Source organism: Aptenodytes patagonicus, chromosome 1 (assembly GCF_965638725.1).
Source record: "Aptenodytes patagonicus chromosome 1, bAptPat1.pri.cur, whole genome shotgun sequence".
In the NCBI taxonomy this organism is placed as follows: domain Eukaryota; kingdom Metazoa; phylum Chordata; class Aves; order Sphenisciformes; family Spheniscidae; genus Aptenodytes; species Aptenodytes patagonicus.
The window spans coordinates 137,664,188-137,908,082 of NC_134949.1; the positions used below are offsets into that span (position 1 = coordinate 137,664,188).

The window sequence follows — 243,895 nt, forward strand, 5'->3', positions numbered from 1 at the left end:
TTACCTTGAAGGCCAGTCTGGTGTTTTAGCAGAAAGATCAGGGATATCGCAATTGCACAGTCAGAGGAATAAAATGAAATCAAAAAGGTTTCTAATTCATGAAGGTCATATCAAACATACATAGATAACTAATCTAAACCTTCCAGAGTCATTCTAGGCAAAACATCTTATTCTGTTCCTCAATTCTGCTTTTCCAAATTTCAGACAAGTTATCTGTCCCTAAGTCAAATGGTTCTAACAATGTGTGGGCTGATGGTCTGAAATCAAAATCAATTCCACTGGTTAATTATCAGTTAATCAGTTACAGTTCTTTCAAAAGTGCATTAATGAAGTTGCTCTGATTAGAAATATATGGATATTGCATCCCTGGGATTTCCAAAGTGCCAGATCTTTCCATCCCCTTAGTCATACAAGGAGCTCCTTTAAATTCCCTTGCTAAGGTTACTCAAGACAGTTACTGAAATGTGCCCTCTATTTCAAGCTAGAGGCAAATTAGTGCCAAATTTTGTGCTTTCTCTGTGCTTAGCTGATGGATAATATTTTAAAATATCATTTTGAAAAGACTCTAATTGTCACAACAAACCTTTTTTTGGTAAACAGAATGTTCACATTTCTTTTAGTGTTTTATTTTCAGGCAATGCATGCTATTGAAATGCATGAGAGGAAATTAAATGCCTGTGATTTAGTAAAATGTTCACTTAAGGAACCAGTGGTTTTGCTATTAGCATTTTGTAACGATTAGAATCTTTCTGTGTTTCATTCAAGGCAGAGTACGCTTGTTCCATATACCTGGATTTTTGTTAAGTTTAATGTAGCTCCCTTTCAAGATTGACTCAATACTTGGGTAATTTCAATTTTCTTTCTTTTTTTTACATTTTTTTTCTTTTTCCTTTTATTTTGGCATAGCTTCTCTAAGCTCCAGCCAAGAGGAAAGCATTACTATGCCACAACATGCAGGATTAGGGCATTCCTTAGAAAACCTATAAGCTAGCACAAAGTTTTCCAGGTGTAGGACAAGGAGAGAGGAAACAAGTGATATGAGAGAAAATTAGGAGAAAAAGAAAAAACATTCTTTCTGGGAAATCAGATGTTTCCTTGTTGCTTTTTGTTTGGGCTAGAAAATCAAATCGGCATGAAAAATTCCAAAGACACGTAAATTATGTGAGTTCGGAAAGTTTCATCTTTATACCTGCAATGGAAACGATCATATGAATCCCTTCGTCAGCCTCAGTGACACCTCCTGCAGTGCCCTGGAGCCTCCGCCTGTGCTCAGGCCACTGCTGTGAATCACACGACTCCTCAGAGTGACCGCTGTGGCCCGCACACTGTGTCTCCAGAGGTGTCCTCTCCTGGGGAAACAGGACCCACGGGAGTCTCGAGGGACTACTGTTCCCATAAATTGAGCTGAAGCTTGAATAGCAGATTGGTTAATGTCAGCTTGGCCTGAGTCCGTATGTTGGATTTTTTCCCAGTGGAAAATTCTCCCTTATCTCTATCTTCCCCAAAAACAAAATAACAAGCAAAATAATAATTACTGAGCAATCTTCAGATTATGCTATGAATAAGCATAGTTCCAAAACCAATGGGCTTTAGTTATCACTGCCAGAGCACAAGCAAGGCTGAAACACAGAGTTGAGTTACTTGGCCAAGATCACATAAAAGTCAATAGGGCAACCATTGAGCCCACACATCTTGAAGGTCTTGCCTGCACAAACCCTTAGTTTCATCTAAAAGTTGGAATTCTTCTGATGCCACCTCCAGCAACATGCATGGAAAATGATTTTGTAGTTGTACAGTCTCTACTTTGGTCTTGAGAGAGAAAAAAATCCTGAATAGAACAGGAAAACACTTTTTTTCTTTTCTCTTTCTCTTCCTTTCCTTTCCTCTTCTTTTTCCTTTCTTTTCTATTTCCTTTGTTGTTTTCAGATGCAGGCAGGCTATGAAATATTTACAGTCTATTTATTAGCAAGGGTTATCCCCCATCTCCATTAATACATTTAGTGAAGACAAGTTTACATCATTTCTGCCAAGAGATTTCATATTGGACAGAGGATAATGTTAAACTTTATAGATGCCAGTGATCATTTCCAATGGGAATTTACTACATTGGCTTGATTTTGTGCTTCTGAAACTCTCATTACAGCTGTGCCAGGCTGTATATGGCAATCCTGGAAAAGCAAAAGGCTCAGCAGGGATTTCAGTGTTCCCAGCTTAATGGTTTTTGTTAACAAAAAACAAAAGCAAAGACAGCAATCAGGGATGAGGTTGGAGAGTTGCAAGGAGTCTAACAGGGAATACCCACAGTGGGGATGATTTGAGTTGGCTTGTTCCCCATGTCAACGTAAGACCTCTGGAAGTCCTGCTGCCACCCGTGCTGCCCGTGAGGGCAGGCATGGAGGGCTATGGGGCAGAGCTGGAGGCAGGCAGAGGAGGAGGAGGAGAGGAAAGCACCTCTAGCAGGGTCTGCACAGGGGCAGCCGGGACCACCAGTTAAGGCCAAATCTTAAAAGAGATGTAAGTAAAGCTTGCACCTAAATTATAGGTGTATTGTGAAGGAGTCCTCCTAAAGTAAATGTTCAGGTTCTCAAGTTTAAGCAGAGGGACAGCTGGGCAATTTTTGAAGGCCAGCGGAGAAAAATCCTGGTCGCCTGCATTTTAGGCACCTGAGTCAAGTGTCTAGTTCCCCCACAGCTGGATCTATAACACTCTCCTCTTCAAGCTTTAAGCTACAGTGAGTAGAAAATAGACACAGCTGAAGGAGGCAGAAGTAATAAATTCCCCTCTCTGTAAGGAAGTGCCTGGTACAAGTACCAGCCAAGGAGGAGAGAGTCCTAGGCACTCGTGCCTGTTCCCTGGATATTATATCTCCTCTTTTGTTTGCTGGATAGCAACCCACAATGACTCTTTGGTGTAAAACACAGCCAGTTTAAGGGCCAGATGTAGGTTTCCATCTCTCGGGAATGTGCCCTAACCATTAGACTCTTAACAGTTCATGTGAACAAACCCATGAAACTTGACTGAACAGAGAGCTTTCATTAACCAGATCTGTTGCCCACAGGCTTCAAGAGTTTTAAGTATGTTCCAGAATGAACCACTAAAAATCAATTTTGTGCATTCCTTATATTTAAATTGTCCTTGTGATAACCATGGCAACCATTATAGCTAAAAAAACTCAAGTGGAGGAAAATGCATTCTTGTTTTAAATTAATGGATGGAAACTAGAATAGGAAAATGTGGTTAAAAGAGCCTAAAGCAAGTAACAGCTACTGCTCATGATCACTTTGGTGTTTAATAGAATCTTCTTTCTTCATTGACTTTTATTTATAACTATATATTTCTGTACATTCCAGCTAATTTTCTGCTAGTATGTCAGAATACTAGAGTCATTTTTGTAGTCTGCTTTCTTTAACTGAAAAAATCCAGATACAGTCTAATAAAGAGGCTCCAACTTCTGATCTTGTTCATGTGCAAAAGCCCAGACTCTGAAGGCTACAGAATGAGATAGATATAATTCCGCATGGCTTTCAAGGGGTGAGGGAGCAGAGAGATGCCTACATATCCTTCAGGAGGTGGTTAAAGTTCAAGTGGTTGTAAGGAGATTTATGCTTTAATGGAGTAGGTTTTAAAGGTATCCAGAGACCTGCCAATGTAGGTACACATTGAGGAGTGTGTATCAGAACAACTAAGCAGGCCAAGTACCTAACTTGTCTAATTTCTGTGGAAGTTAGGCACCTACCATATTGAGCCAAGTTAATAAATCTCCCTAGCAGCTATCTGTGCCTTGAGATGTCTAACATGCCTGTGTACTCAGAGTTTCAGCCTTAAATGTTAATAACACCTATGAAAACAACATTTGATCATGATTGCAAACTCTAGCCACACTGCGTAATATTTACCATGGAAATGGTCGATAAAATTAGGGGCAAAACTATGGCATTGTTACTGAAGTGAAAATACCTTGTATAGCTGTAGATGTAAGCTACCATTTAGGATTATTTCAGCAACAATGACTCACTAGAAATCCATGCCAGTGACTATGGAGTGGTGAGCGATAAGTCTAGTTGTTCTGGCAAGACCTCACAAATACTGTTCTGCAAGAAGGAGCTTTTCTCCCCAGCAAGTCTTTTGACCACAGGTGGCTGAGAGGAAATCATAGCCAATGCTTGGAGGGGAGACTACAATTTGTGCATCTCCGAGTCCCTTAAGAGAGGCCCTGGCAAAGGCTGGAGGGTAGGCAAAACATGAGAAGCAGAAGAGCTGAATTGAAATACTTTATCAGCAGGCTATTGTCTTTAAAATATTCATGGTTTTGTTTCATTAAAATTTTCCTACTTCTAATTACAATTGGAAGGGCAAGTTCTGTAAGAATGATTTTGATATAAAAAGCTGTTTCTCCATCAGCATGTTACCGCATGGGAGTGGCATAAGTCTCCATTCTCTCAGGTGGTCTGGGCTCACCAGGAGAGACAATAAGATCATTTGGCTTCTGAATAGAGCAGGGTACCATGAAGGAGAAATACAGTTTGGGGCTGAACTGACATTTAACTAGTGTTTGAGGAATATTCAATAAACCAGAATGATTTTTTTTTTTTTTTCTTCAACTTGGGAAATACTCTGTCAACACAAAACCTTTCAACACTCGATTTTTTTTCCTCAGTATTTCTGTTCAGCAGCAACTAAAGAAACTCTTTTCACTACAGTGTTAAAGAAAAAGACAGATTTGAATATCCCCCAGGATGGTGATTCTGATATTACAAAGTCCCGAATCACTGAAGAAAAAAGACCCCTTCCCCAATGAGGCCAAGCACTGAAAGCGTCTCTTGTGCTACGAGCCCTTCTGGTCTTTTGGGAAGCGAGAGCTCTGAGCGAGCAGCTCAGTGGCCCCAGCTGGGAACACATCAGTGCAGGCTCAACAATAGCAGTGTTTTCTTTGCTTTTTCTGCAAATGAGACCTAGGAATTTTGTTCCTGGATAGCTGCATGAGGAAACCGTTGCTAACTCTTGTGATTTTTAGTTGACAAATCTCATAAAACGTAAGGGCGCATGAAGTGTACCATTAATCCAGACACTGGAGTGAGAATATAGGCCAGCTGAAGAAGCAGCCTTTCATTTTTTTGTAAAGCTTTAGCTTTCCCCAAAATATTTGAATAGAACTGTTCTAGATAAACTTGTCATCTGATCATAATTTACCTACAAAGTCTAGTTGCAAATTCAGGATACCTGCATCCAGAGATGCAGGGGTTTTGTATAAAAGATTTAAATATTTGTTTCAGGTAATGAATAGACTCAAAAAAATTACAAATTATTTTTATAAATATAAAAGAGGCTAAATGCATATAATATATTCCCTAGAAATCGTTCAACGCTATCCACCACTATATCTTCCTTTCCATTTGTCAGTGATGGTGAAAATTATTGAATTGAAACACTTGCAAAAGAGTTTCAGCAGGAGTGAGATTAAGGCAAAGTCACCAAAGGGAAACTGAAATAACTCCTCCTTTATATCTGTTTCTCTGCAGCACAATTACATTTAAGTAATTTTGTTTAGCATGTTTTTTATATATTGCTCATTTGGGCCCTGCTGAATAATTACATGGGAAATACTGTGCTGTTACTGGAAGAAGTTTCTTGCAATTGCAAACAGCAGGAAAACATAGTTATTAAAACCTGATAAAATATTGGTATTTTTACTGCAAAATAACTAGTAGCTATTATTGGCACTGCTTAGAATTCATTTAATTTACTTTGCTTTCAATTAGGGTTGTGCATACAGAAAGTTTGCTTTGGGTTTTGCTGCTAGCTGAAAAAAAGCAGAGTGAGAGATACAGCACTTCAATGCAGTATTTATGGAAAAAACACCACATATTACTGCTGGAGCTAGTAAAACTGCCTGTGGCTAAGGTTGCTTAATATTTGCCATTAGCCCTATTTTCATTGGTTTATCGCTACACAGAATTGCTCAAGCTGAAATTTGCCATGCTTGCCTCTGCCTTAGGTAGGGTTTTTTGAAATATTACAACAATAATTCCTCAGCTGTTTCCAAGAATGAATTTAGGAAGAATAAGTGTCGTGGTTTAACCCGGCAAGCGGCTAAACACCACACATCCGAATGTTCGCTCATTCCCCCCCAGTGGGATGCGGGAGAGAATCAGAAAAAAGGTAAAACTTGTGGGTTGAGATAAAGACAATTTAATAGGACAGAAAAGGAAGGGAAAATAATAATAATGATAAAAGAATATACAAAACAAGAGATGCACAATGCAATTGCTCACCACATGCTGACCAATGCCCAGCCAGTTCCTGAGCAGCGGCTGCGCCCCCCTGGCCAGCCTCCCCCATTTTTTGTTCAGCATGACGTCATATGGTGTGGAATATCCCTTTGGTCAGCTGGGGCCAGCTGTCCTGGCTGTGTCCCCTCCCAGCTTTGTGTGCACCTCCAGCCTCCTCTCTGGCAGGGCAGTATGAGAAGCTGAAAAGTCCTTGACTTATTGTAAGCACTGCTCAGCAACAACTAAAACATCAGTGTGTTATCAAAATTATTCCCATCCTAAATCCAAACCACAGCACTATACCAGCTACTAGGAAGAAAACTAACTCTATCCCAGCTGAAACCAGGACAATAAGTAATGTTTAAGTGGTTTCTGCTTCTCTTGGGCAGTGTGCTAAAGACTAACAAAGGGCTAACATTCGAGCTGCGTTGCCTCTAGGGAAATGTTACTCACTACCCTCTGCCAGGAGAATGCATTGTAACACATCTGTCTCTCTGGAGGCCACATCAGGATCTATAGGGTCTGGTGAGGACAGGGGTGCACCTTGGCAGGACCAAATGGATGGAGGGTGTGGACCCAGCTGCCACTGGAAATTCAGATTCAGTTGGGTAGAAGGGGGCTGGCAGGAGAAGAGGAGGGAGGTCAGGGCAACCTTCCCTTCCTCCCATGTATACAGTGGCAGAGCAGCAGGGACCTCCATCTGTCCGGCACAAATCCAGGTGAGTCACCAGCGTGGCTTTCTGGCCAAGGTGCCACACAGTGGCACTGGGTTCCTGCAACTGCTTGGGAGCACAGTTAGTAACAGAAGATTGCTTTAACAAGTCAACCGAAACAAACGGCACGGTTATCCTCAGCACAGTGATTTCAGCTGCTGCATAAATACAAACCAAGCACTCAGTCCCACAGGCAGTCATTGGTTTCTCGGGGTTGGTGCCACAGCTCTTCATGCCAGGACACCCATCGCTTCGAGTGAGTCACTACCCCTGGAAATCATTGGTATTCAGACCTGTTCATTGGCATCCTCCTTGAAAGCTGCTGCTACATCTTCACTTGTCATTCCTGGCAAGACTCTCATCAGCAGCATGAAACTGTTTTCGACCTTTCTCTGCTCCTGGCACACAGCCTGCCCGGATGACACAGAGGTTTGAGGTCAGAGCCTCCTGGCCTCTGTTCCTGCCTGTGGACAATTCCTTGAATGAGGTCCCAGGATTATGATGATGGAGGCATTGTTAGTCCCTCTTCTCTGACCATTTAACGTAGCCAGTGTGTACACTGTGGTGGGCCAAGATCTAGCTAAATGGTCAGTTTCTGAAAAAACTTGCTCAGGTCCAGTTTTTAAGGCTTCTCTAAACCATCTTATAACAAGCATGTTCCTCTGTGTCTTGGCTCTTTCTGCAGGCTGCACAAAGCTGAAACGTTACGTGGGATTGAGCACAATGTTAAGGCAAAGTAAGGCAGTGAAGTGCTCAGGAAGGGTCCAGAAGAAGTCCTTCCACTGCTTGTTGCTACTGCTAGTGAAACTAGCAGCTTTGTATCTGTCTCTCAAGCAACTGAGGACTCCTACTTTTTTGGCAGATGGATAATGGAAGAGGCTGCAGACAGTCAACTCTGACATGGTTAGGGATATGACCTGATGCCACTGTTACCCCATTAAGCCCACTGCCTTTCAGAATAAATTTGTCAGGGCTGTGTTTGCACTGAAATTGTTTATAACCTTTCCAGCATGCAGAAAAAAATCCTCATGCATTCAGAGACTGCTAGCAAATAGTTGTATAAATCACTGGCAAAGCATGAGCTGTTTCTCCTGTCTAGTAGTTTGTCCACCCCACCTGTAATGACCATAACCAGTCTTGTTGGACCAGGAGTCATCCTAACTGCTAATTAAAGTTCCTCTTCACGTGACATCTTGGGACTTGGTGTTATTTCACTTCCAGAAAAATGCTTTGTTCCTTTGCAGCACAGACAAGGAATATTCTTAGAGAGTCTAATGGCTAATTCACATGTGCCTTTAATCACCTCTCTTTTTGAATTAATCTAATTACTTTGAGCAAAAGATTGATCATATTACCCGTCCTCAGAGTTCAGGCTATTTCTACAATTAAAGATTATATTTCTGCAATTAAAACTGACTTTAAAAGGTGGCCTAGTGTGTTTTTCATTTTATTATTCTTATTTCCTTCTCTAAAGAATTTTCTTGTCTGTAAGTGAAAAGAAGATCTGTGTGCAAAACTGAACAGTGATTTTATTTATTACCTTACTTCTGCTTCCTTGGAACAAAAAAACTCATTTTGTATTGTTACCTTTTTTCTACCCCTTTCATTACTGTTAGATAATTTCAAACCTATTTGTAAAAACATCCAGCCTTTATATTGTGGTTGTTGTGAATCTCAACTTAACGCAGGAGGTCTATGTTCAAAATGTATCTTAAGCTGGTGTAAGCTGAAGTCCGGCAGACAATCTCTGACTAATTTCTCTCCAGCTGTTTAGTATGTTACCAACCCATGTCCACTCTGTGACAGAGTCACAGGACCCATCAGAGGTTATTCTCCTTATTTTAGGGGCTTCAGAGGGAACATGCTTTCTGCACCTCACCTGCAGACCGTCATTTGCAACTTTTACCACAGCAGCAAATGCCACGTGAAATCCCCTGGGTCTGGGGGGATCTGACTGAGAGTGAGTGCTCCTTCCTCACCGTCTGGCACCGAGCTGCAGAAAGCAAACTCCAGCTAGCACCTCTTTGCATCACCCTAACACCTGGGCAGACATTTGGACTGATGCGGTTGAAATCCAGCTGGGTTTCCGGCTGATGGGGATAATTAAATGTTGTCCTTATAGCATGGGTGTAGATGAAAAGAGCTATTTTTAATACCTTGGATACTGAAGGCTAATCCCATCTATCCCTACAACTGGTTGCAAAAGAACAGAGAGATTTAGCAACCCCCATAGAGTGTGGGGATCCCCATGTAATGTCCCACATGCAGGATTTCTAACTCTTCCTGGAAAAAAAAAAAATTTAGAAAGATTAGTTCACTTCACAGTTACCTTAATCATGTCTTCAGTATTTAATATGTCCCTCAAATGTTTTTTTTTCACCAGCTTCTTACATTACGCAGATAAAATAGTTTGCTTGTTAATCATATGCCAATTCAAACAATTTCTATATTTTAATATTAGCATGCTCTGATAATTGCTAGAATTTAATTTATTTCAATCTGTATCTGCATGTTCCACAGGTGATAATCAGTGGTCTTTTTCTTTCTCTGTCCCAAGGGAGACAATGACCTTATCACTTCTTTCCTTGCTAAAATGCTGCTCTGTTCCCCAGGTACCAATTGCGTTTCCTTTCAGATTTGTCTAATTGATTGATGGAATTAAACTAAACTCAGAGCAATTGCTCTCAACCTTTATATAGCAACTGGGCTGTTGCTTCTATTTTAGATCTGAAGAGGAGCCGGTGTTCCCAAAAGAAGGGGTGTTGTGCCAAAAGCCTGCCTGCTTTTCCCAAGGACTAGTTTTACTTCTTCCCCAGAAGCTTTGCTTCACATGCACTCTCAGACCATTGGAGCTACAACACTACCACTCTAGAGTCTCTACCATTCTAGACAGAATCTACTTCATATCAATTCGTACTAAGAAAAAGATTTTTTGAAGATTGCGGTCTCCTGGAGGCTAGCCAAAACTGCCTGTGTCCCATCAGTATGCTGCAGCATAATGTACAAGCTTCAAAAAGGACTAATATATAAAGTCAACACACATTATTATATTATGTTAACTTCATAGCATCAGTCTAATTATTAAAAGCATAGCAACAGTTTAATATTAAACCAGCTCTATTTTATGCTTTAAAATCAGTCTGCCTCCAGAAAGTGAAGTAGGATTTCACTGTGTGTTTTTGTAGGAACTTGGTTCAGATTCACCTGCTGGCATAACATGCCCTTTAGAGCTGATGAATTTATTTCTTCTACCACAGTGGCTGTGCTACAGATAATACTGAGGTAATACTTCAATAATCAAAATCATGAGCTTTTTAAAGTCCTGCTATTTCACTTTATTGCATGAAGATGCAGTTCCCTTTACAAGCTCACAGATACTTCCAGTATCTGAATCATACAGGGAGGTAGTGCCTTGGGAATCTCAATGATCCAGATGCAGGAGAAGCTTAAAATATTTACGGAAAGGAGAAGGAGAAAATGACATTCCAATATTGCTTGTTATGCACAGGATTCAAACCTTGATGTCCATCACTTACCCTTTAGTGTTTAGATGGGAGACACAGCCTCTTTTGGGCCCTCCTCTAAATAAATGGGTGTTTCCTTCTGTAAGCTGCCTCCTCCAAGGTCAGGATTAGCCTCTGTTATAGTCCATCAGTTTTATGATATGAGGGTGTTGTATTTCAGTTTGGGGGGGGGGGGGGGGGGAGGAAACCTTTATTGGCACACTGAAGAATGGAGAGGAAATAATTCCAGAAAGATTGTAAAGGTTTGGACACATCAATAAATTAAGGTTGGAAACCTCCTTCAAGCGGCACTAGACTTCAAAATTACAGCTTAAAAGCCAAATACAGCTATTGGCTGCACCATTTGACTTTTCACTGATGTATATCTGCTGTGAGATGGTGAAGTGAAAGGCAGAACTGGCTGTACTTGTCTTTCACTTACTTTCCTTAAAGGGTTAAAAAGAATTCAGACTTTCATGTTGGGGCTGTTTTAAAAGAAGTGTCACCTATCTCAATTGAAAGAATCTGTCTATGCCCTTTGAGAGCCCTTCTAATTATAGATGTTGAGGTGTCCTTGAGCTTTGAAGCAAATGCTGTTATCCAGTTCAATATATTGTACATTACAGATGATTGTTTTATCTTTCCATCCAAAAGTACATTTTCAGCTTTTGGTCACAGGTTAACTTTAATTACATTACCCCTTCTAGAGATGGAGGCTCTATAAGCGCCTAAAAAGACAGGCATAATTCATTTACAAGTACACACGCAATGAATTTTCTCCTTTTAAAAGTGACTTTTTCCAAGCAATGGGTTCTTATTTCCCAGTATTGCATTCACTTGAGCACAGACTTCATGAGAACCCTTTGATCATGGTGACGGAGTTACTGTTTTGTACTTGCTGAACTGACTGTATGAATATCTTGCCTAAAGAGGTCTTAGGTACATACTTCTTTGACATGACAGTTTAAACAAACTCTTCATTGTGTTGGTTATTTTCTCTGTGTTTTGGAATACATAATTCTGTGAGTGCAGAAATCATCAGGAAGAAATATGGGTACTAGGAAAACAAGCCAAATTCACAAACATACCAGAAAGAATTATTTTAATGTAGCTATAAAACAGGTAAAAAAGGTTTGTAAACAGAAGTGATATTGATCAGTCTTTCTAGCACAAATGATCTCCTTTCAGTCTGAAATAGAAGCAGAAATCTTTCAGCTAAGTGGGGTGGAGAACATTTGTTCTAAGTTTAACTTAATTATGTTGTTCAATTAATTAGTAACTGCTGGATTCCTGAAGCATATAGGTGACCTCCCGATCGTCAGGACTGAAAGTCTGGTTTCACTCATTGACTTCACCACTCTTTCCTCTTATATCAGTACCAGCCTTCTAGACACCGCAATGAAAATATGCAACAATAGCCTAGCAATTACCAAGCTCCCATGGGTTGACACAATTACCTCTACAAATCAGCTGTCAACCACAAGTCACCAAAAAGTCAGCAGTGCAGAGCCAGGCCCTCAGGTGCTCCTGCGATTGCTCTTTGCAGAGCACTTGTGGTCCCCACCTCACCAGTGAAAAAGGACCTCTGCCCAGGAAGAACTTTCTTCTGGGGTGAGAAATGATACTGCTTTTTCTAACAGCTATGATAATGCGGGTACTGCTCCCTGCACATTTTCCTCACTTGCGTTCTTGGACCATCACAGCTATAATGACACTGTTACCACTTATTTAACCTGTCAGAGTATTTTACTGAGTTCTTAAACTATCAACCCAGGATACCGTGGTAAATTGTTCTGATGGAGTTTATTGTTCATGAAATATACCTTTTCAATTCTAATATGCGCGTACTTTCTGTGCTTGTCAGTACTATCTCCAAGAAAATATACCAAGATTTTAAATGAAGAAATACAGAATTCCTCAGGATGTTTTACATCTTATCTATCAGTTCAAGGGATATAATTTGTGCATAGTGGTCCCTTTAACAATGTTAGTTACTTTTTTATTTGATTTTAGCAGTTTTCAAAAATACCAGATTCTTAACAATAGAACTACACAGAGCTTTATGTGCAAGTCACCTTCTTAAGTCACAACAACTTGAATATTACAGAAATCTTACATATCAGGAACAAGAGTGCGTTGTACAAGAGTATTTTAGGGATGACATAACAAGATAGGCACTCTGATATCTGCACTGGCTGAGCTCTTAAATCCCCCTTCCCAAGTGAAGGTTGATAGCAGGTATTGTAAGCCATGGCTCAGAACACCAAAGGCAGCTTATTCCACATGCTCTTTTTGACCACAGTTTAAATTGAATGTGAAGAATAAAACCTTCAAATAAAGTTTCTTTGTGTTTTCCCAAGAAAGTGACTTATCTGAATTCTGGTGGAACCACCTCTTTCAGCATAAATTAATACCATAGTTCTCAAAATTTCCTGTATTATTAAAGTGATTATATATTCCACATGCATTAATTCTGCACAGAGGCATAAGTTTTGTCTTCTGTGGCCACAAAACACCCAGGCCTGTTACAAAAATATAACAACATGCAAATGAGAAATTTCAGTTTCATATCAGATAATGTATACTGAATACATGCACTGCTTAACAAATTGCATCATCACTGAATCTATACCTGGAGCAGTTAACTTTGATTTTGTTACTGATTTATAGGACAGAATGCCACCATATCACTGACATATTACAAAATCAAATTCCACTTCTCAAATATTTCAGTGGCTTTCCCTGGCTGCTGTTGTGTACTATCACCCAGGACATGCATGTTGAGTGCCATTACTGTGCTTGGAGTTGATAACAAGGTGACCCGCAAGCGTTCAAGGCTTTCTCCCATCTCTGTTTTATGGTTTTCCAAAGAGGAAGAGGTACTCTGACCATTTATCTGGAAGTAGTTTCTCACATAATTTTTTTAAAGAGAAAGCTTTTACTTTTTCAGCAAGTAAAATATCCCAAAGATTGAAAACTAGGAAAGGAACAAGCTAAAACATAACATATGTGTCCCTTTTATATAGAGAACACATAGTGTCATGTGTTTATTCTAACCTTTCTTTGTGTTTTTGACTATCACACAACCCAAACAAAGCATAGCTAGCCAGGATTTGCTTATTGATATTGCTGATCATAGAATCATAGAATCATTTGGGTTGGAAAAGACCTTTAAGGTCATCGAGTCCAATCTTAAACCTAGCACTGCCAAGTCCACCACTAAACCATGTTCCTAAGCTCCACATCTGCACGTCCTTTAAATACCTCCAGGGATGGGGACTTGACCACTTCCCTGGGCAGTCTGAAGAAATTTTTCCTAACATCCAATCTAAACCTCCCCTGGCACAACTTGAGGCCGTTTCCTCTTGTCCTATCACTTGTTACTCAGGTAACAAGCTTGATAATCAGGTCCCTGATTTACATCTGAATTATGGAAAATATTGATCCTTCACAAAAAGGCAAAGAGATCAATATAATTAGCAGATACTAAGGTATCATTATATGCCTCTTCCCATTAATTTCCATGAGTAAATGACACATTTATAAAATGTTTCTCTCAGAGACCTTATGACTGGCAGCTGTCAAAAGGTAGGCTGGGTTTATGTGCACTTTTTTCATCTAATAGTTTTGATTGTGCAGTTCTACTCAAAAATAATATTAAAAATAAGGTCAGACATGAGAGACAGTTTATTTGAAGAGAAAGAAGAAAATCATAATTACATTATCATGATATTCTCTAGATTATTGTTGTGGCATAAACATGAAACATAGGTGTTTATTTGGAAGATGAGTCTAAGCCAACATCCAAGATCTAAATCTTTTTGTCGAATGATGATAAATTAAATGCTTATAAGTGCAAAAATCCCTCTCTGTCTGAGAGTCAATAGAGCCGGCATTCTGAACACAAAGCCTGTTTAACTTATTTCAAGTTGCTTGTTTGACTCAGGTTATGGTGTTCAGTTTCCAAAAGAAAAGGAGCTATCCAAAATTCAAGGTCACTTTTGAAATCTTGACCTACTGTTATGAAGTATGTGATTTGGAATGTGTATTTTGGTTGAGAAGAGAAATAACTTCTCTGTACTAGCAATTTCCAATTTCATAGAAGTAAGGAGTATTAACTGCAGTACTTAGGCAGAGTTCTTCTTGGCAATTAACCAAGTGTGCTAATCACTGAAAATAATCCTGCAACAGTAGACAGCACAGGCTTGCTTTTAATTCTCAAGCACACTAGATTTGCATCCACTCCATATTGCTTTAAGCTCATCCTCACAGCAGTCAGTTTTCTAGCTGTCTAACAATTTGACAGCTAGTTGAGATTCATAGCACTGATAACGTTAAAACAATTAAAGCTATTGCAATTGAGGAAAAAAGCAACAAGTTCTTGTGCCTATTCTACTGTGTCAAATTCAGCCACCTTAAGTCCTGGAGAACTAATGAAGACTAGACGAAGCTCTAAATACACCTTTTCCTCTTAGTATGTGCTATTACTTATTATTGTAGTTATCCCATTGTTATTATTTTTATATTGTATCCCTTCCAGTCACTGGCCATGCAGGCCCATCAAAGGGCACACTGTACGCCTCTCTAGCAGTCATACTGGGAAGCCAATGAGAAGAGCCAGGCTCCTGATGCCTCCGGACTCTCTCAGTGGGTTTCCATGTCAATGGAGTGAGTGAAAATCTGTTCTCCATTGTTACTGTGAGTCCACCCTAGAGACAAAATCTTGGAAGCTAATAATTTTTGCATTTTTAGACTCCGCTTTTATGTAAACCTTAGGAAAATGGTTGTCAAGTGTCTGAAAAGCAAAGACCAGAAAGAATCAGGGTAGTCTGGAAAACCCCTAAAAGCACTGTTATAAAATGCATTTCAGTAGTGGTTTCAGTGGATGACTTTCATGTTGACATGGCATTTTTAGGACACCCTTAGCACAGTGTGGTTAGGAGTTTGGTCTGCCTTTCACATCAGCGAGGCGTGCCATGGAAAGCAGTCCCAGGGTTTTGAAGCACTGCAGTTTCCCCAGAAGGACAGAAATCAGTGTTGGAAGGTGGATCACAAGCCCTCAACACAAGACATTTAAAGCACTTTTGACGTTTGAGATCAGATTAAATTGTCTGTAAAAGCAACCAAGAAAAGTTGTCAACTAAATTGAAGATATGTTAATGTGTTCTCACAGATTTGACAAGAATAAATGCACCGTCATAGAAGTATAATACATTCCCTGTTGTCTCTAGGTTATTGGGATTTCTTTCCATGTAAACAGCCCTGACTTTTAGCTCTCATGTGCAAAAGAGATCCAATGTTTAGCATAAACCTGGGTTTTTCTGCATTCTGTGACAGACTCCCTGATAAATAAGAAAAATTGAAGCTGACAAATACATTGAAAGAGAGATATGTAATAATCTCAAGGTAATATCACTCTATTTTACATCCTGCAACTCCTTAATAGATACTGTTATTCTAGAAATCATGACCATTATTTTTCAAAACCTGTTAAAGCATCTCAGGCAATGTTATTAAGAAGCAGTAGAAGCCATAGGGTGGTGGAAGTGTGGCAAACTTGTAAAAAAATGAAAGTACTTTCTTCAGGACACTCTAGTTCTCTGTAAGTCTTTTTCCTGTTCCAGTAGTTAACCTTGCTATACATTATCATATCACATTTGGGGCCTTTTTTCAGCACTTCTTTGATTTTGTTAAATTGAGAAATATGTCTGGATGAAGAGCAAACATGGTCTAGTGACACCTTTGGAATGACATTATTAGTAGGGTAGAAGAGTGAGGCAGTTTGTGAATGATAACTAGGGATTATGGAGAAAGAATTTAAGTAACAAAACTAGGAAAGACATTGTGAGGAACACTGAAACAAAGATATTGCATTTATAAGTAGCCTAATAGCCTGGATTTCATTTGCCATTGTATAGTCCCTCAAAGATTTCAATACCATGAAGATACATTCCACTAGATCCTTTTACACAAAAGCTTTACTGATTTCTCTACAGATTCAGACTGGATTTTCATTTTCATTAACTATTTTCACATTGCATTGAGATCCCAGGTTAAATACTTTCTCGGAATTTCTTAAGTAAGAATAAAAGTAATGTACTTTCTGAGCATATTCTGCCAGATTTCCAAAGAGATTGAGGCAGTCTCAGAGGCAAATCGGTACTTTAGACACATTAACTTCGCAAACAGCTAGAACAGTTAAAGACTTTCTTGAGTCCAGTAATTATTCATTCCAGACTGCTACTTACAACCCACCGCCAAAATCTGTCCTCCCCACTGCAGGGGAGAGGCTAGAGCATCCCCCAACCTCTCCAACACAACCCAGCTCCATGTGTCAGCTTGGACAGGGAGGAGGCTGCCTACATGGTGCTGCAGGTACAGGTGCGCTCATGTCTTCTCCTCCAGCACTGAGCACTGGGGCAGATAAATTATCTGACTTGCACAGCCTGGCATTTTGTCTCCAAATGAGTGAAGTAATGTTCTACCAAACATCTGGACTTTTCTGCCTGGCTGCTTGAGATCTCAATTTGATTCCCGCATGGTCAAAGATTACTCTGTGTTGTGCCAGGCCACTGAAGAGCATTTCCTACACACATTTGGGGACCACTTTTGAACTAAAATGACTGAAAAATCTTTATCACAGATTTAAAAGACTGTAATTGATTGGTGAGGTTTCTCTTTCTCTTTCTCTTTCTCTTTCTCTTTCTCTTTCTCTTTCTCTTTTTCTCTTTCTCCCTTTCCCTTTCCTTTTCCCTTTCCCTTTCCCTTTTCTCTTTCTCCCCCCCTTCTTCTTCTTTTTCTTCTTCTTCTTGTTCTTCTTGTTCTTCTTCTGCTCCTCATTTTCTTTTTTCTTTTTCTTTTTCTTTTTTTTTTCCTTCATGTAGTATATCTTAGGAATATAACTTCTCACTTTTCATCCTAGTCCATTAACAAGACTGATCAGCCATTGAAGCTAGCAGCAGGATTTTCCAGCCACCCTTGCTCTCCACCACTGGACTCCAAGGTAAAAGTCTTGATGACCTCTGGAGGCCAAAGTGAGAAACTTTTGAAATTCTTATCGTGTTTCTGCAAGAAAAGAGTAGAGCTGCAACCAGTATAAACCAGTGCTCTCCATTGCCATTAATTATGATATCCCACTAAGGATCAGTTACAAGAAATAGAAAAGGACTGAGGATGGAGGAATTTGGAAAAACTACATTTTGGTTTTATCAAAGACCAAATGTGCCTGATATAGACAGAAAGATAGTACCTGTGGCTCTGCCACAAGGTACATTGAATATATTGTGGGATGTATTGAAATAGCATGATTTTAAGTATGATTTTTCAGCTTTTCTCATGCTGTTTCATGCTACGGATGTTCAAGTAAGTTCATGAAACCTCTTTTCCAAGTCTGACCTCTTACCATTATACTCGTCTGGTTTGACTGCTTTGCCAAACCTCTGTTTTAATAATTTCTTTGCTACAGAAAGGTTTAAATTGCTGTAAACATGGGATTCAAACTGGTTCTCCTTTCCTCAAAGACAGTGAAAATCAGTCATAATCAGTGTCAAATGATAAATTGGGCAGAAGGTGCACTCCAATATTCAAAAGGGAAATTTCGCAGCCTTAGTCAGGTAAAACTTTGAGCTAATCCTGAATTTAGAATTTAACCTTAAAGAGGTGTTTAAATTCTATTGAAACATGGAGGATTTAAACACCCACATAAAGTCAAAACCATGCTTAAGAGCTTTGCAGAATCTAAATTATACTGGTATTTACTCAAGATATGGGGTAATTCCCAGTATCGTCTCTATAATTTACATGCTTTAAACATCCTCTAATACTTACTTTCGGCATTTATCCTTCTGACACTTATCTTTTGTTTTGCCAGGCTTTAGTGTTTAAGATTAGAGGGGAACCTTTGAACAAGCAGTCTGACTATCTGCACACAAAGGCTTGATACTGGCCCCATTATCCCTGCCTTCAAACCAGTTACTCTTGGTTAACTGAAGCACAGCTTCCAGAAAGCCACTTAATACTGACTTGTGGTTATCAAATTTATTCCTTTAATGTCTTGCTCCAGTGGTCGAGGCCTGTCATTGTTAGAAGTTTGTGCCTTATTTCACAACTGGCTGTAGCTGGCCTCAATATTCAACCATTGTCTCTTGGTGTGCTGATCTTTGCTAAAGTTATGAGTCCTTTTGCATCTTTCCCCAGGAAGGCACTCAATTTATGTAATTTCTCAGTCCTCTCTTTGACAAGCTAAACACACTCTCTTAGTTTTTCACTGTGAGAAATTGTAATCATTTTTAATTAAATTTTATTTGTTTTAATTGAACCTAATAATTTTCAATAATTTTAATAATTTTTGTGGTCCCAAATAATTTGACTTTCTTTTTAAAATGTAGGCACCAGAACTGTCACCTTCTGTAGTAATATTCAGTTTCTCATTTAAGAGAATTAAATCTTTTTTCAAAGTTCCTTGTGCTGGGACAGAGGGTCTTAGTCTCTTTGCATGGCCTGCATCCCATGTTCCTACACATATAGCTTTTCTTTTGGCTCTGTTAAAATGATTTGGACTCAACTTATGGTCTATCGAGAGCATTCTCTGTTGGTGCCCTGCCCTCATCGCTGTAGACATCATTAGATGCATTCCTGCATGTAGGCCTAAACCAGCTAAATTGTATTAGGAATGATTTTATATTTGCTTCTAGAACATAAATGGAAATGATGAAGAGTATCCCTTAGCACTAACTTTGGTGAAAACCACTTAAGAGATGCCCTCGTGGATTGCCCTTTGAGATCTTAAAACAGTTTAGTGTAAGGTTATTGATATTGTATAGTGCCAGTTTCTCAGCTGGGGTGTGTGACTCTGTGTGTGTGTGATGATAACAAATCAAAAATACATCCATTACATCTATTGTGTATATATAGTACAGCAATCAGCCAGCAAGTGACATCACTGAAGAATGAAATCAAGTTTGTTTTGACAAGTCTTGTTGCAATCAAATTATGTCAAGTGACTTTCATTGGTCTTATTGTTATTAATTCATTTTTATATTTGCCTAGGGTTGAAGTCAGAATAACTGTGGTCTACAGCTGCCTGCAACAGGCTGCTGGTCAGGTCTGAACACTTACCGTTGGGGTTTTGTTAAGCACTATGAATTAACAGTAATGAAAGTACGTACATCAGTCAGAGGTCTCCTCGCCTAGCTCTTTTATGCTGAGGGTTACTCAGGCCAGCTAGTTTAAAAATAGCTGGCAGATGAAAATAACATCTTTTTTTTAGTCCCTTTTGAATAATAAACACATCTTCTCCTTTCTTCATGAATTAGTGAGCTATACTGCTTCCTTCCAAATGAAAAATAATTATTTATTGAAAACTCTACTATTTTCCTTCATTACTAGCTGTGCTATCACTATTCTGTCTCATGACAGGTATATTTGGTATCACTAACATTTCTTTTGCTCCAAATAGAATTGTTTTAATTCCATATTGCCATTCACACTGCCACCCAAACTTATTTTTTCCAAAGTTCTTCCCTTTTGACTTCCATTCTCATTTTTCTGTGCTCCAAAAGCTTACACTGGGTTTACACTGACTGCTGTCTATTCCTCCCTTTCCTCTTTGCAACATTTGTTGCTTAACTTATCATCTTCATCTTCATTTTGCTGCTGAACTAAAAGGAGCTTTTAGCAAAACATGACAGCTTTTCAACTGTACATCCATGGCTTTTTAATCATCTAATATAAGTTTCTAAAGAGTCCTCTGAGAAGCCAGAAAAATGAGACTGCCAGGCAGAAAATAATCACTTCTTCTCATAATTTCCCTCAGCTTGAGAAAACTAATCCTTATTCTCTGTTTTTCCACACTGAATGTAATCAGATTGTGATTGCTGATCTCCAGGTTTTGCCAGCTTTCCCTCCAGTGACTAAATTTTTTTTTTTAAGCCAACACAACAAAACCTGCAACAGAATCGCTTTGTGTTGGACGCAATATTGTTGCTGTGAGAATGTACCGTCTACTGCTTAAGGACTGTCGTGTTTCACTACAGGCTCCCTGGATGAAACCTACAATCCCTCCAACATTTTTTTTCTTCTTCCTCTGCATTGGGAACAAGTGACAGAAAGACAACCATGCTGCTCTCCCGCTCGATGCATGCCGTGACCTGTAGCAGCCACTCCTGCCCATCTGCCCCATCTTGGTTTCCCCTCCTGGGTTTTGTCTGACTTGCATCAGACGTTGAAATTCTGCGTTTCTCTCAGTTGTGCTGTACTGGAGCAGCTCCAGGTCTATAACTATCTGCATTGCTGGCTGGGTCAGGAGGAAGAAATAAGCAGCAAGAGATGTGCTTTCCAGCTTCGCAGGCCGGGGACCCACGGGGTGTGGGAGAACCCAGCTGAAGTCTGACCTCCCCTCAACATGCAGCAATGCAAAACTATTGCCACTGCTGCAAAGTCCACATTTGTACTTACACCGGCTGGATATCCTGGCATTTTCTGGGGTGGCACAGCACCAAGCTGAAGTCCTCAGCTGAGTCTGATTTGAACAATCTCCCCTGGGCAGCAAGGTGAGGAGAAACGGTACATGGCTTTTGTAATGGCATCCTGGCCTGTATCAGAACTAGTGTGGCCAGCAGGAGTAGGGAAGTGATCGTGCCCCTGTACTCGGCACTGGTGAGGCTGCACCTCGAATACTGGGTTCAGTTTTGGGCCCCTCACTACAGGAAAGACATTGAGGTGCTGGAGCGTGTCCAGAGAAGGGCAACGAGGCTGGTGAGGGGTCTGGAGAACAAGTCTGATGAGGAGCGGCTGAGGGCACTGGGGTTGTTTAGCCTGGAGAAAAGTAGGCTGAGGGGAGACCTCATCAAATACAAATGCTGCAAATATTTGAATAGAAGCACCGTAAGGGCATTTCTTACCAGCACTGCAAGAATCTGCTGTTACGAACCTATCTGAAGTCTCTACCTTTTTTTTTTAAATAATGTAGTGTGGGTTTTTTCCCTCTGATGCTCTCTCATTTTTAATTACCTTTTGCTTCCTAATAAATTTAGAAAACTTCAATAGAAAACAGCTATGACCCACAGCCCCCACTCAATGTCAGAAATCTGCATGCAGTCACACCCAGTATTTCAGTTTGCATAACTTATTTGTGACTTGTTATTAAAGCTGCTTGCATAATAAAATTAAATGCAGTTTACATTTAGTAATGTGTCTGTTCACTTGCCTGTAATCAAACTGACAGTTTTTCCTTTAAACAGTCAATCAAGTCTCCCGTTCTTTCTGGCTCTGTTTGTTTGATTGGAGTTGAGATGTCATAAAACAGAATGGAATATTTTACAAGTTTTGATTACACACTTTGGCTTTTTTAGGACTGCAATTTCTTTCATTCATAAAAAAACCCTCCTGAATTATTAAAAACCCCTGATTTTAATTTCACAGTTGATGCTACAGTTACCAAAAACACAATCTGAATTCTAAATGTTTTTTTCTCTGTCAAAACTAGATAAAAAGCCTACACATTAAGATCTTAATTGATTAAATTATAACAACAGTTTCACGAATAAGGCATAATTTTTCCAGGCTATATCCTCTGAATGGAGCTGTATTTAAAGATAAGACAAAATGATTCTGCTACAGAACAGAATTTAGGAACTGAATGATAAGTCTGCAGCTGGAATAGTAGGTGGTTGTTTGAAGTAAAAAATATTACCTGAAATTTTTTATTACTTAGAAATGAAGAACGTCTTAAGTGTCTTGAAAGGAAAGGAAAATTAGCAATGAACATGAAACACCATAAAACTTTATGTCTAATTCATTAAAAGGTAGACTCTTGCTAATGTGTAGGGAAAATCTCCCAAACATTATATTTCAGATCAATCCTCAGTTTCAATTTGTAATATTTGGCAGACTGCATGAGCATCAAACATGGCCATATTTTTATTCTTTTCATCTTACCATTTGATCTTTTCACATATTATACATGGATACTTAATGGCCTTATTGCTACAGGCTTCATGGGATCCTACATTCAAAATGTCTCTCTGAAACATATATTTGAAATAACCATTTGAAATACTTATGAAAGCACTATGATTAAATTAAATTTTTGTATATAACCTGATATAACCACAAAAAAGTAGGACCGTTTTTTCAGTCCTGACTCCTTCTTTGGGGTGTCACTATTTTGTAGTCCCAAGGGACCCAGTTTCAAGAAGTGATTGGTACTTTTAAGATATTACTGTTTGAGAATCAAAAATTTGGATTGCAGCATTACCAAGATATGACTTCTAACAAAGATAAATAAACTAAGAATCCAACCCAATGATATACCATACACATATTGGAAATGCATGTCATTTATAAACCTCTTCAAATACACTTCTTTAACTGTATGACATGAACCTTGGAAAAAGTTAGAGCACCAGTTTAGGATACTCTTTCTCCATGAACAGTTTAAATGGGACATATTACCAATAGGAATGGTACCCCTACTAGTATGCATATTCCTATCTTTATAGGTATATGATCTGTAAAAGCAATATCTTGAAGCAGTCTTCCACAGGGAAGACAGGCACAGTACAAGAAAATGTAAGAAGCATAAATCAGAATTGTATCCTTTACTTTGAAGTCTCATGAATTAAATTGGTGTCATGTGATTGATGCTCTTTTCCAAAAGTTTAGCTGTGTATAATTCTCATAAGGCTTGACATGACTAGAAATGACCAAAATAAAGAGAATACCCTGTACCCTGCAAAAAACGGCTGCCTTGATCCCAAGAGATGGAGGTGTAAGTCCTTCTTACCTAACTTGAGCTACCTAAAAGTGAGGCACCTGGGTTAAACCACAGAGCTCTGCTCCCTGCCTAGCCAGGGAGATGGACCTCCGTAAGGCAGTACCTAGCTTCAGGGTCTATCTGACACCAGACAGATTAATCACCTTCTCTCCTCCTACTAGCTACTAAGACAGTCCAGGTCGCTACACAGAGTTCATGTATGGGTTTTGCAGGATTATGTTTATATAAGAGAAATATGACCTGGACATAAAGACTGGTTGACTATTGTAGTATTAATTAACTGTAACTACAGTTTTAGCAGCTCCATAAAAGTGAAAATCTTCTGAATATCTCATTGAGTATAATAATTAAACTCTACATTATGGATATAACATTAGTAGAAAGCTAATCTGAAATATTAAGCCTGAAGAGATTCTTATCCCCGGTCCAAGTCTGGTGGATTCTTATAATTCTTCCACATTTTAGGATACTGAAAAAATTAAAAGAAAATCGCCATATACTTTCTCCCTGTACTCTGTAAATGCAATTCATAAATAAAATGACTGCAGACATTAAAGGAGTTCTATCTAAATTATTAGAATTCAAATTAACATGATCTAGAGACATAAAAATTTACAATTTAGAACGTCAAAAAGAATCTTCATCCATATTAGAAAGGAAAAAAACCCAGAAGAATAGAATAGACACTTCTAAATGTATCAGCAGTCTTCCAAACCTTTTTGAGAAGAAATCCTGATAATTATATAGTTTTTGAACGTATGGGAAAATGAAGTCATATACCAGTTCAGTGACTGTAGTACATTTCAATAGTTCTCCAGCCATTATGAGATTGTTTAGCTGCTAGAAGCAAAATTTAACAGTCTAATTTAGTTAGTTCCTGTTTGTGGAAAATAAAAATAATATAAAATTGTTTGGGCTAGTTTTTTACATCCATCTTCTGTTTTCTGCTGGAGCACTTGCAGCTACTGACAACTAAATATATGAGGTTATAATAAACCAGTCATTGAAAGAGGGCCAAATGTCTGTATCTTGATGGTGAAAAAGCTTATTTAACTTCTTTTAGAGGCTTACAAGACTTCCTAGTAAATAGTACAATCTTGCAATGTGCAGGACACCAAGAGTATTGATCTTAGAGACGTTAGTAGAGGTTTCCATGCTTTTTTCAGTTTTACGTGTGAAAATATTTCCACAGGAGGGTCTGCAAAGGAACCCATTCTCTGTGTCTGCCAAGACTTGAAGGGGAGCTTACCCATGGGTTTCCTTCCCTACACCCTCCACCTGGCCGGGCAGGGGCAAAGTGGTGCCACCCAGGGAGGAGACAGGAGAGGACAAGCCAACGGCGGCTGAATGCTGGTACAACCGAGATGCAGAGGCACCAATGCAGTACAGAGCTTAACAGGGCAGCTCGGTGCTGCTCACAGGCATGAAGACCATCACGCCCTGAGCTTTTCTTTCGGGCCTCCCCAGAGGCAGGGGGAGCTGGTCAGCTGGTGAAAACTTGCCGTGACTGGTGGCAGTGGCTGTGCTTTACCTCACTAGATTAACACTGTGGTTTTTTGCCAAACGTAAATAATGCTCTTGAATCATGGTCATCAGGGCACTGTAAAAGCATTTGATATTTCCCCCTGCTGTACTTTTGCTTTAACTGCAAATAACTGACAGCAGCAATTTTGTTTCTCAGCAGAGCCCTAACTTGATATAGAGTCCCTTGGACTAGTATCTCATCGCTACTCCCTGCACATTACAGAAAGAGAAGTCTTTATTGTATGTTTTATGGCAGTTCGGCTTTAGCTGAGCTTTGTATGCTCCTTTTACAGAAACTGCTGAAAAAGGCTGTCTAAAATCCTTAGCAACTTTTCAGTTACTTCGCAGTGGAGCCGCAACTTCAATGTTTTATGTACAGGGGCCTAATATGAGCACAGAAGAAAAATGGGAGATCCCCTCCTCACTAAAATAAGAATAATCTTGGATACAGCCTCTTTGCAAGAGGCTTTCCCCAGCCTTGGGAGAGAATATACTTCAAAGCTGCCAGTCAGCCTTTCCAAGTCACAAAGCTGCCTGCTGATTCTCAGATTTTCAAAGTGCTCACTCCAGATCTAAAGCAGCCCTTCAGCGTGGTCTGACATGTGGCATACTTGCCATGGGCCCCAGTACAAGGGATAAAATTATATCCTCTGACTAGTCGTCTTCTGTTTTATAGCCCAGCATCGCAGCTCTTCCATCCCATGTACTCCCATACAGTTGCATTTCCAGCATGTTACATAATTGGGCTACTGCATTTTAGAAGGGGGCTACCAAATAACAAAGCTCTCACCAGCAAGTGCTGACAATGTTCAGTGTGCAGGGATGGCTTCCTTGCAGCTGTGATTTGGATACAGCTCCTGCTTACCTCTGCTGACCAACAGCTAGGAAAGAGCTTACCAAACTAAAGGAATAATTGGTTTCTGCCTGTCTAAGATTACTTTCTACTCTACTCTCCTAAGGTATCTTCATTGCAATGGTGTTTTCTGAATGTACTTTTGAATTGGTGGTCAGCCACTCCTACACCTGTTTCAAGCAGAGAGGGGGTATTTGAGAACCACAGGAACAAGCGATTCATCTGCTTCTTATGTTGGTGCTGAGCATTGGTATGTTACTGGAGTCACTGTCATTGAGAGTCTCCTGAAATGTGAGAGTACACTTTTGCTTCATGAGCAAAGCCTTCGACGTGCTTCTAGCCTGTAGCACAGCTGGGCTTTGGGCACCCCGCTGCCCCTGTGGCACTCCCTGTACAGCTGTGTCTTAACAGTAAGTTCCCTTGTCCAGGAGCAGATGGGCCTCCGATTGTCTCTTTCCATCAGATTCAACCACCATTTGATTAAAAAAAATTGCCTCTCTCCTCACCGCAGCTTGGCCTGTAGCTTGGTGGTGCAGAGCATCCTCTGGGAGATACCGTCAGCCTGGGGAGGGTTTGGGGTCAAGGTACTTTGTTTTCTCAGGTAGTGCTCTAACTTCTACACCAGTGTGTAAAATGTAGATTGCCTTTTGGAGTGAAAGTGGCCCTGGTTGGTTGCTATATTTGTGCTGGGCTCAATGCTATTGCATGCTTCAAGGGTACCCCTCAAGGAAGGCAGGTAGAACCTACCCGCTGCTCTGCTTCACTTCCTAGTGGCCAAAGTAGCAGCAATTTTATATATACTATCAGAAATCTGGAAGAGATGAGGCTAGAAATATCTCCAGGCTACATTTCCCACAGCACTGTTCAGGATTGCTTTTGTTTTTGTAACGGGAGGAAAAATTTCCCTGCATGTGGCCTGTATGATGCATACCTCCTTTAGAAGCTATGAGATGAAAATGTCAGGCCAGAAATATTTTGAAAGATGTCAATCAAATGCACACCTTCCTCAGAGTTATCAAAGCATCCAAGAAATACTTTTTCTTAAATACTTCATTATGTATCCTGGCATGAAGAGCTGCAGGAGGAAAAAACTGGAAGTATTACTATTCATGGGTGCATTTATCATAAGTAAGATGAATTTACATGTTCTTAGGGTACCCAGCCTGCACAGTGTGCAAGACACCATTTAAATAGTCCTCTACTAGTTTTCAAAAGATTGAAACTGCTGTCCCTGAGATGAAAGGTCTTATTCATAAACACAACTTCCCACATTAAAAATGAAAATGCCAGACTGATATGTCATCTTAAATTAAGCAGCAGTAATGTTCAGACATGACCAATCCATCTAATTTGAAGCCAAAGAAGAATTATTTTAATTTCCAAACTCATTTAGATTGTATCTAAAACAGACATGTTTATTTTTCAAAGGATATGAAGCATATTACACTAATACCGCCAGACTCATTACTTGGACAAAGGACTAAAACTTTCAGTCATTAGGCAAAGTCCCATTTCTTTTTGGCATTTTAGCAGTTTTCCAGGTTTTCATTCAAGGCAGTGATCACATTTACATTTTTCTGGGCAGCAGATAGTAAGTGAAGTTATCCCATATCTTTTATTATTGAGTAGATTTATTACCTTCTATATGCAGGAGACTGATCTGGTTTAAAAATCGCTCCTTTCAAAATCATCTGGTGATCATCAGACTCGGATGGACCTGTTTTATTATTATTTTAGTAGTAGTAGTGGTAGCTGTAATAGTATTATAAGAGTGAAAAACGACGCGGTTTTCCTTATGTTTAATTTAGAGCACAAACCCTTGCATGCTGTCTCTGTGTTCACGAGGCCCATAGAAGTCACGCCGCCACCACAGCCTCTGTCAGAGTTTGAGTTGAAGGAAATTCAGCACAGGAGCAGTTTCTGTTCAACTTTCCTCCCCCCAGACACACCTTTTTTTCTGATCATAGAATCATAGAATCATTGAGGTTGGAAAAGACCTCTAAGATCATCGAGTCCAACCGTCGACCCAACACCACCATGCCCACTAAACCATGTCCCTAAGTGCCTCATCTACACGTCTTTTAAATACCTCCAGGGATGGGGACTCCACCACTTCCCTGGGCAGCCTGGTCCAATGTTTAGCCACTCTTTCAGGAAAGACATTTTTCCTCACATCCAATCTAAACCTCCCCTGGCGCAACTTGAGGCCATTTCCTCTCATCCTATCGCTAGTTACTTGGGAGAAGAGACCGACACCCACCTCGCTACAACCTCCTTGCAGGGAGTTGTAGAGAGCGATGAGGTCTCCCCTCAGCCTCCTTTTCTCCAGGCTAAACAACCCCAGTTCCCTCAGCCGCTCCTCATAAGACTTGTTCTCCAGACCCCTCACCAGCCTCGTTGCCCTTCTCTGGACACACTCCAGCACCTCGATGTCCTTCTTGTAGTGAGGGGCCCAAAACTGAACACAGTATTCGAGGTGCGGCCTCACCAGTGCCGAGTACAGGGGCACAATCACTTCCCTACTCCTGCTGGCCACACTAGTTCTGATACAGGCCAGGATGCCATTGGCCTTCTTGGCCGCCTGGGCACACTGCCGGCTCATGTTCAGCCGGCTGTCGACCAGCACCCCCAGGTCCTTTTCCGACAGGCAGCTTTCCAGCCACTCTTCCCCAAGCCTGTAGCGCTGCATGGGGTTGTTGTGGCCGAAGTGCAGGACCCGGCACTTGGCCTTGTTGAATCTCATACAGTTGGCCTGGGCCCATCGATCCAGCCTGTCCAGGTCCCTCTGCACAGCCTTCCTACCCTCGAGCAGATCAACGCTCCCGCCCAACTTGGTGTCGTCTGCAAACTTACTGAGGGTGCACTCATCCAGATCATCAATAAAGATATTGAACAAGTCCGGCCCCAAAACTGAGCCTTGAACCTGATGTTCAGGTATTTCCAATGCTTTCATTAATGTTTTATTTTCTGTCCCCAGGAAACATCTGTTTTGGGCACATTTGCCTCCTGATCCCTGGCAAACACTGTGACAGAGGAATCGTTTTGGCATCCAGCAAGCACCACCTCATTTGTCACCGTGCTGCCTGTGCTGCCCCCCAATGGCTCCTTCTTCTCACCCTTTCTGACCTCCAGCTCCTTATACATTTGTAAAGAAGGGGATTTGTCTTCATAGCTCTTGCAATTCTCTTTATTTTTTATGTTTATTTTTGAGATGGGGCCATCTGTTCTATGTAGAAGGAAGGGTTTAAGGAGAAAGGCAGATATGTATGCCTTTACAAAATACTTTCTTTAGCTTTTTCAGTTTATTTGACTGATGATTCCTGCTCTTTCTCTCTCTCTCATGATTTGCCTTCATTAAATGCTCTGATCCATGCTTAAAAACATATTTAGATCAGTAGCGCTTCCTTATAGGTCTCCTTCTTCCTCTCTAAACATTGTGTCCCTCGGCACTAAATCAAGGCAGAAAAGAAAAGCTTCCTAAGGTACACTGTGAGGAGAGTGTGCAGTGCAAACCCAGACAGAGGAAAGGATTAATTCAAGCCTGAAAGGTCTTTGTAAGCTGGGAAGGTGTTCAGCACAGATAAGGATAGGAGACCCAGGGAGACAAAGCCTGAAGTTAGTTTTTTTGGAGAATTTGGTAAAAAAGATGCCAGATGAAATAGTAAGTAAGGATTCAGCTGGACAATGCAGTATCTGGTAGAGAGGAATTAAAGGGGAGCCCTGGCCCTGGAAGAGCAGGGAAGCTGGAGAGGAGACAAGGAGGAATGGAGGCAGTCACGACAGTGCCTGCTAATAGTGGGGAGGTGCTGAGACCATGAGAAAAGTTGGGCTGTGGGTCCTGCTGCTCCAGCAGGCAGTGGAACAAGCATTAATTACATCAAAACTTCAAAAATTTTGTGTTTCCCCCCCGCCCCCAAATAGAGTCCACTACTTACACTTGAATCCACTGGTGGACAGGATTTGTTCAAAGACAGGAATGAAAAACTAATTTGAAAATCCAGATTCTGACTCTAAAACACTTCTGAAAAAATGAAGACTTTGAAAAGGTAGAATAATGAGCTGAAAATCTTGCTGTTTCTACCCAGACTGAAGAAAGACTGTCTGGAAGCTTCCTTCTCATGCTATTTTTGCATTTTTCTTGGAAGCTCTTAGGGTCTCAAACTGTCTCTCTATGTAAGAGAAGATGAAAAATGTATCTGAATATATCTGCCATAAACACAACAGGAATGCAGAAAATTTAGCCTCTGGCTAAAAGAATCTGGAAAAATTGAGAAGGAAGGCTACAGAGAGCTCTTTGAAAGGGTTGGTACTGGTGGTCTATGGAGTCCTGGGAGAGTGAGCACTGTATATCTCTGGAAGGAAACAAAGAGAATCACACATATCATGAACAGACTTAAATATACTGTCCAGAGAATTGTACCTCCATTTTAAGGTTTTTAACAGTCCACAAAACACACTTTAAAAACAAAAAAAAAGAGAAAAAAATTTAAAACCACAAGTACTCAAGACTTTGTTTCAACATGAACTTTAAGTCTTTTTCATTATTACTCCTAAACTCCATAGAAAGGTGTATGTCCCTACATATTCTGCCTATGGTTTAACTCTTAACACAAAAAAGAAGGTCATAGTAACTTGCAAAGGGTTTTTGTTCCTTGTTAGAATAAGATTCAGAACTCACCAGCTTTGGGCTCTCTCCAGTACAGGTCTTCTCCCTGCTACAGCAAAACTTTTAGGGTGAGATCCACAATAACTATTGCCACATCAGGTGCGACTTAGAGGTAAAGCACCTAACTCCAACAGAATGATTCAAGAAAACCCTGCTCACTCTTGTTAAGGCATTTAAGAGATGGTAGTCTCCTAATTTTCCATATCAAGCTTATTTAACTGGAGTTTTACTATTGCATACACCTACAAGTGTCACCATCTTAGGTGCACTGAACTCGCACCTCACCTACCTATTTGGCAGGTGCCCCCACCACAGTCTCCTGAAGAGCCTGGCTTATTTGGCATGCTCAGATAACACCAGACAGCACCGATAGCCCTATATTCACTCAGAGGAAGGAGAAGGAGAGAGGAAGCAGGGGCAGCAGATACTGTTTTTGTATTAGGTTTGCTGCAAAGAGACTTTCTCAGAAAGTAGGTGATACAAATTCTTATTTTTCCTGGCTCTGAAAAGAATTGAAACCTACACTTGTGGTATCTAATTTGCTACTGGTGTAGAGACGCTCCTATGGTGGAAAGAAAGGACCACTCCCTCCTTCTCATGTAAAAAAGTTAAAGATGGAAGCTATGCTGCAGAGGACCAAGAAAACAGAGCTGGTCTACTCTTACATGCTTAGGACCTGCATTGTAAGGCAATTTCTGGCCTTCAGTCCCAGGCTGGCAGAGGCACCTGCGCCTGGGAGGCAGGAGTATGTCCACCTGTTGGGGTGGTGGTCCTGAGCCTGTCTGCACATATTAGCATGAGACAGTCCTCAAGACAGTGCCCACATTTAAAAATCAGTCTCACAGTTTCTGGCAGTACCCTCCTCTTAGTTTTCTCTTTGGACTGCTTTAAATATCTCCTTGCTTGGTAAGCTGGGTGTTTTGGATCCTATGAGAAGCTTCTTAACTCTGAGCACTAAGCAGGTAGGAAGCACACACTCAGATGGGCTGACACAACATCACCAACTCCTGATCTGGAGTACAGTAAGTTTAAGGCTTTGCAGCGTTGAGCATCACAATGCTGAGGCCCTTTTTGCAACTGTTTTAATCTGTATTAAGCAGCCATTAAGTCTTCATGGATACATACTGAGCATAAACTTACATGCCTTTATTGCCTCAGTTTCTTCAAAAGTATTATCATGAAACACAGTATGACTGAGAGTTGCATTTGCCTAGTGGTTTAACAACAATAAGCAAAAGATAATCAGGATATCTCAAACTGCTATAATTTACTTAGTGATACATCCCTTTATTGTTTGCTCAGCTTCTATATGAGTTTAATTTCAAATTGACATTTGACCTTTTGTCTCTTTGTGGCAAAGCAACCGGAATAATATTTAATTACAATTTTTCTGTTTAATCTATCATTTTAAAAATAGACCAGAGTTGAGTTCTGCAGTACTTTTTAAATAAAAGAATGCTCTCACAAAAATCTTATTAGCTTGAAAAAAACATTCATATCATCATCTCAGTGTTTCCTCAGTGACATAATTAGGTTCCCTAAAACTTCTATGATTCATTCTTTGTGGCAAGAGAGAAGAAAGATCCCCCTCCATTACGTGCCTAACAGATCAATGTTGTTTGCGTTCCTGTTTCTCTCCAAAGCGAGTATTAGGGGCTTTTTGGCGGGGCAGGGGGAATAAAATAATCACAAATTGGGTGAGGAAATGATCTGATTTTTGCAGTAAGTGTGTCCTTAGATTTATCACTTCCTCAAACCAATTTCCTACAAAGAGACCAAAAGCTCTCTTAGATGCAGACAGCGGTTTTCACATGAACTGTTTCTAGAGTCCCATTTTAATGCTTTTTGGAAGCCTATTGCTACATTGGTAATGGATTTTCTCACTCTGCCAAGTTATCTGACAGCTAGTTGATAGCCAGTGATAAGCTAACATACACATGCTAGACAAGTGCCTGCATGTGATTGAATTAGCATTATCTGCATTTAAACACTGTTTTTCGAGCCCTGAAAGTACACAATGAGGAAGCAATCAGCAATTACAGAACCTGAGATATGAAACGCTACAATGGATTCTCAGTACAAAGATCTTCCTGAGCTGGCAGTGTATTTTGGTTATCTAGGCTGATAAATATGGAAAGCCAGCTGCCTGGTTTCAGGTGACTCAATAGGTGCCTGTGTCTTCAATGCTTTGCAGTCTCAACTGAGTTTCTCACTAGGTGCTAGCTATTCAGATAATTTGGGGGCATGAGAAAACATATTGTCAATGTCACAATGTATTGCTGAAAATCTTAAGGATTTTCAGAACAATGTTCATTTGGCAATTCCCCACAGCAACCCAAGCCCCTTAAAATCACAGGTTTCATGTTTTCTACAGTCCTGGTGATCCTCATCCAGAGCTTTTCCTTATCCATTCCTGTCCTCTTCTGCCACAGTCCGCTTTTGGAAAATATTTCTTCTGACCATGAAAAAAGTCCATTTCCAGAAAATTCCTAGGTGTCTTGCTATCCCAGAAAGCACTATACCGGGTTGCCAAAAGGGCTCAGACCCTCAGGCCAACAAACAAAACACTCTACTAAAAAAATTGGTGTGGGAGAGGACATAATTTGGAACATCAGAGCCTGTGCTGTCACAGCCAGCCTTCTCGTGCTTTACCTTGTCTCCCTTCAGCTTTACCACTGTACATGTCCAAGATCCACTGTTTTAAAAACATTCCTGAGGAAGCTTTAAGGGTCTTGTCATTTCCTTACTGACGATTGTTGGTCAACTACACCAGTTATTCACGGTGTGAACTCATCAGAGAGGCTTTAAGAATACTTGTATGTGTTATGCTTCTTTGTTTATTTTAATTTGTCTTGCCTTTTGTGCCTTTTCCCCACCACTTTCTTTTCTGTCACTTGCCAGTGTGTAAAGCTGTTCCATCACTCAGTAACATATTTATCTGATGCGGTGATAAAAGGATACACTACCATCCTTTCAAACTGTCATCTGCTTAAAAGAAATTTCAACAGTGACAAAATCTGTGATGCTCATCACATTGACACTTGAGGGGTACAACTAAATGGCTAGATTAAGACCCACGTGGGTCAATTTTTTCATGCATTACAGCTAAATGAAGTTGAGTGTTGCAAATGGAAAATGCCTCTTACTAAGCACTTAACATAATCTCTTTCTGTTACTTTAGACACCTACGGAGAGCACATATCTTGCATTAGCTCACTGAAGTACACTCTAAAGGTCCAAGAAAATGTCAGCTAAAAGGGCCACTGTATGGGTTTTCCTACCAGTACGTAGCGGTAATTCTCAGCACAGCTGTGGTAGGGAGACCTGGGGGAGGATGGAGGTGGATTTCAGAAGTCAGGAGAGAAACACCTCAAGGTGCTGTTCAGAACCCAAACTGTGCCTCCTCAGCCCAGGTGCTCTTTCAGTGAGTGATTCACATAAAACCCCAAAGAAGGCTGGGGAGAGAAATTAGATTTTGCTCGCCTGTGAAGGTCTATTGGACTGAGATAAATAGTTACTCAAATATCTCAGCTAAGCTTTGTTTGCAGCTCTGGCATTTATAGCATCCTGGTTCATTCTTTTAATATTGAACACATATAATTTACAAACATGTTACTTTTCTGGGTTAGATAAGATGGCCCGTCCACCTGAGTAAGGCCGTTGTGTTAATGTTGGCAGGTTGAAATCAGGACTATATGATTCCTTTTCACATCTGACATACAATCCTTTCTACAAGCTTCGCATCAGCCTCCTTCCCAGGTCATGAACAACCCCAAAAATACAGTTTATTTACAGTAAAAGCAAGTAATACAGTAGTCCATGGAGCTTGCAAGTATATGGGCAATGTCCACCAACATTAATAGAACTCTCCAAGAAGAGCCCAGCCACATTCTTGTCAGGTCTTTGGATGTTCCACCAGCCCCAAGATTCTTCCTGTCTGGTTACTGCAACATGGAGACATTGAATTCCTTTCCGGGGCCTTCACAACTGGAACATGACTGACTGGAGTTTCCCCTGCCCCTGCCCAGCAGCTGGGATAGGGGTCCATGGCAATATGGGGAAACTGGCTGAGGACGAGGACAGAAGAGACTGCTCCCTGCAACCCGGCCAATCAGTCACTCCAGAGGAAGGATGACATAGCTTCAGTCCAACATACTGCCAGTTTATAAACTCTATTCCTGTAATATCCATTTCTTCTTCCTCCGGTCTGCTGCGGCCTATGGTACCTGTGAACACAACAAGTGTCAACATCATACATAATGTAGGGGGCAGACAAAAGCCAGGCAAGCCACCCCCAAACACCTGCCTGACTCGGCCTAACACCACCCTTGGGCACAGGGCAACGATCCATATGATTTATTGCCAAAATTTTGTTTCACCTAGAAGAGAACTATTGAGTGGTCGGTGAAGCCAGTCGATAGGGCTGGAGGGCTGGAGGAAATAATCATAACTCAACACTGGGACAGAGGCTAAGCTGGTTACCCCAAAGGGCATCCAGGGGAACCACAAGGAGGTGTAGCCTCTGCAGCAAAGCCCAGCTAGTAACTACCGTCCTGTCTTAAGAGAGTCATAGTTACTCCTGCCAATCAACATACAGATTTCAGGTTTCCAGTCTACGTACATTGTCTATATATGACAATGCAAGTGGCAGGAGGGAAAAGGGAGTGGGATCTTGCTGTAGTAAAAGCAGTAAACAGTTATGGTAGTTTCAAGCAATGGTGACTCAAAGCCAGCAAGAGGAAAGACAAGGGAACTGCCAAACTTCAGCTGAAACTATTGTGGAAGTTAACCTGTGTTTTCTGAAGAAGTTTTAAAACAATGTGCCTAAGATTAAAAAATCTGCCTTTTCAGAAAAAAAGGGGGAAAGGGAAAAGGAAACAAGCATACGGGGTTCCTCTAAGAGAAGGTGACTTTGATTTAAATCTTACAGAGAAAACTGAGATCCCTTTGCTGGCGGAAGTGTTTACCTTTTTTTTTCCCCTACTCCATTTTGTATCTCAAAGTGATTTTTTTGTAGTAATTAAAGGTGCTGCACTGACAGCACAGAGAAAAAAAATACAATCCCTCTTCCTTCAATGACAGAACAAATCCAGCACAGATGACAATATTCTTTGCACTGGTCTACCACTGTGGCTCAAGTCTATTCAGAAGTGATCACTCCTAGGGCAAGGAGTTATGCAGTTATGTTACACAGTGCAGTACAGCCATCAGTGTCAACTTTCTACCTGTCAGCTGGGTACAAGCTGTGGCAGTGCTGCACTGCTGCTTCGGCAGCAGCCCAGGGCTCTGGCTGCAAAACTGTGTCTGTTGGTAGCACCCAAACTAGATGAATCTGCACTAGCTTAGGTACAGCTGGGCTGCACCAGCCTGCCATGTGGGCTATGCCTTCTTGTGGATAGCCAAAATCAGCCTGGTGGAGGGGGGTTTCTTTAGCATGGGTTTTCTTCTGCTAAGTTAGTGTTGCTCCCTGGAAGGAAGAAGGAAAGTGGTGGAGAGACAGGCCCATAACCCCTGTCTCTGTGTTTCAGTCCAACAGATTACCTTTTCCCGCTCACTATGGGCACATCGTTCTTACCAGACCATGGAAAAGAAGCACAGGAAAGCCATTCCCTTGTTTTCCGAAGGAATCTAGCATCTGGAGCTCATTGAGTCCATTCCCTGAGTTTGTACCTATCAATTGCTTTGAATCAGAGCCTGAATTTCTCTATGTACCTTTGCTATTACTTGATCTTCACATGATTCTGCAAGGACAAAAGACATGGGGAGGGAGACAGGCATAACAGAGCTGGAAAGTTGTGATGCTAGTAAGAAGAGTATGCCAACAGGAAACATCCTTTAAAGTTACTGCTATGACTCCTTTCCATGGGGGGGACCAATTAGCTAAAAATGCAAATTATTCAATATCACAGAGCTAATGCTGTAAGAAACAACTGTTCTGACAACTTTGACCACTTGGTAATCTGTGGAGAAGTGGATCATCTGCACTTTCCTGTAACGTGACACACTGCATGATTTTGAAATTTTGACCCCAAGTAGAAATGCCAAAGACTTTTGAAATTTCTAGTTATAGTATCCAGATAAATAGGAGTAAAATTAAAATTAAGGTACTCTAAAATACTTCACCTATGATCAATAGAACTCAAACACCTGAGTGTTAATTTCTATTTTAGGAATTAAAGCTAGGTTTTCTTAGAGAAAAGAAGAGTATCCTGGAGAATACTTCCTCTCATTTTTAATTTTCTAAAAGAAAAAATAAATTAGGAAAAGTAAAAATATGAAATCAGATCCAGATATAAGAAAATGGGGAAGAAAGAGTAAATTACCTATTGGAAAAGAAGACACTATCTAGATTATATCTGAATTATAGGGCAGAGGTAAACACTGGCATATAGTAAGTTCTGTTTGTCCAGCCTAAGGCCTGCTCATGCTGGGACATCCCTTTGGCTCAGGTGACCATGTTTCTACCACAGAAACCAGGATACAGAGGGGAGGGGATGGATGTCCTCCTGACATCAACAAGCAGCACTTCCTTCATCAGGATCCTTTATCCGGCAGTTTAGCAATGGCATACTGAGAGTGCACCCAACATTTTTCAGTCCTATTCTTTCTAGATTCTCTTTATTGTTCAGTTTGGGGCACGTATAGAGAGACTTGCTATTTTAATTTTGAGATGGAAAAAAAAAAAGAAAAAAAAACCCCTCATCCAGTAAGTAATGAATGAATTTACCAGAAAGTTGGCGTGCTGGCATGTACCAAGAGTAAGAAGCATTTACAAAAAGAAGGTTGGTCAATGGGAAACAGGGGACTGGATCAGCAAAGTGGTTGTGCTTGTTGGGATGGATGTGCACCCCTGACTGCACCAGTACATTTAGCTGTTTCTGCAGGAACACATTGGCCCCGTAGCTGGATGCTTTCCTCAGAGATGTGGGTGGAAGTCCCACTCCACAGCCGGCTGGGAAGATAACTCGTCCTTAGCTCCACCTCAAAGGACAGGTCAGTCTGTGCAAAGCGCTGATGCATTTTTCCCATCCCCTCCCCCTTGCTAGGCTGAGCTCGCTCAGACATGGCCACCAGGCAGGGCCCTGGGCCCAGGAGACACAGAGAAACACTTGGGGAATGATTTTGGGCTTTAAGCCCAAGTTCAGTGCTGAGCCCCCTTGTGTGGTCAGGGCTCCCACGGTCTGCCTGCCCTGACAGCAGAAATATAGGGGGATAGAGGTCATTACTGGGAGCAAAGATGGCACCAAGCGTTTTAGCTATCTGAAGGGTGAGCAACTGAGGAGCCTTGAGGGCGACGGGCTGTCAGTGGCACCTACATGAAGTCTCATGCCTAAATGCCGTCATGAATTTAGGGTCCACTTACAAACAGTTGTACCACTGGCATACAGGGCAGGGGTAGCGCTCAACAGACCTCAACTCTTGCATGAATCCAGAGCCAAACGGGAGGCAGGGAGGGCCAGAATAACACCTGGCTATTTTGTCCTTGCACCTTTGTGCTCTGTTTTCCACGGGTGAAAAAGAGGACCTCTCATTGCTCTGTACTGACTACTGACAGGCAGGAAACATGACTTCCTTGGGGTCTTATTACATGAGAAACACATCAGCAGAAATTAAGTTGCTCCTTGACAAAATCCATGGTGCTGTGTGTCACTTCTGATGGAACAACAGCCGTCTCCATAAGCTTCGTTTGAAAATGACAGGAAATGATTGTGTGGGGACAGCAGGATGTTCCAGCTGCTGCAGATTAGACAAGTCACCTTCAGCACGCTCTGTATGCCAACCTGAACAGACGGAAAAAAGAAAGTGGATGATGAAGCACTGCTAATTTGCAAAACACTTAACCTGTATGCAATTATCATATATAGTGCCTCTAGCAGATCAGCTCTGCACCTTTCTGTTCTTACAAAACAGCAGACCCACGCTGGGGATCACCACAGGACTACAGCTTCATGCAACTGGATTAAAATGTAGGATGCTGTGTAATTTTCCACAAACCTGCTTATTTAATCAGTGCTGCCAGAAAAGCCAGTGCTCCTCATTTCCTGAAGAAGTTAGAGAAGCACAAAACAAAATAAAAGAGGATTTCCTTTCTAGGCAAAGACGATTTGTGCAAATATTAGGGGTGAATGGGTGGCACTGAATTTTTGCTGTAGTTTGTATCACAGCGGGCACCTAAGGCCATTAAATACAGATGGAATATACTTCCTATTGCACAGCAGAGATTACTTATAAATCAAAAGCTTCAAGGGTTCAGAAAGTTGTAAAGATTAGACTTTTTTATAAAACTGTTTTCTAAAGTGGCTGCTTTAAGGGAGAACAAGTGGGCTACCTGAACCATGAGTCAATGGTTTTTATTTAGTGTTTGAATTAAAACAAATTGGATGGAAATTAGATAGTAATTCTTTTCCTGCTTTTACAGGGAGGTTAAAGAGTACACCCTCTGATATTTCCGTTGCATTTCTGTTTTCTCAAATGCCCTGTTTTTCAGCTGAAGTGCTTTATCTGTAAAGCATTCTTCATCTTGTATACTAAAAATATGTAAGTGCATGACACTTGTCTTAGCTCTAAGTCTCCAACCTGGGGATGCTTTCTGAATTACAGAAGACCTGAAAATGAGTTTCAGGTCTGGGTTATGTGTTTACAAACAGGAGGCGTTTATTAGAAGTATCCTTTCCTTTTTTGCCGCTCATCTCAACTGCCTACAAGCCTTTCTTCTTTCCTGCCCATCAACAGCCATTGTGGGACAGCTAAGTAAATTACAGGTGCAGTTTTGGTTCGGCTGCAATAGAAAACACCACCCTCATAAACTCTGACAAATGCCAGGAGCCGCATTAACTAACTGCTTTGCAGGGGCTCCTTCTGAAGTGAGCACCTCCCATGCTGGGAGCCCCGAGGAGCATGGTGCAGATGATACCCATTTCCATGTTTCCTGGAGGAAGGGGACATATTTCCAGAGGGCGTTATGTTACATGGATCTTGAGGGAACTTGCAGCCCTGAGGACTATTTTCTGAGGTTTCATCCACCTGCAGCAAGTATCACTCTCTCTGTTAGAAGGACGCAGGGGAAATCTGCAGGGGGAATGTCACAAAAAAGAATTTTGGCTCATAATTTGTTATACCCACAAAGGTCTTGGCCAGGACCTGTATGAGACAGCTGCATGCCTGCCCCACAGCTGAGATCTACTCATCCCACATGTTAGTGCAATGGGTTGTGCAGAGCCCGCTGAGCATTAAGTCTGAGGACCTGACCAGACACAGGCAGGTCTGTAGCCATCGTGGATTTAACCAACATCCCCTGGCTCTGCAATTCATCATACAGGCCACTATCTGCTCCTTGCACTTGGGGGTTGTCCTCCATTTTACATTTTTAACATCTCAAATTCTGTTGCTCCAAGCGTTTCTTAAATGTAGTGCAAATGGCCTCAGACCTGACACAATAAAAATTGTTTTCTGTATGGTGATAAAGTGATGCCCCTGAGGGAAACACGGAGATATTGCACCTCCCTCTTTCAAAAATAAAAACCACTGCAAGTGGAATTACCAGAAATGTCATTTATACCAAGGAGGATACCCTGCGGCTGTTCAGGTTTCCTGCATGAATCTTTCATTTGTTTGTGCTTGTTCCTCTTTGTGGTGATGAGACACACATATTTGGGCCTTGCAGGCTGAAGGGCCTGGGTATCATCATTAAGCAGGCATGCGAAGAAATGGTACGTGTGCCAGGTAATCACACTTGGACTGAGCCTGGAAATCCCACTGCAACTATTTAACAGACACAAGAATCTGGCATCAGACTCACAGGGTTTCTTCTGAGGACTTTTGCCGCTTGAGCCATATGAAGCTACGGCTGCCTCTGTGATAATTAATCTTCTATTCTCTTTTGTAAGCTTGAATGTTCATGTATTTATTCTCTTTCATAAGCTCTTTTGGCTGGCACATGAAACCGAGGAAAAGAGAGGGAATTATTCATTCCCGCAGCCCAGATAGGGAACTGAAGTCGATGGGTGTTTTTGCAAGGGGGTGCACCAAGTTCAAGGTCAGCTTTTAAATATTAACACCTTATCAGAGAATAAGACCCCTGCCTGCTTCAAGGTGATAAGTGTAAAGTGTTTTTTTCCCCCTATTTTTTAAGCACTGCTATGTAGTATTTGGTTTTATTCCTGTCAGATAGTTTATGAATTTTGGAGTCTTCAAATAACAGAAAGTTAGCTCTTCTGCCAGTTTTGCCATTCTGCTTTCTCCACCCAAACCAGAAAATATCTATGACTTATACCCAGAAGTGTGGGTGTCACTCTAGCAGCAGCTCCTGCCCCACATGAGAGTTACCACTCCCTGCAGCTTTCAGGAGTAACCAGACCAGCTAAACACCACCCAACAACTCCTCCATTGCCAGACAAGTCCCTCCCTGCTATGCTGCTCAGCACAAAGCCCTGGTTCTCAGTAGGAGTGCTGTGTGCCTGGCTACACCAGGTTGTGCTTGAGACCAGGGATCAGCTCACATGGGCTTCAGCGTAGCCCTCCCTGCAGCTCTGCTGCAGCTCTCTGTGTTTGAGGACCAAGCTGGAAAAGGGTCGGTGTCTACAGATTTTCTCTTGTGCTTTCCAAATCATCTTCTGGAACACTAAGTGCACCATGTAGTGAGAAGCCTTCCTGCTAGGTAAAGGACTGATCTCCTGGTGCCTCGCACTTTTTACAAGAAGAGCTGGAAGCTCTGGAGATTCAGTCTCTAGTCTAGCAGATCAATCTCCAGAAAAAGAAAAAAATCTGGACTCTAGCAGGTCTCTAGCAGAATACCAGATACTGCTATTGCAACATCCAAAAAACGTACCAGACTGGCCATGACTGCTTAGCAGCCTCTCCAAGCCAGGACTAGAGCTGCAGCCAGCCTGTGATATGGTCAGCTCTGGTCCCTGAGAGCTGGGAAGGCCCACAGTGGTATTTCTTCTGATACTGACTTCAGTAGCTATAAAGTGTCCGTTCAACACCACCACTCTGAGGGTGTTATCTAAGTGCCAAAAGCAGAAAGTATATTACATGCATTGTATGGTGTGCTGGTTTTGGCTGGGATAGAGTTCATTTTCTTCACAGTAGCTAGGATGGGGCTGTGTTTTCGATTTGTGCTGAAAACAGTGTTGGTAACACAGGGGTGTTTTCGTTACTGCTGAGCAGTGCTGACACAGAGTCAAGGCCTTTTCTGCTTCTCACACCACCCCACCAGCGAGGAGGCTGGGGGTGCACAAGAAGTTGGGAGGGGACACAGCCAGGACAGCTGACCCCAACTGACCAAAGGGATATTCCATGCCATATGATGTCACGCTCAGCATATAAAGCTGGGGGAAGAAGAAGGAAGGGGGGGACGTTCGGAGTGATGGCGTTTGTCTTCCCAAGTAACCGTTATGCGTGATGGAGCCCTGCTTTCCTGGAGATGGCTGAACACCTGCCTGACCATGGGAAGTAGTGAATGAATCCTTATTTTACTTTGCTTGCATGTGTGGCTTTTGCTTTCCCTATTAAACTGTCTTTATCTCAACCCATGAGTTTTCTCACTTTTACCCTTCCGATTGTCTCCCCCATCCCACTGGGGGGAAATCAGCAAGTGGCTGTGTGGTGTTTACTTGCTGGCTGGGGTTAAACCATGACACATGGCAAAAGAGATCCATCTCTTTTGTCATGAGCTTCCCTCATGACAAAAATCCCTCACAAATTCAACTAACATTACAGGAAGGTGTGAGCACAAGCAGAAGTGAAACAAAAGTATTCGGCATGAGGAGACACACTGGGCAGACCAACAGGTAGCTATAAATGAGGAACAGCAGCCAGCTGGAATAATGAGTCAGAAAAAATTTTGCAAAGTCAAAATCAATAGGCAGCAATGAGTCAACCAACTGATACCAGTAAAGGCCACGTAGGACTGAGAGAGTGACAGACAGTGCGTATGTCTCTTCAATAGTTTTATCTAAAGACTCCACTCTCGGCCTACTTTCTGTCACTTTTTTCAGTCAAATATGAAGAAGACAGCAGGTAACCCTTTGTGTTTTTATTCATTTATCTCTTGTCCATGAATCCACTCAGCCTCCCAGCAGCTTTCAGTTTTGATGGCCCCAGGGCAGAGGAAACACTTCCTAGGTGTTCTGATATGCTCTGAACTCCAGCTTGAGCCTGCAATTACCTGCCTGGTGCAGTATCTCCCTGCCTATGTTAACATTCAGATTTTATCACAGTACCACCATATAACAATGCCATAAACATTTATTCTAATTTTGTATCCAAGAAAGAGCAACGGTAATTTGCCACTGCAAATGTTTGTGAAGCATTCCTGAAAAATGACAGGCAGGGAAACAAGAATAATTGGAGCTAATGGAGACAAAAATCCACATTTATAAAAATATATGGCACTTTAGAAAATTGATTTAGTACCTCTAGCCAAAAGAAAAAGGGAGAGCACATGGCATCCAGTCATTCACAATCTACTTATCGTGAGTCTTCCTGATTGAATTGGTATCAGCATAAATCAGGGAAGTAATATAATTGATACCAATGGTGCTCCACTGATACAAAGTCAGTGTGACAAAGTCAGTGTGACATCAGAATCAGTTTGAAGATGTGGATTTGAGTTACCTTGCTGCATGCTACTTGGCAACACATAAAATATTAACAAGTAATTTTTAAATGTACACGTGACTTAAATCAAGGTAAGATGTGCAGCATTTTGCAACTCTTGTATCAGAACTGGATAAACCAGAAAAGTTGCTTTAGTGTTTTCTGTGAGAAGAAGAATCACGCTTGCCAGGATATCAGTTTGTTTTCTTTTGGAAAGGATCTTGTACCTAGCATTCACCAAGCATCACTTGTCCATATATGTGGGTTTTTTTTAAAAGAGGAAAATATCACTGTGCTTGATTTCACAAGGAAAAGCTGAGTTTCTTCACACGCAATAGAAATTTTGAAAATATTCGATGTGGACATTGGTGTTTAGGCATCTAATTAAGGCATAAAACAGAATTTAGTCTAAGAGCTTACCTAATACATGGCTAGTTGATACAGTGTGTTGGATTCACTCTGCACTCTTCTCGCCAGCCAGATTTTGCCCGTGGGAGCAGAACACATTATACCATTTCTGCAAAAGTTCTATCCTTAGATGCCTAAATACAAATGTAGTTGTTTTATTTCAACATACTTGGACATTATGACTATTCTGCCTTTTTACCGTTCTTTCTTAGTCTGGGTGTTGCTAAATATTATATATATATATATATATGTGCACAATTTGATATTTAACCTGTGATCATTGACTTAATTTATGTAACATATGGCTAAATTAGACAGCTATTTTCCAAGCACGGCATCCCATATGCTGCAATGGCCAGGAGGTTGGTAATTCAAGCATTTTTTCATTACATTGAGGCATTCCCTCTGTCAGAATAGTTCTCCATCCTTTTACTGAAATTCCCTGAGGAGTAACAAGTGGATTTATTGGCTGATAATAATGGATATCATGACTGGTACCCCTTGAGCATTCAAAAGCTGACACATACAACAAATTTCCTCCACTCAGAAAAAGAAAACTGCTTTGCCTAAGCACATTCACTTTGTAAGTATGTATGAATTTGGGGCATGCCCTTGTCATCTTTTTGAGCAGGAGCAGAGAATTCTGTTGAGCTTGGAGTTCAACAAGAAATTTTTGCATGTGTATATTGCTTCTCCAATGGAGTTTTTAAAAAATGTAGTTGCCTTTGGTGATTTACAACAGGATTGTTTGTTTCCTTCTTCAAATGTCTCTCAGAAGATATTTTTCTGTGTCATCCTCCTTGCAAGATAAATACATCTTAAACTAAACATGCCTCACAGGGAGATTTGCCATCTCTAATGGCTTGTCTTCCACTGCCAGTGATAGTAAAAAACAATGAAAAGAAGCTGGGAAGGAAGACAGCTTTTTGGTCTTTTAGCACTGAAAAGGCACTGAATTGGCTGTACAGGTTTAGGAGAACAAAGATTATTCAAGCAAAATTTGTATGAATCCGCTAATTGTGCATAATTCATACATTTTAAGGCAAGACTTAGAAATAACTGCTGTAAGAAGTCAAGTTTTCAAATAAAACAAACTTCAGTGAGTGTATCATTCTTAAGTTGCAACTTTTTAAGGATTCCATAATCTCCAACTCAATATTATGCCACTCTCTTGAAATTACAGTGTTAACTTGCATGAACAAGCACCATTAGAAAAATACGCAGGAAAATGAAATAAAATTGCCTGGAGACAATGACTGCAATGACATCAAAATTTCTTTGTTCTATTTTGGGGAGTTTTGTTTTGCTTCTGAGAGATTTTCTTCTTTTCCCGAAAGTACAAGCTGGCTAGTAATAGCATTGGAATATTCCATGGTCCTGATTCATCACATTTTAATATACTTAAGTGTCATGCCAGACTTTAAATTGAATCACTTGCTCTCCATCCATCCATCCATCCATCCATCCATCCATCCATCCATCCATCTGTCCATCCGTCCATCCATCCATCCGTCCCTCCCTCTTTTTGGACTGTTTATGATCAATGGATAGGGGCCTACAGTTTGGTAAACAGAAACTGCTCTTTAGTGTTTAAAACAAGACACTTTCACCAGAAAACTATTCATCAGAGTGCTGCAACTGTGCAGCTGTGTGTGAGGTGATTAGACCCTCTGTTGCAGTACATGTCCATTGGGCTTGTTGGTCTTGTAGTTGTGTCTGAGATCTGCAGGGCATTTGTCCACTGGACTACCTCAGTCTTAGATCTGCGAACCATTATTTTATCTTCTGGACTATGGCAGAGTTCTGGGAATGGCGTAGCATGATAGCTAGCAATGCAAAATAGTAATCTCTTACTGTCAGTTACATCTTTGCCATCAGTCTCTTGACATGAACTCAGGGCTCATTAAATGGTTGATTGAATGACCTGTCAATCCTACACTTATTCATGGCAGGCCTACTAACATATGCTAAGTTGTGCCCCTAGCTAATGTGTAAGCACACCCTAAGCCTGTCTACGTGGTCAAAATAGATATCATAGAATCATAGTATCATAGAATCATTGAGGTTGGAAAAGACCTCTAAGATCATCGAGTCCAACCATCGACCCAACACCACCATGCCCACTAAACCATGTCCCTAAGTGCCTCATCTACTCGTCTTTTAAATACCTCCAGGGATGGGGACTCAACCACTTCCCTGGGCAGCCTGTTCCAATGTTTAACCACTCTTTCAGTAAAGAAATTTTTCCTCACGTCCAATCTAAACCTCCCCTGGTGCAACTTGAGGCCATTTCCTCTCGTCCTATCGCTAGTTACTTAGGAGAAGAGACCAACACCCACCTCGCTACAACCCCCTTTCAGGTAGTTGGAGAGAGCGATGAGGTCTCCCCTCAGCCTCCTTTTCTCCAGGCTAAACAACCCCAGTGCCCTCAGCCGCTCCTCGTAAGACTTGTTCTCCAGACCCCTCACCAGCCTCGGTGCCCTTCTCTGGACACACTCCAGCACCTCAACGTCCTTCTTGTAGTGAGGGGCCCAAAACTGAACACAGTATTCGAGGTGCGGCCTCACCAGTGCCGAGTACAGGGGCACGATCACTTCCCTACTCCTGCTGGCCACACTAGTTCTGATACAACCCAGGATGCCATTGGCCTTCTTGGCCGCCTGGGCACACTGCCGGCTCACGTTCAGCCGGCTGTCGACCAACACCCCCAGGTCCTTTTCCGCCAGGCAGCTTTCCAGCCACTCTTCCCCAAGCCTGTAGCGCTGCATGGGGTTGTTGTGGCCGAAGTGCAGGACCCGGCACTTGGCCTTGTTGAACCTCATACAATTGGCCCGGGCCCATCAATCCAGCCTGTCCAGGTCCCTCTGCAGAGCCTTCCTACCCTCGAGCAGATCAACACTCCTGCCCAACTTGGTGTCATCTGCAAACTTACTGAGGGTGCACTCGATCCCCTCATCCAGATCATGGATAAAGATACTAAACAGAACTGGCCCCAGTACTGAGCCCTGGGGAACACCGCTTGTGACCGGCCGCCAACTGGATTGAACTCCATTCACCACAACTCTCTGGGCCCGGCCGTCCAGCCAGTTTTTGACCCAGCGCAGAGTCCACCTGTCTAAGCCGTGAGCCGCCAGCTTCTCTAGGAGAATGCTGTGGGAGATGGTGTCAAAGGCCTTGCTGAAGTCCAGGTAGACCACATCCACAGCCTTTCCCTCATCCACTAGGCGGGTCACCTGGTCATAGAAGGAGATCAGCTTGGTCAAGCAGGACCTGCCTCTCATGAATCCGTGCTGGCTAGGCCTGATCCCCTGGTTGTCCTGCTCATGCCTTGTGAGCGCCCTCAAGATGAACCGCTCCATAATCTTCCCCGGCACCGAGGTCAGGCTGACAGGCCTGTAGTTCCCCGGATCCTCCTTCCGGCCCTTCTTGTAGATAGGCGTCACATTGGCAAGCCTCCAGTCGTCCGGGACCTCCCCCGTTAACCAGGACTGGTGATAAATGATGGAGAGCGGCTTGGCGAGCACCTCTGCCAGCTCCCTCAGCACTCTCGGGTGGATCCCATCCGGCCCCATAGACTTGTGAGCATCCAGGTGGCATAGCAGGTCATTGACTGCTTCCTCTTGGATTATGAGGGGTTCATCCTGCTCGCTGTCCCTGTCTACCAGCTTGGGGGGCCGAGTACCCTGAGGATAACTGGTCTGCCTGTTAAAGACTGAGGCAAAGAAGGCATTGAGTACCTCAGCCTTTTCCTCATCCTCAGTGACAATGTTCCCCCCCTGCATCCAATAAAGGATGGAGATTCTTCTTGGCTCCCTTCTTGTCATTAATATATTTGTAAAAACATTTTTTGTTGTCTTTAATGGCAGCGGCCATATTGTGTTCTAGCTGGGCTTTTGCCTTTCTCATTTCCTCTCTGCACGACCTAACGAGATCCTTGTACTCTTCTTGACTCGCCTGCCCCTTCTTCCACAAGCAGTAAACTCTCCTTTTTTTCCTGAGTCCCAGCAAGAGCTCCCCGTTCAGCCAGGCCGGTCGTCTTCCCCACCCGTTCTTCTTATGGCGTACAGGGACAGCCTGCTCCTGCGCCTTTAAGACTTCCTTCTTGAAGATCGTCCAGCCTTCCTGGACCCCTTTGCCCTTCAGGACCGTCTCCCAAGGGACTCCCTCAACCAGCGTCCTGAACAGGCCAAAGTCCGCCCTCCGGAAGTCCATGGTTGCGGTTTTGCTGGCCCCCCTCCTTACTTCACCAAGAATTGAGAATTCTACCATTTCATGGTCGCTAAGCCCAAGACGGCCTCCGACCACCACATCTCCCACCAGTCCTTCTCTGTTTGTAAGCAGCAGGTCAAGCGAGGCACCTCCCCTGGTAGGCTCACTTACCAGCTGTGTCAGGAAGTTGTCTTCCACACACTCCAGGAACCTCCTAGACTGCTTCCTCTCTGCCGTGTTGTATTTCCAGCAGACATCCGGGAAGTTGAAGTCCCCCACGAGAACAAGGGCTAGCGATTGAGAGACTTCTGCCAGCCGCTTGTAGAACGCTTCATCCGCCCCTTCATCCTGGTTGGGTGGTCTATAACAGACTCCCAGCAGGATATCTGCCTCGTTGGCCTTCCCCCTCATCCTTACCCATAGACACTCAACCGTACCATCATCACAATCGTTGAGCTCTATACAATCGAAACACTCCCTAACATACAGGGCCACCCCACCACCTCTCCTTCCTTGCCTGTCCCTTCTGAAGAGTCTATAGCCATCCATTGCAGCACTCCAGTCATGAGAGTCACCCCACCATGTTTCTGTGATGGCGACTCAGATATATCTCTCCCGCTGCACAATGGCTTCCAGCTCCTCCTGTTTGCTGCCCATGCTGCGTGCATTGGTGTAGATGCACTTGAGCTGGGCTATCAATTTCACCCCCAGCATTGACACGCCACCCCTAGGCTCATCTCTAGTGAGCCTGGTTTTATCCCCTTCCCCCTTCAAACCTAGTTTAAAGCCCTCTCAATGAGCCCCGCCAATTCATGAGCCATGATCATGTCTCAGATGAAGGGCAGTAAGCCAAGAAATGAGAACTAGTGCTTTTTGTACCTCGCCTGTGCTGTAGCTTGCTGCGTGAACATCCCTAGTAGTCTGAAGTTATAAGCCTATCTTTGCCATTGTTTTTGCTTTAGAGATACTCACAGACCTAGCTGGCGTCTAGCACTGGGTGTGGGACCATACATCCATGCAGCACACGGATGTACCTGTAGAATACATACATGTACTCTATCTATTATATCTATTCTTTATATTTTTATTGTATTACTTTTATATATATATTCTGTGTAGATAAGGATGCCCTGTGTAACTTGAAGATGGCTAACTCTCTTGAACCCTGCCCTCTTTGTCCATCTCCATAGAGCCATTCAAATGCAAAAAACAACACTATTCAAGGAAAACAGTACATGTATGTACAGAGTAGACAGGGATCTGGACAGGCTGGATTGATGGGCTGAGGTCAATTGTATGAGATTCAACAAGGCTAAGTGCCGGGTCCTGCAGGTGGGTCACAACAACCCCATGCAGCGCTACGGGCTTGGGGAAGAGTGGCTGGAAAGCTGCCCGGTGGAAAAGGACCTGGGGGTGTTGGTTGACAGCCAGCTGAATATGAGCTGGCAGTGTGCCCAGGCGGCCAAGAAGGCCAAGAGCATCCTGGGTTGTATCAGAACTAGTGTGGCCAGCAGGAGTAGGGAAGTGATCGTGCCCTTGTACTCGGCACTAGTGAGGCCGCACCTCGAATACTGTGTTCAGTTTTGGGCCCCTCACTACAGGAAAGACATTGGGGTGCTGGAGTGTGTCCAGAGAAGGGCAACGAGGCTGGTGAAGGGTCTAGAGAACAGGGCCTATGAGGAGCAGCTGAGGGAACTGGAGTTGTTTAGCCTGGAGAAAAGGAGGCTGAGGGGAGACCTCATCGCTCTCTACAACTACCTGAAAGGGGGTTGTAGCGAGGTGGGTGTTGGTCTCTTCTCCCAAGTAACTAGCGATAGGACGAAAGGAAATGGCCTCAAGTTGCGCCAGAGGAGGTTTAGATTGGACGTGAGGAAAAATTTCTTTACTGACAGAGTGGTTAAACATTGGAACATGCTGCCCAGGGAAGTGGTTGAGTCCCCATCCCTGGAAGTATTTAAAAGACGTGTAGATGTGGTGCTTAGGGACACGGTTTAGCGGTGGACTTGGCAGTGCTAGGTTAACGGTTGGACTCGATGATCTTAGAGGTCTTTTCCAACCTAAATGATTTTATGATTCTATGATTCTATAATTATGACATGGACCTGTGTGTCCATGTCCATGTGACACAATGACCATAGTGTCAAGCAACCTTTGAATATCTCCCCCCACCTCAATATTCATCCTCTTTTTTCCTCTCAGTTTTGATAAGAAACTGTAGAACATAAAATTACAATAGTCTGGACGTACCTACTCAGATTTTTTTTAATTTCCATGATAAGGTAACCATTTCTCCAGTGTAATCATTAGCTGATTTTCCTCCATAGGCCATCAGTGCTGATGGAGGACATTGTTCTTTGCATTAGCACTTTTAAGCAATACTCAAACGATGTCTTTCCATTAAGACGCAACTGCCCCAAATCGAATTCTTTCCTAAAATTTTGGAGACTTTAGAAGAGAAGAATAGGTCAGTAAGTGATTTAAAACCCATTTGTGCAACATTAAACTGTATGGAAACTTAAAAATCAATAAATTAATGGCATTCAAAGGTCGATTTTTAAACAGAAATTGCTATTAACCTATTCCTATGGTGATTGGCTGTGCATACAAGGAACCATAACAGGTACAATAGCACTTGAAGAATGAAAGTATATTTATCTCTTTATGTAATACAAATATAATAACTTGCACAATATGATTGATTAGAACGATGGAGCTCAGAGTGGGTGTCTAATAGATGATGGATATACAAAATATGAAACTGAGAACAATTTTCATGTTCATTTAACTTCTTTAAAGTGTTTTAAATGAGTATTAGAAACTAAATCAGGGAGAATTGTCATGACTTGGTTGAATGATGCTCACTCAACAGAGATTATCTATCACTGGGCTATAGGTTATTTGTTGAACTAATGATCTAAAACATGAGCTAATCGAAAAAAATATAAAACCAAAAGTGATCATAAAAGAAGCTGATAGCAGTATGACAGACAAATCACTCTGTGGGAACAAAATAAGCATGACCTGTGTGTACTAGGCATCGGGGTGGGAGTTGCCAGCACAATTTGTCATTGAATTTCTGTTTCTCACAGATATTCATAATAAATGGTAAGCCATTTTCTGCTCCTTGAGTCTCCAGATAGCAAGTAAAACCTCAGATAAAATCTTCAAATTAAATAGAAATGGATTTAGCCACTACAAATCAGATTGAAGAGGATATCATCATTGTTGCTGTGTTCCCGTTACAGTTGGTGATGCCACTGAAGCAGCAAAAGTGCCTGTACGATATCGCAGGCACATAAACCAATGCAGAGAAAGCCATCACTTCTCCAAGCCTCCTGTTGCATGTCCCATAAACCAGCAGTCTACTGCTACTGCTCCGCTTTCTCTATGTGCCTTTCCAAGGAGGCCACTCTGAAATGTAGGAATGCTAGGGTTTTCCTTGGCATGGGAGAGAGGAAGATAAAGGTAAGAGCTGAGGCCTCAGGAGCAGGCAGACAGACACCGTTTCTGTAATAGGGTAAAGACTTCCCACTCCTTCTCAAGGCTGAGGTGAGGCACCACAGTCTTGGGGATCTTAAGCAACCCAGAGCTGAGATTCAAGCAACGCTGACCTTGATATGCAGTTCCAGACAGAAAGCACTCAAGGAGTACTGCATATATTCATGTCAGAAAAACTAAGCAAATGGCATCTCAGAAGAGCTTAGAAGACTGCAAATCTCTTCCTTTATCTCAGCCAGTTCTTGATAAACTAGGTGAGCCCCAGCAACCAGTAATACTCATAGGACACTTGCAAAAGACTTTGTTGAACAGGTCACTTGATGCATAATTGAGTAGATCAATAATCTTTTCCTGTTTGATCTTTTGTGGCACAATTCCCTAGTTTGTCATGGATACTTTGCTTTTCATAAAATTTCTCAAAATTGATCAAAAATCCTCCTTTTTAACTGGTTGCAGAAAGAACATAAAATGTCTGCTTTTCTGGGAAAACAGCTCTAGAAAATAACTTTTTTGGGGGATGGAGAGAAATAAAAATAAATACTTCAATAGCTTTTGAACTTCATTTTCATGCCTTTTACACTTTATATTTTCTTTTGTGTAATTTTCAATCATGCTTATGTCATCACTTCGACAAGAATCTCAATAAAAATTGTAGTTTATAATTTGGTTTTCAAAGGCAATACTTTTCCAAATACTCTCTGTCAGATGGAGGCCTTAATTGGTAGAAAGGATAGATATCAGCAGATTTCTAAAAGCATTTGACCTAATATTATTTGCTTAAAATAATAGCATTATATGAAATAAAATGTAACCCTTTGTAAATGGATTGTAAACTGACTGAATGATACATCGCAAATTACAGGATTAACTGAAAAAAACCCACCATCTGAAAGGATTGTTATCAGTCAAATCACCCAGAGATCTGTTTTTAGCTCATTGCTGTTTAATATTCTCATTTATGACACGGAAGAAAATATGAATCATTGCTGGTACTGCTTTCAGATGGCACAAACATTAATGGATGGGGAAATAATTATAAGCAGAAGTCAATTCTACAGAATGATTTGTATCTCTTGGTATTCTGGGTCCACATAGATGGAAATCTTCCATAAGGAAGAGTTGAGGGACTATGGAAACATCTATGGGGCCACAAAACTAGGTATCAAAGCCATAGAAAAGCTGTAAGGACATGAGTAAATCTGTCTTGAAAGTAAGACTGTATTGTGTGCAATAAATAAGGTGTGGAACATACACTGAACAATAAAGGGAAAACAAAATGCTGAATAACTGCCCGTAAGTGAGCACAGTCTATTTTAATCCGCTGAATGAGACAGAGGTCCTGTGAAAAACTAGTTTGTTCCTTTACCATAACTTTACAGCTTAAACCTATTAGATATGGTAAATTATGAAAGAATTAATGTGCGTGTATCCTCATGAGTAAGACCCCAGTGCTCTCTGACTAAAAAGTCTTAAAAAATTGATTAATCACAAGTATTTGTACCACTGTCACGGGCTAGTAAGTATGTCTCAGTTGTCTAATTTACCCAATTGCAGATATTGATCCAAATCTGTTACCTGAAGTTCATTATTCTTTACTGTTCTGTTTAAAACATTTCAATCTTTTACTCATAAAAAGGAAACCACTGCATTTAACATAGTTAACTAGCCTCAGCATGCAAAGCAAATCAGTCATGAACAATGTATCCACTGAAAATTACTGGCTGAATTAGTAGGTGGATATTTACAACAATGGTATTGATTCAAGCAAAGTATGTCTGGTTTCCAAACGATTCATTAACCAAAAACTGTGGTGAAAATGTAAAGTTTATAAATGAAAATATTATCTAATAGAAGCATCTGCCTGCATATCTGCAGATTTCTTTCTGCACCCAGCCTCCTGCTTCTTCAGTAGGCAGAAATTATTTTAACTGAAGCAGTACAACAGATCATAACCAATTTCTGAATTATATGAATCATAAGGAAGTACTAGTGAAAGCTATTCTGAGGTTTCAAGGAGAGAGAAAGAATGAAAATTACCTAAGCCTTTTTAACAGGAGCAAAATAAAGGTGCTAATGCTGAAAGGTTTGATTCATTTTTCTTTTTAGAAGAAACTTGTATTTAGAGCTCTCTTCACAGAACGTTATTGGCAGAAAGAAGAAGAATAACATGATCAAGCAGAAAGAAGTGGCCCTTATTGAATTGTAATGAGTTTCAGGGACAGAAGGTTACAAGCAAATAAATAGAAATATGCCAACAAGTTAAGTTGGGAGACTTAGACGATGTCTCTGTGTTCTCTTGTGTGTCCAAAGTATACAAGACAGGTGATTGACCTGGTGAAGATATTTGAAATGTAAGGGTCATTCATAGCACGATCTGGGCTGCTAATATTTTATCTGTCTCTGCCCTGTTCCTTTGCAAAACAACCAAGAGTAAAATGTGCTTGCATTTGTACAACACCAAAGATGGTCTCATGCTGGACACCACAGAGGAAAGTAAAAGGATAAAAACCCAGGGAGGATGAGGCATGGTTTTATAGAAAGCAACATAGAATTCATCAGTTTGCTTTGAAACCTCGCATTGTTAAAAAAAAAAAATGAGGCAACGTGTACCTCTAATAGTAATTCATGCTTAAAAACTACCAGGCAATTCCAAAATGGTTCCTTGTGGCACTTTGTTTGCTACCTCTGATGGGTGTTGAGCAAAGAGGAATGTTTGACTTCCTCCAGCTCCTAAAAGGAAGGGGATAAAGAGATTGAAGCTATTATTTTACTTATGGATGTCAAATGCAAAAAAAAAAAAAAACCCAAAAAACACAGAAAATTAATGTAGATGAGTCTGGTTTGTGGAACTGTGGCGCAAATGGCTCTGCCTCTGCCCAACGGGAGCAGGGTGGGACATCTCCAAGAGATGCGCAGGCAGTGTCCCTGAAGAGCTCTTAGGCTATTGGTAAAAAGCTCAGTTAGAAAGCTTGTGCTTATAATGGATTTGAAATCTGATGTTACATAGATGTTTACTGCTCATTGTCAGCTTTGTTAAATTTGGTTAGAAAATGAGGGCCAAGAAAACTGACCCCGGCAAGTGCTGGCTAGGGAAGGCAAAGGTATGTGTTGGAAGCAGAAGCAATAGGAGCTGAAATGGCGAATGCAGCAGATCGCTGTCAAATAGCTTGACTAAGAGCCGTCACAGAGCTCCATAAATGCTATTAAAAATTTAGCTCAAAGTGTCTAAGCCATTTTAAAATGTTCCACAGTCACTCAAGATCTCTAGAAAATATTACTCTGTATTTGAGGGATTTTTGTGTTTGTGGAGTGTTGCTACAATCACATCCTGGAAGCAAGCTTAAGTCAACCGTTCTAGTAAGCAAGGGTTTAGAAAATCTTTGTATGGAATTGAAATCACTCCCTGAGGAAAAGCACGCTACACATTACAGCAAGGAAGTGCTTCAGTGTCATTACCATGCAGGTCTGTTCAACTCTTTAGACAAGCATTGCTGTATGTGTGTTTTCTTCCTCTCCATTGACTGCATCAAAATTGGGTTAAAGCGTCATGTTTTGCCAAACGAGCTCAGCAGAACAGAAAATGATTGCCCTCTGTACAACATAAATATATAGACATTAGATGCTGTAAATATTGTAACGCCACAGTAAAGCTACCAACACCAGGTAGTGAGGATACTTTTAATCCCTATAAAACTAGAGAGAGAGAGGAGAGCTCAGCTCTTTAACAGTAAAGAGAAATGTCAGAGGTGTGTCATAAGATAGATATATTTATAAAATATCAGGAGGATAATGAAAATTCATCTCAAATTTTGTATTCCTTGCCCTTTTTTTTGGTGTGTTCATCCATGGCATTGGGCAGTAAAGCAAAACAACATTCATTATGCCTGTCAAAGTTACGACACTATAATAAATTGACCTATAAAACTCTCTTTATCCTTTCATATTGATTACTATATTTTTTTCTCTGATTGATGAACAACATGTTAGTAATCTAGTCATTTTCATCATCAAAGTAAAGGATAAGCAAATATCATTTGCTTTTGTACATACATATATACAGTGCTATTTTGAACTATGTTGTCTGAATAAATATTGCCTAGGGTTTAAGATTATTCTTACCCTAAAAAAAAATTTTTTTCCTTTGAAAATGTCCTGATCCAATTTGAACAAGGGTTTGTTTGTGTTTCCCCACAAAAAAAACCCATAGAGAAATTCTGGAAAAAGACAACATCTGATATGAAATACCATAGCTTTTCTTGCAATGAACCAATACTTAATAAACTCTAAATTCTCCACAGAGTGATGGCAAGTCTTAAAATATGCATGAATACTCCATTGCTCGTATTGGATTTAGCTGTGATGTGAAACATGGAATGTGAAATACCCTTCCACTTCCTCCTGCTGGCCTTTAGGTAGTAGGGTTAAAACGCTGTTGCTGACACTGTTGTTTGTATTTGAAACAGTCAGACCTTTGAGAGTGCAGAGAGCTGTTTCCCTGAGCTCTGGAAATGCTTATATGTATCAGATGATATATTGATATCACTATAGACTGCAAATTTACTTGTAAATCGTAATTTAGTATTTCACTTTAATGGCAAAAAGGAAATCCCAGTCCAGGATCAGGTAAACCTGCTGGGGCACATTCAACCAAGAATGATTTTTCTTAAAACGAAACAGGCATTTGACTACAAATTCAAAAAAGGCACTAAAGTATTCATGACCAGTTCTACCACAGTATTTCCCATAGAAAGTCATTTAGACATGAAGAATATGCACAATGCAAAGATATTTTTCCTTTTTATCTGGGCTTTCCCATTTAGTAAGGTTAGAGGACAAGATTTATGCCCTTTTGTGCAATAGAAACAACTACTGCAACTTTTCAGTTTGAGCACTCTGGTATTTTCTGACCATAGTGTCATCTGAATCCCTTGTATTTCTCTACTTGATGCTTAGTTTAATCAAGTGGATCGCTTGGATTGTAGAAGAGCTGACAGTAGAGACAGATCCAGGCTGCAAAATATCCATAGTCTGGGTTCAAATGTGAAAGCTAAGGGATGGTTAAGCCTAAAATTTGGAATCAGCCAAATTTTCTAGAACTATATTTCTAGTACTATTTCAATTTTTTTAGTACTATGATATTTCCCTTGCTGCACAGCAACTTTGAGGAGGAAACACAGAATGACTATTTCATCTTCTAAGGAGCATCCACACTCAGAATTGTAAATGGCCATCATCCACCAAGATAAACCAAAGCAAGCTGCCACATTAATTGTAAGATAAGAAGCAAAATATGCAATTTAGGCACTATACAGTTCTATTAACCTGAACTCATGTTTCTTTCATGTAATGCCACAGGGACTAAGCTTAGCATTAGCATTTCCATGCCTGTATAAGAAAAAGTCTGTATTTTTTTCAAGTCTTGAAGCTGATAGTTGAATAAAGGGCAGGGGTTTAATGACAGACTAAATTCTGCTCAGAGGTTGTGAAGCTCAGTGCAAGTCCTTTCACTTTCAAATAACTTTCTAGGCCTGGCTAAAACTTTGAAGACCTGAGGATCACTGCATATACATAGGTCCCAGCAGCTGTTTGATGGTGTATGAGACATACAACACGGTATCAATCCATTTTCTAACAGATCATAGCTCAGAAACCATGACTGTGGTTTTAAACATAGAACATACTTGTCTTAAAATCAACGGATCAAACTGTGTCCTCCCCTTTTGCCAGCATGGACACCCAGAGCCTGGACAGCCTCAGGACCATGTAACGCAAGTGTGGGTGCATTGCCTGTTTGCAGCATGCTAGATTCATTCTTCCTTAGCCTTCAGAAAGGATCTGATGTCTGTCATGATGAAATGCAATGGAAAAGATACATTTTGTCAAATGTATGCGTGGCAGAGGCTCATGCTACAAATACTTGGTTTCTGTTTCTCCCGGTCTACACGAAAACCAGATATACACACCCAGTCCCATCCAGGGGGTGGTATGGACAGTGGTTCAGGGGTTCCTGCCCTGCAGACCCGTAAGCCTCTCTGTTTTAATAAGAGGTCACACTTTTCCCTCCAATTCCTCCGTTTCCTCAGAACTATTTTCATCAGGGTCTCCCCAGATGTCCCCATCCCAGTCCTCAGGATCTGCACCCACAATTAGCTTTTGGATTTGGGCAACACTGGGGGGTCTTTTCACTTGTGCTAGCATGATCTCAATTTTTTGTTCTAACACACGTGTCCGCTCTCTTTCTCTTTCTAGTTCTCCTTTTAAACAATCAATTTCTAACTGCTTCTTTAAATTGCTCTTTTCTAATATTCCGGAATAATTATAATGATCTTGTGCTTGAATTAGGCAGGCACCCAGGATGTCACACATGGTCCCTTTACCTTTACCGTTTCAATTATTCCCACGGCATTGTTCTACTCTCTCTGCGACCACTGCTGGGTTGAACCACTTCTCCTTCGCCCATTTTATACCTGGGGGAGAAGGGCTACATCTGTGCCTGCATAATAATTCCTCTATTGACACCATCATGCCGACTACACCAATTTAATGTTGCTGAGGCTCATGAAATCAAATTAGGCAGGTGATAGATTCAAAAATAAACTTTATTTAAACAAAAATTGTTTAGCAGAAAACTGACTAGGAATGAGGCATCAACACTCCGACATCTGTAAACCACAGGTTCAGGATGGTGTAAGAGGGATTAATACTGCACAGCCAGCTCTAGAAATGAGGATCCAAAATGTGCACAATCACTCACCTATAAGATGAGGGCTCTCAACCTCGAGGAGTTTCCTTGGGCAGCATCCCAACCCAAGGGGAGAGTCCCCAACTGCAGACCCGCTGCTCCGAGGAGGACCGACTCAACTTGCCCTCCGGTGGGGCTCCATTTATACCCTAGTCAAATCTGATCCGTGGTCAATTCTAATTGGCTGAGTGCCTTAACTTTCTTACTCCTTGCCCGAGGTGTATACATGACCATAATTACTGGCCCAAGGTATGTATGTGATGGTCAGCACTTGCCACCTTAAAGGCGTGAAAGTAAGGGCGCTAAAAGTAAGGACGCAGCAATCTTAATGCCCCCAGTCTTTGTCAGGGCGGGTGCACCTGCCACAGTATGAAATGGAAAATAAGTGAGGAAAAAACTTGCACAACATGTCCTCTTTGTCAGTGCATTTTCAGAGTAAAAAGTTACAGTAATGGGGAAAAAAAAAGTATTTTGCATACATTGTTCATACCAAAGGATTAGATTCTGATATTCATCCTGGTTACCACATGGGTGTTTCCGCTGAAGCCAAGCTAAGGAGGCAACAATCACTAAAGGCTCTGTCACAGCTGTATAAGCACCAAGTTTGTGCTTCCCCAGCAATTTAAGCTAATGTAACCTGAGAATACCACAGTGGTACTCAGTTCCTTCCTTGTCTGAGCTGACGCTGAAGTTCACCCAGTTGGGTGGTGAGAAGTTCAGGGATCTCTTCTGGCCTCAGACTGAGTGCTGCTTCATTTTGGGGGTTAGGTCTCAGCTGGATGCTTTCCTGGTACCAGCCTGTGCAGGGCAAGAGAAGAGGAAGGCAGCCCCACTTGGCAATTAGTCTGATTTACACTGTTGTGGCCATCACTCACAGCCTCACTTAGAATGGAGGAGACCTTTTCCCAGTTCACCTTTCCAGGTGGTTCAAGTGAGCTTACCCTAAACAACAACAAAAAATAAATCCAGGGAACAGGAGCTGAAACCCAGTGCTCCGCACCATCTCCTTAGCCCTTCTTGTCTCTCAAAAATACTATAATTTTACACCAGCAGCTCAGACAAGACACCTGAAAACAATCCACATTGACACGCATAGCTTTCCAGGACTTTAAATTACTAACTTTGATGTTGAAAAGAGCATGGTTTTCTCATCACTGGACTGAAATCAACATAGTTTCATCCCATTTATAAATATATATATATATATAAAAATAAAGCAAAATCCCAGCCCTCCTGTAGTCCTTGGGATTATAGCTGTTGATGAAGTTGGGACTGTACCAGGAAGCTTTGCTCCATCAGGCTGCTGAAGGAAACGGCATAACAGGCCCAGATCCTAAATCCTCCCAGGGTTCCTTTTTCATGCTCTACACAGGATTTCAGGATTTCTTCCAGCAACAACGAGAAGAAGGTAACTGGGATTAAGCACCATTACCTCTATGTTTTAGGGCTGTTCTGTTTATTACTCAGCCTTCTCACACCAAAAATAATAAACATTGAAGTGGTAGTTTTTCCAAGAATTAAACTAATGAAAAGAAAGTAAGTGTATGATCTTTTGAAGGACCATAAATACTGTTGGCTTCCAAAGCATTTTAAAGAAATATGTGTATTTACTGTGTTTAAATCAACAGAAATAAATCAGCAATCCAGAAAAATGGATTACTTATGACATTAATTTTTCCATTGTGTATTTAAGCCCTCAGGAAGATCCATTTTTTGTGTTCAGACCTCACTGGTTCTTTGTGACTTTTTTTTCTAATTTCCTTAAGACTGTGTTTCCACAGACATGGAACTATTCTGTAAAAATGATAAATCAGCATGTTAGAAATATTCCAAAACTCTATTCCTCATGTCTATCTATAGCACTGCAGTGCATGCTTCTTGGAAACATTAATAGCTGCATTTCATTTGACTATATAAATATTTAAGGTTTGTAATTTCTCTGTTGCTGACACTGCCAGTGCCAATGCAATGCAATGTTTCATTATCAGTTCCTAGTATACACATAATCTTGTCACACTTTGTTTCCAATAAATATAGCATGATATATTTTGAATATTTGAATAGCTGAGTGCATTCGTATTGCTTTCAGTCATGACCTGCTTACAAATTCTCAGCTAAGAAGTACAGCCACATGGAACAATAACCTGCAAGTATTGTGCTAATATATTTTCATTAGTCAGTGACACTTAGCTGCAAAAAAAAAAAAAAATTAAACTACATCCTTCAGAAACAAGTCGGCTTGGCTCCTGGATCCCCATATAAGGATAAGCCACATCCAGGACCCATATTGTTTTTGTCTCAAAGTTGTAAGTGGGTATTTCAAATTTAATCTGCCCATATCCATTCCTTCTTCAGCGATTTGCCAATCTCTTTCTCCATCTTTTGAGAGTTTCCTTGTGCGTGAATACCCAGGAGGAACGGTTGCTCTCTTAGCTGTTCTGGGAAATCAATCTCAGAACAGGTATTTATTAACGGTCTCTGATTTTGAACTGGCTGTGAATTTTGTATTATTCTGCACCTTTCTGAAAGCTGCAAGGTGTTTTATCAAAAGTGAAGATAATTTGGGGGAAGTCTCTCCTTTCATGTTAGATTATAGAAAAAGTAATTTTAGGTAGTATGGGAGCACTTTGTAAGACTGCTGCTGCTGCATAAGAACATTCAGATCTACTGAATTGCTGTGGAGTAACACAATATTATGTGGGATGTACCCAGGCTCTAACGCAGAGGAAAGGAGGCAAGGGCACAGGTAAAAATTGAAACTGTTGTCCTCTAGGTAAAGCATCCTACACTGTAATAAATGAGAATCCTGCCTGACCTCACAAAACAGAGGTCCAAAAGCCAACTGCCTCCTGACTCCCTCCCAGCCAGCCTAGAGACATTCCCCCATTTTCCCTTTCATACTTGGTGCCAGCATTGTGGATCCTCAGTTGTCTGCTGATGCATTTCCAGAACTCTTGATCTGGAGCTGATCAATGCATTTCTTAATTTCGGGTTCTTGAAACTGAGTGACGGATGCTAAGGGGACACTGTCTATCAATGAAAAAGGTTTCTGGCTCACACCAGGTTGAGGTTGTGAGGGACAACAATTAAGAAACATGTCTTGCATGCATCTTATGAGCTCAGAGTCCCAGCAGGAAAAAAATAAATCTGAATGCAATTGTTAATTTTCAGGATTTTAAACCTGAATTCAGAATTGTTGAAGTCTGATTTGCACTTTTTGAATGCTTCAGATTTTGGCAGTGCTGCTCTTACGACCAGGTCCTCTTTTTGAGAGCTCGTGGTCAATGCCTTCATTATCGCCTGATCATTTTTTCATTCATTCATTCATTCATTCATTCATTCATTCATTTTTTTCATTTAATTTAATTTCATTTTGTTTCATTTCTTTTTATTTTCTTTTTATTTCATCTGGCAATTTTGTCTACATGTATAATTTCTTATATTTTTCTGGAGTTTGTGGACATACAGCAGCCCAGGAAGTTACCCTACAATGGCTCTGGCTGGCCATCCTGGACTCCTTCACTGCACATCTGTAAGTTCAGTCTGACAGTTCAGAATCCAGAATCCAGAAAACTGGATTTACTGCTTGGGCAGGATCCAGTGGTGACTGCCTATTGCCCTGTAGCAGATCTGGTAAGCACATACACTTCACTCACATAACTCATTCACAAGGGGTCCCACAATTCAAGGAGGAGTCCATCCCCTTCTGTGTCTGAGCTACACTGTACAGTCATGCATGCACAGAAAATATGACTCACTGGCAATATTACAGGCCTGTGAAAATGGATATTTGTACATCTGGCCCCTAGACACTAAGTAAAACATCTCAGTACCTCAACTGTCCCTCCAGTGTGGTCCTCCCAGACCTCTGTTTACCTGCTAACTGTGTGCTTTGGCCTCCAACATTACTGATTAACTTCTGTTTATTCTTTTCTGCCATCTTAAATAGTGGCGGACTATGGAGAATGCAAGGGTTAGTTATGCAAGAAAACAACTAAAAAGATATTTGGTTGCCAAACTGAAAAATTTAGGGAAGTCCAAATTTAGACTAGAATTAGATCCTACTCAGCCATCCCATGGACTTAGGTAGGGACATTTCCTACCGGCATAAATGTCTTCCACTTTCCATGCTTGCAACAAGCCACGTCCCAGGAGATGGGTTATAAATGAGGCTTTCTTTAGTGATAGTTGTATTGGAGCAACTGCAGCAGCAGGCCCTACTGGAAATATAGGCTAGTCAGTTTTTTTCTCTGCCCAGTGGCTCATGGTTCATGGTCAGAGACCAATTAACACTGGGATGTGGGATACCCAGGCCCAAATCCCTCTAACTTCTCTGGAGTTAAGACTGAATTCTGTATGTTTCACAGATGAGATGAAACTCCGTTTTCTTAGGTGAAATCTCTAACCATCAGTATCTCCTCTTTGTTGCTGGGTTTTGTGCAAGAAAGGAACTATCTAGAGTTGGCACCAGGTCATCGGAGAGAATCCATGGCTGTATATACCTCGAAGGAAATAAACAGCTTCCCCCAGCACTGTAGAATTCCTTTTAAGGGCAGAGATTTCTAAGCCTAATATTTATATATAAATTTCTTAAGTACCTCACTCTCCTTTAGCACTGAAGTAGGAATCAGTCCAAAATGTTAGGTTTGTAGTCAAATTTACCGTGCTGAGCAATATTATGTAAAACTACCTCCAAAGTTCTGTAATACACAATATTTTTTTAAAATTTTTATTAAACTTTATGTTGCAGAAGCATATGAAGACCTGCAAGACTACAGACTATCTTATGGAGAACAAACTAAAAAGAGGAAGACACCTCTTTTGTACCACATAGCTCACCAGGCAACATGCACAGCCATGTGAAGAATGTCATTTGCCCCTCAGAGCTCTCCTCCACTGCTTGGACCATAATTTGGTCCTTGCAGCTTGCTATTCAGCTCAGTTCCTCTCTCCTCTGAAACCAACTGATCTCTTACAATGATGTTTAAATGGGTGTTCTGGGCTTTACTGGGCAGGCTGGTGAATAGCCACATAGTAGGTGACAACCTCTTCTCTCAAGGGTCATACGTGAATTCCATTTAGATCCACTACAATGAAAGAAGACAACCCTCATAATCATATTAACATGTTTTGAAAACATATTTCAGCTTTATCATACTTTTTTTTGAGTTAAAGCCCAAAATAGTCAGGAGTTGTCCTCTAAATGCAGTACTCTCCTAAAGGTTCTGTTATCTATTTATTCTCTCTTTGGAGAAAAAAATGTGTGGATGTATGTCCTATCCAAAGAAAGATAAACTTTCTGTCCCAAGGAGCAGACTAAGGGCTTGACCTCTTGCTGGATGAATGTGAATGCAGCCAATGATGAATTAGGCTTGATGCGCAGATGACGGGAGATAGAGTAGAGATGTTGGTGAAGAATAAAAGATGTGGAAATATCAAAAAGGCAATTTAACAAGGACTAGTGCGCAATACGGTGGGGAAAGGAGCAGCGGGCTTATTTTCAGCCTAGGCTAGCTTTTTTGTTTTCACATGCTGGACATTTCAATTGGTTTAAATGTTTATTGGCTATAGCATTTAATCCAAGATTTTTTTTTTTTGCTATCCAATGAAATGACACAAAGAAGAGCTGAGTAAACCTAACTTTTATGCTTTTAAAAAGCCAACCTTGAAATCCTTTGTAGCTAATGGAGGAAGTCACTTACCCTTCGGAAATCCTGATTGTGTTTGCATAAACCATGTGTGAGGCCGTGGTGAAACTCTGCCTCACATGGCAGGTGCCCACAGCTCAGAGGCGTCATCTTAATTCATCCTGAATCAAGTGAATAATTCATGCAAAAAAGACCATAATAAGAAAATGTGACATGGGGGTGGACTCAGCCATTGGGCTGGCTTTAAATGCCTCGTAGCATTCAGGTTTAGTACCAGAGGTACCATCATGATACTGAAATGTTTTTTGTTAAATCTACCCAACACAGTGCATAAGTTGTGCCAAGAGATGCTGTTGTGGCTGACAGCTGAGCTCAGGGAATGGTGTTGCCACTTACTTTACTGTGCTCCACATGGAAACGCTTATCATTGCTCTCTGCAGCCTCAGGGCAGGGGGATCTCCCACAGTCAGCTGAGCTCATCCTATGTCTTCATTCAGGACTGTAATGGTGCATTTCAAATCACCATGTGCTCCCTGGCCTGAATGTATTTAATCCAAATCTGCATTTTTTGTGGACTCAAGGATGTTCTGGTCCACCAGAAAGCAAATGTAACCTTGAGTTTGAGCCTGATTGAGGTTTAAACCCATCCCCGATTCCTTCAAAGCTTACCTCAGGGGATGGCCTTACGTGCAGACGTAGCACACACAGAGCACCCTGTAGAATAGGGGAAGTTATTGGTGGAAAGGGAACAGAGCTCTGGTCTGACAAGTAACATTTCAATGGTATGAAATACCTTCTTGTGAGCACAGATGCCTGTAAAGTGCTGGTGAGACAGCCTAGGACAGATCTAATCATTAGTGGGAAATGCTGTAGCAAGCACTAATCAATGCAATTAACATGGTTATTTAAACTTTTTGCTTACAAAGTAATTGTCAGGGTAATAAAAAATAAGATTGTGAGAAAATTAGCCAGCTACCCTATAACACTCCTACTTTTGCTTCATTATTTTAAGTCTCCTCATTGCCTCAACCAAACATTACTAAGGCATGGGCCCTGGTACGTGGGTTAGTAATGTTCCAGATCACATCTTTCACAATAACATTTTTCCTTTTTTCTATTAAATCTCTGGCATAGTCATAGTGCCTGGAAAAAACATAAACATAAAAAGGCAAATAAAAGTAAACTACATTCTTCTTATGATTTAACATATTTCAGTACTAATGGTTTCTTTAAAATAAAAATGGTTTCTTCAATTAGCTTATTTTTACAGAGGTTATGAAAAGCAGAATCTAGATCAATAATAGTAATCGTTACAGGATTTGTTGAGGCTTTCTTCTCAACAAACAGCCTGAAAAACAAACCAAGTTGATTTCAAATGTTTGGCTGACAAATAAGATATACAAAAGGATTTTCAGTGCAGTATTTAAATGTTGATTTCCTCATAATGTAAATGGAAATAGAATGTTTTCTTCAGCAGGGTAAAGAGAAATGGTTTGTTGTTAAACTGTTCTGTACAAGATGGTGAGTGGAGGATTTCTTATTTTTCCCAGATACTGCTTTTTGTTGCTTCCAAGAATCATTCTGCATCACTGAAGTGGAAAACGTATGTGTGCTCTTCTGGACTGGTAGGGTTTTCCTGCTCCACTCCCTGCTGCCCATTGCTCCCTCACCAATCTCTGTGCAAGGCTGTGTGGAAATGACAGCCTGATCCGGCCCTAGGCATCCTATCTCAGCCTTCTGGAAATGGTGCTACTTCATTTAGGGAATTTGGAAGACATAACTTACAGTAGGTAAGTTATGAAATGAAGAAAAGGTGTTTTCAAGACAAAACCCACTCATTAACTGCTAGAAAGCTGGGGATAAAAAAGGCAGGCTGCAAGTTTTTTTGGCATTAAACTACACATTATAGCTGCTGTGTAGATGCTCTTCAAATTAATGGCAAGTTAAAAAGAATCCATTTTAAAAAGGTGGCTTTTTAAAGGACCCATGGATTCAAAATGTGATTTCTACTTGTCTGTGCAGTTCACTTGACAGTGCAGGTTTTTGACACAGCTTTGTGTTAATAATTTATGTAGACACAAACTCTTACGTGCCTTGTAAAAATGGAGCACAGCTGGATTTGTGCATTTACAATCCATCCTCTATATACAACTCAGAATGAAAAAGCTTTGTGTGCTGAAGTAGAAATCATAGGGAAGCCTCTCTGTAAATTTAGTTCTTATTGTGAAGAATCTGAATGCACACTGAAGCAAGACATGGGTAGCATTCACATTTCTTTTTTGGTTGTTTGCCTTAAATTCCTGTGGAGGACCTTAAGGAGCTCTACATCATCTTGTATCCTGTAATCATCCGCAGTGGTACCATTTTAATGGTGTCTGTGACTGTATGTGGTTTATTTAATGGGAAAAAAAAATAATTTCTATAGCTGTGCCAGCCTTCCAGGTGCAGCCTGAAAGGACTAAAGGAGGATTGACTCCTTTTGCCACTTAGCAGACCATTGGATGTGGTTATTATGATACCCCAGAGTCAACCCTGGGGATCACAGCTGCTCATCTTAACATATCTAATGAAGTGCAGATGGGAAAATTTACATGATAGTCTTAATCAAAGCAGAGAAAAGAAACTAAAATTTCCTGTATTAATTTGCTGGTCACGCTGATACAGAACTGCTGTACAGTCTCAGGATAAGCCTTTCCAGCATGGACTTTATAGCTGCTGGGGCTGATCCAAAGCCCTTTGCAGTGAATGGTAGTCTCTGAATTACGTGGGATTGCCTTTGTTGACTTAAATGGTCTTTGGATCAGGTCCATAATGAATTATTGCTTAATATTGAGTTTGCACAGCAGTTCGTGCAGAAGGGCGTGCAGGAAGGGTGCTGAAGCTCTGCCAGCTGACCAGGGAGCAATGGTCTCCACCTGGCAGAAAGTCATGGCCTCTCTAAGCTCTGCACCCACCACGACTGATGCAGTTTCCCAGACAGAGCTCCGGTGGCAACACACTGCCAGCCAGGTGCCGGGCTGCAGGCTGTGCTCTGCTCTTATGCCAGTAGCGGGTGGCAGCAGTGAGCACACCTGTGGGAGGTGTGCCCAGGTAGAGGAACTCCTCCGCTTAGTGACAGAGCTCCAGGAGGAGGGGAGTAGGTTGAGGAATATCAGGGAGTGCGCGCGAGAGAGGGACTGCTGGAATCGCACCCTGCCTTCCCTGAGACAGGCCCAACTGGCAGAGAGGGCACATGACACGGAGGATTCCCTATCCTCTCCGCCTGGCTGAACACAGTGACTTAAGGGATAGGGGGCAATGGCGACAAGTTCCTGCCCGGCGCAGCAGGCGCATCTCGTCTGTGACTACCCCACCTTCCCAGGTGCCCTTGCATAACAGGTACGAGGCTCTGCAAGTGGAACCAAACAATAACGACGATGATGGTTCATCTAGCTTGGAGGGGTTGCCCTGTATCAAAACTGCTTCCATAAAGAAAAAAAGACGGGTCGTTGTCATAGGAGACTCCCTTCTGAAGGGAACAGAAGGCCCAATATGCAGACCAGACCAACTTCTTAGGGAATTCTGCTGCCTCCCTGGGGCCTGGGTTAAAGATGTGAAGAGAAAACTTCTTTCCCTGGTACAGCCCTTAGATTATTATCCATTATTGATTTTCAGGTAGGCAGCAATGAAGTTGCAAAAAGAAGTCCAAGGGCAATCAAGAGACACTTCAGGGCCTTGGGACGACTGGTTAAGGGATCAGGAGCACAAGCAGTGTTGTCCTCTATCTTTCCAGTTGCAGGGAATGGTGAGGAAAGAAACAGGAAGAGCCAGCAGGTCAATACCTGGCTCCAAGCCTGGTGTCACTGGCAGAATTTTGGCTTTTTTGATCATGGGTCAGTCTACATGACACCAGGCCTGCTGGTGACAGATGGGGTACACCTGTCTCAAAGGGGGAAAAGGATCTTTGCACAGGAGTTAACAGGGCTCGTTGAAAGAACTTTAAACTAGATTTGAAGGGGGAAAGGGATAAAACCAGGCTCGCTACAGATAAGCCTGGGAGCAGCACGCCAATGTTTGAGGGACGGTGTGCTAGCGAGGTCCTTCGGTCTGCCATCTCAGTGGAGGTAGGGGATGGAGATCCATGCGGCAGCAAAGACACAAAGGATATGGTTGTGTTAGAAACCATGGAAGCTCCTGAGAATGATCATGTAGGAATTAGGATTTCTTCCCCCCAAAAGGTGGCGGGATCAATAGCCCAACTGAAGTGCGTCTACACCAATGCACGCAGCATGGGCAACAAACAGGAGGAGCCGGAAGCCATTGTGCAGCAGGAAAACTAGGGTATAGTTGCCATCGTGGAAACATGGTGGGATGACTTACACAACTGGAGTGCTGCAATGGATGGCTATAAACTCTTCAGAAGGGATAGGCAAGGAAGGAGAGGCGGTGGGGTAGCCCTGTATGTTAGGGAGTGTTTTGATTGTCTAGAGCTTGATGATGGTGGTGATAGGGTTAAGTGTTTATGAGTAAGAATCAGGGAGAAGGCCAACAAGGCAGATATCATGATGGGAGTCTGTTATAGGCCACCCAACCAGGATGAAGAGGCAAATGAAATATTCTATAAGCAGCTGGGAGAATTCTCACAATCGCTAGCCCTTGTTCTCGTGGGGGACTTCAACTTATCAGATGTCTGCTGGAAATACAATACAGCAGAGAGGAAACAGTCTAGGAGGTTCGTGGAGTGTGTGGAAGATGGATAACTTCCTGACACAGCTGGTGAGTGAGCCAACTAGGGAAGGCTGGACCTGTTGTTTGTGAACAGAGGAGGACTGGTGGGTGATGTGACGGTTGGAGGCCGTCTTGGGCATAGAGATCACAAAATGGTAGAGTTTTTGATTCTTGGAGAAGTAAGGAGGGGGGTCAGCAGAACTGCTACCTTGGACTTCCAGAGGGCAGACTTTGGCCTGTTCAGGATGCTGGTTGACAGAGTCCCTTGGGAGGCAGTGCCGAAGGGCAAAGGAGTCCAGGAAGGCTGGATGTTCTTGAAGAAGGAAATCTTAAAGGCGCAGGAGCAGGCCATCCCCATGTGCCAAAAGACGAGCTGGCAGGGAAGAAGACCGGCCTGGCTGATCAGAGAGCTTTGGCTGGAACTCAGGAACAAAAGGAGAGTTTATGACCTTTGGAAGAAGGGGCAGGCAACTCAGGAGGACTACAAGGATGTCGTGAGGTTATGCAGGGAGAAAATTAGAAGGGCCAAAGCCCAAAAGACAATAAAAAATGTGTCTATAAATACATTAGGAACAAAAGGAGGGCTAAGGAGAATCTCCATCCTTTATTGGATGTGGGGGGAAACATAGTGACAAAGGCTGAGGAAAAGGCTGAGGTACTTAATGCCTTCTTTGCCTCAGTCTTTAATAGTAAGACCAGTTGTTCTCAGGGTACCCAGCCCCTGAGCTGGAAGACAGGGATGGGGAGCAGAATGAAGCCCCCATAATCCAAGGAGAAATGGTTAGCGACCTGCTACACCACTTAGGCACACACAAGTCTATGGGGCCGGATGGGATCCCCCCAAGGGTACTGAGGGAGCTGGCAGAAGTGCTCACCAAGCCACTTTCCATCATTTATCAGCAGTCCTGGCTAACCAGGGAGGTCCCACTTGACTGGAAGTTAGCAAATGTGACGCCCACCTACAAGAAGGGTGGGAGGGAGGATCCAGGGAACTACAGGCCTGTCAGCCTGACCTCGGTGCCGGGGAAGGTTATGGAGCAGATCATCTTGAGTGCCACCACATGGCACGTACAGGACAAGCAGGTGATCAGGCCTAGTCAGCATGGATTTATGGAAGGCAGGTCCTGCTTGACTAAGCTGATCTCCTTCTATGACAAGGTGACCCGCTTAGTGGATGAGGGAAAGGCTGTAGGTGTTGTCTACCTAGACTTTAGTAAAGCCTTTGCCACTGTTTCCCACAGCATTCTCCTGGAGAAACTGGCTGCTCATGGCTTGGAAGGGTGTACTCTTCCCTGGGTTAAAAACTGGCTGGATGGTCGGGCCCGAAGGGTGGTGGTGAATGGAGTTAACTCCAGTTGGTGGCCAGTCACAAGGGGTGTTCTCCAGGGCTTAGTATTGGGGCCAGTTCTGTTTAATATCTTTATCCACGATCTGGACAAGGGGATCGAGTGCACCCTCAGTCAGTTTGCAGACGACACCAAGTTGGGTGGAAGTGTTGATCTGCTCGAGGGTAGGAAGGCTCTGCAGAGGAATCTGGACAGGCTGGATCATTGGGTCGAGGCCAATTGTATGACATTCAACAAGGTTAAGTGTTGGGTCTTGCAGGTGGGTCACAACAACCCCATGCAGTGCTACAGGCTTGGGGAAGAGTGGCTGGAAAGCTGCCCGGCGGAAAAGGACCTGGGGGTGCTGGTTGACAGCCGGCTGAACATGAGCCGGCAGTGTGCCCAGGTGGCCAAGAAGGCCAATGGCATCCTGGGTTGTATCAGAACTAGTGTGGCCAGCAGGACTAGGGAAGTGATCGTGCCCCTGTACTCGGCACTGGTGAGGCCGCACCTCGAATACTGTGTTCAGTTTTGGGCCCCTCACTACAAGAAAGACATTGAGGTGCTGGAGCATGTCCAACAAAGAACATTGAAGTTGGTGAAGGGTCTAGAGAACAAGTCTTATGAGGAGCGGCTGAGGGCACTGGGGTTGTTTAGCCTGCAGAAAAGGAGGCTGAGGGGAGACCTCATCGCTCTCTACAACTCCCTGAAAGGGGGTTGTAGCAAGGTGGGTGTCAATCTCCTTTCCCAAGTAACAAGTGACAAGAGGAAATGGCCTCAAGTTGTGCCAGGGGAGGTTTAGATTGGATATTAGGAAAAATTTCTTTACTGAAAGAGTGGCTAAACATTGGAACAGGCTGCCCAGGGAAGTGGTTGAGTCCCCATCCCTGGAGGTATTTGAAAGATGTGTAGATGTGGTGCTTAGGGACACGGTTTAGCAGTGGACTTGGCAGTGCTAGGTTAACGGTTGGACTTGATGATCTTAAAGTTCTTTTCTGACCTAAACAGTTCTGTGATTTTTTGATTCTGTGTGTCTATGATTCTATAGTCCACAAGCATGATTAAAAATGTTAGGTAAAACCCCAAAGCAGAAAAAGGGGTACATTGCAAACTTCTGTCACTTGATTTCCCATTACCAAATTCCCTATTTAATAAATAGCGTTGATTCAGATTGCAACCGATCACGGTCTGATCAAACCTCTCATTCATAAAACCAGGTCTTTTCATGACAATCTGCAATGCCTGGGTTCCATTTTTATGGGGCAGTGATAATAGTGTGGTGCACTCCAGACTGTCTGCTGGAATTGATCGTGTTACAGGGACACTCCTAGGCCTATATCATTACAGTAATCACCTGTGTTTAATACACTGAAGTGAGTGGCTAAAGCTCTGAATAAAACAGAAGCTATGTCCAAACTCCAAAGGATCTCATTAGGCAATAGATTGTACCTGACCTAATTAATAGCATCTCATGTGTGAGGATAAAGGTTTCTCGCTTTTATATTTCTTTCAAGTTAATAGAAATAATGTAACCATTCGTATGACATCTAAACTTATCTGAAAGTATTTAATAATAACAGAGTGCGTCAGGCTACTGAAATAAGCTTTTCAGGAACTTTTAATTTCCTCTAACATTTTGGCACTCTAGAAATTCCCACCTAATACTAAATTTCTACAGCGTGAATGCAAACACACAGCTAGTTAAGTCCTAAAAACACTGGTCTGGTCCCAGACATAGCCTGACATCCCATCCACAGACACAAAATAGGCATGCCTGCCAAAATCTCTCTGTGAGAGGAAAAGCCCCTGCTGCTCTGAGTAGGCATTAATGGCAAGTAGGCATTAAATTAACGACAGTAGAGTCCTTTTCCCTCACCTTCCTACCTCCCCTTCTCCCACCTAAGAGGGATGCTTAGCCAGCAGCAGGGCTGAACACCGAGCAGCCCAGTGCTGCTCAGGGTGGTCTCCAGCCAGTGCCAGAAAGGACTGCCACCACCCTGGTCTTTAAAAAAGAAAACTATAAGCAAGAGGATACAAATATTCAGTCTCCCAGTTGATAACAGGCACTTTCTGGTTGACCTGACTCTAAACCTAACCCTGAGGGACAAAATGTAGAAAACTCTGTTCCTCAGTCTTTTCTGTTAACCAGGAAAGGCAGTTTTCCCCACGGCGTGCCAGCTGCTGCAAAACGTGCAGTGTGGTACCTAGCCCTCTTGCCTGGTGTGTATAAGAGCAGAAACCTAGCGCAGCAGCTGTGAATTCAACGAGGTTTAAATGTTAAGTGTTCCTGCTCTGAATATCGCATTACTTCATTCTTCCTTTGGGAATGCATATCTAAAAGCGATGAAATTTCACTTCTGTGGTCTAGAAGGCAAGACACAGGTCATTTTCACCTCCTCTTCACAGTGACTGAATAGCTGGAGAAAGCTCAAGTAATGGATCTTTACACTGACCCAGTGATGCCCTCTTAGCTTGTGAAAGGATTTTGCAGTGAGCTGTACAAAGATTTTTTGCTTAAATTCTGCTAGTGCCTAAGAAGTAGCTTTAAAATGGCATTGTTTTTTTAGAAGTACTCTGCATCAGTTGAGTCAAGCTACAAATGTAAGTATCTTGTTTTGTCCCCACTGCCACTTCTGTTAGTTTAGCTGCAGATCTGAATATCAAGCAGAGATATTTTGTTCCTTGTGGACCATCGGCAGTAATACTGGTTCTCCATTCATGAGTTTGTTAACAGAACTATCGATGGGTATGAGTCAGCCAGCACAGTAGTCAGTTCTTTCCCAGTTAGCTGATTTGTTCCATAGGTTTTATAGAAAAAGGGGCGGCGGGGAAGCAAAAGGTTGTAGTAAACTGAAATAACAGGACACAGACACTGAGCAGCAGGTGCACAAAGGGAGAGGGAGCTTTGCAACCCTGAATCCCAAACAAGACTCCAAAAAGTACCCCAGGCTCAGAAAGGTGTTATCAAAGGTTACAAAGCTGGCATGCACTCCACTGTCCCCAAGGCAGGGCTGCCCCTGCCTGGCAGTGATGGGTTTATCATCTAGTGTTAAAGCCTTCAGCAGGGAACAGACACAGCCCTAACCCTCAGCTGGAACAAAACGGCATGTGAACATACTGTTGCTACCTGAAGAGCTGGTCTGTAATTTACCCTGTTTTCTGAGAAAACAAAGTTTCTTCCGTGTATTTAAGTACATTAAATATCTATTTACTTGATTCTAACAGATTTTAGACTTGGGACAATATCCAAATTTAACATAAGGACAACCATATAAAAATTATGTGTTTCTACCAATTTCCTGAAAATCAGTGGCTGGTTCAGAGAGAGACATGCTCTAAATGACCCCACGGATGAAAAGGCTGCAGTATGCACCACCCGCTGACCACGTAGCAGAGGTGCCAAACTAGAGAGACATGCTTGGAGGGCTCCAATTGCCTCCAAACATGCAAAGCCTCATTCTGCTCTCAGACCCTATTAAATATTAGAGCATTTGACTGCAGATGCAAAGCTGAGGAACCCAGGCCATATTACTGCTGCTGCTCATGGAAGTAGGTGCTAACTTTTGTGGTTATGAAAGAAATCTTGAAAAGCCTCGAGCACCTGAGAGGTGTGACTTTTCCCATTCATCTCCATCAAATACTAATCCTGAAATCTGAAAGCGACAATTTAATTACCAATGTTAATGATTTCACTGCACACAGTTTTCTTCAAAACATACAGTGATTTGCTTGTCTGAAAATCTTCAACTGCTTTATCCTTCTGCGAATCTTATTTTTGACAAAACCCCTTTAACTTCCCAAAACTTCTAGTTCCCCCATCTTCCATAACCCACAGCCTACTTGAATCTGAAGGGACAGATTAAAATATTTCAAATTTTAAATCAATATGAATAGCCTAGGGTGACTGTGATGACTGCTGCATTCATTGGCTTTTTGGTCTGCCACACCAGAGCACAGCAGAATGTGGTCCCCACCATGGGACACAGAAAACTCTGGCTTCAGGGTGCTTCTTGAGGCAGTCTGTTGAGTACTTTTTGCCATCTTGCAGGCAAAGGGCCTACAATTTCATTTTAACCAGTACAGGATTTATAGTCTGTTAGTAATTTGCCTTTTTTTTTTAATCCAAAATGGCTCTTTCATACACACGTATAAACACACATGTACTCCCACACATGCTTGACTAATTTTGATATATCATTCTCACAATGAAGAATTGTTTACTGGGAAAGATTTTTGGAAAAAAATTTGCAATAGTATTCCCAGGATTCTGTATTGCCAGCTATGGCTAGAATGGGAATCCATCAAATAGACAGAGGCATCATTTTCCCCAAACACTTTCAAGTATGATCATCACATCAGCCTTTCATTTATCATCACTCAGAAACAAAGATTTGCTCCAAACCCAAACTTTTTCCATAAAAAATGAGTTATTTGCCCCTGTCAAATTGAGTATGGGAATATTAAAGCTGTTAGCATTTTCCTCCCTTTAACTCAATGCATGTGACTTTACTTGAGGATATGACCCAGTATCTCAGACAGAAATATGTTTCGTCTTCATTGAGAAGAAATTAGTTAAGTTCAAAGTTAAAATAGTGGTTTCTTCAGCATAATTCTGTGATGATGTTAATTTTGGCCTGAACAAAATGTCATTTATCACCATTAAAGCAGAAAATGGAAAACACACAAGCTAATTAGATAGTTTTCTATAAAAATATTGCTATTGAACAAGCAAAGTTAAAATGTTTTACTGTCATAGTGTGCCCATTTACAATTAAGGTGAAATCAATGTTTATGATAACTTGAAGAATATTATGATTGTATTTGGAGCTTTTGGGAAACCATCCAAAAAGTCTTGTTTTGGAATACTTCTTCAACATGTTCCTGTTAATGCAGAAATGGTTGAGTGTCCTGGAGTTATGAGATGTCAAGGAGTAACAGGGTGATATGATCCTTTCTGATCAATAAATGGCAGCTTTGTCTATTAAAAACAGAATAAAACAAGTGAATTTAACACACGTTCCTGTGAATGAATGAATTTCACCTTGGATTGAGACTTTTCCTCATGTTCAGACAAATTCAGATGATACACTGCCCCATCGCTTTCAGTTGCTATATGTCTCAGGTCACAAAGTAGTGGGAATTTCAGAAGCAAGTCAGTCAGGATTTCTACTGCAAAAAAGCAGCTTGGATCATTCACTCTAATCTGAACAAAATCTCCAATCTCAATTTATGACTGCTTCTGTTTGCCATTTAATACTCTTGGCAGAGCTCCATTGAAGCCAGCATCCTACCACATCCTAAGGTCAGACCTCATATATAGTTGATAGTAATCCCCCTGAACCAATTGATGGATGCATGGGTCTCCTTCCTTGTCAGAAAGTAGCAGTTATAACTATCAGTCTGTACAATTACCCATATAAAGTTATTTTATCTCTTTATAGAACCTCAGTCACTAACCCTGCTTCTTACATACGTGGGTGACACAGGCAGGATAACGCAGGAGAGCTCCACCAGAGCTCTGTCAAAGCCAGTGGAGTCATAGAATCACAGAATCATTTAGGTTGGAAAAGACCTCTAAGATCATCGAGTCCAACCGTCAACCCAGCACCACCATGCCCACTAAACCATGTCCCTAAGTGTCTCATCTACTCGTCTTTTAAATACCTCCAGGGATGGGGACTCAACCACTTCCCTGGGCAGCCTGTTCCAATGTTTCACCACTCTTTCAGTAAAGAAATTTTTCCTCATGTCCAATCTAAACCTCCCATGCTGATTCATGCTAACTGCTAACCTCACTTTTCTCCCTTTCTCTTTCTGCCCCTTCCCTTGACCTGTGCATCCACAGGATGACTGAAACTCATTGCTCATTACGTCTGTTCTTATGCACTAAATCCGACAAAGCTCAACCCCTCCTCAAGAAACTTTGCTACCTGTAATCCACAGTTCCTGTCCCTCTATCAGATCTGTAGTAGCCAGACAGAGGAGACAGTAACAGTCAAAGGGATTCGCCCTTCAGCTGCTAACATTTCCCTAGTAAGTTGTTTTATTCAAATATGATTTTACTGTCTATTACAAGTGTGAAAACCTATCTTCCCAAAGGCTGGATGCAGCCTGTGTCTTCATTACAGATGACCTGCACCATGTTACTTTTGTTTTGTGTCGTCCCTCCTTCCTGGTCCACCCCTTATTACTGTCTTCTGAACATCTGCTATTTATTACTATTTTCCCTAAACCAGGGGTTGTTGGAAGCTGAGAAAATACATCGTGTAAAATTCTCACAGTATATTTCTTATTTCTTACAACCTTTTCTTGGGCGTATTCGGAAAGAGCTGGTCTTTTGGTCTTATCTAGCACGTCCATGCTCACATCACTGAAGTATGTGTTAGTCTGTAGCCCACAAAAGGTCTTTTTGGTCTGCAACAAGGGAAGAGTTCCTCATTCCCTGCTCTAGAGGTGTTACTAGACGTGTGTCTATGTGTCATGTAATATGTAACTCTTCTTTGGGCAAAAATGGCAAGCTGGTGTCAGAAGAGCATTTTGCAGCCAATCTGTACGCCCTGAATGTGTTAGGAAAATGAATATATGAATGATATTTTGAATGATCAATTTGTTTCATGTAGAAAGTGAACAAATGGAGTAACTATGAAGATGGCACTTTGGCAGCAATGACAGATTAAACAGGGTGTGTCAATTTGTATGACAAGAAACATCACTAGATGCAAAACAAGACATCGAGTAACAGGAGAAACTTTTGGAATTGGGAGAGCCAGGTGACAAACATCCTTCCAAAGAAAGCATGGCAAAATGCTGCAGACAGCCTTAGTCTGTCAGAGATATTATAGGAAAGGAGAGATGACCTGATAAAAGCTTATACTTTTGCTGGCAAACACAGCTCCCATACTGTTCTGCTGTGCTGTGACACCTTGTGTAAAGTTACAGAATGAAACAAAAGAGAAACCTCATTACCACTCCCAATAACGCAGTTGCTAGAGTGGCTCTGTGCCAGCTTATACCAGCAGAGTCTCTGCATGGGGCTCTCTGAGGGCTCCTTTTTTAAGTTCTTCCCTAGAAAGGGAATTCCCACCATCACTGCGTTTGGATAATAACTGCTGAAAGTTAAATGACCTTCACAAGCACAAAGGGCTCTCCACTGATGCCTGTGCTACTTACAGCTAAACTCATTGCCCATATATGTAGAGGCCATTTGTTCCTGTGATGGTTTCAGGACCTTCCAGGCGATCCAGAAATTTACACATTCAACTGGGTCTTCATTGCAAAGACTGAGTCCGAAGGTGAAAGGGAGTTCCCTGGAAGGGGCTATATCTGCCAATATGGATAACATGGACTATTCATATTGCAGTTTCCACCTTTATTTTAGCCTTAATAGGTACTGGTGGATCCCTGCTTCCCACGGTGGGTTCAGATGCAAGTTGTGCAAGTAGGAAGGTAGAATCACTTGAAGAAATTTCCTCTAGAGAATTGACCTCCTCAGAGCATCTATGGCACTCATTGCTAAGTCAGTCCATGGCCTGAAGATCATCTCTGACTGCCTGACATACCCAGGACCACAGTGTGAAATTATAATGATGGCAAAAATAGTTTAAAAAAAATCCAAGCATCCCTGTGAAGTCCAGGAGGTCAAGACTCTTGGACTAATAGGAGCAATTATAGGACAAGTTCACAACATCATACTTCCACTTGCATTTGTATTCAAGGCGAATGATACAGTTTGACAGGAGCAACCGCTGGCCTTGGAAGAGGACCCTAGTTCTAGTGTGGAGAAAACTCTGGGTGGATTTTGGCTCTGATACCAGCACAGAGATCCCAAGGAGCATAACCCCAACGCAGTGCACCTTGGACTAGAACACTTCTAGTGATTACCCACTGCAATCAAAGAGCTTTGCCGTCCTGCAGGGGAAAGACAGCATCAGACTCAGGAGACGATAGTTAAATAAAACAACATAGTTGGGTGAATAATCTCCCTATTATATTTAGCACTGGGAAGATCTTGGCTGGAGTTAGTGTGACTGATATCCAGCATACATCAGTAAACCTGTGGGCCCTCTTGGGAGAATTTATTGAGCACTGGATGTGAATGCTGTACATTAGATGCTTGGGTTTATTTTTTTCAAAAAAAAGAAGACTAAAAAGAGAGCTGATAATTATTTTTGGCTATCTGATCAAGATATAGAATCAAAGCAAAAAGGAATTTTTTTTCCCCATCCCTAACAGGGCTAGGACAAGCAGCAGTGAGCTTAAACAGCAGCAAGGGAAATTTAGGATAGACATAGGGTAATGTTTCCTGATGAAAAGGCCAGCTAACCATTCCACCACTGGTGGACTCTAAAGAGTAGGTTAGATAAATTGATCATGAAAGACCCAAGATCCTGCCAGGAAAAAAGACAGAGAGTAGGTAGTCTCTTCCGGCTCTATTTTTTAAATTTCTAACAGGTTTTGTGAACCTTTCTGTTGGACTGGTTTTAGCTGCTTGAAAATGTCTTCCTTGGCAAGCCACAAAGCAAAATTCCAGTGAAAGTGTCAACCAGCAGAGACTATGTGCATGGCTGCAGAATACAGACACAGTGCTAGAAGATGCCCAAGTCTTTGGAATTTACAGCAAAGGAAAGAACAAAAAAATGGGTCCTGGGATTTAAAAACGTCGATTCTGAGCCTCAGTTTTTCTAAATCTTTCATTTTCTACTACGTGTATGTACAACCATTACACCTAAAAAAAATGAACAAGCAAACAAAAAGAGTGCTTCTGAGCAGCAGAGAGAAATGTGCTTTGTAAAATTATTGTGTTTGCACTCATGAGAAATGCAGAGATGCTACAGTGATTGCAGTGCCGGATGGAAAAGGGCATTTATTCTGAAATTATGAGTCACCTGTCCTTGACCGTCTCTTTCCAGGAAATCAGTATCATACCTGGCATTACACATACCACTAGATTTTTAGCTAGCTTTGACATCTATTTTCAGCTCGTATTGAAGTCCTTCATTCACTAGTTCCAGTTTTCCCTGGGTTTTTGTACAAAACCTTTTTTTTTTCAGGTTTTCTCATAATGAAAATTGTTTGCTGATTCACCAGGTAGCTTTCTGACAGCTCTTGTGAAAGAACAAAAGGTGGCTTATCTCCTCCTTACTGATAATATCACCTTGACTTCAACATGTTTCCAAACTGCTGTGCTTTGTTTTCTGTACACTTTTAATTACAGCTCTTGTTCCTTTGGAAGAGCGGGGTTTGCTTCCCTCCTTCCCAGGGGCTGTCCTGTTTCCCCTAAAGCTTTTATTCTCTTCTCCCCTTGCTATCTCGGTGTTGACAGGATCTTCATTACTATCTGATTCTGTCACCTCTCATTCTTTAATGATGTTGTCTCTCTGTCTCAGAAAAGTCTTTCAAGGATTAGGGCTATATCTATGCAGGCCTTTTGGAGCAGGGTCAGCGCCATCCCCAGATCCCCAGTCACTGTGCCCCCACCGTGGCGCAGGTAGGTCCATCATAGCCTTACTCCACGCGTCAGGTGCCTCTAGAGCTGCACCAAAGACAAAGAGAAGTTTGGATAACCTTGATTTAACAATTAGTGTAGTAGTGAGGGCCAGGAACATCCCAAGATCCTTTAGCAGCTCTAGCTGTTAGTAAGTGATATGTCTTAACTTTCAGGAGAACAAGGATGGGCTGGAGGGTGCAGGCTTTGTCTCCCCTCATCCCCTTCATTTTAGAAGCATTTTCTTGCATGCTTCCTCAGAGACAAACTTAATATATCATAGAATCATAGAATCATTAAGGTTGGAAAAGACCTCTAAGATCATTGAGTCCAGCTGTCAACCCAACACCACCGTGCCCACTAAACCATGTCCCTAAGTGCCGCATCTACAGGTCTTTTAAATACTTCCAGGGATGGGGACTCAACCACTTCCCTGGGCAGCCTGTTCCGATGTTCAAACACCCTTTCAGTAAAGAAATTTTTCCTCATGTCCTTACTTAAACATACAGCTACCACAGGCTGATGTTTCCTAGGCAACATTCCTATGGAAAAGCAGACTACTGACCATTCCCACCTTGCTCTTGTAAAGTCAAGAAATAATTTCATTTATTATTCTTCAAAAATGTGGTGGCCACTTTGCAGGTGAAAAAGAAGACAAAGTAGCCACTGGTATTTAAGAAGAGCCACAAGCTGGACTTTACGCACCTCTCTTCAGACAGCACAGCTGACGAAGTGCTCTGTAGGCTCATAATCATTCCTATGAAAATTAGCATCGGCTATTAGATCTAGGTGTTCCACAATTGAATAAGCCATAACTAGTCGTCTTATTTAAACTAGCCGTAAAATCCACGTCAGCAGCCCTAGATGAAGGTGACGATAGTCTCCAAGCTCTGTTGCAGGAGGCTTGTGCTGATCACTAAGGTCAAAGTAACACACTTTGAATGCACACAGCACTGCACAAATGCTAAGCGCTGTTATTGAAGTGCTCCCCTTTTCACCATGTCTGTCTCTAGGGCACTGTGAAATTTATATTTTTGTAAGCTAATTCAACCCTGCCTCCCTGATAAGCATCGCTTTAAACTTAATTTTTCTTTCCTTTTTCAAGGAGGAAGAAGGAAGGAAGTAGCGAAGGAAGCATTGCACGCTGGTGTAATCAAGCACGGGAGAGAAAAACAAAACCTCTCCAGCAACAGGTAGCACCTAAACGAGTGGTGAACAAGGCAGTTAGTCGATATGCTGGTCCTGTGCTTCCTGGGCTGTCTTTCTTTCCTCAGATTCTTAACTTGACGGACCGTTGATTGCCTGTTTTTTCTCAAGAGACAGCACTAAAGCCTGTCAGAGGAACTTGCCATGTCTATTCTTAGCCTCCAGTTCTATTGCGGGAGAAGAGAGGTGGGGTTCTTCTGCTAGCCAAGACAAAAAAGATCCAGCTGCCTGCAGGCTGATAAAACCAAAGCTGCAATTTCCATTTATTTTTCAGTTTCATATATGTAGTGTCGGGCTGCTTCAGCTCCCTGTCACTGCAAGATTTGACTTATATTAGCAAAGCTCACTATGGGGGGAGCAGCAGTAGGTAACAGGAGAGCTACCGCCACTTTCTTTTTAGAAAAATCACTCCTAAGCAAGAAATAACCCTCTCCTCGCAATCACAGCAATTGTATGCCAGAAGCATACAAAAGAATAAAATAGGTGGTGTGTTTTAGATGGTTCAGACATGGACGTGACACTAAACTGAGGTTGTTATTTTATACTGGGAAGATGGGGATTCCTTCTTTTCTACTTTACCCTGAACAAGCCGTGGGAGAGCATGAACTGCAGAGGGCAAGGTGCTGGCCATCGGCGATCCCCAGGGGATTTTCTTCTCCAGCTCCCCCAGCCTAGCAGCATTTACCATCACTGTAAAATCATGCAACTGGCTCTAGAGCAGAGTAGATCTGTGCAACCCAGAAGCACGGACGGCACAATTCTGAGTACTTGCATGGGGAACTTGTGGGCCTCACACACAGAATATGAGATGATACACTTGTCTTTATGGGTCTTGCCTATGACCCTATGCATTCAATAATCAGGAGGAAAAACTCCCTCCCCTCCACGCTCCCGGAGGGCTGACGCAGGTCACACATGAATGAAGGCAGCTATTTCACACTTCGTTTGCAGAGGGCACAGCATGTGTCTCTAGGGAGCGGGGAAAGGAGGGAACAGGGGAAGGAGGAGAAGGAGGAAGGAAAACAGTGCAATGGGACCTGAATCTGTCCTTGAATCATTTACAACACTGGCTGGGTCTCAATGCAATTCACTGAAGAGGCTTTGTTTGGGTTTTTTGTTTGTTTGTTTGTTTTTATCTTTATAACTTGTCAAAGAAAGATTGGAGCTTTTATTACTTTTTGAGGTTTTTGCAGTTCTTAAGTCATCTTTTGTCCTCCCTCTTTGGCTCAGTGTAGTTTGAGACTGCCTAGCTTATCTCCCAGTCCTAGGAAATCCCACAGGCTGCCCTCCCAATGCCTTTTAAAGTTTTGAGGTCATTCGTTAGATACACTGGAAAGGAACAAACTTGATTCATTTAGCAATGACCACCCAAGGCATACCTGGCAGATCAAACCCAGTGTAGATTTTGAAGAGATACACCTACTTCAGCTCATGCATGCTATCTCTGATTCTGCTGTACAATTCTTCAGGCCAGTAAAAGCCTAAAATTTATCCCAAGATCATCTCAGATAGCAGGGAAATGATGATGATAATTGTTCATGCCTCTTGGTAAGCATGATTACAAGCCATGACACTTGCTTGCATGAAACCAGAGATGCAAAGCAGGCTGAGTGAGTGAAAACTGCCTGTTAAAGGTATTATATTTAGATACATTTGCAGCTCAGGTTCTCAAAACTTTCTAGAAAGAAACAGAAACAATGTTTGAGTCTTGCTGAGAGAACAAGTTTTGAATCAAATAATCTAAAAAGTTTTCCCACAGTCACATTTTTTTAAGAAAAAATTATATTTGGAGAGGTGGAAGAACATTCTTAAGTGAACAAAGGCAGCAAATGGATGCAGATGCAGAGTTTTATTCCTTTTCTGCTTTGGGCTCAAATGCAGGGTTTAGTATGAATGTACTCAATCTTTGAGAAAGGTCCCTTGGGATACAGAGCTCCTGAATGCAGCTTTTTAAACAGGTTATGGTCGCTGTCTTGAGAATTGGTCACAGAATGGTTTCTCTCGCACTCTGGGACAGGAAAAATAGCTTGGGGGTGGTAAAATTATTGGCACATATTTGGCATGGGTGGCAGTAGGAAGGCTGATGGGTTTCTTCTTCTCAGGACCCATCTTACACCCCTTGCAGAGGCTGGTATTCCTGCTTATATCAGACACACCCTGACTGGGATGTGTATCTGTCCCTGCAATGCTGTACTTACAGCTTAATGTATCAAAGCCAGTGCACATTAATTTTAATTCCTGTGACACTGTCAAGCTGTAAATTGAGGTGGTTCATGAATCAGTCATCTGGGGAGGCACCTTCCAGGAGAGAGGCAAGGCAGATGGTTGTGACAGCTAAACTTCCCCAGCTATCCCAGGTTTAACTTAGCCCTCTGGGGGAGTATTCCTATTTACTCTGCCTACTGCAGTCCTGCAAAGACAAAATATTACCTCTCCCTTGCAGCTTGTTCAGCTTTCCTCCTCCCAGCAGCTACTCAGACCTGTCAGTGCACCCGTATTTGTCCCTAACCAGCTCCAGATGAAACGAGAAAGGAAAGCCAAACAGCTTCAGCTATAGCTTGCTGGTAAGAAAGCCTTGTTTGGACTGCAAGGGAGGAAAGCTTGTCTCACCATCTCAGGCAATAATTCAGAGGGACAGGGACAAGCAAGGGCAGGGCACAAGCAGCTGAGTTTTCCCTGGGAAACCTGGCCAGAGTGGTATCAGGAAGAGATTATCCTCAGTCAAGGAGCCGTGTACAGAAGAACTAGAATGCTTCTGGAGGCAGGAGAAAACGTGGGCAAAAGATGGCATGTTGCCTCATCATTATATTGTGTGGCTCACAAGATAGCTCCTTGCCTCTGCAAAAGAGCAGTCCTGATCTTAAAGATAAAGATTTTATCTTTAAGAAATCTCCCTTAAGAAGTCACACCCCCTCATTTCTCTGTCTCCCAAATACAAGGCTCTCCATCTTCCTCTGTATCTGAGAGAAGGAGAGCAGTTTCTCCCCAGGCTGTGATGCACAGTGCATGACAATTCAGGCAGGGCTCCTGGGGAGCCCTCTTACTCCCTGGGTAACTCAGCCCTTGCCTATCTCCTAATCCCTGAGAGGTAAAGCACAGACACCCACACAGCTACAGCTCTGGGAAATGCTTTTACCGTGGGGATCCAAGAGCTCATCAGTGGTACCAGGGTCCAGCTCTCTGGTAGTCATCTGAAGCTCAGTAGCCCAGGGTTGTCCTTGGACTCTCCTTGGTCTCCTAAGGTTCAAGCAAAATGTGAGGCATAGGTATGTACCCAAGGAGTGCCCCAAACTGAGTGCCTGACAAGGTCGTACTACTTCTGAATCAGCTTTGCAGTATAACAGGAGTCTTTAAAACTGAAAAGCTGAGGGAAGCCTCAGAATTTACTTAATTTGCATTGTATCAGTTTTGTAAATACCTCAGAAGGGATATAGCCAGAAATGTTGTTTCTACCATTAGATAGCACTGGCTTTGCATAGTAATGAGCAAAAAGTGAAGGAAAGGAGAAAACAATGTTCTACAGTTGCGTTATGTCTCCTGCAGTTCAACCAAACAACTCCCTGTTTTGAGCTCATGAACATTTACTGTGCGTATATTTTATGGGCTTTGGGTAAGTCTTCTCAGTCAAAGGATTTTTTTCAGCACATATGGGCTTCCAAATATAGTGAAACCAATTTGCTTTGAAAAGCAATATATCTCCTAAAGGGCAGTTTTATTTTCCTTTAGGTAATGCACATCTTTTATGCACAGCAGGATCCTGAAACACAAAGCCCACCAATTGGGGGCAGGGAGAGACAGCATACTAAAACTAGTTAAAAACTCAGTGACATATTTTAAAATCTCAGAGGATCCTGACCTCAAACCTTTTATAGCAGCTATTCCCAACTATTCAAGCTCCTGCAGGCACTTAAGCAAGAATAAGCAATCACTATTTTACTAGCTGTGTGTCTACTAAACAACAACAAAAAAATGTTTATACATTTGAAGGATCATTTGTACACATTTCACTGAGAACAGATTTGACAGTGATTAAAGAAAAGCAGGTCTGACAAGAGGTCTGCTTAGTAAAACAATGAGACCTCTTCTGCCACACCTTGTGCACTGCCCCATTCATTCCTGCCTGCCCCACACTTCAAGCTCTGCTCTCATGAAGAGCTGAACCTTGTTTTTTTCTCTTGCTGCCATAACTCTGGAAGCTAAAGCCAAAACCTGGAGTTCAGAGATATCTGGGGTCTAGGTGCCATGTCCGCCAGCTGAGGACACCAGGAGCCGAAAACCTACAGTCTGAGAGGGAAGTTGCAAGAGTTTGCGAGTGGGAAATACTAGCAGTGAGATCTTGCTGGCAGGGTGTGATACCTAAAGCTAAGTGTGGTATGTTAAGCATCAAGATGTGAACAACATGCCTAGACCCTGACTGTAAGCAGTGGGAAGTCAGGTTCCAGTTCAGCTCCCCAGCATCACCTCCTGGTGCCATGTGAGACACCAAAGGGTAGCCAAGACACCCACATGGGGCTGGCTGATGTGATGTGGGGCTTAGGGAAGACCTCAGCCTCCTGGAGGGAGGCAGGACATAACAGAATAATGCTGCATTTAAGCAACTGAACCTTGCCCCTACTCAGTCCAGTCAGCAGGGTGAAGGGGGTTCGCCTACAACAGACGCCAACATTTGGCCTGGTCAATAATTCTCCTGGCTCAATTAACCGTATTGACAGTATGATCCACTGACCAAAATGGGAGCACGGCTGTCAGGTTCTTATGTAGACAGCTACATTTTGGTGTGTTAAATTGGAGCTGAATCTCACTCTAAACATAGTAACGCATCCAAATTCCTACTCACCTCTGGAGTGTACGTGCTCCATCCACATGAGAACAGAGTGGATGTCCTCTGCAGATGGTAGGTATACAGCTGAATGAGGTCCAGTCTCCTTAAACAGCTGGTGAGGCTGGTAAAAGTGCTCCTCTTCTCCAAAGCGGTTGCCATGGACAGCCAAGCATGGAAAGGTCATGGGCCAGAAAGGTCCTTACGGTAGATGAATGTGGTGAGCACTCCCGTGGGAAAAAGGATCTCATTCCTGATCCTAGATTGTGGGGCTTGGGGTATTTTTGAGTTTGTTTGTTTGTTTGCTTTGCAGAGGAGGGGGCAGTTAGTTGTGAATTGCAAAAATGCATCATCAGTCCCTGTAACTGGAAGCAATGTCTGACTCTTTTTCTCCCCAGGTGACTGTCTTAAGTAAATCACAGAGCTAGAGAGCTCAGTTCCCACTTGCCTGCCCTTACCCTATGTCATTAGTATCCCTAGCTTCATTATGCTGCAGCAGAAAAATAAGTTTTGGAGACTACTCCTTTCCTGGCCTCACTGTAACCTGGTCTCATGAGTCTCACATTCACAGTTACACAGTGAGGAGGGAAAACTGATAGAGCTCTTTGCTGCATAAGCATCCCTGTTTGAAGAGACTACCAGGATAGAGAAGGCGTATATTTGCTGGTGAAGGGATTCACCAACCAAGAAGCATGAGCAGTGTCCTAGTCCAAAGAAGGACACAATACCCACTGTTATAAATACAGCACAACAGGCAAACAGGGTCCACAGAGTAATGTTACACCAAAATAATATCCTGCAGGCATATTTGAATATTTAAATTATTATATTCTGAGAACCTCTCTATAGAACCTGGAAAAACTTCTTCTCCAAACAGTGTATCATTCCAGGCCCCAAAGACAGCTTTTATAGCTGTGTCAAGTGCTGACAAAATGACACCCACCTCCTCCGCAGTGGCTCCACAGCTAGGGCTCGTGCCACCTCCAGCCGGGACAGGTCCGCCTGAATTGCTTCCAGGACATTAAAAAGCTGTTAAATTTCAGCAACAGCTCTAGTCTTCCACAGCATTCTGACCTGTCCTCATTGTGGGGTATATTACTATTCAATAGCTGGCACAATAAATCAAACTCCATATATTAACAAGAGGCTCAGATTAAGTTAAATATCAATGGATTAATAAAATACAACAGATAATGATTTCTAGCTAACATAGGCTTTTGTAATTTTATCGCGTGTTTTAATAAACAGTCCTCAAATTAATTTGTGAGGACCGTCTGTATTCTGAATGCATGCTTTCTGCCTTCCCTCTCCTGCCCCGCTTCAAAAAGGATTATCTGCTGCTGTTGTGTGGTGGCGAGCTCCTCTGCATATGGAAGCAAGTGCTCCCCAGTTATCACAGACTGACATTCAGCAGCTTCGCTGATGTGTAGATGTCAGCCTGGAAAGGTGGCAGGCAGCATCTTGTCCAGCCTTCCCTGTGGTAAGGAAAGATAAGCATCTCCAGCTGTCAAAAACCTTCTCCTTCCTTCTGTATGCAAAACTTACATCCCATTTGTGGCAGCTGAGAATGAGAGATACGCCTTTGGTTTAACATGCTTTGCAGTTAATCCTCTCCAAAATGTATTCTAAAGCCAACTGCAGTAACTCAGTATATTAAGGGATTTGGTCAGTGACCATATTTTAATGGCCATCAGATTGATGGTGCCCCTCTTTATATTGTAATTCTCTTGTGATACTTATGTATGCATTGCATGTACAAGCAAAAAGGGAGGAGGGAATTTAATAAATCCCAGGGCCTGAGAGAAATGAAACCCTGGCCAGGAATGAAATGTGCACCATTTCATTAATTTTTGTATCATTACCTATCTCAAGTTGCAGAAACAAGCTGCTTATAATTGTAAAGAAGAGACTGATGTATGATGGTTAATATTTTAAGCACTTTAAATAGCATATGATGATATAAGCTGGAATTACTGTACTTGCTCTAGACAGTGGCCTGACACACTGCTGACAGTACCTCCAGGCATAGGTACTATAAGATAAACCATTTTGATACTACAAGGAAACATTTTTAATTCTGGTTTCTTGAGGTTTATGTGATTGCACTGAGTGTGCCTGTGTCAGTATTTGTCTGAAACCTGTTGAGTCAGTAGCCAATTTCAATCAATTTTGACAGAGCTTCCAAGAGTATCCTACTCTTGCCAGCTCTGTGAACATTGGGTGTCTGAGTAGAGTTGAGAGAAACGCATTAAATACCCTGATGAGGGAAGAGGGGGAGTTAAAAAAGGAAGGGAAAACCAAAAAGGGAAAAGCAGAAAGAAAAAAGTTCTCGTCTTACTAGACATCAGCACACTTGCTGCTGGACACAGACCTGGGCGTATTCGCCGCTTGCCTTGCCCCAACACTTGGTACCACGTAACCCAGCCTGCACAGAGCAGCTAAAAAGCAGCAGCTGGACTTTAAACCTTGCCAAGCACAGTTATACTCAACAGCACAAACACACCCGGACTTACCGCTCTGGGTTCCCTGTGCTCCGCTCTGGGTTCCCTGTGCTCCACTCTGGTGCATGGGCCTCCATGGGCTGGGGGAGAAACAAATCCATGGAAAATCAGGGAACTGGAAGAAAACACATCCGACTTCCCCATATAAGAGCTGATTACTTTTAGCCGCTACAATAGCTTGACACTGGTCTCTCCTGAGTATTTGAGCGCAATTGGGCTGCAACCAACAGGACTCTGAGCAGCCCTCACTGCCACCCCAAGGTTATAAATCCTTTGGAGCAGAGGAAGGGACAGATCCAAATCTCCCACAGCCTGGTGGAGAGCTTTAACTGCTGGGTTATTACACAGCAGGACAAGCACCTGCCCGCTTTTCTGTAAGAAAAGCTGTGCAACTCTAGAGTATGTTTTGCATCCCTCTTGGAGGTAAGCATTTGACAGCAACCGAAAACCACGAAGGGACAAGTTTTAATATCCACAGTCATCCGTGTTCTGTATAGACTACCTTTGGTAGCTCCGCTCTTGACACTTTAGGTCCCATGGATCCTTTCTGTCATACCTTACCCCTCCTGTGCACTGCACAAAGGACCCAGGCACCACACTGGGGTGACATGGATTCCTCCAGCAAGTAGTGTCTGGCACTCACTGCCCCATGCTAACACAGTCCTGTTTGCAAGGTAACGATCTTGCAGTTGAAGAACAGCCTTCCCAGGCCTGCAGGCAGGCTAAGGAGGGAAGGCATTTCTGGAGGTGGTCAAGTTCAACCCCCAGCACTCCAGATGTGTCTCACCAGGGCTGAGTCACCTCCCTTGGCCTGCTGGTGGCATTCTGCCTAATGCAGCCCAGGGTGATGCTGTCCTTCTTTGCAGGTAGGGCACATTGCTGGCTCATGTCCAACCTGCTGTCCACCAGGACCCCCTCATCCTTCTCTGCAAAGATCCTTCCGAGCCAGCCCCCCCCCCCCCGGCATGTACTGGTGTATGGGGTTGTTCCTCCCCAGATGCAGGACTTGGCACTTCCCCTGGTTGAACATCACGAGGCTCCTGTCAGACCATTTCTCCAGCCTGTGGAGTTCCCTCTGGATGACAGCACGACCCTCTGGTACATCAGCCACTCCTCCCAGTTTTGTACCAGCTGCAAAGTCTTACGCTTTGCCACAGTCAACGCACTACTGTGGGATGCTACTGTGCTTCAGTGTGAGCTAACTGCATTTCCTCAGCACTTCCAAACAAGGCTGAGCCTGCTGTTTGGGGTGGTGTTTGCACCGAGAGGCCAGGGCAAGAATCTAGTCTATTTACTACTCTAAAAGTAAATTTACAGTTCTGGACAATTTACAAATGAACACCCAAGGTCTGAAATGCCTCAAGTGTGCAAGCATGGAGACCATGCCCTGAGCCTTTTTTATGTAGCTCACCTTAAACTGTTAATATCTGCTTTGCAACTACTTGTCTACAACTGCAACTACAGCTGAACTAACTGCTGTGCAGGACCTAACCAGTATTTTGTTGTGAGACATGCTAGATACAGCAGAAACCACATTTCTACCTCCAACACAAATGCTTGCTTCCCCCATCCTTATGTTTGCTCAGGCCCAACAATAAGTCATCTGTCTTTCATCGCTTTCTCTACTGGTAGCCACCAAAAACCAGTATGAAAAAAGAAAAAAGTGGAAAAACCTCAGAATCTGAGAATTTTAGGGCAGTGCTTCTAGAAATATGGGTGTATTTTTAAGGCAGCTACATTTTGGCTAGGTTCATGCAACCAAAAAGGAAGGTAAATTAAAATATAGTCATTTTGTTGGCATTGTGACTGTCTGTTTTACCTTTCCACAAGCAATAACAGGTTCTAAAATGTTTCTTGCCTGGACACATAGGATTTCAAATGTACTTTTAGTGCAAGAGGAATAAACAGAAATAACGGCAGGTAAACAAAATTGCAAATGTGTCTGGGGGGAAGGTAGGGAGGATGCCGACTCTATAATCACACCTCTGTCAGCCTGGCTGCTCACAGCTCGGATGGCAGGATGGTGCTCTCTAGGTATAATGGAGATCTATAAATAGCTGCATCATTATATAACCCAGCGGCAGTCTCATTCCCTTTCTAAATATAGGCTGTGCAGCAAAGGACAGTCTGGTGATGTGTTGCTACTGATACCGATTAATAGCATGACTCACACTGCCCGGCTAATAAAAATGAAGTGTGCTTTGGAGGTACCGCACTGGATAGGGTATATTTATAGGAGAAAAAAAAAACATACTAGATTTGGTTTTGTAACCAGCGGAGCAGAAACTGAAATCAAAGCGATTTCATAATGCAGGGCAATATTACATTATGTTTCTCTAGTCATAATGACTTCAAAGAAATGTGAAGCTATCATTAATGAAATGTTTAATGTCTTGTGTTCTGTTCATAAAAATTTGTTTATTGCCTTTGAGTAATGACAGAAAACTCATATGGGGGTTATAATAATCTCACGTTTCCTAGGTTAACCTGGCTGGCATGCATGGAATGGGAGTTCAAAGGTGGGTCATGTTCACTCAGGATACACTGCAGAGCTCCCACTATCAACCAGGGTTACATGTGCAGAAGTGAGGGACAGTTTTCTGTAATGTATAAATACTCTTTATGTAAAGAGCTTTGAAATCAATGCGGTAAATTGCATCTAACACACACTTTGCCCTTCAACCTATTTATCATAAATAGTGAGGCATTTATACACTTGTTCAGTCATACTGCCTGTGTGCTCCCTCACATCCAGTCTGTGCAATTTCACACACAAGGATTTCACATCCACCTTTTTGTATTTCCAGTTAGGGTGCTATCTCTGGTGAAGCCCTTATTAATGCTTTTAGTTCATTACTTGGGGAAGGTGAATGTCTCACTCTAAGCTGTGAATTTAACTTTGATGGAAAGTGCTGCAGTGGGGTTCCCTTATAGCTCAGGACTTTGGCCTTTTCTCAGGAGTGAAAGACAGCCTTCTGCAGTGAAGTGAAACATAATTTTGTACTGTCTCCACCAATTTGTCCAGACTTTCATGTGTCTGTTGTTTTTTTTTCCTTTAGAAACAGTTTGGTTGTCTTCCAGGGGCCTCCTTGTGCAGTAAAGCAGCTCTCCACAGGAGCAAAGGTCCTGAATTGATGTAACACCTTCTACTAGAAAGAAATTGCTTGAGGAATTGAAGTAACCCTCTCCACTCTTTGCATTAGCTAGGGACGTAGTGAGGGGAGCTGAGCTCAGGTCTCCCATTTCTGTGGGGCAGCTCCTGCTGCTGCAGCAAGGGCTCTCGCGCTTCCCTTGCGCAGCTGCTGCTCCTGGCAGTGGCAGAAACAGCGACTGCGGGTGTGTGCCCCACGGCGTGCAGGCGGGAGCAGTGTCCCGAAGCCACCTTGCCCTCCCACTTGACACAGGTGCGGCTTGGGGGCATCCCTTTGTCCTCCCCCTTTCGCAGTGTCTGGGGCTGGAGAATAATTTCTGAAAATGTCTGGCTAATGTTATCTACCAGTATCACTGTCTTCCTTTTCTCTGGCTCAGTATAATCCAGAAGCAAAACTATACGGACCTCAGCCACAGCAGGTACCAGTGCACTTCGGCCATTGCATGAAGCAACCCCAAGGATGCTGCATGGGTCCCCCAGGAGATGTCCGTTGGAGAAGCTGGGAAATTAGAGATACCCGTGTACTTGAATGCAGCTGGCAAAGATCCTGGTGTGAAATAAGGGTACCCCTCTCAGCAGCTCGGACATCCCAGCACCCCCTCACCAGCAGCCCCCCCGGCTTCCCCACCGGGTGGCCACAGAGCAGGGCTCTTTCCTGCACCTGTGGGGAGAGACACCGCAGTCCTGGCGTTGCTCAGCCTCTAGCACAAACATTGCTGTGAGCTTAGTGCTTTCATGCTCGTCTCCTCTGAATTAATCTGTGTGGTACTTCACACCATCATTTGATTTCATCTTGTGAGTTAAGAGGTGGATGGACAGACCCCTTGGTACCTAACGTCAGGAAAGATATCAGGTCTGGCTAATGCACCGGTTCAGGATACCTCTGCACCCTGACATGGACGTACTCCAGCCCGGAGCCTTCTCGGTGTCCTTGGGCAAGCAAGGTAGTGCTTAGTCACCGCTGGAACAGGTGCTGCTGTTGTGTGAGGCTGAGGTTTTGCAGCTGTGAGGCCACAGAAGCATCAAACGATGTGATCCGAAACTTGAGCCTCAACTTCCTTCTCTGATATATTTTATCCACTGCCTCTTCAGACTCCAGCCCTACAGTTCAAGAGTAAATTGACCATTTCCTCACAGCACCACATGGTATTTTGATGAGCAAAATCTTATTAGGTTAGCAAGCACCAGAGAAGAGGGAGTGCTATGATCTTTTTTGCATGACTTCTCTGACTTTTCCCAGTCTCTTGTTTTGAGCAGGTAGGTGTTCAATTTGCACCTCCAGCACCCACAGTGTCAGTAATTCCTAATTTAAATGATTTAGCTGAGTTTCCCAACAAAACAACATTTTTTCTTCTTTTCCTTCAGGGTGTAGAGCTCTGCTCCAGCTGCTTCTCTTTGACAGATTTACGGTAATAAAAAAAATAAAATAAAAAAAACCCTTACTTTTGTTTTCAAACACAAATCTTTTGTGACAGATTAGACATGGAGGGACAACCTACCCAGCCGGAGGAGTCAGGTATTTATCTGCAGGAGTGCACAACAATATTCAGCAGAGACATGGTACCAGCAGCTTGATCTTGGTCATGTGAATAACCTTAAAACCTTTAAAACCCAGGGAAATGCTAAAGAGATGCTCAAGGGAACTTGCACAGAAGTGACAAGCCTTATCCATCAGGAAAGTTTCTGCACCGAAAGCTTCACCTCTGCTACACAGCCCTTGCGGTCCCCACCCCTTACAAGCGCCCGCACTCAGCTGAGGCTGTTCAACATGATAACAGCAGCCTGCCCACGGCTGCCCCATGCCCTGCGGGCTGACTCAGATCACCACAATACAACTCTTGGGGGCTTCCAAGCCCAAGAACTATCATGAACACAAAAGCTACTGTATGGGGAGGAAGAGCCAGAGCCAAAGAGGAAAGCTACCACTCTGATGAAAAGTCATGTACATAAAGATTTGTAGGGTTCCTAGGTATTTCTGTCAGGCTTGAATGGACCTGAAGAGATGCTAACCCTGCTGGACATCCAGCCAGAAGACGGCTTCCCACCAGATCCCACTGTAAGTATTGATCTGTAAAGCATTTTTAGAGCAAACATGAAATGTATGGACACTTTTGGGTTTATGGTAAAAAGTACAGTGGCACGCTGCTGCTTGCATTTAAAGTAGGAGGAGGCAGAGGAGCACATTTTAGATACTCCGTTGGATCATGAACTTTCCAGGGAAAACCAGACTGCTTCTTCAGGAGAGTGCAGATCCCGTGGTAAGGCTCTGGGACAGGCATTCCCCAATGTACCAGGCACATCGAACCCCACACAGCAAGGAAATCCAGAGTAATTAGGTCTGAAGGCACACGCAAAAGGTAGCCTGATGGCAACACGGTAATTAAGTCACCATGCAAGTGCCAGGAGAGCAGGGATGCTATTCTCTGCTCTGCTCTCTACCAGAAAGCGCTTGCAGGTTCTCTGTCACTGGATGTGTGGCGAGGCCATCCCACTGCCCCGTGCAGTCTGCCTCACAGGCAGGATTTAAAACTCACCCAGCTCTGGCATTTTCCCAGTGGCTAGCTCCTGGAGGCTGGGTGCCCAAGCCTGCTGTGGCTGCGGGCAGCACCCTGCCAAGGCTGTTCACTTGATCCTCCTGAAGGCTCTCGGACTCCCCTCGCCCTGTCTATAAAACTCCCAGCCATCTGCATCCACACCTTCTTGATGAAGCCACTGTGACTAATTTACAGTCTCTTCCCTGATTAATTATTTTGGAATGAGTAACAAATCATTAAAACCCAGGCCTTTTATTGATAATTTGCAAATGGGAGCAATGGTTTGATTCTTGGAATTGACCATTCGTTGCAGCCACTTCCCTATGACTATACAACATGGCATTTGTTGCTTGGATCATGTAGGTTAAAACTGCATCTAGGAAGAAAATATGCCTCCCTGTGGCATGCTGCAAAGACATCTTGTCTTTTACAAAACAGCTGCAGGAGGAAAGGAAAAGAAGCAATATGCTGCCTAAAAATAATATGCTTGTGCTCCTGTGGAGAACTGAAAGGTCTTCCTTTATTAGCTGCAAGAAAAAAGATTAAGGTGCAGGACAGCATAGCGATTCAAACCTTACAAGCATGGACTGGAATTTGTTGAATCTTCCAAGTTAATACACAAACAGCCAGGCCAAAGTAAAAAGATCTACAAAGCTAAAAAACATTTCTGGCTTAATAAAAGCTAATTTACTAAAGATGGGAACTGAATATCCATCCTGCCCATCCCTCTGGCCTGTTGAAAGAACCGCAGAGGCTCTTCCTGTGTCCACATACGTCTCCAGGACCCCTGCAGGTGTGAAAGCCTCTCCCATCCCCTCCACTGCTATGGGTAAGATGCGCCATGAGCCTGCCTGACCCAGAGAAGCCCAGAGCATGGAGGCATTTAACACAATGAGCCGACAAACAATACAATCAGGCTACCCTTTCCTGTGGCACAAATCCCTGACAGAATATCTGATTGAGCAATGGAGTAGGAAAGTGTGGAAGAAGAGCAGTCAGGGAAAACAAACAGCGGAGCTGGTTGTGAAGATATCTGAAAGGCTCTGGAAGATTGCACGCAAGGTGACACTTCCAAAACATGTTTCCAGTGTAACGTAAGCAGGTCAAAGCATTTTCATAAGCTCTCTGTCCTGCAGAGTCCCTCATTGCTATGGTGATGACAGCATCCCACTTGGGGCCATTGCACCTCCCTGCACCTTCCTGCTGATGCATCGCACCACTTACTGCCTGCCTCTGCCATGTCCCTGCGGTGGGACAGGCTGCACTGCTGCTCGCTCTTAATTCCCCTCAATTTACACTTTTATGCATTTCTGCTTTCTGCCTTACTTCTTCTTTGGATGTTTTAACACTGCAGACCAGCTACCCTTCACCCAGCATGTCCCCTTGTAACCCACTAGCAGAGGAAAATCCCCTCCACAATCCCAGTTCTAGTGGGGTGGCAAACGGTGCTAAACATGAGTGAGACTAAGTGATGCCGTGCAATTGAAAGCAATAGCTTTCAACATTAAATTTCCTTTCTGTGCTTAGAAATGGAATTTCTCTTTTTTGGCAAAGAAAAGCCAACACCCTCCATGCTTTGCGTAGCTGAATTTAATGCAGCAGAGACCATGTGCTAAAACACTCTAACCAGGCAAGCAACCTTAGAAAGCTAAAACTTGAACATTTTACCTTTCATGAGCAAAATGCCATCACAGTTCATTCGGATGTTGGAGTTATTTAAAACCTGATCCATATTAATCCAAAAGTAACTCTAAATAGATGGCTCACTTAGCAGCTATATTCTGTGTTGAAGTCCCTGTTAAGTCTAAAATAGGGTTTATTTTATTATAGTAATAACAATAAAACCGGAAGCTTTAGCCTAAATTTGGTGTTTGAACATACCAATGCTATAAAAATAATACACTGTAAGATGGTCCTACACCGTGCACACTACACCTTGAAGAGACAAGAACAAAGGGATAGTTAGGCAAAGAATTATCACCTTTATTATATAGCTGAGGAACAGAGGCACTGAGTGACTAGCTGTCTTACTCATAATACCAGAGGAAGGCTACAGCTGAGCCTAACCAGGCCTAATAGGGTCTGGTTGTCCCAGACAATATGCTCTCGCTACACTGCCATCTTTCTTCACTGATGTAAATGGCTTATTTTAAAAGTAGATTTTCATTGGCATCAACATGGTTAAGACACCCAAGTCTGCATGGCTGAATCATACACTAAAGCTGAATAACCCTTCTTCCTCTGCCACAGTTCACTATTATGGACAGCTGTAGTTATAGGCACTCTAGCACTACAATATAAGAAATACATTAACTTTAGTAAAAAAAAAAAAAAAAAAATCACTAAGGCTTCAGGACCTGAAGAGGACATTAAGAAAAGATCTTATCATCATTAACTCTATGTGTTCTTATACTGTCAGGTGACAGGTATGTGATTCTGTACAATACTGCTGTAAAAAGCACAAGATTAAAAGCATCGGTAATCTCCCTGACGTACAACAGAAATACAATAACCCGGGGCACACTGTTCAAAATCCATGTGAGTCCAGGTGACTACAGTCAGAAGTGCACACTGTGTAAGGAGGTTGTTGTATGTTGCATTTTTTCCTTGGTGTTTTCCCTTTGCTGAGGAATTTTCTTTCATTGATGTGGACAGTGTTCTCACTGCATGCTCAATTTAATCGAGCAAAAATCCCTATGATAACAGACTGTAGCAGGATAAATCTTCCTTTGTGCCAGCTGCTTTGTTTACATAGCTCTGTGCTAACATTTCTAGCACTTATGTATTTTATCAGAATATTTAATTGGAAATGTAACATCAGGTGCAGGGATTACAAATAAAGTAATGGTGCATTAATTATATTTTTTTTGCCTAAGTTGCATCCAGGCTTCTAAATGATAATCTAACTAAATTGAGAGGGAGACAAGAAAATGTGAATCACTGGAGTCTTATGAGCAGCTGTTAAGGAAAGGAATGATGGCTGGGCACTAAGAATATAAAGCAGTGGAAGAGCAGACCTGATGGTCCAGGTGGTCTGTGTTCCTATAAACCACTATAAAGGGGAAAGCAACCACATCTCTGCAGCTCCCTGGGAACTGACCCAGAAATACAAACACTCAGACCCGGTTTTGTATTGCGGACAGAGTTTTTATGCCTTGAAAATGGTTCTCCCTGAGATTTCCTACTTTCTAAAGCCTATCCATACAGACTCCACCAATAACTGTTGCTCTTCTGAGGACTGAGGGCCAAACCATGGCTGACACCAAAGTTAGTGTCAAGACTCTGTTGCTTTTCCTTGGTGCCAGATTTTCCTCCTGTGCTTCTGCTTTTGCCTTCAATGGGCTCATAAACTGCAGGAGCTGTATCTTGTGTTGACGCCTCACAGCTGACTGACAGCAGATGGGCATGGTATTGGTTTCTTCTCTTCCCACAGCATTTGTACCCAACCTTTACTTTCTCCCATTAGCTAGCTACTTTATTTGTGAAATAAAATTAATGGTCCAGATGCAATCTATTTCAAGTCTTACCCAGGTTTTAGCAGCACTTAATCAGAGTGTCGGAGGTCCTGCTAACCAGTTTTCAGCTTCTAGCCCTCACCAGGAGGAGCGGAGCCACTGCTGTCTTGTTATACGTATACGTTGCTCCCATATACATTGGCAGCTGGAGACCCCAGTCAGGTAAAAAGGCAGTTCTTCATCTCAGAGCAAATACAGCTATGGATTCAGAAAAAAGGCACAGGTGATAGATGAAACAGACCTGGAGAGGACAAAGACAAGGCAAAGTGAGAGCAGAACTCATCATTTCTTCCATTTTCCAAGGAGCTCCAAGAGCCGCCTGTGACCTCTTTGCAGCACTCATCACACTGCAAGCAGTGACTTCAGGGGCACGACTTGTGTTTAAAATATTATTCAGATGAGAAAGTGTCATGTTCTTGTCCTAACTTTCCCAGCCAATCTACCTTTTGCAGCAGACATCTATGCTTTCATGAAATTGCTTTTCTTTTTCCTCTCTTACTAGTCATAATTGTACATAAATCTTTATCACAGAAGTTTGCTACTCTAGTGAGACCACTTGCTGCAATTTGAGGAGCTGAGAAGCACATTACATTGTTAGTCAAAAGGGCAGGAGAAAAAAGGTTTGAGATTCTAACTTAATTTGGGCTATTCTGTGCTTGTGTTGTGCAATAACGTTAAAAGTTAACTGGGGGTGGACACTGGTTTTATAATGCATGAACCTCTTCAGGCCCTCTTCCAAACAACACGGCAATAATTCACTTACTGTACGAACTACCATGCAGAGAATGACATTATGTTCCAAACCTGTGGAAGAAACCCAAACCATAGTTAATAAGGAAATATGTTTTCTTCGCGCACGCATGTGTGTGTGTGTGTGTGTGTGTGTGTGTGTCAAGGCTTGAAGGCCAATTGATTTTTCAGAGAAGTCAAAAGTAATACGTATCTCTTCAGTGTTTTGAAATCCAGGTCCGCTGATACTTTTTCTTTGTAACTGCGGGCAAACAGTCTGCTTTCAGGGTTTCCAGGACATCTTTCTCCTGTTGCAAGTCAAGTTGTTTCATTATTTCTAATGGGAAAAAAAATATTTCTGGGGGAGTTGGGCAACTGGAGAAAGATCAGATGGCAGCATTTCTCTAAGTACAACGAAAAACAATCTAACCGTTCACATTTACAGAAGGCTGGATTTTTAGATTAATATGCACATTCGGAGAGGAACACAGTGATCTTGCAGTAGGAGGGTAGTGCAGCTCCTTACAAGGTAATACAGATGAAGTAGGGACAGAAACTTCATACCAAAGCTTCTCCTCTTCAGATTTAATTTGGATTCCCCATGGTACCTGAGTCTTTCTTTTTTGTAATACACTGTAATGCTTGGGCCAAAGCCATGGTGTCTGGGCCTCTGCTAGGATAAAGCTAATGCAGATTTTCAAGCTAGAATTCCCTGCATGGGCAGTTTGCCGTCTGCCTTTGCAGATCATTTTAGATCAGACTGTCAGAAGGGACTGTGTGTGAATTTTAATTGTAGCTAAACCAGAAAATCACCTACTTGCTCTTTCAGTTGTTGTGTGCATTGGATGAGTGCACTCCAGATTTCAGTGCTTTCTGAAAGGGTGCAAATTCAAGGTTATACTTTGGATTATCCATTTGTTCTTTAAATCTTTCCCTCTTTTCCAGCTAGGTGGCATGCCAGGGCCCATAAACCTCTTAATATTCTAGCTTTACCACACAGCTTTTACAAGCAAGGTCATACAGAACAGAAGAAAAACATATAATTAATAATTATCAAGACCTGCTGCTGCTGTGTGGGCTGCAAGTCCCTGCTCAGAAATTAGAACCAAATGATTTCAGGCTTTAAAAGAGGTGGTTAGAGTATCCAACGTGCTTAAACTAACTCCTCTGAGAGAGTACACCAGCTCCATTAGTTCCCTGCATGTATTTTGCTCTGTGCTAACACGTACCACACGCCTCAAATCACAGCAGCTGGGTTCCTTCCCATTGCACTTGCCTCACTCCCCACACTCCCTGAAACATCCTTCCAGTTCCCCGTGCCTTGTCTCCCTCACCCCGCCCCTGTGTTAATGCCAGCTGATCTGGAACAAATGCATAGATTATTAGGCAAAGCAAGTCAAAAAAGGGAAAAGCTTTCAGGCAAATAACTGCAAAAATAAGTAGCACAATCCTAGTCCCTTTAGGAGTTCTCCAGGTTTGTTTCAGTCACTTGTAGAATGAGGGGGAACTACCAAGCAATGTAAATCCTTATCTGGGGTATTTCTGAACAACTTGATTGAAACGGTAAATATATGGTGGCATTCATTATCAGAGTCTGAAAGTCAGCCAGTGAATTGTTAAGGATGCCGTGCTGGTCTTGGCTGGGATAGAGTTCATTTTCTTCACAGTAGCTAGGATGGGCCTGTGTTCTGGATTTGTGCTGAAAACAGTGTTGATAAGACAGGGATGTTTTAGTTACTGCTGAGCAGTGCTGACACAGAGTCAAGGCCTTTTCTGCTTCTCACACCACCCCACCAGCGAGGAGGCTGGGGGTGCACAAGGAGTTGGGAGGGGACACAGCCGGGACAGCTGACCCCAACTGACCAAAGGGATATTCCATGCTATATGATGTCACGCTCAGCATATAAAGCTGGGGGAAGAAGAAAGAAAGGGGGGACGTTCGGAGTGATGGTGTTTGTCTTCCCAAGTAACCGTTATGCGTGATGGAGCCCTGCTTTCCTGGAGATGGCTGAACACCTGCCTGCCCAAGGGAAGTAGTGAATGAATTCCCTATTTTGCATTGCTTGCGTGCGCGGCTTTTGCTTTACTTATTAAACTCTCTTTATCTCAGCCCACGAGTTTTCTCACTTTTACCCTTCCGATTGTCTCCCCCATCCCACCGGGGGGGGAGTGAGCGAGCGGCGGTGTGGGGCTTAGTTGCCAGCTGGAGCTAAACCACGACAGATGCATAGATTTTACAACTAGGAGGCACCAGTAGATTACTTAATCTGACCTTGTGCATTATCCTGGACATTGAATTTGTCCCATGTTCCCCTGGGAAATCCAGTAGTTTATTATTCTCTAAGAAATTATTTCCTAGGCAAAAGTGTTCATATAACAATTTAAGACTTGTTAAGTTACCAGTGGCTTCCAGAAAGAAATTTACTTTGGGTTTGGAAACTTGAAAAATTGAGTATACATCCCCATAAGGGACATTTGGAAGGGGTGGACCAACACACTCCTAGAGAAGCGCTTCCTGGGAAGGTCTGTCCTCTTCATGGAAAGGAGCCCCCATGTCTCAGATTTTGTATATTCCCTCATCAAGCATCGTGCTTGTCCTTTGCCCAGAGACAAGGTCTGTGGTTAGTCAAATAGTACTTCAAAGCCATCTACTACTTTCTCCTAGTAAAATAATAAATTAGTGACTCTTAAATTGTGATATAAACACTTTCACCTAGAAAATAATTACTTACGTTCTTCTGACAAATAATAAAAGGGAACCAGATTAAGAGCATTTATTCCACAAACAAAAAGTAAGATTCTATCCAAACATGTCACCAAACTAAATGTTTCTGCAACCCAAATCTATTTGTTAATTGTCTCCTCTCTTCCTGGAATGCAGCCGTTTAAGTAATTTCTGAAGCAACATCTCTGTCATTGACAGACATCTGTGCAGGATCAGTGATGTGCAGAAAATATTCTATTTATAGAGAGGCAATCATCCCTTTCTCTTCTTCCATCCTCCCACCCACAGCTCTTTGCAGTGATATCAAGGGAGTCCCAATCCTGGTATTAATTTCTTTTCAGCTGAAATGCACCCATAAACTTTAGTCAAGAACAAGTAAAGGAGAGTGAAGATCATTTTTTTTTATGCTGAGAAATATATTTAGATGCCACCCATGGAGATTTCCTAATGTTAGAAAAGGGCAGGATTTGTTGAAATAGAAAGAACAGAAAAATAGCATTTAACAAATAGTATAGCATCTATTATTTATCATAGCAGTCTGTGGGTAAAGGCTCAAAGTAAAATATGTGACTTTGAAGATGAAACAAAAAGACGTGGCAATTATTACACAAACTTTTTGTATTTTCTTTGTAAAAATATTTTATTGAAATATAGCCTTTACCTAAAACAATCTTGCTGAAAAAATGCTTTAGTTCTTTCCAAATGCTCAGGCTTTTAGAAGAAAAAAAAAAAATCTGTATAATGTTTCATAGATGAAAAACATTTTGTGAAGAGACCGGTTCTACTTAATTATCTATGGCTTTCTATGGAGCTAGGATGCTCCCATTCCACCGCAAGCACACTGCATCATGATCTTATCACACAGCAGTGCTCATGTTCCAGCCCCAGAATAGCTGGATTTGACTGAGTACTCCTTAGCAAAAGGAATAGGAAAGCTCTTGAGAAACTTTGTAATGAAACATATACTAATTATAGTGTTATTTAAGAGTAACATATTTCAAAGTGTACTTTATTTTACAGTTTGAGGTACTATTCAAATATTAAAGATCATATATTATTCACTTATGAAGAAAATGAGTTATTACTCTAAAATGGAACATACACAGCAGGGCAGACATCTCTGTCATGGTACACTTCTTTATCACCCGCTCTCACAGAAGAATGAGTGGTGAATTTGGAGGCATTCTAGCTAGTAATTGTTCTGTTTCCAAGAAACCTGTGCTCAACAGCAGGTTTTACATAGGGAAAGTTTAATTAAAAAAAACTCCTATGAAATGTCTTTAACACCAAACATATGACTGCACAGGTCCAATGTGAAGGGAAGTTAATTGAGTTTCTGCTTACCATTGTCTTCAGAATTGTATTTTTACTCAACTTTCTGCATTGCCTGAAATAAGAAAATCCCATACTTTGGCTTTCACCTCTCTGGTCAGAATAGCAAAGGATCTTAGGATGACTTTGTGGAAATCAGGGTAACTTGGCATAGCACAGGGGTTCTCATGGCTTTCCTGGGCCTCAGCAAAGGACATTAAACAAAATTAGCCAACCGTTTCACAATTCAACAATTTAATTTATATCTGTGTTATTATGTGCAAATTTTTCATATGCACAGTCTATGCTAACAGCCACAACTTCCATTAGAAATATTTCTAAATAAGATGACAAATTTGCAATTATCAAGATATATAATTGCTATTTGTAAACACCTATTCTACAAAATATCTTAGTTCAGTTCCTATCAGGGTTAGTGTTAGCAGTGCGTGTAATATAGCCTGCTAATTGAAATGAGTATCCTCTACAATTAGCTGAAGACCTTTCTGCAGCACGGGTGGGGTGATCTGTTGGGTTTTCCTTGCCTAAGAATGATATCACAACATTTAAAAATAATCTCCATGGAACCAGCTTGCAATTCAAGCTACACTAAAAGACAGTACCGCAACCGACTATTCTCTAGACTCCCTTCTTGTTATTCATGTCAAATGTTTTTGCGTCTCATGCAAACAGTCAGGCTTGGTTCTACTACTGCTTCTGATCAGCAAAACGTTTGAACTAGGCTTGCATTGCTAACTCCACCAAGACCCCACATAAACCCACAAAAGAGAGTGATTCATTTTGCAACCCTGATAAGCCATCCAGCAGACTGATCTTTTTTCCCCCAAGTTAAAACGTACAAGAGCCCAATGTGACTTCTTGGATGTAATATAGGCTAAGTACTAAACAGTTTAGGCACAGCTTTGCAAAGGTTAAAGAGAAACCCTGACAAGTGCACTGTTCACAACAACTAGAGAGACAAATGGAAAGTCTGACCAGACACCTACTAATTTAAAAGCCCACACGGCAGAGCACATCACAGAGACAGTCCTGAGTCCCAAAGTAGCACTGCCCCAGCAGAAAGAATGCCAGGAAAACATCTACCAGAGAACAGCTTGAGGCTAAACTCTTTGTTAATTTGCTTCCCTACCTCAATATTTTCCTTTTACTGAAGGCTTTTACAACCACTGTGTTTGCCAATGCCAGACACAGATAAAATGCAAGGCAGTCAGGACGGAGATTAGTGGAAAACTGGCCAAGGGTTGCTCCCTAGATTCAGCCAAGTCCTTGCGTCTTGGAGCATGACAGCTTAAATTTTTAAAAGCAGTTATGTAAAACTGCGACTGCATTCGTGTCCCCTGCAGCAGCAGGTGACTCTGCCCTCTGCCCTGGCCAGGAAGGCTCATCTTTCTGGCAGGAAGCAGAGAGAACATCATTTAAATGAGCTCCTTGGCTGCCCGTGAAGATCTGCGGCACAGCAGGCTGGGAAAATGCTACACCACTTCTGAAGACAACCCCACCTGCTCATGGTGAAGGACAAAAAGTCCAGCTTAATGCATCATCCATGTGTGTGGCTCTCTTTGGGCTTCATGTCTTTCGTCCTAAATGATGAGGCCACAGGTGTATTTGAAAGCCAGGGGATAGATAAATGAGTTTGTCGTCTCCTTTTTTTTTTTAAGTTTGTGTCAATTTTACTTTATTTTGCCAACAACTACAAGACGGAGTTTACCAGCTGACCTTTCTTAGATGTGTTGTTACATGTCTGGAAATAAATTACTAAAGTTATCTGTTGTCTTTTTTTTTTTTTTTTTTTTTTCCTGTAGCACTTTGAAATGTGGGGGCTGGAGATAGATAAGTGATATAGGTTTGCCGGACTGGCACAAATGTAACAGGGTCACAATTTATGACTCAGCTCATTCATGTTAGACTGTATGCTCTTGAGATGCTCGATAATTTATAGCTGATGTAAATTTTGATACTTACTGTGCCATTAGCAAAGCCATTATCTCTGTCGTGAGAACTTAGGATCAATATATGTCAGCAGAGACAGAAACAGTATTGTGAGCTTGCTGATACAATTGGGTTTGTGGAGAAGCATTCTAGGATGCCATTTGACACAGCCCTTTGAGAATTTTGAGAATAGCAATTTTATTAATGAAAATCCTGAAGTCAGGTGCGTATGTGCTTTGCAATTATTAGGTATGTAATAACAGCCAGAGTGCATCAGCGCCCTCCCTCAAAAAAATTTTGCAAGAAGTTGCAACAAATCTGTTTACTTAAAAAACTAGCCTGTAACATGATGCTGGCAGCCATTTTCTAGATAATAACTAAGAATATGTTGAGATATTATTTGTGATCATGAAAATGAGTTCCCAGAATTAAATAATTTTATTCTGCAATTAAAGAAAATGCATTTTGTGGAGAAATGCAGTACTAATTAGAGCCTCCTACCAAAGAAGAGGATCAGCACCATACATTCAGGTCACTGAGCAGACTGGGTGTCATACTGAACAGACAAACATCTGAGCTAAAGCTATCGTAAGGAAGCCACTGACTACAGTCAGCTCACAATAAATAGCCACACAAACTATTTATTCAGAGTCAGTTTAAAAATCATTGTACTTCGACTGACCGCTCTAAAGATTAACTTCATTAAATAAACCATCTTTTAACATTGTTCACCTTGTTATTTTTTCAGGAAGGACTACTCATACAAGAGCACAGCTGAAAACACCACCTGTCCTTTCTCAAAGGTATTGGTTAGCTCTAGAGCTGAACTTTCAACACTCTGGAGCATTTGATATGGCATTTTGGTCCAGGTCACTCTGGAAACAGTTATCAACCATGAAATGCTGATCTCTCTAATGAAAGGTGCTCAGATTGCTTACTCGTAATTTTATGTGCACGGCATTCACAAGCATGTAACTCTTCAGGATGCTCCATAAGGCTCTTAATAGCATCACAGTCACTGTGTTTGGTCCCTATGTCAGTTCCTTCCTCTACCTCTTGCAAGACTGGCTTGCCTCATCAAACAAATCCCAAAGTGCTCTTGCGTCTACCCTTGCAACTAAAAAGTTGTCAGCAGCCCCATACCTAAATTGACTAACCAAAACTGTTGCTCTGATGGTGGTCTCTAATCCACCATCTTCTAGTTTCACACAGTGTTCCTGTTATAGGACTAACACTGTCAGAGAATCACAGAGTAATTCAGGTTGGAAGAGACCTCTGGCAGTTTCCAGTCCACTTCCCACACAAAGCAGGACCAGCTAGAGCAGATTGCCTAGGTTGCCTCTGGTTGAGGTTTGAGTATTTCCTAGGATGGAGACTCCACAACCTCCCTGGGCATTTGTGCCAATGTCTGACCTCCCTCACAGTGAAGAATTTTTTCCTACTATTTATTTCCAATTTTCCTTATAGCTATTTCTGTCTGTTGCCTCTTATCACTGCACCCCTCTAAGCGGAGTTTGGCTCTGTCTTCTCTACAGCCTCTCATTAGATAGTTGTGGACAGCAATAAGGTCTCCCCTTTACCTTGTCTTCTTCAGGCTGAAAAAACCCAGCTCCCACAGTCTTTCCCTTATGTCATGTGCTCCAGCCCCATGACCATCTTGGTGACTGGAGTTGGACTTGCTCCAGAAAGTCCGTATCTTTCTTGTAGTGGGGAGGCCAAAATTGGATGCAGAACTTTCAATGCAGCCTCACAAGTGTCAAATAGAGGGGAATAGTCATTTCCCTGGACCTGCTGGCTGTGTTTTTGCTAAAACAGTACAGGATATGATTGGCCTTCTTTGCCACAAGGACACACTGCTCACTGATATTCAACTTGTATAACCAAAATCCCTAGCTCCTTTTCTGCAAGGTCGCCTGCTAACCGCTCAGTCCCTGGCCCATACTGTCGCAGGGGTTCCCCTTTCCCAGGTGCAGGACTTTGCACTTCCCTTTGTCGAACTTTGTGATGGTCCTATCAATGCATTGCTCCAGCCTAGCACGATCTCCCTGAACCAACTTGGTGTCAACTGTGAACTTTCTGAGAGTGCACACTGTCCCATCATCCAGGTAATTAAAAAAGACATTAAACAGTCCTGTCCCAAGTATCAGTCCCTGAAGATCATCACTATTGACCACCAACTAGATGCACATTATACTATTGACTACAATCCTTTAAGACTGGTAGTCCAGACAATTTTCCATTCACCTTATTGCTTATTGTCTACCTAGCCAAACCATATCTCACCAATTTGGCTATCAGGATACTATGGGAAACCACACCAAAGGCTTTGCTAAAGTCAAAATATACAACATCTACTACTCTGTCCTCATTGAGAATCATCTATCTCATCACAGAAGGCAATCGGTTTCATCAGGCACAATATGCTGTTGGTAACTCCATGCTGGCTGTTTCCAATCAACCTTTTGACATTCAAGCACCTGGACAGGACCTTCAAGAGGACTTGCTCCATAAACTTTGTCATGTCCTTCCAAAGTTACTATAGAGCAGCCACATGGTGATGTTGGCCTGCTCCCCTGGCGCTCCTAAAGACATCCCTTCTGGTCCATCTGGCTTGTACATGTCCAACTTGTTTGAGTGCTCCCTTACTCTTCCTCTCCTCTGGGTATTGCTGCACTCCCTCAGACTCTGCAACCAGGTTCAAGGGCGTGAGAGATCTGAAGGCAGTCTTCAGCAGCAAAAAAGACAAAAAGGCACTGACTACTTCGGCCTTTTCCATGTCCTTTGTCCCTCGATCTCTAGCTGTACTTAGCAGCAGGCTCACAGTTTTCTTTAGTTTTCCTTTTCCAATTCTGTTTTAGAAGCCCTTCTTATTGTCCTTCACATCCCTTGCTAATTTAAACTCCAGCTGCTCTTCTGGTATCTCTGTGTTTTCTTATATTACAGTAAATTAGTTAAATTCACCCCATTGGTAGGAAGAAAAACTCTAAGGAAGAACTCACTGGAGCCATTTACGCAAGGGAACTAGCCAAATGCATCTAAATCTTTCAAGACTTGGAAGCAGCACCCAGATGGAATGGGATAATTTCCAGACGTCAGCCATCCATGGAAGATTTCAAATCCTCAAAGAAAGCAGCTGATAGAAAATTCATCTTACAGGAGACATCAGAGAGAGAGAAAATTCATTGTTCTGTTTTGTTACTGTGCATCTCAAATCCTTTGCCAAACTCTGACTGTTGCTCTGTATTTTTTATGTCACAATGCACATTAATTACCGATTGTATTTTAACATTCTGCCAGCACATTATATCTATTTTCACCTGGAAAACTTTTTTTTTTCCCCCATGGGGCATTAAGATAAACACTTTATTAATTAAGCTGCCAGGAATTGGATTCAGATGATTGGGAGTGTTACCACTTCTGTCAAGTATGAGACATCATTGTTTGGAAAGATGAAAGACAGCTCTGGGGGAAAAAAAAAAAAAAAAATCCATGGTTGAGCACACACTCAGGGGACAAAGCACTGTGTCCTTCAAATCCTTGCTCCCTAAGGCCTTTCTAGGAGAATCTTGGTGCAAAGAAAATTTCGAAAACAATAAGGGTTATATTCCCATTTATCTTCACAATGAAATATGACAATGTTTCCAACATGTAAATATAAAAACCCTAGGAGAAGATAAAATGTGTTCTTGATCTTTCCTTTAAGGATTCTAGTTTGCTGCCAGGCATTAGCCTTCATATTTCGTGTGAACTACGCTGTAGCTCATAGAGGCTTCAACACATTCACTGTCTTCGCTACCAGAAATTTGTGACATTTTCTTATGAAATATATCAGGTGTGAAAATGGCAGGAAGAGAAAACAGTGACTATCAAAGGAGGTGCTGCCTGAACTCCTATCTTTTTTTCAAGTGACCTTCCAGCCTGAGGTTGTCACTGTAAAGCTAAGAGAAGAATTAATATCAGCTATCTTGCCAAAATTATCTCCTCTTGCCTTTGATGGCAAATGTTTTATCTCTTTTTCTTTTTAACTTTTTGCAGTGATGCATAAGGGAAGAGTTCCAGTTTCACTTCATTTTCCACTAAAACAAAGCACACACCCAGTCACACATTTACATCTGCTACTTGCTGTATTAACGCCCAGAGCCAGCCTGGCTCCTCCTTTAGCCCCTGCCTTCAGGCACACTGCCCTTTCCATGGTAGGGAGCTGAGGCAGCAGGTCTCCAGTTGTATTCCAACTTAAAATGGCAAAATAGTATGTTGCTTTGAAGCTGTCCATTTATACATCATCTCTTGCACTGTTGTCCAATGCCCCTGTGTTGTGGTTTAACCCGGCAGGCAGCTAAACACCACACAGCTGTTCACTCACTTCCCTGCGCCCCCAGTGGGATGGGGGAAAGAATTTGGGGAAAAAAAAGAATAAAATTCATGGGTTGAGGTAAAGACAGTTTAATAGGACAGAAGAGGAAGGGAAAAAAAAAAAATAATGATAAAAGAATATAGAAAATAAGTGATGCACGATGCAATTGCTAACCACTCGTCAACCGATGCCCAGCCCGTCCCCAAGCAGTGGTCACCGCCCCCTGGCCAACTCCCCCCAGTTTATATACTGAGCGTGACGTCATATGGTATGGAATATCCCTTGGGCCAGTTTGGGTCAGCTGTCCTGGCTGTGCCCCCTCCCAGCTTCTTGTGCACCTGGCACAGTGCGTTATCAACATTATTCCCATCCTAAATCCAAAACCCAGCACTGTACCACCTACTAGGAAGAAAATTAACTCTATCCCAGCCAAAACCAGGACACCCTATGAAATACTATTCTGGGATGATATGACTGTTATCATCTTGATTTCCTACACCATGCATGGTTTTTTAGCCCTTGCAGCCCCTTCCCACATCAGTTTGAGAATCACCTTTCTGTTTCTGTGGCTGATGCCCTCCTGGTTAATGATTGTCTAACCACTTCAGTCAAGGCCTGGGAGCTTTGCCTGGCAAATGAAAAGGCTTTCATCAGGGGTTCATTTTAGATCTTCCTGTATTCTTGATGCATATTTTGACCCAAATCCCACCCAGGACCTGCTTTCTTAACACTCTCTCCTTTTATCCAGCTTGCAAGAAAGAGCTTTTAAACCCTTGCTTTTAAACATTCATGAGTTCTATCACAGATTTGCATCTCTGTTGTACCACACTTAAAATCATACCACTTGGGTCTCATCTTGACATGGAGAGTAGGGCTCTTCCAGTTCCTGTACTACATAATCATAGTTAGTTAATTCCTGCCAGAATTATCTGAAAATTATTTTTAAAATCACATATATCAAACCCAACTATTTTCAGGACTAAATGTTCCTTCTAAATAGTTTTATTTGTTGGTGATATCCACGCTCTCCACAAGCAGAACCAAGCAAGCGCTGGGCACTCTTCAGGTCCCTCTGAACTCCTGGGAAATTCGACTTTGATGAGGAGACATTCAGTGTTCCTGTTCTTTCATTTGGGACCTATCCCACTGTACTCTTGACATCAAGGATATTTCACTCAATCACCCTGAGAGAAGGACCTGGACAGAGACCTGTCACCTTCAATTCCACCTGATCTGTCTTTGTATCCTGAGCTGTTGCCTGATATAACACTGGTCCAACAAACTGATTTGGAAATGCCTTAAAATGAAAGTTTTCCACAGCAGGCATCAAACCCAGATCAGCCATTTCATAAGCCCCTATCTTCATGTGTGAAATCATCTTTCTCCAGCTAAAACATCCCTCATGCACTCCCCCTGTCCTGCCAGCTGGTTAGAAGTTAGGTGCTTTGGTGCTGCTGTACCTGCTGCCAGTGACCCGGCTATGGTACGGGGGTTGGCAGAAGATGACCAGTATGCCTGTAGTCGCCATGCTGGTGTAGGTCTGCCCCGCCCAAGTCAAGCATTCCTCTTTGGGACTCCCCGTGCTTTTGGCAATGTAAACACTTGAATAACATTGCAAACACCAGTCCACTAAAAGTTGGGTTCTGAAAAGTTTTGACACTGGAGAAGGGCTAAAAAAAAAGCACCTAATTTTCTAAAAATCCCTGGCTCCAAGTCGTTTTACTGGAAATGTTATTCTCTGTAGAAAAAAGAAAATCTGTTTTTTCAGAGGCATAGAATTTCATAAACAAAATTATTCCCCAAAGGATAAGAAAAGGCACAACAAGAATTATTGTTTGGTTCACTGATTTTAAGGCCATAAGGGACCATTATGAATATCAAGTCTGAGCATCTGAATAAGGCAGGCCACAGAATTTTCCACATTAATTCCTCCATTAAGGCCATACTTTGCAGTTGAACAAAGGAACAGGTTTTAGACTGGCACCCAGTTAGATCCATTAATAAATGCCACTTTTCTCTCCAATTCCCCCTAGTAAATTTTTTTTATAGATACACTTAAAGTAATTTGAAATCTTTTAAAATGAATGTTCAACTTCCCATCAGAGCTGGACCATTTACACCTCCTAGAAGAGACCATTTGCTGTGAAGAGCACCAGTGCTCAGACTTGGGAAGCAGGTAGAAAGAGATGAGTCCTGCTGAGAACAAACCCCCTCACTTCCAGCTGAACACAAGGTAACCTAGGAGAGCAGGAAATAAATTAGGGAACCATTGGCAGAAAAGTTGATGCTGAACTTCGAACTAGAGTTCTTCATCTAACACAGAGCAGAGCAAAAATGGTACGTACAGGGACAGCTCTGGATTCCAGACAGAAGGCACCAATTTCTCTGTGTTTGTGATCAATACTCCTACACCTATAAAAGCAGGCAGAGAGCAAGGCTGGACCTGGGCAGCCCAAGGCAGCACATGAAGTCCCACATCTCTCAAGGTTTCTGTGATCCTTTGCTCGCAGGGTTGTGCCTGAAGTCTGTTTACTCCTCTGGTGCACCATGGTGAAAGGTCCTGCTTGCGGGTGGTATGCAGGAGGTGCTGTGCAAGCTGGCAGTGCTGGCGGGGTAATGCACGATGCAGGGCTGGAGGATAGGAGAGGAGCCAAGCCTCAGACCTCCAGGTGGGATGTGCAGAAGGTGGCTGCTGAGGCAGGGAAAATGCTGCTGGTGCTTTGCTTTTGGGCCCTGATATGCATGCCGTTGGGGAGAGGGTGTACGTAGGAGCAGGATGTTGGACAAATCCATCTAAAAGCCTTTAGGAGTGACAAGTGGCAAATTCCCACCCACACATGCACACATTTTTCTTGTTTAAGGAATGGTGTAGAGTCGCCCCCAGGTTTAACCAGCCACCAGTTGCTCCTGATGATGTGGAGAGGTGGTCTTTCACAGCAGTGCAGCTCCACTCTCTTTCCCTTTGCTGTGCCTGTATAGCCCAACTCAGAAGATGGCACTGGAGAGTTGCTTTGCAGCAGTGACAGTAAGTACACAAGGAGCAAGACAAGAATATCAGACCCTGAAATTTAGGGGAAGACTGCAGCAGAGCTGCTAATCCCACTTGAAAGGATGGGCTCATGTCCAATTACAGGGTTTTTTCCAATCCACTGGAAAAGCCATTACACTGATGGCAATCGGATTGGTGCAGCCATGGCAATCTTGAAAGCATTTAGGATATCTTTGATTAAATGATATAGTGGGCAAAGACTGAAATTGCTTTTCTAGCAAAAACCCAGCATGGATAGTTTTTTAATTAAAATGAGCTAATATGGCACTTTTATTTGTAAAATCACACGAAAGGGAGAAAATAAAACTGAGGGATATGAGAGAGGGAAAACAACCCTTTGTTTTCTCTTCTGGCTGATTATCACCACACTTTTAAAAATCCTTTTGCTTCCCTGTGTAATCAGGTTGATTAAAATCCTCTAAAGAAATAAAACAGCTGCACAGACCTCCAAAATCACACTCTTCTCTACTGAATGTGCATTGTATTCTTTTCAACAGCTTTGTTTTCAAATTATTCTTTTCCCTTCATTGCCTCTGAAAGCCTATTACTGGATTTATTAAAACAAAGCCGAATAAGCACGCTGAATACAGACACAGTGATTGCCTCAACACATGTTGTTCTTGCAAGGAGTACTGTGCTAGCAGGTCTGAACTGCCGTCTGTTTCTGAACTGACTGCAGAACAAAGGAAAACCCAGCTGAAATAATGAAAGTGTTCACTAAAGAAAGGCTCCATATTTTGCCCTTCTATCACATACTGAAGAGCTAAAATAATAATTATCAAGCTGAAGTCAGACCATGACATTTTACTTCGACCCAGGCTAGGACGAGAAATGTTCCTATATTGTCTCTAAAATGACCTGACACCTTTCCACTGTCTCAGGCTGGGACCAGGTAGTGTTGCTACGTGCCGCTGCTGCAAGCTGTGCCTTCCAGTGGATTAGCCCGGCTGGGGTGGCTTGGAAGGGGCCACGCTGCTTCCTTCCCACTCCTGCTTGGCCTTGTTTTGCCTGGCTGCAGGAGGGAGAGGAGATGAGGAGAAGCTGGTGGGCAGGCTGGAGGCAGAGCACACTGCGCACGTGCACTACGCATGCACGCTGCACTGCACGTACGCACGCTGCACATTTGCACTGCACATATGCATGCTGCACATATGTACATTACATATATGCACACCGCACACCCCTTCCCTGTTTGCAGGGCCCGGCTCCAGCAGGGTAGCTGTCACTGCTGCAGGCGAGCTGATGGTGACAACAGGCCAGCAAGGGCCTGGCCCCTGGCTGTGAAATGGCGGGGAGGGAGGAGAAACGCATGAACACTGGCAACTGAATAGGTGGCACACTTGTGCTTGCACCAGTCCTTGCACAAGTGCTCGTGTGAACCAAGGTGTGCCCAGCTGCTAAGACAGATCTCTCTGGGCCAAGCCCCATCCTCCTCCCCATTTCATTTGTTTTTTCACAAGCAGGCTTCCCTAAGGAAGCAGGAGGTTTAACCAAATGGGTTTAAACCTGCCTCTGTGAGGAGGTTGCATTGCACCCGCTGCTGAAGCGGGAACTTGTGCTGGAGCTGCTGGTGACTCCTGTCCGGGCAGCACGGGGGGTGCCCTGTTTCTTACCGAGCCTTCCTTCTGCACTGCTCTCGCCGTGGTGGGGGGTTTTGTTCCTCACTCAGCCCATCCAGCCTTTTGCGTTGTCTCAAAACGAAGGGAAAGACACACCTGCAGGCAGAGGCGGTTCTGCAGATGCCCATGGCTGTAACACTGCTGGAGCATGCACAAGCAAGACGCGGGTGCTTTTATTACTGGCCTCACTCAGTATGATGGCTTGAGTTTTCCCACCTTTTTGATTTTCACAAGAAATTTACTTTAATTTCTTGGTTGGGACAACAGATGTCTTTATTTTTCTAGGCGGTACCATTTAAATGTCTTGGATATAGTGCAAGGTGCACAGGGAAGCACTCCCTGCCTTCTTGCTGAGCGGCTTTTCCTGCCTGCGGTGGACTACACACCTCCTTCCCCGGCCACCCGGCACCCGGGCAGTGCTGTCACTGCCACGGGCACTGCCGGGTTTCCCTGTCACTCCAGTAACACGAAACTTATCTGTCACATCATGGAGACAAAATCACCTCAGTGGCATAAATAAGCCTACACTTAGTTCGACAGGACATACCATGTTTACTTTAATGGTTAATAGAGCCTTATGTGGGAAAGTCAAGTTGAAAAAACTACTTTGCAATTCTGAAACAGTGATAAAAGTAACTCTTAAAGTGTTTAAAAAGGTGAAAATGCAATACCTGCTAGATAAGAGTAAATAGAGTCAGTCCTATGCAAATGACTGAGGACAGGGCAGCTTTTGAAAATCCCAAAGGCTAAAGATTTTTTTCTGGCTAGAAGAAAACATGTGTCCCAAATAGTTTTAAATCAGTGAAGTTTATGTGCCGTTATCCAGATGGGGTAAAATGCTGTCCCCACAGATGTTAATCACCCAATGAAGTCAGTGAGGTCAGAGTTTTACCCCGAGACTCTATTTTTTTTAAATAACTCATATTTCTGACATTTTTATATACACTTACATAGCACAGACTTACAGACTTCCTGTGCTGTGCCCATACATATATATTATCTTTTATAGCAGTATTTGCACTAATGCTTTGTAAAATCTTTTAATGATTTATAACACTAAAGAAAAGAGTTTCTAATTTCTCTTTATCATCCTATTCAGAGGTCACTCCGTATGTTGCTCTCGTCTCTTCAGTGCAAACCACTGAAGCCCTGTTCTAGCAGAATGACATGAAAGCATATGCGTTAAGTGTCTGATTAAGAGCAGCCCTATTCCACAAAACATGTGGGTGTTTTTAAGATGCAGTGGCGCCGCATTGTTTTGCAGCATGGACCTATAATGGCACCATTTTTTTCCTTTAAAATGCCACGGTATGGAGATCGGTTGATTCATATGACTGTTATGTGTGCTTGGGGAAGCAGAACAAAAAAGATGCATAAAACTAGAAGTCAGTGGCAGAATTGCAGACACAGCCTTCCTGGGGGCTCTGGACACCCTAGAAAAGGCAGGTAACCCCTCCAGCCCTCTGGCCAATGGGGTCAGCTCTGAGCAGGCACGGTGCTGGGACACCCACAAGGGACTTAGCTGTAACACCCACACACTCCCCAATGAGTTACAAAGGCAGACAGGTCTCCTGCACTCAGGTTTTTCTCCCAGCAGAAATGATCTAGCAAGTTTGTGAACCATTCCCCTGGCCCAGTTTGGCATTTTTTTTAATTGCATATCATGGCATATATTCATATATTCATGTTTCTCTGCTTGTTGTATTTGAGAAGATAATTATTTTTTTTCTGGGTTTCACCCAAATACTTTCCTAGCGTTGAAGTAAGAGGATGCGACATCATATTTTTTCAGATTCTTGTACCAAAATCTCTGCTACTCACATTTCAGAAGGGGAGCGTGTATTGCCCATGTAAAACAACCAGCACTGTCATTGTTCAAAGCAGCGCTGGTATGTTAAATAAACTTTGTGGTAGAAAAAGCTTTAAAATCCCTTTTGAAGCCTTTCCCCAAGCTTTGTTAAACAGGTCACTTCTTCACCAGTTCAAACAGTAGATATAGATATGATAAAATTTTTAGAGACTTTTTCAAAAATCTGCATCGAAGTTCACACCCAGATTTAATGTATGCATCTGTGTATGTGTCTAACCTCATACGTAAAGCTCTTTCAGCTGTGGTGCTTATGGTTGATTAAAATTATATCATTATATCTCTTTCTTTGATCACAAATTAGTGTAACACATTATCTTGATTCTCAGTAGCTTCCAACTTTGATGTTATATTTAATAAAACATAATGCTGTGTTGGAGAATCCCTCGGGAATCTTTTATTTCTTTTCTGGTTTTAATATATATTACATTTTAAATGGGATTAACTTGTCTGATTAGTGAAGCGGGCTCTTGCTGTAGCAGATAAACCCTGAATTCCGCCAGGCGATCTATAGCCATTGTTAAAGCATCTTTCCAAGATGCGGGCAAGCTCAGCAAACCCCATGAGCAAAACATTTTCCTCATGCTGAGGCTGGTTTCATGCTCCAACCCCAACCTTTGCTTTGTTCGTTCATCTTCCTCCACGCAAACCTTTGCTTTTGCCCGTAGAAATGTTGGTAAGGCTGCACTGTAAAGCAGGTGACAGAACTGATGCAGGCTTTCAAAGACAAAGTCTCCCTCCCTCCCCAAACCCAAAAGCTATGTAGAGAGTTGCCTGCACAAAGCTGTGGGCCTTGAGAGGCTGTGTCGCCACAGAGCACCATTCAAAATCTGTGGCAAGGCCAACTTCAGCCATTGTCCCCATCAGGTAACAATTGCTCCTCACTGCTCACAGGCTTTGTGGTGCCTTGAGGTGGGCCAGCACCGCTGCTTATGGGAACCCAAGCAATATCAGGAAACTGGTCAGAGCCCAAGAAATAGGGCATTTAGCCCAGAAGAGCCGAGTTGGTAACGTGTAAGGCCTTGGCACGGTCTCTGTGCCTGAACAGCCCTTGAACAAATGCTCGGTCAGGCTCATGAAGTACACGGCGAGGAACAGCAGCACGCTAAGCTACCTGCAGTCACACCCCAGACTGGGAAGGCAGCAAAACCACTTCTTTGTGCTGGCTGGGAAGAGACATCGCTGAGCTGCAGTTCAAACTCGGGCATGGCGCTAGGGTTATCCTATTAAAAACACTTCTGGAAAATGCTTAAAAGCATTTGAAAAGCAGGTGAGGCTACAAATGGTGGGTCGAGACAGGAACAGACTGGGGCAAGAGGAGAAGGGTGGGGTTGACAGGCAGGTTGATCTTCTCCCACACCTTCTTCTCCTCTGGTGGCTTCTGGTTAGGATAGCTCTGCCACCTGCCCTTCCGCAATTTCTGCAGCCTCCAGCCATCATCCACAGTAGTTCGTCCTATGTTCATTTTAATTGCCTCCAGCAGATTAGTGGAGGCAAGTGGAGCTTAATAAACTCTGGCTGAAGATGGCTAGTTGACTCTCAGAGAGGAGGTCCTTCTTAGGCTGTCAAGCAGTAACAGTAGCCTTGAGAACCTGGGGTCATGTCATTGTGCTCTTTATTACATTTTATAAAGATGATACATTACAGAAGTAACATTGTAGAGTTCGACAGTGACAGGCCAAGCAGCTTTTGCCATGCTGCAACATAGGAAAATTCTTCATCACTTTGGCTCTTATTGGCTAGCACAATTGTCTTCAAAACAGTCAATCAAAGTATTATGCAAGAAGAAAAATTAAAAAGTGCAATAGACTGACTAGCAAAATAAAAATCTAGATTAAAAAGACATAAACACAAAAGACCTTTTCACTCACTACAGTTCTGCCTCTTGAGTCATCAGGCTTTTAATATTTCTTTGGAGACAGATATCTCTCTCTATATATATATATATCTGTAAAACATTGCTGTGAGATATACTTCTAAGCATGTAATTTGTTGAATAATACTCAGCGAAAAGTTATACATAAACCCACCTGATTATTTTATAAATAATTCAAACGTTTACTGTCATGATAGCGTTCCTACCTAAAGAGTGCTGCAGTCCCCCTGCACAGGGCATGAGGCAGAGCTTTATAATGCAGCCGGGTTTTTTGGTCCTTCAGCATCAAGACCCAGCTTGGACATCATTTATATACCTAAACAGTTTACACAGGTGAATAGCACAGCCGCCTTTTCAGAAAGCTACTTGTGTGTCAGGCTAACTCCTTCACAATGCTATCAGCAGAAATACTTACAGTGTATAAGGTGGTTTTAGCATTTTCAGGGTTGGGAGAGAGGAGAGAAGAGAGAGGTGAGAGGAGAGAGGAGAGAGGAGGGGAGAGGGGAGGGGAGAAAAAGGTTTACATATTTTCAGGACCCAAAGAAGGGGATGTGGGACAGGAGTAGGGGTTGTTTCTCTACGTCTACACAGTAGAAAAATATCTCTTCAAATTTACAAAGGTAAAAATGTTTTGTTCATAGGTGATCCTTCCCCTCCTGATCACTGGAAAAGTAGATTACCAAGCCAACAGGAAGAAATATTTCACAATATGCTTAAAGAAAAAAGAGTGTTGACATAATTACTTGCAATTTAAAAAAATACCAATTTAAAAGCTCTGGGAGAAGAATATATATGATAAAGAATCTTTTGCATAGATGTAAAAAGTGAGCCAGACAGCAACACAGCAAGGATTGCTAGCACAGACCCAGGAGGCACAATGTGAAAGCAAAGCAGGGCCAGAGAGTCTGATAAAACAGAGGCAACAGGAAGAGTCCTCACAAACCATCACTATGCTTTAGCTGTCTGTGGTGACTGAGTGTTAAGAATGCGTTTAAGTACCTTCTGTTTTGCTTTCCAACTGATACCTAAATAGCTGACTCCAAAGTGAACTGTAAATTGCATCATCAGCTGTTTGGTTTGAGGTAAAAAGCAGGCAGATAAGGCAAGCCAGGATCCTCACGTGGGCATATGCAAGACCTAAGACCAAGGTACTGAAAACCTGCATCAACAGCAAGGATTCCCCAAACTTGGATACTACCGATGAATGTGCCGGTCAGCAGCAAGGACTTCTGTCCTTCCTGGCAGTGTGTAGGCCCCCTCTCAACTGCTAAAATCAGGGTGCAAAATTTTGCCATGCCCCCTCTTTCTCCATCCCAGTGCATTGCCTCCAAACCCTCCAGCTCCCCACTATCCCCCCAGCCCAGGACCCAGCCCGCTGCCTGCTGTAGGGGATAGGTGCTCACCCTAGCAAGGATGACAGTTTCACAGTGGTTCCTGTGCTGTTGGGAATATGCATACCACAATTCAAAAATCCTTGGTATTAAACATGAAAGACCTGAGCCTAGCAAGGAGCAGCAAGAGTGACATTTAAGGCAGTGAACATAAGGCGTTTTAGAAGAAAACACTATCCAATACAGAGAAACAACCCCATAAACCACAAAATGACAGAATCTGTCCCACTGGAAAATAGCCATGAGAGAGGAACTCTTGCAAATGCATCTCTGACCTGAGAGATAAAATTAGAAAACCCAAAGCTGACTGTTGTGAAACTAGCTTTCCATAGTCCAGTAATTTAGAAAGTTAAGATAAGTGTTTGAGTTGCTGTCCTGACTTTTCTGAGGACAACGACCGTATTGGTACTACCTTTAATGGGGCCAGGGTGTCACCCCTGAACTTTGTGTTGTTGATCCAAAGCAGCCAACATCAAGTCATGTCAGTGCTCATATGAGCACAGGAATGTATTCAGTACAGTACTCAGTTTGCTAAGGAACTTTCCCATTAGTAAGTAAACAGTATCACTTTGCTCAAGATCCATACCTGCTTGTTTGAGAAAAGTCTCTATAAAAATACTGCCATCTAAACAGGCTACATGAAAAATATCTCCAAGAAAAATATTTAGTAGTGGCAATTCAAATGACAAACTGTAATCCATGGAACTGGAACAAGAGCTGGCTTGAAGGAAGTAAAAATGCTTTTCCTCTTAAGAAAACTTTGACTTTTTCAGGGAAAAACTGAAAAAAAGAAAGCCCTCGTCCCAAAACATAATATTTTGTTTCTAAGAAGTGGCAACAGTGCCTTGAGTTCAGGAGTCTCAGCTTCCTTCTCTCTGGAAGGTAGCTTGAGGGCCTGTCTCCTTCCATAAAGTATGTTTCCACGATGTCACCCTTCTTTATAAAGAAACATATGAAACTAACCCCATTTGTAAAAACTTAGCTTCAGTTGAACCTTCCTACACCTTGACTGTTGGAAAATATTTGACCAATCTTTGTAAAAAAAGTTTCTCTTACTAACATTTCTATACCGATAAAATAAAATTTAAGCAAATAGAATAATTTATATATTTTTGTGTATATATGTATGAAAGTATACACACACAGAGACATATAGATTTGCAGCGATTAAATCAGTCTAAAGAAACTCTCCCTCTATTTGAAATAATTCCACCATGTAAAAATGAATTAATGCACAAGGTATAAATAAATACCAGTTAAATATGTATATTTCTGTTGGGGAAGACAGGGCTGTTTTGGTTTTTCCCTCCCTTAGTAACAGTTATGTTTTTAAGTTTAAGTTTTTCTGCTGCAATAAAATATGGGGTTTTATGAATATTGTTAGAAACCAAATTAAAAACTCAACTGGCCTGCGTGTATACTGTGTTTAAAAGTCCTCTACTCCTGAATTGCTCTTCTTATCCAGACAAGTCAAATGCTGCTGGTACTCTGTTTTTCAGTTACATATTCTTCTTTCCTTAAAATCACAGGTCACCCTGCCCTGTCCAGATCATGAGGACAAACATGCACACTGCGTACATTCCTCTGTAAGACCCAGACACTAAGAAATCCCTAAATTAAAATTGGTATAGTATTTCTGGCTTAAAAATAGATGTAGAACCTACCTTCAGCACAAGGTAAAAATCACCCTTTGGGAAAAAAACTGCTCACACTGTAAACAGGAGTAAGTGTTGTAATATTTCTGAGTATCATGGTGCTGGGAATTCCCTCTGCAAAACTCTGATTTTCATCATACATTGATTTTTATCATAAGCTATTCTAAAATTAGAAAAGGCCAGGATCTGACAAGTATCCTTTCTGTTTAGTCCTGGCAGATGGAAACCGTGAGGTGCTTTCTCAGCTTGAAACTGTTCCAAAACCTGAGGCACTAATCTGACATATTAAACCGAATTTATATAAAGTCTTGTGTCTTTACATCATGCAACATCATTTATGGCATGCTGGGCAGTGACAGTTTAAGTTATGAAAATGCTGTATCATACAACAGATCAGAGCTGGCTTTATAGCAGGCCTCATGAATTTCTTCATCCAGAAAGAATAAATTTTGTGTGGGAGCAGTCTGCATAGCACCCCTGCAGAGCAACAGATTAAAACTGGATTTTAGCATTTACCTCTTGCTCAACTATAAATCAGGAATTAGAATTGATAATGGCAGTTGTCCATCAACAGCAATGCAACTGCAGATGAACAGGAGTAGCTTTAAGGATAAAAGGAGTTCCTTTATTATTATTACTATTATTATTAAAGAAAACCCATCCTCTGCTCCTATTTCAAAAGATTCTAGGCTCCGGATAGAGAGTGATTAGATCCATGCAGGTTATCAGCATGGATAAGGAAGATGTATTTGAAGTAACGCCTCTCCAGATCGCAGAACGTTATTCTGAAACTCTAGCAGTGGGCTCGAGCTCAGACGCAGCAGTTCACATTGCAGACCCCTCTTGACAGAAGACCTGGAAGGGACGTCTACCACAGCCGGCAGGATTCTGCCCCTCGGTTCATCGTCGTGTTTGTTGGGCAATTGAAAGCTTTACGGAACTCTTCAAAGTTGCTCATGGCACCGATAACTCTGCAAAGAGAAAAGCGATTGACGTGCATATTGTCTGCTGTTAAACACTACAGGCCTGTAAGTGTTTCAGTGTGTTCATTTCAGGTTGAATTTTCAGGCTTCCCATGTCATTTTTCCACAAATAAAACCAAAAAAGTTCAGGAGAAGCACTCCCATTTAAAGTTAATGTGAAGACAACCTTGTTTCATTTGGTGCTTTGAGAGGCATCTTACATTGCTAGAAACTCAACCAAAACCAATTGCATTTTGTGGATACTACGTCATTTAGAACAATTTTCTAATCCGACCCTTGGCAGCAAAGGTGGATCAGCGATAGCCTTGCAACAGTGGAATTCTTCTTCCAGCAGCTGCCAAACTACTGCAGCCCAGCAGGCAGGAGTGCATAGGCACGTGGCTGTGCTGGAAGTGATTTGATTTGGCTCATGCCAGCCAGATTCTTGTAACAACACCCTCTGCCCACCCATGTATGCGCGCGCACACACACACACGCATGCTGGGTCCCTGGGACTTTGCAGCCTGAAGCTGGAGGTTGGGGGGGGGGAGGGGGGTCAGGCAGACCCTCTCTAACTGGCCAGCTCAGCCTTACACCTGTGAGCATCTCAACTCCTCTGATAGTTTGGAAATACATTTTCTGAGGCTTCTGCCCTGACCAGCCCCCAAGCTCTCTTGCTTCCACCACAGATGGTGTGATACTGTAAGAGCAGCACATCCCTGCCTCGCACAAGCTAGACAATGTGTCTGCATCCCAGACTGGCACTTTCAGACATAGGGGAAGAGCTCGCTCTTTGTATGCAGTCATCCTTGGCTCCTGCTTTCATGTCTGTATTATTTCGTGCTGTCAGAAATTATTATTTTACCATTGCTAGACTGGGATTTTGTTGTTTGCTGATTTTTCCTATGCTTTTAAGCATCTTGGAATTTACTTACCTGAAATTTGCAATGGTATTAAAGTAAACAGCATCCTGAGATAAAGCAGAAAAGTATCTACTGAGATATTAATTGTATGCCTTTCCACCCTCTTTGTTATGCAGTGGGAAGGCATTTTTCTCCATTGCAGACAATGAGTTTCTCAGCATAGCTCAGCATGGTAGAAAACATTCTTATTACATTGATTAGACTTTCTGTGGGTAAGAAAATTTGCAGTCAGCTGGTGCAAAAATGTCTAAAGGTCAGTTTTGTAGGGAGAATTACAAAATGATGTTAGGCTTCAAATAAGATATACAGCTTTACTGTAAAAACATTGCAAATACATATTCAGGGACTGGAACAGCAAGAGCTGGTCATGCAGAACTGCTGCTGAAGTTGGCGGGAGTTCTGCCTGACATGCCAGGGATTTCACTCTGAAACCGGCATTCAAAAATAGCAGACACAGGCTAAAACTGAAAATCTGCCAATAACTAGAACCAGAATCTAGTCAGCAAAAGATCTTTATGTGTCCATGCACGTGGCTTTTCTACCCATGGTTTGATATTGCCACACATTAACTGTGGAATCAGAGTGGGCTGTCTGGATTTCATCCCGTTGAACTACAGCAGAGACACCTTCCCCTGAATGGGTGACCCTGGGCTCCCTTGGCAGTGAATAGAAGGATGTACTTGCAGAGTCTAAGTAATCCAAATTTATTACTTACAGAAGGATTTTATATATACATATATATATACACACACACACACTTTCAAAACGCCTATTCTTTTTTGACTGTGAAGAGAACCTCGGGTGACTAGCTCAGATGCACACACCTATGCTCAGGATATGTGTTGCTCATTTCTATCATCTTTTATAGTTACTTTTTTCTAATTACTTAAAAAAGGGCTGTTTGGGCTTTTTGGATAGCAAGAGCTGCCAATGTTGAAACTAGCTGTACTGCTGTTATACTCATAATGGTCTTGGGACACGAATGAAGCAAAGTTGGGGGAAATAGATAATATAATTTGTTAGCCCAGTTGATATGATTTGCAAAAAGAGACAAGCACCGCAGTTTCTCTTCAGGTCTGAAACAGAAGCCTATTCTGAGTATCTCACATAAAAACTACGAAAAAGTTTTGTCTGTATTTTCTAGACCCCAAATTCATCTAACCTTCTCTGGAATTTTCTTTCATAGCCTGATTCCTTCATGATTTTTCCTCATGAATGCTCTATTCCCAGGCTTCCCTGTATATTTTGTGATTTGCAACATCTCACGGGAATGTAGCTATGTAATGATTCAGAATATGTAAATATACGTATAGGTAAATAAATCTGAGGACTTTAAAAGGCAAGAGATGGTTATTTTACCAAAAGCTTAACAAGGGTAGGATTAAAAAAAAAAAATAAAATTGCTCTGTAAGCTGAAGATCAGCCTGATACTCCCGTCCTCATTGTCATGATGTATTTTCAATTGTTAAAAGGCGTGCAGATTTGCATACTGCACTAGTTTTACCCTAGCTAGCTGGTGTAACAGGTATTGCAAAGGTACAGTAGTGCAGGTTTCAATGCAGAGTATAGAAGTCTACCAAGACCAAGCATACACATCTGCAATACTAGCTTATATTAAGTTTGTGTCATCATGTTTGCAGTTCCATTATTTCTTAACCCATTCTGGTTCTAAGTAGCCCAAGGTATGTTATGCATGCCGTGTTTATATCTTCAGCTTTGGCATGGCTGTGTCAAGGGAATATGTCAGAGTACCTATGAAGCAACCTCACAACTCCCCTGTGAAAGCAGTGTTGCTATTTTTACTTTACCAAGAAAGAACTGAGACAAAGGGGGCTCATATCACCTAAATTTAGCATTGGAGAAGGCAGGATCCCAGCTCCCTCTTTAGTCAACAGAAAGCGGTAGGAATCTCCAGAAGGCAACTAATCCTGTGTATTGGAGACACCTCCATTATGAATCAGCTTGTGGAGTTAACATCCTTCCCCCAAATACAGATGTAATGTAGCACTTGACTGAGGACAAACACACAATTCTTAGTTGAGTAAATACAACCGACATGAATCCCAACAGAAAAAACTTGCTCTTGGTCACACAAACTCTGTGGAGAAGCAGAGAAATAAACTCTGGCTTCCTAATTCTTATGAAGTCTTTAAACCTTCCTCCTTTTCCAGCGTTTCCTTCTTGAGGTTCTGGGGTGTCTGTGGTTAGGAAAGCCTGTGGGAGGCCTTTTGGGCAAGGACACAGACACGCTGTTATGGCTGGACTACCACAGCTCCTTCAAGCAAAGTGTCTCTTGAAGGGCAACTAAGAGTTCAATCTTGAACTGAACTTACAGGGCATGCTTTGCTTTGCTTTATCAATATAATTCAAGGCACTCACTTGAAAGCTTTTAATGAACTCAGGCAGATTAAATCAAGAACCCTGCTAATATTAATTGTTTTCTAAAGTAGAATTGCATAGAAAAAAAAGGTGATAGAATAGACATTTTAGATACTCAGGCCATGATTATAGAACATCATAGGGATCAGAGTGTCGTCTGGTTCAACTGCTTTTGAAGGTACATGCAAGCCCCCTCATTTTTACAGAAAAGCATTTGTAACAGTGAAAGATACGCTAATAAAAACAGTTCAATTTCAATCTAAGCCAAGAGCACAATCCAATTTTGTGTTTGCTCTTAAACCCCTCTTAACATGCTAAATTTCTGCACTTGTGTGCTGCAGTGATTGATTCTGTATGTATACTGAGTAAATACATTATTTGCACTACCTGAACTGAGGAGGGCTGTGAGCTCCAATATATATTTGCTCTCTCGCAGATTCTGGTCTAAAGGAGTTGCATCTTACCTAATAAAAGATAAAAAGCAGAAATAGACACGTTATCTGGGATGACTTTGGAAGTAAAGTGGAATGTAATGTCACTGTTAAGATGCCTGTTTCTTACAGAACGCACAAAATGGAAAGACACCACAAACTCCTATTTTGTTTCACCTTTGCTAACTTGCAGTTTTCTGTTGGTATATTCTCTTGTTTTTCAAATCCCTTAATGGATCCAGTCTCCACCCACTCTAATCATCTAATCATAGCCACTTTACTAGTTCTTTTTTTGAGGTTCTCTCTAATTGTAGCTTGCTTTCCAGCTTGTGCTGTAGCATCTCACGCCTTAATAATTACCAAACATACTTCTTGATCTCAAAGCTATGTAATGTGTATAGAAGGTACACACACTGATTGCTTATCATCCCTAGAATTGCAGCTATATTTCCTGACACATTTGTTCCATGTTGGAATGTCAGTTTCTTTTGAAATTACACATTTTTCAAGTTTCCATCAGTGGTCCCCAACACAATACTTGACCCAATTGTAACTGACCACAAAACAGGGTAGAGAGAATATTTGCACAACTAAATAATCCCTCTTATGCTGTGCCCATTGCATGAAAAATCTCATTTAAGCAGCCCCTACCTTACCTAAGCCCGTGTTGAATGTTTCCTATTGACAAAATCCTTTAAGCCAGGCTGCCTATAGGATATGTGAACTTCAGTGCAAGTTTGTCTGGCTGAAGACAGCCCTGGCAGTTTCAATGAGTCTGTTGAGTGTCTTAGGCTCTGTGGAAACAAGCTGAGCTCAAAGGTAGCTGGCATACGCTGCTCTCACTGTGCGTATGCCTCCCCTCAGAGGGTCCACTGGACGTCCGATTCCTGCAGCGGTCCTGTAAGACCCCCAGATCTTCCCCATGGCTTCAAAGTTTTCCTGGAGAAAAGCTGACATAGTGTGAAACTCAACTCAGCATAAATGACCAAAGTGGAGTCTTTTCATTGATCAATATTGTCAAACTTAAGTGGCCATAGACCCATACACTGCTACACTGACTCTCGGCAGAGAAATGATTTTCAGCCAGGGTTGGTTGCATTGGGTTCTGTTTCTTCAGTTTTAGATGATTCATTCTTTCAGCTGGTGGGCAAAGATTTATAGCCTAACTTTTACTCCTTATTATAGGGAGTTCGCCCCAACTCTCTTAACCAAATAAATCATTTCTGATTCTCTCCCTTGTTCTACACGTTTTCATAAAAAACTCGCATGCCCTATCAAAGTTTTACTACAGCATATTTAGTGTACAGCAAACAAAGATGGGAAAAATTAAACTAAGATTTTCTTCACTGCTGCTTAGTTTCCTTGAACAACATGCTTAGTAACGAATGGTGATGGTACATTTGCAACAGGAGTCTGTGGTGGAAGCAGTCAGAAACTGCTGCGTATGGCAAGCACCAGACAACTGGGAAGCTAAAATGGAAAGAGGTTAAGGAGTCAATATGTGCAAGAAAAGCCTTGCAGCAGAGGTAAGCAGCAAGAGGAAAGAAAGCTGCCATGACAACACTGTGCAAAACCAAGAATAATTTCAGCAGTTCTGGAACCATGGATAGATAGATGACGTCAAAGAAAGGGAAAAAAAATAATAGTCCTGGGAGAAGAATTCTCTGCTTATACCCTTAAAAGTCTGGGTTTGGCTGGTGTAGACTGTTGAAACAAAGCAGTCTCATCTCTGCACTGTACATAGTGCAGGTTAATAGATGGGGACTTGAAACACATTTGTACTACTCACATGGGCATAACTCAGAAAGAAAAGCTGGTTGTGTGTGAACTCAAGGCCTGGCAGTAAAGGCTCTTCTTCTCCTCCCCTCTTTTCTGTAATCCATCTCCTGTATGCCTGATAAGAAAGAGATACTAAGTGCCTTTCGCGACATGGAGCCTAACCACAGCTTTTTCTTTTTCTTTTTTTTTTTTTTTTAAATAATACTATGTTTCAGATATTTTTCATCTACTTACCCTGAAAGCCTCTCGCAAACCTCCATTATCCGCAATGTTTTCTGCCAAAGTCCTCTTGCCTTTCACCTGGCAGAATGAAAGAACATCAGTCATTTGACCTGTTTCTGAACTTCTTTCTTGATCAACTTCAAGAAACAGGGGAAAAAATAAAACAAGGCAAGAATGACCTCAGCCAATTTCAACCATCATATCTCTGGTTAAGAAAACTGGGTTTCAATGTGAAAACTGTCAGTAAACAACCGTCTGTGATAAGTTATCCTGGCTGTGGTCCTAGATGTCTGTAGCACAAAATGTAGTAGATAAAATGCACTCAAGAATCCAGTCCCTGATCTTTGATCTGAGCATCAATAATTTTTCCCTGAAGACTGTTTCACTCCAGTTACATGTGAGATCCAGTAGCCCCTTTCCTAAACTTTTATCTAAAAGGTTATATTTGTTTCTCTACATAACTCTTTATATGCTACTGGGATGCTAAAATAACTTTTAAGTCATAACATAAACCAGCATAATTAAAAGTAACTGTCAGAGACAGAATTGAAATTGATAGTGTATTCAGCGCTCTAAAAATATCTGCAAAGGAGATTCACGTTGCTTTTCCCCAGTATCGATTCGAAGAGCAAAAGCAATAGCAACAAGAATATATTGCGAGAAGCAGTGTTATCTAAACTTTCTGAAAAAGCCAGTCTCCTGGTATTACCAAGTGCAATATCATTATGAATTAACCCTCATTTCTGCAAGTGCAGCATTATCTCTGATCACCCAGCCTACTAGGGTCTTAGTGTTACCAAACTGTATTTGTAACTAAGCAGTTTTACTCTCTACTGTGCCTCGAATGAGCAAGGCAATAACCAATTGAGCACAGTTTGAGCAGAGCTCTGAAGGTCAATGCCGTCCTGCAAATCCTCTGACGATAGGCTCTCCCATGCCACAGGGATGAGTATAGGGGGGTTGGTGTCAGGACCCACCTTAGTTTCAGGATGCTAAAGAGGGGAAAATGGGGGAGAAGAGGTAAAAGGATCTAGGGGATACCCAGGTACGTGAGCACAGCCCCACCACTCAGTGCAGATGAGCACCTGGATTAGACCCTAGGTATCTTGCTTGATGCCTTGGGTCCAATGTTACACCCAAGGGTGTAACAAAGCAGAAAAGGGAGCAGTAGAGAAAAGTGCACCCCTTTCCTGCCAGCCCTCCCTCCCCTCAGGAGGCTGGAGGTGGAAGTAGGAGAGAGGTTTTGAGGAGAAAAGATGCTGGGACTCCAGGGAACATGCACACACATCAGCTGGCTTTTTTTCTGGTCTACCTACTCATACATTTTTCTTGCAATGGGCTTGTGAAGTAGACTGATTTAGGTCATAAGTTGAGAGTAACCTAGCAGTGGCACTTGGGCTATAGGTCATTTTAATAAGTGGAAGAAGTCTTTCTGCTGATCTCAGGCAGCTCTGGGTCAGGTATCTGAGACTACTCTGTGCAGACTGTTCGTGACAGGGCTCAGGGACTGTGATAAGCCCTTTATTTGATCAGATGACTTTATGTGATTACTGCACTCTGAAGCTATTTCTATATCCACTTTTTCTTTCATTATGCTTCTTTTCTGGAGATATTTTTATTGTGAACTGAATGAGAAAGAAGGTAAATAGGTTTCTTAATCCATGTAAAATATTCGTACAGGGGTAAAAACCCTGCAGAATGTACAGACATTGATGTAAATGACAGGCAAAAAAAAGCTCTTTGCATGCACAGCTCTTCATACAAAAGCTATAAAATATGGCAGAAAATATCAAGAATCTTCTTCTATCATCTAAAAAGTGCTTTATGTTATCCCATGGAAATAGGAGGAAAAAGCCTTACAGATGACAAGGCTGTGGGTAACAGGATCTCTCTAGTAAGCCCATCCACGGACTTCAAAGGCAATAGCTATACTGGAGGGAAATTCAGATCTACCCCATCTCAAGAGACACCGTAGAAGGTAAAGGGGATGGCCAAGCCAATGGCAGGAGCATGGGAAGGGCTCAGTCACATCCTTGGGAAAGGTTTTAATGACCCTCTTTAAGTGGTATTTTTGTATTGAAAGTTTTTGTCCTACAGATATTCAGGAACGAGCCTGAGAATTTTTATTTGTAAATTAACTTATACGAAGTACTTCAAGTCCGAGTTGTTGGATTTCAGACTGGACTACAATATGGCCTTGTTATTTCTGAGACTAGTACAAACAGCCCGGGAAAAGTGTTAAAATTATTGCTAAGCATTCAATGTGACCTCTCTATTCTTAAAAGGCAAAGTCGTAATTTTATTTCTGATTCTAAAACGTAAGTAGAGGTGGTACAATTGAGTAGCGGGTGGGGTATATGATTTATCCTGAAAATTAAGATTAAAATCATAACCCAGCCAACATTACTGGAATTTTAGCTATTGATTTCAGAAGGTCTGGGATTTTTCCTATTTATCCTTCATTTCGGATACTTCTATAATGTGCACATTTTCAGGAAAGCCCGTAACTCTGACAGACAGTGAAACAGAAACCATTCCCTTGCACTTTCTTTATCAGTCCTTTTCTATGAGCTACTGCTATCATACTCCCTTCATTTAAGATACAAATTGGGTCTGCATGCACATGTGGAAGAAATAGCAAGGGTTGAATGTGAAATAAAGTAGGGTATATGCATCCATTTTATAGCTGTAATAAATAACAGGCGGAATTGCTAAGGGAATCTATAAAACATGCTATTATATTCTTCTTTTTAAAAAGAGTGGCTGCTCAGTTTTATTATGGAACTCATCTTCAGAAGGCATTTAACATGTTCACAGTAATTAGACAGGCCCTGCTGAGTGGCTTCATCCTCTTCCTCTGATTCCAATACGATGTGATAAGAAGTGGTTTAACCCTGTCAGCAGGGTGTGGGTAGTAGTATTTGACTGGACTAATCAAATCTGACAGACAATTTTTAGCACAATTATTCACTTCAAAAAATGATTTGTAGTGAGAAATGAAGTTGGTAGCCTAATATCCCAATATGTTGGGATTTATAAAAAGGTAACTTAAAAAAAACCCCAAAACTCCTAAGGCACCGCTGCTTTCGATCACTGGTGTTTTACATACATGTAAGCCAGCTCTCTTCCAGTAGTAATTGCTGTATTGATTAATCATGCATTTTGTTTTCTCTTTAAATTTTTCTTCAGAGTCAGTTGTCCACCAAGGGTCTAAATTTCCATTTTTGTCATATTTCCGACCTAAAAAAAGAAAGAAAACTAATGTTTTTGTAGGAGAAAACCCCATACTTTTCCAGTTTTGGAATCTATCACCTGCACAGAAATGAGAGGTGAATGTACTCATGCAAGTGTGTGTACAAAATGGATAAGATCAGTGAGCAAAATCTTGAGCCCACTCAAGTCAGTGGTGGAAAACTGGCATTTTATTTATTGTCATAATTTCCATTTTCAGAAAAAAATAGTAATGACTAATGAGTGCTATAGTACATTTTATAATTACATAAGAGGCATATGAGCTTTCTTGTAAGTATAATTGTGAGTATTTTTCATCCTCAGCCCATGTGCCTTTGATTCTGCAAACCTGATGATAACTAATTTATTATTAATTAATTATACGCTTGACCAGAAAAAAAAAAAAATCCATTTCATGGAAACTTCTGAAGTTTCCATTTTTTGCCTTGGAGCAAAACCAGAACATTTGAACCCTATTCATGGAAGCAAGGAGAATACATACACCCCATTCCCCAGGCTGATAGGTACAGCAATGGCTCGTGGAAGATTCAGTCTCAAGTCCCTGCTCCATCTCATTTGTAGGAGAGTATCTAATCTCTATCATGTCTCCAGCCAGTCAGAGAAGAACCTAAGATTTGCTTCCCTAAGCAGACTACTATCTCTTGCCCAGGCTCTTACCTTCCAAATATAGAAATAAATACATCCCTAGGGAATTTGTCATCTTGAACAAGACAACACACAGGGAAAAAATAAAGAAATGAAAAGATGAAAGAAAACATCTTCAGTACTTGGTATCCTGTCTACTGGCTGCTCCCTACCTCTCTTTCCTGCAGTCATAATGAAGAATCAAATCACAGAGCAAGGTTGCATCCACATGGGCAGCTACACCTGCTCTCAAAAAAAGTCCTAACATGTCTTGTGTCTACCTTTGTGCAACAAAAGACTATATAAGACCCGACTGCCAGACTTTTAGGAACGTTGGGTCAGCACTGAAAACTAAGTCCAGGTCCTCCACATCACACTGCAAGATGGAAAAATCAGCCGATACTCAAGTGCTGTAATATCCTCTGTAGCAGAGTCTCTTAACCATGCTATGCTCAAATGAAGGTCGGTTCCAGAAGCCAAGTTTATCAAATCAAACTATCCACTCAAATACATGGATGTACTTGCTACACCATAACCTGTATGATATGGAAGTGGTAGGGCAGATGGGAGCTTACGAAGAAACATTTCTCCATTCAGAAATGTTTGCTTAGGCAAAATGTTGTGGAGCAGTGCCAACAGGGTACAAGGTTTTCCTTTTATTTTTTGAAAGGTATTCAAAGTAACGCAACATAAGCAACCTAACTTTGGTTAGGCAGTGAGCTAGAAGTCTGCTTTTCCTTAAACTCCCTATATTTTCAATGGAAAGAGGTTTCTCTAGACAGTGAGTCAGAGCAGGATGTCAGTCAGACACTCAGAATTGCTCCCCGGAGGAGGAGGTTTGTGTTTCTCTCTCTCTCCCCCCCTCTCTCTCAGGAGCCCGATTTTAAAAAGCACTTTACTGAGATAGCCGAAATTAGATGGTGGTAACGCCCCACTCCACCCAGTTTTTCAGGACAGTTAGTTTGACATTTTCAGACCATTTCTTCTTTCTCGCTCTTTTTTTTTTTTAATTTTTTTTTTTTAATATTTTGCAATACGTTTTCTGTTCCACATTTGTTCCAGTGTTGTATTTTAATATTTGTATGTAATTGTCTTTTGAAAAAAAGTCAAAACTGAAATGAAAAGCTTTCTTGGAAATCGTTTTTATCAATCAGAAGTTATCCCTTTGGCTTTCCCACTCCCCCCAACCAGGATTTTCTGAATCTGTTGTTGATTTAGTTTCCATTCAAAATAAACAGAAAGTGCCAAGCTTGTGGTATTCCTTACCAAACAAAATCTGGTTCAGACAAGCAAGATGATTGTATGTAAATAAATAAAAAATACAACTTTATAATTTTTTCACGCAATTCAGCATTGTTAAATAACAAAACAATAAAAAAGCTAAAGCATATAAAAATCAGCTTTCTAATCTGTCAACTCTGTTAAAAAAGAAAGTTATCAACATATAGACAAATACTCACCATTGCTATCAAATCCATGAGTAAACTCATGGCCAACAATCACTCCTATGGCACCGTAGCTTAATGACCTGTAACACAAAGAAAGCGGTTTCCTCAGAAAGTGTCTACACTCATGAGCATCAAAGGACAGAAGAATCAAACAGATTTCTACCTCAGGAAAGATCACTATTTATTTAAACTGGCGGTGGGGTAGGGAATGGGACTAAAAATCATACCTGCACAATTTTGACTTAAAGTTGTTGAAAGTCTTAATGTTAAACTCTTACTTGTTTAAAAACAACCTTTAATATAAAACTTTAAAAAGCATTATGATGGTTCACTCTTCTAACCAAATCTCTTATTAGCATCATATGAGCTCCAAAATGTCTCCTTCAGCTGCCTGCATTGTGTATATTCTAACCAAGAACAGGACAAAGTTATAGGCGAAATTATTCTCTTAGCAGCATCATGAAAAAAGAATAGATGAAAGGCTGAAATGGGCTTCCGTAATGCCAGCTCCAATCATTCCTCACTGACATGCAACAAACAGACTTGCAAATGACTGACGCCAGTTTGTAAAGCATTAAACAGATCTCCCTTCCATTTTAAAAAGAGAGGTCATACAATTTCCTTGCACCTGCACAGGAATAAGACGTGATCTATAGTCACCTCTAATGCACCAGAGAACCAGAATAGACAGAAATATTTTGTATTCCTGATTGACAACTAATTATATTTTCCTTGTTATATCCAAATAAACATGCATCTGGGAGAAATAGGGATGAAAGTGGGAAAGGTTCACAGCTTTTTTATATCAAATGCAGTGGATATGGGGGGGGAAGTGATGTACTAAATGCATCTCTCATTTGTCGTTCTTTGTGATTTTAATTATTTCAGTTATTGAGATGCCACACTTCAAAGTAGCTTATAGTATTTCTAACACATTGTATTGAAATAGGAGAAAGGCAGAGAGTTTTGAAGTAACATGTTATTACTGGACCTAATGATCCATAGCGCACTAATTGCTCATCTCAGTCATGCCCAAAAACTATTATATGATTTAATTCCCCCTGCTCCCATGACAATTCTTCACTTTGTTTTTTTCTTTCCTGAAAGGTAATTTGCATGTGATAAAATCTTCCCTACCGGTTCCCCCACCCCCACCCCGCACCAAGTACTATTGCAAACCTTCACTAAAAAATGTTGGTTAAAATTATACATTTCAGCAATGGAAATATCATCCTTTTATCTGACAAATTTGCGACCTTGTGTAGCACACAGTGATAATTATCCATACTAAATGTACTATATTAGACTTGTTTTCCACATCTGAAGTGGTTATACAGGATTTTCTGCAGCTGGAGAAGTATAAAAAGAATGGCACAAAACATGTAAAGAGATCAAGAAGAACCAATAAGCCCTAAATACATCTTGTTTTTCCTCAAGGTTCTCGGTCACCACGAGTGACAGGGACAAAGAATAGGCTGCTGTCTGGGCATTCCTAGGGTTTTCCCCAGCTCCAAAAGATGGGGTGAAGTTTGGGGTGAATTTTGGCCTTTGCTTCTGTGAACCCCCTTCAGCATTTTCTCCAGCTCAACAACGTTTTTGCCAGAAATGCTCCCAGCTCTGTTCATGCTCTTCACTTCTGGGGCACAGCTGGACAGAGATGGAGGGGATTAGGTGCAGCCCAACAGGTACCATATTAGAGGGGAACTTTCTGGGACTGGGGAGGCTCAGAGGACTGTAAAGAAGCTACCAACTCAGGTAGTTTGAAGTCTCTGTTTCAATATATCTGGCACTGAAGACTCGTAACTATGAATGATGGCATTTGAATGGCATTTTATTTCACGTACTGAGATGTAAAGTGATAACTTAGTTTCCCTTTATGCAAAGAGATGCAGCTGTGGTTATGCTGGAACCGGACACTAAAACGCCACTAAATGTTAAATATTTGCTAAATCAGTTTTCCAGCAAGTGCTGATGACTTTTTGATGATTTTTCTGTTCCAGTGCAATGTACTGTTTCTTTTAAGCAGACAGAAAACAGATCCAGAATATTTCAAGGACAAAAGCAATCTGTTGTCTGATATAAACCAGCTACATTTGTTTACTAAATTTCATTTTGATACGTACTCAAGCAAAACCAATTTAAGCTAAGGTAACCTTTAAAGAAGAGAAATGAGCAAAGTATAATTCTTTGAAAGAACCACAATTTTATCAGTATGGCAGAAGGTCAGGGTATAGAGAAATCTCTTCAGAAAGCAAAGCCGGAAACAGGTCTACAATAACCACAGCAGTAAATAAGTTCATCTTAACAAGAAAGGACTTTCTTCTGTCCCCAATTACCACTTAGAAAGTCACTTAGCTCATAAGAATTCTCTTTGAATGCAAATTCATTTGTTCCTAAATTGAATGTGCCTCTCTACATATATTGCCAAATTTCCTGTTTACAAGGTCACATCCAGATTGGAAGATGGCAAACCCAAAATGTTTTAAAAGTTCAATTTTTTTTAACAAAGATTTATTAAGGATATGTTTCACCAGTAACTGGCTTTATATAACTGCAAAATAATTTTCAGACACTGCTGTCAGAAACTTTACATGGTCTTACCCTGCCCTAAAATAGAAAGTTATTGAACTGCACAAAAGCAGTGATTTTTCAAAATTAAATATATGTGACCTATAATTACTCTTCCTCAGCTACAGTAACACAGGGGCCTGCTCAGGCAATCACTTATGCACATGGAGATATTCTCATGCACCTCAACAGGCACAGGTGAAGGCCCACTGTTAATCTTAGATTTTAGCAGAAAGTGAACAATAAACTGATAATAAATGGCTTCTCAGGGTATTCGCTTCTGTTCAGGAAGTGTTAGTTACCTGATTTACAATTCCTTTTAATACCTGCCGTGTGCACACTGCTGCATCTGCATGCTATAGTATTGAAACACTTCCACTCAGGTGCACTTAATTAGCAATTCCTGTGAGAAATCAGTCATCAGCTTAAGACAACAGCAGCACATACATCTCCCAAGGGTAAGCAAAGTTATCGCACAAAGCAGCAGTTTTCAAAGTCTGGTTTTTCAATAGTAAAAGCAGGACGCAGCAGGGAAGAACACACAACCCAAGGGCCAAGCTTTCCCTACAGAAGGACAACACAGTATTCCTGTGCACTACCTGTTGGTCGTCTTCAGAAGCGTAGCCTTCTTCTCCATGCCCTCTTCTCCATCTATACGTATTTCCAATACCTTTCCCTGTTATTCCTCATTTTCAGGTGTAAGAGGTGCCCTGGTGCAGTACTTACCTAGGATACTCTGTTCCCCAAAAGAAAGGCTTTTGCAATTCTCCTGCTGGGAATCCTGCAATAGCAAAAAAATAACAGTTAGGTCCCTAGTTCAATACAGCTGAATAACAGTCACAAGGCCCAAGGGTTTGGATTTTATGACTTTTTTTGTTTAGCTTCAGAAGGTTTTGCTAGAGGACCTTTCCCTCAGGTGGTAGTTTCAGAATGCAGTAGAGAGGATCTTTGAGAAGAAGCAGAGATCCTCCCTCCTTCAGGACCACAATGGCAACAACATGCTGCACTGCGAGAACTTTATTTTCTTCTGTGGCTGCACGCATGTCTGTGTGTGTGTAAGTGCATGTGTTCTTGTAATTAAACACCTAGTGTTTCCTGTGAAAAAGAAGAAAACTATCGGAATGCCCTCAGATGTTGACAGATCAACAGAGAATATATAGGAAAAATGCAAGAATAATGAAACTGTTGGCTTAGTGAGGCTTCAGTGCAGCAAGAGACATATGGAAGTGATAAAATGTAAGCCTAATTCTATATAGTCTATGAAAATCAAAGGTAAATGAACACACTTAGGCACTTCAGTAAAGGAAAGCTGTAGACTATTAAGGCTGTAGAGTCAGTCTAGCTACGGGAATTACCTGGCTGCTTCTGGTAAACTAACTAGTCGCCAAAAACCTGTCAGTGGAGACACTCTAGTGAGTGATGATCTACTGATGTTGCACATAGGAACCAAAATTGTTCCTCAAATTCAAAGTCACAGCGCTATTTCCAATACCTGGATGACATTTCAGTGACACGATTCTGAAGACAGTGGAGCTGAACGTGGTAACAATTTAACAGCCCGAAGAACTGCTAAATAAAACAGACACCTATGGTCAAAGTTTTCAAATGCTGGTGAAAAGTGCAGTCCTTCCAGACCCAAATGTGGAATTTAATGTCTCATGGCAGGAATTCCCATCTATAAAGCACGGGCATACACCTACTTTGAAGGTTACCTCATATGGACATCACTTTGTGAATGAGGAACCAGTTTCCTCAGGTGATTCGCTTGCTTTCCTAGGAACCTCTGCTTCAGCTTATGGGTCTCTCTTCAAGAAAGATCTGGCCACTCAGATCAAAACAAAAACCACATTCACTTGATTCTGACCCTATTCAGTTTTTTGTTGATAAATAGGACACGGGTTTCTTTGTATCTGAGAAAAATTGTAAGGCAAGATTTTTGCCCTTTCCATACAAAGTCTTTAAAGACAATATGCTGAGTGTAATTCATGTCAAATGATGTGGCAAGTGGCACGTCTTCCTGGCCTGCCCATCTGCTTTTTTCTGCTGCTCCTCCCTGGCTGCCTTGACTACCTATTTGCAATTAGCTTACAAAAAGTGTGTTTTTCAAACTTATTTTCTGAGTGTTTTTTTTTCTCTTGCTTCTCCAGATGCTGTTTTGTTGTTTCAAGCATGTTATCATTTGCTTTTCCAGTGCTACAAAACACAATTGTACCAATGTCAAGGACAAAGTTTTCCTGATCTAACTCTCTTTGCCGCCCAGCACACACAGAAGAGCATTTACTATGTATGTTTTTAAACATCTCACAGCAACGGTACACTCACGCAACCTGATGAAAATTGCTTGTTAGTACACTAAGTTAAGAGCTGGTGTTAAGAGCTGGAAATCTAGTCTGAACTACATTGCCTGGTTCGTTCCAAATATTGAACATCAGGAAAGGTTTTTGGACATGCCAAAGAGACCATTTAATGAAGGAATCATTAGGGTTCGCTAACCCTGAATGATCCTCTCCCCTCAACACCAGATGAGAGGAACTGCGGCCAAAATGAACAAATGAGCCCATACTGAGATGGTATGAACCAAGGCAGCACAGTCACCCCACAATTCATGTTTAGGGATCACATGATCCTGTGTGCCTGTCACCACACCAAGAGGCTATCAAGATCTTGTAAGGAGCTGCAATTATTTCATCCAGGTATAGACTTGTGTAGTGAATTTGCACTTGTCTGTGTGCCACGTAGAGGTAATATACATTATTTACAGTAAACTAGGTGCAAACCTTCACTCAGGCTCATCCATCTAAGAAGTATAACCTAAAGGTGTCTTCATAGGACATTGCTGAAACACCATCAGATATGAGTTAAGCCACGGGATAAAGTTTCCACTGAACAAGTCATGTGAATGAACGGGAAGAAGCTCCAATCCCGAATCCATACAACAGGTTGATAATTATTTTACTCAAAGTCAGGATCCATTTTAGGTAAGATGTGCCTGAGCATAGAGCATGTTGAAGGAGTGGTTTCTGCTTCTGGGCAGCTGTGTGAAACACCTTTGTAGTTTGACTGCACTAAAGGAAGCCTAGGAAGTATTTTCAGGCCAAAGCAGAGTCAGAAGCCACTAGAATGTAATACACATTTAAGAAAAACTCAGGGAACTGGAATGTATTACCCACAACAGGATTTTTTTTTCTTTAAAAAAAAAAAAAATCTAGTTTTGACAGTGATCCTTGGGCAGCTAGTAAAGCAAAGGTGCCTTGTTCTCCAGAGATTAGTAGCACTAAATGAGGGAGGGTGCTTGTCCGCTATTGCAACACTACAAGGAACAGATTCGGAGTTGGCAACGCAGGGCATGCCTCTGTATGCAATGTCTCTCTCAGGCAGAGGATAATCAACCAGATTACCCTTGGAGGGAACAAGGATAACAACGTCCTAGACCTAGAATCTCCTTGAAATTATAACAGGAGATAGATCACCCGACAGTTTCTTATTTTGTGCTGTTTTGAATCCCTCAATTTAGGCAATTCCCTAGTGAAGTCTGTTTCTTGCTTGGCATATTGTACCTAAAAGAATTAATGACAAAACTCAGAGAGCTCATAGTAGGCTGTAGAAGCAATAAATACTAATGAGATTATTTACATGCCACTGGAGTTCAAGCAAGGAAAGTACTGATCTGGAGGAGTAAGTCAGCCAGACTTCAGAGAATTTCACATCTTAAGGAATGGATACAGGCACTGGGAAGGTACTTTAAGCTAACACTTCACCATAAATTTAGCCCGTATTGTATCTTTTCACGCTTTCTCCCTCTACACTGCCCCAGAAGAGGGATACAGGCTGAAAGCCTCTCTCTCCGTACACTTTATTGCTAGTGCAGGCTCGGAGCCTACACTCAAGGTCATTACTCACCAACAGCACACAGAAGGAAAACTGTTGTCTTATTACAGACCCCACACAAACCTATCTGCCATATGTGGGACCTGGACTTGCAGAATCTGCCTTGCCTACCTTCTTCCAACCTACCTATTTTTGGAGCAATGTCATAGGACTGCAGCATCAGAGATAGGTACTGGTGTCACATGCCACAAGAGCACTGGAGATCTGTGGGCAGCCGAGTTCAAGCTGTCACAGAACAGCACTGATACCCTACATCCATGCATCTTACAGGTGACAAGGTGGGACAGCCAGGCTAGATCATCCTCCAGATGGACTTTGTGCCACTGATCACAACACTTTAGAGCCCAGCAGTTCTGATCACAACCCTTTAAGCCCAGCAGTTCAACCAGTCTTCAGTCCACCTGGCTATCCACTTGGCCAGGCCATTCTTAAGCAGTTTGTATTTGAGAATATTAAGGGAGACAGTGCTGAAAGTCTTGCTAAAGTCAAGATGAATCACATTCATGGCTCTCCCCTCATCCACCGAGCTAGTCATCTCATCAAAGGCGGCTGGTCAAGGAAACTCTTTCCAGGATTTACTCCATCATGTACACAGGGACTGATGTGAGGCTGGCTAGCTTGTAGTTCCCCGGATCTTCCTTCTTGAAGATAGGAGTGGCACCTGCTTTTTTCCAATCCTTAGGAACCTCCCCCAGTCACCACAACCTTTCAAAGATAATCAAGAGTGGCCTCAGAATGACATCAGCCAGCTCCTTCAGCACTTGTAGGTGCACCCTGTCAGAGCCCATGGACTTGTGTCTGCCCAGTCTGTTCCCTAACCTTCTTCTCCTCCACTGAGGGTAAGTCTCCTTGCTCCAGACTTCCCCTCTGGTCTCAAGGGCCTGGGTTTCCTGAAAGCCAGTCTTATCAGTAAAGACTGAGGCAATGAAGGCATTGAGTACCTCGGCCTTTTCCATGTCATTTGTCACCAGGTCCCCTGCTCCCATTCAGCAGTGGGACCATATTTTCCCTAGACTTTCTTCTGTTGCTGCTACACTTGCAGAAATGTTTCTTGTTGCCTTTCACATCCCTCACCAGACTCATTTCCAGGTAGGCTTTGGCTTTCTTAACCCCTGTGTCTGGACCCTTGAACAGTGACTATTTACTGAACTTTCCTCTTACTCACCTTACTGCTCTGGAACGCAGGGACATTTCAAGCAGTGAAGTACATCTGGTTTACTTCAAATATTTTACCCTGAATTTATGCTGATCTTGAAGCTCTGACAGCACTCTTTACCTGTGCAGGACTACTTTTAACTTAATTGAAGGCTTCTAGCTTCATTTTATCCATTATATCAATTTTCAGCCTCTCTCTGCAGCAAGGTGCTATAAAGCTTCTTAGAATGTATTTCAAATTTGAAACAATTTTTTTTTTTTTTCACTTTTACAGGGGCTTTACTGCCATTAATGAATCCATTTACCAGCTAATACCTTTATGGTATTATTATACATATTTTGCAGATTAACACCGTGAGACTCAGTGTAATATTGTTACTTCACCGAGGAGACACAAGCAATCACATTTCATCTGATAGTTCGTTGAAACGATGCAGGCTAATAATGGATGAAGTAAACTAAAAACACATGGCTCACCAAATCATGAGGAAATTTGGAGTTCAAATCTAAATGTGAATTCAAATTCTATAGTTCAACTGCATTATTCAGTTATATTGCGTGATATTTTTAACTGAGCAAGACAAGATGTAGTAAAGCCTTATTCCAAGTCAGTGCATTTACAATTTCCAATTATTAGTTGATTTGTTTAAAGCAACTTCTGGCAGGCTAGTGAATCCAGTATGTAAATAGTACATATGGGAGACAGCTGTGCTAAATTGTGTCATATACAGGGTACTCTGCCAATTTTTGTACTGGCAATTCTCAGATGTGTTTAAAAGCTGTAACCTGTTTTTCAAGTGTCATTGAATCAATTCAGATGGAAAGTTTTAAGGGCATAAGATATAAGCAGAAGACTAATTGCTGGTCAGTAAACAAAGGATATTGAATTCACATAAGGAATTAAACCTGAAGATGACTAGGGTGTTGGTTAGTTATCTAAAAACAGCACAAAGGTCAAGATACATTTGTTTAAAATGGTTCCACAGTCTTCTGTTTGGACAACTGAATCTCTTCCCAGTGCCTTTTGAGATGACTTTGCATGTCCTGCTTGGGCTCTAGCTACCAGTCTTGATGGGCAAGGGTCTTCTGCAAGTTCTGTCTCAGATACATCAGACATGAGGAAACATATCGGATACTGTAGAGCATCCCAGACAGCTTTGAGCACCTATATGAAGGTGGTTACGAACAAACTCTCTGCCATAACATGGACCTGAATCCTATGCTTAATTTCAAGTTTTATCCTGTGGACAAAGAGGACAGAAACCATAAATTGTGTAAGGCACAGTAACTGTTCCATGTTTTGCATGAGTACAAAACTTAACTTTCTGAGTAGTAAATAAATTCATTAACAGATAAAGAAGAGGGATGGTCTTTAAGCAGAGGACTCAGCAGCCTTTGGTTCAATTCTTGGCTCAGTTTCTGCTTCACCTGACAAGAGAATCTTTGCTGCTCGTGAAAAAGAGAGAACCCAGCATTTCCCCAACCTCAGTAGGGGATTGTGAGGAGAAACGTGTGATGGTTTGTGATGGGACAAGGAATACTGTATGCTAAGGGACTAGGAAACGTGAGAATACCTGTTTATACAAGAAATTTTAATCTTTATTTTCTAAAGGAAACAACTCACTAGATTCCCCAGAAGAAAAGAACAAAGAACCTCCTATTTTATACTTTTATAGATAAGAATTTTAGGAAGAAGAAATAAAAAATTGATGTAAGGATCATGCCTCATCTCACCTGTGACCGTAATTAAATAAAAGAGAATACTGGTCATTAGTAAATAGGGAAAACTGAAAATGAGGGCTTACTTAAGAACACTTAAAGCTTACTTAATAACAGGGCTTAGAAAGTGTTCAGTCCAAATCTGTTATGTTCATTAACATCCTGGAAACTAATGGCGCACTTGAAACTACTTCATCAATAACCTTCCAATTAGTCTAGTTCTTAAGGGAAGAGAAAGTGCCCCTACACGCAGTCCCCTCGTCCTCCCCTGGCCACAGCACTGTGTGCTGTTTGCTGGGACTTCCCTGGCTCCTGGCAAGATAATAGTTCTCCCTTGCAACTCACAGCATCAGCAAGCTGCCAGCATCAATATCTGCATGCCACTTTGCATAAAGATGATACTTACTGGCTAATATGAGCTCTCAGCCCTGGTTTTCTCTGTGAATGCTAATTTGAACGTAATTTGAAAATTCTGTTTTAGATTATATCTTCTTCCTGTAACATGTAATGAAGCCGCTCCCTAAAGAGGCCTCTTGACTTTCACTAGAGAACTGCGGTACGAGCACAAATGACTTAGAAGGACCATGGGTATAAACTTACAGAGATAATATCAACAGTAGTTAATTATCCAATACATCTATTCAAGCTTACACCTCATGAGTGTGTTGCTTATATTTGCCTCAGTGCACTGTAAATCTTTCTTTCATTACTGTTCACGAGCCACAAACATTACTTTTTTTGATATATTCTAGAGGCATACATATTTACACTTGGAAAGAAAATTAAATACACCAAATGTCTAATGAGCAGTTCCCTTCTATCCGTAACATATTCAAGGGCCAATATTTTAGTGCCGTAATGAAAAAAACCCTTTTCTTCAACAGAAGTATGCTAGCATACTTTGATCATCACTTCTATCTATTTTCAGCACATACTTGTTGACTGCTCTAGAGCTCATTAAAATAAACAGTCTTTGGGAAAGTGTTTTTGTGTTCCAATAATGATAATTAAAAAGATAGTATTCATGCTGCTTAGATTATATGAAGTGTGCTTAGATACCTTTTTAGAATCTAAAGGCAATGACATGTACCTGTTGTCCTTGTTAAGTACCTGTAATTGAGGGAAAATTGACTAGCAAATACAAAGAAAATAAAAAAATGATTCAAACTAGAATTGGAAAATTCTTAACAACCATTAGAAATATGTATGGTTGATAATCCAAGACACTTCAAATTATGGAAAAAGAGGAAATAAATAAATAGAACTCATATAGAGAACACCAGGAGTAAACTTGTATAATAATAAGATAAATTATATGTAACATATTTTATAACTCTGCTCTTTGCAGCACATCTTATCTTGATACATCTGCTTATTTCTCCTTTGGAGATATTAACACAATTGTTGGCCATTCAAGTTATCAATAGTTTAGTAATGAAAATTAAATGAAACAATAGCAAACATAAGGGTGTTTGCACTGAAGTGCAGCAAAATTTGTTACAATCTACTGCATATGCAAGTTTTGCTGTATTCTCCCAAATCTAGTAATTTTCTAAATCACCTAGTTTCTACTCTATTAATTTTCACTTTTAGTGAGGAAAGACCTTTTCTTTCAAGTAATTGAGTAGTCAAGTAGTCAAGTTAAAAACACTAACAGCTTGCCTGTATTTGAAGATTGCATGGACTTGTACGGAGATTGCAGTGATTTCTTGTTTAATGCTTATGTCAGTGATACAGACTACAAAGACAGAAGAATCTGTAATCCTTCCATCAAGAGTGTGTCAGAGACCTCCCTGTGCTCTGAGCACAGAAAGCAAAAGCATCTTCCTAAAGTTCAGAAGTGATCAGGACCTCCACGTTCTCCTCCACTTCTGCAGGTACCTGATGATAGCTCCTTTTCAGAATCCATGGGTCAAGGCACTGATGTTGCTTCTTCTCTAAACTCTTTCACGAATCCTTCAGTGACTAATCAAGTTTGGAGTTGCTGTGGTTATGTTGATAACAACACACAGTACATTTCCATTTCCAAACTGAACGGTCTTAATTTTTAGAATCAACTTTGGAACCAAGTATTTTCCAGTTAATGTAGAAGCTGCTTTCCAGAAACAATTTCTATTACACATTTTAAAATTCTCATTTCTCAAATTCTCCTTCTTAGTAAACTCATTTACCAAGAGCAAAAATAGATGGGCCTTGAACACACTGAAATCTAATTTGCTCACTGAAGAGCAGGGGCACTCAAGCAGATGAAGAGCCTATCTGGTTCATTCTCTTATTTCCAGCAGTGACCAGTAGTAGATATATAGGGGAAGAGTGTCAGGCACCTATCTGTGAGGTAATTCTTCTACTAGCTTATCTTTCTACCTTCCAGCAATCAGTAGCAGAGGGACCTGTCCTCCTGGACCAAGTTTATATCTGTCTGATTTTTTGTTCAGAACAGAACACCCTCTTTTTCAGATCATCTGCTAATACAGTGACCAGCACAGATCCTTGTAACACACCCCTCCAACTATTTTGAAAACAAGTAATTTGTTCCTACCTCCTTATCTTATATCTAATCAGTCATTAATTTATGAAAGGACCTTCTTCCTTATCCCATGACAACTTCCAGTTAATAGCCTTAGGAAAAAATCTTATCAAAAGTGTTCTGTGGAAATAAACATAATATATCAAGCATGCATACTTGCTTTCTGAATTTCAAGAAACTCTAATAGACTAAGAAAGCATGAATTTTTTCTAAAAGAAAAAGCAAAAACCAAGTCATGTTGACTCTTCCCCATTATATCATATGCTTATTCATTCTCTCTTATTCCTTCATGTTGTGGTCACGACCAGTTTCCTTCATAGAGGTGCTAGAATGACTTTTTATGCAGATCCCTCTGGATCTGAAAAAAACAGATTTGACACTTGCCACATCTATTCTTCCTGTGCTAAGGCCACTATAAGTGATAAGCTATACATCAAAGCTGGTCATTTGGCAGTTTCTTGTCTAAGTTCCTTTGAAATACCTGAGAGGATATTATCTGGTCCTTATATTTGTCACAGTTCATTTTATGATTTCTTCTAAAGTACATTCTATTGACACTAAATTTGAAACACTTCCTGGGACTTACCTCCTGTAAGAAAAAGCTCCAGGGTAAGAACTTCCCAAACTCTTCCAATGCAAAGAATTATCTTATTTTTATGCCTTAGAGACTCTCCTCTTTCAATGCATTTGAAAAAAGGTTTTATTATTAGTTCTTATGCTCTTATAAAGTTGGTCCTCATAGTCTCTGCTATATACTTCCTATATAGACTTTGTGGGCTTGCTATATACACTTTACATTTAACTTGCTAAAGTTCACGCTTATTTCTTATTCTCAAATGACTCTCTTTTGTAGAACTTTTTTTCTGTTGTTTAACTGGGCCTTTAAAAAGCCCACAGTTTTTTTAGCATATCACCAGCCCCTACAGAACTTTCTATGGATTATTACTGAAAACATAGCTGCAAAGCAGTACGGTAATGACTGCTGGGCGTGAAATTTGCCCAGCAGATAACATCACGCAATGTGAGTATGCATAGGCTCACAAACTTCAGTCTCTCGCAGTGCAGTTCTTTCCCAGCAGCATTAGTGGGAACTCAGTTGTGATGTAACAAATACTTATCAGCAACTTCAGACCCAAGCATGTTCCCCCCATATTTCACAGCGGCCTCCTCCCCTGCAAATCAGACCAGCCAGCAATGGAAGACCGTTTGTACTGTGCCTTTCTGTGAATCTTCCCTCTTATTGCGCATCATTTTTAGGGCATGATTACATTTGTACCTCTCTCTCAGGTAGGAGAAGGTTTTGTTCAGAAAGATCCACCAAAGGAAGAGTCTTAAAAGGACAGTGAGCAGCACTATCCAAACTTCAAGGTCAGATGCCAGCAGTACAAGAAGGTCAGCAGTTATGATAGAAAATACAATTGCCTCCACACCCATGACTGATTGGTTACGTTTGACAGCTCCCTGCTTCGTGAGACTGTTAGAGACAGCGAGTGTGAAATTTAGCTTCAGTGACTCCGGCCTCTTGTTACAGCTTTCTCTAATGTGCCATGGCAGAGAGGCTGAGAGAGCTGAACGCTGCTGAAACTTGAAAGGACTCAATATTAAAGAAGACGTAACAGCAATGGTTCTCATTTCGCGCTGACCGGGCTTCCTCTCCGTTCACACGATACACCTGAAGCAGCAGTGGTGGCTGGTGCTTAGTTCAGCAGGAACGGCAGCTGAACTGCTTCACAGGTACCTCAGAGCTCCGATCAGCTCAGGGAAGTCTGCCTCAAGTGCCCCCTCGGATGAGCAAAAAAAATGTGGCTGCTTAATGATGGCAGCCCTCTAAGGTAGAGCGGTCTAGGCCTAGAACTAATTTTAATCAAAAGAACTGCCTAATTATCACACACACTTTACAAATGAGCTCACTCAGACACAAAAGAATTTAAGGGAGTGGTTTGAAGGCAGGTTCTGAAGGTTTACAGAGATCGGTAGGAGCAGATACCAGCAGAGCCAGATTGCCAGTCTCCGCTGTCAGTCCTCCGCTGTAACCTCTTCAGTGTGATACATTCATTTTGTGCATTTCAAAAACTACTTCTCTCTGTGAGCAAAAGAGATTCAGGAGAAAAAGGGAGTCACTCAGCAATTTTTGACATGCCTGTCCTTGGGGACTGAGACCACAGAGGTTATGGCAGCTGCCTTCCAGACCCTGATGACACAGAACAAGAAGGCTGACTTAACTTGCAAAGCTAATAAGAGCTAAAAGAAGTGTCAGGGTAAAGATAACACTGTTGCACACAGAAATACTGGTATAGACTTCTAATGCCAGTTAGAAATTTTCTATGCAATGTCCCGTTAAAGCAAATGGGAATGAACATCCAAATACATACACAACTTTGAAAAACTCAGCTCTTTTACCTTATATGCTTCCAAACCAGGATTTATGCTCGCTAAAACCAACCAGTAACTAAAATTAGCATAAGACAGGTTGTGGTGTACATACAAGATAATTTCATCAAACTATACAGGTAAGAATTTTAAGTTAACTACAGATACCATTCCTTGTCCTTGAAGGTATTGAACAAATCTGCTGGACACCGCTTCTTAAGTTTTCTGGTCTATGTCACAGTCTCCTCTAGTCACATTTGTTGCTATATATTTATTAATACTAGAGGACTGAGTTGCTATCACTTAAAGAGTTACTGTATATTTATGGAGGTATGTGTACACATGTTTTTGCTACAGAAAACAGAGACAGAAACATTAAGCTTTAATAAAAGTGATTCAAGCTAACATTTGCAAAGGACAGAGTACACACACAAGCAGTCACTGCAACTCAGCTGACAGGGGGTAACTCATTAAGCAACAGTAATTCAAATTTGTGGGAGTCCTTGCTTTTCCGGAACTATCTTCTCACTTAAGGTGTCTCACAGCTGAATTACCAGGTTTGAGCTTTTGATTTTCAGTCACAAACACACAAACTGTATAGATATTATCTGAAGCTTGATACATACATTTCCCAAACAGGCACTTTATAAGGAGGCTCAGAAGTCAGATACTCACTGATCTGGTTGGTAGATGCACTATAAAAAGCATTTACAGTAGTTGGGCTTGTAAACCACCTGTAGTAAGAGCAAAAGAAATCGGCTGTCAGTACACTTACACATCTTTATGAATAGAATGAGTAAAGATAAAAAGTGAACTCAGTGGAAGGAAGCAAAAATGTGAAGGACCCAGGATATATTAAAGTTTAAGTATTTTTCCATTTCAACACATGCTACCTACACTTTCTAGAACATTGAAATCTATTGTTTAATGGCTTTATTTGTGCATACAGTCAATGAATGTTCAACAGGAGTGAATGTTAAGCTTCCTATTACCTAATTTGTTTTATTTCTAAGCGACTGTTGTGCTTGTGGAGTCTGCCAATGCTGGCGACCTGAAGTTCACCCAACAGAGGCTGCAACACTGATAGCAGCTGTGAAAACTCTCTTAGGTGTCTTTCAACCATGTGTGGAGAAACTCCCTCTTGAAATTAGAGGAGAGCATTTTGAAATGAGTGAAATGGCTTCAGATGCTTTGCTGAACTTGAACAATTAGGATGATGCCTGCAACATGGGCAGGTGCTTTCTAGGAACCTAAATTCAAAATAAACAGCTTCACATTCTGTATCCTACACAATGAACATGGCTATCATAACATGCTCATAAACAAATGGACCTCTTGCAAGGCAAAACAAACTTAAAAAAGAATATTAGCATTTCTTCTTATAGTTAGATTTCTCATACATACTGGAGGGAAACCTAGATTTGAATAGCAAATAAGATTTATGAATTTCCTTAGTCTAAGCTCATCTATATTGACAGTGGTTTCACCCATATGAGTGGAAAATCTCAACTGGCTTCAGCAAGACCCAGATCCCCTCAGATGAAACTCTGAGTTCAGTGAGTCCAAGATGTCACTTTCTGATTTTATACGGAAGAACTGAGATAAAAGAACAGTAATAAAAGTAATAAAGATGATGAGAATTAGTGGTTAATTCATAATAAATTAGAAGCAACTCTAGTAAATGTCCAAACAGGAACATCCTGATGTCTTTAGCAATGCATTACTCAGAAGTTTTGTAAAGCCAAATGAACGCAATGCAATTGCTTTGGGAAATGTCTTTCAAAAAGAGATGGGAGCTCCAAAACAAAGTGTAAGACAAAGGAAGATCTATCAGAACAGGGAAAACGTGTGATGTCAGTGACGTTCACGTACATGATCTGCATTTTAAAATAGCACCATCAAATGAATGAGTTATCTGCAGATCCTGACTGTTTTTCTGGCAACTGATGTCCTCACGTAAACCACGGAACAAAGGGGAGAGTTTTAGAATGGCAGCATTCTGTCTTTTATCAATAAATATGTCTGCTTTTCTCATCTTCAAAGCTGAGCAGCTTATTTTACAATGCAGCAACTAGTAAAACTAACCAATGAAAGCAAAGGGTGATGTCATGTACATATCTTAACCATTCATCGCATTATAGGCTTTAATTGCCAGAGATAACTCTCCCTGTTTTGTTTACTAGGAGATTCTGAAGGGGAGGAGCAGGGGGAGGTTGTTTTCTGGTGTGTTTTCTGTTTCCTCTATAATAAAGAGATTTAAGTTAGAGGTAATGTAGTGAGATAATGGAAAATTGAAGAAAAAATGCTTATAGTGAGGAGATAAAGAAAAAATTAAGGGGCTTAATTACATTTCAATTTCATGTTTGCTCACAGCAGCAATCAGCTGAACTGTTTTGAAGGATGCAAGCCAGCCACTTGTGCGCTGGGACCTGCTCTCCAGGCTTAGCAGTAGCTCTGGAGGACTCTGTCCCTTTACTCTGTCCCTTTTTTGACAAGGAGTGAACCCATCTGAAAGGGACGCATCTGAAACACTCAACACTTTAATTTAGATTTTACTGTAAGTTTGAAAAAAGACACATAGCATTGTGACTTCCACCTCACCCTGTTGGCTTGTTCTACTTACAATGGCCTTTCCGTTCTCTCGAACAGCAACTTTTAAGCATGAAAAAGGCTTCTGGGACAACAAACCTTCCCTTTTTGCAACTCCTTCTTAGAGCGAGTATCTAACAGGGCCTTTCATTTCCAGTCACAGGATCAAGGGCCTGAGACAGATAACAAATACTTCAAAACAGGCTAATGTGCTTCGCTCTTCTCCCCATCCTCTTTGCTGCTGCAGCCCCAGGGGCTCACCGCAGCTAGTTCAAGATAGGAACCACCACAAGCAGTGGTTAAAGAGCTCTTCACTGACAAGCGACACCTCTCTAACAGTACAAGTTTCAACCTGTTTTTATTGGATGAGAAGCTAACCAGTGATGCACGTACTTGTCACCACAGGAGCACCTCACTCTGCCCAAGAGCAACTGCAAATGCTGTTGCCATTTGGTTCACAGCTACCGAGGAGGACATCACACCACTGCTGGCCATGCTTTCATACCTATGAACTCATAGACTCGTAGCTCATAGACTAGCTGCTAAGACTCATCACAACATCCCCATCCTGAGACTGCTTCTTTCTTCATCATCTACCACCACAATAACGGAGCCCACCCTGTTTCCTGAGCTTAGTATGAGCCAAAGACTGATAGCAGCCTCGATTTTCTCACTGTAAAACTGAAGTAAGTTCTTTCCAAGTTGCTCTTTCATAACGAGGCCTCAAGAATGACCCCATATGAAGTTTGTTATGTTTTTAAGCAGCTAGGAAGAGGAGACTTAGCAGCTGTACCAAGGAGTCAGGAAGAACAAGAGTTCTCTAGTGACAAGCAGAGCATACTGCTGAACTTCATATTTGACGTTTAGACAGTTGGCAAGGAGCGTATTTACACTCCAGCATTTTGTTGTACCATTCTGAGCCACTCTCAAAGAGATTTAGGAAGCATTTTCCACAAAAGAGCAGAAATAACCAAGACTGCTTCCATTCAGACTAGCAGAACAACTTCACCTCTCATCTGTCATCCTCTTTCAGTGAGCTCCTTGAAATGACTGAACCTTCAGTGACAGACCTTAACTAATAACACATCAAATTACTATATGAAGGTCTGTAATAAATAGCTGTCGCTGTTAAATTTTAAGGTGAAGCAAATTTAGAAATAGCGCTCTCATTCCCATTTGAAGTCAGGTTGCCTGGGCATTTGCTCTAGGTCTGGTTACAACTTCAGGGCATTTGGTCTATTAGCAGAAGGATGGGAAAAAAAAGACAGGCATAACAAACTCTAAGCACTTATTAATTAGAAACTAAATTAAAAAAAAATCTAGAATTGTTTACACTGTTTCCATTTGCTATTAGCATGTGAAAAAGGAACAGCTTTGAATGATGTCCTGTAACATTACCTATCAACTACTGCAGCAGTCAAAACCTAATGCTGCAGACTTGACACTTGTAAGTTTTAGATTTCTCTTGTAGAAATAAAATCTGAAACCTGCACTGAGATAGCAAGTGGGGCAGATACTCTCTTAGGTTTCTGTTTCTTTAGGCTACAGTTTTTTCCGCAATATCTTCCTTTCTGAGTTAAGAGTATAGTGTCCTACATTGCCAGTCGTGAAGAGGGGTGACTGGGAACATTTACAATAGAGGGGAAAAAAATTAATAATTTATTTAATTCTCTGTAAAGCACAAACTGAATTTGAAATTTGTTCTCTCAACTTTTTGAGTTAGAAGAAATCACTCAGGTGAAGCAGAACTTGGTGTTCGATGCCCCAAGTAAGAATTTAAAAAAAAGTAAAGGAACTTGTAAATGTATAATGCACTTAAGCTGTTTAGAAGTGAAAGGCTGTACAAAGTTGCTAATGAAGCTAGAATCTGGAAAATCTCTTCCCAAGGACTATAAAGAAAAACTTCTAAAGGGGAGCAATCTTCAAGGTGGCTTTCAAAAGTGTATTTCCTTTTCTCATTGTTAATGTGTTTTATACATTTTCCCATGTAGAAACAGAGGATTAGTCTCCCAGGCCAGGCTGCCATCCGCCTCCCCTGGGGCTGGGCAAGAAACTGGGATGGTAAGGCTAGGCCCAGCCTCCAGTGCCACATCACTGCTTAAAATGAGGTTCAAAGACCAGAAAAAGGCTCCAGGAGGCTCCTTTCCAGCCTCTCCTCTCGAGGACAGGTCCACCCACAGGATTTCTGAGCTCTCCAGCAGCATCTCTCCAACAGACAACAGCCTGCCCAGTGTCTTTCATGGCTGCTTTTCCCTTTCTGCAGAAGGAGCTTTTGCACTGTCCTTAACGGCATCCAACCCAGCACCTCTCAGAGCTGCCCTCCCCTGTGGTAAACCAAGAGCCAGGGCTTACAAACAATAGTGTGTGGTCAAGAAACTGGAATAGGTCCTGGAGGAGACCCAGGAATCTTCTCATAGTACACTTCCTCTGTGTCCTCTTATAGGACTACTGCATGCCTACATCTCCAGCACTGAAAGTTGAGTGAAAAGTGAAGAAAGATTTGGCCAGGTCTAAAAATCTTAGAGGAGATGACCTGACTTCAAAGGGGAAAGATTAATGATAATGAAGTAGTACACCCAAGAAGTCCTCTGATAGCCTGCTATTTGCAAGTGTGGTATCAGTGTCAAGAAGGATCGATTCAATCACTGTTAAAGAGGTGTGGGTGTGTGTTTATATATACATACACATATACACACACGTGTATGTATATTTGTATGCATGAATGTATATGGCTCCATGGATGGATAAGCAAACACCACTAAAACCCTGATTATCCTTTACCTCTCCCTTCCCCATGGCCACCACTTCCCCACGCCCTGCCTTTCACCTCCCTCTGCTCTAGTCGTGTCCCATCTGGATTATTATAATTGTCTTCATGCCTGTTCCCCTTCCTCCCATGCTCCCCCCCTTCCAGCCTCGCTTCCTCCATTCAGCCCTCTCGAGCCAAGCTGTACTGTTTCGTGCATCATATTCCTCAGCTCCTGCCACAAATCCCTTTTGTACATCTCTCTCCTGATACCTGAGCACTTTTTCTTGTTTGATAGAGCCAGCTGTGAAGACAACAGCCATGTCCCCAGCCAGCTGTTAGAATTGCAGCTGGCATCCAAAGCGGGTGTTGAGGACAGCAAGTCGCACCTCCCACAGCTGCAGTGCCCGTGAGGGAGCCTGGCCCCGGGACTGACAGAGCAGGTGGCTCCGGTGACGCCAATGCCTTGTCACAGCTTCCTGGTACCCGCTGGGCTGGGTACGTCCCCCCATCCATGCTCTGAGCAATGCCTCGCCTGACTTCCTCCATGCTCCTTTTTCCTGTAAGGCAGATAACTGCTAGGGAGGGAGGGAGCAGAACAGCGGACAAAGAATTTTGATAATTACTCCTGCTTTGGATGATTTTTTTTCCTCTTTTTAGATTACAAAACTGTTGAATTTCCACTTTGATATCCATATTCCCCCTTGCTTTATCAAACTCCTTTGTCTTGTACCTCCCAGCTCCTCTGTCTGTCCCCTGATGGCGTTTCCCTGGTGCTCTGAGTGAACCATCATTTTGATTTTCCATTTAGTTGACTATGCTGAGGAAACTGAGTCCAGTTCAAAATAACATTGCTGAGATATCTGGACTGTCTGCTAAATTAATATAGTGTTTTACCTTTTGGGTTTAATATTACTTTATTAGGTGGTAACTTATTTCCTTAAATACTCATTTTCTCATTTATTTTTATCAGTCCACAACTTGGACCATCTTATAATATCTACCTGTAAATATAAATACTGTGCTAAAAGCCACTGAACTAGGGAAAAGAAGAAATGAAGAAAACAGAAACAAAACCCCAAGGATAATTCTCTATTAACACAGCATGAAGCTTCAGTATAGACCAAGTTCTATGAAATATAAAAGCTTAAGAAAGCAAAAACAGAAAAAGAAAAGAAAAGAAAGAAAGAAAAAAGAGAAGTAAAAGCATCAGAAAGCAGTAGAGTCCGATAGTTAAAACGTGAGAAGTGCCGATATATTTAAGGCCAGATTTGACGTGCCTCAGACTGGTGGGTGGGAGTTATTGGTTTATTATAACAAATTTAAAAGGAATTACTGGAGGTGGCAATGACTTTCTGTGCCTTGGTAGCCCTCAGCAGACACAGCAAAAGCGGACAGTGTGACACCACTTTCAGAGCCCTTTTCTAGCACCGAGCAGGTGCAAAGGCAGAATAATCTCCCAGCAGGAATAATTACAACTGAGGGCTCAGGTGGGGGTTACCCCCAGCCCTGCAGAAGGCAGAGGATATAGCTGTGCTGGCAAAGGAAAGAGACTGAAAATCAAACTGGGATCCCCCAGGCCAGAATGTGCCCCGCGGGATGACAAGAAAAGCAAGACAAAGGTGATCAGGGGGCTGCTGTTAAGTAGTCCTTGGAATAAGATAGTACAGACAAGCATGAGAAAGTGTTCAATCTTGTGGTGGGCAGTCAGGTAAAACCTTCATTTTTCAAACATACCCATGCAACAGTTCTCAGATTACAGCCCTTGAGGTGTACGGTCAGGGATTACCTGCCAATTAATTTCCTTACAGGGGAGATTTCCCATCGTGCCAAGAATCTACGTGGTCTGCGTTAGTGCTGCCCCAATGCTGTTCCTGAGGAGGAGGTTGCTGATCACCATCGCTATAGAGAGGCAAGTGTTATTTCACTGCTCTCATGGAAACTGTTGGTCTGAAGAGAATACACTGTTGTGATCTAGCCCTGGCACCCAGGGCTGCAGGAAAGCCCGTAAAATCATCCCCTGGGATTAACCATTGCAATGTCAGGCAAAGGTGCGATGAGAAGGTAAAATTCACAAAATTAAGCTATAAACAACCCCTCAAAAATATGGGGCCAAATTACAACACACTAACCAGGAATAGCCTATGCCTGTCCTGCTGACATCCTCTGCCTGCCTCACGGACAACTCAGAGCTACCCCCAAAACAAGGTGCAGTTCAGTTTGAGAAGGAATTTCTGGAGCCCTAAGGAAATATCACCACAGGAGCTAAGCAGCAGCACTGATTTCAAAGTCTCTGTGTAGAAGGAGTCATTTTTAAGTAGCATGACTAGACTAATTAAGTTCTGTTTAGGTTTTAATTTGCATTTTAAGGATTTGATTACGCACCAGTAAGAAAAGAGACTGATTCTCTCACGTATTTTATGATGGTATGTGACACAATCTGCACTTTCATGTTTATGAATAAATAAAAATAACATATGCAAATTAAATTATGTTTTATTCCATATCATTGCTATCAACAGCAGGTAACTAACAATGCTGACTGCTATTACTAATAATAACATTATCTCCTACTAATGGTTCCATTCCTGGAAAATTTATTTCATAAATCTCTGCTGTACCATTCCAAATTCTAACTGTGACCAAGAGACAGAATCCATTTTTGATTGGGATTCAATTACCCCCTTTTTCATTAAATTAAGTTTAAGCTGCAAGCATATGACTACTGTGCATCAGAACAGGGATACCTAGAACTTACAAAAAAAATATCCATAGGAGTTTCTGAATAACTGGGGGGGTCGCCCATAGGCTTTTTGTATCATAATATGTTGCTTTGTATATAATTCCATTAAAACATAAATTGTGTAAATTAAATAATATAAATTAAAATATTGTTAGAAGACTATGTAAATTTGCCTTTTGTCTACTCACTCTGTTTTTGGAACTTCTTTTCTAAGCCAGTAGAAATCAGATTGGGCTGCATATTTGCGAGTTTGCAACACATTGCCAAAATAGTCACTCTCTGTAAACTTCAGCTGTATAGATAAAGCACAGACATTTTTAAAGCATGTCCAAGGAAACAAAAGCTGACATAAAACAATCAGAACTTTTATTTTAAACAAGATAATCACCTAATTTTTTAGCCATTATCAAAGCAAGTAAAATTTTCACACTTGGTGGGAAGAATAAATATTTTGTGAGCTTAGTTAAAAAACAGATCTACATAAGGCACTGGATCATCGGAAAAGGTCTTCCCTGCACAGAGAACAGCTGAGGAAATCAGAAGTACGCAATGATGAATTGCAGACTGCATGTTTCTAAGGCTATTATCCAGGCAGCCTCTTTTCCATAAGGAAGTAGGTCTACTTTTATTTTTAAAAATGCATTTCAAAACCACTTTCAAAAATGTAACAAAGCCCCTTTTTTCAGTTTGTTTTGCATTTTATCACAAATACTTTGGACTCTGCCCTCCGAGGGTTCTGCCACTGCTTTCTTACTGTTTGTCGCATTAAATGCTTACAGACATAGGGTTCCATGCTTCTATAAGCCTCCAAATCTAATAGCAACCCACACACACACAACTAATCATGCAAGAAAAAGGGATGTTATTATTTTATAAATCCAGCTGATACCCCTGTCACCAGTTTCAAGCAATCCTATGACTTGTGAGGAAGTTATACTTCAGATTTAAACTATGGTTTTGCAACCATGATTAACAAGTGTTTTTCGCTAGACATTACCATGTATCTGGGCAAATAATTCCATATGTTGAGTGGCAATTTGGTCACATCCTCTGTCTCATTCCCACTGCCTTCACAGCACCATTTCATCCTACTCTTTCCAGGAACAAGGACTAAGCTTGTAGAGTTGGTTCCTCAATGTTTTCTGAATAAATTATGCCTCCTTTTAGTGTTCTTTCATGTTCTCTGGCAAAGATGACCATCACTCTTGTATTTCACCAGTTCAGGACTGAATTTGTGATTCTACTTTGCCTGTGACTTTCAGTAATACAATTCATCACATGCATGCCACAGTTACCCCTTTGGCAAATGGCAAAATGTATTATCTTCATCATCTGCCTTCCTGCCTTAGTTAGGCTGAACAGATACTGTGTCAGGAAGGAGTCCCCCCCACAGTATCCTTGTCCAGCAGCCAGCACGGTAGGCATATACATTGGTTAGGACCTCCAGGCACAATCATAACCAACAAGCATAAATAAATCCATAGCCTGGAGAGGTGGGGAGAGACTATATAGAGCACCATAAATTGTGATATTCTAAGGAAAAATGCATTAGCATTTTTGAAGACTGTTACTTTGAGGAGAACTGGGTTTTTTTGTTTCATTTCATTTTTATAATTAAATGCAAAATTTATGCCAGTGTATGTTTAACCTTTAAAATGCTTAATAGCAGGAAGGTTCTTTGTAGCCAGGCACATTTTACTCCCAGCAGGCCTTGTGGTCATCTCACTTAGACACACCGGCATTGACAATTTAGACATGAGAGCTAGCATACTTAATTCAATGTCTAAAAATAACCAGGCAAGCAGAACTCCAGATGCGTGCCAAACAAAAGAAGAGCTTTGATTTTAGACAGCAGCAAAACAGAGCAAAGAATGGCAGCAATACATAAAAGAAGAAAGCTGCAAGTCTGACACTTACTGTTTTGATGTCTTCATTAATATATGTGTCATTCATTATAAACTGAGGGTAACCCACTTTTGCCATAACTGCTTTTGCCTTTGAAAAAGAAAAAAAGAAAAAAGTGTTCGCAGATATAACCATTTCTCAGCATATGGCTTTTTTTCCCTATTCTGTTTCCACTTTGTATTATTATGCCTCCCTGAAGGCATCTTAATTTAACTTCAAACCAACTTGCCTACAAGGTAAACTTGGTGCTGCAGATGAGCTTCGCATCGCAATGTGGAGGGTCCAGGTTCTATTGTCAGATTATTACAGTGGGTCTGTTGTCGCCTGCAGAGCTTTTGCAGATTTACAGCAATGTGTTTGAGTGCAAAATCTTAACAGCTGATTTTCCCTACTGGCTTTTCTGTTAATCAGATGGTCAAATGCCTGTTTTTACAATGTCTTCCAAAAGATGACAGGAAATGGCCCGTTTCGTTATGGCGCAGTAGCTGGTACACATCCAACTGTTTAAATGGATTTGATACACAGATACGGATGAACCTGGGTCCCAGCAAGTGCAGACTGGCGTATTTCCCCTGAAGGTCACTTCCATTTACACCTGAGGATGAGTGCACACTTTTCTGAAGGATACTGTACTTTCCTAAAACCACATGGTTAATCTTTGTTTCATTCTCCACTTTCATCCCTCTACTTTGCAGTCTTTGCCCTTTCCCTAACATCAGTAAAGGTGTTAAAATAAGACACTTCACTTTTCATTAACTTTGGGGTTTTTTCCTCTTTCAGCCATGACTTGGTGCCAGCGTTCATGCACAATCTGTGTAAACACTCTGGTGTGAAGTGATAGCAGCTGTAGTTGAGTATTCCCACTTTGTAAATCATGGTGTAAGTATATAAACAGCCTTAGTAAGGTCCTCACAAAAACACCAGCAGGCCACCCGGCCACCCAGAATCTCCGTGGAAACAACACGCTTCCAGAAGAAAAGCAGAAGGATACAATAGGATAAGGCAATATACCAAGAAGTGAAATATGACAAGTCTGTAGAATAAATTAAAGCCATGATAGACTGGGGTAGCACAAAGCTTTCACTTTGTATATTTTTGGGATGCTGATCGTAATTTCTCAAGTCTTTGGAATTCCCTCCACCCCTCAAAAAACACTCTTCCGGAAATTTGTTCTTCAAACTCAAATGTCTAAACCCAAATGATTATTGCAAGATATGAAATGCAATAAAGGGATTGGACTTTAACCACCTGCAGCCGTACCAACCCTGCATTCTGCTCTTTGCAAGCAGAGCCCAGACCTCTCTGGGGGCCCACTGACTTCTATTTCCATCTTGCTGCATGGGGTGGCTGTTCAGGGGAAGATTCCCCTTCCTCCACAATGAAATCCTTGCCCCCTTCTTCCCCTCCACAGTGTCTCAATACAATAGGGCTTCCTATGACAGCAAGAATCAGAAATGTTTATTCCATGACTATAAGAAGGAAGCTGATGGAGGACTGCCTCTGTTTAACCAAAATTATTTTGTCTCTTTTATTTTTCAGGAAGAAAGGCCTCTCTGCTTCTTCAAACTCTTTCAATTTCTCAATCTCATTTCCAACCCAAAGTCATAATCCTCTATTTGTGACATCACAATTAATTGCGGTTGAGATAATTAAGATGTCACAAACAGAAGATTACAACCTCAGGTAGGAAATTAGCAGCAGAAGCAGATGAACTCTTAAGCAAGAAAGATCCCATTGTCATGCAAATATCCCTAGTGATTAAAAAAAAAGAAAAAACAATGGAAGACAAATGCTGAACAGGAAACATGAAGTGAGCCAAAATAACTCTCAAGAGAATGTTTTCTCATTTTTCCAGAAGGTAGAGCAGCCTTTCAAGATATTTTAAATGCCTGGGGCGATAAAAAGCAGAGGGCAGTGGGAGCACAATTCATCTGCAAGTTTGTATATAATCAAAAGCATCTATTTTTTTTCCTGGTGGTGGTGTCAGGTCCAACTGACTGAACTTTGCAAGGAACTGGAAAATTTCCGTTTTCCATTTCAAATGTTTCAATCTTTGTTGTTATACTAGTCTTGAGAAAGCAAAGTACAAAACTCATCAGCTTTAGTTTTTACTAAGTCAGCTGCTTAAACAAATGCAGTGAATCTCAAATGTTCGGCATGTGTTCCAGAGTACCCATCTGAATCACTTACAGTAGCCTCTATGTTGAATCTACTTAATTGAGCCACTTAGCATTTTGATTAAGCAGATTTAATTCAAAAACTAACTTATATGATGAAGCGTAAACTCTTTAAAAACAATTTATAGTGCAACTTGCAAAAAATCAACAGTGGCTTTCAAAGAAAAAGTAAGGATTAACTGTGTCAGTAGACTGTCATTTCACCAATGATTTAGCCAGTACAATGTCAATCAAAAATTGTTGATCATGTTTTGGCACATAAAAGAACAGTTTTGGCTTTGAGCTTTATTATATCCTTTAAAAACACTCAATTTCTACACTGTCTTCCAAATAAAAGCAAATAAATTCATGCCTCGCTGGCTGTAAATGCAGAGGACTATGAAGGCAGCCTAGATCTGGCAGTGCTTCTTTGCTGAAAGAAGCAGAGATGAGCCCTGCCCTCAAACCCATGGTACTAGTTGTCTAGTTGTGACCACAGTATGTCTATCTCCACTCCATGGACATTTTGGGGTCTTTGTGGAATATAGCATCATAGAATAGTTTGGGTTGGAAGGGACCTTTAAAGGTCATCTAGTCCAACCCCCCTGCAATGAGCAGGGACATCTTCAACTAGATCAGGTTGCTCAGAGCCCCGTCCAACCTGACTTTGACTGTTTCCAGGGATAGAGCATCTACCACCTGTCCGGGCAACCTGTTCCAGTGTTTCACCACCCTCATTGAAACACATATCTGCCACATCCATCTCGGTCTCTTCTTCCACAGCAGCCCGCTAAGAGCAGAAGCTCGGAACTGCCAAGTTTTGGCCCTTTTAGACCCCATTCCCTAACCAAACATCTCCAAGGGTGAGGATGATTCCTCCAGGCTCCTTAATAGCAGATCTAACATAGGTTGACCTAAATATCATATATAATCTTACAATGTCATAATCACATAATGAATATTTAACATTAATTTTATATTTTAGTGACACTTAAATTCTGTAGTCTTGTCATGGCCCTGCTGCATTAGAAAAGGAAGATGGGAAGAGTTCTCCCAACCAGACTACCTCAGGAGGGCTGGGCTCACTTGTCAGGTCACACATACTCTTCCTTCGTGTCTTTGACAATTGATGTCATGAGCTTAACATTTCCATGTATAAGGAAAAAATGGTCAGGCACTACTGAGGTATTTTGTTATAAAGCCTATATAAAACCCTAGTATATAACATAGTTTGTCTCGAAGAGTTTTTTGAAAGTAAACTCAAAAGGTAATGCTGCTCCTAGTACTTTGATATTTTATCAATGGCTAAAGCTGTCTCTATTTTGTAAGACAGAGAGAGAAAGAGAGAGAAATAAGGGGAAAATGTTATTTTATTGTATTTGTTACTTAGAAGTTTTTGTCACAATATGTGTGTTTTAGAAATCTGAGCGAGACACACAGACAGCTATATACTCTGTAATGACTAAACTCTGAGGTAGACCTTACTAGCACTTTGTAGCCCTTACTACCACTGTAATTCCAATGCCTTCTTAAGTGTTCCACCAGTCATGTAGGATAACAGATTCAGAAAAGTACACACTTTGTTACTACACCACCAAGCTAATATATTATTAGAAAATGCAGGTACATGCTTAAACACCATTACAAAGCTTCTGGACCATCTAAAATAACAAATGAACAACATCCTTTAGGAGCCTTTTTGAGAACATCTAGAGCAAGAGCTGGTGGAGAGCAAACTGGTACAAAGTTGTCATGTGCAATCCATGTCTCGCTATACAGCTTCTCCCAGAAAAGGAATGTGTGTCAAGTTGGTCCTAATGGTATGTATGATGCAGCCAAAAATTTAGAGGTGTGACATGCTCGCCTGAGATCCTACTGAGCTAGTGGCCCAGGGCCACCTTATCTCCACCATGTAGCACATGCTGGTGTGGGAGGAACAGAGGAATAAGCTTGCTTGCTTGATCTGAAGGACAAAGTGCATCTCTCTTTTTGAAGGGCTGCCTCCAACATCCTGACTCCAGCCTGGGATGAGCTCCAGGCCCATACAGCCCATGCAGGCACTTAGGGCAGGAAGCATGGGTGGCAGGCCAGAAGGCTGTGGCACACCAGTAAGTTCCCTGATGCCAACAACGAAGGACATGTGGCACCTGGTAGAGGGGACTGTTTCCTATAGCCAAAGCAAAACCCGTGAGAGGACACAGGAAGCCCTCTGAAGTCCTTAGGAATCCCTCCAACTGGGATTCCTCCCAGGAGCTTTAGATCAGGTCCAAGCCTCTTCAGCTGAACCTAGCTGTCCTGGTTTTGGTTGGGATAGAGTTAATTTTCTTCCTAGTAGCTGGTATAGTACTGCATTTTGGATTTAGGATGAAAATAATGTTGATAACACACCGATGTTTTAGTTGTTGCTGAGCAGTGCTTACAATAAGTCAAGGACTTTTCAGCTTCTCATACTGCCCTGCCAGCGAGGAGGCTGGAGGTGCACACGAAGCTGGGAGGGGACACAGCCAGGACAGCTGGCCCCAGCTGACCAAAGGGATATTCCACACCATATGACATCATGCTGAACAAAACTCGGGTGTGGCTGCTGCTCAGGAACTGGCTGGGCATCAGTCAGCGGGTGGTGAGCAATTGCATTGTGCATCACTTGGTTTTGTATATTCTTTTATCATTATTATTATTTTCCCTTCCTTTTCTGTTCTATTAAATTGTCTTTATCTCAACCCACGAATTTTACCTTTTTTCTGATTCTCTCCCCCATCCCACTGGGGAGGAGTGAGCGAACGGCTGTGTGGTGTTTAGCCACCTGCTGGGTTAAACCACAACACCAGCATACAGCCCAATTTATTTACACAACAGACAAGTTAGAAAGCATTGTATTAAGAGCATGTTTCTAAATTTGCGTGTTGCAAGTCTCTTGCTTCCTTGACTATCTTTTCTGTTCACCCGAGTAATGTTTAACAGCAGTTCAAAGACTCCTTATTCATACAGCACAAGAAAGTGGAAAACTTTTCTATGACCGGCTTGCTCTTTGATAATGAAGTCAGCATTTTCCCCTTCATAAGATTAAAAGTATGTTTAAGAGACCAGCCTTCCAGGAGGCATGCACACACATATGGGGAAAGCAAATGAAATGTGACAAATGTGCAGGAATCAACCATGTGGTAATGGCACATGAATCCGCCGTAAACGCACCATGCACAACTTTTTATGGTTTAAAGGCTCATTTAATTCCTATCACTAATTTGCATATTAAATAACCACGCGTACAGGAAGAAAAGGGGCAATGGGTATTTCCCCCAGCTATTGTAAAGTACTCAGCCTACGTTAGGCTGTCAGGTAAATTAAGAAAACTCATCTCCACAGGCTTCCAATCCTGCCATTGAAAGCGAGAGGCTCTTGCAGGGGGTGAGGCAGAGCAGCAGCATGCTTTAGAGTAAGTCACCGTAAGAGTTTTCTATCCCAGCAGCCAGAGAGCAGGCTCCGAGGCAGAGGACCAGGAGGGGGACTACCCCCTCTGCCACTGATTATGCAAGGAAGTTTCCCCACTGACTTCAACATAGTCAGGATTTTATCATCAGTGTCTCTTTCTGTCACAATGAGAGCATTTCAAGTCAGTTTACTACAGAGGCAAAATAATAAATGACCTTACACTCTTGACTTAACAACTTGCCAACATGGGACCGCATACGTGTGTTTCAATGTTACAAAGCATCCCAGTTTCCAGTCTAGTCAAATTCTCACTTGGCAACCAAACTTGGCATGTGAGCCTTCTGAGAACCCTTTTTGCCCATCAGAGTATGATTTGGATATTTTGTAGGCCTGCTAGCAGCACCAAGTACTGACATATTGTACTTACTATGGAAAAAAAACCCCAAAAACCCAGAACAAAACATATATCTCGGCCCCCGACAAAGTTTTATGAGTCTGACACAGATCTCCTGTATATCAACTTGACTCACAATAACTTTGTGAAGATCATTTTCAAGCTTCTAAAAATATTAAAAAAATTAATACAATTACAGTTCACTGAAAAATTAGCATGAAATACATTCTGAAAGCTAAAATCATTCACGGCAAAGTAATGTTCCATTTAATTACAAAGATTAATTCAGCCTTTATGTATGTGTCTGGTCTTTCCATTTTTCATTGAAAACAGATGGTTCAAGAGCCATCTGGTAAAATTGCTGCATAAATATCACTGCATCTATGTAGGTTTTACGTATAGAAAAACTAGGAAAATAGAGTGATGGACCTTGGTAAAACACAGAAAAGTTCCATCACAGGGCTAAAGCCCAGTCCTACAGATATCAGCAGGAAGTGACCCACTGACTTGAGTGGGAGATGGACTGGGCCCACCTTAATGATGTATTTTACCTCCTACGCAGGGATTTGCACATCATCAACTGCAATCAAAAGTGCAGTGGCAACTCAAACATGAACACTTGGCCTGAAATGATAATTTTTAAGAGTACTTGATCTGCAGTGAACTGGCTATGATCCATACTCCAGAATATAGCTAATCATCCAACTATTTATTTTTAAACTTTAGCTTTAACTTTCCTTTTATATTTGCATATCACAACAATACAAACTGTGTAGACTTTTCAACAATTTTCAGAGCTAGTGTTTCATTTAATAATTTTTCACATACCACCTCCTCACACTGCACCATAACCCTCCCCTCCATATTTCAATAATTGTTCTGAATGTTCTACATTGACCAGTTATGAAGATGGAAAATACAGCTATTGCTCCATTCTTGTAATAGCTTGAGCCCAGGGGTGAGGGGGGAAAAAAAAAAAGCAAAACCCCAAAAAATCAAGTGACTTTTATGAATAATCACACCCATGAAGTACACGCATCTTTCTGGGAGATTGCTTAGCTCACTAACATAGCAGCAATCTATCCAAGTTCTTCCCTAGCTAATTTTCTGCCAGATCAGTGAGCTGAATCACTCGCTACACGGAGAGACCCAGCAAGTGCTGGAACTAGCACAAGACAAGTACTGGGAACACATAACGTGGGAAAGTGGAGAAGGAACAGCAAAGGGATTATGTGTTACGTTAGTTTACCCCTTCCTCTGAATCATCTTTGAAAACCAAAGCCTCACTCAAAGAAAACTTCTTGACAAGAAAATATTACCTAGTACACTTATAAAGGGACCTTACCATACATTACCTTTCTAGGAAAAAGAGGGGAAAAGGGAAAAAAATTTCTAAGCAAACTGTTAGTTGAGATTATATATTCAGTCTTAATATCCACTAGCTATCAAGATAATATTATTATTACTAACCATAAAGTTGCAAGCACCTAAAGGTTTAGCAGGACTGCCATGCACAGAAGAGTCAGAAAAAGCAACAATGTACATTAGTGCCACTCTTTCCCGTCCTAAATCCCTTTTGCTTCTGGCTCTCTGGAAGACAGAGACTCAATCACTGGTTCAAGCACTGTGATGGTAATTTCACTGGAATTAATCTTTCAGTTTAAACTAATCCTGCGTTAATTTTTTTTTAGCAATAGAACTGAACTAAATCACAGAAAATCTGAAACAGTCTTACTTATATAAAAATACAAATTCACTGTGATGTTTTCACAAGCATAACTCCTTAGTTCAATGTAGCAGTATAAATAATAGATCTACTCATATTTTCTCCTACCAGCTTGGTTCCAAACTTGTTCTGCTGCCAGCAATGCTTTAATTTTGCTGAGAAAAAGAATTGCTTTGTCCATTTTGTTTTAATTCCATTTTCCATTTGTAATCTCTGTATGACAGTTATCATGATTCCATTATTTTATACATAGAATATTATATATGACAGACATAACTGTTGTCTTTCATGAGCAGAACCACAGCTCTGTAAATTAAACACATTTCTTCATGGCACACAACAAATATCTTCCTCTGTGATTGTACAATACATAAATGCACTTATACAGCAGACCAACACAACTGAGTACCTGGCAAAAGATGTATTTATCATCTAATCATCACTGTCCAAAAGATCCTCAGTCAGTTTTAAGGACCTCTGGGTTCTCAGTGGGATCATCCCTGTGGACCAGATGAAAGGATGGTGCGCACATATGCAAATCGACTCAGCCTGCGCTACGTCCAGCTATGGCATCATGTCACCAATGCCAGCAGTGACAGGTCCACTCCAGCATGGGGATTTCTGCACTGGATTCCCCTCTGTGCACCTGTGGATCACTTAGGGCATGACTACAACAGGGTGTGTGCAGACAGCTAGGAGCTCCTCCAGCTGCACTTCAAACAAGCCAGAAGCAAGTGTGGTCATCTGAAGGCACAGACCATCATTAGTATTATGCTCATGTATATATGCCCCATGGTATATGTTGCTAAGCTGCCTTTGACATGGCTCTAATAATTCATGCACCCGAGTTAAGCTTAGACACATCCTTAGCGCTTTAAAAGACTGTACCTCCTCCTACCTTTATTTTCAGGCAATGCTCTATGTTTTCCAATACAATTGTCTCTTAAAACAAAAAACAAAAGCAAAAAAAAAAACCCCAAACAACCAAACAAAAAAAAACCCCACAACTCAAAATTCTCTTTATCTGTCTTTTGCAATTATATTAGATATCCTTACACAACAAATTTTGTACCAGAATCCTAAGGATTTGCAATGACACAAAGAAAAATCCACCTTTGACCATCCTTTGGTATGTTAGTGAGCTGCAGAAATTATTATGTTGCATTTTTTGTAGAAACTCCTTCCTGAACTCATTTCACTGCTCACCGCCATAGCTCCTCATCAGTCGACCCGTACTCCCACTGTCATGCCACCTCTCGCTAGAAACACACCCACCTTCCTGCAACATCTTTTCTGCTGTTTTTGTTTTAGCTCTGGGAAAACAGCAGGTTTAACAAAAACCACCGCGCTGACAAAATAAAAGTCCCCAAGAACCCAAAAAGCCTGGTGTGCTGAAGAGATCTCTGGCACCGAACGCTGTAACACTCCATGAGAGGGGGCAGCCCCAGGGACCAGGAAAGGATAAGGAAGCTCCCTCCCCATCACAGCTGTAGGGGATATGAGTTACCATAGCATTTCTTTTAGCAGTTTTATGCAAAACTCTGAATAACCTGTTCCAGAGAGGGACAACTTCTGACCTTAGCCTCTGCTTGCATCAGTTTATATTCATTTAACATTTTCAAGGTTATCTTTGCTTAAGCAAAGGTTGCAGAGCAACTTTTTTTTTTTTTTATGAATAAAATGTGAGAAATTCTCTTTTCATTTCTAGCCACAAGCAAGCATCAGACCCAGTCTAGATACAGCTGAGACCAGACATGGCAGAGACTCGTTCTTACACTACTCTCAGACTGAAATAGGGACTGAGGACCTAAACACAAGCATTACTCAGCTCAGGACTTGCAGGTTTTCCCTCTGGGGAGAAATTCCTTTTGCTTGAACAGGGACCCTGACCAGCAGTGTACCAGTAGGCATGTCACTGTCTGTTGTCCATGCCTTATAATACATGGGGGGAAAGCAGATGCATACATAGACAAAAACGTAGGCTGCAAAATATAGAAAAATCATATGCAGGAAATGCTCTACTTTCTACTCAAGACCAAATTCTTCTCTATTCCAAATCTTTACATATTTTTATTTTTGAAATATATTATATATATGTATTTATTTTCACATTGATGGAACTCACCACTCACCCAGAAAACTGAGCACAAGACACCTCACAGCTCCCTCACGAAGGAGGGCAGCTGAGGAAGCCATTATTCTTAGGCACAGCATCCGGGCTTCTGAAAGGCCACTAAAGGAGCAAATTCCTGAGTCTGATGACCTCCTTATGGTAAAGCTCCTTTAAAAGTAAATGCCAGCAAAACCAGTACCTGAAGCCATTTAAACATTTCACAACTTTGCTTCAGACCTCCGTGACTAGTACAATATCTGAGCAAGTTGAAGTGCTGCTAAGGCTCGTGTTCCTGGAAAGCTCGGTGCCTGACGCTGAGGGTCCATGTCAGAGCCCCAGCCCACGGCGTTGCCTTGCTGCGCTTCCTACCCGCTTGCAGAGAGCAGGCAGCCTTCCTCTCAGTGGCTCAGGCAGGCATACAGAGGACATGGAGAACACGACAGCCAGGCAATGCACATTCATTGGAAATAAAGAGGGAATACCAAGTAGATACCCGAGCATGCCCTTGCAGACTCCTCCTCCATACAGAGGATGGGTCTCCCATACCTCAATATCTGTTACTGTTGAGCTGGGGGACTATAATGTCTTTGTAACTGTTCCTCTACAGAAGGTAGTTTTACTTGGTAAAACAAAGATAATGAAAGTTAAAGCTGAAACCGTCCAAGACTTCCAGGGGTGGTGGAGGACTTACTGCCCTTTGGAAGAATTAATCTGTCTTTTAGCATACCAACGCTTTCGTGTTGCATTTCTGCCACAAAAACTTCAGATTCACCCCAGTCCCTGAGTGTCTGCAGGTGTGTCCATCCATCTGTCTCCCTCCTTCTATTTCAAGCATGAGATTTGTCACAAGTGTTTTGATGTCACACACCCATTCTGGCCTTATGAAGTCGTGGCGGAGTCTGAAAAATGACAGCTGCGAGATCAGGGTTAAATACAATTTCCTCTCCCTTCACCTGTATTCCACTATCTGTTTGCACGGTGCTCGGGTTATTAATGGAACTGACATCCCTGCACAACTGAGTGAGCAGTAGCAGCAGCCAGATAACAAGGGAGAAGCTGACAGCAGTGATCCAACCCCAGAGATAAGAGATAAGCAAACATGCCATGGCTATTAGTTTCAACTCTAGCCAATGGAGACGAACATCTCCTGTGGTTACTGAACAAGAAAGCCCAGTCCTCCTGAGAAGGTTAAATTAAATTCAGGATACGAGAGAGATTATTCTTTGAGTTCAAAAATTAAAGTTTGTGATGAGAAACAAACATTTTACTTTAAAAAAAGTGTTGTTGATCTGATGGAAAGTGAAGACCTATATTTATTCAGAGGAAAGCGTGGAACACTTCTACACTAGAAGGAAAGTACCTTGCAGTCTCTGTATCTTCCAGGCGAAAAATGTTGCTCTAAACATTGGCATTTTTGAAACAGCTATCTCAGGGACGGTGTGGGAGTGGTAGCCTCAATGTCCTGACCAAATTCCAAATTAGGTAAGTAGAGCAAACTTTTCAAATCCCTTACATCATTTCTGAGCTGCACATCTGCTTCACTTCCTGCTTCCTATGGAGCTGTCCCCTTCTCTTCACACATCCACGCACATGGTAGGATAAAGACAAGTTACACCATGAAGATAAGCTCCTGGTGATACATTTAATGCCCAAGTGAACTGTAGGCATGTAGGAAAAGAGTTAAAATGTGAGACTGCCTCTTCTGAACTCCAACCCATGTTTCAACTTTATCAGGAGACTTGCTCATTGCTCCCTGCAATGCGACTGCTACAATACAGGCAGGACCTTAAATCTTTGTATCCAAGTATAGTCCAGACAGAGACTACCCTAATTTCAGAAAGTTCGCTTTCACAAAGGAAAAGTGTGGCTGAGGTTCAATTAGCACTAAGCAGAAGTATACTTTCCAGTTTAGAAATGACAAGGTTGTTTCAAGAAGATCTGAATAAAACTTTCTAGTAAAACCAGTAAATTTGGAAGTCAGCAGTCGCCCCCATTGGCTTTTGAACAGGAATGAAGTGCCTAAAAGCAATTAGAGCCTTTGGAAATTTCTCCCTCTTTTCCTAGTTCTTCTGAAGCGAGTCTGGCAGCTTCTGTTAGTGCTCTGAAGCAGTCTTCACTTCACTTTGTGAAGTTCTCTGAGATCCTTGAAACAAAGATATAAAGTCATTTTAAAAGAACCAGTAAAAGGTATCTTAGGATCTTCGGTTTTGAAACTCCACCCCCCTCTTTTATGCAGTGGTGTTCTGTCAGCCTTGTGCTGGCCTTCATTCCAGAAAAGGCCCACTTGAGATATGGGAGGTGTTGAGACTCCAGGCTAGTTCCTCTGTCATATGTTTCTATTATTTTACACAGGATGGGTCCACAGGCCCCGCATGACACAAAAGGCATTTTTTCTTTTTGCAGAGCACCCAGTGCCCACTCTCAAGATTGGATTGTTTTGTCATCTTTGTGCAAAATTATCATGGCATTAAGCAAGATTAATTTCAGCTCCTGAAGCTGTGGTGTCTGGCCTTTTTGTCTGGGTATGCCTCAGGTCTTAATGAAAAGTTATTTTCCAGAACTGTATCTAGTGCACGCCCTTGGCAGTCTGTTTGAACAAACACAGGAGGCTCCATACTCCCTGGATGTATTACTGTGCCAGGGTTATATGTAAGCAAGAGTGGGCACGAGAAAAGAACAGGCAATGATGATTCTCTGGTTTCCCCACTACAAGAACGTCGGGGGAGAAGGTGACATTTTCCAGACAAGCAAAAGGAGATGCTTTCTCACAGAGAGCACAGTGAGGCAGTGGAACTCATTGCCATGGGAAGCTGTGGATGATAAAAATTGTCATGGGTTCAAAAAGTCATTAGAGAAACTCACAGCAGAAAAATATGAGTAAATACAAAGACACTACTCCTGGCTCAGGAAGCAACTGAGGTGCAGATTGTCAGAGGCCAGGAGAGGATAGCGGGAATGTATCCCTTTATGCTTGCCCTGTCCTTATGTTCATCTCTAAACATCTGCTACTGTTTGGCCACTGTCCGAGCCAGACATTGGACCTCTGGTCTGAGCAGTATGGCTGTCGTGTTCGTAGTGAAATCACCCAAATGTGAAGAGAGACAGACCACAGAGAACTGGGAAAGATGGCAGGGGCTCAGCTAATTGACTGGAGGGCTGGATACAGCCAGTAAGTTCCAGCTGAGAAGCGAATGGCTTCAGTGGGACAACCCATGCACACCTACCTCATTTAAAGTATCTATACTTCGTGAAATACAAAGCTTGTACAGATGGCTCTTGATTTCCTGAGGGCTATTGGCCTAAATTACACTGCATTATCTAGGGAGGTTTGCTGTAGCTCTCTGAAACAGCAGAACAAACTCTGTAGGCTAAACAAAGGGACCTAACACTGTCTGAGAGAGACACCTAAAGCTAGGCACTGTCCTTGTATCTTCCTGTGGTCCTCTTCCCTCAGTCTTCAGACTCAGAGAGATGCAAAGAAAACAAATGTTGCTTATATGACTTCCTTAGAGAGAAATAAAGCCAAGCAGCAGGCAAGTTCCGTAGGCAAAAAATGATTGCACAGTGACCTTGGGATTTGTGCTCCATGACCTGAAGAGGTTAATAATGTTACAGAAAAATCTTATTAGAGGAAAAACATGCTTTTTTTGGCTTATCATCCATGCTTTAAAAATAGTATTGCAAAGCAAAAAAGTAACTTCCTACAATATAGGCTATTTTACAGGAGATTTGCGAACTTTCAGAAAACAGGCTTTTGTGTAAAAGTCTCTTTTTCAAGCCTCCAGTTAGACCCAAGCACAAAGGGCATTTCAGGAAGGAAAAAAGCGATTAATAAAATAATGGCTCCTGCCCAGGAAAAGGAATAATTTTACATCTCAGTGATGATCTTCCACTGAATTATCCTTTGAAGAGCAGCAGAAATAAATTACCATTTTAAAGATGAGAGCCCTGATCACACAAGTCACATCAATGGAGTTTCAGTTGCGGGTTCTCCCTTTTCCTTGTGGCCCGCCATTACAAAAAGCAGCTGTCAGTACCATTTGGCTGACATAGCCGGCTGCAATCTGCACCTTCATTATAAGGGAAACAAAAGGCTCTCCTCTCTCCCCGCCCTCCTCATCTGCCTTCCTTCTCAGAGGCTGCAAGGTGGCCCAGAGCTCACCAGGTGCCTGGGCAGACGACAAGGGATCTTTCTGCACAGCTTCTGTAACTCGCAGACCACCTACCTGAAGACTGTTGCCAGACACACCCTTGGAGCTGCACTCCTTTGAATAATTTCTCTGTTCTTTGAATGAGGGCAACATTTAATGACCCTTACAAAAGAGAGAGGCTAAAAGGGCAAAAAGAGGAACCTTTTGCCTTTTTTTTTTTTTAAATCAGAGATCTCCATTGAAAATTTGGGAGGTTAACAGGCATAGTTTAAGCAAATTTCAGATGATAGTCAAATACAGAGCAATAAAACAAGGCTTGCAGAGAGCAGAGGAGGAAGGACAGGGCAGAAAAAAAGAGCATCACAGCAGAGAGCCGAATGCTTCTCTCCAACCCGGAGCTCCTTTGGAAGCAGCATGAGCTCCATCCAGAGAGCCAGGTGAGAACTGCACGTGAAGACACACCGAGTCATCTCGCCCTGTTAAAAACTTTCTTTGCAAGATTGGCTTTCAGATGGTCTGGTTTAAATCCATGTTTAGATCACAGAAAGAGACGAATGGAGGGAGGATAGAAGGAAATTATTAGATGTTATCTCATTATATTGTTTTGTTACAGAGGGAAAGTCAAACCTTAACTCCAAGGTATACAAGGGCTAAAAGGGTGATTCTCAGAAATCAAGGCTGCAAGACAATTGTTCCCTGTGTCACATGACTAATTGATTTGATCCTTTTAGTATGGTTTGGGCTCATCAAATTAGTAGTGTCCCCTCTGAGTAACTTAAAACAACAGAACAGACACAAAGAGAGTCACAGAGAGAAACATTTCAGCGATTAGATGGAGCTGACAGGCTGCCTAAAGCAAAATTCAAGCATCGATTCTACCAGAGGGCCTTTTGTAAGTCCTTCAGAAGTCGATGGTCCCTCTGATTGCAAAGCATCAGGCTGACAGCAAGGCATACAAGTTTGGCCTCAGCCAAGTGCACAAGAAAGGTGGGCATCAGTCAGAAAACAGGCAGCAGAAAACATGCAAAACAGCGAGGAACTGAATCACGGAGAGGATTTGCAGTTAATTCTCTTTGAAGCCCACCACATCATTTGCATTACAGTGTTGTCATCGAAAGATAAAATCACCATAAGGAACAGAAGTCTAAGATGAGATGTTTTCTAGGAAGGCTCTCCATGCTCACAGTCCAGACATTGAGATCCCACATCGACCTTATTCTGCTTTCAGGAAATCAGTAAAAATTTTGTTAATGACCCAAATATGCCTGAAGTTGAAGAAAAGGCTAATGACAAATTAAATGGATCGTATGGAACAGGCCCAGTAAACAAAAACCACCAGGTTCCTACAGTTCCTTTCTTTCCAGAGCTTTCAAAGAATTCAAGAATGCAATGAGATTAAAAATACAGAGGAAAAGCAAAACATATGAATTACAGTCGTTTCCATGCAGCATATGGTTCTGCCATAGAACTTCAGGCAGGAGCTCTACTCTGCATTGCTATACAGGACAATGTGACAGCTACTGATGAAATCATAAAAGACCAAGACATTCTTTACCTAATAACTCCCTTTCCTTACCTATTTGATAATAAGAATAGAAAAGAACAGAATATAGAACATTTCAGTTGGAAGGGACATACAAGGATCATCTAGTCCAACTGCCTGACCACTTCAGGGCTGACCCAAAGTTAAAGCATGTTATTAAGGGCATCGTCCAAATGCCTCTTAAATACTGACAGGCTTGGGGTATCGACCACCTCTCTAGGAAGCCTGTTCCAGTGTTTGACCACCCTCTTGATAAAGAAATGCTTCCTAATGTCCAGTCTAAACCTCCCTCCGCACAGCTTTGAACCATTCCCATGCACCCTGTCACTGGGTACCAGGGAGAAGAGATCAGCACCTCCCTCTCCACTTCCCCTCCTCAGGAAGCTGTAAGAGAGCAGCGAGGTCACCCCTCAGCCTCCTTTTCTCCAAACTAGACAAACCCGGAGTCCTTAGCTGCTCCTCACAGGACATGCCTTCCAGTCCTTTCACCCGCTTTGTTGCCCTCCTCTGGACGCACTCAAGTACCTTAACATCCTTCTTAAATTGTGGGGCCCAGAACTGCACACAGTACTCAAGGTGAGGCTGCACCAACATTAAATACCGTGGGATAAACACCTCTTTTGACCGGCTGGTTATACCGTGTTTGATGCACCCCAGGATGCAGTTTGCCCTCTTGGCTGCCAGGGCACGCTGCTGACTCATATTGAGCCTGCTGTTGATCAGCACCCCCAGATCCCTTTCTGCAGGGCTGCTCTCCAGCCACTTCTCTCCCCATTTATACTTGTGCCCAGCGTTACTCCGTCCTAGGTGCAGAACCTGGTATTTGGACTTGTTAAATTTCAACCCATTAATCATTGCCCAATGGTCCAACCTATCCAGATCCCTCTGCAAGATCTCGTCTCTTCAGAGAGTCAACAGCACCTCCCAGTTTAGTATTGTCAGCAAACTTGCTAATGCTGTATTCAACTCCTGCATACAGATCATTGATAGAAATATTGAACAGAACTGGCCCTAGGATTGAACCCTGAGGAACACCGCTGGTGACCAGTCACCAGCCAGATGTAGCCCCATTCACGACAACCCTTTGAGCCTTGCTGTTCAGCCAGTTCTTCACTCAGCACACTGTGTACCTGCTCATCTCACAGTTGGGCGACTTGTCCAGAAGGATGCTGTGAGGGACAGTATCAAAAGTCTTACTAAAATCCAGAAAAACTACATCCACCATCTTCCCTTCATCTACTAGGCAGGTGACCTTATCGTAGAAGGATATCAGATTAATAATAAAGCAGGTGCCATCTTTTGTTCTGGAAATAGAAAGAAGCAGAAGATGCTCACAGAGGACTGAAATTTATTTCCAAGTAGAATATCCTTCCCTAATAAAAAACTTCCATGGAGGTGTTAGTAACCACAGAGAACTAGAGCAGTTGTTTTATGTGTTATTGGGCTCAGCCCAGCAATAACTGGTTAAAATACTACAGCTTGCCTATACAGAAGATCAAAGCAGAGAGTCCTTTCTGGCCTTCATCTGAAAGATGGTACCTTCAGCATCCCACTGCACTCTGTGATAACGCTAGTCTCTATTTTGATAGTGGTCCAAAACAAGAGTAAACCTGAGAAGACCCCCAGGACAATACAACTTGCTCTTCAATTCGAGAACAAACTAAGCTCCTTCCTAAATTGTGAAATCCACGGCACTTGCACTATCCTCACAAATGCAGGTGACACTTAATGACAAAGAAATATCACTTTTACAGATCTATATAATAAAGTAATACTGTTTTTTTTTAAACAACCAAACAATCCTCACTCCAAAATTCCTGTTGTTTGTGCTGCTTTATTAAAGTGTAAGTATTAAAAAAAGTGATAGCATAAAATGCTGGGCTCATGAGATTTAATTGGAACAGAGTAACAAATTTTGAAGGTTCTGTTTTATTATAATTCACTGTGGAAATCTAAGAGTTATCTGACCATAAATGTAATGAATCTATTTCTTGAATTAAAAACATGCCCATCCAAATGTCCCAGGACAAATCCAGTATCTATCATTAGCAATAAATAGTGTTTAATAAACACACACAAACTCCATGTCTGGAAATCTACCAAATTGTCTCTCTAGACTCTTTCATCCTAGCCAAGTAGCCGTTTCTGTGAATCTGAACTTAAACTTACAGTCATAAGTCCTACCGCATAATTGTTGCTGCAATTTCTAAGTCATTACATAACACTTGTGTCTTACAAACTTGACCTTGTTCCTACGTCAGTAAACTATAAAATTGTTGTTCAAGTCAGTGAGAATGGATTTAAACCATTTGCTATGCACAGTACTATGGCTTGTAGTATGATTTTTATTGTACTGCTTGAATTTAGTTTGTCATGCGTTGTTCGGCCCAGACTCACCCCATTAACTTCAGAAACTTAAATGGGATGCCTAAACTGGGAACAAAGTGCCATAAGCTTCCTAAATGTGTCAACAGAGGGAAACAGGCATCTCTACCTACAGAAGATCTAACCTACCTTCTGAACAAAACTCCCCCTAAATTGGGAAGGGGAGAGCTTTTTAGGGAGTTTATTAGTTTGCTCAATGTTTGTATTGCTTCTCTGCTGAAAGGCAGGTAGCAAATTTTGAACAAAATGTTTAAGCAGATTGTTTGCTAGAAAAATCAACATCAGACTTGCATATGCTTGTAAAGGTATATAGAAATATCTCTATAGGTATTTCTAGTAAAAAACCAAGCATAACAGCCAGTAAGAAGTGATAACTGCAGTCCATTTACCATCAGGTTAGCGGGAAATAAATGGCAGCTTACTATTGTTCTCTTGCTATAGGGTTTATTGGTGCATTTATGCAGCTCTATTTCATTTGCACATCTGTGAAGAGCACTGCTGTATAAAATGTAAATGGGCTGTATATGGAATTTAAAACTTTCCAACGATAAAACGTCTCAACAGCCTTTTCATCAGAATTACCAAAAAAACTTTTAAGTCCGTGTTTGTTTTTAAATCAGAACACCGCTATTTTTATTCAAGCACAGCAAGCAGGAACAGTTCAGCTGCACTTGCATGTCAGTTTATTCAAAGAGGGTATTCACTAATTCACTGATATCCCATTGCCTCAACGAATAAGGAGACTGTCCTACACGTTGCCCTCCAGTCTTCTTTGTTTGTGCCTCTTCCAACTGTTGCTTTGGGGGCAGAGCTCTGCATTTGGACAACCTCCCTTTCTATGTATCACGTGATGTAAACGTGGGAATAGAGTGAAAAGGAAGCTTTGAGTACCTCCTCCTGCCTTCACCTTTATCTCCTGCATTTTATTGTCACTCCATCTGAAAGTAATCAGGATCGTTAATGCCATCCTTAATCATAACACTTCATAACTGGTATTATTCTATCGGGAGATGGGTGTTCAGCTGGGATGGTCATTGCACTCCTGGAACATGGCTTTCAAGGTAGGCTTCCCACCATGACATTGGAGAAGGTACGAGACCTGGATTATTCTCATATCCCCTTCTAGGCTGGATCCTCCACCTTCACACCAAACACCCTCAGCTGTCCCAGATGTTTTAGACACCATTTTCTGTTTGTAGGTTGGTGTGCCCCTAACATTCCAATCAAGATGAAGACCTTGTCATGAAAAGCCACTGTACGGACAAATCTGAAGTGAGTTTACAGTCTACATCAGCCAGAGTCAGACGGGAAAAGATGGAGGCAAAGGAGGAAGAATAAGGTAACAAAAATAACTTCAGCAGAGAAGCAGGAGCTCAGATGGCTCAGCTTCTAGCAAAACAAATGTGGCACATGTCCCTTCACAAACAAAACGATGGGTAAGTAACTGGAACTGCAAGTACAGTCCATGACATTCTGTTCTCACTCAAGTCAAATCTTCACTGTAACAGGATTTTACCCATTCAACATTTATATTTGGTACCTTCTCATAAGCTTTTCTTTTTGTTTCAGAGTCCATCCAGTCATTTTCCTTTTCCAACATGTCGATAAAAGCCCAGCGAATTCCTTCAGTCAACTCCTCCATCTGCAAAACATTTAGCAAACCCCTCCCCAGTAAAATATGTCATGGCAGAATCATTATAAGAAAAGGTTTGGTGCATGCAGGAGCGATGGATTTGGTTAGACCATGAGTGATTCCAAATCAGACAGTATCTGCTGTTCTTTCTTGAAGGCTGATTTCTTCTTTCTCCAGTCCTCAGACACCTCTTCTGAAAATAAATTTATTTCCATTTTCTTTTCCTTCAGGTGCACCACACAACCTGTTCATTGCTGATCCTTTCATGTCACAATTGTGAGAATGTCTGTCTTGAAATTATAAAAAATACTGGGAGATTTGCAGTGATTTGGGGAGATTTCTGACACTTTGGTTCTAGATCACTAGTCCATGTAGAAGAAGCAGCAGCCAGCTGCAAGGCATTTGCACAAAGTCTTTTCTGCAGAGACAGCATCTGTAGCCTTGTTTGGTTTATGTCAGACTGAGACACGCCTTATTAATACTGCCAAAGGACTGAATTTGGGCTGACAGTATCATGATCCAAATACAAAGCAATATCCAAATATTTAGCCTGTATTTAGCTGTATTTGTAAAGTACTCCTACCCTTTACTTACTGCAGGGATAAAGGCCATAGCTCACAACACTGAGCAGCCTTAACTGCTTCTGTGGTCTTGAACCACCAGTGACAGCTTGCATCTGTGCAAAGCTAGGAAAACCCACAACCATTTTAGCTTGGCTGCTTCTTCAGACATCTATACAAAGCCACGAGCATACCACAAGCAAGTAAAAAAAAATAATAATAGGACTGTTTAGTGAGTATGCACACTAAGAAAACACTGAAATGACAGAAAACAAGACATTTAATGGCTAAGAGATGCATTATATCAGTCTAAAGAGCAGAAACATCCTCATGCCTATGCATCCGCCTGGCAGCACAGACCAGAAAGGTGTATGCAATCAGCTGCTTCTATTTATATCAATAGATGAACCTCATGACAGATAGCCACTGAGAATACTGTGAGAGTGAAGCAATTCAGGGAATCCAGCTGTTGCTTGAGTCCTTTAGCACAGACCAAACCGGAGTTGAGATTGCACAAGACATGACAGATAATCGTTACATGAAGACTTATTGGATCTTTGTGTTATCAGTTATGTTGCATTTAAAAATAATGAAAATGTCAAGTACCAGAGATTTATATAATTTTATTCTATAGATCTAGTAGCTCTGAAATGTCATTAAAAAGTGGGGACTACAACCTGGAAAGTAACATTACCTTTAGCTAAATTGTTATTTATGTATCAGATGTGTATTTTAATCTGGAACTCTTCTTTATTTGTGGTGGAGTCAGACAAAACATAACAAAGCTCCTTTGATTATTCATTTTTTCCTACCCTTTTCAAAAAACATTTTCTTATTTTTAGAGACAATATGGGACAACTGGAACAGGTCTAGCATTAAATATGACTAAACAGTCAACATTCACAGTAAACTGCATCCCAGGGAATAGGTAACTTAAAGATATTGATGACAGAGCACTGACTCAATTAACTTAGTGCACTAATGAGGTGAACTCCCTGTATTTGGAGGTTACAGGTTCAAACTCAAGCTCTGCAGCTGGGCCCTGGTGTATACTTAGGCTTTATGCACCAGCTGTAGCTGCAGGGGGCAGGGGTAGAAACCTATTCCTGCTATCAAAGTTATTACTGAAACTGCTCAGGCATAGCTGTAAGAAACACTGCAGGCACTCTGAGTTAGAAACAGTGCTATATTTAGACACAAATAATGTCTTCCTTGATAAAAAGAGAGAAGTATCTAAGGTATGAAACATCAGTGACAAAACATGGGGGAAAAAATAATCCATATTATCCATAACTCAGGATTTGCTTATCATAGACAGATATATGCCATGAGACAGGAAAAAAAAAATCTGTACAAGAGTGCTTTTCTCAAGTGCTTTCTTACTGCTTAAGAAAGAGAAATAGGACTGAAAACCAGTGAAATGAAAGTGATAACACCACAAATGATTAACTTGAAAAGCACACTTCTAAATGGATTGCAACAAATTTCACCTGCATCTAATTTTAATCTCCATGGGCAGTTCACTGTAAGTCTGAATCTTGTGATGTACACTATAAATTTTATATGCATTTCTTACTATGGATGCTACTGTGAATTCAGATATTTTTCAAAGATTTGGTCTGAAAGGAATTTGCATGCCAAGAAATATTTTAATTAGGTCACATTTCAACAGAAAACCATTCTCTACTCTATCAGCTTCTCATAATTTTCCCTCACGTATACAAACATGAAAAAATGTTCATCCCCTCCATAAAGTGTACATTTCTTATAGTCTTTCTCTTCCCTCTTATCCTGCACAGAGGTCATACTGTTTAATATCCCAGAAATATTTTTGCCACTGAACTGCCAAACAGCACATTACAAACACGATCAAGAGTCAGGGAACTGAAAAGCAGGATCTCAGAGAGGAAACTCCAGCTGAAGGCAAGTAGCAAAAGAAATGCAGAACCTGAGAGGGAAACACACGTCAAAGATTTGGACCAGCCAAATCAGAGCATTGGTCCGTCTAAAATGGAGTCCTTCCCTGAGAAAACAGTCAAACTAGATAAAGTCAAACAGACAGTCTCAGGCTACTGAGCCAGGTCTGTGCAGGACTATCACAGAGCTGTTGCTCCCAGCGCAGGATGCTATTTCACATTTCCTAAACGGTTGTGCCTCTCCTGTACCAAGAGCTAAGTTCAATGACTAAATTAGTTAATTTTAAACTGATTACTGTTGGAAAATCAATGGCTGGAAAAGCAGATATCGGAAAACCCTGTGAGAAAAATATGAAATGAAAATAAGCCATAAATTATTGTGAAGGGTAATTAATCATTTGAATATGTTATTACGGGAAGTGATAACATAGCTATGTTTGAAGTTTTAAAATGAGGGTGAACATCCAGCTAAAAGCTATTCTCTGGACTCAGCAGCATGGAAGAATACTTTCCTTCACTGTTGAGCAAAAAAAAAAATCCAAATCACAAATATAAACTTGCAGTATATGGCTCTAAACATCCCTTAATTTGGGCCAGACATCAGTTACACTTTTCTTGCTTGGACTACAGGTGTAGCACAGTCAGCTTTAAAAGGGCAGCCCTGAAGCAGAGAAATCTTGACTAGTCTTTAACTAGTCAGTAAAAACCTTACTATAAAAAGTTACACTTGCTATACTAAACCATTTCTCATCAATACCTCCCCGCTGCTCCTGCACAGCCTGGCTGTCACTATTTACGCAAATTAATGCTGCTCAGCCTGTTTTTGATCTGGCTACGTATTTGTCTGAAGGGCCATATATCGAAAGAATGGGCAGTGCCCAGATGGATAGAAAGGTGACATTTCTTTAGATTTGTTCTGGTTTATCCTTGTCGTCTTTTTTTTAAATTCAATTAAAGCATTAAAAATCTTGTCTCTATTTAAACTTCAGTCTAACGTCAGAGACAATTTGTGAGGAAGAAGCCACTAATTAAAAGTTTCTAGACAGAGATCTCAAAGGACTCACCATCTCTTTCTTGTCTTCTTGAAAATGAGCGTTCACAAACATCTTGCCCACAGCGTAAGGGAGTGCATTTTCAACGAGGTCAACACATTTGTCCCACTGGGGCAGCAAAGTTGTGGTTCCATGGATCACCTGTTGGCAGGTGCATGTAGTAGGTCATAAGATCATACTGTTTAAGAAGAACAAGTCTGCATCCACCTACAGTATAGTCTAAAGCATCTTTGTCAAAGAGCTACCAAAAGGAAACGATAACAATACTTTACAGTTATTTGCATTTTCATCAAGTGTTATGACAAATCTTTTGAACCCCACAAAATAGCTATAAGATTTTAAACTTAGAAACAGTACAATGGCAATGACTTAGAGAGGCTAGGCTTAGAGGGTTAGTTATGGGAAGACATTCCCAAGTGCCAACTTTAGGCTAACCTTGGTAGTCTTTCTGTGTTAAGTGGAGAGACACTTTCCTCTAGAAAATCCCTGCTCTGAGATATCTCCTGAAAAAGTTTCTCTCCCTCCACTGACTAGGGGAAAAGCCTAGGGAGGTCATCCTCATTAAAATGGAGGTCTGTCCTTATGAAACACCTCCTACAGAGCCCTCCACTGCCATGAACTTATCTGTGCTAACTAATGATGTCTAACATTGGTAGGCATGTGTCCACACCTTTTTGCCATTTACCCGTCTAGCTACTCTTACCACAGCCTGTGTAAAATAAGTAGTTGCTTTCAGTCCCTCTCCCTGAGCATTTTCAGGAGAAAACAGGTTTGAATCATGAAGAACACTGAATACATGTTTGTCCCCCAAAAATCTCGCTCCATGTTGTGGTAGAAAGATGTTGGTAGAACAGCTTGTGTATTTTACTAAAGGAATGGTGGTTAAATACACACTTCCAGGCTCTGATGATGTCCCTTGTACCACCATACATGAGTTTCAAAAGAGAAATAGTCAAGAAAGGTCAACACACCAATGAACAAGGCAAAATAGAGCTCAAGCACATGGCTGCCTTGCTTTCTGTTTCTCACAGGAAGAATGTTGTTACCGTGGCCGCTTACCCAGTTAACATTACTTTTTCTCATCAAGGTAGAAGTTCATTTTTTAAAAAAGTACACACAACAAAATATGAGATGGGTCCATGCAAGCAATAGCAGTGCTGATTTAAGAAACTTTTGTTGTTTTCAAGGTTCAAAGAGTTCCCTTTCCACTTAAGGAACTTCTTAAGCTTTTCCACAGAGAACAAGTAAAATCCCAGTCCAGTAGTTAACACCTGTCAGCTGTGTAAAAGCAGAGTATAGTCAACACCAGACCAGGTCCGGCGGGATAGGATTTTGGCCTCTCACAGATTATACAAGCCTCTTCAGCACTAATTTAGCAGTTTCTGAGCCTCTCCTTTTTCCCAGTCTTCTCTTCCTTTGAGCCCAAGATTAAATTTCTAGCAAAACTGGAGGGTTTGGATTTGTTGTTTTCCGATAAGAAAAGATTTAATTGGAAAATTCCAGAGTAGCTTAACCCTCAGCTATTGAAGGTCAGATATTTTGGTAGCTCAAAGATTGATTTTCTCCATCATATTGTCTGTAATTAAGTTTAATCAATGACTCACACTTAAATACACCAGTGAATTGCATTTTCAAACACTTTTTATTAATACTGTATGTTCGCTAATAGATTTTCAATGACAGAGAGAACACTGCTTCTATAAGAAAACCACATTAAGCCAAGCAATACATAATAAGGTAATAGTTTCCTAAACAGACCCAAATTTGAAAATAAACTCCTTTTCCAAATTCTTTAACCCTCATATATAACACAGCACTCAAAAAAAAAAAGAAGAGGAAAAAAAGAGAGAAGAAAATTTCTCTCCAGGGTCCAAGCAAAACCACAATGGAGCTTTTTCCTGACGCAGAGGAAGAAAGGGAGTCATGGCATTAGTCATCAGAGCTTGAAATTCCTTCCAAAAGCTCTGACTACGCATCAGCCACAAAGGAGTCAGGAGACAGAGCTGGCTTTTAGACTGTGACATATTGTTATTACAACATAATAATTATCATTATTTTGAGGGAGGCTTGACTGTAAGGAGGACAGAAAGGCAGCACAGGCTGTGAGACCAATAAAAATAGAGCTGAGAGGAATAGAGTATATCTCACAGCTGGTTTATTGATATTTATGTTACAACAGCCAACTAGAACTCCCTCAAAATGGTCCTCCTAATATTAATGTAGCCACTCTAAAACACGGTACTCCAGGTAGTAACAGTGACTATAAATAGCAGGTTTCAAGCCCTCCCAGTCAATTCAGAGCTCCACAACACAATTAACTGATCTCTTCCCCAGGTGCCACTGCACATTTTTTAGGACTCAAAGCACCACCTCAGAGGAGCTGCTGATAGTTGCTGATGTGGTAATCAAAGCACTTTCGCTAGAGTCAGCAGGTTTGTCCTATTTCTCAACCTGAAGGTTTTTTTGAAGTTTCATCATGTCTTTTTCCCTTTCTTTGCAAAGAGTTTAAGTGTCTTGATGCCAAGATTTCTACATGTAAGATGTAAAAGCCACCAATAGAAAATGAGAACCTGATGAAAAAAATACTATGCTTATGACGGGTGAGGCTGACTGAATTAATGAATGAATGAATAAAAGATATCCTTTGCTTTAAGGGTCACTGATTCATCTCATGATCATGTCATGAAAATATTCAAAGTTTTCTTATCTGGCAAGAGGTTGGTGGGTCTTTTTTATGATCCCAAAGGACCTGTGTGCCTTTAGTCCTCCAGCCTCTAACTGGACAAACCTGTTCAACAAGGCCTTTGGCTTTGACTCCATTTCTCATGTCCTTTCTGCTGACCTGCGAAGTCTCCCCTGTGCTGTTTACTGCACTTAGCTTTAGCTATTAACTATTAGCTATTGCTGTTTATTGCACTTAACTAACTCTCCGTCTTCAGGTCCCAGGGGCAGATAATGGGAATGAGCTGCTGACTCACTGCCCTTACTGTGCTGTTCTTAAGTTTTCACAACCACTTCCATGAAACCCTTGATGACATTGTTAATAAGCATTGAATCAACTTGAATTAGATTTCTCCCTAAGCTTCCAGAGAAAGTATCCAGAGAAGTGACAGCAGCTAGTTACCATATCAAAACGCACAGTATCCAAAGCTTAAGTTCCCTTCCAGGAATTTTTCTGGCCGTAATGTAACTCAGTATAACTCAGTGTTATGCTGCAGGCTGGCTGATGGCCAGCATCAATCTATTTTACCTGGCTAGCAAGGAATGTCCCAGGAGGGGACACACTTACAAACTTGTCGCTGTGGTTCTGACAGCCAGTTTCTCACATTTTGCATGAAGCAAATGGCATCTTTAACCAGACTGATTTTAATGATTTCAGAAGTATAAGAGACTGCCTTTCCTGTGTAGTTTCCATCAAGCTATTGGAGTTTATTTTTAGGTATGTGATCAACTCAGAACTATTCCAGCACTACTCAAGGAAGGACATTATGGGTGCTTCAATTAGCCGCCTGCATGCCTCACCAGGGAGGACAGAGCACCCAAACTTCCTGTACCACGTCACTGGCAGCATCATGCCAGCCTCCCGTTGTCATGATGTCATCAAGCAGCTAAACTTCATAATGACAAACAAAAAGTTCACCATCTAAGCTAAAGCGGCTTGGAAACAACAAGACAAGGCACTTTTCAGTTTCATCCTTGGTTTGCTTAAAGAGCCTTCATGCTGCCCACAGGATTATTAGGGTGGCTTTCTATTCAGGGTTCACTTAATCATATATATGTGTTTTATATAAATGCCCATATTACTTAATAGATAATTAGCTCTGCTCTCATAGCTTGGGGCAGTGACTAATGTCTTCTGGGGCTTATGCAACCCCAAGCTGGAAGGCACCTGATCGGCTTCTCTGTGGAAATGGCTGGTGCATGTATGTGCTAGAGCTCATGTAAAGCTGGCACTAGAGCATGAGAGAGGTTTGAGCAAGCTTAGAAAAGCTGAAATCTTTGACTTTTGTTTTATGAGAGCTATATTCACGCATGTGTAAACAGTTTTTTTGGTGTTTTTTTTTTTTTTTTTTAAAGCTTAGATTTTGGCCAAACAGGTTTGGCCTGCCGGAATAGCACAGGTCACAGCCCTGGCACATAACGCAAAAACTTTCCAGCTTTCAAGTTTCTGCATAAGACAACTAAGGTTTTTAACGGGGAGGTCTCAAAAACTCCTTAACGTAATCTAAAAGACATTTTTCCTTAGTGTCATATACAAGAATATGTATGTCTTAATTGTTTAGAGGGAGTCTTCAACAAAAAAATTTCATTCAAGAAATTTATCCAGCATGGAAAACGTTTCATGTTTTGCAAATGTATAAGCAACTATAAGGGAAACCAATAGTGTCAACACTAGTACCATTGTAAATGCTATAAAAACTCTAACTTACCCGAGAAAATTCCAGCCATCGATACTGAAAACGTCTACTGAGGTTAAATAACCTTGAATAAACCATCCTCCACACCAGATAGTTGGCAAGAGTCCTGTTAAATCAGTCATATTTTTGTCAGACATCTAAACGCATATGATGTACCACAAAGCATTCACAGAAATATCTCTACAAACATTTCAACTGAATGGTGGAAATTTCACCTTGAAAATTAATAAGTGATGACCAAATTGGTAAATCCCTATTACACAGAAGAATCTGTATGATTGCAACCAGTTAATATGTAATTGCACTGTGATAACCATCTTCTAGGGGATATGTATAACGAGTCCATCTCCTAGTACGTCAATTTTAGGTAATGCTTTTTTCAAAAGGCAGTTTTCATTTTCCATAGAAGTGGCAAGAACTGTGTCATAATAATAGTTGCATAAAAGTTCTATCCAGAGATAAGAAAATAACTGATCTTTTTTGTAAATCAAAGTGAATGTTATCTCTCCTCATTAGTAGGGCACATAAATCATAATTATAAAACAGAGTAGATAACATTATATCCATAATATATGTCCATCTCATATATATTATCACTATCTCATATTTGTATCTTTCATTAGGAGTTATCAACATGCTTTTAAAAGTTCTTACTACCCACAGAGTTATTAAAGTATTACCATTCTTATTTTGCAGATGGGTAATTGAAATACCAAAGAAGAGAAGTCTCAGTAACAAGAATCTCACAAGAACTGAGGCTGAGAGGTCCAGGAAGAACGTGTTTAAAATTCCCAGGAGACCTGACATCCATGCCCCTTTTCTAAAACTTCAAGCACTTGACTGGAGGATTTATCTAGTTTAGACTGAGCTCTCTCCACGCTCAACAGTGGCTGTATGAGATAAAGGTTCATTGTGAAATACGCAATTCAGCTTCAGACAGTCTCAAAACAAGTCCAGTAATGGCCTACATGTTATTCTCATCTCATACATGACATTTTTCAAGGATGCTCTAAAGCTATGGATATCCAAATGTTTGCTCTACAATGGGTTATAACATAACATTTTGGGCAGGCCATAGACTTCTCCATAGGGAAGAAAATTGCTCCTTTGCAACCGGAAGATGCTGTTATGGACTGTCTGAACAACTCCCCCATCTCTAAAAATCCCATTTCTGCAATCTCCCGTTGCCATAGGTGCAGAGCAGTGTAGCTGCTGCTACAGTATCACTCCATTAGCTTCATTCACGGACACATCCCATACTGTCCCCTCCTCTGAATCATAACAGGTTATAAACTCACTTTGTGGGTGTGTTGTCTTCACAGTAGCATTCGCCTGAGCCATAACTTGAGTTTTGCCTCTAACCAAGCTCCAGTCTAGCCACACAAAGCCTCCAGCTCAAGATATGTTGTTGCTGGAAGCTTACACTCTTGGTCACTCAGCCGGGGAAGTGATAAAGAGGTGAGAATGGAGAGGTTTAAGGCAAACTATAGCACATGATAACCCAGTAACTCCATCAGCATGCACACATCCAAGTGGGACACTACCTCAAGAGCAGATGGGTGGCTGTGCACTCTCCATGGGCTGGCTGAGACGCACGCTGCAGACCAGTCTGGTCAGGCACAGCGGTCAGCAGACAGGGAAGGCAGGCGCTCTGCAGTGCTGCTAGATTTGGCCGTTCCTGCAGGCTGCCCCAAGCTGAACTGAAGCTAGCACGAGTGTGCATACTCACATGAACCTGCACGGCAGTTGTGCATCCGTGACAGCCTGGGCAAAGCCTGTTTTACTCATCCGTTAAGTCTGCGTATGCTTATAGGTCAGAAATATGTTCAACTCATTTCACACAGGAAAACTTGAGGGTGCAATCTCAAGTCAACTGTCACCTCAAAGGCCTGATAACTCACCAGTCTTTGTGGCCAGTGGCAACTTCTACAGGGGAGTAGAGAGTTGCTGTGATTTATAAGTCCTGCCTTTTATACTCCTCCTCATCTCTCACACTGGGCATATTCCCTCTTTTAGTATACAGATATATCATATAGCACACATAAATCCCCACAATAATTGTAAAACATATCTGAAAAAGCTTTTTAGCATCAATAATGTACACTTATAACACAGTACATGTTACAAAAGCCAAAACAGTTCACGCTGCTTAGATGATCAAACCATTTTGAGATAATGCTTAGGGTCATTAAAAATTAATTCCACCCCATGAAATACCAGAAAGTATAGATTTTCCCCTTAACACATTTCGGACAATGTGGAACTTCCTCACTCAATGGCAACTGAAGCACCCTAAAAGTGCTCAGCTCTCATTGGTTTTGTAAATGACTCGAAATCCACAAGCCTCACAACTATCTGCCTCAGGTATTTCAGCAGAGCTGAATAGCATCCATGCTCCTGCAGTAACTACTCTGTGGATCTAAAACAGTATTTATGCAAGTCCTACAGATTAAAAGGTTTAAAGATTTAATTTCGATCAAAAGTCTTAGGTAAAAAACCTCAGCTAAATAGACCGCTATCATAAACCAATTATGTGTTACAATTCAGTACTTAATTGCTACAAAAAAATCAATTCTCCCTCTGTGTGTTTCTTCTTGTCATCCGTCGGCATTTGTCCTTACATTGGAGTTGGGGAACCTCGGTCAAATTGGTAGTGAATGAAAGATTGAAATTTGTAAAGGAAGAGTCTCAAAAAGGTGACTTATTCAAAGGCACTAATATCAACGGGAATTCAAAAACTTTTGTATCAGGCATAAGTAATGAAGGCAGCTGTCAGTTTCAGGAAATATCCCACAATTAATTAAGGTTTCCTTTCCAAATTAAAATAAAACGCAGCTGACACATCCTAACACCAAGCTGTCTGCTGAGGTTGTAATAATTCCTGATTGTAATCACACTAGAATCCACTGATGCATAAAACAGGAAGGTTTCGCTTCAAAGCCCGGAGGTATGTTTATTTGCTGGGGGGAGAGGGACAAGGCGGGGAAAGGTTGAGGGGTTTTGTTGTTTTTGTTGTTTATTTGAGGGGTGGTGTTCTTTATTTTATTTTTCAAAACAAAACAAAATCATATTTTATCTGAATTTGTTTACCTATTTTGGGGATGATCATCTCACCTTTCTGTCTGACTATACAAACTTAAAATCAATTGGTCATCTTCATTTGGTTTAAAAACTGACAATTTTTTGCTATGAAATGCCTCCAGTGCATATCTTGGGGTGATTTTCATGCCAATTTCACAAATAAGTTCACTGAGACTCAGAGAAGTTAACCTCTTCACACGGAACAAAATCCAACACACAAATAAAACTTACAAATCCTCTCTGCTCTTTCGATGAGACCAGAGCATTTGTTGGTATAACCTTTCAGAAGAGTACAGTACATAGTCCCCTATTTTAACTTCAAGATGACCGTTACAGAAAGAAGTGTAGGCTTGCTCTTAACCAATACGACCATTATTGTGATACACACTCCCAGAGGAAGTGGTAGACAGTTTGTTTGCTGGGACTGTTAAAATTATACCAGTGCTTATGAATATCTACTAAGAAACTCTCTACCCTGTCTGGGAATAAAGTAGGTTGCTCATGTAAAATTCTGTGAGTTTGTAATATTTTAATCAACAGACACGGTGGCAGTTAAAGAGAATAGATTTAATATGAGATAGGTGGACAAATTAATTGACATTTTAAGAAAAAGATCCCTTTCACAAATTTTGAGATCTGTTTGAAAATTGTATTCAGAATTGAGTCATGAATCAAATTATAAGCACTGAAAAACTCCTGCCTCTATAGCTAGAGGTACTAGTTCAAGTCAAATTATTGTAACTTCTCTCTCTAATTTTTCAGAGGCAGGCTAAGACCAGAAAAGAGATCTAGTGCCCCCATCCCTCTCTAAAGAAAGTTCCTCTTATGCTGCAGGAATTACAGAGTACTTCTCTATTAATTGACCCATACTGCAAAGATGGGGTAGGGTAAGGCAAAGGAAACCAGTTATTCATTCTGACATCCATGAGAACGATAAAGCTGCTTCCTTCAACAGCTGCAAGCGTCTCCAACAAGGACACAATTTACTGTATCCTATTTATGGCTCACACATAAAGCACCAGCACACAGGTAACAGGGAAGGGATATAAGGGGCTCCTAACTGGTGCCAGCACAGTCCCGTCTCCACCCTCACATGGCACAGCTGTACTGGAGCTCTGCCATTATGTCATTTATACCACAGCTACATTTATGTTTTCAACATACACCTCTTCTTCCTGTAATAGATATAAACTCCATTAAAAATTAGTCAGTACACTAAAAAACTGAAGGAATCCCTGAAGACTTCTTACAAAGAAGGTGTGACTTACTTCAGCACTGAACACCTGACATGACTTAGGCTAGCTCAGGGCTGATGGAAACTCCTGAAGGCTAGTTACTCAGCTTCTTGGGCAGCTTGCTGCAGAGAGCCATGCTCCTGGGCTGGCCTCACAGCAGTGCCCTGGCTTGGGAATTTCAGACAGACCTCCGAACCAACCACACCGCTGCATATATTTCAAGCTCCACACAGTAACTTGATTATATGCAGCAGGCTTGTCAAGTAAATAACAGCCTTATTCTACTAACTTCACTCTACACCCTGCCAACGTGCTATTTTCTAGTAATATTGCCATGTGAATGATTTCACAATTCAAGATTGTTCAGCAGGTTCTCCAAGGGAGCAGTTTTTAATATGATCATTGTGAGTCCATACGACTTGTCACCTCTATCACCGAGAACTGCTTCTATAGCCAGACTTTATTTTCGCTCCATTCTTCCCTCCACCTGAAACAAACTTCACGGAGTACTTTGCCAGATCACTGAGGCATAAGCCATCTTTTTGTGCCATTTTGAATAGTACCCATGCCAGCAGGGTGCTTATCTGGGAAGGGGACACACAAGGCATTGGAATGAAAGTATAATTTAGGGATAGAAGGTTTGTAACTGAAAAGAATATGAACTTGGTGAAAGTACCTGCTTCTCCTAATGATGCTGCATCTCCTGAAATGATGAGAAGGTAATTCACATTCTAATCACTGAAGCAAATCTAAAATCTTTGAATGCTTTACTAGGAAATTGGTCTAGATATTTACCGTAACAAACCAAATTCATGTTGTTTGCATTAATTTAACCTTTAAAAATATCATATGGAGAATGACAAATGAGATTACCTAAAAGAAAATATCCTTGTTAAGCTTTCATAGTTCACCCTACAGGGAAATGTTAAGACCTTATTGTTAGGAGTATGCATTAAGATGATCTCTTTATTTTCTCAGGCCAGATAACAAGGTTATTTCTGGAGCAGACTGTGACATTTTAAGTAATGAACATTATCATCTAATAGATAAACATGACCGTTGTCATCATGCAGTGACTGTTTGGATGGATTTTACATACAAGAATTTGAAATCTGCTTAGGTTGAGTTTAGCACTATTTGCCATTTTTAACATTTTACGATGCAAATTTCTTAGGGTAAGACTGAGCAGAAAACGCCTAAACCATTATCAGCTATAAGATATGCAGCGTGAATATATTGGAAATCAGATACTGCTTTTGCCCACCCCCCCACGACCTGTGGGGGTCAGGAAGCTGGTCTCAAGCTTTGCTGAAGATTGAAGTTGCCATTCTTTCTGGTCATTACTCCAGCCTCCCCCTGCCATGACACTCAGGCTGGCTTAACTCCTCTTGAATACTCAGATTTTCCCTGAATAAGACCCTAATGGAAAAAGTCTCTAGGTATTTACTCTGTAGTTACAGAATATATTTGCATGTAAGTGTATTTGTACACAGGGAATAACTAATTCTCTGTTGTCTTGCTACATGTGCATCCTCTAAATCACCACTTTATCCCCACCGATGTAACTAACTTTGAGATACAAAGCATGGAGAGCCCAAACCATTTAGAAGACTTTCTTCAGTAGATTAAGATTGATGGCACACTAACGATATTTGTCTGAATTTTATAAAGAAAGGATGTTTAATGATCTGTAGGCAGATCAATTATTTTTATTTTTCTTATTGTTTGATCTGTGTATTACTTTTACAGGCACTATGAATTAATGTAAGCATTCTGTCACTGGAGACATAGAGCAACAGTATAACAACAATGCTTCCAAATTAGTCTTTTTTTCTGAAATGTAAATTTAGTTGTGGCCATACTGTACAATCAGCAAAGAATGATTGTTGGAGACAACAGCCTAACAACATTTTTTTTTTAAAGTTCAGCAACACGCCTCAGCAGAGAGCAAATTATCACAGAAATCACTTAGATGTCATCAATGATGATGTTTCAAAATGGGATGTCATCTTCACATACACTTTTTCATCACACTGCCCAAAGCTGTCTTGCTTCCCTATGCAAAGCACATCTACTATGTTTAATCTGAGCTACCTGCATTTTACAACTATGTTCTACAGGTGTAAATGATTTCACAAGATACAAGACGCTGTACAAGTAAGAGATGCTGAATGCGTCTGGAAAGAGCAGTTTTACTGCAACCTGTGTTTTCCAGAAAAAAAGAAAGGTGTTGAAACTGCAAATTCTCCTGATACACACAAGCTAATATCTATATCCTCTTTCAGACAAAACCAAAGAGACCTTTTGCCTAGAGACTTGATTCCAAGAATATCTGAAGCACCTGAAAAACCCAGGAAAAGCCCAGCATTTGATGTCCCCTCATAAGTGTGAAACCATCATAAGATCCTTACTTTTTCCTTTCATTTTCAAGTAACCTGAATAAATCTTTGAAGTACTGGGGAACACGGACAATCACATTTTCTGAAGGACCTATATCTTTGAGCTCAGGATAGAGTCTGGTGTCAATCACCTTCTTGATGTATCCCAGCCAGTCAAACTGCAATGACAAAGAGAAGGCTGGTTAAAGCAGATGATGAAGAGAAATGATTTATTAACTAAGTTGCACCTTTGAGACTAAAGGTTTCAAAGCTTTACTTATTAAAAATTTAGAAACTATTGCATTTTGTCATTACACATGTTTTCAAACCTCACTAAAGTCGTAACTGTATTTAAAAGAACATATATTGTAATTGAGTATACACATTACTAATGATATTCCTTTAACATGCTACTCTGCACACTAAAGGCAATTTTAATTATATAGGTCAGACATTAAAAGAATAATTTTGCAATTATCCTGAACCAACCTGTGGAATCATGGCACTAAGCTCCGATATATTCATTTTATTGTACATCACCTCACTTGTTCGATTTTCATATGGAATCATGATCTGGGGGGGGAAACAAAAACAAAACCATCAAAACAAGGATTATATTGCAGGTACCTGCTCTTACATCATTACTGTCCATCATAATCCCAGTGCAGAAATATCTCACCACCTGTTTTCCAAGCATTCATGGCATTAACTTCCCTTTCTGAGGATGGCATTTAACTAGAAGTGGAACACAGTCCGTTGTCAGTTTAACTCATTACTGGTGAATTTAATGAGCTGCATGTCGTCTTTGAACATTAGACCAATTTTAGCTCTGATTATACTAAGGAAAAGCATGTTGATTCATAAGAGATAAAAGCACACCTAGACCATTAGTACTTATTCATCCCGTCACGTCAGGTAGAAGCCAGCTTCAAACTATATGGTTTAAAAGGTCAAACCTGAGATAGGTATGCTGGAAGCGCATCTCATCTCTTGGATTTGAACACATTCTTGCTATGGCCTGACTCCATCTGAGGGAAGAGCCAGACACACACAAGTTTCTCCTCATTTTACCCCACCATCCTGATTTCCATAGCAGGAAACCTGGGTACATAGGCCAGACATGAATTAAAGCATTCTCCAACCAGGCCTCTCATCTGGGTGACCAGAGGAGCCAGACCTCAGGATCCTCTTTAGTGTGAAAGTCCAAGGACATAGCAAAAGAAATCCTAAATATAAAGCAAGTCCTTTTATAACTGACAAGGGACATTCAGATTCCAAGGTGGCAGTATGGTTCATAATAGAAAAACAAAACAAGTACGAGAGATAGCTCAAAATTTTCTCAGTGTTCAAGAGAAATAAGAATTCCCAATGGAAATTCCAGCCCCACTCTAAGGTAAATCCTATACAACAGGCTGTATGCTATGCAGTTTAAAGAGGACAGAGATTGACGCCAGACTAACCAGACAGCCGGCAGTTCTCCAACCAAAATTCTCCAGTAAGTGTCTGCGGTTTTACTATTGCTCAAGCCACAGAAAAACAACTACTTTCTTCTCCCTTTCTGCAAATTTCATTTATCTGAAAAATCGTTAAACTCTTCTTGAATCCGTTTGCTCCCCTTCTCTCAAAACTTTCCCTCTTCCTCCAGTAATTCAAACCTAATTGAAACCTTTCTTGTACACAACAAGCTCTCTCGAAGCATGCCACTCCTTCCTATATCTGAAGCATCCTCCCTTTATTCTTGCTGTCTCTTCCTGAGCACACTAGTTTTCCGTCATATATGTTCACTTAAAATGAATGCAGGGGAACACAGGATACAGTAAAAGCCTAAGTAACAAACAGGACTATCTCCTTTGAAATCACAGTAAGATTTTTATATAAATCATTGTGCTCGTTAGGGATTATGCAACAATCCATGTCCCTGGACTCATGCCTAATATCTGGATATATTTTAGGAGGATTATTCATACTAAAGGGAAATTAGGTAACCATGAGCAAGTATGGCTTGTTGCATAACGGCATGCATTACTGATCCTGAGGGCTGTTAAATGATCCATGTCATCTTATATGGCAACTTCACCTATATACTTTCTGGATTAAAGTTCTGCAAGACATTTGTTAAGTAAAACATTAGAGCTACCAGAGGTAGTGATGCATCTTCTTATCACATCACCGATAAACAGAAGAAACATTTTCTGTTTTTCAAGTCTACTGGGTCACAATGAAGTATCTTCTCATTAGTCTATCCACGCTAGGTAACTGAAGCTGAATATTGGGCTTTATTAAGAGCTTTAACAAAATTTCATCTCTTTCAGCAGAGAGATGGAAACACTGATTTACTGCTGTTGTGGATGGCCCTCAATTCTGTACACACACACCATTAAGAAGCATCACTGCCTTTCCTCCTGTAGGCTGCAACAGCAGAACCCAGGGAAAAGTCATCTGCTGCATCACCTGTCCTGTGCAACAGTCTTCTCTATTAACAGGAGACCCAGCATTTCACAGGGGATAACTTCTTTCCTTAGCAAGATGAAGAAATACTCAGCTCAGCTGGCAGTTCTGCAAATCAGCGTCAAGTTTGTAGCCCCAACTTTTGCTGGCTTCCCAACATTGAGGCTAACTCTTCTCTCTAGCTTTAGAAGAAGTGGAAACGATAGTTGACTTGCAGCTCCCAGGAGTTGGATTCCTGGGGCAGCCATGCTGAAACAGGCATAGGGGGAAGCAGAAACGCTCCTTCAGCCTGCAACAGTCCTAATGCATAAATTAAACTCCACAAGGGGGCAAAAATGTTACCAAGTAAATCAGTCAGAACCAAGTACCAGATTTAAATCTGCTTAGCTTTACTAAATTCAGTTGGTCCCCTAAATTAAAACTCATGGATTTTCTCATCCCCTCTCCCAGGGTGCCCTATGAAAGCAGCTCAGGAGCTAACTGTGGTGCTACTGTAACCACCGCCCTCTCACTACCAAGTGCCAATATCTTACCTCAGCCTTGCATTGCTTTTAGACTGTTTCTCAGAGAATCAGCCCAGTCTGCCTCTTGAATAATTAGTGATGTATTCACAACATAGCTGCACAGCAGGGACTCAAATTCTGCCCAACCTCAAAATTATAGAATCACAGAATCGTTTAGGTTGGAAAAGACCTTTAAGATCATCGAGTCCAACCATTAATCTAGCACTGCCAAGTCCACCACTAAACCATGTCCCTAAGCACCACATCTACACGTCTTTTAAATACCTCCAGGGATGGGGACTCAACCACTTCCCTGGGCAGACTGTTCCAATGCTTGACAACCCTTCCGGTGAAGAAATTTTTCCTAACATCCAATCTAAACCTCCCCTGGCCCAACTTGGGGCCATTTCCTCTCGTCCTATTGCTCGTTACTTGGGAGAAGAGACTGACACCCACCTCACTACAACCTCCTTTCAAGGTAGTTGGAGAGAGCGATGAGGTCTCCCCTCAGCCTCCTTTTCTCCAGGCTAAACAACCCCAGTGCCCTCAGCTGCTCCTCATAAGACTTGTGCTCTAGACCCTTCATCAACTTCAGTGTTCTTTGTTGGACACGCTCCAGCACCTCAACGTCCTTCTTGCAGTGAGGGGCCCAAAACTGAACACAGCATTTGAGGTGCGGCCTCACCAGTGCTGAGTACAGGGGGACGATCACTTCCCTACTCCTGCTGGCCACACTATTTCTGATACAGGCCAGGATGCCATTGGCCTTCTTGGCCACTTGGCCACACTGCTGGCTCATGTTCAGCCGGCTGTCAACCAGCACCCCCAAGTCCTTTTCCGCCAGGCAGCTTTCCAGCCACTCTTCCCCAAGCCTGTAGCATTGCATGGGGTTGTTGTGACCCACCTGCAGGACCCGGCACTTGGCCTTGTTGAACCTCATACAGTTGGCCTGGGCCCATTGATCCAGCCTGTCCAGGTCCCTCTGTAGAACCTTCCTACCCTCGAGCAGATCAACACTCCCACCCAACCTGGTGTCGTCTGCAAACTGACTGAGGGTGCACTCAATCCCCTTGTCCAGATCATGGATAAAGATATTAAACAGAACTGGCCCCAATACTGAGCCCTGGAGAACACCCCTTGTGACTGGCCACCAACTGGAGTTAACTCCATTCACCACCACCCTTCGGGCCTGGCCATCCAGCCAGTTTTTAACCCAGGGAAGAGTACACCCTTCCAAGCCATGAGCAGCCAGTTTCTCCAGGAGAATGCTGTGGGAAACAGTGGCAAAGGCTTTACTAAAGTCTAGGTAGACAACACCTACAGCCTTTCCCTCATCCACTAAGCGGGTCACCTTGTCATAGAAGGAGATCAGCTTAGTCAAGCAGGACCTGCCTTCCATAAATCCATGCTGACTAGGCCTGATCACCTGCTTGTCCTGTACGTGCCATGTGGTGGCACTCAAGATGATCTGCTCCATAACCTTCCCCGGCACCGAGGTCAGGCTGACAGGCCTGTAGTTCCCTGGATCCTCCCTCCCACCCTTCTTGTAGGTGGGCGTCACATTTGCTAACTTCCAGTCAAGTGGGACCTCCCTGGTTAGCCAGGACTGCTGATAAATGATGGAAAGTGGCTTGGTGATCACTTCTGCCAGCTCCCTCAGTACCCTTGGGGGGATCCCATCCGGCCCCATAGACTTATGTGTGCCTAAGTGGCGTAGCAGGTCGCTAACCATTTCTCCTTGGATTATGGGGGCTTCATTCTGCTCCCCATCCCTGTCTTCCAGCTCGGGGGCTGGGTACCCCGAGAACAACTGGTCTTACTATTAAAGACTGAGGCAAAGAAGGCATTAAGTACCTCAGCCTTTTCCTCAGCCTTTGTCACTATGTTTCCCCCACATTCAGTAAAGGATGGAGATTCTCCTTAGCCCTCCTTTTGTTCCTAATGTATTTATAGAAACATTTTTTATTGTCTTTTACAGCAGTAGCCAGATTAAGCTCTAGTTGGGCTTTGGCCCTTCTAATTTTCTCCCTGCATAACCTCACGACATCCTTGTAGTCCTCCTGAGTTGCCTGCCCCTTCTTCCAAAGGTCATAAACTCTCCTTTTGTTCCTGAGTTCCAGCCAAAGCTCTCTGATCAGCCAGGCTGGTCGTCTTCCCCACAGGCTCGTCTTTTGGCACATGGGGACGGCCTGCTCCTGTGCCTTTAAGATTTCTTCTTGAAGAACATCCAGCCTTCCTGGACTCCTTTGCCCTTCGGCACTGCCTCCCAAGGGACTCTGTCAACCAGCATCCTGAACAGGCCAAAGTCTGCCCTCTGGAAGTCCAAGGTAGCAGTTCTGCTCACCCCCCTCCTTACTTCTCCAAGAATCAAAAACTCTACCATTTTGTGATCGCTATGCCCAAGACGGCCTCCAACCGTCACATCACCCACCAGTCCTCCTCTGTTCACAAACAACAGGTCCAGCCTTCCCTAGTTGGCTCACTCACCAGCTGTGTCAGGAAGTTATCTATCTTCCACACACTCCACGAACCTCCTAGACTGTTTCCTCTCTGCTGTATTGTATTTCCAGCAGACATCTGGCAAGTTGAAGTCCCCCACGAGAACAAGGGCTAGCGATTGTGAGAATTCTCCCAGCTCCTTATAGAATATTTCATTTGCCTCTTCATCCTGGTTGGGTGGCCTATAACAGACTCTCACCATGATATCTGCCTTGTTGGCCTTCTCCCTGATTCTTACACATAAACACTCGGCCCTATCACCACCATCATCAAGCTCTAGACAATCAAAACACTCCCTAACATACAGGGCTACCCCACCGCCTCTCCTTCCTTGCCTATCCCTTCTGAAGAGTTTACAGCCATCCATTGCAGCACTCCAGTTGTGTGAGTCATCCCACCATGTTTCCGTGATGGCAACTATATCATAGTTTTCCAGCCACACAATGGCTTCTAGTGCATTGGTGTAGATGCGCTTCAGTTGGGCTATTGATCCCACCACCTTTTTGGGGGGATCCATAACCCTTGCGTCTTTGCTGCTGCATGGATCTCCATCCCCTACCTCCGCTGAGACAGCAGACCAAAGGACCTCGCTAGCACACTGTCCCTCAAACATTGGCATGCCACCCCCAGGCTTATCTCTAGTGAGCCTCATTGACATATTAATAATTCAAAGGACCAAGAGCATTTGGCTAAGGTTTTTTTCCCCTGAGGATAAAATAATCAGTTTAACAATTAACTAAGGGAGGAATATTGTTCATCCTTTCTTCATCAGGTTCTGCTCCTTTCCTTCTACTTCCAAAAAACACTATTGCTAAGGCTGTTGATATAATGGCTTTCCATTTTGAAAAAGGATTGCACTTTTTTTTTGTAAAAACTAGCTTCTATCCTGCATTAGATTACCAACCTCAGCTATTTTAACTTCCAGTCTTAGAACTGACTTCATATCAGATTCGGCTCTTGAAGCATTTGCGCCCAGAAGCACTGCTGTATCAACCATGAACTGCAAAAAGGCATCTCGGTACTGTAAAGAAACAAAAAGAGTGAAACGACCACTGGATTTGCTCTTGAGCACAGCTGTAGCAGTAGACCAGAAATGCCCAGCTATAGCAAAGAGTATAATACTTTGTACTTTCATGCCCTAGCAACCAAAGTTGTGCTTTCCTTACCTTGAATGCCTGCTGTCATCAAGGAAAAAAGGAGAAATAACACTGTAAACATACTGTGCATGACAGACAGAGATACCTGCTGTGGTTCACAGAGCATAAGTCTCAGGAAATGCAAATGACACTTCTGGGTTAGACTGACAACGCTTGCAGCTCTTACAATAGGATTAGACAATGTGTATGTGTGTACACCATATTTTACGCCAACTCATACAGTAATCAGCGTAGGACTGAAGAAGTACTTGTATACAAGTGCAAGCTTAGTGGCTGAAGAGATAGGGAGATAAAGGGATGCTCCACTGAGCTCTCTCTTCTATTCCTGTCACAGCACTGCAACACATGTACCTGCTACAGTGCTCTGCTCTGCTCTCCCCAGGCTATCGTAATAAAGCACATTTTAGTCTCAGTGTGTATACACAAATGTTAGCAAAATACACTATATGTAATGATACTGTAGTGATTTCTGTGCTACCTTCCCCTCAGCATAATCTTTCAGATATTTTGGAGGGATCAGATTGCTCCTTATCAATTCCTACCAGCCCACAGTCCAACAGCAGCAAAAACATATCCCAACACATTTCCACCTTCAATCTTTTAGTAGATAAAATTCCTTGTATCCCGGCATCATCTAATCTGATAGATGTGGCTAAAAAACTTAATAAACTCTCAGGGAAGTCAGAAGGGAAGCAAACTGTAAAAACTTAATCAGTAGCAGTGACTTGTCCCACATGACAATCCAAGGAGTTGTTTTCCTTGAGCTTTGGGCTGCATGTGCTGGATACAGTCCACAGGCCTTCATTGAGTGAGGGGGAAAAAGGTGCTGCCACTGTCAAAATGTTGATACATTAAAGCCTTTGATAAACATCATTGGTTCATGACTGCTGTCCATAGAAAAGCAGCAAGAAACTAAGATGTAGCAGAGAAATCATAAAGCGGGGGGGAAGAAGAAATGAATACTTCAAATCTGTTGAGGAACTCTTGTTCCCTTCATTAAATGAATTTAGGTTAACTTGATGATAATAACCTGCAGCGGCTCTTGAAATGTGCTCAGTCTTCTGGCCTAACTGAGTCCAAGAGGCAGGCCCAGAAGGCAGCTCACCGGCGCAGACTGCGGACATGGCAGCTTCTGGGCTCTACTTCATTGAGATGTTCTTGAGCTTCTGGGCACTTTGTCCACAATCCGGGAACTCCTGGGTCATCCCCCCCCGAGGGACGTGAGGGCTCCCACTGCCACCAGGTCATGTAAAAGCTAAGGTGGGAGAAGCTCCAGCAGCTGCTAACTCTGGCAACTGTGCTTGACCAAAGGGTGCCCACAGCCTTTCCTCTAGCTGACTCCCGATCAGGGAGGGTTGAGCATCTTTTGAGCCCATGCCAGAGAGAGGCCTATATAAGAGCCAGGCCCAGAGCACAGCTCCAAGAGGCTGTCAGCAGATGCAGCAGTTCAAAAAGAAAAGGCCAGCAAACTTTGTCTGGCATACCCAACCTTAGATATGGTGGTCCCACGCAACAGGACATGATCCCTAGGCACCACTGGTGTAACTGTGTCTTTGTTATTGGACTCTTGGACCCAGATGGTACTTCATAAGCAAGGATGCAGCTCTGCAAGTCTCAGGCTGCAGGGAGTGCCTGAAGCCTTTCATTAAGGCCGGGGCACGTGGTCTTCTAGCATGCAGGAGGTGTGCAGTTGCTGAGGAGCTGTGCTGCCAAGTGAAAGAACTGTGAGAGGACAGCAGATAACACAGCCTCAGAGGAGATGAGAAAGATGAACCTGACCTCCCCTGAGACCCTACAGCTTCAAAAGCCTGGACCTTCAGCTGCAGCAGAAGAGCAGGAGGAGCCCGTGCCTATGAAGCTGGAAAGTGGAAACTCCCTTCACAATGCAGGCTGGAAGTCCACTGCTCTTGTAGCTGATGAGGACCCAGGAGCGCTGTCAGTTGGAGCGCTGGGTCTGAGCCTGAGCCCCTCAGAACCACTAGAAGGAAGAAGCAAGTGACAGTGATAAGAGACTCACTACTGCAGGGGATAGAGGCCCCCATCTGCCAACCTGATTTGTCATCTAGACAGATTTGCTGTTTGCTGGGGGTCTTGCATTCAGGATATTGTGAAGAGGCTACCAAGGCTTATCCAGCCCTCTGACTACAATTCCCTGCTGCTCTTCCTGGTAGGCACCAATGCTATTGCCAGGGGTGACCTGGGAAGTATCAAGCATGACTACAGGGCTATGGGGACAGAGGTCAGGGGCATGGGCCCAGGTGGTGTTCCCCTTGATCCTGCTGGTGAGGGATAAGGGCCTGAGGAAGACATGACAGATCTTGCGGGTTAACATCTAGTTGAGGAGCTGGCATCAGCAGCAGAGATTTGGTTTCTATGATCATGGGAGCTTCTTTGAGAATTCACAGCTGCTTGGAAGATATGGGATGCATTTGACTAAACAGGGCAAGAGTATCTTTGCCAACAGGCTGGCCAACATGGTAAGGAGAACTTTAAACTAAAAACAATGAGGGAGGGAGTGATTCCTCAAAAAACAACTAAGGAAGGCGCAGATAGGGTAGGCAAGCCAAGGGCCTGGGGTGACGGGAAAAGAGGGGACATAACAATCAACAAAGCAGAGCTGAAATGGAACCCCTTTGAGGGTAGGCATGCAAAGAAGGAAGTGCCCGCAGGACAGCCTTATAAGGAAAGCTCTCAAGGCCATACTGAAGAATCAAGCATGACTGGCTGTCCCTTGGAAATACCTTTACACTAATGCACACAGCATGGGGAGCAAACAGGAGGAGTTAGAAGTCCGTGTGGAGTTACAGGGCTACGACCTCACTGGGATCACAGAAACATAGTGGGATAACTTGTACAACTGGAGTGCTGCAATAGGTGGGTACAGGATTTTTAGGAAGGACAGGCTGGGAAGGTGAGGAGGGGGAATTGTCCTTTATGTGAGAGACCAGTGCGAATGCATGAAGCTCTGCCTGAGCTCCTCCAAGCTCAAGAAAGGTCCATTCTGACAAGTAGGAAATCAAGCAAAGGTGGTAGGAGGCCTGCATGGGTGTACAAGGAGCTCCTAACTAAACTCAAACATAAGAAGGAAGTGTATAAGAGGTAGAAGCACAGACAGGTGACCCAGGAGTATAGAGTTGCTGCCAAATCTTGCAGGTATACGGTTAGGAAAGCCAAGGCCAACCTGAAGTTGAGTCTGGCAAGGGATGTGAAGACCAACAAGAAAAGACTCTACAAGTACATAACAGCAAAAAGACGGCTAGGGAGAACATGGATCTGCTGCTAAGTGGAGCAAGGTGATAAGTGATACTGAAAAGGCCAAGACACTCAATGACAACTTTGCTCCAGTCTTTGCTGGTAAGACTGGCCTTCAGGAACCCCAGGCCCCTGAGACCAGAGGGGAAGCCTGGAGCAAGGAAGGCCTATCCTCAGTGGAAGAGGACCAGATTAGGGAGCAGAGTGGACATAAGTAAATCCAGGTTGCACTTATGAGTGCTGAGGGAGCTGGCTGATACCATTGCAAGTCCACTCTGGATAATATTTGGAAGGTCATAGCTATTGGGAGAGGTTTCTAAAGACTGGAAGAGACCAAGTATCACCCCTATCTTCAAGGAGTGCAAGAAGGAAGATCCAGGGAACTACAAGCTGGTCAGCCTCATATCAATCCCTTGGAAGGTGATGGAGAAAATCATCCCAGAAACTATTTCCAAACACATGAAGGACAAGGTGATCAGGAGTAGTGAGCATGGATTTATGAAGGGGAAATCATGCTTAACCAGCCTGATAACCTTCTACAATTACATTAATATCTTGGTGGATGAGGGGAGAGCAGCTGTTGTTGTTCACCAAGTTGAAAAAGTATGGGTTAGAGAAGTGCACAGTGAGTGAAAATTAGCGGAGTGACCAGGTCCAGGGGGCTGTGATCAGCAGCACAAAGTCCAGTTGGAGGCCAGTCACTAGTAGTATACTCCAGAGGTCAACCCTGCTTGAGCAGAGGGGTTGGACAAGATGAACTCCAGAGGCCCCTTCCAAGGCGGAAGAAAAGCAGGGGTGACCCCAAATCTTACAAAAATCCTAATTTGAGAAACTTTGCAAGAGTTTTCGTGGTAGTGGTGCTTGTAGTGGTGGTGTGCTCTGATAGAAGGTATCCTGAAAAATCCAAATCCAAACAAACCACAACCCTTTCTCAGTTTGGAGCTCAACAAAACAAAAGCAACAATGAAAAAAAACTGAGAGGAAAAATAGTCACTCTGATTTCCAGTTAATAATACTTACAGATTTGGCTTCTGTGGTGTTTTCTAGGTAATCCTCTCGAGATGCAAGAGAGAGGCTTGCTTGGTCGAGCTGTTAAAAATAACAAGAAGCAGCATTTAATAGGTAAATTCATCACAATTCAAAGGTAGCCCTATAAGCAACCTTGGAAGAGTTCATGTTTTTCTGGCAATTATGATAGATGTGTGTAAATGTCTAATACATAATACACTGCACCAGCCTGAGTTCCACAGGATTTCAAAACAACAGAAAAATGCTATACTGTGCTGACAGGCATTACCGAAAACACATTACTGTGATCTGGGGGGCCTCAGATGCCCCCTGCAGTATCGGAGCCACCTACTACAACAAAGAATTACCTACATAATTTAGGTGTTTATGGCTCCATTAGTGAGTAGGTAATGCAATAGGACTGGGTCTACAGGATCAAACAGTTGGTGCTGACAACCATTCATCCTATACATATTTCAGAGTCACAAAAGTCAGCTTGAGACAAATACTAGTCTAGTGTATGGACCAAATGCCCATTAGGTGCTGGAGCATATTAGCTGCTGTGTATCTGGAAATCATCGTTAGCTGCCTTTGAAATTGAGGTTACACTTTTGAGCTTCACCCTAGACCAGCGCTGAGTGCTGTATTTGGCTTTTTGAACAGATGCACTGAAACAGCTAGATACCAGCCACAGAAATGATTGTGTGCATGCACAGGAAATTGTTATGCCTCCGCTACATTAGCTAAAGATGTCTGATAGGTCCAGGTGAATCCTTGACTTTCACTTATCTTTTTGATCTAAACATGGATCAAATTTGTTGGTCTACAGTCCCCCTAATATGGGGGATAAGGTCCTCAAGGTAATTTCTAAACCAGTCCTGAAAGTTCATTGAGATCTGCACTTAGTCTTTTGAGTGAATGACTACATGGGAGTATTTGCATACTGTTTCAAAGCTCCTAACCAGGCAAAACTCACAGCGCAGCATATATCTTAAAATTACTACTGGAAGCTGAGATTTCCCAAAACACTTCAACGCGATCAAGTTAGGTTAGGTTACGGAAGCCAAAGCTGAAAACATAACTCAATCAGCTTCCAAACTCTGAATAAAATACTGATTGGAGCAGAAACAACAGTTTTGATGTTTTAAAAACAAATACAGCATCAAAATAATAATTTTAGAAGATAAGTCTAGTGAAGAGAGATTGTATTTATTCATACAATTTCACATACGTCTTTTTTAACCTAAATCCTACACCATTTATATTTCACATTTTCTACATTTATAAAAATGACCTAAATAAATACAACTTAGAATCTAAAATGGATTAATGAATGTCATCTTTTCCTCTACTGGCTGATGTTCTCAACTTTTAAAATATACCATAAAAAAATGAAACAAATCATCCACTAAAAGGAGAGTAGCTATGATGCTCAGTGCAACTCGGATTCTTTGAAAACCAGTATCACCACTTTTTTTCAGCATATTGAAGCAAAAAGAATACACAAATATACACAAATAAAAAAAGTTTTATTTGGAGTTTCTACTTTTTTCCGATCCATTCATGATTTCGCAATGCTGAACAAAAAGAATTTTGCAATAGAGCCGTTTTCACAAGCAGATTGAAATACTCCGTGGTACATCTGCACCCTGAGAATTTGTTAAAACATGGACAAAGTAGAATACTGGCTGATGCATTCTGCAGATCAAGTTCTTAATCAAATTAACAAGAACAGAATACCCTACAGAACAATAGGTTATTCATCGCACGTAGTGCTTCAGTTATTTAGATACCTAATTCTTAGGTGCCAATAAGCATACTGAGTGAAGATACTGCTCGGTATAATTCATTTCCAAGAGACCAGCAGTGAGGATATAACTGCCCAGCCCTTTGCTGACAGGTGACTTGGACTGAAATATAATGACAGGAGATACATAAATATCTCTCCTGAGGGTACTGTTTCAGTTCTTTTAGACAAATCTCCAGCTGAAGCAATCCTGACAGGATCTGAACAGCATCTTAGCAGAATGACATCTTTAATACAGCAAACTGTTGATCTGCTGTTGACTTGATTATTCAGGAAAATGTCATAGAGATGGGGAAAGTTACCCTTCAATTTTATACCAGCTAAATGCCTCAGTCACAAGAACTGACTCAGAATCGACATCCACTCCAGTACCACCACAGTTAACTGTTGTTTGATCCCCAAATACAATGTATTTGTAGGCTATATTCCTACAGCTAGCCAAGATGCTAGCAACGTAAAGATCATAGATCTTATTTTGCCGTGATGAATGGCATCATAACTTTCTTCTTTGTCTCTTCTCTCTTGCCTTCGTAAACTATCTTCTAGTAGCAGTGGAGGGCTGGTCTACTCTGGCTACTCATCTCTACTTCTTAAACAACAGCAATGCATTTGGCCCAGGCACTCAGTCTTGCCATGGTGACATCTCACAGTAATAGTTACAATTCTCTCTGGAGTTTTGTCAGACTACAGTGAGGCAACATTTCTTGGGTCTTTTTCTCACTAATCTAAACTGTTGTGTCATGCCATGCACTCGTAACAAACTGGTAACGCTTTGGTCCAAAAGCAATAGCATTTCAGTAAAAAGGTTAATTCTGTATTTCAGGCTTAGAAGTGTTTGGGATACATCTGTGTTGTAAGGTGCTGTATAAGCACAAGATAATGTGTTTCCATTGCAAGAAAAATAGCTCAAGTTCAAAATATCTGCTACTGATGCACCATTCTTTATCTTCACAGACAAAAAACATTCTTCATGCAACTGATGAGTCGTAAGCAGCACCCAGAACACCCCCAGGACTGGATATCCACCTCTCTCATTTTCACACATATAGACCCTGGACATTGGTCCACTGGGAACATATTTTACCTTTTTTTGCCATTTGAAAGGAGAAAATATCCTGTACATAAATATTTTTCAATAACATGTGTTTTCTAGTGGCTTCTACATTCCCATAAATTGGCACCTATGTACCTCTGTAAGTCAGTAGATAATAGCAACAATAATCAAGTGTAAACATTTGGCATGTAAGCATTTATTTTTTAAAAATGAGACCACGAAATACCACTTAAAGTAACCTATTAGATATACTATATTGTACCTTCAGGATGTACCGATTGGAGATTTTGTCATCAGCAGCCACATATAAACGGATGAAGACAGAGTTGCTGTATTGACCACGAAGAGTTGCCAAGGCTTGGACTAAGCTAAACCTCCTTTCTGACCACAGCCCTTCAGGTCCAATGTTGGATTCCAGCACAGGCCAGCGGAAAGGTGAATGCCTCAGTATACTTAACAGGGGTTTCACGTCGGCTTTTTCAATTTTATCTGAAATGTCAAAGTGTGACAACAATTACATTCCAGACAATCCAAATCCAGCAGCAGCCACACGAGACACAAAGATTTATCAGCATTGATCGATTTCTAGGCAAGACAAAAAACAATAGCTGAAACCCAAAGCCTCTGCTCTGCCTGTGAGCATAGAAGCGCGGGAGTCCAACCCAGTTTATCTGAATCAAGAATAAGAGAGGCAAATCAGTTCCTTTCAAAAAAGGCAAAGGCCTGGAATTAAGTCAATTAAAAAAAAACATTCCTCGCTTAGGAACTAGCATAAACACTTCACTGGTTCTAAGAGGGGGTTATTGTACATAATCAAAGCTAGAGGGATCAGCATCTCGCCACCAAGGCTGCGGGGCAGGCTGTCTCAGTTGCTGACAGTCAGTCTCATGCTGTGCTGGAAGAAAACTGCTTAGGAAACAAAGTCTGAAAGAGTCAGAAGGACAAAGGGCACTTTGAAGGACAAAGTCCACTCCCTCCCAACTCATCTTTCACCCATGCAGCTACATAAAGGCAGTGATGTGTCCCAACCTAGCGTACATCACCTTACAGCAACATTTACAAGCTCAGGAAAAGCACTCTGCAAATGTGGCTATAGGGTTCCCTGTCCAAACTTGCTTGACATCCAGATAACTCAAAGCTAAAGAATCCATGGCTGTCTATGCCCAGCCCTGTGGAAGTGTTTTGATTAAATGTATTTAGAGAAAGGTAGAAGGTGCTGAGCAACAGGCTCTTGAAAGTGTCAGTATGAGAATTTCATCAGAGGGCTCCTCTGATTTACCAGGCACTACCCCCACACCCCCAGGGCATGGTTTTGGCATCCTTTTGCACAGATAAATATCTCTTCACAGTTCCCTGACAAGCAGAGGTCTCTGTAAAACTGACTTCTTATGCCTTGGCGTACCTCAGTCTTGATAGCCTACTTCAGAAATATGTAGAAGCCCCTCTGCATTCAGTTAAATCCAAATCAGTGAAACCTGTGTGTCTGCACAAAGCTTCAAGAGATCAGCGGAGAGCAAAAAAGCCTGCCTTATAAACACAAGGAGTGTGGACATGTGTCCCCCTCAAATCAGGCCACTTACTCTCATTCATGCAGGATGCGTAAAGGGTCTTGGCCTTCTGTACAGCTTCGCTGTCTCGTCTTTTGCTGATGGGTTTCTCAAGCAATGCTGAAAAAAGAAATTACTTTTTTTTTTTTCAATACATGGGAAAATGTAGGAACTGTCTGTTTGCCTGTCTCAGCATTTACTTTAATCATAGCATTTGTTTAACTGAGGATGAGGTTCCGCATGTATTTTCTTAAGCAGTAACACAGACATAATTGCACTTTTTTCGATCCCCAACAGAGAAGGAATTTTTATTTATTTATTTTTAAGAGGACTGTTTTAAAGCCAGTTGACAGATACTGTTTATTACTCGTCCTCACAAACAGCCACCCTCAGCAAACTGAGGGGACAGGGAGTCAGGAATTCTTTCAAGTGGTTCAGCCTCTGGTGCTGGTACGTTGTGAAATTGGGGTCTAACGAAGAAGGTGACAGGATCCAAGGATCAAGACCACTGGTGTTCACTTTTGCCAGCTCTGCTGCTGCTGAAAGAAAGCAGTGGGGAACTGCCCCGTTGTCTGTCAAACACACACAACCTCAGTCTTGTAAACGACACAGAAGGCCAAGTGTCCAACCACTATTTGAAAAGCTGCACTATATAGCTCCCCTCACCCTGTGGGCGTCAACCTCCTTGGTGCCCGAAAGCCAAAATAGCTTTCCTAAGCTGTCATCTCTCTGCATTCCTTGCATTCCTCACGTTATGTTATGCAAGTGAAATAGCATGAAAAGTGCATCTGGATCTCAGCAGTCTGCTCTCAGCTGCCCCAAGCCATTTTATCCAAGTTGTAAATCAGCCATGATGCAGCTGCAGATACACATATTATGGCTAAATGCAGAGGCAGCTTAGCTTCAGCAAGATCTATCAACTCAGGTGCAACACAGCATGTGCACTTCCATGGCCAAAAGAAGCAGGGTAGTACTTGGGCACAGCACAGAAACAGAGCTAGCAAACCCTGTCAGACCTCACCTGGTTTTGTAAGACCCAAACAGGTCCTGCACAGCATTACCTTATTGTTGGGACCACTGGAGAAAGTGGCTTTGCTGAAACCATCCCAAGTCCCTCATGCTTATACTCAGCCAGAGCTAAAAAGCCTTGAAAAATTCAAGAGTGCCTTCTCTATACCATACTCCGCAGTGCTCTGGGTTTCAAATGAGTGAAGGCACAGTGCAGATTGGCCCTGCATGGTGCTGTGCCTGAGCTAAGAAGCATGCCCCACACAAAAGGGGGAACAAAGTGCAACCTAGGAGTCCCAGTGGCTCTGCCAAAGTCAGCGAAGGGCCACTGGGACTTCATAACACCAGCCATGGCAAAACCAAACCGCTTCCACAAGGAGCTTAATCAGGTGTCAATGCAACATTATTCTTCTCTGCCAGTACTGGCTGGGATGATGCAGAGTACTGAAGAGGTGGTAGCGCTGCCATCCAAGAGCAGCACCTTCCTGCAAACTGCTGCTCGCTCTACAGCCCCTGCCCTTTTCAGCAGCTCACCAGAGTCCTCTCTCCAACGTCGCCTCTCATGGGAGGCAAAAGTCCAGCTGGGTGGTACCACTAGATTCTGTAGCTGAGAACGGTCTGGGTTTGCACGGCTCCACCCAGTATTAGGAGCTCACTGCTGGAGGTAGGATTTAAAGACACTTATTTCCCAGGATTTCCCTAGCACCTTGAAGAACCTGCCATGCTGCACCTCTCAAACATTCCCCACCTGTGCTCACGTGAGCACTCAGGGGACCATACTGCTGACATCAAAGTGTTTATTAGCCAAAGAATACCATAGTGATGAACAAATGCTACTTGTTCTCTCCCTCCAATCACTTTTCTCCTAAAAAAAACCCCAAAAAACCGAAACCAAACTTCATTTGCTTGGATCTTTGAGAAATGTAAAGAGATCACTCCCTTTTAGTTATGGATAAGCTTTTCCTTAAAAATACTGCTGGACAGGATTCCCAATGGTTTTGGTTTCAAATCCTCAAATTGTTAATATTTCTCAGCTTGTTAAATACAATATAATACCAATCATTGACACATCTCCAGTGTGCACAGTTCTTAGCAGAATAATCAGATCTGTTCATGTTTTAAGAATGGCATTTTAAAAGAAACTATAAATGAAATCTACATAAAACTAAGGATTAAAAAATACACTCCTGTTAAAGCCATTGCAATAACTTCTGTTCCTTGCCAATGAGCTGCACAGCTATGAATTTTTGAAACTAATACAATTCAATGGCTAAAGCCCAGCTAAAGCTCAGGAGAGATACAGAGAATGAGATCCAATAAAACAAAATCAGCTCTAGGAATACAACTGCATAAAATCCTGCTAAAATCAGACCTGGTGTTTTCCCATCAAACCCTCTCACTATGGGACAGAACGAAGCTGTAAGACTCCCTGCACTATTGCAAAGAATGAGGTGGAGTAGATGCTTCCGATTTGCTCAGAATTAACTTATGAAGAAAATTCTTGGCTCTGATTTTGGGCCCCTCACTACAAGAAGGACATTGAGGTGCTGGAGCGTGTCCAGAGAAGGGCAACGAGGCTGGTGAGGGGTCTGGAGAACAAGTCTTATGAGGAGCGGCTGAGGGAACTGGGGTTGTTCAGCCTGCAGAAAAGGAGCCTCAGGGGAGACCTTATTGCTCTCTACAACTACCTGAAAGGAGGTTGTAGTGGGGTGGGTGTTGGTCTTTTCTCTGAAGTAACAAGCGATAGGACGAGAGGAAATGGCCTCAAGTTGCGGCAGGGGAGGTTTAGATTGGATGTAAGGAAAAATTTCTTTCCTGAAAGAGTGGTGAAACATTGGAACAGGCTGCCCAGGGAAGTGGTTGAGTCCCCATCCCTGGAGGTATTTAAAAGACGTGTAGATGAGGCGCTTAGGGACATGGTTTAGTGGGCATGGTGGTGTTGGGTTGACGGTTGGACTCGATGATCTTAGAGGTCTTTTCCAACCTCAATGATTCTATGAATCTATGATGACAGAAAATCCAGTAATCAAACATGAAAGCCTTAATAAGGTGGTTGAATCCTGCGAACACTGAAATAGGGAATGTGATCCATGAGTGAGTGCTCTTCAGGCTATAGAGGTTCCTCAGCTTTAACGTCAAGCTTCCAGAAAGATCTAGAAGCTCAAACCTGGAGCACTGGTCAGATCCACCTGATTTCTGCATTAGCTAATATAAAATCCAAATACAAGGTTTAGAAATTCTATTCTTATTTAGCTCACAAATATATGTGGATTTTATGTGTCCTTGAATATTTAATTTCTTCTTAAAGACGACGACCAAGAAAAGGCAAGAAACAATGGGTACTGATCAAAAATATGGGTAATCAATTAGTCTATCTACAGGTTGCTGTATCCATGGAAAGAAAGTCACTACCGTGATTGAAATCAATGGAGACACATCAAGCTATCTTTAAATTAGCAACGTCAGGTACTGTGAGTAGCCTGGCCATAGTAGCAGGCTGCGACAGCCCCCCTCCTGTACTGAGCATATCTAGTTGTGTGGGTCAGCGCACGCTGAGCTCTGCAGTGCAGCGTTTTGAAGGGCTGCAGGTCAGAGTCTCTGCTCTCCGAGGACGTCCGCAAGTTGAACAGACCTGCCTCAGGGCTCTCCTGTGCTGGCACCAGCAAAGAGAGGCGCTCTCTGAACAGTGCTCCATCTCTTGACGTGCAATGTGGCATTTCAGGCTCTCGTCTACACTGAGGAAAATGCCAGCCTGTGACCCACAGAGAGCAAATCCAGCCTCTCTGCCAAAATTCAACTCTTAACTATAGCTGGCTGGGAGGACTGTCTTTCCACCTTGAAAAAAATTAATGGCTTCAGATATTTTCTGTTTGGACACCAGAATGAAAAAAAAAAAAAACAACTTATGAGGTCTTCCAAGGGATAGGAAGAGAAAGACCACCCCAGATCAGTTAATGTTCAGCCTGATGAGATAGCCGCAGACCTGCTGTTCAGTTCCCTCCCCTGCCTTTCCAAATGCCTGCACTCACCCCTCGCTAGGGGATTGTGTGTATTCGTGCAAATCCACTGAGAAGTTCAGTCTAATAGGTTTTTCTAAAGTCCAGCAGCTGGAATTAAAAACTGTGGCCATGTTAGGGAGATCAGGGTTACCAGCATTTTGACTAAAGCAGCTCTCTCAGCACTAAGAAGGACATTGAGTTTGTTCTTCTTGCAGCTTTCTTTTTTTTTTAACTCAGTTTTCTTGTTTCAAAATGAAAAGCTCCAACTCCCTTAAGTAATCTTCCATTTTAGGACTCCAAAGATTAACTGAATTAAACTTGACTTTATAAACAGTCTCAACAGAGCAAAAAAAAAAATATATCCTTCACCAGATTCACTGATTGTGAAAGAAATTTTATCCAGCTTCAATCAGCATCTTTTAGCTTCATCTTTAAATAAGAATTTTTAGGAACAAATCGCTTTGACCAGACTAGGAAACACACAGCACTCCAACGATACTAACAAAAAACTCTTGACATGATAGTTGATTTGTTAGCTCTCAGTTAAATGTTACAGTGCTAGAGATGGAATAGCCATCTAGCTGAAAAGATTAAAAAAAGACCACAATCTAAGTTGATTTACAACCCTCTGAAAGAGCACAGGATCGTTATTAAGAGCAACCACAATTTTACAGCTTATTGCTCGCTACTGACTTACATCACTAGCCTGCCGCAAATGCAAAGCAGAATATCATAGCCAAAAATCACTAGGACAAGCAAAGTGAACCAGCATAGCTTAAGCCACCTTGAACATACAGTCTGCGATCATGTTTCCCCAGCCAAATATAAAGTACATGTTTGAATGGCTGTTCTAGCAAAGCAGCTCTTCTTCAGTCACGTCTTTTGCTTCCTTCAACTTTCAAATTAATTCCACAGTTATTCTCTTCAGAATAAAAGGGATTTTGGCCTGCACTACTGATCTCAGCACCTCATTGTCCATGTTTCCGTATGCACAGGATGCCCAGATGCAAGATTTATGTCTCCCTTCACATAAAACATAGTTATGGCAAGTGTCAAAACCTATTGGTAATTCTGCTCCGCAGCGCTGAAATAACATAACTCATCTCATCAAGCAACTAGCACTTGCACAGTCAGAAACTGGCTAAAGGTGTTCATGATATCCTAAACTTTGAGGTTGCAAATTGCTTCATCATTCATTTTCTTCTACCAAGGGGCTGAGGGCAGGGAGGTTCCCATTACAAATCAAAGTTCTTGCACTTCTGGCAGTCCAGGTCAGGCAGGTTTGCATCACCGCTCTCCCTGGCTCTTGTACAAAACACAGACTCAGGCATTGCCAACAAAAAATGCGTCATAGCTTGGAATGATCCTCAGTTGTCTGAATTGTAGATGCTCAGATAGACAGGAAAGAAGCCACAGCTGGGGGGCGCGGGAACTGGGGTTGGGAAGGGAAGGAAGGGGCTTTATATTGAATTGCCTTCAGACAGTGCTTTTCCAGGGTAAGAGGGCTAAAAAAGGCCAGCTTCCCATGGTTCATTTCCCTACAGTAAATAGCAATCATCTGCTGTTAAAAGTGAGAGCAAGGCACTTTACAAAGTAAGCTTTGCTAGTGTGTGTGTGTTTATTTAACTGCATACTATTCTAAAGCTGCTAAGGATAGTCTTGTGGCTAAGTGTTACCTTTAATCTTACTTTCCATTTCTAGCCCTTGTTGATTTTCCAGCCTACTGTCTTACACAGCTTCACTGTGGTTTTCAACCACCGTATTTTATTTATGTCACTGAGAAATCCTGTACCTTTCCCTCTTCTGAATTGGAGTGCATGAAAAAGGGATTGTACAGCCAGATTTGCAGGGAAGAGAAAGATGCATACCATTTATTCACGTTAGGAATATTGAGTCAATTTATCAGTGTCCTGATCTGCAGATTGTATATATTCCATATGCTCTCAGACAGTTTTCTACATATACAGTTGAATTGCATTCCTGAGAGATGCTATGTGATTCGCTAAGCATATTTCTTGTTCTAGAGAGAAAAATGTAAGTTTTCTCTGCACTTTCCAACCCTAGATATGGAGAATACATTGTGCTAGTAAAGATAATAGCATTTTTTTTCTATTCATTTTTGTCCTTATCCTTTTACAAACATTTGCTGTATGTGGAAAATGCAAACTGAAGTGTTTGCACAGTGATATCTGATGATGATTTGAAATATATTATAATACTTTATATCTTCAAGAAAAACAATTGCATGTGCAAATATCCCAGCGGGAATATGCTTGGACTTTAAACAAAAAAAAGCTATACAAGAACCCCAGGAGGACATCCATTTCCTGAAAAGTTGTAACCCTGGAGGAGTGAAAAGCTAGAAGCAGACAAGTAATTCAGCATGAACTCCCAGGGCAATACTGGAGCAAACAGCAGTCTTGGACTGCAAAAACAGACAAGTATCAAAGTGGGCAGATGATCTTATTGTTGTAGACAGGCTGGTGAGACAGACTGGAACACTACCCACCCTTCGGCTGTCCATATTTTAAAAACAGTGTTGGACAGCTGGACCGGGTACAGAAAACCATCACAACCATTTGGGTTTTTCTTTGGGTGGAGTGGCTTGAGAAATAGGAGTAGCGGAAAAAAGCCATGCAGTGAGGGAGCATGATTTGTCTTACAAAAGATGGCAGAAGGGTGATGGGATTACAGTATGAAAGTACTTCACCATTAGAAAATGCTTGGTGCTAAAGAGATCTTTAGTCTATTGAAAAAAGGCACAAAGAAAGCCATCAGTTGGAAGATGAAGACAAATTCAGCAGTGACAGTGATTAACCACTAGAGCCAAGCAACCAGAGGAAACAGTGGCTTCTCTGCCCCTTAACGTCTTCAAGACTTAATGCTTTTTTGGAAGATAAGCTTTAGCCCAATGTGAATTATGTTTTATCCCAGTGCAAGCTATTGAGCTGCATTACATGGGTAATGTAATTATCTGTGATACAAGAAAGGTCATAGGAGATAATCTAATGGTTACTCCTGGCATTGCACTCTATACATTTAGGATAAGGTTCCCAAATGTACATGTTCCTTAGACATGTGGAACCAAGGAGATGCAGCCATTATCCATTGTTGCAGATAAAGAAAGTGAGCCACAGAGGATTAATTCCTCCTTATCTAACTCATGTCAGAATCCTTCTGATTGGAACCGTGCTCTTTTATGAGCATAAAGCTTGCTGAACTTGATCCAAACACTCAAAGAGCTTGATCCTTTGGAGATGGTCAATGCCCCTCAGTCCCTTTAATGTCAGCAACAGTGGGAGTTGCTCAGCGTTGCCCAGATGATGCTCAGTACTACAACTGAAAGCAATTTGTAATGCATTGTTTTCAGGAGCAGATCCAGAAAGCAGCCCAAGGGCTTCTCAGAAGCCCATGCCTGCTCATTCACTGGGCCAAAGGCAGAGGATGCTCTCTCGTCAGCTATGTCCACAGTAAGGCCCTATCAAAGCCTCACGCAACAGTATGCTCTCCCTTTGGTTTGGGTAGCAGTAGCTAGCAACCAGATATTTGGCTCCATATTGCATGTTTATGAGCTTCAGTTTCTTAGACCAAAATGCAAGAACTCTGCTTGTGGAAAGGGAGGGGTTTTGCAAATACCTGATGACAGAGAAGGTGGATTTCTCTTTCAATTCTTGAGCAATAAAGACTCTGTTCTTCACCCTCCCCTCTATGCTGCTCTACAGCCATAGGGATCAGGTTTCTAAACTGATCAGAAGAATAATTAAAAGAGCTGTTCACCCATCTCCAGCTATCAGTCAAAAGCTTTGTTTCCTTCCCAGGTTAGCACCATTATGTGCTACCTCTGTGAAGCAGCAAAACTCAAGTTATCTTTTGGAAATTTGAAAATCCTCTGATGCCAGCAGCAGGATGTTTTAAAGGATGTCCTGTGAGGAATTTCAGCTTAAAAGTAGAGAAAAACCTACTCAAACCTTGGTTTGAGTTTGGCAATCAAACCAAGCACACAACACTTGTGTGCAGAATGTCATTCCCTGAGGTCCCTGAGCCATGAGATAACTATGATTAATCTAGTCCTCATTAAGAATGTCTAACCCTTAAATCCCGTATTTTCTTCACACTAAAGAGCTATGGGAAAAGAGTTCCTGGAAAGCAACCATAACCCCTAAAACCCAAGTAGCAAACTGCACTTATGCCACTAAGGGTATCTAAGGACTCCAACTGTGTCATGAAGGCACCACCCTTTCTTCAAACTTACGGTGCACTGGATTTAAGAAGCCAAGTTCAGTACAGTTCACAGAGCAATGATTTGGCCAGGATTGCCAAAGGGCACACAAAAAAACCTTCAGAACCGCGCTGCTGTTATGGAAATTGCAGCTAGACAAATGTACAGTCTTAATTACAGTAATGCGAGCTTACATGTTCCAATAATGATTATTTCAGAATGGTTTGGGGTCAGCTGACATTCATTTAGAGTATCTGGTTTCCAAATCCTTTTTTTCAGAGCCCAAAGTTAAGCAAAGGAGAGCTGGCAGTGGTTAGTTTTATGGATGAAGGCCTACAAGGGGCACAATGTTCTACCTCAAAATAAAAACACTGGCCACAGCATCTAAAATTATACACGACTGTTGTGATCGCTTGACCAATGGTAACTTCCCTGCCTTGCTAATTGAAAATATGGGTTTAATAGCCTGCAAGACAAACAGTCCAGGTTACGAGATCGTCAAAGAAAATCTGATATATATATATTTTTGTTCTCACCAGTTTGGAAACCTGACCCCTATAGCTGGAGAGGGGTATAGAGGCGAGGATGAAGAATATATATATATATGTTCTAAAAGGAAGTGACAGACTTAACTGACATATTTCAAAGCTGTACATACTTCTTGGGAACAAGACAAGTATAGTCAAGCCAAGATTATTCTTAAAGTTAAATCTGTTCTTTCAGAGCACTCTCCTGAAAGAGACATGGACATCACCTGCTGTAGGACGCAACGTTTAATGTTTCAGTGCAACTTTATCCCTTTTAGCAGGTTTATTAGCACAGGTCAAACTCCCACACTAATGCACCTGTCCAGCTTCTGTTTCAGAGCTGCTTTGTATCTGGAAGCCTCAGGAGAAGAGCAGAGCAGGTTCTCGCCTGCCTGAAAAACACCACAAAGACAAACCTCGGTGGAGGGTGCAGAAGCCTACTTACAGCTCTCTGACACCAGTGTAACCCAACTTCAAATACATAATTTCAAGGCCTGATTAAATTCCTTTATACCTTTAAAACACAAGTTCTTCTGATAATTTCTCCTGCTATGCAACTTTAGTTTACAGTACAACCCATTTCCTCTATTAACAATTGATAGCAATATTTGCTTTTTGAGGCTTCCCTAAAACGCGAACTAACCTAAATTTATTTATTTTTGTAAACTACCGGTTCTGCTAATTGTTCTGCAGTGCTCCTTGCTAGTTTAGGTGTCTGGTGCACAGTCCGAAACGTGCAGTCTGGAGTCCTCATCCTCACCAGACTCTTTACAAGAAGTGCGCTGCAAATGGTTGGGTTTTAAATAAAAGTTTGTTTCCAGGATTCCAAAATAAGAAAATACACTGTTTAAAGATGTAATTTTCACTCCCTCACAACTAAAAAGACAAGCAATGAAAAATTTTCTCACCACTGTAGTTAAATAATTTTTAAAAATACCAGCACCTTACTGACATTAAGGCTCTTCTTCCTGTCTTTTCTTGGTGGCTGTAAACATTGTGGTTTCAGAGGACAGGAAGGGAAGTAGTCAGAGCCTAATGCACTACAAAAAAATATTTAAATGCGTTTTATAAACACCTATTTTGAATTTCTAATGCATTATGGTCCAGATTTCTCTACTGTTTGCTAAATATATGTATATGGAGAAACAAACTAGCATCAAAGGCTTGCAAAAAAAAAAAATCTTTCTCCTTATGCTTAAAACTATCCTTGCCTAAATAAAGCTTTTCCCTTTGAGTCTAAAATAAAACAGCAAGTCAATACACTTCTCTGGTGCTTATAATGTAGCTTTTAAATTTTACCAAAGCATATATTATTTCCACTTTCACATATTTTGTGTTCCCTCCTTAATCAGCCTTCTACTACTTTCTTACCTTTTTTTCTCTTGGTTCCCCATTGTAAATAATCAGGTCACCAGAATCATATTATTGGAGTACATAAGGACTCAAAATAATCACTCCAAGCAACATTCATAAAGAGAAACTCCTTGTTCACACAGGAATATGAAATAATGCACAGTACTAGACAAAACTCAGATTGTCCTACCACCTGCCATATTGTATATTCCCACCTCTTTGGAAGGCAGAATCATCCAGGATGCCAATGAATAGGGCTACTGGTCCCTTTTGGAAGGCCCTGTGTTGGCTTACACAGCCTCAGATATGCCTTAAATATAATAGTTTCCATATTTTCAAACCAATAACTTCTTATTTAAAAAAAAAAAAACAACCTACCAGTGTATTCTGCAGCTCCAGGAGCTCATTCTTCATAATTGTCTTTGTGGACCTGATACCTTAATCTAGGCCTGCCTTGTTTTGATAAACTGCATCTACCCCACCCCTTGTTTTATTTTGTGGGTTTGAGGGGAGAGTGTTGTTTGTTTGTTTTGTTGGGTTTTTTTAAAAGGCATTTAATGATGATCAACACACCATTAATCAATTCAGGCAAACATGTTTCATATTTGATACAACTAATGTCCATCAACCTATTTCTTGATGGCAGCATCCATCTCACCATGGTTAGACTAGTGACTCTTGAAAATAAACAGCCCATCATTATTAATTCCTCTGACATTCTGATAGAACATTTAATCATTATGAATTATTTTTGCATTAATGAGGATGTAATTAATACGCATGTCCACAGGAATTCATGAAGATTTAATAATTAATCAATTCATAGAGGTTCTAATTCCCAAGGAACATAGATCAAGTAAATCAAACAAATGTTCCCAAACACCAATTTCATGAAAGGATGCTGTATTTACACAAATAAACCCAACTAATATACTGACATTTTAGGGTTCCCCCTCACTCCTTGAGAAGAAATTCCCCAATCCTTTTCTTGAATATCCATTTTGGCAACATGGAAGTTCTCATGAAAATGGCATTCAGACAGCTGTGCTTACATAAATGTTTCCTAATGCTGCTCAGTGCCCTAATATACAGCACATTTCCTAAATGACAATGCTGTTTGTTTCCAGTTTCAGCATTTTGTAAATTCTCTGAATTTGTATATGAAAAGATAAGCACATCATGTGAGTTCCTCCAAAAGTCAGCTAACATAACTGTACACAAACTGTAACAAAACCAAAAATGGTCTTATAGGGATGTGAGAGCCTCTGTTCATAAATCTGATTTCAATAATAAATCTTAACCTTTTGAGCAATATCCCCTGCTCCCCTACCCTGCCCCTCTAGCCTCCCAGTATTATGCTGTAGGGGATAACACTTGTCATTATAATATTAGGCACGAGTTTAAACTGCATTTAAACCAGAAGATTGCAAGATCCCCAATTGTTGCAATATAGGTGGAGCTCCGTACTAAATGGCAGCATTAAGCTTTACTTCATTATATTAATACTTTCAACATGTACTTGTGTAATTTTTTTTGTTCGTCAGAAAATGGGAAATCAGATGTCACAGATTGCTATGCCTTCCAAGGTATGAATCCTCTTTCTGCAAAATTACGAGTCGAAAGTAAAGTCATATAGTAATTTTGAAATTCAATGTCTGCAGATATGAACATATCCTTCTGCAGGCAACAGCCAAAACAGAGGTTCACTGTAAATCCAGGGGGAATATCGTGCTGCACGTGGAACGGTAGCGTGCCATAAGCTCCACTCCTGTTCCAGCACAGGGCTCGCAGGAGGATGCCAGTCTGGTCTCCCAACCAGGGAGATGCTGTGGGAATCCTGTGGCTCAGTTACTGTGCTGTCTTAAAACCTCATTTAGGAACCAAAATTATCTCTTTTCTGTACTCATGGTTTCCCAAAATCACCCATTACAAATACAACTTCATTTCGAGCAGCCACAAAGCCTGGAAAAAGTCCTGGCTTCTCCACCTTTGACTCAGGTACTTCATTTCGCCAGAAAGCTATTAACTTGTTGCCCAGAGACATTTACCTGACTTGTGCCACTTATGGGTTTTCTTACATTTAGATGAATAAGCCATTATAGGAAAGATCTGGACCACTGAAAAAAAAATGGTCTCTACCCTTGAGAAGAGATCCATTTGTAGTAGAAAAGACCAAGCAAAACAACGTTAAGCACTGTTGCTCTTAGCTGCTATCTTGTTATCCAGGAGCACCTATCCAACAAGAAGATACTGGAGGCAATAACAAATACCCTCTGAGGTTTTTTTGCTTAATTACTGCTGGTATTCTCCCTCTTACTTGGTACAGCTCTCAACCAGCTACCTCTGAATGAAGAAATCACAAAAGACGGGTCAGCTAATACAGAAACCTAGGGATGAGTCTCAGCAGCTACATTACAGATTTCAAAGCCATCCCAGTGGTCCCAACTGAGCACCTGTTGAAGGGTGGGAGAAGAGAAACCAGCCCTAAGGAGCCCTGTGGCACAGGGTCCTCTGTGCCACTCAATACTGACAGCAGCCGCTTAACACCAACTTCTGGGATTTGTCTGAAAGGACTATCTTATGGTCAAATAGCATAAATTTCCATACTGAGATATTTTTATCTTACTAGTTTTACTTAAATAATTTATTTTCTAAAGAAAACCATTGCAGATTATCTTGGGAAAAGTTGCCTACACTGCCAAGTTAGTTTGCTGTCTGTCTGATGTTCTCTAAAAACCCATACACCATATCCTCCTAAAAGACCTCCATTTCTTTTTCTTTTCCACACTGGAAATTCCTCGCTTTAAATTGACTGGCATTCAGAAAATAGCCACACTAGAAAGCTTAGCACAGCAAATTAGTCTGAAGTAGGTGTCTCACTGGGCCAGGATCAGTATGGAGACTTAATCTGTAAACTGGTTTCCACAGACATAAATTAAATTTAAAAGGCCTGGAAGACATGTTCACAAATGAGTCCTGTAATTTAAATCAGCTCCTCTGCAGTGCTGAGATTTAGGAATGTTTGCGTAGTTTTTTGTTGGTTTTTTTTGTTTTTTTTTTTTTTTTAATTTATTGCTTCCTGCATGGTCACTTGAAAAAAAAAAAAAAAACAACAAACAAACCCAGCTGTATATCATTGTTCTGCAGACTTCAGAGAAAGGAAAAGAAACTGCTTGGTTCACGATCAACATTCACTACAGGTAATAGGCACTGATTTACTTGCCTCAGACTTCCAGTTCTGAATTATGCGCAAAAAGCCACTTGCGTTTCAATGGTAATACATAAGTGCTCCTAAATTCTTAATTAAGGTCACCAATCAAAATGGAAAAATTCAGCAGGAACACAAATAGCTCTGCAGGAAATTTTATGGTAAATGAAAAACATTTATTAATTCACAGAGCCATTGCAATCTTGACCTGACATAAGGCTGAAACAGTTGCAGTTTGTTCATACAACAGGTGCCACAGTCAAACCATTTTTTCCATTTTGAAGGACTCCAAGAGCTTCCTCAGAGGCCCATCGTCACTAAAAGTGTTTGTTGTTAACCAACGAGAGGCACTTCTTAATACGCCTGCAATGTATCTGCAAATGAAAGGCTGGCTTCAAATCAGGACAGTCTGGTCCAGCCAGGAACAGTTAACTGGAAGTAAGAGTACCCCTGTGCTCCCCAGGACAGTTCTATAAGGAACCAAGAAATTTTAACCTAAATTTTAGATGTCCATTACCTGGACCTGGGTCATAACCAAAACCACAAGTCTCTGCTTTTAACATATCTTTGGCTATCTACAATTGTCTTCTATACATTCCTCCACAATGCATGAAATCCTGCTGTTGCTGCCATCCAAGGAAAGACCTACCACTGCTTTCACCAGGCTGGGATTTTAGCCATTTTGTACAGCCAGGAGATCAAAGTGAGTTACACATGTGGTTTATGGATTCCTCTGAGGGCAGAAAAAGAAATTCAAGTGACCCTCAAACAAAGGATGGAAAAGAAATGAAAGGGGAAATGATGATATAATTTTAGTTTGGATCTATCCTAAGACAGCTAGAGAAAGCCATGGGAGCATTATATATATATACATATAATTTTCCTACCCCATTATAAACCCAAATCTTAGGAAAAAAAAAGGGTTTTTAACTACCACATTAAGTTCTGCAAATCTAGAAGAACCCTGAAATGAATGTTTCTTGTCCTGTTCCTTCAATCAACCAGAGATATGCAGGCAAAAAAAAAAATCTACCACCCAGTAGTTCTCAGCTATTTTCCATTGACCCATCGCCATTCGTCTCTTTGGAATTCCCCATTAAAGCACCAAAAATCTTCACCGATACAGAAAATGTTCTACCCTGTCTTGAAGCTGACACCTGCAAAGTTGTATGCTCTTGTGTTTCTGCAATCTCAAAAAAAAGAAAAAAGCAGCTTTGCTCTCAAACCCGGTAATAGTGCAGGGTTCAGTACATTATACAGCTACACCTACCACTTTTTGGTAAGGCAAAACTAATTCTTACACTTGCTACCCATTATCAACTGGAAGGTCTTCTTCCGTAGCAATTGCCCCTGAACAAAAAATGAAGCTTCCAGAAGATTGAAGATACCCTTGTGTAACCAAGGCCATACACAGGTCTTCACACAAATACCCAAACTCCCTTTCTGCTTAAGGCTCAGGAACATTCAGGGACCAGAAAACAGATTAGCATTCAAATAATTTATTTTAAGTAACATCATTTTTTAATATATTGCCTGAATAAGTACTTCTGTCTATATCACACCGTCAAAGAATATCAAATATGAAAAATGTGGCTTTCTGGCCAAGCCATGTTATCACTTTAAGATTAATAGTTTTCTTTAATATGATAAATATTTCAGAACATAGAACTTGTGTAATAATCAGCTCTTTAAAGACTGGGGCCTTTTTAATCTACTGAGCGTCAAACAGGGACATTTACAATGAAGTACAAAGTTCCATTAAGAGTTCTTTAGCAAGGACAGATTAAATTGGCTTCCAAGGTCTGGTCAGCCATATATATGTTTCTCTGTGCAAGAGATCTTCATCTTGCTAAAACTTTTGATAGCAAGGTTGTGGTCATCCACAAATTAATAACTCAGTGTCAAGCTAATTTACTGAAGTAACTCAAATTAAAACACAAACATACATAGAGGCTGAAGTTACACCTTGTTATTTCAGCTACCAACACTGACATCCAACACTTTTTTTTCTTTTCCTTTTTTAATTACCAAGAATATATTCTGGAAAGTTTATTAAGTAAAAAGTTAAGGAGGAGATGACAAACGTTATATTAAATCAACTCCTCTACACCACCCAACATTTCATATCTTTAAAGTAGTTATCAGGCACTTCATTACACCCTTTTGATATGGAGTTTCCATTAAGCAAATACTCCTCACTTAGATGTTTCTTTCTTTGCCTTGTATTTTCCTAGCTAGGGATTAGCAGCTTCTAAAGAGACTGCAGTAAGAAAACCATATAAAAATGTGGCTTAGCATGATGTCCTTGATTAGGGTCTGTAAAAAGAGGAAATTAAGGATGAGAGTCACAGCTTGCTACTCTATATTCAGTTAGGACTGGCTTCTTTGTGGCTGTGGTTCATGCAGGATGTGCAGTTAGCTAATACAGCCCGATTCTGGCAGCAGAACAATTAGAATGCAAAGCATAACTTAAAACATGCTCTGGCAATATTTTTTTCCTTTGGCTGTGACATCTTCAGCAGACTTAAAACAGCAGTCATCAGATCGTATCCTATGCTGAAATTCCAAACTCATATTCTGAAACCGAATGCAGCTTTTAAAATACTTAACGATGTGAAAATTGAATACGATATGACTGAAGAAAGCAAGCGGAGAAGGGCTTTGATGCCTACACAAGCACATATGTACAAAATCTAGGAGAAAAACAAATGCTATATAACATCCTAAAATTGACCTCTGTTCTGTGGTGAGCTCAAAGCAGGCTCTTATGTCAACTAATAGGTCAATAACATGCTCAAGGTGTGCAATGCTCAAGCACACCACCACCAATAATAAATCTTGCACATCTCCCTTCTTTTGCATGACTCACTTTTCGCAAAAATTGTAAGAATTGGCAGGGTTTTCCTACCTAACAATAATCATCACCTTTTCTCCCCAGCTGGTCTGCACAGCTTCCTGATGAGGTGGCCTTGCTGCAGAGTATAGCACAAAGTCAAGTCACATGTAGATTAAAATACCTCTCTTCCTACACATTTCCACCCCAGGGCTATTTTTTCCTCCAGACACACATTCTTAAGCAGCCTTCTGTTTCACTGATGATAGCTCAGGTACTTCAATGGCAGCTTGAACAGAAATGTGAAGGAAACACAATACCCAAACAACCTCCGTCTCGGAAGTCTGTAAATTGCCTCCTGCCAAGAGCTAGGTAAGTATACTAGAAAATATCACTCTGGTTTTGCCTTATTACATTCTTTTCCTGCTATTGGCCACCATTAGAGACAGAGTGCTGTCCCAGACTGATGTTTGTCTGGATCTGGGACATTCTTAAACGTGCATGCTGTGCTCCTACACTCTGGTCTACCCATCTACTGCAAGGGGGAAAAGAGTTCAAATCCCCTCGCCTTTTCCTTTGGTATAAGGAGAATCCTTTCATCCTCCATTCTTAACAGGTAGAGTTTCCAGCAATTCTACTTATCCTCCCAAATTCTGTTTCTGTTATAATTCACTATCTCTCAATGTTATTTTCAATAAAAACCAACAAAAATATACTTAAAAGAGAACATCAAGTTGGGCTGTTGGATATTATCCAATGATCAAAAAGAAGCGTGGAGTCTTACTAATTTCAAAACCAGCCAATTAACAAGCTACAGTGACAAGCCAACCAAACACTTACAGAAATTACATACTTACCCTTTAGTTTAAGGTCCACATTGTGTCGCAGCCAAGGATAAACACCATAGTTTGACATGTCTTCAGGAATAGGGTGATTATATATCCAGCCATCACATGCAAATCGATAAAAGTTCTCACACGGATCTATGGATTGATTTATCTTGCTTAGGATGCCAGCAGCTGTAAAAAAGACACTACATAGATTTTGTGGAACACTTTTTCCTAAACAGAGAATTACACAAGGCCACAGTCCAGAAATGATGATTAACATTTACCAGTCTCTGCAATGTGATGCTGACCTCACTTGCAAGCTAAGCCTTGATGTTCTCTGGGGCTGATGTGTGCCCTGATCTCTGCCATTTTTAAAGAACAACAAGAGTACCACCCAGCTTCTCTAGCATCTAACAGTGCCTACATGAGAAGCAAAAAAAAGACAAAATATCTGCAATGAATGTTTTTGCGTGCCATACAGCAATGACCACTGAACCTAGCACTACAGGAACGTGAACTGCTGGAGCCAGACACCTGAAGACAGGCTCTCCATTGTTGCCAGGATAGAATTAATTGCCTGAGGAATTTAGTAGCAATACATATCAAGCAGATTGTAATTAGCATTCCAGAAATTATGCACTGTTTACCTTTAGCTGAATAGCTGCACAAGAAAACAAATCAGGTTCTGATCTACCATTCATTGGAAAAGATAATTGTAGTATTTCCAGCTCCATTTTGTGACTGCATCCCTGCCAGTTGCTGTTGCAGGTGAGACTGGTAAGAGAGAGATCAGTCTGACAAGCCAGAGACTTAATAGCTTTTGAGTATCTAATCATAGAATGGTTTGGGTTGGAAGGGACCTCTAAGGGTCATCTAGTCCAACCCCCCTGCAATGAGCAAGGACATCTTCAACTAGATCAGGTAGCTCAGAGCCCCGCCCAACCTGACCTTGAATGTTTCCAGGGATGGGGCATCCACCACCTCTCTGGGCAACCTGCGCCAGTGTCTCACCACCCTCAGCGTAAAAAGTTTCTTCCTTGTATCTAGTCTGAATCTACCCCCTTCAGTTTAAAACCATTACCCCTTTCATGCATTATAGTGATTGTGGCATAAATCTACAATAAATTCAGGCTTGGGGAAGAGTGGCTGGAAAGCTGCCTGTCAGAAAAGGACCTGGGGTTGTTGGTCGACAGCCGGCTGAACATGAGCCGGCAGTGTGCCCAGGCGGCCAAGAAGGCCAATGGCATCCTGGCCTGTATCAGAAACACTGTGGCCAGCAGGAGTAGGGAAGTGATCATGCCCCTGTACTCGGCACTGGTGAGGCCGCACCTCGAATACTGTGTTCAGTTTTGGGCCCCTCACTACAAGAAGGATGTTGAGGTGCTGGAGCGTGTCCAGAGAAGGGCAACGAGGCTGGTGAGGGGTCTGGAGAACAAGTCTTATGAGGAGCGGCTGAGGGAACTGGGGTTGTTTAGCCTGGAGAAAAGGAAGCTGAGGGGAGACCTCATCGCTCTCTACAACTACCTGAAAGGAGGTTGTAGCGAGGTGGGTGTCAGTCTCTTCTCCCAAGTAACAAGCGATAGGACGAGAGGAAATGGCCTCAAGTTGCGCCAGGGGAGGTTTAGATTGGACGTGAGGAAAAATTTCTTTACTGAAAGAGTGGTTAAACATTGGAACAGGCTGCCCAGGGAAGTGGTTGAGTCCCCATCCCTGGAAGTATTTAAAAGACGAGTAGATGAGGCACTTAGGGACATGGTTTAGTGGGCATGGTGGTGTTGGGTTGATGGTTGGACTCGATGATCTTAGAGGTCTTTTCCAACCTCAATGATTCTATTCTGTTCTATGATTCTATGAATATATGAGTTGAGTAACATGGAATATGTGGATACTGGACATTTTTTGGCTAAATGACCATATGTTTTGAGGCTTATCCAAATAACTGATTAAAAATCCTAGCAGGAAATCCGATAACTTTTACAGACTTTATGGTACTATTTCTAGCATCCAGTAACTCTTCTTCATCCACTTAGAGTAACTCTTCCTATGATATTTCTGTCTCAGCTGTAATTCTCTCTCTCACATTAGAAACTCTCAAACTGGCTACACTGAAGACGATTTGGTCCTTGGCAATTTTCTATCACTCCTGAAAAGTTTTTCAGCAAGGCAGGGCTCAGGTCTTGAGACACTATGTAGTCTCTACACAGAGCACTCTGAGCTAAAACAGTCAGGTCATGTAGGTGTCCGGATCTGCCTTGGTGCAAAATCCCAGCTTCTGCTGAGCTTACCAAAAAATCCATGTTACTTCGTGTGCACATGAGAAAAAGAAGGCCAATTCAGATTCAAACTTCTTAAGGGACTTTTTTTTTTTTTTGTTCTGAAGCTCAAGATGAAGCCCCCACACTTTTTTTTTTTTGTTGGGGTTTTGGGGGTGGTGGTGTTTTGATTAGTCATCCCACCTTTCTTAAATATTTGCACTTATTCAAGAATCAGCTCTGGAGGGCGGTGCCCAGGGTGGCCAAAAGTACTGTCACTGCAGCGCAGAGCAGAAGCAGAATGGCAAGAAATGTCCTGGTAATGTTGAGATCTGCAAATTTTTCAATTTATGGAGCCCCACAGAATTTGTCAGCATTTCAAACACAAGCCAAACACCTCGCATAGTATCAGCTTAATATGGTTCAGAATGGAAATACTCTTATAAGTTCACACAATGTCCACTTTATTTCTAATAAGACAGCTCTAGGGGCAGATTTCCAGATGTGGTAACTGTTGTTTGATCTTTGCTTTCATTATACTCGGTGATAAAACTCTCATTGATTTAGCGTGAGCAAAACTGTCAAAACTGACCAGTGCAAAATGGGTGTCTCTCAGGTCCTACCAAGCCTGGTGCCTTTAGCTTGCATTTAATGCTAATAGATGTCCCAGCTCTATAAGGGTTACCACATGTATCTCTGTCTGGGGAGAAGAGCCTGCCAATATGGAAGCAGTTGCAGATTTTGAGTTGTAGTCACCACATTACAATTGTGCAAGTCTGTGCAAGATCCATCCCTAAAGCATCTCTGTGCTTAACAATTCACTTGCTAGTTTTCTGACTACTGAGAACGAAACAACAAAATATACCTGAAGGTCAAGTCACCCAACATTTTGTTTCCTATTAAAAAAAATAAACCCTATGGGAAACTTTGAGTTAACCTGGGTAGAATAGAGTTAAAACAATTTAAAACGTGATTTTTAATTGTAGAAAATAAACAGATCTGCAGCAACTTAAACAGTGACTGTTTAAAAAGTTGGGGTTCCCTCCCTCCCCCCATTATTAATGAAGTTTTCTGAGTAAAATGTTATCATGGAAAAAATTTAAATGGTATAAATATCTCATTAACATACTATAATCATGATATAATCGAGAGGGTAAAGTTGTTGCTTACCAGCTTCAATGCATTCTGAGGTCAAACAGTACTTTTGCTTCGGATGAAAATTTATAAGACCTTGGCTAACTGCAAAATGGAAAACCATAATGAGATCATTTGTAATGAATTTTGACCATTGCAGCCAAATGTTTTGTACTTGATCATTCAAATGTCAGTGCAAGCTCTGGCCCTAATACATCTCTGACTACATCGATTTAAAACAGTTAGAATGTATATTAAGTAAATACTGCAGCTCGTAACAAATAATTTTCCCCTCCTGTGCCTGCTTTCTCCTTCCTCTGTCTTTGCCTGTAGGCAGCGTGGAGCAAGGGCTGTCTCCCAGTGTACGTTTGCACAGTGCCTGGAGTAACTTCAGCCTTACTCACTGGCAGCGAGCGCCACCACGATACAAACAATTAATCATTGTTGCTATCATCCTCCAGAGAGGCACTTCTCACAGCTGACAATGCAACACAGAGCTGTCTAGCCACCTTCTGCAGGGTTTCCACAGCTCCTCCCGAGCTGTGGGGCTTGTGCTGCCCCGCTGCACCTTCTCCTGCAGCAGCACTGCGCTGCCCGGCCCCACCGGCATGACCCAGTGCCGACGGGACGCTTTCAGGGTCCCCTTATTCCGGCCTGGAATAAACCAGATAGCAATGGGCACAGGGATAGCTGTGGTTTATAAGGTACAGTGTGGTTTCTGTCTGAACTGGCTCCCAAAAGTATTGTAATTGTATTTGCTTCCAAAAACCTTGCTGACAAGGACTATGAAATTGTCAGTTAATTTTGCTCATCTTTTAAAAATGTGTGTTACAGCTGCCACTGAAACTTAAGCATAGGAATTGCTAATTTCAGACACTGCTGCCAGGCAGCAAATCTGCAGATAATTGATACTTGGGATGAGGATGGGAGAGTCTCAGTAGACGTGCTCAGTAAACTTAAAAAAATGTCTCGTTATATCCATTATCTTAATAACTCAGTCAATGGCAAAAATAAAAAAAGCAAGAAAAACCAAACAAAAAACCCAACAATGGAATATACTAAGGTATCGTAGCTTTACCAGTGCTGATAGTTATAAAGCAATTTCTCCTGTAGTTATATATCGTTCAAAAGGGATAAGATGTGAAACGGTATTTCAGCACAGGAAAAATTTTACTATAAAAAACCTATAGCTAGAATTTAATATAAAGCTGTTTCATCTCTTCCAACATCATAGCTTTAATGACAATTAATGACAGAAATGGCTGAATTTCATTCCAATTTTCTTAGAAACTGAGAATGTAAAACTATTTCTGGACAACTTTACCAAAGCTTGCATTGACTCAGTGAAACACAGCACCTCAACAACCTTTGTAAATTAGCCAAGAAATACATGAGACTTTGAGGCATATAAAGACTGTAATTGCAATATTAAAGAACAGTAGAAAATAGAGAAGTGGAGGTCTCCAGAATATGATTTTGAGCTGCATGAGATACAAATAATGGATAATGTGCCTATTAATTAAGTGTTGCACTCCTCCCAACTTACCTTTCCCCCCCTTTAAAGTTAGCCTTTTAGAACCCACCCAGGTCTTGAAAGTTTGCTAGATTTTTTTTTTTTTCTTAACAAAGCAGAGAAAGGAAGGAAAATCCCAGACACCATTTAATTCTTTTGCACTTGATGGAAAATGAGGGAAAATGAAAAAGAATCAGTAAAGAATCTCAAGTAGCCCTCGTGGTTTTGATACTTTATAAACAAAAGCAAAATACCATTTCAACTGTTTTTGTTCCATTTACAGCTTCATCATTAGAGCAAATTAAAAAAAATCTTTGGCAGTAATGTTTCCTTTTAATTAACAACTAATTTTGATTGAAAAAAACTTTGCCTGGTTTTGTTCTCTTGCCTTTTTGTTGCTGCTGTTGTTGTTGTTAAGAGAACTAACCATTACATTATTAATCACAGTCGTGGTTGTAACGCTCAGTGCCCCAGCTTCTTCCTTTATAAACCTGTTTCCAGATTATTAAGCAAATATACACCGTAATTAAGCTCCCCCAAAAAATCTGAAAGGGGAAAAGGCATACAAATATGCAGACGCAAATAACGTGGATGTTCCTATAATCTGAGAAGTCCAAAGGGCTACCAAGTCAGGAGGGGAGGCTACCAAATTGAGGTTCAAAGCTGCCTGACTTCTTGCCCAAGGGAGCTGGAGAGCCATCTGCTTCCTTTTGCTCTGGCCTCGGCTCCCAAGGAGGAGGTGGCTCCTGTCCTGCCACAGCCCACGCTATCGTCCGGAGAGCCGCAGGCAGGACCCCGCATGATGCCAAATGACTCCCCTGGTAGCTCCCCACTGAAGTCACGGTACAGCTACAGCTGGTATGAGCAAGTAACGGTAAATAAAAACACATGATTCTCCCAGATTCCTCTTAGAGTTGTAAGAGCTCTGAGAAGAAGAAACAAGAGAAGCAGGAGAAGGCTACGTTTCACTCCTCAGGCTGGAAAACTGAAGGGAAATTGTTTCAGGTCTACCAGAAACAGCAAGTTTTGCAGATTAAATGAAAATTGAAGAAAACGTCATCTTGAGGTGCCTGAAATGTTTCACGTGACCAGAAATAATGGTCTCCTTTTCCACAGTTTAATAAAACTAAAAAAGAGTTAAACTTAAACTTTCAAACAAAACACAGTGTCACAATGAAACATGGAAATATTGCATTGGCAAAAAGTTAAACCAACACAGTTTAACTTTTTTCCTTTATTCTTTTGGTTGAAAACCTCAGACAATTTCCAAACAAATCCTAAAAACATTTTGGTTGACCCAAGGCCAGCATTTTTATTTTCTTAGCAGTTACGCCAATGAAAATTTTGACACTGAATCCATCTGGCTACTGAATAGGCCTCAGCACGCTTAGAAAACTATCTCTAAGAATTAATATATTTGCTTGAATTTTCACATCTGGTGTATGGATAAAGCACTTCTATCTCTGACAAGCTATGGTGGTAAACGGCTATTGTTTTTTTTACAAGCAATAAACAAACAATCTAGTGCTAAAAAAAAGAAATAAGGTCTCCACTACTCCCTGGTGTTCGATATTGTATTCTTTAAGTGAAAAAAAATGTTATTTCTCATCTAGAAAAAATATTTTGCACTAACAAGTTGAAGATTCAATCCTGCTCACGTTTATAAAGAGTTTTGTTGAATTGAGTGGGATTACTTGCATACACAAAGGTTACTTGCCTGCAAACGTTTGTAGAATTTGCTCTAGAGCAGAAAAACACTAACCGAGTGTGAGCCTGGTGCTTTAAATATTCTATAGAAAACCTGGCATCGTTTTCTCTGTTGTGATTATAAACGAAGCAGACCTTTCAAACAAGATTACAAGATCATAAGGGATTGGAGGGAAGCAAAAGATATGCTTAGAGGCTAAGTTGCCTCCAGTCCAGGGAAATCTGTGTTGGTCTAAAGAAATGAAAAGTTGGGCTGAATAATTCCAAAAGAGGATCTGTCTCTGTAAGTTCTTACAGGATATAACACTGCTTTCTCTTCTCTGCTTGGTCACAATCTGTGAATTCATAATCAGGGTTACTGATATGCGTAGTCTCACACATTTCTCCCCGTTCTCCGAAAGAACCCAATTCTGGCTAGAACACCTTCAACTGAGTATCCAAATTTAAATTCGGCATTCAAAAAGTTACATGAGCTCACGTTGCATCTTCCAGCTCTAGTGTTCCCACAACAAATCCCTTTCCTGACACATTTCCATTTTGGAATAAATATAAAATGGGGGGAAAGAAGAAGAGACCAAGATTTTCACCAAAACACATTGCAGAGCACAAACACTGGCACCAAGCAGACAGGCTGGGGAGGGTTGCGTTCAGGTTAGCCTCGACCTTTCCACTTACCCAAGAAAAGCGTGGTGCCTAGCACAACGGTGCCACTCACAAAGACGCCGAGGGCGATCCGCGTGGCTTTGCTGGCTGCTCTCCTGGCTTCGGGTACTGTCTCTCTTTCCATCGAGATGGCTCAGGATGTGCTCGCTCTCACAGAAGTCTGGTTTTCCTCTGCTGCTGTGGTAGCAGTATTTCAACTGTTCACAGACTGCACCCATGAGCTCTCCTCCTCCTCTCTCCTATTTACAACTCCAGGTTTCTGCCATGAACCATTTCCTAGGCACTTCCTGCTCTCCCCCTCTCAAAGGAAAATCACGCATAAAATAGTAGCTGTCTCCTACGGTTTCCTCCGACCAGGAGGAGGAAAGGCAAGCAGTGGCCACTGTACGTACAGCCCTTGCTGCCTGTAGAGCCTCTATGAGCCAATCGCTCAGCAGTTCCCCTTATCAGGGGTGCCGAACACGAGGATTTCACAACGTTGCTGAACAGATGTTTTAGCTATTCAAACATATAGCTGTAAAACCCTTTACAGTCAAAGCAGGGTTGCTGACAACTTTTACAAACACAAGACTGATGGAAGGTTTTCTGTTTTCCCCTTGCACTTATTTAAAAAGACTAATTATCTGCTGACTAAAGTTTCCTCCTCTTAAACCATTCCTGCTGCATCATTTGGCTTCACCAGAAGAGATACCCACTCAGCGGACAAATCCCTTTTTAAAGCTTCTTAAGAGCTCTTAGAATATCATGTAGCATTTTATTTTGGGAATTTGGTATGTGACACTGCATGCCAAAAATCACAGTCATGCAGCACAAAGCAATAATCAGCACAACCTACAGAAGTGTTGCTTTAAAAGCTAGATTTTTTTTTTTCCAGGCAAGATATTTCAGTCCTTGCTGATATGCAATGAATCTTAGGAGATGATCCCATGCTTCCAAGTCAAGTACTACTATGAGCTTAGTGGAAAGTATCTACTTGGCACTTCAAGTTGGTGGGGAATAAAAAAAAAAGCGCCCTACTTATATGGATTTCTCGGTTTCTGGCTTAGACTTGATGATCCTCTCTCCAGGTGGCAAGGTTTCCCCATTCATCAAGTAAAAAAATTAATCATTTCAGGATGAATTCTCTGAGCTGACTGTGACATTCAGCCCTCTGAGGAGCTCTCACTTCCACCAGAGCTGGACTCCCACGCAAAACATAAGGATGCAGGGAGAGGCAGCACCATGCTCGTGCTCCCAAGAACAGTTTATGTGTTTGAGTTACTTCTATACTGGTTTATGAGTTCTTATCTCAGCCCCCACCTGTCCTGATAAAAAACTGCACAAGTAGAAAGGAGAAAGGCATATGTCACAAGGTGCATGTGATGGCAGTTATCAGTTTGGAGACTTGAATGTTTTTTCCCTGTGAGCACCTGCACACAAGTTGTCCTGGATCCCAGATGGGCATAAAGGGAAAACCCACTCCATCCACAAGAAGACTTAAGAGTTTAACGGTCCTGAAACCCCTCACTCCTCAACCCCCTCTACAGCCTGGCTGGAGTCCTGCAAACAAAATGCCCTCATTTCTTATTCCCGTCCCTCTTTGTCAGCAAGCTCCAGGAGGGCATTCTTACCTCTGCTTGGCACAAAACAGGAAAAAAGCATTTGTTTCTTTTCATCTGCCTACTTGTCCCACATTTAACCCACGATTTTTGATGTCCATCAGCTGAGGAAGAAGAGGGAAACGATGCCACGGAACCAGGAGGACCACATACCTCCCAGTACAAGAGTTCCCATTTATGCATTAATGACTCCGTGAGTGTGAGTAGATCCCTGGTTATAAACAGCCCCCAGCACAAGTCTGTTATCAGCACAGGTTTGAAAAGGTATCTACGCAACGTTGGTGCTATTGAATCTTTATATCAGAAATCATTAGGAATCTCAAAGGGCCTGCCAAAAGGGCAGAGTGTTGACATAGAAAACGCATGGACACTCTGGGATCTCAACACTTAATCAACTTTGCCCATGATCCGAACGCTGAGTAAATCTCAAAAGGACCCTTTGACAAGCATTTGCTGTTGATTGCCTGAGGGTTTTCCTTCTGTCAGTATTGAACCACTGATAGTACAAGTGCTGAACAGTTGTTAGACCTATGCATACCGTCCATCATCTTTATATCCCCCCAATCAACATTAAATGATCACATCCGTATTCGAATTCCCCCACACTTTATAACTTTAAAGTTTTGCTCCCTAGAGAAGTACTACAGCCTAGCATGTACTGAATATCATGCTCTATTAGCGTTTCATTAACAGAATTTCTCTTTCAAGGTATGATCTCTTTCTAGGATAAGATCAGGCCAAAAACCAAGAACACCTTTCAACAATGCAAAGCAGCAACTGGTTACTTCCCTTTGGAAAACTGTGGGGGAAAGAGGGAAAAGGGAGATGAAGAAACAGGTAAGAGGTAGAGGCTGGACAATTCAGTCCTCTCTCCCAAATAGGAACCTTAGCCAAAGCGAAGGTGAGGGCTACAGGAGCGTGGAGATATCCCAGCAAGCTCCAACTACAGGACTCCTCTGGAGAGTCAGCCCCAAGCAGCACATGATCCTTCTGGCACGAAAATCACAATCAGCTGCCAGCAACAGAATGACTTCTCCAAGCTTGGATTTGTGGGCTTATTTACGCTGTGGCATAGTATAAGTGTCCTTCCCTCTGGCTGTAGAGCCTGGCTGTAGTCAGTAACTCATCTTGGTTTCTCCAGCACATACAGAACTATGAAATTAGGGCTAAAACACAAACAGCTGCAGGCAACAGCTGCAGAGATCCATTTCTGGCAGTATTTGAAGAGGTGCACGGAGCACATGTGAATCGGCTTCTGATACTGCTGATTAGTAACAGAAGTTTGAGGGATTTGATATGTGTTTTGGATGAGTGTGCTAGGATTTGGTTGCCTTGCTCATCATAAGTCCAGCAGCTCTTTGGCAGGTACACGATACGTGGCCACGCTTACTGCTGGAACTGCTAACAGCACTCCTGCTGTTATAGTCCAATAAGGCACTTAATGAGGCTGTGCACAGACTCTGTGAAACATTCATAAAACATTGAATGGACACAGGGGGAAAAAGTAATAATTAAATGCAACATGCTCTAAATCACTCAGAATTGCCTCTGACCAAGATCCCACTCAAACAATAGGATCACTCTGGCACCAGGACAACGCGCAAACTTTTCCACTCAAACCCATATGCAAGAGCTGGCAAACCCTCTGGAACATGCTCTGGGCTGAACCACGGCAAAAGTGTCCCAGTTTCTGTAAAAAGTCTGTCTACATATGCAAGCGTGCATGCATGCACGTGAATGCACACTCACAAATACAAGCGCATGCTTATTACCTTGCTGTTTTATGAGCAGACACAATTCTTACTTCCATTGATTATGCCAGAGTCAGGCAAGAGTGCTTGATCAGAGCTAAAAATCAATAGTTCTACGTCAACTTCTTCCAACATAGTTTGGTTCAAGGAAGTTCCCATTTCTTGAGGTTTGATTATTCAATAGACGCACAAAACCCCACGTTTTGCCTAGTTTTCACTGGCAAGTCAAAATCAGTTACACAGGTGTCGCTGAACATCTGGAACAACAAAACAGCCTGAGGTCAGCACACATTCAGCCCAAACTTGCTGAAGGACCTGCCTGCAACAAGCCCAAGCACTGTAAAACACTTTGTCTTTCTTGCATTTAGGTAACTTCAAAATGTATTAAAACAATTACTGATACTTTTAACACGGACAGAAAAAACAGTTCAGTTTTAATCGTAAAAACCAAAATAATGCATGTAAAACACATTAGGTTACACTAATACATTAGTTATAGAAGACATTTCCTCAGAAGACGCTGTCCTCATTGTGCACATTAAAGACTTGCCCTATCTGGGGGGGCAACTGACAGGTTACCTTAGAGGAATTAGTTAAGCTTGACAGAAGCAGTTCACAATCAAAGCATCACAGCTTTGATGATGCCCTATGGAGCATTTTTAGCTCATGGTAAAAGGAAGAATATAGCCACTCCCACACTGTTGGAGGCAGAGCTACCAGATACAGCTTGAGTAGCTTCAGCAGAAAAAGCACAGAATTACAGCCTGTGAAGTTAAAGGTGTATTCAGAGGTATATGCTGGCTTCATTGAAAGAGATTAATTAGCATAGGTCAGAGTAAAGACCATATTTTCATTTCATTTCAAGTGTTCCACTGTGGGGCCTTGAACTGTTTTTTCAAACCATGCAGCCATTGTAGCCAGAATTGGACAACTGGGCTTTGTGTACACATGATGTGCTTGAGAAAAAACCCAACATGTTGCGTTTGAAGACAGCTTGACCATTTGTCCTCAGATCTCTCAATCTCATAAATGACACTCTTTTGGCTACAAAACCCCCTAAATTTCCATGCTGCAGTCAACAGCAACCACACTCTGGCACAAATCAGTCCTTTATTCATGTGACAGAAACAGCTGGAAATAAATAACTCCATTGTTTTCCACTAGTACAGCCACATCACACAGGGTCTCAGTGCAGCTGTGAGAATGTGGGTCATTAATTAAGAGCCAACAGGCCTTGAAGGGCTCTGAACATTCCTGGTGGCAAGCTTTTCCACTAACTATAACCACAACTGTGGAGAGAACACCCCGCAAAGCAGAAAACTTTGTCCTCCAACACTTAATTCCCCAAATAATTTTTTTTTCTTTTTTAATTCTAAATAGGCTAAGCTATTCTCATTACTCCAAGAAAAACTTGTCCCTGCTACAGGAAACATTGCTTTCTTTGACCAAAAGGTGCTTGTATCTAACCCAAACAGCAACTCACTATGAAAGCCAACATCTGGGATGATTAAAGTTAAACCACTCAAGTTTACAAGATTTTTTAGAGCTGCTTTTGAAAAAACACTTTAATGAAACAATGCATATGTTCTTGAGCAGAAAGAGGAACTGCTTTAGGTCTTCCAACAATTTTTCTTCAAGAAGCAAATTAAGTTATAGCTAAACAAAACACTACTTCTCCTAGAGGTCACATTCACGCTATAACAAGAGTGTGTTTACATATAGCCATCACATATGCATACTCCCCATCTGTCATCCCACTGTATAGATTAAACCTGAAGTCCATGTCCAGTATACATGCTTGACATGCACTGTAGAAAGGCCTGTTAGTTGGGGATTAAGAAATATATAAAATACTCTGGAGTAACTCAGAGCAAATTTTTTGCTTTTTTCATATGATCTGTGAACACAAGCTGAAAAGGCACTGAAAAAGGATGTTGCTGGGAAATGTGACATTTCCAATGGCCACAGCAGTAGGTGCAGGGGTGCAGACAGGACACAACTCTCTTGTTCCTTTAAAATATTGCATCAGGGCCACCAGAGCTTTACCCACTTATTTTGCTCTGTCCAGATGTTCACTCACAGCTGACAGACTATTTGTATGAATAGCGGAAGCAAGGAAGCTTGGTTTCCAATGAGTTTGTGTCTCACGGATGAATTTTCAGGTGTGTAATGAGACATATTCACCAACATTTGAAATCAAAAGAGGAGAGCCACCAGGCCCGCCTATGGCTGCTTTCAGCCTCTACCAAGGAGATCCCCCTGCTGTGCCCTCCTGTCTCTGAGAAGCACAACTGCCTCTGCAAGAGCAAAGGCTCCTGCCTACTCTCCCACTTGGATCTCCAAAGGTATTAGCACAGCAGCACAAATCTATCTTCAGAAGCAGCAGAGCTCAGAGTCAGCTGAGGCCAGGAGCAGAGCAGTTGCTCCACAAAGGTGCCACTGAACAGGTAACTGGGGGCTCACTTGCTTATGCTGACCTTTGTAAAAGACCTGCAAAAGCAGACCAAAACCTCCTCCATGTGCTTTACTACCCAAGGCAGTAGAGCTCAGCAGTCCTGTAAGGTACCGGCTCTGGTGAAAGCTCTTCTCGCATGAGGGCTGTTTGGTCACATCCCTCCGCACGATGGATTCTCCTGTGCCTACCAAGGGCTACACTCACACTGAAGCCTTTGTAGCAGAAACAAGAGACCTTTCCACCCAGACAGGCTGGGCAGGAGAGAGTAGGGGACAGAGCTAGGGAAAGCACAACTGCATAACCTCTGTTTTCAGAGAAGAACAGGCTGGCTAAAAAGAAAAAAAAAAAAAATATCCCTGTTCTTCCAGGGTATTGCTACAGCCAGCTCGGGCTCCTCCTGAAGTTAGTTCTATTTGAATGCATTTTACTCAAGTGGATTCTTTTTCTTCTCCCTCATCTCAAAATGAGATTACAATTAACTTTGCACACAGTTAAAAGCTAGAAAAATCCCACGTTGAATATGATGTCCTAACTACAATGCCCCATGACAACATGAGGCTTCATCCCGTTCAGCAGAAGTATTTCTAGGTATCATCTGGTTTTGTTCCAGTCTTGGTGCTACCGCAGTGATTATGCCCATGTCTAATAGCGATGTACACCAGCACCTCAGGAAGGTTTAAATACATTTGATCATCAAGCTCTTGGGGAAAGGGGAGGCCAGAGGCAGATCAGGTTGAAACCACAGCATGAGGCACCATGGGACAGAATCGGCAATACCAAACATTTGCTTTCCTGAAGTCACAGAAATCCTCAAGAACCAAACAGTAGGCACTAAATATCTTTACAAACCAAATTGCTATGTCTCTGACAGCCCTTCCCTGAAGCTTCCAACATCTCTATTTAAAATAAAGCTTTGTGTGTTGTTTTTTTTCCTATTGACACAAGCTATGAAACACACACAGATCTGTCACTACCTTACATTTTTATGGATTTATATCCAAACCTGATTAAAAATAAAACAAAACTTTGAGTAAAACTTGTGGACACTCGCATGGACTATTTGCTGTACTTATATTTCTCAGTCAGTGCTTCAGATTTTCACTAAATTTGAAATGAAAAGTGTACTAGCTTCAAGCTTATTGCAGTGCTTGGGTAGAGGATTTATCTAGGACCAAAGAAAAATGTGTAGCGATTTTCTTTTGTGACTTATCGGCATATGCTGGAGCAGGAAAGTAGGTGTTCTGGATTACTTGGTTTCGACTTCTAGTATCACAAAAAATTTGCATGAGGAGAGCACAAATCTGAGAGGGACTTAAGCAAAAATATCAAACATTGTTTCTGCTCCAAGCAGAATAATTAAGAAAAACATTCATACTTCTCTTTGTAAAAGGCAAAAATGGAATAGAAACTCAGCAGTAAAGTTAAAATAACATTAGAAAAGGTGGTTGAAGCTTGTAAGGGGATCCAAAGACTCAGAGATGCTACAGTGCTGAAGACACCCACAACTTTGCTTTCTTAGCCATCACAGGCCAAAAGAAGTATAAATGCAATAATGAAAATTTGAAGGGAAGCTCTGACAAAGAAAGGTGTGAATCTGCAGCTGCTGAGAGGCTGCAGGATGAGAAAGTCAGTGGCAATACCTTGTCACTGTCTTTATCTACGCCTTAAGAAAAAGTGAAAGGCAAAACGGTCATCAGAATGAGGATTTCAGAACTGAGCTTTGTGTCAAATGCATCCAAAGTACTTGTTAGATACCAAAAGCTGGATCACTCTGTGGTATCGCTCCCGATAAACTTTTGCTAGAACCTGAGAACAAGTGGCTGGACTAGGGACCCTCTGATGGAATTGCCTCAGTATGGCTCTAACTAGCTACTCCTAGATATTTAAATAACTGTGCAGTGAAGTTAGCAATATTGCTAGCAAAGCTAATAACGACAAAAAGAGTCGTGATCAAGCACACTTACAGGGAAGGAAAAATCACGTTGACCAAAACCAAATCCTTTTCTAAAGCTTGCAGAAAGGATCACACTCTTCTGAAGAGGTTTCCTTAGCTTCTTCAATACGCATTTCTCAAGCAAATGACAGAATCTTAGTCCACTAAGAGACACTGATGAATTCACTGATCTTTAACAAATTGATGCTATTTCTGCTCATAGATCTTTGAAATTACTGCAAACATGATCTGCTTCTTCCTTGGTTGAACTGGTTGACTGAAGTGGGAGATTCATTACCCAATTTTACAACAATACCCAAATCAAACTTTCATGAAGATTGTGCTTTTAATAAAAAGGGATAGTCATGATAAGTATCTTGCAATTTGCACTTAAAATGATAGTCATAAGTATCTTGCAATTTGGACTATGAACAGAAGTAAGATTGGCCAGAACATACTAATAGCAACTGCTTTCCCTAGGCAAAACTCACAGCCAGGCAGTAAGTTTCCAAAAATTAACTAGGAGTATGATTGCTGCTTCAAAGGCCATGAATGAGAGAAAATAGGAGCCTGTAGGGGCATTTTCTACCTTCCCAACCCAGAGAGAAAGCACTCACACCCAGACTACATCTGGACTAAGACACACAAGAGAATTTCCTACTGGACTACCAAACATGACTTGACTCCGCATCTGGGCACAACCTGCACCCACGTTCAGGGTGGCCAGGGACGGAAGAACACTGATACAAGAACTCTATGAAAATCACAGTGTGTTAGGGGCAACAGAGAGATCAGGATCCCAGGCTGTGCTGTAGTCAGCCAGGATGTGGTCATGTAGCCCAGCCTATCAACTATTTTAAGTGAAAGACGTCCATTTCATCGCAGGTTTTTCTTACACCTCCTAGACTCTAATCTGTTCCTCTTACACAGGCACTTCCTAACCTGGTACCAAATCTTACGCTAGAGAAGCAGTCTGAGAAAATGCAGTGTCACATTCCAGCTTTCCACCCAGCTGCTGGCCTTCACCAGAGTTAATTCATTCCCTTTGCAGTCACTACTCATGCCTTTCAGAGCGCCAGAACAGGTTATCAGGAATGATGCAAACACAGCTCATTTCATTCTGGGTCAATCAGATAAACTCACAGTCCCGTCCAATCTTTCATACTGTGATGCCATGACTGCATTTTCTTAGGGCATTGCAGCCTTTGCCTTTGGAAAACATGCTCTTAAGAGGAATCATGCGTTTTCAACTTCATTTCATAAAATCATTTATGGCTTGCTGTTTTTATTTTAACCATCTATTTTTCTTCACTATATCTGGGGATAAAAGCGACTATAAAGCACTAAGTTACATAAAATACTGAATGAAACGCATCCACTGTTGCGTGAATTCAGAAGCACTATAAGACATTTAAAGCTATTAAAATGCTTTTTGATTGGCATGACATAAGATGTATTTTAGTGTGTCTGAAGTTCAGATGTATTTGAGTATCATTTGTTCATAACTGAATGCTCGAGAAAGGCCAAGTTTCTGCCATTCACTGAAAAAGCGATTCGCCCGCTGCCACCAGGCAGCCAAGCAGGGCCCGAGAAGCCAGTTCACAAGCATGATCCAGACCTAGCCCATGCTCTTCCGCTCTCCCGAATCACACACCTTCAGTACGCAGAAGCACTTCGGCTAGATGAAGGAAGTCACCTTGGAGTGCTTCACCATGGCCCACACAGCTTCCTTCCAGCTGTAGCTCACTGAGCAGGTGCTCGCCTTTGTAATAACGTGTAATAGTACTCCTCCTGCATGTGGATCTAAAACCACGTTGCTGATTTTTGCTTGTAGTGAAAATAAAATGAAATAGTAGGTCTTGCATTTCTGTCTTTTTAAAGAACATAGCAAAGCAGATCAACAGCCAGGAAGTTCACGTTGCAGGAAATGGGTCCTGCCCACGTGTTCTTTAAAACAAACCCCTCGTGAGAGAAGGCATTTAAAACTTGAGTGGCATTACCATCATTTTTAACCTAACCTCAGAAAACAGAACAAAATCAGTCTATTTACCTGAAATGAACTGGGAGAGCTAAATTACTAACGCAAAGTTTTATTTAAAAGTTTTGAAGGTATGAATGGCAACGAGTGATTGAAAAACAACACACCCCCCTACAAAAGCTACATGCAGAGTATCAACACAGGTAAAGCTCTTAATTTCCATTAGACCAAAGCAGCATGTGGTTTCTGCTGGATCACCTTTTAGCTGCTCCCAAAGATTCAAACTATTTGAAACTTCTGGATGATTGAAATCATAGAATATCTCAAGTTGGAAGGGACCCATAAATGGTTCCATAGATGCGATTAGAGAAAAAACAACAAGAAAAACCAAGGGGTAACTACCTTAACAATTCCTCCCCTATATTTCTAAAGCAGGTATAAACTATGATGCTACAGCCTTTACTTTGAACATTTTTCCCTTATCCTGCACCTTCCTCTGACCTGCTTCCCGCCCCCATCACCAGTTCCCATGCCTGCACACCACTCGGGTCTGCCAGCACAACTGCTTGTCTGGCAACACGATGAACCAGACAGGTCCATTTTAGACAGATTGCTTTTTCATCCCTTCATTTGAGCAGTATAGCTGAAGTGAGATCAGTTCCCCATCTCCCTTTAATGTCTCTGCTGGATTGTTTTTAACCTAATCAGTTTGCCACATGGCCACAGGAGAGCTGCAACTCTCACAGCAGAGGAGCTAGTGCAGGCTGAGAATGAAGAGGTGGGAGAAGATAGCTGGGACCATTTACATGGCAGAGCTACCAGAAGAAATGCCTTCGCAGCAACCCCTTCATGCAAGCTGTAGTGTTGAGGAAACTGGGTTGAGTAGATTTTTAGAGAACACTCCATTCAGTCCAGAAAGTCTGAAATATTTTTGATCTTTGAGAAGCTATGGCTAATTAAATTTTCATACATCTCTGCATATTCGTGTGCATTTGCAGCACATCTAGAAATAGAAGTTCAGAGAGACAGGGGACAAGGGGGACTACACCTTCTAGTCTCAGCAAACCTAGTAGTTAGGCCCGTCTTGTGAGCAAGCTCTTAAATAATTCTAGCATGACCCATAGACTAAAGATACACACTACGTAAGAAAGGCTTTGACAGCAGTTCAACTCTTCAGATTTAGCTCAAGAGAACCACCAATCTCATTATCAGGGATAAAACTTCCAAAAGTTGTCAATGTTTTCATGCGTCCAAGCTAAGCAGTCACCAACAAAAATGGTTGGGACTCTTCAGTTTTAATGAGGCTGCCTCTTTCTCTACTTACCTTGACGAGCACTAAATTCCTCTCTTGCCTTGTTTATTGTCTTCCCAGTCACTCACATTTAAAGTATCACTTTTTTTTTTAGGTTGAAGGTGTTGCAGGAAGGTATTCCTGCAGCTTGCACACAGTCCTCCAGAAGAATCCAGGTGACCAGTGTCCACCGTCTCACCCGCCCTCTACCAGCAGGGAACCCATAAACAGGCTGTGGGCTGCAGATTTCCCTTGTGGTGAGAACAGTGGTCTACCCACAGCCACCGGTCTCATTTTTGTCCCTCTCCCTGTTCTGCAGCTTTGTGTCCCGTGTCTCCTATGCACTCCTAGAAGGGAGGCTTCTGCGTCAGCACTGCACCTCACATCTGAGTTGGCCCAATATATCCAGTGCTCCCAGACTGCTCTGGCCTTACTGCCCAGGTGCAAACAGCGCCCACAGCAAGCCTGCCACACAGTGCAGCAGAAGGGTCCAACCGCGCGCACACGGGTTGGGACAGACAAAGACAGTGACTTCCCATTCTACATGCCAACGGCTTTGGATCGTACTCAGAAGCAAGCTCTCCACATCTCACATACAGTCTGGAAGGCACCTCTACGTTAAGGCAAGCTAATTTTTGTCAGAACTGGTATAGATCATCAAGTTGGGTGCTGGAACGTGACACTACCATCTGCTGTTTTGTACTATTAGATATGCAAGTGACAGCCTGGACAGTTTTGATGCAAAAGTCAGTGTATGTGATAGGATGAGCAAGTGGTTTGGTATCTGTAAGTGTACTGCAGTCCACCACCTGCTAGCCCCATCTCCCCATGAACTGTAAGGTTCTGGGCTAGCTTGGGTCAGCCTTTTGTTTTCGAGGTACCTTCAGCAGTTCCTAGCTCACACCCCATACAGTGTCTGGGACAACAAAAAATGTGCATAACAATAACACAGCATGGTGCCTATGTATTAAGATCATCCACATCTCCTGGAGACCTGATGTCTTCCCCGACCTCGCTTTGTACCTGCAAAGATAGACGATCAACATGAGACAGACTAAGTACCACAAGTGTGCCCAAAGCTCAAGGCTAGCAAACCAACAGCCATTGCTGTTGCTGGAGGCAACAGTATCTGCTGGGTGCAGTTCCTGAAGAGCAGAGCACATCCATGTTAGCTACATGTTACTACAAGCTACCCATACTCCCCGTTTTTGGTGTCACATTCTTTGTTTATGTGTCAGCATGTAGAGGCCAGAGAGATCATCTTTGCTTTCCTTAGCACTGCCTAGTACCTGCTGCAGTCTTAGGCATGCTCAACCATTTCTTCATTTCACATAGCCAGAGGTGTGGCATCTGATCCCAGCCACCACAGAGGTAAAGGCACACTGGGCTTCACTGAGTAGAAGGTCAAGATCCCAAAGAAGTAGACTTGAAGTGCATCTCGACTATAACTTCTTAAGGCACATGGCTGTGTCAAAACCAACTCCAGAAATTGTGAGCAGATATCTTCCCTTTTCCTAGTATTTAACTGTTATATATATGGTAAGAATTTTATAATGGTAGTAGAAACTTTTTTACTACATGACACAGGTAAAAACTTCAAAAAAGGATGCTATCCTTTTTAAAAATAGAAGTCAATGCATGTTCCTTTAATTATTCTGTCAGTCTTCCTTGGCATTTTAAACAACGAACTGTCAAAAACCTGTTCCCTGAAAAAAATCTCAGTCATCCTTCCACCCCAAGTAACTAACCAGTGGTTATAAAACATCAAAAACACCTAAGTGTTACAAGAGATGCCAATCATTAGTAAGTAATTTCCCAGAATGTCCCAGTGTGAAGCTTGAGAGCAGAATTTAGGCAAAGCATAGAATAAAATAATTTAAAAAAGCAAAACCATCAGTTTTGATAATTAACTAAAGAAAAGTTAAATAGGGAAGCATTAGATAGCATTAGCAGCTACCAGAACAAAAAAGCTTCACATAGCTGTATATACTCACCTTTGCTGTTCTCATCTACTCCAACTATTGTTTTAAAATTCCATTGCCGCTTGTCTTTGTATATACAAAGACTCCTCACACTAAGACGTTTCCATTATACATCAATAAAATACTTTTGTCTTTGTGTCTTTCAAAGTAAATCATACTGGTAGTGCTGCACATGCAATATGGCACACAACATGTTGTGCATTCATCACTGAGACCACGAAACTTATTAACCTCTCAAGTAACATACAATGAGGTTGTCATGGCACTCTGAAGTCAGATGAAAAACCCTATAATGGCTGTAGCAGTGCATTTTTTTTGTTGTTTTCATACATTTGCTAGTTCTGATCAGTTTTCCCAATTCCATGAGCTGAAGACAGCAGAGAATGCCACTGCTATGCTTCGGCCTTCCACACTTACAGTGACAACTCATGACAGTTAAATCCCACAGTTCCCTTTCCTTTGGGCTTCATGAAGTTTGTGTTTATTTGCTTAGGTAATCTGTCTACCCTAAACACTCCTTAATCTGAACAGTTTCCTTTTGGTCATCATTTCATTTCCAGCAGTTAAGTTTTTTCCTCCTAAAATACTTAGGAGCCAGCTTGCAATCATTACTCAGTAAAAAAAAAAAACCCAAACATTTCCAATCTCTCCTCCTTCTCCCTCCGATACCTATGGAGGACAAGCTAGGCAGTGTGACCAGCACTCCTTTTTTGTATGTCCAGATGTGCTCCCCAAACCCCCACCACATCTGTTGTGCTGTCCTGTTTCTGGTTCTTCCTCCTGGCTCATTCCCCCAGTTCCTTCCCATCTTAACTGCTCTTGCTCCTGCATCCTTTCTTCCCTTGACACTGCACAGGAGTATTGTCATCGTGCTTCCAATTATGAGGTGCATTTCACCCTCTTCTTTCCTTCCTTTCTACTTTCTCCATTTCTACCTCTGAAGCTCAAGTTCACCAAAATGTATGACCACTGTATGAACTTTTTCACTTCACATCCTTCCACCATTCCCATTCCACATTTTTAACTCCTTGCTTCCTAAAGCAACCCCCATTTCAAAAAGGCACTTCTATGTTGCTCAATGCTATTATTAATCACTCCTGCACTTCCTTTGCTAGTTCTCTCACTTTAATGATTTCAACTACTCCTTTTTCCTCTGTGGGCAAGGTTTGTCAGCTTCCTCCTATTACCCTCAGGCAACATCGTTTGCAGTCTCCTATTCCCAAATTAAAATAAGAAATTGAGTACTCTTCTCACTTGTTCCTTCGCCTTGTTCCTTCCAGCAAGCTGTCAACACCTCAAACTCTAAACAGTGAAAATAAAAAAGCAAGATACCTATCCTCCCTGTTGTGCATGTAGGCGCTCTAAAATTACTCTTTATCCTACCCTCAAAGTCTGTACATGAGACTTTCTTCCCCCCTCAAAAAGTTACGCCTTCCCCCTTCTTCCCAACTACCAAGCCCTTTGCTATCACTGTGCTTAGGACAGATGTAAACACTTCTCCTTTCCAGTTAGCTGGAACTTAGATTGTGTAAATCTCTCTACAATCTCTTTTAGAAGTCACATTCTTCCTTTCATTGCCTGACATTATCAATCTTTCTGAATCACACCCCAGAGTAACTTCTTCAATGTGCCCGTCCCGTTCACGCCCTTCTGCCTCTTTCTTAAATTACCGTGCCAAAGCTTGCATCATTCTTAATGTCTCACTTATTTCTCCTAAGCCTATCTTCCCCACGCCACGCAATGTCACACTGCCACCCAAAGCCAACTTGCCACTTCAGCAGAAAAACTAAAACATATGCTTACAGACCTC

At 41.7% G+C, this 243,895-nt stretch overlaps 1 protein-coding gene across 1 annotated transcript; it reads right to left on the reverse strand.

Annotated features, from left to right (window-relative positions):
* Positions 1-119,753: 119,753 nt before the first annotated feature.
* On the reverse strand, positions 119,754-229,466 carry PHEX (phosphate regulating endopeptidase X-linked). Its single transcript, XM_076328889.1, has 22 exons — positions 229,110-229,466; positions 225,251-225,319; positions 221,856-222,017; positions 204,885-204,971; positions 203,567-203,793; positions 200,456-200,524; positions 195,931-196,047; positions 190,066-190,149; positions 189,610-189,755; positions 182,895-182,988; positions 178,477-178,605; positions 174,844-174,945; positions 155,419-155,496; positions 153,690-153,793; positions 146,099-146,157; positions 134,491-134,545; positions 131,209-131,276; positions 128,982-129,112; positions 125,885-125,950; positions 125,661-125,765; positions 123,828-123,904; positions 119,754-120,147 (listed from the first exon to the last, which is right to left on the reverse strand). Exons 1-22 carry the CDS (start codon positions 229,219-229,221, stop codon positions 120,045-120,047), a joined length of 2,244 nt encoding a protein of 747 aa, XP_076185004.1. The 5' UTR covers positions 229,222-229,466; the 3' UTR covers positions 119,754-120,044.
* Between the last annotated feature and the right edge of the window lie 14,429 nt (positions 229,467-243,895).

What these genes read in the sequence shown, in the direction of transcription:
- PHEX (XM_076328889.1), bottom strand. Translation starts at nt 229,221, where the DNA reads ATGGAAAGAGAGACAGTACCCGAAGCCAGGAGAGCAGCCAGCAAAGCC. An exon ending in CTCAGAATGCATTGAAGCTG is followed by an intron (nt 222,018 to 225,250) that starts GTAAGCAACAAC and finishes TCTTTTTTACAG; the next exon opens with CTGCTGGCATCCTAAGCAAG. An exon ending in TGGGGAACAGAGTATCCTAG is followed by an intron (nt 131,277 to 134,490) that starts GTAAGTACTGCA and finishes TTTGTGTTACAG; the next exon opens with GTCATTAAGCTACGGTGCCA.